Source organism: Rissa tridactyla, chromosome Z (assembly GCF_028500815.1).
Source record: "Rissa tridactyla isolate bRisTri1 chromosome Z, bRisTri1.patW.cur.20221130, whole genome shotgun sequence".
NCBI classification, from domain to species: Eukaryota; Metazoa; Chordata; class Aves; order Charadriiformes; family Laridae; genus Rissa; species Rissa tridactyla.
Genome location: NC_071497.1, coordinates 76173764 through 76410493, shown reverse-complemented (window position 1 = coordinate 76410493; position 236730 = coordinate 76173764). Strand labels below are relative to the sequence as shown.

Sequence of the window (236730 nt, the reverse complement as noted above, 5' to 3'; positions counted from 1 at the left end):
GTGGGTCAGAGTTATGGGGGGGACAAGCCCTGCTGCAGGAGGTAGCCCCACCAGCCACTGAGAGCAGCGGCAGGGCCACTGCCTTGGGTCAGTTGGCCAAAGTGTCCACGGTGGCACAAATCAGAGCCTGTCCCCTGCCAGCAGCGGGACGCCTTGCAGAGTGTGTCTGCTTGCGAGCACACACCCATCAGGTCACTGCATGACCCAGGCAAGCGCCTGCCTCGTACCAGATCTGACATGTCCCTGGAGGAGGGCTGCGAGGGGAGCCGGGCAGCAGCCTGGGGGTTGCACCCACATCGCCCACCCTCTGGAGGAAAGAGGGCCCCTGGGACTCAGCAGTCTCTGCTCAGAGCATGGCAGTGAGGCCTCCAGGGGCACAGGGTAGCCCTGCCTGTGGGCAACCATGGGTTGCATGTCAGCTGTCCTGCACCTTCCCTCTGCGAGGGGATCTGGGGACAAGGGACTTGCTGGTGAGCTCCAGTCCAGGAGCTCCTGGGCTAGAGAGGGCTCGGGGTGAGGCCACACCAGGTGCATGGTTGCTATCAGGACCTTCTTTAAGGGCCTTTCTGAGCAAGAAGCAGAAACACATGAGTGAGGCAAATGAGCCAGCACAGCAATGAGGAATAACGGGCTCTTCTTTGCCCTTGCGGGGAGCAGGGACACCCTGGGGTCTGCAATAACCAGCCCAAAATGGGGGTGTTAGGATGCATTAAAAGTGTTCACAGGCTTCTCAACCTAATGTGGCCTTGGACCTCAAGCAAAGGGATGGAGAGAGGTGTTTTTACAAAGTCATGATGCTGTGGGGACACCGGTTCTTTGGCATCAGGTCTCACTTTTTCCCGTGTCCTGCTGTTTCCCTCTGCCTGTTGCAAGTTGGAGGCTATTTTGTTCCTGACACTCCCTGTGGATACATTCAATGAGACAGCCACGAGGAGGCATGGCAGGCTACCATTTCTTCCCTCCATCCATCCATCCATCCTCTGCAGGTGTGTTTTTGTAAGAATGAGAACAGCTGTGAAGTTCCTGCCATGGGATAATTCAGTGGATCTTCCTGATGGTGCCTGGGCCAAGCTTGGGCTTTACCGATGTCCCCCGAGCAGCCAAAGCTGCTGTGTGTGCCTGCATTGCTGGGCTGTCTCTGTCTTGATGTGCACCCTTTCCCATCTCCTGTTTGCTCATCTGTAACAGGGACACGTGAGAATGCTGCTGATGTGATAGACCTTGGTAGAGGTCTGCACCAGCTAGCATTTCCTTTGGGTTTATAGTTGAATCTTGCCCGAGCAAGAAGTTGAAGCCCGAGCACAGTGCTGCACTGCCAGCATGCCTGCCGGCATCCAGACAAACCCCACCTGAGCATCCACCCGCGTACAACTGCTCTCTGTGCTGAGATGTGCAAACATACCCTGGATCACAGCACGGGCATCTCTGTGCTTGGCGGGCAGCAGGTAGTAGAGAGGAGAAACCGTCCCAAATCACAGCCTGTTACCTCTGCTTGCTCTGGGCTGGGACCTTCCCTGAGGTTTCTGTTGTGCTGCTTGCAGGCAGGATAGGAGATGCCAGGTCTGGCTGTGCCACTGGTTTGCCTGCCAGAGAAAAGCCCACTCCTGTCGTTATTTCTGTCTCAGCTTCTCCCACTCAAAGCGATGTTTACTGGGCCCTTCAGCTCCCAGTGTCCAGCTCTGCTCCCCATGCCTGCCCTTCATTTCGGTGAATGCACTCAATCCCTCACCAGGCTCTCGGGAGGATTGAGAATTAAATGATGCAGAAATCCCTGCCAGCTGCCCGTGCGGGGCTCCCCGGATGAGCCTCACCAGCTCAGTGCAGGCGAGTGTGCAAGCAAACGAGGTCACAGCCAAGGGGGAGGCAGGAGCCCTGGCCCCTAGCTCCAAGCATGATCCCAGGGGAAGCATCTGCTGGGATGCAGATTCCCGGTGCCATGGCTGGGGGCTGAGCAAAGCCCTCTCACCGGTGGGCTTCACGCTATGTTGGTTGGTGGAAGATGCTGTAGCAATGCTGGCGGTGAGAGCAATGTATGGGAAGTGGATTTGGGCTCTCTGCAGCCATTTCCAGCCCAGAGGACCTGCCTCTGTGCCTTTCATGCTTAGATCTGAAAAAAAAAAAAGCCCCAGTGGCAAAGCTGATTTTAGTTCAGAGGGGGGAAAAAATACATCCCAAATGTGACCTAGTGCTGAAAAACACCACTTGCTGATGCAGCTTATGCCATTAAGTGAGTCCTTTAGCCACCATATCCGTGCTATGGAGGCAAAAGGGCACAAACAGCATATATTTTTTCAGCAAAGCTCTCCGGTGTGAGAAAGGAAGAGATCACAGATCAGGAAGAGATCACATCTGTCTCAGTCTGGGTGTAGGTGGCTGCACTGTGGTGGGGGGCACTTGGCTACTTTTGGGGTACCTGTCCCCAGGCTGTGCTATCTGAACATGCTCCACAGGGACTAGCTATTTCCAGAAGCTGGCTTCTCGCCCCGTCAGGGCTGGGTCTGGAGTTTTATCTCCACCGGCTGCAGCTGGAATAAACACACAGGGGAGCTTGGGGGTGTGTGCCTCTCTCATAAAAGTGCTGCACTGCAGCGCACGCATCCACTTTGCTGCCAAATGGGTGAGGGAAGGAAAGAGGATAATGTTCATGAATTAAACTTGCAGCCCTTTCCTCCTCCATTACTAATCCCCATTCAGATTTAATCAGGCAAAGAGTGTATTTCAGTCCTTGCGGCCTGAGTTACTGCAGCAACAACCTGCTCTAGAGGGACTGTACCTCAGCGGATGTTGTGCAAGCTCTCAATAAAAAGACAAAGCTGGCTCGGGGAGGTTGCAACCTGAAGCACAGCAGCAGGTAGAGACAACACCAAGGGGCCCTGGGGAAAAACAAAGACAACGCTGCACAGATCTGAGCATGCTGGCTGAGTCAGCATTGCAAGAAGAGCGTGAAGGGATGCTGAAGACCTTAGAAGGCAAGCGGACAGTGGAGAACTGGGAGAGCTGGATGACAAATGCAGCAGGTTCATGTGGTTTCTTTTTAGGACCATGTCAGCCAGATGGGTTCACCCTCTGCCTGGGAAAAGGGCCTTTGCTGCACACTTCAGAATAGGTCTGATGTGATCTTTGATGAGATTCCTTCCTGTGAGGGAGTGAGGAAAGATCAGAGGTGTTCTGCTGAAAGGCTCTGGAAGACCTTGGTGTGGAGCGGGACCTGGTTTGAAGATGACATATTCGTTATGGCCCAAAAAACTGGCAGAATAATGATTTCGTACCCCACAATGGAAGGACTTGATGAATGTGTAGAGCTTTGTTCTAGCCATGTTGAACTTGAGGCCATGGGATGCGCCTGTGAGAAGAAAATCATGGCAGATAGAGGTTCATTTTGGACAAAGAAAGCTGGGTTTGGGACAGAGAAGCAGTCCTGTGAGTACCCACCATGGAGCTGTATGAGGTGGTTCCCATATTCAGAGATAAAGCATTAGATTCACCTCATCTGACATTTTTCCTTCCACTGAGCTAAGGTTCCCAAGATCCCTTTACAGTCAGGGAGAAAAATAGGTATTTTCAGGGCATCTAGTCTAGTTTGAATACGTATTTATGGGTGAAGGGAACTGTTCCCCAGAAGTGTTTCCATGGATTATAAAAAGGGATGCAGTGGGAAGAGCTCAGAGATCCATGCTGCAGACACCTGCCTTTGCCCAGCTAAATCCTGACCCAGAGGGAATCTGACAGAAAGCCCAGGGTGATGCCCACTCTAAAGGACACTCAGAGGGAACAACCAGCGAGGACACAGAATCTGAAGGAAAATGGGGTGTCCAGGAGAAAAATGTGGTCAATGACCCATTGGTGGCCATCAGGGAGGACAAATCATCTGCTCACCTCCAGCACTGCATCAGGACAGCAGCAGGACCAAAATGGGGCTAGAAAACGTCCTTGTGAGCTTTGCAGGGAAGAGCAGCAGTTGTACAGGCTTGCAGAAACTCACTGTCAAGAGAAAGAGAAAGCAACCCCTGCTGCTTTTGCTTTGTGTTGAAGTCACCGGCACATCCCACCTCCACGAGACAGCTAAAGCTGCCTGTGTGGCTGTATGAACACACAAAAATACAGAAATGACGAGGCTGAGAGCATTCAGTGCGGATGGCATTGGAGGAAGGTGCAAGGGTGAGTTCTGAAAAACTCAAAGGGAAAGTTTCTTTGTCTCGGTTTGCTTCTGCGACAGCTGACAGCTCCCAGCTGTGCTGCCTGTTTGGCTTTTGGCCGGAGACTCCAGTGTACATCGCAAACCACTTTTCCCTGCCATTGGGAAGGACTCATGGTTTGGCTGATGGTCCAACATACACCTAAAGCACTAGAAGAGCTCTGTTATTCCTTCCAGAAAGCTGAAACAGGGTACAGATGCCAGCTCCTCTGTCCCTACATGCAGATGTAATCAGTACTAAAACTTATAACCCAAGGGGCATTCACGTTGCCTTCATAGCATCCTGCAGTTAGAGCTTTTGTTCTGTAGAATTCACTGTCAGAGATAAATTGTCGAGGACATAGGGAGAAACTTTCCCTAAAAAACACCTAAACTGGGCAGTTTTCTGGTAAATCCTCAGATTACAAGCAACCCTGAAGAAACACATTATGTTTGACCTACAAGGCTCATCAGTACTTTCAGCTTCTGCACCAAAACCTCCAGATGCTGCAGGAAAACATGCAGTTTATCGCTGCTGCATGTTGTCTTAGCAGATCTTTGCACACAAAAGCAGGACTTGGGCTGCTTGGTAATTTCATGTGAGACCTCCAGAGAAACTTGACTGCCTTATGGGAAGGTGGATTCAGATAGGGATGCTTTTCTACTATATCTGTGCTGTCTCTGTAGGGGGCCCTGGTGCCATAATATCTAGCTTTTTGCAGTCAATCTTGCCATGGATGCTGCAGGCTGTAATCAGCCTGAGGAACTGGGCTTTTCCCTGTGGATGTGTCAGCCAGGGCTTGGCTTTAAGGGGCTTCTGTGCGCAGAAGACAGCACTGGTGTCACCAGATGGGAACAGGAGGTGGTAGTTGGCTGGATGAGGGCTGCAGCCAGGAGGGCAATTGCTGGGTAGGGAAAGAGGCAGATGATGGATAAAAGAACCTGTCATAGAAGCAAAAATATCTTTACCCCATACGTTTGTGAGCCGTCAGCAGTTTTGTATGTATGAACGCAAATATCCCGTGGGAGATAAATGGCTAGCAATTAAGGATCAAACAACAGCGCAATCTGTATCTGCCTAAAATTTCCTGTGTTTTGGATCCTGACTTTTTCTAGATTTTTGCGTTTGCCAGTACTCACCATTTTTCCAAGCAGAATTTTCTGTTAATGCATGTAGCTCTGAACATGAAAGTGAGCAGCATCTGGAAGCAAACAACTTGTAATGAGTGCCATTAAGAATTTAAATCTGCCAACCACAAAATGATCCCTAGCACATGGAAATGACTCTGCCAATCTGTTTCTTTCCTACCCAATAAGCATGACAATGACACTGGGTTCATTTTCCCAGTTGGGGGTCTTACTGCTCACACCTCAGCTCTATGAGCAGGCTCACATCAGCATCTCCCCAAATGGCAGGAAGACCCCTGACTACCATAAGCAATATCAGAGCCATGCAGGCAATACCCGAGCCATGCAGGCAATACCCATCCTACAGGCAGACCATGTACAGTGGAGCCATTCCCCAAGCTCTGCCAGCATCTAGTCTCCCACTGGCAAGGGAAATAGCCTTGCTAATGACTAGAAGTCCTGAACGCATCAAATAATTTAGACCCAGGCTCCCTAGGGAAGAGGAATGTCATATGCAAGCAGTTACCTAATCATGGTCTAATTACCCAACTGGAATTTGGCCAGGATGTGGGGCTAAGAGCAGCACCCTAAGGAAAGGGTTTTAGGGTCTCTGGTGAGCACATGCACTCGGGATCTTGGCTTTATACGCTTGGTGGAACATGTAAAGGGGCAGAAAGCATGCCTGGTACCACCCAAAAATGTTCTGGGCTAAGCAAGTGTTATTTCAGGTAGGTTGCTTCTTCTTGGCTTCTTATTTCTAGAAATTACACACCCACCTCTGCTTCCTGGCAGGTCTTAGACACCCCAGCTACTAAATGGCAAGGGCACATTTTGGTCTTAGATGGGTGGATCCCAATTTAAACTTCTGCTGTGCATCCCTGTCATGATCTTATCAGCTTGTACCGATGGATGTCACTACAGGCTGTGTGGTTTCAGTGGTCACATGTCAGAAACTACACAAATGGGGACAGGGAATGGCATCTCAGCAGATCAGTAAAGTTCATTTCCCATAGTTGATGGAAGGCTAGACCTGAGCAGCTCTCCACTCCCTCTGACATCATCCTGCTTTCCACTATGTGCCTGACCTGATCTCAGTGGCATTAGTCCATCGCTGCCTTTTTCGCCAGGATTGTTTTGCTTTTGTGTCCCTTTCCTCAGTGAGAAACACCACTTACCTGCTTAAGACAAGACCTGGCAAACTCGTGCCAGCATCAGACACATGGCTGCATTACCTGCAGCCATGCCCGCTCTGTAGGCTTTGAGAGATGCTTCAGCCAAGCCCTTCTCAGGCAGAAGGGAAGAAAAGAGAACGAAGAGAAGCATGGAGGGAAATGACAGCCCTGGGGTAATGCAGGCACTGTTCATAGTGGAGATGGGGGCTGAAGGTGTTGGTGGGCCCTGCTCCTCCCCTTTGGGTGGGTTTGGACGAGTCTTACAGGTGAGGTGAGGGATGGCTGCTGTATCACAATGTGTTACAAAGGGGCACAGAGTCTGGCTGGAGGTCAGTGGCAAGTGGTGTTCCCCAGGGGTCAGTACCATTCAATAGATTCAGTTCTGTTCAATGTATTCATCAATGACCTGGTTGAAGGGATAGAGTGCACCCTTGGCAAGTTTGCTGATGACACAAAGCTGGGGGGGGTGGCTGACACACCGGAAGGCTGTGCCGCCATACAGAGAGACCTGGACAGGCTGGAGAGTCGGGTGGAGAGAAACCTTATGAAATTCAATAAGGGCAAGTGTAGGGTGCTGCAGCTGGGAAGGAATAACCCCATGCACCAGTAGAGGTTGGGGGCTGACCTGCTGGAGAGCAGCTCTGTGGAAAGAGACCTGGGAGTCCTGGTGGACAACAGGATGGCCATGAGCCAGCAATGTGCCCTCGTGGCCAAGAAGGCCCATGGCATCCTGGGGTGCATCAAGGAGAGTGTGACCAGCAGGTCGAGGGAGGTCATCCTCCCCCTCTACTGTGCCCTGGTGAGGCCACAGCTGGAGTACTGTGTCCAGTTCTGGGCTCCCTGGTTCAAGAAGGACAGGGAACTGCTGGAGGGGGTGCAGCAAAGGGCTACTAAGATGATTAGGTGACTGGAACACCTCTCTTATGAAGAAAGGCTGAGGGATTTGGGTCTCTTCAGTCTGGAAAAAAGACGACTGAGGGGGGATCTTATCAACACTTATAAATACTTAAAGGGTGGGTGTCAGGAGGATGGGGCCAGGCTCTTTTCGGTGGTGCCTGGGGACAGGACAAGAGGTAACAGGCACAAACTTGAGCATAGGAAGTTCCACCTAAACATGAGGAGGAACTTCTTTACCCTGAGGGTGGCAGAGCCCTGGCACAGGCTGCCCAGAGAGGTGGTGGAGTCTCCATCTCCAGAGACATTCAAAACCTGCCTGGACACGTTCCTGTGCAACCTGCTCTGGGTGATCCTGCTCTGGCAGGGGGGTTGGACTAGATGATCTCCAGAGGTCCCTTCCAACCCCTACTGTTCTGTGATTCTGTGAAAGGGTACTGGGCTTTACGGCAAGGCTCAGGGCTGCCTCAGTGACCCACAGAAAAAATCCCCATGGGTCTGGCAGTTGTAGTCTAGTAAGTGGGGACTTCTCACTCCTCAGCTTTTGCAGCTTGCTGCCAAGGCAAACCTCGACCATGGCAGGATCCTTGCAGACCCCTTATCACAGCCTCAATGTTTAAACAACCATATCTGTGCCAGGCTGTTTCTCTCCAACCTTTGCTGATTTTCCTAAGCAATTTTATGTAACCAGCTGGGTTGGATTTCCATCTGTATAGAGCAAAGGTGTATTGCCCTTTTTCATTGTTTTGTGATAGAAAAGAAAGTTGGAAGAGCAGTATTTTCCTCCTTTTTAAAAAAAATTATTTGATTTCTTTTATCTTCAACTCCTGAGAGAGGCTCAAAGAGCTTGTGAATGATGTCTGTTCTGGTTGCAACATAAAATGATAATACCCAGCTCAAGAAACAGAGGAAATCTGGGATTGGTAGCTACAGTTCTGAATTTTGATTTTGTATTTGCTTTTATCAATTTATTTCACTTAAAGATGCAGCAAACAGTATAAAGTAATAGTCTCTATATGATACTCATCCTGTTCTCACAGATGTTATTCAAGGCATTCCTGGGGAAGATTTCATGACTTGTTATTCCTTCGAAACCTGCCCTCTGAGACCTACCACCAGCGATACAAGGTGAAGCTCAGCAAGACAGATATATTGGTAATAAAGAATTATGGTCCATAAAAACAACAGCATTCAGGCTGTAATGCTACATCATCTGCGACTTATCCTCACCTGCAGCTTGCTCTGTTAATGAGGAAAATCTGCCCTGCAGCTGCCAGGAAGGCTGTATTGTGGACACAAGTAAGTAAAATCTGGAGATTCCTTAATTTTTATTTTTGTTGTTTAAAGAAGGGGATTTGAGGGAAGAATGGGAAAAATTGCACTCTGGACTGTGAGGTGCCTTCTAATTAGTACTTATTGCCTGTCTTAAACTGCAACAATCATCAGCAGAGTGCTAGACATTGCAGGGGCATTTAATGAAATGGATAAGCTTCTCTTATCTTTGCATTTTAAATTATTTGGAAAAGGATTTTTCCAAATCCTTTCGAAAAAGGGACAAAAAGGGGAGTCAAAATCTGAACTAGAGAGACTCCTAGGTGCACCAGGGAGGACAGAGTTGTGAAATGCTTGCTTTCTGCATGCCACTTTGAGGAGGCTGGTGGCAGAAAGTGTTCACAACAGGGCTTTTATTCTGCTATCGCAGCTCTGAAAGCCCGATGTGTGTTCCCCAGGGGAGGGAGAGCCTGCCTGCCTGCTTTCCCCCTGTTCTTCACGTAGCAGGAACGGATGGTACACACGCACGTTGCTTGGACTCCAGTGCCTACGGTACAATTTAGCTGGAAGCTAAGCTGGAAGCTGGAACTTAGCCACTTCTAGAGGGCTGGTGGCTCTAGTAGACTGTGGGAGGGTGGCCTTTCCCTGCAACGTGCATTATTGCTCTAGAAAGTAATTTACAAGAACGCTATAAAAATCCTCTGACAAAACCCATGTTGCTTATAAATACAGTTATATGCCCTCCCATATTCTTCATGGGTCTTACCAAGGCATTTTTTATTCTAACGTAGAAGCCCCTCTTCTCTCCCGGCTGCTCTCAGATAGAGGATACACTATGATACGAAATCACATGGGAGGGGAGAAACTCTGGCCAGCTGCTCCACAACAAAGCGAGAGGGATCCAGTATCCTCAACGGGTAACACAGTTTCCCTTATGCCTGTGATTCTCTTTCCTAGAAGTTGACTGACTCTGTGGCTTTTGACTGTGGTCTTGGGATGGTGAAGCAGGTCAAGTGACAGAAGAGTCCTCTGTGGTCTCACGGTGCTTCTTCCTCAGAGCCCATCACTTCGGCTACATTTGCCAACAACTTTTCCTTTAACTTTGACAAATAGCTCCTCTTTTACCTCTGACAAATGTTTCTCTTCAATGAATAAAAACTACAAAAGCAAGAGAAAAGCTATCCCCCTAGGCTTCTCTATTGAAGAATAACCTTCTGCACTCCTCAAATGTGAACAGCACAAAAACTGAAGACACAGCTGTAAGGCAGGAAAATAAGCCTGGCTGACGTGAGGGGTTTTGCACCTTGCCAAGTTAAACGTGACTCCTCTTGGAAAGGCAAAATACCTGATTTCTTTAAAAAAAATAGTTATTCCCTTCCTTTGTAATAGGGAAGCCACGTCTCACTTTAAACACGGAATCCGACCAAAGTGGAGCATGGAATAGCAGAATGGGTGTCACCTGTTCCTATTAAATGAGATGGTGGTTATCTGGCAGAACCACATGGGTCTGTGTAGCTAATCTGAGGCATCAACATCAGGAAATACTGCCTTGATCCTGATGTGACCTGCTGTGCACAGTACGTGCTGTCCATACTTGAGAAGTGTTAATTCAAACAGAAAGAGATACAAACCAGAAATCAGACAGTCAGAGCCAGTGATCTCTGGACCACTCAGATGCCTTTTTTAACGCTGGCAAAGCATAATTAGAGAGGGGACAGGGTTGCTGTCTCATGGCTAAATAGTAGGAAGAAAGAAACACTATTTTAACCAAAGGCGAAGCTGGCAGAAGGATGAACAACATGAATATGTTAGAGATGGTAGCTGCTGAGGGGTTCCTCTACAGTACCAGGGCAAACCCCCAAGCTGTTTGTGAAAGAGACAGGGCTGGGGAAAAGGGGCAGTGCCACTGTAGGGTCACGGCTTCTGACCCCAGAGGTCTCTTCAGTCCCCATGTCCCTAGATCCTGACTGCCAGATGGCAGGTATGTGTCTAACGGGAGACAGCTGAGGATAAAATGTAGCCAAGAATAAATATTGCTCAAAGGACAGTGTTTCCACTAACCAGAAAGATCACTTCAGCTTAAGGCTGAGGCTTTCAAAGCACCTAAACATCCTTCAGTTCATGGATATGTTATGGCACCTGCTTTTTGGGGAGCAGCAATAGTGCCAATGCCCATGCTGGCCAAGTGAGGGACCACTAGCAGACAGCATCAGTCCCAGCACACAGGATTAAATCCCGGAGAAATATCCTCTGTCGGGGTCTACACTTCACACAGACCCTGTGCTGCTGATTTTGCTCCTCACTGCTTGGACGGACAGAGAACCCACACTTCACGTGTGTAGTGCTGGGTGTAGCCTGCAGTGCAATCCCCCTGTGCTGCTCAAGGAAAAAGTCCCCCAACATGAACAACAAATGCTGAGTTTGGGATGCTTGGGATAATTGTATGAGAAATGCACTCAGTTCTATGGACTCCAGCACGAGCAGTTGAAAGACTTTTCTGCAGAGCAGCTGTAATTGAAAGGTCAGTTCCCATGGAAGCTGCCCTCTTATGCAGAGGTTTTTTCCCTGAGATGAAAGGATGCTTCTTGCTTCTCCAGCCTTTTGAACATGGATTTGTAATCTAAAATCTGGCAGATCTCTTTGTGCTATCTGTCTTAAGTGGTTATGTGGTGGCAGTGTCCAAGCATATCATTATCACTAATATATTATAAATAAGGACACCCCTTGTCTTTAATACCTTTTTTCTTAAAGAATTATCACAACCTCCATTTTGTGGATGGAAAATTAAGGCACAAAGACTAAACCCGACCCAAGTGCTCATGCTGTGGAGGCAGGAAAGCTAAATGGCTCCTGAGCATGCTGAAAGGAAAGACTCAGCACAGGGACATCAATGGTGGCAGGTTGAACAAGGCAGTTGGAGAGTCTCTGATTCAAGACCGAATTAAAATGAAGCCACTGGCTAATGCTTTAAATTGCCAGATGACTATCACTTCCAGATGTCACAAATCTTTAGCAAAAGCCAAGGGGGACACTGAAAGAAGATGCCCAAGTTGCAGCCTGAAGTTTGGCTCGTTGTTCGGTGGGGGCTGCTGCCACTCGCTGCCCTGTTCATCTCACTGCCCTGCAGGTGTAGAAGTCCTACCCATTCCCGGACCTTTAAAATTTCACGAGTATCATCCTATTTGAGCATTTTGCAGTGTTAAAACCAACATTCTCATTTACATGTGACTGAGAGGATTGCAGGCTGCTTCCCTGCAAGTTTTAGTGCATGTATATGGTGTTCTTGAGCTCCTGCACTGATTCTTGGCTGTGATCCACTCCAAAGAAAGCTGCTTTTCAAGATGCTATTGAAATGGTTCCTGCACACAGGTAAGGCATCACGCAGTGTTGTGAAAAAGATGCTGTGATCCTCTAGCTGTTCTGCAAATGTTACATTTTATTAGTAAGCAAACAGAGCAGAAATACCAGTGAAAGCCAGTCCAGTATCCTGTTACCTTTACAGTCAAATCTGAGGGCTGCTTCCCAATACCAGCATATCAATCAACTGCTTAGTCTATATTCAGCACTCAATTCCTGACAAATGTCATAGGGTAAATTAAAAGCTTTTTTCCCTTATCTTTAGAGCTTAACCCCAAAAACCACGTCTGAGAAGATTTTTTTTTGTCAGTTGCATAACAGAAAAATGGTTTAACAGATCTAAACCCTTTGATTTAAAATAAAGCCCACGTGGGTTTGCTACACGCCAAGTTTCAGCTTGAGCCGTTCTCCAGTGGCAGAAATACAAAACTCAAAAAAAGGCAGAAGCACAAAAAGAGAAGAAGAAAACACAGCTTACTTAGACTGCAAATATAGCTACAGTAATGCTCTCTGAACAGGGAAACTATAGCAAATAGGCAGGTATAAAACAGCTGGCAAGCTCCAGTGAGTGGAGGATCACCCATTTATTACTTTCGTATCCAACAACAGGTGAGCTGAGACCAATGGCTGGGGTCTGAGTAGCCAGAGAAGATTAACTCTTGCTCTGCAGGGAGTGAAATCTCGGTATCACTTTGGCGTTGGCAGTCCAAGTTTGCAGATTACCTCAGTCTTTGTTCAGAAAGGCACAAAGTTTCAGTGTGTACGAAGGTTATTGTAGTGTGCTCGCTGCACTGTATTTTTCCTCTTGAATTCAGTAAAATTCTCCATTAAAAACATTACACTGCTGACGGAGTGTACTGCCCGTGCTACCAGAGCTTGCTGTCAGCTGCAGGACTGAGATCCAGTCTACTACAGCAGGATTTGGGGCTTTGCTTGTAGTTAAGTATTTGTGAACCTGGCATTCCCTTTTGTGGATTTATAGAAACAGACCTGGAAAGTTTGTTCTTGTTTAAAAGGCTGAGGACAGCACAGGAAGTGGTGAGGTTTTTTTTCTCTTTCTATGGCAGTGGTTTTTATCACTAAACTATTCTTGTATTTACAACGATGATGTCCAGAGGAAGAACGAGAAAAAAATAACAGAGAAAGATGCATTTGGGGCGTGTCACTTCATCTGGGAAAACACAAGGAACTAGATTTCAAGGAGCAAGCGTAATTTGCAAGAGGGGAATTCTACCTTGCAAAAGTTTTGCAGTAATGGCATGGTCTTCTTCAAGCCTATCCGACAAGGAAAAGAGAGGAGGGGTGGGCAGACACACAAGTAACCACTGTATCTGGGAATCAGGAGTTACATGAATGATCTCTTTTGATTAGATAAACACTTGCACCTAATTAGACCTCAGAACTGCAGAGAATTCATAACTTCTATGATAATCCCAGCCTCCACAGTTACTGCTGGTAGTACAATATCTCTTCCTAGCTACAAGATGCTTACTTGATTGCCATGATTGCTAATAACACATTGCTATGATTTTAAATTGCGTATGACATCATCTGCCCTGGGTGAGATAATTTCTGTATTATGGTAGCATTTACAAGCTGTGGGCAAGATAGGGACTTGCTGTACCAGGTGCTGTATGACACAGTAAGTGACAATCAAGGCCTCAAAGGTGTTAATTTTTAAATTAGGACAGGCAGAGAAATTGGGCCCAGAAAAGGGAAGAGAGCAGACACAAAAGGATTGTGCGGTTATGGCAGATATTAGCTCATGCACAGTCTAAAAGTTTTCATTTGAATGAGGCTGCAAAAGAAGACGGGAACGGGAAGGCATCAGAACAGCTCAGGGGCGCCTGAGCAGCTCTTTTGCTGATGGAAAGCTCTGAGGCTCTGATGAATGCAGAGGAGCAATGGAAACCTGAAAAGGCTGGGGATCTGGCATCCTACCCTACGGCACACGGGAGATAAATAATAAAGGACTTTTTAGAGCAAAACACTAACGGCCCCTGAAGTTAGCTGAAAAGCCGGTGTTGTGCCCAGCTCACAGGTGGAGCAGGCTTTGATCACGTACAGCTGAAATGCAGAGGACGGTGTGCCGGAACCCTTACAGTCTGCCATGGCTACGCTTGAATAACACATAAAGAAGCAAACCAGAGCTTTGAGGAGTTTAGCAGCATTTCAGCGGCACTGAAGACAGTTCAGGGGCAAGGAGAGACGATTCCTTCCCCGCCTGGCTCAGTGCTGGCACTTGCAGCTCCCTGTGCTGACAGTCTGCTTTCACACTGCTGAGTGGATGTGCTCCCAGTCCCTCGGGACTGCCTCGGGTAACACCTTTAGCATACAGTCTGCTTGTTTGTTTGCAGGAACATCATGGTTTGTCCTTTCAAGCGGTGCCTCTTAGTACCTTGGAGAAGCTTTATGTATTTTTTTGGGACATTACCTTGACTGGTACACCTCCATGCAGCAAACATAAGGGCAGTAAAACATGCTGAGCTGGACAGAGCAGAAATCAAACCTTTCCAGTCTAGGTCTGAATTTTGGGAATGTTCGCTGTGTCTTTGAAACATCCAGATAGGAGTCTTGTCCTCTGTGTAGACTTTCGAGTTATTCTAAACATTAATGCAACAGCAATCACATTATATGACACTTTGCTGTCGAGTTTCAATATCAGAAATGATTTGTTTCTCCTTGGATCCTCTGTTTGGAACTAGAAGCACATTCTGCAGTGTTATGGTTATTTATAGGTTGGGATGAAGCAGCACTAAAAGCATTAGAGACCATCAGAGAAAACTACTGGAATGAGCTCAGGAGACCAAAGAGTAGTTCCTCCTGCAACAGATAGCAGACCCGTGAAACACCTTCTTAGTATATGGGGATGCAAGGACTTTGCAGGGCTCTGAGAAAGACTGGACAAGCAGAGAGATGGATCGGGGATTTCTTCACTGCACAAACACATCAGGCTCAGGGAACCCTCAGAGCTGGTCACGCTTTGGAGCTGGAAGGGTACCGAGAGAGAATTTAAGACATACTAATCACACCTGCTTTTCCTGCTCCTGCTCTTCCCAAAGCGGTGATATGGGTGGCTGTTGCTGTGCACCAGCTGAGTTTCTTGTGGTGATAGCCCACAGCCCTCCCAGGATGGGTGGCATGTGAATGGTGGGAATGACTCCTCCAAAGACACAGGCGGGATGCTGTGTATCCAGTAAGTTCTCTTACCCCGCAGGAGTAAAAAAAAAAGGTGAGAAAGAGAAAAAAAAGAGAAGATGAAAAGTACCAAAAAATCCCCAACCAATTACAGCCAACCCTTTCCCAGGCACGAACAATTCCAGGCTGGGCTTGGCAGTGGGAGGGGACAAGGACCCTGTCCCAGCTGCCCTGTCTTGCAGCTCGTGGGTGGTCCCAGCCCTTTCCACCTGCACATGATGGCCCAGGAACCCAGCCAGCGACTGCTTCCCTTTTAAAGAGTCCTGCGTCAGTGTGCCCAGCTGCAGGTTCCCTTCCAGATGTGTTCATCAGATGTGATTCTGCCCCTCTGTTCCGCTCTGGTGAGACCCCACCTGGCGTACTGCCTCACCTCTGGAGTCTTCAGCACAAGAAGGGCATGGACCTGTTGAAGCAAGTCCAGAGGAGGCCACAAAGGTATTCAGAGGGCTGGAGCACCTCTGCTATGCGGACAGGCTGAGAGAGACAGTGTTGTTCAGCCAGAAGAAGAGAAGGCTCCAGGCAGACCTTTCAGTGGCCTTACAGTATCTGAAGGGAGCCTACAGGAAAGCTGGAGAGGGGCTTTTTACAAGGGCATGTGGTGATAGGACCAAGGGGTAATGGCTTCAAACTGGAACTACATTAGATATTATAGAATCATAGAATGGTTCGGGTTGGAAGGAACCTTAAAGATCATCTTTTTCCAACCCCCCTGCCATGGGCAGGGACATCTCCCACTAGACCAGGCTGCTCAAAGCCCCATCCAACTTGGCCTTGAACACCTCCAGGGATGGGGCATCCACAGCTTCCCTGGGCAACCTGGGCCAGTGCTTCACCACCTTCATAGTGACAAATTTATTCTTGATATCTAATCTAAATCTACCCTCTTCCAATTTGAAGCCATTACCCCTTGTCCTATCACTGCACGCCCTTGTAAAAAGTCCCTTCCCACCTCTCCTGCAGGCCCCCTTAAGGTCTCCTTGGAGCCTTCTCTTCTCCAGGCTGAACAACCCCAACTCCCTCAGCCTGTTGAAGAAAGAAATTCTTTACTGTGGGGCTGGTGAGGCACTGGAACAGGTTGCCCGGGGAAGCTGTGGATGCCCCATCCCTGGAGGTGTTCAAGGCCAGGCTGGATGGGGCTTGGAGCAGCCTGGTCCAGTGGGAGGTGTCCCTGCCCAGGGCAGGGGGTTGGAACGAGATGAGCTTTAAGGTCCCTTCCAACCTGAACCATTATTTAATTCTATGTGTTTCGGGGGGAGCCTCCTCCCGCCTCCGTCCTAGGGCCGGGCGGTTGCCATGGCGACAGGGGGCGGCGGGGCAGCGGCGCCCCCTGTCGGCCGCTGCGGGGTGTCGGGGGTGTGTGTGTGTGTGTGTGTGTGTGTGTGTGTGTGTGTGTGTCGGCCCCGCCCGGCCCCGCCCCGCCCCTCCGCGTGCCGGCCCCGCCCCCGTTGCCGGCGCCACCGCCCGCCCTGAGGCAGCGGGGCGGCATGAGGAGAGCCGGGGGCGGCCGGCGGGGCCGCAGCTGAGGTACGCCCGCCGCCGCCTCCTCCTCCTCCGCCATGTCGCTGCTGTGTGTGCGAGGTGAGTGAAGGCGAGAGGCGACGGCCCGGCCCGGGCGGAGCCGGTGGCGGCAGCGCCTCAGGCCGGGCCGAGCGCTGGGAGGCCGTGCCGTCCCGCCCCGGCGGGCGGGGGCAGGGGGGTTGTCTTGCTTTACCTGTGTGGAGAAGAAGCGTGAGGTGTCCGATGGGGGGGCCAGGGAGCAGCGTTCCCGCCCAGTGTCGGACCACGGCGGCCTCCCGAGAAGCCGTGTCCGATTTGGGGAGTTTGTTTGAAGAGGAGTTAGGGCGCTGTGGAGTGGCTCCGTGCTGGGAGGAGGGGGGGGCACCGGAGTGGCTCCGCGCTGGGAGGGGGGGGGGGGCACCGGAGTGGCTCCGTGCTGGGAGGAGAAGGGGGGCACCGGAGTGGCTCCGTGCTGGGAGGAGAAGGGGGGCACCGGAGTGGCTCCGTGCTGGGAGGAGAAGGGGGGCACCGGAGTGGCTCCGTGCTGGGAGGAGAAGGGGGGCACCGGAGTGGCTCCGTGCTGGGAGGAGAAGGGGGGCACCGGAGTGGCTCCGTGCTGGGAGGAGAAGGGGGGCACCGGAGTGGCTCCGTGCTGGGAGGAGAAGGGGGGCACCGGAGTGGCTCCGTGCTGGGAGGAGGTTGGACGACACCGGAGTGGCTCCGTGCTGGGAGGAGGTTGGACGACACCGGAGTGGCTCCGTGCGGGGAGCGGGGGGGACGACACCGGAGTGGCTCCGTGCTGGCGGGGGGTGGAGAGGGGGCAAGTGTGGGCCGGGGTGGCTCCGTGCTGGGGGGGGTGGAGGGGGGGAAGTGTGGGGCTGGGGTGCTGTCACTGGTGTTAATTAACGTTGCGGTTGTCACTCTCCGCACGCTCGCCCGTAACACGCGTTATTATTTCAGGCACACTGCTAATTGTCTTCTCGCCCTGCTGCCCAGCTCCGTTCCCTTGCCGAACAGGTTGCTGAGAGGCGGCGCTTTCTGAAGCGGGCTGGGTTATAGTGCTATCGCCTTGCCCTGTATCTCCAGTTTTCAATTTCTTACTCTCTTGTGACAAAAAAAAAAAAAAAGGTAAAATCGCTGGAAAAACACCCACCTGCCTGGACTCATGCTGCTGGGACATGTCTCCCATGAGTGCTCTGCACCAAGTGCAGTGGTCACAGGGTGTCCCCGAATGCAAGCTGTGCCCTGCAGCTTAAAAGTGTAGTTTTAATGTTCTCAGCTCCTTTGGCAGGTATGATAAAAAAGTGGCACTGGTGTGCTGCTGATGGTTTAGCTCCTACTTCACTCGCATTTGTTGATTTGATAGCTCTTTATCCAGCTGTTCATCACCTTTTTGAATAAAATTCCACATATTGATGATGGTGTTAATAAAAAAAGATGACAGCAGAGTATCTTGAGTGTGCGTTGTTTTGGGGAGAGCGCTGTTCTTGCAGCAGAGTTTTAAGTTAAATATCAGCCCGTTTATTAAACATCTGTTGTGTTTAAGGGGTTAAGAGAGCTGTACAAGTGCAAAGTTTATCTTAAAAATGTTTTTGATCCAGGTCTGTAATCTCTGAAGCACACGTAGCACCTCTGGTAAACTTGTCCATTTTGAAAGCATTGCCAAAATGTGTTCATTGAAGCTGATTCTTATTAGCTCAGGGATGCTTACCTGTTAGAGGTGTTTATTCATTCTTTTTGGTGGTTCATCCTCAAAACTTTCTCAAGCTGCCCTTTAAAGAAATCTGGTTTTGATGCCACTTGGAGCTGACCATGTTAAAGGTGTATTTATACCCTATCTATTAAGAGCAGTGAAAGAACATGAACTGAATGATTGAGTTACTGAAACTGAAACCTCTTCAGGGTGTTAAATTTTGGTCTGTAGAGTCTTTGGGACAAAAGTATTTCAGCAGCCTGGAACGATGTGCTGTTGTGTTTGTCTTATTCTTCGGTTAGGTGTAAAGAGCTAAAGAAGAAACTTGAGGTGGCTGGTGACTGTATGTGATGGAGAATTATTGTGAAAATTATATTTTTCATTTCCACCTGCTGTGCTAAGAGAGTGGAAAATACCAGTAGTGATTTAGATGATACTGAGCAACTTTATTATAAGAATGCAAAATATTATCAATTTACTAAGCTGGAAGAAACGTGTTTTCTGAAATAGCCATTACTGAAAGAATGAGCTGATAAGATCTTCCAAGTGTGAACCATTAAACATAAGATAGAAGTATGCTGAGATAGAGCAGTCTGAAAAACAAAGCGGGTACCAGGAGCAGTGACAAAAGAATAACTTTTGGGACAAGGAGGAGAAAGCTCTATTACCTGTCACTTTTTAAAAAAAAAAAAAAAAAAAAGTGGCACTTTTTTGCATTCTACCTTTCCACCCGAATGAACTAATCTTGCTAAGACAGCAGTGCAGCTGTTAATAGGGAAATTGGCAAAGCTGCTTTTTTTCCATTAAAAATGGTGCACTTGTAAGACTGCATAGTAACGTGGGGTCGGATGCTGTAGACCTGAGATGAAAAAAGAAAGACAACAAAAAACCCTGTGAAATAAATGTAGGCGACTGGGACACTGTTAATAGCCTCTGAATTGCAGTGTAACAGATAAAGGGAAATGTGGAAAAACCCCAAAGTGGCAGTGTAACAAGAAGCCTGGCAGCCAGAAAGATAGTGTTGTAATTCATTGATTTATTCCCCCTGCCTTGAATTACGCACATTAATAGTATTTTAATGAATGGCTAATCTAAAACAGTGCACACCAAACATGTCTGAGTGCTGCCTTTGTTCCTGAAAGAGCAGCTAACATACGTGGCTTCTTGATCCCATGTTTAGTAGTATGTTTCTTTTACACTTTCTTCTTAGGGGACAAATCAGGTATTTTTTTATTTTTTTCAGAATCATTGAGATGTGTCTGTCATACAAGCACCTGACAGAAAATCTAAGTGGAGAGGAATTATTGAGCCTGGGCTCACCTGCATGTATTCAGAGGATGCGTGAAGTGAGCCAGTGGTAACACACTGTTGTAGGAGCAAATTCAGGGCTTCTTTTGGAGCAGGCAAATATGCAAAGGGTGTAAGTGAAGTGAAGGAGAAAACAAATCCTGAATATTACATGATTGAGGCTTTTAGAGGAGACTTCTTTGTATTTTGATTGTACTGCTTAAGTGCAAAAGAGATTGCATATACTCCTGTTTAGAGCAGCTGTGTCTGGATTATGTCTGATAATCTTCTCTTGGCATAGTTTGCTTTATTAGTTTGTGTTTAGTGTTGTATTTGTGGAAATAGTACATATTAAATAAAACTAATCCCAGTGAAGCAGTCTAGTTTTCCCATCAGTCTTGCATTATTTACTTTCTTGGAAGTCTTGATTTTACCTCAACTTAATTAATTTTTTTCTTTTGATCTTTCCTGTCTTCTGACTTACAGACAGAAGAAACTGCTCTCTCAGCACAGCTTGCAAGGGTCATAGCAAAGGAGGACCCTGCTGAGGTTGGATCACCCCGGTCACGGGTGCTCTGTCATCGATTCCTTTGCTCTGTTTTCATCGCTGTCCTGAGACATACTTCAGACCCTTCCACTTGCTCACTTTTATTACATCCCACTTTGTCCCTAGCTCTTGCTGTCTCAGGATAGTGACGGTTCTTTTCTACTTTTCCTTCTCTCTGCATTGTACCAGCTTATGCTGTGTCTTCAGTGCTGTTGTATTCCTAACTTCTTGACCTCCCTTATCCATCACATAATTATAGTAAAAGCTGTGTCCCTTTGTCTCATACTTTGCCTAGCCTACTCACTGTATCAAACAATGTCTGAAATGCTTTGCTGTTGCAGGGATACTGGCAGTGAGCATCTTCCCTCATCCCTTTGCACAGTGCCTGGCTTGGTCCCATAAGGGCGTAATGCTTTTGTCTAATGTGCTTTTTGTCCTGGGGCCCGATCTGCAGTATCTGTGTGAGATTTGGCTGCCTGAAGTGTGTGCAAGATTGAGTTAGGTGATCTCTTCTGGTCTTGCACTGCAAAGTTTTTAAAGTTGTTGACAGCTGCGTGAAATGACACCATCTTGAAGTTAGGGATGTTATTTTTTTGCCTACAGTTAATGTTGCTGCTGCTCTGAAGAATTGGAACAGCTTTCTTATATGGTGACGTTTTTGGTTTGTCAGAGTATCTGGAGCATTGGAATACTATTTGGCGAACTTAACTGTACATCCCTATATTGCCAGCAAAATTTGGGTTCTAGTGCCTGTGCACCAAATTGAACTCTGTTGACAACCAAGTGAAAGAAGCAAACAGGGAAAATGGAAATGGATGTTAATGATAATAGAAATGAAAGCATGTTCATCTTGTGGAGCACTTAGAAATACCATCACTAGAAGTCTGGTAGTCACGTGTCAGGGCTTTTCCTTTGTGTTTAGAGGATTTCCCCCCCACCCTGATGCAATAGCCTTGGTATTCTTTGTAAGGCTGCATGCAGTGCCTCTAGCTCTTTATGTCTCAAGGGTGAAGGTCTCTCTCTGGAACTCCCTACATTGCACACTTGTAGATAGTGCTCTTAGCGATAGGGTAATTGTATTGCTGTGCTGTGAGAGTATTCTGAAATGGTTGCAGAATTGAGCAAAAAAACACCTCAACCATAGCCTGCCTGTCTTTGTGTAGATCAAAATGGAAAAGAACAGAATTGGACTTTAAAAGCAGTAGCAGAAGTACAGGTGATAAAGATAGGGTATTAATGAAAATATAATGCTTCATGAAGAATTTGCTATATAAGTATTATGAACTCCTTTTCTCTAGCTGCAATTAGTCAGGAAGCTACCAATGTATGAAGTGTTGGAACAAAATAGAATGCACTAGAAATTTGGATAATAACACTTAAGATAAAAGAGTCTTTGCTACTAAAGGAGCTCCTTTGCATTGAGACTTAATTTTGGCTTTTGTAAAGCTGTAATTGGTGGCTTAATTGGAGAGAAAACTTTTAAACTGTCAAGCTTCTTCTGTTGTTTAATAATAGGAATGTTTAAAACCTACAAACCACATTTGTCTTGTGATGCATGGGCAGTCATCCATTTTCCTGTTTCAGACCCCGGCTCCTTCAGCTTTGGACACTGTTGCTACAAAAGTTTCAACAAACAGTGTGAAGTCTTTGCTTTAAGAATTTAGGGACTAAGAGCTTCTTGAAATTCCCCTGTGATTTTCAGTGTGATTGAGGAAATGTACAGAGTTGCTTCCTGAATTCGAATAGCATTCATGCTCACTTAGTGTCCTCTCAGTTGACTCCTTCAATTTGACATCTGCCAGTTCAAACTATTAAAGTTGTTATTAACATACTGTTTTAATATGCAACAACAACCTGCTGGATTTAATTCAAATGCTGAAGGATCCTAATTTTGAACTGTAACAGCCTTAGAGCTAGTTGTAACTTACACAATGGCACATAAAGTCCAAGCAAATGAAACTGCTGCTTTAAATCTAGGACCTTATTTCAAATATTTGACTTGGAGGCATGTGAAGTGCGTATGTCCAGCAAATGATCCTCTTATAAATTTCCTTTGAAATTTCCCCCGTATATATTTTTTTTTTTATGCCTAGTGATTAAGTGTTGCTTGATGTTTTGAAAAATACTTTAATCACTTGGTGAAAGCTGTTCTCAGTGCTTTTCCAAGAGAGCTTAAACCAGTGTGATGTGCCTGATAACCCTTGTTCTCCTTTTTCATCCAGATAATTCAGTGTGTGGTCCTCTAAACAGATTGGGAGCTGATATGAGGGTGTGTAGGGTCTTCCCTTACTCTGCTTCTATGGTAGGTTAAATTACTAGTACCTGGCATTTTCTTGGTGTGAAAGTGTGTGAAAGCAACTTAGAATTCTTGTTTCTTGTTAGATAGAAAGACTTCTGGAGTCTGTAGGTTGAAAGGTTTCTCTTTAGTGTTTGAATTTGTTCTTCTTTTCAGTCTCTATTTTTCTGACCATACTTCTAAAGTTTCTGTAGAAATGAAAATGGCATTTAATGTTCTTGTGTTGATCTCGTCATCATTAAATGAAGGACTAAATTCTGCTTTGTTCCTATTGCCAGCTCATGCTTACCTGTGCATACATTAGCCATCTTTGCCAAAGACTTTGCTGAAATAATGTTTTGTTTGTCTACTGCGACCTGTAAAATTTGGCAGATGCTTTCTGTGATAGGGTATATCCTATCCTATATGCTTCCTGTTCTAGAGGTGTATCCTGGGTGTTTGGTTCAGATGTCTATGTGTTTAGCAGGATTTCAGATGGATTTTCTTCTCTCTTTGGCCCTCCTTATACCTGACTAGACTGCTGTGCATAATGCTGCTTTTATTATTTGCCTTTTCACTGGCTTCTGTGTCCTGCTTGGTTTTGTATAAATGGCAAATGCCCGGTCTGGGAGTGAAAATGTTGAAGCATGGCAGGCATTTGATATGGGAAACCCCACTAATCATGACTGGTCTCTTAAGTGGCTAACTGTTACTCTGTTTCACTGGCTTTCCACCATATTATGTAATTTTATACTTTAATGAGACTATCCTGCACCACTAAGTCATCTCAAAAAATTATGAGCATTAAATCTGTATAGTTTACATCAGTCTTTCCAAACTGGTGTTGCATAGTAGGCATCTTTTTTTCAGAACTTTAACTCTTTAGACATTTTGACATTTTCCTGGTGTGCCCAGTGATCTGTAGGTACCTGTCCTCCTACAAGTGTGCCCTGATTGTCTCCTCAAGTGTAATACTCTGCTGTCCTTTGAGCCTGTTTTCTAATATCTCAGGTTGCATTTAAAGCAAATGTCACTGGGCTACAGACTTCTTCACTGGCATCTGTACGACCGTTACCTAGACCTTCTCATTTTTATTATTTGTGTCTTGGATGTTTAATGTCATCTTCCCTTACTGATGTGCTGGAAAGTACCTGGTCTCACAGGTACTTGCCTCTTCCCGAGCATGGGGCAAATGTTTATTGGAGGCCTATTGCCTCTTCACCATTAGCAGTTAAGTCAATTAATGGGATGAGAGGACAATATCCTTGATGGTGATTTTTCTCTAATTAGTATTTTTTGTTATATTTAACTCTCTTGCTTTTCCCTGCATCTAACTTCCTACATCTAGGGCCACCCAACCTGTGTTGATACTGTTTATTTCTTGTATATTTTACCATGGCTTGTAGTTCTTTGTGGTGAAATGGACTTCAGCTGTTCTTCCTACTTGAGGAGCAGTGTCCCTAGAAAATTCTTAATACTTTATTCCTGCATCTAATACCACAATTTTGGTTCAAATTTATTCCTCTCAGTCAATTTTCTAATAATTATCCTCAGCTTTATCTAATTAGCCCCTCTGAAATGTCCCTTGTGTATTACTAGGGATTGTCTTTGGATGTACCATGTTGTATTTGATTTGATTACAGCTACTGCAGGTGACTTTTAAATCATTGTTTTATAGAAGTAAATTGTAGTGGGAATCCAAAATAGTTGTTCTCCTGTTTAACAGTTTTTGAGTTGGAATGCTATTTACAAGTTTTAAAAGAACAGAAGAAATACTGGTAGGCATATGAACTCTACCGCATTTCTCTGTTTAACAGCCTTTGTATGACTAATACTGTCTTCTGGGATGGGTTCATAGATTTCAGTTTAAATACACTATGAAATACACTATGAGCATCTATATTTCTAGTTCAGCTACGAAGAAAGCTCCAAGTTGAATCCAGATTAAAAAACCCAAACAGCAAAACCAACAAAGATTAAACCGAGAAGCCTCTGGTTGATAGTTTAATGAAAAGATGCAAGTGGGGTTTACTTGGTGTATCACAAAAAGCTGAGATCCCCATCTCCTTCATCAGGCTTTCAAAATACATTCCTTAATGTCCTTTAAGTTATTTTCTCCATTATTAACTTTGAATAATTGAATAATTACACTTCTAACTAACAAACAGCACACTGAGTACTTACAGAAATTAGTGACCTTTCCTTCCTTGTGCAGCCTGGATTGCAAGAGACTAGCTGTGGCTGTGGGATCAGGTTAGACGACAAGTCCTCAGCTGAGGAATTCTTCTGACTGATGTTGATTGAGCTTCATAGGCACCATGTTATGGCATGGATACGTGTCCTGCTGCTGTGGAAAGTGGCAAGGAATTGGAGCATGGCACTGTCAGGTACTCTGTCTCTGACAGCTAGGTGAGGGCTTCTTAATGAAAGGAAATGCTGTCAGCTAATGGTTGTGACTCGGTTTATGTTGCCTGTAGCACACTGCGCTTGAGTGTCGATATGTTCATCCTATTGTCAGATGAGTTGGGGTAGGATTTGGAAAGAACTGTACAGGAGTTGGGTACCTGCATGCAGTGTGAAAGTGTATGTTCAGAGACCTTCAGTTTATGGAAATCCTATGCTAAGAGAAAATTAAATTGAGGTATTGTCAGGTATATATAAACCTCACCTGCTTTGTTCACAGATTTACTTTTGCTGTCCAGGCTTAAATTTGTAAAGGTCTTAACATTGCTGGGCAGGGTGCATAGGTTAGAAACTGTGTTAAAGGGATTAAAGAACTACTTTTGTTCCCTTTTTGCTTACCAGTATTTCGTGAGTTGGGGCATTTAGAAACATAAAGATGGTATGATCTTTGAACAACTTTTTGCTGACCTTAGACTCCTGATGCTCTTCCTTGCAGTTGAACATCCCGTATGAATAGAAAGTGAATTGGACTGGAATGATGTGTCTGATGAGGGATAAAAAGAGGTGTCTTGCTTGTGATAATCTCTAGCCTAAAACTGTTGGTGACTTTTAAAAGAAGTTTGGCTTCCAGCCTTGACCGTGTCCCTTTAAGGAATACTGGTTTTAACCTTATTACTTAAAGATCCTGTGACTTAAGTCTCTTAATTCTTTACGGCTAAATGCTCTACTAAACGGACTCCAGTGTTTCCACCATGGAGACATAACTATAAGGTATAAAATAACTACAAAATTGCACTTTTGAGTATTGGCACACTCAATGATTGTTTTCTCAGCTTAGGCCAATGTGGCAGTACTTTAAGATGTGACATCATTAAAAAAATAAGTGCATGCTAAATGACTTTTTGGGTCACCCCTTTATCCAGATGAAGTCTGCAACATATAAAAAACTGGCTATTGTCTTTGTCCTCTCCTGAGGAAGGGAGTTTGGGTCTGGAGGTAATTTTTTTAAGCTTTTATGGCAGCACAGTGATGCAGGCCCTGTGGCAGTGATGCAGACATGCTTGAATAAGGCAAAATGAACTGATGCAGGGACTTCATCACCTGCAACCTGTTCTGGAGAATGATGTAGGGGTGTTGTCCAAGGCCTTGGCAGGGAGATGGTTGGTTGGCTTGGAAACAGATAAGGGTTGTTGCTTGAACTTCTATTATGTTGTAGCAAATCTGTCCTGTGTTGTCCTGCTGTCTGAAGTTTTTCTGACTTTGTGCCACCAGACATTCTGCTCAACTGTACCAGGGCAGCAGTTGAGCTGGGGAGCAGGGTGGGTAGTGGTGCTGTGCAGAGAGAGCAAACCCCCAGAGTCAGGCACTGATTTGGAGCCTCGTGTGTTAAGGAAGGTGCACTGTGCTTCTAAATCTTCATGGGACTTTTCCCTGTCCAGCTCTCTTGGCTTGCCATAATTTTTGGAGTTGTCATAGATTTATCTAATTTTTTTGTGCCACTGGATAGCTGATTGCAGCCTGACACCTTTATAAACTTTAAGCATGGGGAGCTGTGTGCTTTATTCTGCTCTGTATTGATTGTTGGCATCTTGATTATCACAAGAAGGTTAATGTAAGCTTTTTTTTTTCATCAAATCCTTGACCAGATTGTTCAAAAACTGGTGTGCAAACTGAGTTCTTTCAGTTTTGTGTTTTGTTTTTTTCCAGTTGTTCTAAAATATGTTCTAAGGGTATTTCAAAACAGTTCCATATAGACAGGTAGTGATGGAAAGGCTAGGCATGAAGAAACTCTGGATCAAATTTAATTTAAGCTATGTTGTAAACTGAAAATTTCTGCTTAGCAAACATAGCAATTTCCAAGGAATAAATATATATATGTGAGAATATGTAGATATTTAAATTTCTAGAGAGAAATTCTTTAGAGACATTTTCCTTTCCTGAGGGCTTGTATAAATCTTAGAATGTGTTTTCAGGAAAAGTCCAGGGACTTCAGACTCTCAGTACCTGTGATGATTCATGTTTAGTCATCACGCAGTTTTCTGTTGCAACAACCACAGTCCTTTGCAAATGAATTCCCTGTGGAGTGTTATGGCTGCAGTTATACACTGGAGATCTACAAACTGTTATTCTGGAAATATTTGATAACTGTTTTTTCCTATAGGACCAGGAGTACTAGACATTAATTGAGATGATGCCAAGGTAGGTTATCAGCTTTGGGTGAGGAAGGAATTTGACTGCTGAGTAAACTACTACACACATTTTAGAAAATTATGTGTTGTTACTATTTTGTTCACCTTCCCAATTTCATGAGTTACTCTTCATCATGACACTTCTTTAAAAGCAATCAGGTGGCATTCTTCAGAAGATCATTTGGCCTCTCTGGAAGGCACTTTTCATGTGGCTTCTCTTTGAGAGTCTGAGGCACCATAAATTACTAGAAAGCTGACGTTGCCTTTTGTTTTGGATTTGGGAGTTCTAACGCTACCAAAATCATAATGCCATTTCATAGATTAATAAAGTCTTGGTTTTTAACGAAATAAATTCTTGTTCTTTTCTGGTTCAGACATCCCCCAACCTTGAACTCCTGATCTGAATGTAAGCTTCTCGTCTGTGACTTGAATTTGGCATGCAACGTGGATATGGATTGGTGGGGAGGGAAAAATGTATGCGAAACAGTAATTTTATTTCATCCTTTTCTACCTGGTATAACTTGCTGCATGTGCAAAACTTTATTAGATTTTGACATATCAAATTAAGTAAGTGGAGTCTGTGTATGCTCCATTTTAGCAGGAGTTTTTTGAGGAGATTAACTGCTTAGAAACTCTATAGTTATAAGGCCAGAATGGATTGTTGTAATCATCTAATATGTTGCTGTATAGGACAAGGTATTTTTTAGTTTAACAACCTAGAGTATTCTAGAAAAAGATCAGATTATGAATTAAAAGTGATGAAAGATTTTCTGCAGTTCTCATCAGCTTTATGTTGATTATCATCATATGTGACAAACTCATGCTTTTTAGACTGAACTGGTTTTCTAGCTTCAGCATCACAACAGCAGAAGTCAGCCTGCCTTTCCTTAGATTGGAGAAGCTATTATGAAATTTGTATTCCTCACCCTTATGGTACTTAAGGATTTGGGAAAAAATGGAGTTTGATAATGTCCGTTACTTGAGTAGAGGTATGTGACTGTTGTATTATGACTGATCAGAAAATTTGAAGTGTTTACATATCTTTCCATGGTTAAAAAGAGATGAAGACATGCCATGACCTATTGAATTGCAGTGTTAAATCAGTATTTTGTTATGCTTTGGCGAGTTGGGAGGAACGTAGTCTTAACACAGCTCTGCCGACAGACCTTTTATTTCTGTTGTAAACTTAAGTTTGAAGGTACTGTTCTGTATATGTCTGACGCTTCGGTCAAAGATACAGAAATGTGTTCAGGCTTTATTGGAGCAGAGCAGCATGTGAGAGAAATCTGTGTATGTATGAGTTAACCCTGTGCATTCTTGATGGGGGCCTGCATTGTATGTTTTTTTCCTCATAGAGCATCAGGAAAGAGATGGTGTTGGAGATGAAACAGGGATTACATGATCCTGAAATTATAAATGATACAATTATATAAACACTGAAAATCATTTTGATTAGTAGTTTTGAGGTTGTTTCCAAGAGGATGCAAACATGTTAGTGTTATAAAGCAAAGTAGGGAGCTTGTTACTAAAGTGGTAGGAAGGGGACTGTTGGTGTAGGACTCAGAACTAGCCCTCATAGGGGCAGCAGGAGGTTTGGGGTTGTAAGGGGAACAGAGATGTTGGAGGGAATGCTCTGCTCTGGAAGGAGAGGAATAAAGGTGACTGGGAAAATTCCACTGTGTGTTAGTGATGCAGAATTGTAAAGCAGCATTAGTGTGGATAAAAGAGAACCAGCTGGGCTGAAATTGCTTTGGGAAGAGCTGATAAGAGATTTTGCTGTGATAGCGCAAGAGATCTACCGCACGTAGTCCAGGATTTAAATGTGGGTAGAAATCTCGTAATATGGTTAGAGAGAAGTATTTCTGGGTGTTGTCACTGTGAGAAATTGACTCGTCACACCAGAGAATGAATGCTGTTGGTAATGGCTGGGTGCAGAGAGCTGTGTTATTTGGCAGTTTCATCATCAGACAGTGACTGAAGCCATAAAATCGATGAAGTTAACTGTAGATGTGCCATTAAGATGCACAGAAGATGCTTCAGGGAAGCCAGACATAGAAGTGAACTTGGTTTGAGTGATTGCAACTTTACCTAGGTTAAGTTAAACAGATAATCATGTAGACCAGCAACTGTTGAGCCTCTAGAGAAACTGAAGGAGCTATTTGGTGAAATGAGATGCTTGAATATGGAGGAAGGCATGAAATTCAGTGAAGCCACAGGGGTAAATATTAGCATCTCAAATAACAAGAAAAGGCTCCACCTAGGAAATGGCCCAAGAGCTGATGATTCACCTGATCATTGCGTCAGGGTAAGGTGAGCAAACAGAGAACCTCTGAGAGGTGTGGGCAAAACGTTGGTTTGTAAAGGAAGGTGTATCTTGAGGATCGGGAAGTTCAGGGCTAAGGCAGGGGATTCCACCTCAGTAGACAAGGTGACGTCTCGCAAAGGGTATTAAAGCAGATAACAGAAGGTGCTTTGGTAACGTGAAAAGGAGAAACAGCCAGTAAGATATTGGACTGCTGTACACAGGGACAGGGAGTTCGGTAAAGATGGTTTGAGTATGATCCATGAACTGTAGGAATTGTTTCTTACAGGAATGACACTGAAAATGATACAGATATATGGGGTGGTAACAAAACCTTAACACCTTGAATTTGAGACTGGTAATCTGTAACCCAGAGTGCTAAAACATGCAACACTTGAAATCTGGACTCTGGTAACAGAATTTTAACTACTGCTGTAAGCAAGCAGTGGCATCACCGAACTGGAGAACAAGAAAGGTGGTTTTGTGGTTTGGCAGGAAGATAAGTAGATGGGTGATAAATGTGGATAAGTTTTGACTTCGAAAGTAGGCAAGGCTGTGGTAATATACAAGGTTTAAAATAAACTTTAAAGAGAGAATAATAAAAACGTTATAGACAGGTGGAAGCAGTGTGGAAGATCATTGGGTAGAAAATGTGGTGTGGGTTTGTGAGAGGAAGGTTGCTCTGGGTTAACCTCTTCTTTCTAGATGAAAGTGTGCATCTATTTGGACTTTTGTAATATCTCACAAATCACCATATCAGACACTTCTTTTTGAAGAAAATTGGAATTGGCAAAAGACATGTAAAGCGCATAAGGAATTGGCTGTAGCAGAAGCTACGGACTGGTGGGAGAAGCAGATAGATGTCTTCTGCTTGTGGTGTGGCAAGAAAAGTAGGAATGTGTGTGTCAGAGTTGGGTTTTTTTAGGACAAGTCCTAATGGTATAATCGATTTGGAAGTAGATAATTATAACATGTGAAGGATTCAATGGCCTCGAGGACAACAATAATGAAAATTACTTGATATCATGTAGAAAAGCTATGCACTTAACAGCAAATGACAAGAAGTTTTGAAAAATGCAAAGCTTGGTGAAAGGAGAGGTGTTGGGGAGGCCTCTTGACTCAGCACTGTGGTGTCAACCAGTACAGAATAATTGTGGGGAGAGGAGAAGGTGATATCAGTACATGCTGGGGAAGGACAAAGGCACGAGTAATTTGCCCTTGCATGCTGTGGCCTGCACTGGCTGACCTTGCTCAGGAAGGATGAACTTGGGTAGGACCAAATGGAGAAAACCTTGTCTGACTCTCTCTTCCTTTCAGTCTCTATGGTAAAACGATTATAAGGCTGTGGCTTCTTCTGTCTGATAAACAGAAACTGATGACATCTATGGCTTCTGTCCATTAAGAACATCAGGAAATTAAACACGGGGTGAAGAAAAACAGTAAGGTGGAGGCTAGTGTTGACATAAGATACAGAAGGTATAAGCGTGCCATTAATTAAATTGTAGGCTGGAAGTCAGGAATGATTTTAAATGACTTCAGTGGTACAGGTGACGGGAGAACCAACATTAGAGTTTGTGACCCCAAAGGGGTTCAGTCTTATGATCCTCACAGCACTAACTTCATTGTGATGTGAATTACTGCTCTGACAACTACTTGGTATAGACAAATTGTATATTAAGGTAAAATTTTTATGTAGCATCTTGCTTAGGTGTAAACTTTAATAATAAAACCCCCAAACTACTTCTGAGGGAACTTGCTTATACTCAATTGTTACCTAAAGCTATTTATTTTAGTTAATGATTTTGATTCTAATGGCATTTAGCCTGATGGAATTTCACTTTAATTTTTATGGAGGCCCAAATGCAAGCAAACAGCATGGGTTTCAGGAGAGCAGTCTTGGACATAATCCTTGTCATTAGTAAGACCTGGTTGTGGTTCAGTCCTTTGTGTACATGCTGTGTCAAACCAAAATCATTGGCAGGTGATTGCGGCTCCTTCAGATAATGTAGAACTGCCATGGGGAGCAGCCATTCATCTGCTTCTCCCAGATGGTGTTAAAATAGCATGTTTGCTCTGGTATCAGTCTCGAGGCTGAATTTTATAAAACACATTCTTTCTTTACAAACTTAACTTAAAAAAAAACCCAAACAACTAAACACCCCCAAACCATCTACGTCAGCTTCCTTCTGGGGGAAGTGACCTATGTCCCAAGACCTTAAGCAACCAAAACCTGCAGAAACATTGGTGCCAGTCTAACTATCCAATTTGTGTGTGTCCTCCAGGGACCAGTGTTGTCTGAGCAGTTTGTGAATGCTAAGAGTAAAGTCAGTCTGCCAGAGAATTAAGACTGCAAGGAGTCTTCTGTTAGATCTCCCATTCCTGCCTGGGAACGTCATTCAGTTAAACCATAACTTGTATCCCAATCAGTTGTTTTACTCTTTCTTAATGCTCACAGTCAACTCACTTCTGTCTCCTAGATATTAATCTCTTCTCTGGTTTGTGAAATCAAGCAAGTAAATATTTAAGTAACACAATATTAATAACTTCACTGAAACTATTTTTCGAATTGGACCAATCCTGCTTCATTATTTGGTGCAGGAAAACATAGATGCTGTTTTTCCTGGGAGCTTATCATTTGCTGTAGTATGGTGGGATGGTTTTGCTTTAAAAAATAAAAAAAAAGTTACTGAATCCACCATGAATGTGCTGTTGCTTTATCTTTGTTTCTCTTTTGGTGAATAAGCTAGACTTCTGAAGTTGAACAATGATATTTGTTAGTATCAGTTTTTAGCTGGATGCCTTTGAGGGCAAGCTTGTGCTCAGTCCTGCTTGACAAGTAGCTGTGTTCCAGTTGGCCGATTGCATGCAATCCTGTAACTTAAATCGAAACTACCAGAAAATATACCAAGGCTGTGATTAGGTGGTGATCACTTCTGGTGTGTTTAGTCAGCAACTTTTGTTCCAGGGTGCATCTTGTTTAAATCTGAACAGGGAGTGTAGAAACTTGAGTCATTTGGGAGGCTATACAGAGGACATCAGTGCTTTTGTTGACTGAGAGAGGCGCATGCCAGCCAAAGGAAAAGCACACAAGTTGGTTTATTGTATCTGCAATTCCCGCTTTTTCTTCTTTGTTTGGTACCAGATTACTTGTGTCTTCTAGCAGCTGTTACCTTGCTCTAACCAGGCTGTGTGATTTGACCTAATAACTCTGGCAAGATTCTAGTAATTTAAGTGACCTTTACCTGTATGTACAGTGTCTGAGCAGCAACTGTGTATGGTTTGTGTCTTGGAAGAAATTACTCTGTAAAGAGGTGTATCTTATTTTCAAAATTAAAAAAACCTCAAACAACTAACTAATTTGCCCATTCATCTAGTTTCTGAATTAGTTCTAAGGTTTCTTGGTGGTGTGGCGGTTTGTGGTTTTTATTTTTTTTAATGTTTGCTCTTTGGCTTGAGGGTTTTTTTTTTGTGGGGGGTTTTTTTGGGTGTTTTTTTGTCTGTGTGTGTGGCTTTTCTTGTGTGTGGGTGTTTCTTTTTTTTCTTTTGTATTGAAGCTTTTGTTATAAACTTGTTGAACTATTAGTTTGTCAGCAAAGTCAGTTTACCAACTCAAGACTGGCTCCTGGCAGACTGAATACATTATCAGTCTGTCTCTTTTCCTGCCTTCTGGTGCAAGGATATGGCTTTCATTATGCATATTTTGTTAGACAGCTGGGGGCATATATGAGTTGAAGTCTGTTTTGTGTAAAATTTAAGTAGCATGTTTTTTGTTTCCTTATTCAATTAAGGCATTTCCACTAACTTAAAATAATATATTTCTGAACCTTATAGAACTTGAAAGAAGGATAATTTATGCCACTGAAAATTGGAAGCCTCCTTTATTCTCTGCCCAGTAGTATTTATCTTCTATATCTAAAAGTTCTGAATGATTTGATGGATTTATCATTTTTGTAATCAGAAATGGATTCAGGAGTAAGGATGTTGTCTCTTCTGATCATAAAATGGTTAAAAGTTCAGGAGAAATCTGTAACCTGCAGGGAACTCCTTAAAGCAAAGTGACTAACGCACAATCTAACAGAGTACGTCTTCTGAGAGAGGGTCAAAACCACACTAGCTCACTCCAGTATGTTGCACCCAAGCTGCTTTTTTACTAATAAAATAAAGGCTGCAACAGAATATTGGAGAGAAGAGGCAGCTTGGATTACTGTTTAGTTCACCTCTTAGTTGGGGAACCAGGTCGCCTGACAGAGTTGTCTGTGTTGCCAGCGTCAGGAGGATTAACCTCTCATAATCTCTGTGATCTGAATAAGAGATTTTGTTCCTGTCCTCACTGCTCAGTTCAAAGCAGCTGCTGAGCAGAAACTTCAGTGACTCGTCAGCAACATATCTGTGTTGGTCATCCAAAAAAGGAAGAAATAAATGTTAGAGAATTTCTCCTAGCTGTGCTTTTTAGCAATTGGTTTTACTGTGTGGATGGTAAGTGTATATAGGTGGAGCTGTTGTATAGAAACAGGGAAGTCGGCCATATCCTCAGCTTCCTTTTTGTTTAAAAGGTGTTCTGTTACACAAATCCATTTCTCCATCACCACACTCTGCTTCCCCACCCGCCTTGGAAAGCAAACGGTGGACAAAAGCATCATCTCTTGGTTTGTAAGCAAAACATAACAAAAATTCTGTGTGTGTTTGTCTTCCCACTTCTCAAGAAAAATGTAGCTGATCCAGACTGATCAGAGGGGGTGCTCACCTGCCTGTCCTAGGTCAGGCCAAAGCTCAGAGGGATTACTCAGTCGACCAAACTATGTGTATCTACCCTTGAGGAATGGCGGTGGTAGTAATAAGGGACTTAACTCTGCTTATAGCCCCACAAAATTTGAAGACAGATTTTCTTTTGTGTATTACAGTTGTGGAGTTTTAGTTTGTGTTTTGTTGGTTTTTTTTAAAGAAAAACAGACTGTATTCGCTGTGTCAAACAGCTAGCAAAGCATCTTGCCTTTCTTTGAGTGATAGCCCCTTTCTTCTCAATAGAGAGTGATATGATTTGCTTGTGTTGTCTGCCTGCTTTAAAACAGCTGATACCACTGTCAAGTGACAGCAAAGATGTATAGCAAAGAGGCTAAATTGTGAAGGAAGGTCTCTGAAGCATGTATTCCCCCTCACTATTGAAGAAGTACCAAAGTGGAATTCACCTGAAATTGCCTGCTGCCATCCCCTGGTTAAGTTAGGGATGGAGGAGATTTGGTGGTAGAACAGAGCGTATGAAACTCTACTTTCCAAAATGTCACCTCTGGCTCCTAAGACTAGAAGCTGGGAGCATGTAAATATATAGAGTAGGTACTGCTGTATCATACTGTCATGCTCCTTCCTGGGAATCGTCTAGGTGTTTGGATGGATAAGATACCAGGGCTTGTTTTGCAGTCGTTCCTATTGTGATAGGACTTCTTGCCGTGCAAACTCCTACTGAAGATGTGTAAAGAGCCCCTTGGCCTGCAGGGCAGGAGACATCTGGTTTGGGATCCCAGTGTGAGATGTCATTGTTGTCAACGTGTCTTTTAGGGAATTCCAGCATCAAGTTTGAGCAGTGGGACTGTTGGATTTATTCAAACAACTGATGTTTTGGGCACAATAAATTACGAATCTGACTGGCTTTGTCATTGTGCTGGTGAGGGGAGAGGCAGTAATCACAAGGTAAACTTTTGAATACTCTTTTGTGACTTGGTTGCAGTTCTCGATGGAGAAATAGGGCAGGAGAACTGATGATTCAGAGTCTTTCCCTGGTGAATAAAACCATCTGAAGGTAGCTTGAGTGCTCCACTAACTGAGTCTCAGAGCCTAGGCCTTTGGTTTTGAGTAGCAAATGGATGTTGAGGTGAAAGCTGTGAGTGAAGTTAAATTTCAGGTAGATGTTAACATGTCTATGGGAAGGTTATGAAGAAGCAAAGCACAATTATCTAAATAAGCATCTGAGTATGCTGTCTCTTGACTTACTAGAATTAACTTGTCAGTTTGCATTGAGATCATGATTATTGTCAGATAAGTTGAAAAGGTGAGTAATGAGGTAAAGGGCTCTCTGGAGAGCAGCACGCAGACTTGGTGTATCTTTGAGGTGCCTTGTATTGCAGCACAGGATGGGGGGCTCTTGCGAGTGGAGCTAATGCTTTCTGTGCAGCCTCAAAGGACGATAATGAGATGAACCGCTAGAGGAGAGATTTTTGTCTGGGCACTGGGAGGCTGTCATTCCAGCAAGTCCCAAAGCGGGCAGAAGATGGCTTATGATTCTCAGCTTGTTCAGGTTACCTGAAGGGTGACTTGAGCTCAATGGGTTGATCTTCTTTGTGTTGGCTGGGAAAGTGTATTGAGACTGCCTGCCTGCCAGCAGAACTGTGGGACCATGCAGGCAGGAGAAACGGGGATAGATAGCCCCATAGCCTGGAAGAGCATCTGCAGTGATGGGAATTCCTGGAAAAGTGTCCTGGTATTGGAAATTCCAGCATGATTTTATTCCACTCCTCTCTGAAAACTACTACCTCCTTCTCTCTCCTGTGCAGCATTTAGCCACACAAGCTCCCTGGAAGTAGAAGCTTCTGCACTTCTTCTGTTTCCAAGTATATTTCATGTACAAACTGGAAAATATTTTATGGGCTGTTGGCACTCTGGATTCACTGGCAGTGCTAATCTGTTTCAGGAGGCTGTAAAGTTCAAGACTTGCATGTTCCTACTTTCTTCACTGCTTCCCAGCATCTGTTTCCAGCTTTTTTGGCTGTATGGTTCATGACTATGCTTTTTTTCCCAGATAGAAGAAACAATATTGTCAAGCTTATTTGAGCTGCTGCTTATCTGAAATCAATTGAATGCTTCCTGCTGCCTTTCAGGAAGCTTTTTCTGGGATCAGCTGTACGTAAACTTCTTGCAGCTTCATTACTGCAAAGCAGAAGTTTGACTAAGTGCTAATGCTTAATGTAATAATGATTTGAGCTGTGGTTTACAAAATAGCTTGTCAATGTTTTAAGCTTTTTATTGGTAAGATCTCCCAAGGCTTTTGGGATAAAATGATCTGCATGTTTTAAAATGCTGGAATCTTTTGCAGTGCCTGATGATCATGGTATATTGATTGTATTTTGCCATTGTAGATCCTGTTCTCTGCTAGCTTTTTAGTAAAATCACTGTATCCACTTAAAGCTCAAAGATGAGGGGAGTTCTGGGTTTTGGGATCTACTGTTTTGTGAGTTGAGTCTTCTCCCTCCCTTCCTCTCTGTGAAACTATCCTGTCCTAGTTGCTCTACTTCAAATTTTGTTTTCAAACTAAAAGATAACAGCAAGACCTTGCTGTCTGATACTATTTTCTACAGAAATGCTGGTGTAAGGATGCTGGAAGAGCAATCTAATGTCTGCTCTAATTTCAGGGCAGGAACCAGTTGCAGACCTCTAGTTTTCCTCCTGCATTTTGTTCCCTGTCACGGTGGCTTTCTACAAGTTGTGTACATAGTTTCAGTTCCATTTTTCCTGTCCTATATTCTCCTAGTAAGACACTTTGTTTTCAGTTAGTAGTTTTTTGAGATATGGGTTTGATTTTTCTGTCCAAAACTCTATTCATAGCTGGAGTACCCATGGTGTATCTTTTGCAACACCGTTTATAATTTTTTTTTTAATTTCTGTAACATTTTTTTCACCTGTTTTTTTTCACCTGTTAATTTCTGTTGCTGAAATAGTTCAAGGAATATTTCAGGTAGGTGAGTTCTTGAGCTAAGCAACAAACAAGAATGCATATGAAACTCTTCATTTCAGGAGGCTGAAAATCTGTGTGATGTTAAGTCAGTGTGTCAAATCAAATCTGGTAACAGATTAACCTGTAAACGAGACCCAGATGTCTCTAACTGTCTGAATCTATTTTGTCATTGAAAGTGTTTAGAAGCCTACTTACATTAACTGCCTACTACATTAAACCATCATAGGAAGTAAATTGAATTGTCACTCCTTCTGTTGTATGAAATACCTTTTAGAGTAGTAGGGTCTTTTAAGAGAAGGCTTCTTTTGCTGATGAGAACTGAGTTTTACTTAAAAAAAAAAAGCACAATTAAACCCCTTTACCAAAGGATCTACAAAGTTGGTCCTTCTGCTCCAATGAGAATGTGGTTTTGATTTGAGTGTTTGTAACTGCCAGAAAGGGTTTCCTACCAAGTCTTTTAATTTGTTCTGTTTAAGTTATCCAGTAACTTTGGTAAGGATGGAAGAAGTGGAGCACTATGAAGCTCTGTTGCAAACTGAGCTGTGCTGTATACACTTACCAAGTTTTATGCAAAAGCTGAGCTGAAAAGTGACAGTATCTGCAGGAGGCATGAAATTACCCACTTCACTGAAGTGATCAGACTGGATGATTCAGCAAAATAGTCAGGTGTATGTTTCATTTGATAATTGGTTCAGCACAGTGTACTAATTATGGATTTGCTCAATTTTGTGTAGATTGGCCATCATGTTGTCCTGCTAGTTCTCCCAAGTTCATGAAACAGTGGGGAATACTTGGATATCTTGCCACTGTGCAATGTCACTCTGATGCCCATGGGCTATGGCAGTAATAGAGATTTAGACAATACAGTGATATATAGCTTTTGTATATGAAAGTTAGGCCCTTCCTGGGTAGATTTCAGTACTTTATTCACCAATGTTAGGCCCATAAAAGTGGTGGGACACTGAGCCTGAGGCTGTGAAAATTCTGGCAAGAACCAGATGTTCATGTGAAGCTTGGTAAGCAGAGCCAAGCAGCAGCTGCAGCGTCTCATCGGGACTGGAAATGTCTGTCAGCCCCAAGATAGGGGTGTCTGGGTTGTGGAAGGAAACAAGGAGGGTGCTGTCTACCTGTGGGTTGTGATACTTGTGTATGTGTGTGTAAGCCCTGGATCTTTACTGACCAGAGAATTTACAGATGACCAGGGGAGCACCTGGTGAGGTTTGGCAATGTGGAGGGTTATTGCGATGAATACTTTAAGTAGCGCTTTCCTGGATTTCCTGTAGGAAATAGTCCTGAAGTTAAATGTGGTTAGTATTGAATATGTGTCCTCTTAGCACAGGAATCTGGAAAACCCTTCCAAGCAGTCACATGTGTCCCAGCTGTTATCAGTCACTGTCCAGTGGGCAGAAAGGATGGAGCGACTGGTAGAAAGCTGTTTGTTGGAAACTGTGTTGTAAATCAAATAAACTTAGTAGCTTTATGTGTCTTTGTTCAGGTTAATGAATTTGCAGATCTTCTGAGCAGGAAGATGCTAATTCATGTGAATTAGAAGGCATACTGATTTATTCTTAAGACATCTGGCAAAATGGAAATCCCTTGTGTAGGTCAATTTGTTACCACAGGCAACAGAATAGAATCTCTTTTTTTTTTATTTTTCTTTTTTTTTTTTCTGCCCTCCTTCCTGAGAAGAATCCAAGGGTGATATAGGCGCTTTTGAAATGTGGTTGGTTGCTGAAGGGAGCATACCTTGTTTGACATGGTTCCAAAGGCTTAGAGAAAGGTGAGTCAAGTTGTCCTGTGGGCATTTAGAGTGGTTAAATTGAAGAAAGCTCTTTGCTATGTGAATGGGAACTGCAATGTAAAAGTGGTGGGTTTTTTTTTACTTCATTTTGACAAACTTAAAAATTAATGAACTCTTATTGTGTCCATCCATTTATCCTGGACTACTTATTAAAGCAGATCGATCTCCCGCTTCAGTTGAGGTAAATTTCATGGTACTGATGGCTTGTTGTTGAGACTATCTGGATTCCTCCACAGTTGTCTTAGTCAAACAGATGGTATATTTCTGAAAGGCTATTTCAGGTTCTAAGTCAGGAAAATTCTGCCCTTAGATGCAACCTTAGTTCTTCGGGTACTGATGTAAATCTGTGCTATGTTTCCGCTCTCTGCCAGTTAGCGAGCAAAGTGGCATTTCGCAGTGGCTCTTCTTCCTTCTGGCAGCAGAAGAGTTCTCTGGTCAGCCCAGCCCTCCATTCACATCAAGCAATAACAAAATGTTATCCTCTGTTTGCTGTGAATGCAGTCTCAGCTTTGATGTCTGTTGGTACATGAAGGTACCCACTGTGTTTCTGTCATGTCATCCTTAAAGGGAACATGCTGGGGCGTAAAGTGCTCTCTTCCCTGCTCAAGTGGAACAGTGTTTATATGTAAACCAGTGGTTAGTTTTCCCTGTCAGAAAATGAAATATAAAGTAATAAATGTGACTTAAGTGTCTTGTTTCTCAGTGGCCCCTGGGGCTGAAGGAATGTCTCAGCTGCAAAATCCACACCAGCTCAGAAGGGCTCTGCTGCGAGGAGATGAAACCCAGGTGGACCCTGCTCTGGGCTCTCTGCAGTTACAGCTGAGGCTGTCGAAGTGCTGCTGAGTGCCGGCGTGTCCCTGGGGCCTCCTGTGTAATTATCCTTCCTCTGAGCTAGTTAAGGAAAATCTCTTCCTTCTGAACATAATTTAGCTCTGAATGCATGAGAATGCAGCGGAGCCTTTCTTTTTAGACCTGTCTCAAGCTGGGAATACCAAGGTGACTGTGACATGTTAAATCCTCATAACAGGCTTGGAAAACCATTAAACTACTGTTTTATCTGTCTCTTTCTTTCTTAGAGTTCTGAAGGGAAGAGTTTCATGACACAGTCAGCACTGCTCTTCTGCTGTGACATGTGCCATTGCTTTTAATAGCATACCTCTGATGCTGCTGGACTTTTATAGGGATCATATGAAACAAAACAGTGAATGAGTTAAAATCAGGGGTGAGGTCACATCATGGCTTCTGCTTCCTTCAGCCTGGAGCACATTTTGATTTCAGGCAGTGGGAAAGAGAAGGATTTCTCGCCCTCAGGTGGGACATGACGATATGCAGGGGTTGTGCATGTAAAACGTTTTGTTTTCCAGGGGAGGGAAAGGTACCTGTGTGTCAGGGTGGGATCCCCAGCGACAGAACAGTCCTTGTTCGATGCTCTAGTCTTGTGCCACTTTCCAGACTCTCATGGATTTTATAACAAGCTTTCAGGAAGTGAGTAGGAGGTGCTGAATTTCCAGCTCTGCAGTGAGGGCCTGTACTATAACTGTTGGTGCAGGGTTCAGACATTAAAATTGTTACCAAAGCCTCAGTTACAGAAAATATAACAGACCTTAAGGTCTAGAGCACTGCCTAGCCAGTGCTTCACTCCCAGAAGGGATTCCCTCTCTTCTGTGTACGTGCTTCAGGGTGCACAGGCTGTGAATTTGGTGTGTTGACTTAGTCTTGGGTAGTATGAGCATTTTGCTGTGGTCTCTTATTTCTGTTGCTTAAGCAACCTTTGCACCTAGTGCTGTGTATCACTGTGCAATGAAGACTGAGCACCTGGCAGAGGTGAGAAAAGCACAGAGTGAAATGGAAATATGTATTGATTCTGCTGTTCATCTGGGGGTAGTTACTGTAGAAGTTAGAGCGTTCTTGAAAACACATTAACATTGCGTTCATGTTTCACAGGGAAGAGGAAGCTATTTGTCAAATTGCTGATCATGAAAATGCATTTTGAATGTTCTGCTTTCAGTGTTGCATTTCTTTTTAAGAGCACTAATTAAACTGCATCCTTTTGTTCTAATTTCTCCCGCGGCCCTTCCATGCCACTTTATTGGCCTCTGTGTAAGGATGTAAATTTTGTTGTATTGTGGCGAGTGACCAGCTCGTCAGCCATGTGCTGGATTTAGTTAGGATGTAATCTTTTGGCCATCTGCTCAGGCACTCCCTGTGTCTGCATCCCTCTGATTTGCAAGCAAATATTAAAGTTGTGCTCGAATCTACAGATGCTTAGAACGCACAGGTTCCCTTTGACTGAGTGCACGCACATTCCTGCTTAGGTTTGAGCAATGTGTCATCTGAACCTTGCAGTAATTAGGCATGCTCGACTTCAATTCTCTGGCTGGTGTATGGGGCACCTAGTCAGGAAAAAAAAAAACTCCTTCAGACTGATTGAAAAATAAGTGGATAGCAAGAATTTCTCTGTAGAACTGAGTTTAAGAATACTCTGATATAAATTCTATGGTTGTTTTTCCAGCTTCCCAGAATGATTCTGGACCTTTTTTGCAATCTCTGACTTGTATTTTCTGTTCCTAGTCTTTAGGATTCTGTCTGACTCTCCAGCCTTTGGTAACTGACAGCTGTAGAACATCTGGAATCCTGTTGTGGCTTTTTTTTTAAGTTGCAGGCAAGACATCAACCTAGCTTTTTTTTTTTTCTTTTCTCTTTATTTAGAGTAATACCAAAATGGTGAGAGATTCCCAGAGAAAAATCTCTGGATGTATTGAATGTTTACACCAATTTTCACTGCTTTTATATCTGTCTGTCTAATTTGCACCCATTTATTTCAGTGCAGCCTGTTTGCTTTCTAATAGCTCCTGAAACTAAGGTGCAATAGCTGTGTCTCTGTTATGCCCAAGTCTCTTTTAGATTTAATGAATCTTTAGATTTAATGAATCTTTGTGTGCACAGCGAGAGCAGGTACATCTCTCTGCATCTGTATCATGCAGTGCTCGCACATGGCCATGCAAAGCTCTAGATCCTGCTTCCCTTTGTAGTTTTCTGTCATTTTAATTCCCTCCCTGCTGTCCTTTCCGTACAGTGTTGCAGCAGGATTACAGTTCAGCATACTCCAATGTTTGCCTCTGAATGGCTGGACTTTCTGTGCTGCCCACTTTGCTGAGAGAAGCCATTTGAAACTGAATAGAAGTTAAGATTTCTAGATAGTTTAAAAATGCGGCTTTCCTAGAGCCCCGAAGAGCCTGTGGGATAAATAGAAGTGAGTCAGGAAATCCCTGTTCTGGACCTTTGACTTGCTTTGTTCTCATGTTTTTACTTTGTGGCAATGCAGAAGCAACTGTATCTGCAAAACTTGGTGTTGCTGAGGGCTTTGTGATACAGACTTTTATTTTGTACTTTCATTTTGTGGTTCAGACTTTATTTTATAAAATGTACTGTTTCATACGGCTTGATTTCAGTCTGCTGTCCTCCTGTCCCTGGAATAGCAATGAGTTTTCAGCCTTCGTTGCAACAGTGTGAGTAATTAACTGTTAATGCATCAGGCTTCTTCAAGACTTGGTTACTCTTTTGTGTCTTTTCTTGAGCACTTGGTATATAGGAACTCTAACCAGACAGAAATAGCAGGTGTGGGTACAAAAGTTTCCCCAGGAAAGCTAGCCTAATTGTGCCTTTCCAAAGCTGTGGTCCTTCAGAAGTGGCATGGTGTGTGCTGTTCTGTGCCTTGCAGCCAACCTATGAATTCTTTGAGCTGATGAACTGGCTGGGTCTTGGCAATGTCTAACAGCTCTTTCCAGCTCTGAACTCAGCAACGCTCACCCAGTTGTATGCGGAACCCTGCGGTCTCACAGCCAGTCCTGATCCTGAGATGTTGTGGGAGCTGCACCTTTGCAATGATTTTTACATACCCCCTAGGAAGTGCTTTCCAGTGAGCTAAAAAAATAAAGCTGTGTCCAAGTCACTTGTCGTGGGAACTTTTTGGACATGCTGTGTAAACATTACATGTGGGTTTTCTGGGGACATGGTGTTCATTCCTGGTGGATACTAAAGATACAAGACTCCATTTTTGTTATGTGGGTCCGTAGCAGGCTTGTGATCTTCACTTAGTCTCGCTGCTGCCCCAGAATATCGCTGTTGTTGCGAGCCCTGGGACAGCTCTTGCTGAAGCCCGACATGGACACTCTTCGGTGGGCAAGGGCAGTGCAGGGTTTGCTGCCTTTCATCAAATGAACCTCTTAATATTTATAGTTTGAGGCCACTGTGTACAGACAGCATCTGTCTCTTAGTTTGCATATCGCTTGCTGCAGAGGCAGTGTCTCGTCTCCGTGTCTAGGAGCCCACTCTGGCTGCATTTTGACAAATAATACCAAATTTCCTCACTGGGATTGTCTATGCTTCCCTGCCAACAGCAGTGGAGCTTGTTACAAACAGGGAGAGAGACCAGCTGAAGCTTACTGTGCCTCCCCTGCCCTCTTTCTCCTTTTTTCCTTCCCTTGAGCATGTGCACTTGTTTCTTTGTCTCCTGCTTCTTGCAAAGGAGGGGAGAGGGGAGGATCAGAGACAAGCTGGTAGCTGCCCACTCCAGGGCAGTATTTCATTAAATGCCTGCTTTTGTGTGGTGTCCAAAAGCACCTAGAAAGTGGGTAGGCTGCCCTGCCCATTTCTCAAGTGGTTAAACAGACTAATTGGTTTGGAGATTAAAAAGGAATCTGCGTCTTCAGTCAGCAGGAACAGTGGCCCCCACCATTGTATGTTTTGCTTGCACCGTTAGGTTTAGCATCGGGAATGCTTCAGGCCCTGAGCCTGGGAGAAGATGAACCTGTTTATTTTGGACACAAAGGCTCGTGGGGCTTAGCAGTCTTGGTAAAAGCTACAGGTCTTCTAACTTCTGTTTGAGATGCCTCTGGCTCATACCATACCCAGCGCAGCATTTCCTTCATGCAAACACCTACCTAGACTGTAAATACTTGCAAAGGAGAATTTCTCGAATAGCAAGGGTGTTCTCCAGCATCACACACCGTTGCAGCTGTGTGTATGTAACTGTGTAAGGGCCATTGTTTTATTTTATTTTTATTTTCTAATGTTCCTTTCTAGAATATTTATCTTGGAAGTAAGACTCTGTGAGTCTTTAATAACCGTTGGATGCTCAGTTTTCTGGGGGAAACTTCACTACACCTGTTCTTATATCTTTTTGCTCTCTGGTATATATTGCTTCTTCGCTTGTTAAATGTATTTTCATCTTAGTGTTAGTTTTCCAGTGGGAAAACTAGCTGGAGCCTAGAGATGTCTTCTCTTAGTGCTTATACTTAGCAATACCAGTGAGGATATGAGCTTGCAAAAGAGAAATGTAAACAAAATCTCCCCTAGGTAGGCATGGACCTTCTCCATCCAGTGAGATAAGAGCCAGTGCTGTTTTATATTTTAACCATTTTTCTTGATAAATACTGTCCTGGAATTAAATTAACAGGTGAGACCTCAAAAAAATGACATCTGTGTTTAGACTGCTGGTTGTTTGGCGTAGCAGGTTAATTTGATTTACAGATGTCATACTATAGAGCTGCTATTCAGGCGTGATTATTTTCAAGTTGTGGCTGAAAGTCTCCTTTTCACTGCTGAGGAGAGATTCTTTGTTTTTGAAGAAATGTTTATTTCTTCCACGTCCAAGTGTCTAACTTTGTAAATGAGGTAGTATGAAATGACATCTTGCCAAGCAGCAGTTAACATCTGCTTGCAAAGGACTGGTTTTGAAATGGCTTTGCATTAGCCATATCACATTTTTTTCTAAACATGAATCCTATGATAATTTTTTAAATGCATCTGTTTAGAGAGGTGAGATGGGGTGCATGAGAGGTTTTGCCTCCAGATTTGTTAAACTGTTAAAATGAGTGTGAATTTCCAGCTACCAGTCCTCTACTGGGGATGCTGTACAATTAATGTGATGCCCTGTGATGCTCTGATTCAAATGAAGCTGCAGCAGGACAAAATCACTAACAGCTTTTTTTTTTCCTTTTCCTTTTTTCTCTTTACAGTAAAAAAAGCTAAACTCCAAGGACCACCAGGTAAGCCATGCTCTGCTGCTTGTTCACAGTAATGGTGACACCTGCTCTCTCACTTCTGCTCATGCTGCTCCTTCCCATTTTCATCTGCCTCCTCTCTGCTCCTCCCATCTTTTCCTTAGGAGTGACAAAAGCTACCCTGAGAATCCAGGCAGCCTGAGTTAGTAGAAAGCTTGAGGCTCTGACCTGGTGTCACAATGCTAAGAATCCTCTACCTACTCACCTGACCTGAACAGGTAACGGGTGAGGAAAGATACTCCTTTACTGTTGCCAATTCCCACCTCACTCTGCCTTTTCCTCTCATCCTTCCTCTGTCCCTGATGAAAACAGGATCTGAAAATGTTCACTAAGCAGAACTAGCACATGCCTGTGTGGATTCAGTGCCGCCTTGATCCTGATCAGAGTTGCTGGATGGTACCACAGAAGTGATTCATTCTCTTATGTGGCAGTCCATAATGGCTGTGCTTGGGATTGCAATCCCATCCACCAGATTTTGTGTCTGCATGATAAAATAAAAACAAACAGCTGGTGACACCCAGAATTTACAGTCTAGGGAAGTATTTAATTGTGGTTCAGTAGCTAGCAAGGAATCCCCTAGCAGGCAAATATATTTATTAAATGAAATTTGGTGTGCAGTTTACAAAAGAATACGCAGTTTTCTTCTGAAATAACATCTATTCAAGTGTTTAGATCCGAAGCAATTGCATAGCTGTATTCATGACTTATTTTTTCAGCTTTATTCTCTTGATATAGCCATCCTCAGGTTATAGCAGAAAGCTTCCGAGGTCTCTTTGTCCGTGCTCCGTGTCAGGTCAAGATATGTGTGTGCACCAGCCTTGAATTTCCAGAAAAGGAGAGCTGTGTGTCCAGACTGGAAGGGAGATAGTGTGTACTTTATCCTTTCTCTAGTTAAGAAGCCTGCTCATGGCTGCAAAATATTTGTCCTGTAGTCTATGTTTAGCTCAACTGAAGCGTATGGTTCTGCTGACAAGCCCGGTGTCCCAGGAGGATGCAAGTAATGTATCTAGATATAAGGGAGTCTGACTTTCAGTGACTCCAATTTCTTCCTCAGCTTCTGGATCACTTAGTTTCCCTTTCTGCTAGGATATCTGAAGCTACATGCTGGGACATGCTATAATAGCCCACAGCAATCATGCATACAAATTTTGGCAGTATTAAAATGGACTGTGATCTAGCTTATGCTGCAAATAGATGCAGCAGAACACTGAAGTATTAAAATGTGTACGCTTCTTTATAGCTACCTAGCATATGTCTTGTTCCAGCCTTGATGAAACTGAATAGATTGGTCTGAGGTGGTAACTCCCCTTAAAAGCGAGTGTGTTCATTCTTAGATGCTGATATTCAAACTTTATATGTTTCTGTGCTTGGCTGCTTTTGATTTTGTTGGCAAAGAGACAGCAGCAACTAGGAACAATGTTGTTTCAGGGCTCTTCTTCAAATTTAAAATAAAAAGCAAAATATCTAAACAAAGCCTGTTTTGTTAAAATGTGAGTGTAATGTGGTTCTTGTAGGTCAGCTGGTTTAAGCAGTACAGATCAGTTTTAGCACATTTAGCATAAATCACTGTATTTTTCTTCTGCCCTTGTTGGATCTGTAAAGTTCATTGTGGATTCATGGGTGGGAAAACCAGGTTGAAACTAGGAGAGCAGCTGGGTCAGAAAAAAAGAGATGATATGATCTGCCCAGCTGCCCCTTGCTTGTATGTTTTGCAAGTTTGTTTTTTGCTCTGCATGATAGGCCCTTCAGACTGTGTATTACTCCTCTTGTCTGCATTTCAATGACAGTGTCCTACACAAAAATTGTTTGTATTCTTCAGGATTTTACACACTTTCTTTTCCCTGACGTACTGCAAGTGCTTAGTTGCCTGTTGTTTTTTTTGTTTTGTTTGTGCATGAATTTCTAAAAAACCGTGATTGAAAATTTGGTGGCAGGTGAAAAATGTCTTGAACATTTGGCTCCTTAAGAGGTGATGTCTTCCTATATGGGCTTTTTGTTTTGGATCCCTCTGGGATCCAATGTATGGACTGAAAACCTTGAAACCTTGCGTTTATGTGATGAACTGTTATACTGAAGGAGACAACTTTTTGCCTTTCATTCCCCAGATAAATTCAATACATATGTGACCTTGAAAGTGCAAAATGTGAAGAGCACGACAGTAGCTGTGCGTGGTGACCAACCTTGCTGGGAACAGGATTTCATGTTGTAAGTACGGCGTTGCACAGTGACAAGGTGCTTGTGGATGAATCCTTCCACAGCACTGATGTTTATATGGAGCTGTGATTATGTTGTGTACATTGGAGTATTTCAATAGGTAAAATGCACAAGCCTGATGACAACCTAAATAATTTGATTTTCTGTTGTACGCACTGACCTGTGCTGAACAAGATGTGTGTTGGAAGATTGTCTTTGCCAGTGCCACAGACTGGCTGGAGTAGTCTGTGTCCTCTGATAGTACCATGTTGTCTGGATTCCTGTTCTTAGACCTGTGCGTCAGGGCACATGGCTGCTCCCACAGGGACAGGGAGCCAGACTCAGAGCGTGGTAGGATGGCTGGTAGGGCAGGGTACTCGCCAGCCAGGGCCCAGTCCCACAGTATCTGAGCAGTGGGATACGATGCAAGTGAGGCAAGCTGAAGTAACAGGTCATCAGACAAGTTCGCCGTAATGATGCGTGTCTGAGGTCAAGCTGGGAGGGCAAGTTATCAAGTCATGCTCAGGGCTGCATCTGGTAATAATAACCAGGGCCAGACATAGTCCAGCAATTGCCAGTCAGGTCTGTAGTGATGAGCCAAGTCTGGGGGTGAGCTGGGAAGTCAGTCTCTGGGGTGGGTCTGGATTGATGGGGTCCATGGCCAGGCACGGGCACAGCTGTGGCTAAGCTGGAGACAAGCACACCTACAGCATAGCTGAGGCAAGGAATGAAGGCCCATATCTGAGCTTAAATGGAGCTCCTGGTCCTTAGGAAGAGGGTGTGGGTGGAGGCCACTGGAAAGGCTGGTCAGGGCAATTAAGGATTGTTGTTAGTGCACTCAGGGCCTTGACAGGGTATCTTGGTTACCTCAGTGTGAGAGCTGCTCTTGTGTGTTGATGTTTTCTGCTATTGGCCTCGTGCCTGTGAATGTGTTTTCCAGCTCCCCTGCTGCAGCTTGAGGGGCTGCCAGTCCCTGCCACAAGCAGCAGAACCCGTTCCAGCTCTCCCAGGGTTTCTGGTACAGTTGGCACTTCTGATTTGCTCTGGTCCTCATAGTCCTGACATATAGCCGAGGATTTCCCAGTAGCTTTTAGAATAGTGCTTTTTTTGCTGGTGGATGAATGACTCATTGATGTATTGCATCTGCTTCTGTTTCTATAGCTTTGTAAAACAAAGTGAACTAAATTTACTAAATCCTGGACTCCCAGGTCCTTTTCTCTGAACTTGTCATGGACGATGCTATTGCAGGGGGAATGAAGTTGTGTTCATCTTGTGGAGTCAAAGCTAGTGCTACTGTTTTGAATGAGTCTGTGGTATTTATGTAGTATCCAAAGCAAGAAACCACCTGCATGGGACTTTGTGAGTATGGTTCCCAATCCAGCAGTAGTTGGTTCTCCTTTGATGAAAAGTGGGAAGCTTCTGCCTCTGGTTGAGCAGTTCACCTGGGTTGGTACACTGTTGCCATCATACCTGTGCTCCCATCTTCCTTGTTTGGTGTCACTCTGCTTTTGGAGCACCACGTGAGGTGTGCGCTTCTGCACGGAGAGTCTGGAGCCTATCCTTTGGCATCTGATGAAGCATGTGTGCTCCTGAACACCACCAGCTTTTTAGCTCTGCAGTTCCTGGTCAGACAGAGGCTATGGCTATCACTGACGTAAATCATGCAGGACTGGGACAACGTTGGGGCAGGGAATTGTCCCTGTATGCCCACACCCAAACTACTAACTCATTCTTCCTGTGATTTGTGCTTGTCCTGTGGACAGGAACTAGCTTTAGACATGGCCAGCCACAGAGGAGGCTGCTCACCAGTGATTTAAGAATGGCACTTAAGTTGCTCCTCCTCCTTCCCCTCAAAACAGCTCCTGGAACTGCTCACCAATATCAGCTGGGAGCTTAGCTAGCATGCTGTAAGGTCACTGTGCCGCTCCGTAATTAGTTGCTAGGGGATATGAAAGCAGAATATTAGCTGAACTACCTAGCCCTTATCGTCCCTGCTTTCGCCAGGCAACAGCACAGTTGTTCTGATGTTTCTTTATAACAAAAATATTACACGTGGCAGGGAACGTGTTTTGCATGATCCTGTGTACATTAAGTTGTCCCAGGAGAAATGACACTGATATTCCAATGCTACTATTCATTGGTTTGCTCTTTTTCTTTCTGGAGTTGGAAAAGGCTTTTAAACACAGTAGTTTTTCCCTGAGGAAGGATGCTTTTACTGTCTGTGTTTGTGTTATGTTTTTCAAGAGGCATAGTAGAAGAATAGACTCCAATCAAGAAAATCCTTTCCGTCTGTGTTAGTTGGTTTTGCTTCCAAACTCCTTGTGAGACATAACACTTCAGAATTTGGGGCTCTGGGGTTGTTTGAGATTTACTTATTTACCAGACCAGTAAAGCACTTTAATGTATTCTTTGGGGACATTGTCTAATTTTGAAGCAGCTTTAAAAGGATTGCATATTTGCAGCAAGCACCTCTTGAGTGAAGGTGCAAACTGATGTTTAGAACATGATGATTAAATCGGTGTTGAAGTTGTTAGAAATGTCTTTCATTTAAATTCTATGTGCATGTGGAAAGGGAGGGATGCCAAATTCCAATCTCAGCTCTTTTGTTCTTTGAAGCTATTCTGCATCTAACCAGAAGGTGGAGAAGGGGAGACACAAAGCCAATCAAAGCCACTGTACTGAAAATCTTTTTTTTTTTTTTTATTCTTATCTGGTGATGTGTCCTGTGGAGTTCTGTACAGAAGCCCATTGTGTGTATGATGATCAGTGTCTTCCTCTGTCAGTGTATGTTGAAGCAAAGAACATGGTTTTACAGTGTGACTGAATTCTAGTATTTCTTCCTTCCCTTTCTGGTCTCACACTAGTGTGGCCAGCAGAAAATCAGTTGTTTCTGTTGTTATTGCAAATCTGCGCAATCAGACAAATATCATCTTTCAAGAGGCAAGCAGTGGGAGGGCAGAGCAGTGATAGTGCAGGTGGCTAGTTGTTATTTGTCCATATTGAGTAGCCATACCCAAACAGAGGGAGCTGGAGACTCAATTTCAAGATGCTATCAATAAACTCATAATAAACCTGTGTAATAGCTTGATCTTGAACTATGTAGACTGAATCACCCAAGTACTGGACACTCCTGACTTTTAAACAGCAGCACTTGGTTTAAAATAGATATTAATGTGCTTTGCTGTAGCTGTAGCGTTTGTCTTGAACCTTGTAGATACAATATTCTCTTTTAAAGTTGTAAGAAGGCTCAAGTAGATGCTGGGATTTGCAGCAGGTTTTTTTTGTTTGTTTGTTTTTGTTTGTTTCATTGTTGTTGTTTTTGGCCATATAGAAATTGGAGACTAACACGCTTTTAAATTCCCTTGATAAACTTAATGTGGATACATTTGGACACAAGGACAGGAGGCAGAAGCAGTGTGTGTCCAAGATACCTACTTTCAGGGATTAGTGGTTGTACTGAAAGAAAATCCCAAGCACAAAGAAGTAGGAGCAATGGCCTTCTTCATGGTAAGTGTAAGACAGTTGTGTATCAACAGACAGTTCAGGATTCTTCTCTACTCCATTGTTTTTGCCAGCATTCAGGCTGTGCATGTGTTACGCTTTTCTTAAGTAAGCATGTTATAAACCGGCATGGAAGAGAGAGGCACAAATGCTATGAAGCATTGAGAAGAAGCAAATTTGAGATGCATTCTTTCCTTACCAAGAGGGAAGATGTTCATGAAAACCTTCGAATAAGTATTTCTAAGAACTTAGCACTCGGTGGTCCTATGGCTGTTATTGCCGCTTGCTGCCAGAGATTTGCATGGCTCAAAGCCTTGCAGTGTCATGTAGAGGAAGAAGTTACTGCTGGAGCAGAAGTGGTACAGCGCAGCCCTGAGCATTAGGTAGTGCTGCTGATGCAGCTATGCTGGGTTTGGAACTGTTATTTGTGGCATGTGGCAGCTCCACTCAGATGAGCATTGTCAAGTTTGGACCTGCTGGAGTACAATTCTGTTGCTGTGCTGCCAAGGGAAAGGAGACACCCGGTGTGTTGGAAATGGGGTGCCTGATGGCAAAGAACAGCTCACCCCTAGGTTTTGGGCCCAGATATATTTCCTCCTCCTGTGTACATAGCTGCAGAGACAAGTTCCCAACTGGCAATCCATACATGACATAATTCAGGGTTTTCGTTTGCAATCTTTGTGTAATTAGTATTAAATTGTGAGAAATCGGTCATTAGAAACTAGTGTTCCTTGTGAGTATGAGCCACCTCAACCACGCGCTTACAGAAACTCTGTAGCTTGACACAGCTGTGTGGAAAGAGTTCACTGGTATAATCATGGTGGTGATGCAGAACCTAAAGCAGAATTAGATTGTATTCTTCTTTCTCACCTGTGCTTCCTTTTTCTTTTCTTGCAGTGAGATCAGTCGGCTGGACCTGGGCCTAATTGTTGAAGTATGGAACAAAGGACTGATCTGGGACACCCTGGTTGGGACCGTGTGGATTGCTCTGAAGGCCATTCACCAATCTGATGAGGTTAAGCTGACACAGAGCTTTATTTTGACAGCTCCAATGTTGGTAGTTAACAAAATCTGGCCTGGTGTAGGCCAGGAATGTGCTCCTCAGCAAAACTTCCACTTGCAAAGTCAGGAAGGCTGAATGAGGGGAGAGGGCTGTTGGCATCACACTATTGTTCTTGGTTTTGAAGGAGGCTGCCAATCCTGAGACCAAAACTCAGCTTAAGTAGGGATTTTTGGTCTCATTTTACTCACGTGGACACAAAAAACAGGGCTTAATCTGTTAAGGAACACATATAATTGACAAGTGTCTGAAGTCTTAAGGACTGACTGCTTAGTGTGATGCTCAAATTTCTATGAGCTCTTGCTAATGATGGAGGGTGTCCTGTTAATAGACAAGCCAGCCTTTGAGGTAGACCCAGAGGATGTCTACATCATCTTCTTAAAGCTTCTGGGTGCAGTGTTAGAGGATGTCTAGTGGTGCTAATATGAATTGAAAAATGTAGGAAATGTGATGTGCCAATGTCTGTAACTGCCCTAACTACTGAATTTCACAGTTCTTGCAGCTAAGCAGGGCATGTTTGGTTTTTTCTACTGTAAATTTCAGGGCATTTATTTAAAAGATTACTGAATTTTAGCAGGAAGAAACAGATTATATTTTCCATAAAAGGAAAAGAGTGGGAATACTTAGCAGTGTGTCCATAAGGTCTAGCTAATGATCAGTTCCTCTGGCTGCCCAGTCACTCCTTGGTGTCTGCCTTTGAGGACTTACCTTTGCAGTTCCACTGAGAAAGCGGCAGTTCTGCTAGGAGGTGTTCGCTGCTTCTCTTGGTAAAGGCCTTTGAGATTTGTAAGAAAAGCATGTCCTGAATGATGTCATTTGATGTTAAAATACTGATAATACTGCAAGGCGCTTTCTGGAGTCTTTCATCTTAGCAGATGTGTAAGAGTCGCTGTGTAAGCACCTGCCAGACTTGAAACTTCACTTGTGGGTTGTGATTCACAGGAAGGTCCTGGGGAGTGGTCTACGCTGGAGGCAGAAGTTGTAATGAAACACGATGAAATCTGTGGAACCAAAAACCCGACTCCTCATAAAATTTTGCTGGACACGAGATTTGAATTACCTTTTGGTGAGTGTGTTTCAATAACTTAACCAGGCTGCTGACAGTGGAAAGTGTTAGGGAGCAAATTGAGTTTTATAATCAAGTTGTGCTCGTTCGCAGTTCAGTCAAAATAGTTCAGTGCAGATCAAATTGCTGGTGTTCATTTTTTTTTGGCTTCTTTCTAACAAGATCTGAATAAATCAGGGAAGATTTGAAGGTCTCCAAGTGCTGGAATGTTTAGAGTAACAGAAGTTTAAGAAGTGCTGGAATGTTTAGAGTAACAGAAGTTTAAGAAGCTATTAATACTATTTCAGGATTGTGCAGTCAGACATTTTGTTCCTGAGCAGGGAACGTTCACTTCTTTGTATCTAGACAAATTTGGCTCTAGAAGAGGTCAAATGTGTTGTTAGAGCTGTTCTGTGGTAGGTGCATTTAAACCCCGCTGGAAGCGTGCAGTTCAGTTAGTGAAACATTAATGCTCAGTGCTCCTGAACATTATCGTTAACAGAGTATATAAATAACTTGGTGTTATAAGAACTGCCTTTCTGGCAATTACTTGTGGTTGAAAAGTACAGAAAGTGGAAAAGTAGCTAACTGGAGTAAACCTAGCTAAAGTAAAGTGGTGTGTGATTTATTCTTTATTTTATTTTACTTAAAAAAAAAAACCAAAAAACAAACAAATAAACGAACCCCAAAAGAAAGGCCTTAGCCAGAATACATCTAAGGTTAATGTAGCTTCTCTTTCCAGCTCTTATCCGACTCTTGGGATCAGGAACAGAGATGACGTTTTTGGGGCTTGTGGTATTTTTTTTTCCCCTCATTGAAGTGTTTCAGAGTTGTCTGTCATTGCAAGGCTCATCTCTCACCCTCTGCCTGTTGCTTGTTTTTTTGCTGCCAAGCCCCTGGCAGTGTGAGCAATTTCTATGATGCTTGAAGCACTGGTGGGGCATTTGTGCACCCGCTGGCTTTTGGCCAGCAACTGTCAGAATTGGCCATCTGTTGTGGAAAAGTGTTAGGCCATCTATTGGTCTCATACCCCTCTTCTGGGTGCAAGGGAGGATGCAGGCTTTGGCCCTGCAGCGCTACAATCAATCAAAATTGCATCTTGTGCTCTAAGTGTACTATTTTGAGTGCACAGTCAGCTGGATGGTGCAATTCGGGCTGAGTACAGTGTTTTATGGATGTAATAGGCACTGCTCTTTAACTACAGTCCGGTGTGTAAAGGGGAAAAGGTATCTGACATCTCAGCTGTCTTGACAGCTAAGCTGTCTAATGTTGGGCTGGAGCCATCCCTCTTCCTTGTGAAAATGTCCTGGTGATTCACTGCTGCTGTCACCCTGTCAGTGGGAAGTTTATTACTGAAATTGCCTGTTATGTAAAAGGAACAACAACTCACTTGCCTTCGTTGTGGGGTGAAATGTTGGCTCTTTGGGGCAAGTGTTTTAAGCTTCTGGGAGGGAGAGAACACAGCACACGCAGCTGAAGGCAAGGCCTTGTAGATTCTGCCTTCACACTAAGTTTGTTCTGACATAGTTGCTTGTAAACTGTCTCTGCTTTAAAAGAAAACGAAGTTCTGATCTCTCACTATGTATTCAGAGTATCCAAAAGTGAAATTACTTTCTTCTGCAATTCAGGTTTTGAACTACATTACATTTTGTGACTTTTTTTTTGTAAACGATTGTGTGTTAGAGCACCTGGATTTAAAAAATAAAAAATATTTCAGTTAATAGTGTGTTTTCTTCCTACTACTATACTCAAAACACAAGACCTTTTTGTTTTGTTGGTTGGTTTTGAAGAAAAGATTCTAAGAAAAAAGAAGAAAAAATTTTGAAGAAAAAATTCTGAGTAGAATTTCATGCAGAAAACTGAAAACATTAAGTAAATAACAAGCTTTTTGTCACTCTTGTTTTTAACACAATTGATCATTTAAAGCACATCTATTAATAATTCCTTTGTTTACTATGCCAAATACTGAAACAACAGGAACCCTGCACTGCTGTATTGGAGGGTTTTTATTTCAGAGTGTGAAGAGTTGTGTGCCTGTCCAGTGCTTCATAATGTTCAGGAAAAAATGGGTGCATCAGTTTGCTCTTTCAAGGCTTCTGCTGCTCTTCACTTGAAGAGTGATGCAGTTTTTCTTGGATCTTCCACATTTTCCATCTGCCATGGAAAGGTCAGAAGCAAGTTGAAAAGTGGCAGGCAACAATAGTGTGGTATATTCTCTATAAGATAGCATGTACCATTATCACCTTCTCCAGTGGTACTTCCCTTCACACCGTGACTGAACGTCTCCTGCCATCACCTCTAGGATAGAGAAGGACCCTGCAAAAGGGATTAGGCTCTGTCCACCTGCTTCTGTGGTACAGTGAGAGTTGGAGGGATGCATGGGGGTAGCTCAGCTCACAGTGCTGCCTCTGCATCTCTCCTGATGGATTTGCAGGTCAGTTTCCCTTTGAGTGGAGGGTAGCAGTATGGACTCTTAGTGCCCTACACATTAAGAATGTGTTGTCATACGAGCTGGGAACTGCTGCTTTAAAGCTACACAGAGAACTAAATGGATCACTGATCTGCTGTGGAAGTTCTTCAGTCAGCAGCTCTGTTGCTGTAGAGGTAATGTTTTAATAACAGCATGTTTGCAGTGACACTTAGGAACATTGTGTATCACGTTTTGTTTCTCAGGTGAAGATCTCCTGGCTATTGTAGATACATGAGAACTGGGAACGGTACGTGTGTACTCGTACAGCTTGTGCTGCTTTCCAAGTCTGGTAAAATACAGCTGTCTGGGATAGCAGCACTAACAAAATAGTGTGTTCTGTTTTGCTGTGCTTCTGTGCTTCTTCTATCACTTCTGGCTGCTCTGTTTCCTTTAGGTTAGGTGATGCATATGGATACAGGTATCCCAGGTTATGCAGTCTGTGTATTTAAAATGTCTAATTGTGTTTAGGTGGAGCTTGAGAAGTTTTTAAAGGGTTGTAAGAGAGAATAAATGAATTTGAAAACAAGAAAAGCTAAAGTCCTTGGTGTAAAACATGATTGTACATGCAAAGACGTTTAGAAACTGGTTTGTTGTTTGCACTATATTTATCTCGCATTAGTTTGCTGCTTCTGCTTCCACCTGATATCTTCAGGATTCTTCCTCCCTAGTATGTCTTCTCCTGGTACTCTGGAGACTGGCAACAGCTAAAGCTGAAACACAAGCAGAATGTGCTGATGCTGCTAGTGGTAGTACATGATGAAAGCAATTTATAGGATGGTGTGGTTTTTTTTTTTTCCCTTCTTCATATGAAGTTGTTTTTAGTGTTTACCAGGCTTGGAGTTGGGAAGCAATTGTTTCCTAACAGAGGCTGGTGAGACTTGTCATCTCTGCTCCTGGTGATAGAAAATAACTTTTCCTGAGTTTATCCAGGAGTTAAACTTTGTTAATGCCCAGATTTCTAATGGGATAAAGAACATCTATGGTGGCCTTGAGCTGTCCTCCATGTGTCCCTCTGCATGTTCCAGATGCAGCTCTTGTGTTGCGTTCAGTAGTATTGTTAGTGTGACGTTAGTTTGTGGTGTGTAGGGAAGACAGCAGATCTGTGGGCCCTTCTGCGGTGAGCATCTGTGCGTGATGGACTGTGGTGCTGGGGACCAGACTCATCTAATGTTCTCTGCCAGCCCTATATTCTTAAATGTTCAGTCTCGCAGAAACAGAATGACTGAAAATCCTCTTCTGTAGAAGTGCAGCAAAGCGTAAGCATTTGAAATGTGAAGTGTTAGTGAGAGTTGATATTAACCCCTAGGGTGCAAAGCATTTTTATGCTTGGTAATCTTTTAAAAACGGCAATAAACTGCCTTCTTGATGGGAGGAAGCGATTGTTAGCGAAGACAGGCTGGAGCAGCTTTCTTCATTGATCATGTCTATTTCTTCTCAGGAGCAAGACAGACATATCAAGGAAGAGAGACAGCTTTTCTTCTTGGTTGGTTTAGAAAATTTGCTGGTAGGGAGAAGACAGTCTTGCTGTTGTTGTCTTGATGTAGTGAACGTGTGCTGGCACAGACTTTCCAAGATGCTGCTTTTCAAGTATAAAATTGTGCTGTTTAAAAGCAATTTTACTCTGTCCTCCTCTTTTTTTAGAAGTGCAGTGGCTATGTGCAGGTCCCTCACAGGATGGAGTACTCAAAAATGCTTTTGGCTCACAAACTATAGCAGATTTTGTGTCTGTGCCAGGCTGTTCCTAGTAGATAGGTGGAGTGAAAATGCTTTTAGTGTTCTCACTGCTCCCAGACTGAGAGCATGCTGATCTGCATCCAGCCATCAGGTGGAGTAAATGTGCTTTCTTGTTTTATTTCTGTAAAGTTTACAAGACAAAAAATGCTCAGCTCTGCAAAGTTATTTCAGTGAGAACTTGTGAGGGTTCCTGTACCTCAGGAAAGGGAAGAAATTGCGTCTGGGAAGAGAGTGAGACAGGTGAAGGCTTGTAGGAGGGGGGGAGGGGTGCGTGTATCTCTTACTTCTAGCACTTGTTCTCAGTTATGCATACCTGCGGTAATGCCCCAGCCCAGGACTTGATACCTGGGAAAAAGTCAAGTGGCACAAGGTGATGTGCAAGGAGTGGAGCAAGGACCACCAAGCCTGAAGTGAAGAAAAGCTTTAGGGCTGAAACTCCTGGTTAGTACCATGCTAGAGATCTCTAAGCTGGAATACTGTCATGTTTAGGTACCTGAGGGGTTCTAATTGTGAGTGAAGTTATCTGTATAGATGCAGCAAATTCTCCTCTAATTCCTCCCTCAGTTTGGTCAAGTCTCCATATTGCCGTGTCCCCATTTCTGTGGTGGTGCAGTGTATCCAGCTGTCAGGCCCCTAAGTGCTCTTCTAAATCTTGATGGCACTGAGCAGCCCCATCTGCGACCCCCACCCACACCCCCTGCTCATGGGTCCAGGAGTCCCATTTCAGCTCAGCTCAGGGCCTTCACTCCTGAGTGATGCTGTGGGAGTTACTGATCCCTCACATCAGCCACAACCGTGTCTGTGCCCGCTTATGGACCTCATGGATCCAGGCCCAGCTGTGGACTGACTTCCAGGCTTGACCTCAGACCTGTTTTGTCACTGTGGACCTGCCTGCCAATCTGGGCTCCTGGCCGTGATCTCTTAGCCTGCCCAGCTCACCTTGCTGAGGCAGTGTAGAACAGTGCCCTGGCTGGCAAATCCCCTGCCCTGCCAGCCATGAGGTCTCCCTTGTCTCCTCTCCCTTTAGGAGCAATCAGACCTTACTGCTCCCTGACACCAGAAGCCCAGGGAGGACGGGGTTTTCAGCTTCCAGCTGAGGATGATGGCAAGTAGGAGCAAGGACAGTAAAGCCTGCAACCTTTCCATGTTGGTATCCAATAAAGAAGCCCCAAAAGCTAGTGAAGAGATCTGCCCATCTCCTGTCTGTTCTTGTTCAGCAGTTTTTTTTTCACTGACATATGGCCTTGCTCCTCTTGTTTACCAAGCATGATGTCAGCAGAGTCCTGAGCTGGCATCAGGTGGCCTCTGTTTGGACTAGTTTAGCTTCTTATCTTGTAAGCAAAAGATAATGTAGCAGAGTAACTTGGTCTTGTAATCAAAGCTGAGCAGTGATGTAGGAGCTGGCCACTTGATGTGGCTTTGCAAGCAGTTAGTCTGTGATCTCTGCGCTAGGGATTTGCATCCCCTGTGTTCCAAGGAACCAGCTTCAACAAAACAGCTGAGGTGAGACACAAATGGATAGTGAAATAAAAAATACTTATGAAATGATTCCTCAAAAAATTGAGAAAATGCCCTCATTGGGCATTTATTCTTCTGAGCTGGTAACTTGACTTAAGTTCATAGGCCAGTTGCTTCATGTTTAAGGTTTGCTCTGCGGTAACTGTACTGCCATTAGTATTAATGACAAGCATTTCTCTAAGATCAAGAAGGTGTCCTTAAGGTAGCCATTATGTAGGACAGTAGCAGACTTTTATCTCTGACTTGCATAAGAAGCTATTTCAATAGAATAGCAGCCATCCTGCACTAAAAATCTGATAGCTCTGTTTATGAAATGAGCACCTTGGATGCATGACAGGAACAACAAATCCAAGAGACACATGGTGCTTCTTGGTGCTTGGGCATGCTACTAAACCATGGTCTATGGGAAAGCACTGAAGCCTACACTGAGACAACTGCAGTTCCCGAAGTTCCATTGCTTCATCCCTCCTAGATTCTTTGGTCTTGATTTCAGGCTCCAGAGTTGAGTTGTTTTGACACTGACCTTCAGTTCTCAGTTCATGAGTTTTCTTCATCTTTTAGAGATGTGATGGCTTTCAAAGGCAAATTTCCATAGGCTTTCTTTAATGTTTGGGTTGCTTCAGGTCTTTGCAGTTTGTCCCCCTAAATCTCATTAGATTGTGTGCTAATAGCCCTTCAGTTAATTGACATCCTCTTTCTAGATCAATTCTGTCCAGATTTCCTTTGAATGCTGTCCCTAATTTGAGTGGAGCTCATCTAATAAAGCTGTGCAGCTGAGATCCACAGCCCTCATGGTCAAAAGCATGTATGTTTTTGTTTTGTTGTTTTTTTTTCTACAATTCCTGTAATTGTGGAAGACTCTCTCATGTTTCTCTTACCTTGTTTTCTAATAGCGTATAACAACAAAGCAATGCACTGTACATCAGAAAGAACAACTAGTTCTGTGTAGTATCATTAAAATAGTTTGCTGGTCTCCCTTCAAGCAAGGAGAAATAGATTGTCTTTTTTTTTCCTACTTAATGCAGGTTTTCTGTGGCCGGGTACTAAGATTCCAGGTCCCTAAAACTTCCTCAAGTTGGGCCTGTTTTATCCCGCTTGTCTGTATGAGACTAGTTGCATAAAAATGCAGTGGTGTTTTTGTTATAAAGGTGTAGACATTCATTTGTAGCCCAAGGAAATACCTACTTCTGAAACTCCATATTCCACTAAATCTGTTGTGTTCCTTTTTCTTATTGAAAGTGGTTTGTGTTCTAGTACGCTTGCCACTACTATCTTCAGATGTTTGTGGTGGTTTGTGTGGCTGAGAGAGGATGCACGTAGGACAGAGAGCTCCTTTAAGTATAAGTATGGTCCTTTCTGAGAGCATCGTAGGTCCCAGTGGAATGCTCACCTGCCAATAAATGTTGTTCTTGTTTCTCTCAGGAGCGAGAGTGGATGTAACTTCTAGAACCACCTTTTCATGAGGAGACCATCCCAGCCTACATCTCCCATTCTTGCCAACACATAGCTAAGCATATCATTGTATCTGTGTTCCATGGGGTACAGTTCATTGCAGGGAAACAAACTTGTTAGGTTTAAATGTCTTGGCTCCTAATGAGGCACCTCAGAGTGTAAAGAGTTGCAAGAGATGGGAAAACTAGCTGAACTGGTATTATCCTTGTTTGGCAGTGTTTGGGATGGTGAGGCTTGCAGGGTTGGTGGTGCCTAGTTGGACCAGTCCTTCAGCTTCCTTCCTGTGCGAGCTCTGAAGTTTCTGCATTGGTGCAGTTTCAGGGCATGAATAGCCAAATTTCAGAAGTCATTACCCCTCCTTGGAGGGAAGACCAGCCAACCACCCTACAGTCAGGGGGTTGTTGAGTGGTTAAAAAAAACCAAACACACACCAAAAAACCCAAACAGCTTTTTTGCCTCTCTTTCCAGTGATTTTACACCCCCCGCCCTAAATCAATTAGCTAATTCACCTGGATTGGAAGCCTAATTGATGCTTTTTTCTTTTAGTGGGTTATTTCCCTTGGTGCTGTGCACCTCTTGCACTGTTTCTTAAGCATAGTTTGTACCTCACTTGCCTTTACTTAAGCTTTCCACAGCAGTTCATCTGCACCTCCAGGGGTGCACTTTGAGAGATGAAATTTTGAGTGGCAGAAGTCTGTGTTCCCTTCAAACCATTAGGACACTATATTACTTCAAAGTGTGAAATAAAAAAATAGTTACCAAAATAAAGGTGATAATGCTTGCTACTTGCTGTCAGTCATCAACTTGGTAGATCTTCCAGAAGGTAAAACAGTTGTTGTGATTCATTTCACAATGAAGTTGCAGTGTGGTGTAAAAATAGGAGTGTGCTTTCATGTGAATATGCCTGCTTATAACACTGTTCATTACCTCAAAAGACTTGGCTTATTGCCTGCAAAGGAAAACAAGAGACTATTTCTCTTTTGGTACTTAATTTGTGTCACAACAGGTACATAAGAAAGATGTGCTATTCAAAAGAAGTCCTTATTCTTTTGAGGTTATAAAAGCCTCCAGAAGAGGCTCTTGGTCTTGCTATGTGTTATCAAGCATATAGCAAGTGTATTAATATCATTGTGAAATGGCTCTTCATAAAACTAATACTTGAATTAAAACTGAACTAGTCTGTCTTACTCTTTCCTACCTTTGTGCAGTGTGCGTTTAGTTAATCAGCTTTAAACAAGAACAAAACGTAAGCCCTTGAACTGTGTTACTATTTACAAAGTTTACTTTCCATCTGAGTGCTAACATAAGACAGTCCTATTACTTCAAAACTAAGTGTGGTTTTTTTTTTTTTTAGTGGTGAGATCTTGGAGTACCCTCCTTGTTTCAATGCTACTGGTGATAAATGTGAATTTGCCTGGTTAATAAGATGGTGTGACTTTTTCTTTTGCTATAGATATCCCTGAAGAAGAGGCCAGATACTGGACCAGAAAATTAGAACAAATAAATTCACTGGGAGATGATGAGGTAAATATCTAAATTGAAAGATGAATGTGTAGCCCTGAATGCCTTATAACCTTTATTCTTTCTATTGGATCCCTGTGATTAAGGTAACTACTAAATGATCATCATTTACAAGACTTCCATGAACTGTTTCCGTAAGTGTACTGTTAGTGTTAAGGAGAGGAACATTTTTCCATGTGCTGGAAGTGCTTGAGTAGTGAGAACTGTTTTGTTGATGTGCATACACTCAAAAGAAAGGTAATATCATGCTTTACCTCACAAGAAAGTGAAACCATTTTTGACAAGCTATGGTAGGTTCTCTTCATTTTGTGAAATCAGGTCAAAAAGGATATTTTTGCAGTTACCTACTTCTGGGAAGAAGACAAAGCTAGATACTGATCTTTCTTGGAACTGAGGACTGTGGGAGTCCTAATCCAGTTGCTAATGGCTCAGTTTCTATGAATCTTGTATTATAATACCTACTAGCTATGGCTTTGGTTTCCTGTTTTTTCTAGCATGTACTTGGCTAAACATCTATAAACTAAAAGTTACAATTTTCTTTGTTTTGTTTTTTTTTAAAGAGAGACTGTCACATCATTAGAACTTTTCTTTACACTTCACAGTGTTTGGAAAATAAGATCTGACATATTGGTGCCTGTATCCGAAGTTTGGCATTAAAAAAACCCCACAACCTAGTGTGTCAATGCCAACATCATTGAGTAGGAAAATGGTGCTTGCTTAAACTCTTAATAGGTCTGTTTTCATAGCAAGATAACTTACAAAATGTTCTGCCAGTGACCCTAAGAGGTTTTTGTCCAGGGATCCTTCATCTATTATTTTCTACTCCTTATATGAATCATTTGGTTTACTGTGCAAATGGAGAAAAACAGGATGGGTTTTCTTTTTGACTCAGGACAGACCAATATTGGAGCATATAAAAACATAACTGCTTGAGGGCAACCTCTCCTGCCTTCGTAGAAGTTTGAGAACCTCTTGGAGTTGATGACAAGCTCTGTCTGTGATTTGGCCTGTCAGTGATACTGCTGTGGTGCCTCCCTGCTCCTGTGGGCTGTAGCAGCAGTCTGTGCCAGGTACTGCAGTGAAGCATAGGTGCCCTCTAGTGCATCACTGAACTGGTACTTGCTCAAAGGTTTCCTTAGCTTTGTGAGACACCCCTTTCGCTGCAGTGCCATCCATCTGCATGCTAAGTGCATGCTTTTATCAAACACTAGTAACAAAATAATGTCTCTGTATTTGTGACCTAATGATCTCAAACTTATTATGGATGTTCCCTGTCACCAGTGAGAAAATGAAAAAATGTAAGAACACCTGTGCAGGGTCTGACCTAAGGTTCATCTTGTTCTATATCTGACAGTGGCCCAGAGTGGGGATGTTATCTTCCTTGCATATTCCCCTAATTTGCAGTGACTTGTAGCTCAGGGACATCCAGAACTGGAGGCGCAGTGTCTTTGTGTTTAACAACACTCAATGGATTTTTCTTCTGCGGGTGTCAGTTGCCTTTTAAACGTACCCAGGTCAGTTATGTTGTAGCAAAGGAATTCAGCACCTTAATTGTGCATTGCCTGGAGAAATACCTTATTTAGGCTGAGCAAACAAACCCGGTGTTGTGAAACCAAATGGAGGCAGGTTTGGTTTATTTAGAGAAATTGAATGACTGATCCTAGTTCATCCACTCTGCGCCACTCAGCTTTACAGACCTCCCCTTCTCACATGGTTGTTGGGCTGGAGAGTCCTGGTCTGCACAGTGGTATTAAGCACAGGACAACTTTGTGCCTTTATCTTCTTTTCTGTGTGTTAAGTTCAGCTATCTCTGAGACACTGGATGAACAGATTAACATTGCACAGCAGTATTTAAGAAGCAGGTTAATTTGGAGTTTAAGTGGTGTCATAAAAATGCTTTCCAGTCTCTATTCCTACAGTATTTAGTTTTCTTTTTTGGGACTGATGATAGCCATTGGGGTAATGCCTTAAAAAGAACAAACTATTGCCATTTTTGGATCTCTGACTATAATAATTCAGAACCCGCTGCTGAAATTGCTTATCAACAGACTTCCTTTCACCACTTTGTCAACCAGGCAGTGTGCTGTGAGATCCAGCAGTTCTTGTTTCTACAATCCCAATTAACTCAGTGACTTGGCATTTTGGTGATGATAAGACTAACCACCCTTCAGGATCACTTGTGCATTTTAAATAGCACAGATCAGAAGATAGCCACAGCAGAAGCCTGCAGGCTGTCACCTTCCATGTAATGAACTGGTCGTTAATCCTTACCAAATCCAAGGAGAGGCTGTCTGGTCACCCTGTTTTGCACAGATTGCAACACCAGGTTGCTAAGGTTGCCACTTCCTTTGTCGTCAGACCTTTTTTTCCTAGCAAAGGCTGTTCTTATTATTTTGCTCAATTGTCCTAATTTTCTCATATCTCTATGTAATACGAGACAGAGGAGAATAACAAAATAATACCACTAGCATTCCCTTAGGCAATGTTTTGATGCTGTAACAAACAGCTTTGTAAAAAGACAAAGCTGGCTAATTGAAATATCTCTATGTTCTCTAATTTAGTATTAAATAAGATGAAAAATCCTTCACTTTGGTGGTACAGTAGATCACAGGAGAGTTTGTAAGTGTTGGCTGGGCAAACATTTTGTTGCTGTCCTGCCAGGCAAACTAATTATCTCACCACTTTTTTTCTCCTACTGCAGTGTTGCTGTAAGCCCATATAAGTTTTGAACTAGTGAAGCTTGAGTGTCTAAACATATATGGGCTTATACACAGTTCTGAACTTCCCATCACAGCGACATTGTGGTATGGAGAATCAGGTCTTTTAGCTGTCCCATTTGTGTTCTCGCAGTTGAGAATGCGGCCTGTGCTTGTAGTAAAGCAGACTTCGCCTTCACCAGATATGCACTTTTTAACACCTGGTTTTGGCATGAAAAAAGCGGAGATTGCTGGGAACGTGTTTGAATATGGATATAAAGGAGACTATTTAATGTTTTGATACTACCAGAGATGTTTTCTCTTGTGTGGCATGCTGTACTCTGAAAGCTGTTTCATGAAGTTACCATTTGCTTTCTTATTGGTCTGTGTTCCTTTTTTTTTTTTCTTCTCCTTTAGTATTCCTTTCAGGAAGAAGTCCAGAAGAAACCATTGCCCAGTGCTGCCTCCCAGTGTTGTAAGTTAGATTTTATTTCTTCTCAGTATTCCTCTTTCAGTGTGCTTTATTTCCTTCTCTGATTAGTTATCAAACAATGGTACATCTGAACAATCTTTTCTTGTTAGAAGTATTAAAATCTCTGTGAAGCCAATAGCTTGTCAGTTATGAAAAACTACAGCCCTCAAAATGTTGGTCTAAAGCTTCTGATGCTTAAAAGTGAAATCAGGCATTGAGTCTTTAACGTGTTTGTGTCCTCATGTGTGACAGGAACACAAAATGTGTTCAAAGTCACCTAGATTGTCAGACCCTTGTAATATGAATGCAAGGAAGAAAATGCTGAGTTTTTTCATAAAACTGTGTCAGGCTATGTTCTCTTTAAACATCATGTATTGAATATTATTTGACTCTTTAATGAAATTTGAAGAGGAGGAGAATAGATGGAGACAAGTACTGCCGGTAGTCTTTTAAAATGCAGCGGAGGTTTGTGTAGTTGGTACCTAATTTCTTTGATATTACTTTTCAGTGCTGGGCTGATGGATGAAAAATATTTTTACTAATTTCTGCTTATCTCGTCTTGCATTTCTCGTCTTGGACTTTTTTTCTGCTTCTGAAATTGTGGATGGAAAAATAACCTAGGACATACTGTATCTGATGGTCTGCAAAATTAGATTTCTGAAACACTGCTTTTAATATACAATAGATGAAAGCTCAATGATGTCTCTTGTGAATGTCTTATCTACTTTTGGCAACATTAATAAAATTCAAGTCTCATAATTTAAACAAATCTTTTATTCTCTACTTCAAATTGTATAAGATGTGCATATTACGCTTTGCAGGCTGTTCATCCATTAGGTTGATTACAGGATCTCTACAAAACTGTTAACATTAGGAAATGTTAATTACTGTTTACCTTTTTTTTTGAGTAGAATTAATTTCTCTGTATACTGTTATTATGTTATCTTAAAACTTATCTTCAACAAAAAGTGGACATTAACCAATTGCCTAGGAAATCTGAGTGTGTTGGGTAGCTGGAACATGTACAAAGCTACATGAAAGTATTCCAGCATGGTACTCTAGGTAACACCAAATGTCTTCTCCCTTTTTTTTTTTTTAAAGTGTATGTAAAGAGTAAAGCGCTTTTTTTGTTTGTTTGTTTTTAAATAGTCAGAAGGGTACAATTGATTTGTAAAGCCTACAAATAAGAAATGTTGTTGGAGAAAGGAATATTTGACTAAATCATACTAGCATAGTATGCAGAACCTCTAATGTCAAATGATCAAACAAGAACGGTCTGATACGAAGTATCCAAGAAATGAATGTGTTATTTGCTGAAATGACTGTCCTGGCTATGTGCCCTGGACTTTGCTTTTGTACCAGAGAGGCTGCTTTGATTGACTCTTATAAGTATTGGGATGTATTGGTAAATCAGGGGGAATGCTTCTCTGCAGGGAATGTAGCTGCACCTGTTCCTACAGTGTGGTGCTTTTGCATCCTCAAACTCTTGTAGCCGGTTTCTTCCCTGGAGGACCAACTCAGCTCTTGCAAATGGACATAGTTGTGCTGCCTGTTCACAGCCCTCATCTTGCTAGAAACTGACCTTTTACAATAATTAATTGAAGGCCCCTGGTTTAAACAGTTAATATCGCATAAGAATTAATTTATCATTCATGGGATTAAAACACTTATTAGATTTGATGTTAAATATTTCATAGCAGCATGTGATTAATGTATTTAAGAATTTTCTAGTAATTCAATAAAGCTTGTGGCACTGCATGTACTTTTGCTTATCTACTGCCTGAAGTATCCAACATCTATGAATATCTAATTATTTACACGGACAAATATAAAATAGACTTTAATTTAGAAATGCTTTTGGAAAACGAACTCTGCCTGTGTCAGTCTGTGCATAAGAATTATAAGCTTGCCTGAATGTAGTGTAGTCCTTTGGAACTGTAGAGTTCAGCCCAGAAGATGCATTTACTGTGTCTCTATTGAAAGCTGACCTGACCTTTGCATATGACGCAGGAGCTCAAGCCCCTTCTACACAGGAGCAGGGCCTGTGTCCTTCCCTAACCTAAAACACATTGAGTACAGAGTGTTCTTACTTACCATGTGGGTAAATAATTGATAGATATATTTTTAGATATAATAAAAATGTCCTCGAGAACATTTGTAAGACTTATCCAATTTTCCATCACGATGTGCTAGATAAGTTGTGATTGCTGCTGGGAGCAGGACACAATCAGCTGGGCAACAGATTAGGTCTCTAGAAGGAGCAAAAAACCTCCTGAGTGTGAGTAGTTTTTGCCCCATGAGAATATCTTCCCAAATTCTAAAAAACACAGTTATCTCAAAACTGGATGCAGCAAAACATTCATATAGCTTGCATTTCAAGAAATAATGGTATAACTGCACATTCCACTGTGCCCTTCTTTGCCCTCTTGCGGCTTTCAGAAGACTCTTCTGGCTTCTTTGTTCTAGCTGGAGAAAATCCTACTCCAGCAGGCAGGGTCCGGTTCATTAAATGGGGAAATATATGTCCTTGCATCTTAAAAATTAGATTATTTTTTCTGCCCTGTTCTGCTTTTGTGTTTTGTCTACATGTCTGTTCTCTTTCCCAAGCCACCTTTTCTCATGTTTATTTCCCCATCTCCTCCAGGATGGAGCAGGGTGTGAGAGAAGAAAGCTGGTCCGTATCTGAAAGCCAACATCTGATCTGTGAGGGTGGGTTTTCATCTCTGGTCGTGCGTGGGCTGCTGCCTTGGCATGATGCCATGGGAAGTCTCAGCCCAGGCAGGGTGCTCTAATTTTTCCAGAGTTTGTGGCCCACTGTCACAGTCTCAAATGTTGCGTTGTTCTTAAAAGAGTCTGACCCATGATTTCTGAGGAAATGTGGGATTTGGGCTTCCTACCTATTCTTAAATGAAACAGGTGCGTCTGTTCTTGTACATGCAGTTTTTTCTAAGCCCTGCTGATTTTGACACTTCTTGCCTCTTTCTTCATCATACTTAGCCATTTCATTTTTACTCCCCAACTTCTGTTTTTCCCTATATATTTCTCCTGCCCCAGGAAGATCACATGCTTCCAATTGATTTAACTTTCCGTGATCCCAAGCAATAAGCAAAGCACTATAGTGCTCATGGATCCAGTTTTGTTTGCATTTCTATTAAATGTAATCATAATTCTTAATTTCCTGATACCTCATTGTTGGATAACTGCAGCATCCTCATATTGGCTTTTACGCACAACCTGAAATTGAATGTAAATTAAAAAGAAAGCAAGCTTTTATTGTCTGGAAATTTACTTTAAATGAAGCACATTGAAAAAAAACTAACTGTTATTTGATTACTTTGGCATTTATTGGGTCAATAAGCTCTAAGTTATTTATTGTGGTAGGTATAGATTTATTTTCCTTGTATGCTCAAGATCATTTCTGGTAACATGAAAGTCCATTACAATCCATAAGTGAGTCACTCTGTCAGTATTTTAAACACAGCTCTGACTTGGAGGAGACAACACGAAAACTGGAATGAGAAAGATATTTTCAATCTTTGCAGGGAAAAAAAATTAGCAGTCTCTAGTTAATATCAGCTACTGTAAATACTGCCCTATACCTTTTGTCAGGGAGTTTACAAATCTGGAAGGGAGCAGGTTTGTTCAGTATGATTCTCAAAAAAGATATCTGAAGTGCCACTGAATCAATCAACCACTTATGTCTGTACTTTTATTTTTGATAATGTTTCTGAGAATGCTTTATCCTCCCTTCTCTGCATATATTTTTTTCTTCCACTTCCTGGAGTCTGTAGTTTTGCTCTTCTCACAGTTAGACCCTGTTAGACTACAACACACCATAGTTCTGTCTTGCATGTCTTTTGCTCTGTAAAATCCCTGTCTACCAGGGCTGTGATGTGTGTGTTGGTTTTGTTTTTTGGTTTGGGTTTTTTTTTATTGTGGGTTTTACGGTGTTTCTTTTTTTTTTTTCAGAAGAAGGCAAATTTGTTGCTTAGCTCTGGATTGTGAATTGGTGCAACAAGGAAAGAAATAATTTTTGTGATACGCTGTTATACCAGCAAGAAGAACCAAAGCTAGCCTGTGTTTGGTCTGCTAGCAGATCAGAGAGAAAGGAGCAAGACAACATCTCCTTCAGGAGAATAAGAAAGAACCCTAAATGCTATCTGGAGTGTGTGTGCACATGCATGCAGGAAAAAAATGCTATAATTTTGTTGTAGATATATAACTGGCCTTTTAAGTACTTAAAAGCTGGCAAAACATTTTATACACATTATAGGAATGGACGTCATTCAATGGCAGATCAATTTGTTGTGTTGACCCTTCTTTCCCACTAATACTTGAAAAAAATCTATTTCCGCAAAGTGGGTAAGGCAAAATTCTGTTAATATCTACAAATTCACGACTATTTCAAAAGTACCAAAAGCTGACTTTGAGAGGCTTCATTGCTGCTGCCCATTACTCCTCTTTTTTGGAGCTCAAATTCCACTGGTGCATCAGGAAGGCTTGTGCCTTCTCTGATGCTGAGATTATGGTGCTTTCCATGGCACTGATGAGGAGCTTTTTCTGCTAAAAAGACAGATAACTGCCTTCCCTTCCCCTGACTCCTCATCAAGCCCTGATAACATCCACACTGATCTTGTGTTTAGGGTGCTGCACTGTGGAGACTAGCATCTTTATGCCGCCATTAATGTGCCATTGGGTTGGAGCTATCAAACCCCGCTGATAATATTTCCACAGCACAGATGGTACGGTTCTAGCAGAAGCAGTGGCAGCGAGTGCACAGATCTGTGCAGGTTGTGGGTCCAAGGCAGCTGGGCAAAGCTCTCGCTTAAAGGGCTTGGTTGGCAGAATATGCGTTGCAGCCTGTTTTCACGGAATGACATGATAGCCATCCAAGGTTACATGTGCACTCATTTGAGCATGCTGTCTTGGCAGCCATCCACTAATGTTCAACTGGGTGAACTGACCCCGTGGCAGCAAATTTGCTGAAATGACATCTTATTAAGGGATTTAGTTTTTTTCCTCCCCTCTTTGGTAACAATATATATAAAAAAAAAAAATCTGCTATCCGAGTCTCTCAAGGCTAGGCAGCATCAAAATGTTCTAAGCAGACCACAACTTGACCATGTTATTTGTTCATAGAGATGTGTAACAGTGCAGTGGCAGGCAGCATAGTTGGCCACAATTGCTGGGTGATACTGCCCTACTTGTTGTAGAAATTATGTGATACATCTAGATTCTTGCTGTTTTTTTTCTGATTACCAGTCTGCTTCTGCACTTAGAAACAACAGAGGTCAGCAACTACAACGGCACCTCTAGACCAGGCCAGTTTGGGACGAGTAAGCAAGAGGTCAATGATTATTTTACCCTTCTCAAGGGTAGGTGACACTAAAGATCCTGCTGCAGTCATTGAAAAGCTGTGCTCTGGCAAGAGTAAAACTACAGTGCAAACAGTAAAGCCTTACAACAGTCTTCAAAAAATATTCAGTGTAAGTGTAATTCAAAACAGGACACATGAATGATTTTTTTTTTTATTAAGCTAGATAGAGGAAAAACTACTCTTGTCTGTACAAGTGAAACCATAGTACGAGCTGTTCTGTGGTAGTTTGCTGATGGGCTGGGAAAGCAAGTTCCTTGGCCTCTCTGCTTCTGGGTGACTGGCAGCTCCTGTTCCTTTTCATTTAGGATAAATGCCATCTAAGAGACTTGTTTTCTTGTGGCTTTGCGGTACTCACTGCCTGGGCTGGCTGAAGGCACAATAGGTCTACTCAAAGGAATGTGGATTCAGTGTTTTACTTTAAAATGTCTGCCTGCATTTTTAGGATAAACCTGCTGCTTCAGGACTGCCTATGCCTAAGGAAAAGTACTCAGCAAATGGAAGTTAAAAATACTGGCTATATTAGAAGATTATACAGTAACAAAGCTTGACTTAGCGCTGAACTCTAGAGGAGACAAGATCTGTTGTTTTGCTGCTGATCCTCTAAATGTACTTTGTTAGTGTTTTCCTAGAGTATGTACTGTGTTCTGAAAGGTGTTGACAAAGAAATAAAGCTTTGACTTTTAAATAAGCCCCAAACCTAAAGCTTTTCCTGAAATACTGAACGCTGGTAATAACTAACGTGTCTCTATAAGCAGTGATCAAAAAAAAGCAGATGCTTGGTTAATCACTCTAGGTTTCATAATTTGTTTAGTGCTCTTCATGAATGCCTCTTTTTTTTTTTCTGGTGGGTTTTTTTTTTTTAAGGACCCTGAGAGTTTATTAGTCATCCTTTAATGTCACAGCAATAATAGAAAATTAATTTGAATTTTGTTACCACAGTGGAATGTAGCCTTTTTAAAAATTAGATTAAGGATTTTACGCTGATAGAAAAGAAAAATTATTGCTCAACTTCATGCACAAGCCATGAATATGTGTGCTTGAGCAATGAGGCTTGTACTGAAAGCCCAAGACTGAAAATCAAAAGAAAGAAAGGCAACAAATCTTTTATCTCAGCTGCTGTAGAATGTTGTATTCCTCTTTGCTGTTACGCATGGATGTAATGTTAGGTGGTCCGCTATAGTCCAAGATTGTATCTCACGAGGAGTATATATAACGTTTGTTGGTTCTTGTGTTTACATCTCTTAGCCAAATAGTCTGTGTGCCTTGGTAGCCCAGAAATTTTAAGACAAGGCAGCTGTGTTAGGTATTAGTGCAGTGACAGAATTGTTGCAGCTTTTTCCACTGTAGAAAAAATTAAGTGGCACTCTGCCTGATTCTTTTTACTATGGTTAATAATGAGTTGCCCAAGCTTGTAACAACTTAGTGGATACTCTTGATGATTTGATGGTGATCCAAACCCTGCTTAAGTTCTCAGCTCTCAATCTGATTTTCTTTAGCCATAATAAAGGTGGCCAGAAGTGCCGTTTCATTTAGTGAAATAAAACACTACAAAATTTCAGCATGAGCTGAATGCTAGATTAGAGTAAAATGTGGTGAAAAATAGGGAGTAGTGAGTCAGGAGAGTACTCATGTTGTACTCTAGTGCCTGTCCTTGTCTCTGTCAGCTCCTTCTAGCTTGTCTCCCTCCTGTGCTTTCTCATCTCCTTTCGAGCAGACGTCTTAGCCCTCATGTGTGGTGTTCCAGAACTGAACTGGCACTTGTTATGAAACCCTCTTGGTCACCCTGCTTACTGAAAACTTCGTTTTGTTCTAAAAAGCTATTCAGTGTTTGTTTTGTTAAAATATAACATGTTTAATTTTGGGAAGATCATTGAACACTGGAAGAATGCACATTTTCATGGACTCTGACATCTGTGTGCACTGTGTTGAGGCTCTTAGGGGAAAAGAGATTTATTAAATCTAGAAGAAAGAACTGACCAGGACATTCCCAGCTCTGTTTGTATTCTATAAACAGTAATTTATGAGCACCAAATATAGTGTAATTTCCTGAGCTCAGTTTACTTTTATAAACCTGTTTAGATGCTCTCTGTCTTTGCTCAGCATGGGATATAACAGGAGGATTAAATAATTTATCAACATGACTGTAAGCAGTGGACAGCAGTAAACAATAATGTTCTGATGGGGATAGTAGGTCCCAGCCACTCTGAGACTTGTAAACAGTAATAAAACAAAATGGCACACAGGCAATCAAATTAGCCTGCACTAAAAACTTGGAATATTCTGCTTTTCTTCAGTGTCCCTGCTGATCCAGGCTTGACAGTGTGAAGTGGGGAGGAGGAGTTCCTCCTTGAATAGTTGCATAATTGAGACACAGAACAAGCATATGTTATGTTCAGCTAACTGTAGAAACTTAGATGTGCTTTATAAAATGTGTTAATGACAAGAATGTTGTAGCTTCCAAGGCACCAGGCTGCTGGCATCGCTTAGTCCTTAATTGGAGGTTTATATAAAACCTAATTTTTCGAGTACTGAAACTTATGAACACAAAATAATGTGATAACCAAGACACACACTGTTGGTATTTAAGAGCACACAGAGTAACCAGTCTGACTTGTCTGTATCATCTATTCCAGTGTTAATGTATGTTGCTGTTGTATGTTTTTAGAATTGCAACTTTCCATTTTGTATCTGTCTGGACTTAGTGTCTTCAATTCAAGTTTGTACAAGCTTAAATTTGTTCCCAAAGGTGATCTAGAAGGGATTTTTTTCTTAACAAATTGAGGTTATGCATATTATTTTTATGAAGCAGAAAAATGACTTGAAAAGGCTAAAAGAAATTCTGTTTTCATTAACCTTCAAAATATCAAGACTGTCAGCCCAGGTCTTCTGCGATTATGCTGAAGGACTGAGATATATACTGTTAGCTTCTGAATCTTAAATGAAGCAGCATATGTGTTGAATCTTTAATAAATTCATCTTTTATCCAAAATGTTAGATGCTGGAGTGAAGTGGGTGTTAGTAAAAACAAACAAAAGTGGAGTTTTGAGATTCTAGCTGAAAAATCCCTTGCTTTCTGTCCCTGCATCTTTTTCTGTTTGCTCCTGCAGCATTGCCTTCCCGGTTAGTCTCTACTTATAGCACGCCCTGGTTAGCCAAGACCCAACTTCGCAATGTGAGAAAACTTTCAGGGTAAGGAGCTGGTGTCTAAAAGCAGCTGGTCTTCTCTCCACTCTCCCCTGCTTGGCATCAACTGTGATCTGTCATGAGCATGGAAATAATAGTCTCTAACTGGCTTTTGAAAGTTTGTGGGGTTTTCATGCTGTTCATAAGGAACTTGGTAGCAGTAAGGTAGACAGGTAAGTAGCTGGCTCAGGGATATCACTGTCAGTTTGAGGACTCTTGTCTATGGGAGGTGGTAATGTTTCTCCTCCAAGGACGGACCTTGTATCTGTGAGACTTGTTTTTAGCATTGGTGGTTTTCTTGTTGCAGTTTGAAACTGTGAGTAGTGTTGTGCCAGCCATCAGACCATTTGCTATCAAGGGAACAAGGGCTAGGAACAGTCTGAGCTGGCTTCAGGGGTCAGGCTTGCTGTTTTCCCTTAAAGAGACATTAATTCCCTCTGTGCAGATTACAGTGGTTTGTGCAGAGGCTGTCAGTCTTGGAGTTTTATCTTTGGGAAAATGTAAGCTCCATTTCCTCTGTAGTTTTTCTGATCTGCATATTAGTTTTCAAAATTCATGGTATCTTCTGATATTTCTTCCCCAGTTGCTTTAGGACACTTCATGTGCATTCATTTGTGAATAATGACATGGGCTTAACTAGCAGGTAGTCCAAGTGCAATAATGTTGTGCCACTGCAGAGTTTCTCTGGATCTTTAATAGTAGTTCAGGCTGCAAATGCTGGAATGTTGGTTTCTTTTGCCTCGTGCTGTTGACCTGAGATAGGAAACTTTTGATGGAAAGAGGTGCTGAGGCTGCTATCACATGTGTTAATAGCTTGAGATTTTCAGGAATAAGATACATATAAGCTATTGTTTGACTTACACATTAATAGGAAATTGTCTTCTCTTTGATGTCAACTATTTATTACAGCAAATTAAAGCTCAGTGCCTTCTCAGTCTGTCAACTTCTCGCTCCCTTTCCTCAGCGGTCTGCCTGTGTCCCTCGAAGCTGCTGCTCTCCCTACCTCTTGTTTCCATACCCTTTCTTCTGTTTGTCTCCCTTTCTCATCTCTCTTTGATGCATGTGTTTTACTCCTGTTTTCTTTGCTAGTTTGGTTGCATGTTCCTCTTTCTCCTCTTCTTTCCCCCTGAAAAACGCTCAGGTCTCTGTCAAAGACGATCATTAGGCAATCTGTGGATTTTTGTTGTTGTAAAAAACAAGCCGGAGATGATAGCCCTGTGGTCAGGCCACGTAAACACTGGCTGGTGGATCCTGGTATGCTTCTGATGCATCTGGGTAGTTCATCTTGCCAGCATGGCTGGCCCAGATGCATTGTCCACATGATGGCTTGTCACACTTGCTGCTGTGGACCCAAGAAGCAGCATTTGTCATGTCTCAGATGGTAGTCTGCTGGTGCTTGGCTCTATGTACTTCAGTTTTTCTCACTTGTTAAAAAACAAGAAAAAAGTTTTTATTTGTTATTCCTGTAGGCAGGAGAGGAATAACCCTTCTATGCTCCATGGAAACTGCACCTATTCAGCATTATACCAGTTTAATAGGAAGTTTTTTCTAAATCAACCTGGTAAAAAATATCATTGAATTTGTTCCATGCAGGTACTTGGGCAGAGCTGCTTCGTTTAATGACCAAAGCAAGCAGAGGTGTTACTTTTTTCCCCTCTAACTACGCCTGTAGGAGTCAGAAGGGAATGACCTACCTTTGAAGCCCTACTAGATAATACGAGTGCCACTTAAACTTGAGCTATGGCTGTACCTGTGCAAAGCACCGCATGCGTGTGCGAGAGCCTGTAGTCCAGGGACCCTGAAGTACTGAGGTGTATCTGAGGAACTGCATTGCTTTGTAAACCTCTTATGTCTAAGAAGAAAGGAGCAACCTGGTTGTAGTTCTGATGCACCATTATTTCCCAGACAGGGAAAGAGGGTTAAACTCTATTTTGCATTTTTTTTTTTTGGGGGGGGAGGGAGGGGCAGGGAGAGGGGATAGTTCACATCTGTGCCTATTTTTCTTTTTCCTGCCCACCTTTTCTTCTCCCATAAAATTGAAATACATGTATTACATGTGTATATGGACTAAACCCTTGGGAAACCAAGTTACTAACCAGGACCTTGCTTGCTTACTGTCTGGTGGTGATTTTTTTAGGATAAAGATTCTTTTTTTCAGAACTGTTTTTTTGCAATTTTAGGTAAAAGCAAGAACCTAGTCCATTTCAACTTTATGAGTCTTGTTAATGAGGGCAGGAGGAGGAATTTATTGAATCCTCTGAGCTATCTTTTTCCTGGAAATGTGTGCCTGGCTGGTAGCTAGAGATGGGGCTGGTAGCCAGGACAGAAAGCTCTCGCTTGTTCTCCGCCTGCATGTGAAGGATTTGTTTATTGCCTGCTGCACTTACGCATCAACACTCCTGTAAACTTCACTTTTTAAAGTGTTTTTTACACACCATCTTCTAAAAATTCTGGTTCTGAAGCGTTTATTTGAGTTGCAAATTGTGTTAATTCTTCCAAAGAGCTTTGAGGGTTGTATGTAGTAGTTTGTTGCCTCCATCATACTGAGAATGACCTTGGCGTGACAACGTGGATACTGATAAGTAATAACATGGCTGTCTTACCAACTTGCAGTTTAGCTTTAGCATGAGTTTTGTTGTCACCTTTAATTTTAACATGGAGAGATTTGCTTACTGTTGCAGAATTAACTTGTGATTATTTGCATCCTTAATATGCTGGGAGAGAGAGGGTTTTCTACCAGTGTGTATAGCTAACAAAGTGCTCTTCACTTAACGCTAATTTAACTGCAAACAGAGTTTTTCACGCTCTTATTTCTGGTGAAGGGCTTTCACCACTGGGTTAGCGTTGTTCTGGGAAGGGAGCAGAAGTGGAAAGATGAAGCAACTTTTGCCGCTTGACTTGCACAGTTTAGAGTCCAGTCTTAACCGGACTCTACTTTCTGAGTCATTCTGTCTGTAATCCTGATAACGTGTGTACTAGGAAATACAGTGTTTAACTGCTCTTGCTAAGTAGTGTGCTGATAAATATTTTGTCTACTTGTGTTAATTAATACATGATTGCTTAATTATTCCTAGAGCTTATAGTAATCTGAATCTTCAGAATGTCTTATAAACAAGCCAGACAGAGAAGAGTAAGCCCCAAAATAAATTTAATGTTTTTATAATGAAAAAAAATCTCTTACATTTTCAAGCTTACAATATGTAAGGCATTTTAAATACATGAAAAGTATGCTTGTGGTTTGTTTTTCTAAGCTTTCTTTTTCCATTCCTATTCTTTGCTGTCATTTGCGTTACATGCAGGCAACTGGAGTTATTTCGGATGGGGAGAGCAGCTGAGTACGTAACAGTTTGATTTCTTGCAAGTTTTCTGATCCTACAGTGATGCAGCATGCTCTAGTAAAAGGAAAGTGGAAATATTCATGCATATAGAAAATCTGCTCCATTGTATTTTCTTTCACTTTCACCAAATCTTCATATTTGCGTGGATGGTTGTCGATTAATTCTTTTCACTGTTTAGTTGTGGTTTGCCCATGTTTAAGATGAGTTGCTTGCACCCTTTACTGGAACTTGAAGACAAAAAGGAAGAATTGGACCATTCTTGTTTTCCTGTAAAGATGATTCTGTTTTTCTGCTTGTACCCTTCTTTTGTGTTGTTCTTCATACCCACATAACCCCAAGTTAATGTTTGGAGTAACCGAAAAACACAAGAGAATTTGTAGTGACTGTTTTACTAAGGTGCGAAGATATGCTGGGGGTGATCACAGACATTCCAAATACTACATATAGGAGCAAATCTGAAAGCAGAAATGGCTAGTGGACACCAGTGTGACAGAAGGGTTGCAGGTATTGTAGCATATTCAAGCTCAGTGAGATAGCATGATGGTACAAGTGGTAAGGTTTTGTTTTAACTAGTGCTTAGCAGCCTTGGAAAGGTAAAACTTAGATACTGCAGCTGTCTGTGGTATGCGGAGCTGATGCCCACACCTGAAGACTGGTGTGTGAACTCTCCCAGAGGGCTGCACAGCTCAATGTTAATTTTTCCAGAAAAAGTGCATCTTCACTTTGTGGAATTCTCACAGATTCCAACAGGTGAGGCTTCTGCTTAAGCTACAGTGTGTGGCTTCTACTGCCTGTAGGACCTGCAAAGATTGATCCATTGGTCTTAAAACGAATATGTCTGTTCCCTCTGTTAAAAAAAAAAAAAAAAAAAGAGCAAGGGTGTTGCTGAGGGGGACATACAAGGAAAGGTGACTGTGACTACCGCCAGCGGGGAGGAGATTCTGCCTGATGCTTTTCCGCTTTTGACATAGTAGAATTTGGAGAGGACACTCTTACTGCAGCCAGGTAACTTAAGTCTCATGTCCAGCTAATGTTACAGTGCATTTCACAGGTAGACCTCTTCTGCATTTTAGAAGTCCTCTACCAGTGACTTCCCAGTTTCTCCTCCTGCAACATATTTGTCCTCCTTGTTCAGCTGTCTTTGATCGGACCGTAAGTTCTTTAGGCATCTACAGTGCTGGCAAACCTCCTCCTTCTGTTGGATGTCCCAATTGTTTGGGGCTATTCTCGGGTGAGTTCTCTTAGGTGAGAACTAACTAAACTTTTGTATACTAAAGCATTTGTATACTAAACTTTCATATACTAAAACAAAGATTACTGTCCTAAATAGCTTTATTTTGTGTTTGGGAGGGAAATGAGGTGCTTAGGCTTTGGTCAGTCAGAGATTTAGGAAGGTTGTGTAGATGGTGTTTCTTGTGTTTATCTGTAGTGTTGGTGTGTGGTGTTTTTGTTTTTAAAAAGTCCTTGTATTCATGGAGCTCCCTCCCTCCCTTCACTTCACTTCATCCTTCCTGTGCCGTCGTCTTTGAAATCATGTTATAGGCAGGCTTCGGCCAGTGTTGATGACGTTTCCAAGTGATGTCCTTAGCTTGACGACCTAATGAAAAATATACTTCTAATTGTAAACTTATGACAGCAACTGAGAAGGAAGGAGCGGAAACAGCATGTTTGTAGCTGGAAGACGTTTTCCTGATGAGAACTTCTTGCAAGAGAAATGCAGCTCAGAGCTTTTCTAGTGGGGCAGAAGGAGCTTTAGAAAAGGGATGTCTTGTGCTGCTGACCTGGTTTCATTTTAGGAGAGGGAAAAACTTAAAGTAGGGTAGATGTTCAAGGCAGTCTTTGCACTTCAGAGTGTCAGTCCAGTTCTTGGCTGTTGAGTGTTTCAGCAGCAGAAAGTATTTTCAAGTGGGAAAAACAAGGTTATGAAAGCTCTTAAAGTGAAGACTGAATATTGCTAACTTGCTGTCTTAAAATTATTTAAATTTCTAGTCTGTTTTTAAGTGGTGAGGGCAACAGGATGGACTAATGACTTGTGAAGCTCCACTTAAATAATTTCTCAAAACCTATGAGTTTTTAGTATGGAGAGCTCTAAAGAGCCTCAAAAATATGGCCTCCTATCCTTCTGAGATTTTTTTTTTTCCCTCCTTGTTACTTCAGTAGTCCTCTCTAAACTAGCATGCGTTTTGATTATAAGATTTCAGAAAGTGTAGATGATTATCAGAAGTGACCGGTGGTTTAGTAGGCGGTGGAGTATGGGGTCTGAGACTTAAGGAAAGATGTTGTTGGCAGATATCAAGAAAAGAAGTTTAAATGGATGAAGGGTGGGGAAGGTGAGTTGCAAAGGCCCTGGTGTGGAGCTGGCAGAGATCTCTACAGGACTTGGACTGGAAGTCATTCCTTCAGTTAGTACTCTTCCGTCTCTTCTGCTGTTATAAAAATAGACAAGAACTGTGGAAGTGCAGTGGTTTATTTTGGAGAAGTAGTGGGGATTTTGGGATACAGAACCTTAAATGAACCACCTTCTTCCCAAATGGCTGAGTGTGCTGCACTTGCTGCTTTTGTCCAGGTTTTTGCTCAAGTTTTTGGAGGATAACTGGACCCTAGCTCCCGGTGGCTGATGAAATATCACTGCTAGAAAAGCAGGAGGCAATTTCAACTGAACGCAGCCTTTTGAGAAGAGCTCATGCTGTGCATTGGGACCTTAAAACAACAAAAACACTTGTGAAAGTGCATTAATCCAGTCACCTATAATAATTTTGCTGTTAGCTTTCCTTCCTGTCCTGAAGCTTGATGTAAAGAAAGTTGCCAGGTGTTAAATGTGACTAGTAAAGCTGGCATGACAGGACTGAGCAAAGTGGTTTTGAGGTCAGTATATTAAAAACTAAATGTGTTCTGCCCTGCAGCAGTGGTGTAATAACTTCTGGAGGTGTAGGAGTGGGGAGGAACAACAGGATTTCCAGGAGGTGGTTTGTTTCAGAGAAGCTATCTCCCGTCTTGATTTTCCCCACTCTTTGTAAAATCCTGCTGTGTGATGTGACTGTCCATTGGGTTTTCTTATTATGCTGCCTATATGCATGAATATTCAATATTAAATATGAACAGCATGCTTCTGCCCTGCCCCTTCAGCCTTACCCCACACTCTTTGCACAGCGGGTCCAGCAACAAGGAAACAGTTTTCATCCCTTAAGAGCTCTTTGGTACATGTGACGTTTCTCGAACTGGGATAAAACAATTAATGACTTTTTATGTTTATTGTTAAGTATCTTGTTATTAATTAACCGATCTTCAGAGACTGAGGCTAAGCTACAACTTTCCTTATAGAAAATTTGGTGTGTCATCTGTTTGAAGGGGATTGTGTTTGAATTTATCACACCGTGTGTGTTGTGAGGGGTATTTTGCTGAAACATGGGCTGTAATGCCTGACCCCTCCTTTTGAAGGGATGCTACATCCTCAAAGCTGCTTCTGCAAGTTCTTGTCAGTCTCTTAAATAAAATCTAAGTGTCAAATATGTTAATGAAATGGATCATCACCATGTGCAGGCATTTCACAGTATACTTTCTTGCAAAGGTAATGTGTGCAATAAGCCACATATGGGCCAGGTTTTGGTGCTTTTAATCAGGCTGAGCAATGTCTTCATTTGTGAACACTTCTGTTAAATAAAGTGAGATTGCTTATAGGTAAGGTGCAATTCATGTTATAGGCAGGCTTCGGCCAGTGTTGATGACGTTTCCAAGTGATGTCCTTAGCTTGACGACCTAATGAAAAATATACTTCTAATTGTAAACTTATGACAGCAACTGAGAAGGAAGCAGCGGAAACAAGAAATAAGATTTTCTTGAGCTGGCCCTTATTTATAAGTCCGTTAAGGATTTCTGCCTGGTATTAACATCTATGGATGCTGTAGATGCATGGCACGTACATCAGAGAAACAGTGTGTTCCTGCATCATCCATGTTTGTAGTAGCCGGAGCCTTGTACCCCTCAAACATGTCATTGGGGAAGCATTTTGTGTCCTCTAAGAGAACTCCTCTAAACACCAGTAAGAACTGGGATAAATTCTGGTTCCACCTTTTATAAGCATATATGCTGTAAATGTCTGATTAACATTTAAACTAATAATCTATTTTTAGATGTTGATTAGAGATACTGTGGTTCATATGGGAAATCTTCATTTGATCGTGCAGAGGTGAGATGTGATGACTGGTTAACAAGTCCAGATAGTGCTTCTGCAACAGTCTAATTGGGGAATTCAGAGATTTCTGAGCCCATCGGTAGGGCAGAGTTGCTGACCTGGAGAAGCTGTGCCTGCTACCTGATAACCGTAATTGTGTAAGTCTTTGCGTGCCCTGATACTAAGTTTAGCCCAATATTAGTGAATTACTGGATGCACTATTGTTTTGACCCAGATAATTTTACTACTGATTTGTACTTGTTGTTATACTCTTGTGGTGAGATAAATTGTTTATCCCTAAAGCTGTTGGTGTGATGTGTTTTACCAGATCCTGAACCTGTAACTCAGTTAGGCTGACTTAAGCCTGTACAAGTGCTTATAATGATTATGCAGCCACAGCTGGAAGAACATACCAGAGTTATTTAGGCTTTACCTTACATGAGAGTTAGATCTGATGGGGAGAAGAAATTAGTTGAGCAGCAAAGTGAGGAATTAGGCAGCTCTTTGAAACAGTGTTTCTGTCCCAAGAAAAGTAATTATTGTGCATTAGATGATAATGGCTCAAGTGTTCTGCAGTGACGTTGCTCATCAGAGTAACAGCTCGTTATCCTTCTGAGGATGGTGTGTGCCTTGTGATCTACAAATAGATCAACCCTTGCTCCACTGACTGGAAGTTTGGTACTTCTCAGAGGGATTTGGTACTTTAGTGTATCGAGTAATTTTTGTGTAGCACATATTGAGTGTTTCTCCTAAGCACTGAACTGTAATAAAATTGATGGACATTGTGCTTTTAATAAAGCTGAATAAAGCAGTATATGATTGCTGTTTACTTCTATTCAATTGATTAGAGACTGACAAGAACTATGCAGCATTTAAACTACTAAAAAGCAGGAGGCCTAACTCCATTTTTGGTGTGGACAATCAAATTGAATTGATTGTACTTAAGAGAGCAGAGCTGGGTGCCTTCCAGTGGTTTGTATTTTGCAGACATGTTTTCTGCTTGGGGTTGTTTTCTACTCTTCCATCCACTTTGGGGAACTGATGTTATCTGACTCGGGAAGGAGCTGAAAACATCATTAAGAACAAACTTTGGATTAAAAAAAATGAGAATTGAATTGGTGTGTGAAGTGACAGCGGAAGAAAAAGGTGTTCCTTTATGCTGCATTCCATCTCCTTGGAATTCCAGCAATTAAATTCAGGGTTTTTTTTTAAGGATTTGGCATGAAAACAGCACTTTCACTTTATTGTTCAGCCTCATGGTGAATGGCTGTGTAGGGCAGATACCACTAATAACTTACCAGAGGGGGCTTTAATTTGATTGTCCCTTTTAGACAGGCTTTTGGTGGTGGAAAGAGTGAATAATGGCTGATCCTTATTTTCCTTTGTTTCAAGCATGTTAATGGTGCACTCCACTGCCCTATCGTGTGTGTATTTCACTTTAAGGTTGCAAAGATAACCTTGCATTCTGCACAGCCAAACACAGCCATACATCAATATTGTATTTTTGATACTTTTCCGTACTATGACTCTGCGTTCCCTTTTTCTGAAGGGTTAGGCAGCAAAAGTGCTTCTGCAGGGACAAGGACTCATTGGAAAGGAGCTTTTTCATTTGTGAAGCCTATCACTAGTGTTGAGTACTAAACTTCATCTGTGTATCTATGTGTGTTAAATGTAGCCATTTTTACCCTATAAGAAGTAGTATAATTGTTTATAAGCAGAGCTGCTCTCTGAGTTCTTCTGATTTTGCTAGAGTGCTTTTAATTAGTTTCGCTTAATTTAAACTAATACTTTTACAAAAAGAAAAATTCATAACCCTAAAGTACTGTTTAAGTATGCTGAGAAAAGGAGATAGGAGACAGTATTATAGTTTAAAGGTTGAAAAATTCCTGGAAAGAGCTCCTTTCCATAAAGGAGTGTTTATGTTCTGGTTGGGGTTTTTTGCCCCAACATCTAAATGTTCATTTTGGCAGCAGCAAAGAACATGAAATTTTGGGTGTTAGGTGGTTTTTTGTTTGTTTCAAATAAAAATGTCTTAATCTGCTTACTAGAAAAGACTAAAGAGAAATAAACTAATATAATAGGAAGTGGGAAAGGAGACTGTGAAGGCGATCATAGGAATTCCTTGGTGCATACTTGAGAGAACTGGAGGTTATAACCAGCTACCAGATGGAGATATATCCACAGCAGAAAGCCTTTTTTTGGTCATTCTTTGTAAATAAAATGGGCTTCACTGTTCCAGCAAGGCAACATGAGAGCGATGCCCTTAACTGCTTTTGTTTCTTAGCCTTTGAAGATGCTGACAGTGCTGTGGATGATCGAGACAGTGACTATCGCAGCGAGACGAGTAACAGCATTCCTCCTCCGTACCACACGACGGCGCAGCCCAACGCCTCTGTGCACCAGTTCGCTGTACCATCGCGCCTGCAGCAGCAAGGGGTCCTGCGGGAATCTTGTACTGACTCCCTACAAAATTATGATCTGGATTATCAGGAGCATGTGGCCATCAGGTGGGTGCCATCTGCTGGGTGGCATTTCTTTTCCCATTGATTTTTCCATAGCGGATCCTGAAGGTGCCATTCTAGCAGAGGAGAGCAGCTCAAAGGCTCTGAAAAGGCTTATGATAGGAAGGTGTTACGTGTTTTGTTAATGCTGAGACTCTGCTGTGAACCAGGAAAAACCCATAAGGCAATTTATTACACTAGATGTGACAGTTTAGTGAATTACCTTTTAAAGATATGCTCAACTCTGAGGTCATTTATTCTTGTTTCTACTTTCACCTTACCTTTTGCAGGCCAAAGCACCGGGTAATTGTTGTTCTGATACCATTGCGTGGGTGTGCTTCCCAAGCCAGTGAAACACGGTCTAGCAGAGTTATCCTCTTAGGAGTTTCTTTCTTGGGGCAGATTTATTTTCTGTTTCAGATTAACTCCTGTTCTTCTATTAGCTCTGTCAAAACAGCATATTCAAGAAGAAAGTCTGCAACCAATGAGTTTTGGGGTTTTTTTTTGTTTTGTTTTTTTTTTCCCCCATGTTATCACATAGCACTGTTGATAGTGCGTTTTCCCTTTTGGTTTCCTTTGAGCTGGATGAAAGAGAGTTTACTTGTTCTAAGTTAGCTTTTTGACCATAAATCAGCAGTTTCACAACTGCTTTTTTCTTTTTTAAGTATTAAGTATTACAGCATTAACTTACTGGAATCAGTGGCTGTGAACTAAAGCTGGTTGTGCTCGGAACTGTAGAAAACTTTACAAAACCGCTGTTCCAAATAAAGGATGAGTTAAGTGTAAGGGGAAAGCAGAAGAACTTGGACAGTACTGGTCAGCTTGGTAAGAGTGGGTGTGTAGAACAGGCCATGCTGCTGCTTCTGCCTTCGGTGTCGGACAAGGAGGAGGCAGTTGCTTAAACTCTGTCACAATTGGAGGTGCCAGGTTTTATATGTATTATGACTGGTTTGTTCTGCCTCATCCCCCTTGGTAAGAATGTTCTTGTTCCCTGAAGTCTGAACTGGAATTCTATTGCCCTCATAGGTGCGTGGCTGAGATAATTTTTACTCTTTTTGCCTTATGGTCTTCAATGGTAAAAGCTGAAGTTTAATGGTAACATTTAACGTTGTTATTGTTACTGAGATTTTAAGCAGCAGAGGTTAATGTACCAACAAAATGCACTTACTGTAGTGTGACATGTCATTCTTAGTGCTGTTTTCCTAGTCCATTAAGCATTTCATATAAACAAGTTATTCCCTTTCCCATGCTATTCTGTACTGCTGATTTGCAGTAGTAAAATTGCTGAAAATCTTGCTGAGAGTCTGGGAAGATAAGCTGAAGCTTTTTCTTTATGGAGGAGCCAACCTGAACAGTGGTACTGGGCCTCCACCATGGGGAAGCCAGTGGCGGCTGGGTGTTCTTTTAGTTATGTGACTTCTTGGGGTGGTGTTGACAGTGCAAGGAATCTTTCATGGCTCACCTTGTTAGGAGGAGGGGTGGTGAACTTTTAATTGTATCTGATGGATACGTGAGTTCATAAGACCTTCCAAAGAAGCATTTCTGGTTTGAATTGTTAAAGAATACCAAGAGAGAATATGTATATATTTTCTGGTTTCCTGAAGGTGTTGATAGGAAAGGATCTGGGCTGATGAAGTTTACTTAAAAACTAAGAGCTTTGTAGTCTGCTTTTTGTCTAATTACTTTCAGTCCAGGAAGGCAAGTCCTAGTGGTGATTGATTCCCTCTGAGCTTTCCTGTTTCCTGTGCATTTTCCACAAGCCCAGCAAGATTTTTTGCTACATATTTAATCTTAAAACTTAGAAAATACAAAAAAGCTTTCCAGAGAAGTTATATGGGATTCTCTTTCTTACCAGACAGGTATTTCTAATGAGAGCTGGCTGGGTAGATCTTAAATATTTTCAGAACTCGGTTGTAGCTGAGTATTGCAAAACCAAATTCTGTTTGACTTTTGCTCCTAGCAGCACTAAGTGCTGTGGGCCAGGCAGCCACCTGATGAAATCAGTGTTCATGGCAGACTGCAGTAGGTGATTGAGGAAGTGACAGCTTGTAGGAGGCTGTCCTGGGCAGACCCAGAGGAACCAAACAAGGTTCTGCTGAAACCTATCTTGAATTGGACAAAAAGTTGTCTATTCCAAAGTGCTTCAATTAAAACAGTTTGTACTAACACCTGGGATTTTTTTTCTAACAACATTTGGATTTGGCTGGAAAAGTTCTGATCCTCTTCATCAGCTGTTACACGATTGTGTTCTTTTGATAGAAGGGCATATACTTTATTCCCCTGCTCTCCTAAGGATAACAAGTATTATTCTTTGTCCTTGAAGTGTGTTTTGCTGCCAACAGACAGTTTGACTTCAGAATAGCACGTGCCTTCCCCTTGGATTTTTTTTTAAAGCACTAACTTTTCTTTGCAGTGTTCATTTTGTGTAACCATGTGTCCTCCATGTCTCCCTGCTCTTGCTGTATTTACTTCCAAGGCGATATGATAGCATAGATTCCACTGTGAGTGGCCGAACTGACCTAGAGTCCACATCTGAGTCTAGTCAAATGACAAGCCGCCAGTGCTCGCTAGAGAGCAGGCGCTCTCTATATCTGTCCGATAGGTGGGTTAACCTCTTTGCAGCCTGTGTGCCTGTCTCCTTGCTGTTGCTGCTGTGAAGTGGTCTTGTGACACATTTCGGCTGATACTTGCTGTTTGCCTTGCCTTGCCTTTCAGATCTGTGGTTGTTTAATGCTGGGCTAATGTCACCTTTTTCTCCTCTCAGGTGTTGGATTTCTTGTCACTGCTTTATTTCTACTAAAAGGAGTGCTTTGTACCATAGCAGGGGAAACACAGGGGGGAGGAGCTCAATTAGAAAAAAAAGTAATTTCCTTTACACCTGAATTAGTCAATTGTTGATTCAGCATTTAAAGCTAATGGCTCTTCAGGCATTCATGTAGCTCCCATTGCTTTCAGCTGGGATTTGGAAGGGCTTGATCCAGTAACTGTGGTGGCCCTGGGAGTCTTTTAAGTTTCATTTTCTTTTTAGGGAAAATTATTTCAATTACCAGCTTAAGATTGCAAGTGTAATAAGTGTTCTAAATTGTGTACAACAGGGCTCATTTAAAATAATGAGTATCTTTCCAATTAGCGTAAGTTAGCTAATACTGATGGAAATGAAGCACTAAACCAGCAGTAGTGAAAATGCAATGACCTATTTGTCTTTCAGGGCTATCCCACCAGTATCCTATATTGGGGTGCCCCAGGCAATTCTCAAGGGGAAGACTCTTGTATTAGCAGTATCCATACAATATCCACGTGCGCTTTGCACTTTCCCTTCTCTCACCCTGCTCTTACACGGTCAGGACATGCGTGCCCTCATGTAGTTCTCAACAATGAATGATGTGAGACAAAGCTGCAGGGCATCTTTCAGATGAGCATTTTGATTTTTTTTCACATCTACTTTCTACCTGTTTATTTTTATGTAGGCTGGCAAGAACTCTTCCTGTGAGATTTAAATAAGGAAGAAGCTTTCTTGCTGCTAGCCTTCGGGTTGTTAAACAATTGAGATAATCCTTCTGATCAAGGGCTAGGAATTAATCCCAAAATTCCAAGGGTCAATTACTTGGGTTTCTAAGGAAGCTTCAGATTGTTTGATAGCAAAACACTAGCTGCTTTAATCCATTCTCCCACAATGGACATTGCAGCTTCCATTTAGATTCATTGTAAATGGGAAGTACAGAACCTGAAAACCATCTAAGGCTTGCGATGGCCTAATATCCACCACCAATGTTTTGTTTTGCCTTCTGATCCAGTAACAGCTCCGAGGATCTTAATCTTGTGTTGGTAGGAGCCCCCTGAGGGCATTGGCTGCAGTGAGAGCCCTCCCAACAAAGAGGAGTGGTGGAGCAGCTGGGACTCCTCGTGTTGCTGGTGCACAGTTTGCGTTTTGTCCCCTGTGCCCACTTCCCTGGAGTCCAGCAACTCCTGAGTCTTTGCATGCAGTCTCTGCTCGGTAGCCACCCTTGGATGAAACAAAGTGCCTGTGTGCTTTATGAATACTGCTAAAACAAAGTCTGCAGCCTAGGGTGACCAAAATGCACGCATAGCATAGTGGAATGGTGTGCGTGGGCACTGTATCTCAAAGTAGTCCTGTTACTGTAATAAGTGACTTTTTTCAGCATGTCTAAAAACGTAACAGCAGAGTACTGGTACAGCCAAGGCTGTGTGCCCTTGCTTGATCACTAAAAGCTGTTCTACTTCAAACAGGCATTTCTAAATTTTGTGCTACTGTAACTGGTGGAATATCATAACCCATGCTGCTTTTTTTGACTATTTGATTGAAATGTAATGTGGCAGATTGGCAGGTTTTCATGTTTGTTATCTCTGGATGGTTCTGATTTTAGCTTTCCTGTATTTAATGCATGTTTTTTCATTACTATTTTTTCTGTCCTTTCTAGAGCTCTTTTTAAAACTGTTATTTTCCCCTTCCTATTTTTTTTGCTGCCTCTCTTCCTTTTCCTCCCACCCTCTTTATTTCTCATCTCAGACAAGGATCTCTAGCTAGAAATGAACGAGTCAGGATCATTCCATATAACTCTGAAGATGGAGAAGAGGAACAGGAGAGTAACTATGAAGAGCTAGGAAAACTGCTAATAGAGGAATTCCTAGAAAAGAGTCATAAAAATAGAAGTTGGCAGGAAACAAACACAAAAAAGATGCAAACTCTCTCAAAAAGAGAAAATTTCAATCACTGTGAAAGATCAAGGTGCTGCCAAAATGTGTGTGTGGAATCAGGGTCTGTAGATGTCCCTAGGTATCCTCAGGAATATGATACAATAGATAGGAGAAGGAAAAAGAAGCTGCGATACAATTTTGAAGAAAGTGAACAAATAAGCCTGAAAAGTAATGAAGGTCTGCAGTTTCCTGGGGAGAAAACAGTTTATTTCAATGGTGTAGCAGCTAGTTCTGAACCTAACGATGATTTCCCAGTATATGATAGAACTGGAAAATATATCAATAACTCTGAAAGTAAGGAACAGTTGCCTGCTTATCCCATCCTGCGCCCGTACAAAAATGGCTTAATGGTGAAAAGTGGCAAGTTGCCCAACAAGCAGGGAGTGAACCATGAGGGCTCACTTCACCTGAGTAACAGTGAAGACATGAAACTCATAGGGATGCCAGATAACACTTTTGTGCCTGTGGATATCCTTGAGGAATTTGACAGCAGTGCTTCTGATGAGTTCCAGTACTCGCCCGTTTCAGATGATGAAATGGAGGAACTGGCTGCGCTTTCACAAACATGGTGTGATTCTGACATCAGCCATTTGAGAAACTTCACTGGTAACTACCCTGCAAACTTTGGCTCCCAGTTAAAAGCTAGCCGTGATAAAAAAAACAAGACTAAAGGGAGCAAACATGGTCATCCTGTGCAAGACCTAACACTGTCTCCTGTTGAAGAACCCAGCGAGGAGTACATAGACACGATGGATGAACTTCAGTGTCTGGTAGAATCAGTTTCAGAATACTTGGCTGAAAAGGAGGAAGAAATCAGCAAATTTGGTACATTGCCAGAGACGAGAAAAAATGTTGAAAGCGTGTCACTGAAGCAGGATAATGCTGATAATTCATTAGAAGGCAGGAAGTCTGAAGAGCCCAAACATCCTGCTGGAGAGGAGAGTACCAAGGGCAAATCTGAATCTCTCACAGACTTGTCAGGTGTGAAGAATACAGTGAATTCCCTGTTCAGCTCTTTCACTGAAAAGGTGGGGTCAAGTACAAAGCAGCTCACAGCCTCTGTTGAAAAGCTTGTTTCCTCCACTCCAGAGAAGACAGAAACCAGAAACTCATCAGAAAGTGGAATATCAAATGTATTTTCTAGTAAGTCCAAAAGTGAGAGTTCGCCTTCTGGAGTGACGGCAGATAATAAAGGTGACACCAAGTTCTCCATTCACTCTTTGCTACCATCCCAGGTGAGTGTTGATAAAAGAGCCCAGAACATAAACTCCAACAAGCCAGAAACCACTGAGATGGACAGTAAGGCTTCCGCACCACATCATCTCCAGCAATCACAAGGAACTACTGCTGGCAACCAGCAGAACCAACATTCAGTTATGAATTCTGTTCTAGGCATGTTTAATCCTTTAAAGATCTTCTCAGATAAGGAAGTGCCAAAACAAGAAGTCGTAAAAGTGGAGCACACCAAGGAGGACAGCCATGCTGTGAAAGATGATGAGGCAAACAGAAGTGAGAGACCATCTGGACAGACAGCAGCCAGGACCAGCAGCATTAATCCGGAGATACGGATGAGTGAGACTAGAAGCGAGGCAGAGGTAAACGCAAATAGCACTTCCGTGTCTTCAATCTTTGGCAGGCTCACAAATTCAGTCAGTTCCTTCAGTCTGAAAGCCAATTTCGATGGTCTGTTGGCTCCCAAGCAACAGGATGTGCCACAGAAGCAGCCAGATTTGCATCATGTTACAAACCAGCCAGATGCCACTGTGAAAGAAGGTGCGCCCACTGCCAGGGAGCAGCCTCCTGCAAATCGCTTAGGGAATCAACATACTACAGGTCATGGACTGGGAAACAAGGAAAACAGAGGTAATGTGGAACTTAATTCACAGCCTCAAGATCAGGGTACAGCATCTGAAAGCTTTTTCAGTCCACTCAAAAAGTCTTTCAGTCAATTGTTGCTTCCTTCTGCCGAACAAGGGCAGAAAGAAAGTACATCTGGGCATTTTAAAGGCCATAAGTCTGAGGAGGATATAAGACAAAACAGTTCATCAAACGAAGAACGCTCATTTCCTTTCACTGGGAAACTTCCTTTTTTCAGTGGCTTGGGTTTTTCAGAAAAGCAGGAACATAAGAATGAGAAAGGGGGCTTTATTCCTTCATTATTTAAATTTTCTTCTGCAGAAAGTCTAGCACCTTCACAGGACCAAAGAAGTCATCAGAGCTCTAGTGGCATTTCTTTACGTGAAGACAGAAACAGTAAATCTGAAAATACCGTTTCATTAAAATCTAGCTCTGTTCCAAATTTATCAGACCATAAGGAGGAATTTGAACAAACAAAAAACATGAATAAAGAAAACCTATCTAGTGCCCAAGTAAATAGAAGAATGCACCAGGAGAGTGCCTCTGCTACCTCTAAGGCTGCAGGAGAGAATCAGAGAACTGAGAGTACTCAGGAAGTATCTAGAAATGTAAAAGGAGGATTGATGAGGGAAGGACTAAATGCACCAGACTTAAATAACAGCTCAGTTGAATCCACCTCTTCAGCCAGAGAGTCAGAAGCTGCAAGTGCAGATGATATACAGAAGAAGCACACACCGGGTTTTCTTTCTGGCTTTCTCCGCATTTCTTCCAATGAAAGCACAGCAAATAATCAAGACTTGACTGCTAAAAGCAAGAGTGATGGCCAGAAAAGCACTTCTCCTGGATTATTTTCTGGGTTATTTAAGTTTGCTTCAAGTGAAAACTTGTCTGAATGTAAGCAAGAAAAGGTGAAAGCAAATTCCCCAGGCTTCATGAAACTTTTTGATAGAGGTGAGGATTCTAGCTCAGAGACAAAACCCAGCAACTCAGAAATGGCTTCTGACGCTCAAAAAAGCACAGGAGAAAAGCAGGAAGCTCCTAGCTTCTTAAAAAATCTCCTGCCCAAGCCAAAGGAGAAACTGGATAATGTGAAAACGATGGAATCTTCCAAAACTACTGACCACCTGTCCAGTGCAAGAGTAAATAAAACAGCTGAGCCCCATGTTCCCCACTGCGGGCATCCTGTGTTCCCTGATGCTCTAAATCTTCAAGACAAGGTACAGGACTTATCTGGAAAGCCTGTAAATAGTAGGCATATCCCTCATCAGAATGCAGAATCTAGAGCTTTTCCAACCGTTTTTAACAAAGGATCAAATGAATTTCTCAATTTGACTAATGAAAGCTATAACCTTACGGAGAAGTACTCAGCTTATCAGGAAACAAGAAGCCATTCTAGCTTTGAATGGGAATATGAAGTGGGGGAACTAGCTGATGCTCATGAAATAGCAGTACCAGTTTACTACATGTTAAACCAGAACTCTGTTCTGCCCCCTCAGTTCTTGGACTGGCCTGAAAACGATATGGTGGTGAATCTCTGTAAAAAGGATGGAAATGCAAATGTGATGGATTGGCAGACTAATGCCAACTTTGATGGACAGAGTTTAGATTTAAGTGTGATGTCATATGACTCATTTGACCAGTTAATGTTTCAAGATGTTTGTTCAGAAGAAAATGATGCGTGGACTGCTAATTCTCTCAATGAAAGTTATAACTTTCCACCATTTGAAAGAGATGGCAGTTACTCATTAGAAGAGTTGCCCATGGATTTAAGCTATTCCTCTGGCTGTGATGGAACTATGTGGACTCTAATTGACCAAGAGACTTTAAGTATGGATGAGGGCTTTATGTACTCATCCTATAGCCAGGAGTATCAGGAGTGGCTAATGATGCTTGAGCAGGGTATATGGTGGCCATCAGAAGATGGTGATTGTGGATACTACATGTACAGTGACAGCCAGTATGTGTATTCGCTGCTCACTGATCCCACTGGACAATATGTCTACGTGTGTGCTCCTGAAACATATTCCTACCCGGACTGCTATGATTATAATTTTCAAATGGATTCCATTCCAAGAGCTGTGCTAGAGGACAACACAATTGCAGTTTGTGGTTTTAAAGTCCCTCTTGGCAGTGAAGATGAGCTGTTTTGGTTTGCTGAAGAAGAGTCTTTAGATGATTATACAACAAATAAACCCCTGGATTTGTCAGTAGCTTTGCAGAGGAGCGATCAGCTAATGAACATGAATCTGGAGACTTTTTCACAAATGTTTGAAGAGTCTATTTATTATCAGAGAGAGCAGCCATTAGACTTCTCAGGTTATAAGCTTCAAAAACTCAAAGTAGATTTTAGACCTGAGAAGGAAACACTGAATTATTCAGAGGAGTCTCCGGTAACCCTTGATCTCAGAACACATTCCAGAGCTGCTTTCAATAAATCGCTGAGTAAGGAAGTCCACACCAAAGAAGGAGATAAGGGTGTCCCCGTGACAACTACTGGGAGTGGGTCATCAGGATTCTTTGGTTTCCATCTGTTTCAATCTACCCCTAAAACTGAAGAAACTGTGTCATCTACTGAAAGAGTAACAGAAGCAAAAAAGACTGAGGAAGATAAGAAAACACCAGTGAACAAAGTTAGCTCTTTATTTTCTGCTTTGGGTGGACTAATTGGAAAGTCTTCAGGTCCTGACCCTGAGCCATCAGAAGATTCTGCCTTGAAGAGAACAGACACCCAGTTAAAATCATCTGAAAGCAGAAGCGATGTTGTATCACTTGCACCAAATAGAAAATTAGATGAGGCGCAAGCAGAGCAAAAGCTTCCTGTTACATCAGAATCGAGAAGAAATACTTCATCAGAACTTCAGTTGGAGGCTGCTAGAAATGAAAAGCCAGAATTAAATCAGAATGAAAACATCCGTGTTAAAAAACCAGGATTAACAAAATCTCCTTCTCAATTGAGCCAAACTGCTCCAGATGGCAGGCCCATGCGAGAAGAAAGACCTGTTAAAGCAACACCAGCTTCCAAGCATCTTGAAAGGCATGCAAATATTAATGAACCTAGTCAGTCACAGACAAATCAGAGCCACCCAGCCACTGAGCCTGAGGAGACATTATTTAAAAGTGCTCTGAAATTGTTCAGTCTCGGAGAAGATTCTCCTGCAAGCTCAACTGCCAACAAAACCCAAGCTTCTGGATTTTTTGATTTCTTTAAAACGCAAGTAAGCAAAGCACCACAGCCATCACCAGATTTCCAAAAAAGTCAAAGTGATAAACCAGAAAAAGTGATACAGCCAGAGCAGAAGGAAGCCTCCAGCATCTCATCATTATTTGGATCCCTTGGAGATCTCTTCAAAGTGGAGTCTGTGTCTTCTCAACCATCCTCAAGTACTACTACTCTGTCAAAAACTAATAGCAGAACGGTGTCTGAGTCGAGACAACAAACTGAGAAGTCTGGGGGTCTTCAGAGTGCCAGTATGCCATGTCTGTCCTCCACCCCTAAGGAAGGGGTGAGAACAGAAGGCATGGACAGGCAGGTCTCTCCTAGCTCTGGGCTGCAAATGGAACAACAAAGCAGAAAAGCGGAGGAGGAGTCTCCTGAGAGTAAAAAAGTGCCTCCTGGAAACGCTTCACAGAAGCCAATGGGGGTAGGTCCCAAAACAAGCCAATTTAGTCAGTCAGCTGGGCAGCAAAGCAGCGTACCCATAGTTACACCAAAGCAACAAGGAGGAAATCGTTTAGGAGGCACAGTTAATCAGGCAAAACCAAAGCCAGATCAGACGCCTAAAGAGTCAGGTTTCAGTTTGCCATTCAGCTTTTCTGATATCACTTCTTCGAAATCACAGCCAGCACAGCCAGCCAGTAGGAGTATATTCTCCTTCTTCACTGGATCAGACGAACCAAAGCCTTCAGCACCTGCTACTGCTCCTGCTAGTGGGAAGCAGCAAGAAACAGAGGGGCTGTTTCGTCTGCCCTCCTTCTTCTCTAGCAGTCCACCTGCTGAGAAGAGCATACCTCAAAGAAGTACTAGCTTTAGCTTCTTCAACTTGACATCCTTTTTGGATGAAAAGCCACAAACTGCTCCAGGACAGGAGAATAATACAAAACCAGCTAAACCAGTGAACTCTAAGCCATACGTGATGCAGAATACTTCCGCTGACTCTGGCGTTAAAATCAGCAGTTCTGCCAGGCAACAAGATGCAGACAATAAAAAAGAAGTTGATGATATTATTGCAGCAGTGACTGGCAAAAAGATGTCTAATAACCTCACGATCCCAGAAAATAAATCAGAAATGCTGGCAGTGGAACACGTAGAAAGTGTTGCTGAGGTAGCTGAAGAGAGTAATTTAGGGAAGCTTCCACAGACTGATGATGCTGCAGTAACTGATTCGGCTGCTTCTGGTCCTTGCCTTCAGACTCCCAGTGTGCAGGAGGGTTCTCAGGGCCAACAGGCTGTTTCCCTAGAGGCAGAAGAAGATGCCTTGGATAGCACAGGGAAAATGGACAGTTCTACATTTCCTATTGATAAAGAGGAGCCTTACTCTTCAAAAGAACAAGCTTCTGAAAAGAAAGATTATAGCATGGATAAAATGGATTCCCAGAGTCTAAATGACTTAAATATTATGAGTGACGTAAAAAAAGAAATGGTCTCTGAAGAAGTATGTGTCCAGCATGAGTTGCCAGAACATAAATTACCCAAACAAGCTCTTAGTGACAGGTTACAACAGTCACAAGAGCTACACCCTCCTTCTAAAATGCCAGAGACATCTAATTTGCAAAACAAACCAAAGGAATCTGAGAGTGATAAATCGGTACTGGATTCTTCAGTTGAAATGTTTTCAAGTTTCATGACAAAAATGAAACCGCCTAAAACATTATCTGGTTTCTTTTCCCAACCTCAAGCTTCCGCACCTCCTACTGCACAGAAGAAAAGCTCCTCTTTCTTTGGTTTCTCATCCCTCCCAAGTGGCCCAGCACCAGCTTTCACAAATGATCTCTTTGGCATCTTCAAAGGTCCAAAAGAATCTCCAAAAGAGATGCCTCCAAAACCCACCCCTAAACCTCAAAGCAGTGGTGTGAAAGATGTCACTGTGTCTGTTCCAGCAAAAGCTTCTAGGGAGACAGAAAATACAGCTGTGGATAGAGAGACTAGAAGGGATGTCTCGAGCTCTCTAAAGGAGGATGTATTACCTGTTTCAGCAGAAGAGAACTCCACAAAAGAGTCTCCTGTGAAAACAGAAACTGAGGAAAATAGGAACTTGGAAACCTGTAAAGAGGAACCTTTGAGGATCACTCCAGAAACAGCAGTCTCTAGTGAAAATCAGTCCCTTGAGGTTCTGCAGTTGGATCATGATGTGCAGCCCTCTGAGACAGTAGACACTAAGCCATGCCAGTCTGATTTCGGTAATGCAGCTGATGCAGTGCAGGCTGAGGCCACTGACCAGAGTGATGTAAATACATGCCAACTAGATGTGGAGTCTTCACACGTAACAGAGGAACAAACTGCTTCTACAGACAATGCAGCCATTGACATCCTTCAGACTGGCTCTTCTGATGGGCTTGAACTGGAAGTGGAAGCCCCAACTAACGCAGCAGACACAAATATTTCCCGTTTGGACGAGAGTGCTAAACTTGAATCAGAGCCTGCTGTTACAGGGGATCAGGCCAATGCTGGTATTGATCAGCATGACATGGTCAGTAGTTACAGTACAGAGCCTGCAGCTCCAGCTGATGAGCCCAGTGTTCATCTGCACCAGCTGAATGAAGAGAAGACAAGTGAGGTAGAACAGCAAACTGCTGAACAGGAGAAACCTTCAGCAATTGATGAGGTGCCTGCGGAAGGGATTGCTTCCAAATCTGACTTGAAGAAACAGGGTAAACCTAATAACGTTCCTCCAGATGCAAACAGCAGTAAACCAGTCTTTGAAATACCAAACATGCCCAGTTTGCCAAAATTCAGCTTTATGTCATCTGCTGATAGTGGAAAGCCATTTGGGTCATTATTCTCTCAGCAGCCACCTTCCGCTACTAAAGCAGGGGCAGATCAGGGCCTCATGTCCAGCTTTAAGAAACTTTCTTCCACTCTGTTTGAAGGAGGTAGTGAAGAAAAGGTGAGTAAGCCAGAGAGTGCCCAAGGAGCAGTATTTGGGAAAAAGCTAGATTTCTCTTTTCCCTGGCAAAAAGACAACAGGGAGACCTCTGCCAAAAGGGAACCACATATACCACCACAGGCTTTGTCAAAACCAGATGACAAGGTGTTAGGAACAGTCGGTTCAGATGAAAACTCAAAATCTGCAGTCTCAGATCAACTGACTGATGCAAATATAGAAGTAAACTTGTCTTCAAAGAAGCCTGACACTGTAGACAATGAACTTCCTGAAGAACCATCTAGTGCAAGCACTGTTGATGATACATCCAACAAAGAGCTGGGAGAGAAGTTTGATAAAGAGTCAGAGGATCAGCAGAATGTGATTTCAGGTGAACTGCAGAAAGAAGATGGGGCAGAAGAGCATGCACCAGATGAGCCTGAACTGAAAGAAACTCAGCTTGATTCTGCTCCTAATGGAGCAGTGCTTCATCCCAGCGCACAGGCTGCAGATCTGAATAGTGTGGAACAACTGAATGAGAAAAGGCTAGTTACAAATGAGGCATAATAAATGGTTTCAGGTTTTTTGAACATTTATAATGCCATACTGCAGCAGTAGATATTGGCCTTGGTGTCCGATGTTTGTAACTCAGTCCCACTCCCTATTTGTCGTAAACTGTTCATAGCGTTACTGATAGCTGTCACAGAGGATGTGGCGAACTGCAGTCACTAGTTACGTACAAGCCCTTAGACCATTTCCTCACCTTTTCCCATTCTTTTTTCTGTAAGTGTAATTGTATTTTCCACATTCTTATACTGTGTCCCACTGAATGAGATGCTTTAGTGCTAATTTCATTAGCCTTTCAGAAGTTATACTCTTTGTGTGTTAATTCTGCTGCATACAATTCACTTTGCTTTCTTGTTTAGTGCTAATTATGTTCTATTTGCTAAAAAAAAAGGTAACACTAGGTAGAATGCATTGGATCGAAAGAACATTTTGTTTTCAAAATGCAGGGTAAAGGCTTTTAATTTTAGAGAGAAATTTAACATACTGCTGATGTATTATAGAACTAATTAGGTTCACTTCACATTATTGAGGATTTAAAAACATTTTCAGAGATAGCAGTGAAGGTATTCTAATGCTTGCTTTTCCTACTGTGCAAAGGTTATTTCATGCAGTTAGAAAAGCCACTAAAGGAAGGTATCACTATTTAATGAGTCTGTATTCAGTCAGGTGCATATGTTAAACTACAATTGCCCTCAAAAATCAAAACAGAGACTCGCTGAACCTACATGTCTGCATGATGTAAGTGAAACTTGTGCCTCTGACCATACAGCTGCAGCGCTGCACTTTCAAAACTTCCTATCTGGCTTCAAATTCTGCAAAGTGTGCAAGTAAGAAAAACATTAGTGCTGCTTAATCCTTGGCTGTAGTTTTCCTGACTGCATGAGAAATATTCATCCACTGTATTTTGTGTAAGGATTCTAGGAATTCAGTCCTGGAAGTGGTGTCTTGAATCCCTGTGGCACTGGGTTTTTTATATAAATTAAATTCCTGAAAAAGCTCTACTGGAGTGAGACATATCTCTTCCCCATGAACAATTTCTCTATTTTTGTAAAAGGTTTTAAATTGATGGTCTTGACAACCTTAATCTTGAGTGCAATGTATTTTATCATAAATGTATAATATATATGAAAATAAAGTTAACTTTAAGTTACTGTACTTCTTAATAATAGTCTGCTTTAAATAGTCATGGTAAAGACCTTAGCTGTGGTAAAACTGCAGAAGACAGAAACACTTCCACTCTGAATTGCTATGTTTCCATTCTTATTCCTGTCTGGTTATTAGAATATCTTCACTGGCAGTTTCTAGCTGATCTAAGGTGAAGAAGTAGTCGATGCAAGAAAGACTATTGACATATATGGTCTATATACTGGTAGGCTGTGTTTGAAGTATTTCTACTGCCTACCAAAGTTTTGAGCTTCAGAAGTCTAGATCTAGTTCAGGGAACGTAATAGTTAAATGTGACTTCATAATATGTCTTTTCAGTAATATTTAGTGTCCAGTTTGTTACATGTGCAGATTGCTTTGCGTTTCTCCAAGCCACTGTTTTTTTCTGATGGACTTTCTTATTTTCTTATAGTCCTGCTGGCAGTAGTAGATATGGCTCCTCTTGTAATGTCAGCCAGGGGAGCTCTCACCTAAGTGAGCTGGACCATTCCCATGAAAGCGCCCATGGCTCTGAGCAAGAAGATGATCACCAGGAAAGAGAGTCGAATCATTCCTACCACAGTCTGGGCAGCTACCAGAAGGATGGTCAGGCGTGGCTCAGGGAGCAAGAGGAGCCTTGTGGCAAAGGAGAGGAGGAGAAGGTCTGTGAAACAGAGGAGAGACATGCAGACCATTCTGCAGTTAAGTTACCTCTGGAACTTGAGAAGCCCAACGATATTGATGCAGGAACCCAAGTGAGGTAGGTGAAACTATTACTGAGTTCTTTTCAACTAATTCAAAGAGGATTTCTCTCTTTGCTGTTTCCTGGGGCAAATTATGTACATTGTTCTCGCAGCCTTCTCTAGCAACTGACTTTGATGTTGCTGATCTGTGAAACATCTTTATGTGCAGGACCAGTTATTTATGAGACGTTGGCTAAGCTTAAACTATGTTTGCTCTGTATGTAAAGAGGAACACCTGTTAGTGCCTTGAAGCTCATTTGCTGTTTTTTCTGTTTCTGGTTGATGAATGTAGTCTGGCCCAAAGATAGCTGCTTCCATTGCCCATGTGTGATCAAGCTTATGTGCAAGCAACCAAGAACTTCATGTAGTCATGGTTAGAGCTGCACTAGTTCCTTTCTTGTGTAGTAGGCTACCACAACTAGAGCTAGTGTTTATGTAGTTGTAGGTTGTAGAATTACAATATGAATAGACATGTTGCTCTGACTCACTGCGGCAGCTTTTCTTGTCCTTGCATTTGGGCTTTCCAAGCTGTCAGCAGTATTGAAAACAGTCTTCAAAAGTATTTCAGCTAAGTTTGGGGGAATAATGCACTGGGATTTGTACAGATTTTACGGGAATTTCAAATTTCATTACTTAACTTTGGGAGTGACTTTTTTTCCTTGAGGTAATCAAGTCATTGCAGCCCCTATTGTAGGTATGGTTATTCTTTCATCAGAATGAGTGATTGTTTTCTTCTGGTTCAGTTAGGTCCGTGGAAAGATGTCTGCCTGTCTGTACCCATTGAAGGGTACAGCTGGTGTCGCTATGCTTATATGAGAGAATTAACCACAGCAGTTCATGTGTAGGCAACCCTTACTAAAGATGAAAAAAGGAAAGCAAGACTAGAAAAAGTGTTAAACTGTTTATAAACTCTGAGTCACTTTCCTCTTCTCCTTACAGAGCAGCAGGAGTCTTGTCCCAGAATGGCTGGCCTATATTTGTTCACAGGGAAGGTTATTCACATAGTCTATTTCAGGCTAATTTAGGCATCTATCTTGAATACTGCTGCATCACTGGCTCCCTTCCTCTCCACTATCTGATGGTGCCTTCCTCTCTTCAGGAAGTATGCATGGGACTGAGTTCTGAACATTGATCCTTAGAGTTGCACCTGAGCTAGATGTGTAGCATGGATTTGTGTTTTTCCCAGATATGGTTTGGTTTTTTTTTTTTATACTATCAGCAGTGTGAGGTGTTTTACGGACAGGGGAAGATGTTTGTTTCAGAGGTTTACACCTCAGCAACATATAAAAGAAGGAATGCAAACCAAAGGCCCAATGTCATGAGGTTAGGGAGTGTAAAATGTGCTGTGGGGCACTGAGGTGGAGCATTGCTGCCAGATGAACATGCCCTCTTGAAAACGTGTGGAAAGGAAAGGGGGGAGTGAGAAAGGTGCGATGAATGGTGAAAACCACCGCTGAGCCCAGTTGCCAGTGTTTCCACTGAAGAGGGGCTGTAAATTTGTAGCAGTAGTGGTGAGTAGGAGGAGGCAGTGAAGTGACCTGCAAGAGGCACGGGGATGGAAAATCTTCCATTGGCCTTTGTGTGTGCAGTTATGATGCCAACATGTTGAACAGGCTTCATCAGGTATCTTGGGCTGCTTTCCTGATGTTCTGACCAACATCATCTTGCTCCTGGGGCTGGATTGTATCCTAGCTTGTATCTTTTTCAGCTCATCAGTTTCCAAGACGGTTCCTGTGTATAAGGAAACCTCTGCTTTAGCCTTTCACTTCCCAGAGCATGTGCAGGGCTGTGTTCACCGGAGCCTGTTGGTTACTTCAGCTTCAAGAGCTGAAGCTGTGATTGCACTGTGTAGTGTTGAATCTTTAATGCTACAGATGAGTGGTTTTCATATAGTGATTTTCTCTTTCTTGCATTTAAGCTACCATGGTGACAACGAGCCACCACCCTTTCCTCCAGCAAGAGCCCATTGGATTAGAGCCATTAGCAAAGTTCGACTGCAGCTTCAAGAGGTAGGATGGAGTATTGCTTTGCTCCTTCTCTGTGCTATCTGGGTTTTAGATCTGTGTCTGAAGGTTTCATTTCTTCTTCCTTGTAAGACACCTTTTACAGTCTTGATGTTTTGCAGACAAAAATTTAATCAAATGTGTTGTATAGGACTGCAACATGTGATGGTTTTAGAGCTATCTAATTCTATCAAATATTTTGATCATCATTGTGTGGAACTAGGACAAGAGGAAACAGGTTCAAGTTATGTCGGGGGAGGTTTAGATTGGATATTAGGAAACATTTTTTCACTGAAAGGGTTATTAAATATTGGAATAGGCTGCCCAGGGAGGTGGTGGATTCACCATCCCTGGAGGTGTTTAAAAAAAGGGTAGATGTGGTACTTAGGGACATGGTTTAGAAGTGGTTTTTGTCAGGGTAGGTTAATGGTTGGACTTGATGATCTTAAAGGTCCCTTCCAACCTCAGCAATTCTGTGATTCTATGAGTATCATAGATACTCATAGATGCAGAAGCAGAGAAATTATCTCTGAATTTGTAAATAGTAATCACGGTGCCTGGGACTAAATGGTTTGTGTTAAACTGTTTGAATTTAAGACTTTTTCTCAAGGCAACTTAAGGATAGCTTGTTAGCTTAGTAGGAGTTATCTGTATTATTTGTCGTGTGAAAATGTTCCTTGGGAAACTTCACATCAAATATTTTTATATATACTAATTGAAAGTGGGTGTATAATAATTCTTGGTATTTCCATCTCATGAAAGTAAGATTTAAAAATAAATAATCTTCATTTGGGAAGTCAAAAGGAAAAGGTTGTGACATTTTCTTCAGCAGCATAAACACTCTTGTTTTAGAAAACACCGATTAAGACACAAAAAGTTGTTGTTTTTTTGTAAAAAAAAAAAAGTCTTATACTTTCATCCATCTGTATGCCCACAGAAAGATAACATATGGTGCTCATATTCTATAGATGATAAACTATTGCCTATTACCCACAGTGCAGAGTTAATATATTTCATTTAGAAATACTGTTTTTTTTTCTAGAGCTCTCTTGTTTTGTTTTTATATAAAAATTATTTTACAGTATCTATCTATAAGTAGCAGGACTTTTCTTTCTCTTCTGGTTTTGTTGCAAATTTCTAGGAAAACAATTTTTTTTTTTTTTGCCTCCTGAGAGGCATCTGAAGTGCCATAGCAGAAACAGGTTTTCCCTTGCCTTATCTGGATTGTAAATTCTCTCCCATCTAACAATTACTGTGTTGCTTCAGTTCCAAACAGGAGGGATTTGCATCAAAACTGTCAGCATGACATGGAAAGTAAAATTTAAGAACACCGTTAGTATCTAAGAAGGAAAGGAACTTCTGTTGTGGTTTTGTAGAGCATGCAAACAAAACAGTTTAGTTCTGTGCCTTGTGGAAAACAAGTGCACAAACTTACTAGAACGGACAAGAGATCAAGTGATGCCTCTCCCTGGGTCCCCGGGTATCTCTCTGTGTTTTTTTTGTTGTTTTTCTTTTTGTTTTTTTTTTCTGAAGGAATAGAAGGTCCATGAGGTGGTTCACCATCAATTTTCGTGTTTCTGCTGAATTGGAAGGCAGGCATGCTTTGAGATCGCTGTTACAGAAACACTATTTTAGTTATGATAGAAAAATGTCATTATTTGCTTTGCCTTGACCTCTCCTAACAATTAATGATTCAAAATTTCCTTAAAACAAAAAATGTAAGAGATGGAGTTTTCCAGCAGCCTGCTCCAGGTATTAGCTGTCTTTACTGTCTAACAGCTTTTCCTAACCTCTGCTCTAGATCTCTCTGGTGCTGTATAAATCCATTTCTTATGATTAGGACAAGTGGTAAAGGTGCAGAATGGATTCCCTTCCTCTCTGCAATAGTGAAGGGCTACTGCAAAGAGAGGATGAAGCCCCCCTTGCTCTTCTCACATTCACTAAATGACCCATTTTCTTTCAGCCTTTTCGTGTCAGTTTTTTTTTTTAGGCACTCTTTAATCAGCCTGTCTCTTTTTTTTTCTTTTTCTCTCCTTTTGTTGTTTTTCCTGAAGTGTGGTGTCCAAAGCTGAATGTAGAAACCCAGCAGAGAGCCTGTTCATGTGCACTACAGAGCAACGAAGACTTTGTTCTCCAGGCTGTGATCCTGATATCCCAAGATATCAGGTATCCCCCTGTGATAGTGCCTTTTTATCGCAGACTAACACTGATGCATAGTTAGCCTCTTATCCTTTCAAGGGCTGAGGTTCCTTCTGAAGAAGGGCTTTGTTATTTGTTCTAGCCTATATTTCTGTTGGATTACAGCTGGATACGGCTTTGGACTTGTTCTTATAGAGTTGGTTTTTTTTTTTTTTCATTCGTTGAGCACATTGGCTGTGTGTCTCTTCGTAATCTGTTATGCCTATAAATCCTTCAAGTTTGTGTGTGAAAAAGTTGTGTAGTACCCAAGCTGCCAGGCTGTGTGCTACCAGAGCTGCCTCAGGGACACCATTTGATACATTCTTTGAGGTTGGCTACCCCAAGTATAATTTTTTCCAGTGTGTTTGCATCAATTTAAGCAGCTCATCCAGACCTCAGGACAGAAAATTTCTACTGTTCTTCTCCTACCCCTAAGACTAATATACCTCGTCATAGAAGGAAGTTAAATGCATTTGATACAGTTCTTCTCTTGATAAAACTCGCTGTTATTTCTCTCCTTTTTATGTTCTGGAAGATTTGCAAATAATTTGATTATTTGTTCCAGTCTTCCCAGGAGCGGGGGAAAAAAGTCAAGTTAGCGCTTTCATAATTATCCAAGTCCTCCTCTTCCTATTTTTTAAGCATAAATGCTTGCTTTGCCCTGTTCAAAACTTGAAGTGCATTGCCTGTTTTTAAAGTTCTTAGTGCTTTGTGATTGTCAGCATTGCAACCTGGCACCTGAGGATGAAGATTTGTCAGGACCAGCTGTCTTAGAGATAACTACCTTATCTGTTTCTTTCAAATTTGTTTTCCTTTACTGCAACCTGGTTTTTTTATAAATTTATAAACTACTTTTCCCTTTTTTTAAAAAAAAATAATTCTGTCAGCTGCCTGACTGCAGTTGTCTCTGTCAGTGAAGACCTCAAGCAATTAAGACATCAAATGTTCCAGCTTTCGTAAGACCACGTGGTGATAGTTTTGTCTTTCTATGAGTAGGAGCTATGCTTTTTTTGTCATATTGTGTGTTGACTGCTAGGTGTTTAAATTTGTGTTTTGGCCTCTTGATTTCTTTCCTGTGCAATAATGCTTGCCCTTAAAAACTTCAATAAGATGATATTTGGAGTTTGAGGTTCAAGTTCTCTGAAGAGCTTGTGATTATTTTTTTTTTTTGATGGGTTTCTTTTTGTGTGTCCTTTCTTTCCTCTTCACTGGGATAGCTTGAGGTTTTTGTCTGTTAATGCTGTTTCATTGACTGTTAACAGCTTCCTGAACTCCTGGTCCTTTAAGCCTGTTTCTCATGAGCTCTAGCTACTTATTTTCTGAGTTTTTATTAGCTTGTGTTCTTGAATTGCATAGTGTTTTTCTAGCTTGTCTAATTCCTTTCCTTCCAAGGTATCAGGAAGACTGTCAGAGTTTTCTTGGATGTGTTTTCATCCTCATTTATCTCTGTATTTTTGCTCAAATCTAGAAGAGCATCTATGCTAGTTGCTCTCCGCACCTTGTGCGTCATCAGCTCATTCCTAGATGTTGTTTGAAAGTTGGTGATACAAATACAAATTATCTAGATAAGTATCAGGATTAAAGGTCCCTGTGATGGTAGTCTAACCAGGTGATTCTGTTGGTAGTTAGAAAAGGTCATGTCTCATTTCTCTGATCACCCTTCCCATCTTCTGTCATTACTTAGAAGCTTTCAAGAGGACTATCCTCCTCTTTTATTCCAGTGCTTAGAGTAGCTGCTTATGTCCTTAATGTTCAAAGTGATTCCTCCAGGTCTTTTCCATGTTCCCTTTCGCCCATGTGCACTATCATTTCATTAATAAGTGTGGAGCTCCAGCTCACTGATATGAACTACTGGATTCCTCTCACATAGACTACCAAGATGGTTCTTATGACTCTTAATTGCTAATGATCTGGCTGAAATGTAAAAGAAAGAAAAGAAAGAAAAAAAAAAAGACACCCGAGAAGTTTCCATATGTGATGTGATAATAAATCCCCTGAGCAATTCTGCCTCCTACCTGGGAAGGGATTAATATTCATATGAATAACATACATGCATCCTACAGCACCATGAGTCAGAGAAATGTAGTATTTTAATTAAGACTTGACAGTTACAAGATGGCAAAGAAATTTGTAACTGTGCATGTTAAAAAAAGTTTGTGGTAGTATGCATAGTTTTTTCTTCACTTCTGCTGTTTTCCTTGTTCTCTTTCTGTGTTTGTGAAGAGGAAACTTAATTATGCCAGAATCAAACTAGGATTTTCATCCCTGAGAGAAATGACTCAATAATTGTCACCTTCACACTTAGAACTTTGTCTACAAAGAAGGATTAATTGATAGCTTGTTTGCTGCAGTCCCTCCGTGGGAGCTTCTTTTCCAGAAGAAGAATGGACACATAGCTATTGCATCTTCAACTTGCAGCCCTCCTTAACTGACGTAGCCTTCAGCTAGGGACACAACTGTGCGACTTTTAAACTTAAACAAATTTGAATCTGAGTTTTGAATGACATAGAAGAATTGATGGACTGGAGAAAAGCAAAAATTCAATCAAATCATCAAATTGCCTCTCAAGTATATTTAAATATTACGAGAGGGTGTGGGGTCTGGGATTTTATCCACTTATATTGAATTTGTTTATGGGGGAAAATGTCTTATGCATAATTTTCCTCTTATGTCAGGAGATTAAATACATCAATTTACTTGTTTTCATTTCAAATGCAAAGTCATTGGAGCAGTGTTTCCTCTCTTTTTCTTCTTCTATATCCATTTTATACCAGTTATTTTGATTGTAATCTTTGTCTTTCCCTGTTAAATGTCAATAGTCTGTTCTTTTTGACTGCTATGTAACTAGATCACATACTGAGGTGCGGATATAGTTCATGACATGGTTTTTCTGGAATATAAGTACCTGCACCGGGGGGACTAAATGACTGTTCTCGTTTAGTGTTACAGGTACCAAATTATATCCACAGTCTTATTTTCCCATGCCTCATAGTTTCACAGTCAGCACTTCTGATCAAGTGCCTGCAAGTACTTAAGAACCATCAGGGTCTCACTTTTAAAAGCCCTGGTGCAGGGAGCGTGTTGTATTGGTGATTTTGGAGTGTGATGCCCTATTTTTATTTTGGGAAAGCAAGATGTTGGTGCAAACCACCACTATTGTCATCTTATGTAGCTGTGGGGTGCCCTGAAGAGTCCTTCTGGACTTCCACTGTTCCACTGTTAGTGAGGAGACCAGCAAGGCACTAACTGGTGCCAGTTTTGGTTGCTAGTTTATTGTAAGTTACCTACCTGCCTGCCCTCACAGCCCACATGTGAATCCAGGCCCTCTGATCATTAAAACCATGTACTGTGCACCAGCCTAGACGGCTATTGGAGGACATGGCTGCTTTGAGCCAGTCACCAAAAGATTAGTAACTGTCCCTTTCCACCTCTCATGAACTGTGCTGTTCATGCAATAGTTTACTTTGGGCATTTTATTTCCCTTAAGCTTTGTTGCCTAGGTGTCTTTTTATCAGTCCCGTGAAGATGAGTAAGCTCTGCATTTTCAAAGCCTCCCACGCAGTGGCAAAGAAGCAGACTGAAGCATTGTGACTCTAACAGAGTTACTAGAAACTTCTCTTCACACAGAAAAATGGCATCTCCAGTTAAATGTCTTCCTTATTCTTACCTGTTGAATTTATGAAGGTTATCTTTAACCTCCACCAAATTACCAACATTGCTGATCAAATGTCCCAAGGACCAGGGTTGATGGGGATCTGTAGAACACCCTTGTGCTCATGAATTCACTGCTCCTACACCCAGAGAGCAGATCTGGTCTGTGTAGGGAAGGCGTGATCCGAGGGTCGCTGCCAGCTGTAGTGCAGACTGTCTGTTGTCAGCTGTCTGTGCTTGCAATGTCAGTCAAGTGCTTTCTGCATACCTTATCTATAAAATGCCTATGTGGCTTTCAGGTCCCTTATGGATTGCACAACAACAATTATTTAAAAAGGATTTAAATACAAAAGTAGTGGACGTGTTCTGCTGTCTCCCCGTGCTATAATCTTCCTTCCCTGTCTTGCATCTGAGTTTGCAGACTGGCAAGTCTTGTGGCACTCCCCAAAGCCTTCACCGGTGATTCCCCGGTGCTCAAACGACCTGTGTCTGTTGTGTCTTCTGGTAGCCTCTCTGTGAGGGAAGGTTCGGCTGACATGCTGTATTCGGAGGAAGAAAATCTTCTTTCATCTCTAAGAGTCTTAAATAAGATATCTGCATAGTCATATCTGTTTGGAATAAAATGCATGTTTATTTATCCTTATTGAGATTCTCTGAGACCTACTACCTTATTTTAACCTGCTTTGCCATAAATGTTAACGGTTATGTTACAGCAAAGAGATAATTATTTGTATGTACACACAAGAAAATAGTGTTATGCCTTCATTAGCTGCTGTTATGATTTTAGAATAGCTTTTTGATAACATTATCTCCAGCGGGAAAAATCAACAAGCTTGCCCTTTTTAGAGTAGTTATGCTAAAATTAACAGAAATGCTCTCTTGTGGAGCAACATACTGGTCAGAAATGCTTTTTATAATGACCACAGCAGCTAGGAGCCTGTTCGATTGCTAACAGGATTTTCTGCAAGCTTCTCTGAACATATCAGTGAACTGACACTCAACTTCTGTTCACCTCTGCTAAAAACGGTTTTGGTGTTGATGGTCTGTATTCCCTGGCACACGGGACGTCTGTCCCCCTCAGTGACAGCAAAGTTCCTCCATACCATCCTGTTGCTGGTTAGAACAAACCCAAGTTTTCTTAGTTGTAGCAGGAGTTTGCAGAGTGGATAGGCAAAGAATCATGACGTGTTATTTCTCTTCCTGATCTATAGTAGTATTCAGGGCTATAGCTTTACTTCTATAGTTTTGTATTGTAAACTCTACACATCTATAAGTCAAAATTCTTACAAAGCATTTGAATGAGAATCCAAGTGTAATTTACTTTTCTTCTGAGGTTTATTCCATTGATTTCCTTAAAAAGAAAGGGAAGATGTTTGTGCAACATCCGGGATATAGTTTACAAACACGGGACATTCCACAATCAGGTGCACCTCTTACTTTGTACCAGCACTGCACATTAAGTTCAAATAATCCAGTTTGGCTGACCTGTATGCTTCTGTTCTCTGACTTGTAAGGTCATTATGGCAGTGTTTGGATGCATGTGAATAGTCTGCCATTATAGCTCTTTATTTTTTTTCCTCCTTTTTTTTTTCCTTTTTTTTTTTTTTTTTTACTTGAAACTCTTCATGTGTGAGTGTTTGACTTCAGGACTGAAGCTGGATAGAAAGGGGATGCTGCTTTTGTGAAGTGTGGGTTTTTTGGGGGTGGGTGAGCTGTTAGACTTTCTAGTTTTGACTTTTTGAGATTGGCTGGGATATGATAGATGAGCGACCCCTCTGTGGAACAGCCAGCAGCTTAATCTAGAATATACCTAGACTAAGGGGGAAACAGGACTCTAGTTCCTCATTTAAACTGCACAATATTGGGATTTTAACCTAGGTTTCCCATGTTTTAGAAAAGTGTGTTGACTGCTAAGCTGTAACACTCGCCCAGGAAATGACTGTTCCCTGTGCTCCCTTCCCTGTTTGGACATTTTAGACCTGAGAAATATTCCTGTTCACATTCATTATGTTCCTGGAAAACAAGTTTTGATTCTGCAAGCTGGTGTTTTCTGAAGGAAAAGGCGTCTTATACAACTTCTTCCTCTCCATGGAAGTTGTATCTCTGCTGATCAGAGAGCAAGATGTGGGTGGCAGCAGTGGGCTGGCAATGTGGATAGATGACCTTATGTCTTGTACAGCTCCTGGGTTCCCAATTAGACTACATACACAGAATTGCTGCCTTTTTGTCTCTGGTATTGTTTCTCTTAAGCAATCTGGTCACAGCAAGTTCCGTATCCGTTAACTCCAGAAGTGCCTTGCGTGTTGCATGCTGAAGGAACTATGTATGTGCACAGTGTACCTCTGAACCAGGATGAACTACAGTAAGCTCTTTTCCCCTGTCTGATGCTGCCCAGCTTCCATTTGCATTTGTACCAAAACTTTTCCAAATACTTTGTTGAGCAAGGCTTGTCTTTTCCCAGGACCTCCCGCAGCAGTTGTCTGAAGCTTTCAGGAAAACTGGAACCCAGGTCTGTTTGGAGGGTGGACCAAGTCCTTTAAATAGTACATATGAAAGGCTGTAGAATAATATTGAAGGTGTTGGAGCTGAGGCAACCGTTGCCATCTTATGCAAAACTGTCCCTTTTGCACCTTGTTTTGGGGATGTAATGGCAGAAAAAATTACAGCAGTGTGCTCTGTTGACAGAGGCTTGTATCCGATGTGGAGCGGGGCACAGAAAACAGTGGTGTCCTGACCACCTCAACATGGCACTCGCGCATGGTGCTTATCTGTAGAAACCAAGAGAGACTCATCTAGCATTGGAGTAAGTCAGTTCCTCCTGCTCGGAATAGGGGTGCAATGGGAGAGGTGGGTGGGGGACTCCTACCTGCCACATACGCAGCCCTTAAAAATAGCATTGGCTGTTGGGAGAGCCAGACTTCACGCTCTTATTTTAAGGCTCTGCGTGGGAGGAGGGGATATTTCCCAGTGTTGTGTATTACTGAAGCAATCTGTACAAGAAATGCTGCACCAGAGAGATAGCAGTGGGCTTCGGCTTACAAAGCACAAGACTTGGGGAAAAGATGAGCTAACCAGCACTGGCTGAGAGCATCACAAATGAAGCGTTAACTATTTGTGCAATGTTAGCAAATGCTTTGAATAACATCATAACTTTATAGAAGAAGGCAGTAGGTCAGAAAAAAGGGTTTGGTACATGACAATTTTGTCTTTTAGTGTCATTTTTCTTTCACTTGTTTCTTGTTTTCCAAGCTGCATGGTTACACAACTTGCTTAGATGTACGGCAGGGTTGCCTTGTATGCTTCTGAGCTAATTTTAGCATTGTGTAAGGGTTGTAACTGGAATCTTCTAGTACTGTGCATCTGGATTTAAGTAAGATGATTGCTTTTTTTTTCACTCATTGTAAAAGTGGCATTTGGAAGTCAAAATGCTGTTAATAATGCTTAATGTAATGCTCGAAGACAGCAGGACTCCAGTTCTGGCTGATGCTATGTAATATGTAAAATAAAGTAGCATTTTAATTTTCTGTACATTTTAATGTCAATGCTTTATTGAATTCATGTCACTTGAAGATCTTATGGTACAGCAAATGAATGCTGTCCATTAGGAAGTAGTTCTCGCCGGGTGATACGAGAACTTTCTTTGTATCCAAGATTCCTTTCTTGTCAACCAAACAGGATTCTTAAGCCATATCATGGCCCCAGCAAGTTGTCTACCGTCTCGTATTTAGAGTCTGAACAATGCTGTGACATTGTGGAGGGCTGATCAGTTGAGCCTGAATCAAGCTGTGTATTCATTTCCATTGCTGTGATGGTTAATCACTGGCACTTTCAAAAAGGGCTTTTTGGTGGTTCCTCTTTGGTTTCACCTGAAACCTGTTCTTGGTGAAGGTGGGACCAGTTCTTCCTCTCCTTGCCTTTTGAATCCATAAGGAAATGCCTGCAGCCTTTCCTGGCAGTCTGTGAGCTGCGTTTGTAACACGCATCCTTTGCTGAAAGGTGCTTGAGAACATCAAGGTATCAGGTATCTCTTCTACAGGGAGAATTTCTTGAATGCATTGGCAGCTTCATCCTTTGTGTGCTATAAAACTAAAGATAATTTAGGCATAAAGCTGGGGTGAAATCACAAAGATTTTAATCAGATTTGTTTCATCTGTTCAGCTTGAGATTTTCATCTGTTGCTCAAGCACGCAGGTACCAGATGCTGGAAGGGCTGTGGTAAGCCTGAGTGCTAATTTACTGGCGTGCCGTAGGCAGCGAGTCTCTTCCTGTACGGAGTAGCTTGTGCCTTCAGGCTTGTAGGATGATGGGGTTCCAGGTGAGCAACTGTGCCACTCTCTGGCCCATGGTAGCATCCTCTTAAAAACAGGAGGATCTTGTTTAAGTCACTCATGCATTGGATCTTTATACTCTGCTGTGCTGTGACAGACCAGGTGGGCAGTAGGTTTCATCTGCCTGTATTTCTGTAATATTTCTAACATGCCATGTAGACAACCAGCAAATGGTTTGGAGAAGGCGGGGGCTATTGCAAAAATCAGAGAATAGGTTATAGAAGTGGGAAAGGGCACACTGGGGCAGTCTGGGGAGGGGAGGTGCTGAGGGTGTGTGAGATGAGACCAAACAAGTATGGCTCAGCTTAGCAGACTGGAAGTTGAGAGCGGATGTTGCTGCCATGTACTAATAGAGCAGGGGAGTAAATATTGGCAAGTTTACAGCTATTTAAGTTAAAGGTTAATGTTAGCACAAGAACAGAAGGGTATAAGCTGGTTATGAACAAACCCAGGCTAGAATCAGAAAGTGATTTTCCTAATTGTTAGTGAACAGCTTCCAAATGGGTTTCTTTGCCCTTTCTGTTTCTAATTAATCTAAAAATGTGTCTGTTTATGAAAGCTATTATATGACAGTCGCCTGTGGGAGCAAAGAATGGGACTTCATCATCCAGGAAGCCTCTCAGTGGGCTGTGAGAAGTGTCCGTGGAACCACAGCCTCCGTAACTATTTTTCGTAGCGTGGCGTCCCTGTGTTCACACTGCCCACCTGCCTGCCTTTGCTGCCGAGCTGCGCCACATTGCAGGACCCTGTGGGCTTCGGAGCACAACCAGCGGTGCGTGGGAGAGGTGTTTGCTACGTAGATGCTGTCACTGAAGCGAAATTATGAAAATCATACTGCAGCCCCTCTTGGATGGTGGCTTTTCCATGCAGTTGCACAGTAGATATTAAGGATGCTAGGCTGTGTGAGGGGTTTCTTGAAGAACAGTAGTTATTAGTGACTCATGCCTGGTAATGAACCTGTCATAGATATAATTTTGTTTTCTGACAAATGTTCAAGTGGAAACGGTTTCAGAAAATATGATGTAGTTTGTAAACAGGTTTATTCTTAAATGAGATTTTTTAAAGATTCCTCATGGGATTTCAGTTGCTTATTTGGACAGTAAATTGCAATTGAACCTATACTCATTAAAAGTTTTTACAAGCTAACACTGGAAAATTATTTTCTAGGAGAGCTTGAAAAGCAACAGAGAATATCAAGACAAAACCAGTGGTGTGTACAAAAAAGGAGATAATAGAGCTATCCATCTAGAAGGGGATTTTGATTTAGCCTTGAACTGCTTTATCTATTTAGCCTCACTTTCATCATTACTTTAGGTTGTTACATACAAGAATATATGAAATACAAATAGAGATTGCGTAATGTAAAAGATAAGTTTATTTTAACCATGTTTCCATCTGTTTTTTATTTTTGTTAATGAGTCAATATTCACCTTGTATTTTAAGATAACACACACATTTTTGATAAACTGTTATTGAGAAACTGAGAATGCTAAATTTATTGCAATTTATTTAAATCTGGTTTTATTCAATGTATCACGGTAGTGCAGCAGATTGAAATGCATGTGTTTTTGTGATACTACATATAATGGGTACTTGAAGGATCCAGTTTTGTCTACACAAATATCTGTAGATTGGCTGTTGTATTCACTCTGAATTTTGTCATGCCTAATTTAAGGAACTTCATTTGCAGCAAGTACAACTTTCCTTCATACTTGTGTGACATAGTTACATGTTACTCATCCTAATTAAGTCACTCTATTTTTAGCTTGCAGTAGTAATAGCTAGTTAATATACAACTGTGTACAGCTGCTAGAATCATCCCTTTTTCATCCTGTCTTTACATCCACTTCTCTCCAGTTTCAGGGAAGGTGGAGAGGCTTCTGTGACCTGAGAGCACAGAGCAGAGGTGGCAGGTACTGGAATGATCCCCCCCACCATCCCTGCGTGGTGTTTGCATGTGTTTTGGTCAAACTGTGCTTGTCCCTCCTGTCACAGACTTACCAAAGGGGCTAATTGGCCTCTCAGTTGATTTAGGTCAGGTATCTAATCGAAGCCCGGTTTGTACCCCAATCTTCATTCCCTTGCAGAGGCTTTCGAAATCCAGTCATTTTCATTTTTTGCATTAAATTTCCTCCCTGTCCCTCCGAATCAGGGGAGCAGACTGACTGGGTTTCTAGACCCAGTTAATTCAGGACCATTTGTCAAGCTTGTCCAATGCCTTTACTGGAAGTGTGAAAGCTATGTCTGGGCTTATTAATATGTGTGTGATTGCTGGAGTCAGCTTTGTCAGAGCTACGATGTGGCAGTGCCCCTTTTTTCTTGTTCAGTGCCTACGCTAACAGTGTCCTCAGAGGCTGACAGAGGCTTATATGCGGTTCATAACAAGTATTTATGGGGTATTTTTGTCCATTAATCAACTGCAGCCTTCTGCAGGGAATATAAATATACGAAATTATTCCTGCCTACAGAGAAAAGCATATTATTGAAGCCAGTAGGCATAAAGACAAAGGTAGGGTAGTAAAAAACATTATTTTCCTGCTTTTTGAAAGTTGGTGCACCTGTAGCAGATGAGGAAGTAAGTGCTGGCAGAGGAAGTAGTCTGTTGGCAGAGGTAGCTGGGCATTATTCCATGTGGTTATTAGTTGTTATTCCTCTGCCGCTCTGTTTCCTGATGCTGGACAAGCCATTGTGGCTTTTGAAAAGGGTTTTTCCCATTGCTCTCCTGGTGATCCATGAATTGATTTCTGGTTATTTGATTTAAGATTCTGGAAATGAGGTATCAGAGCAGTAAGCGAAGTAGCTGGAAGCCAGACTTCATAGTGTTTGATATGCACCAAACGTAAGTACTCTGAAAAATTCAGGGTTTTGTTACCTTGAGATGGCTGTCCAAAGAGAGAAGGTCTTCACCTGCCCTCATTCTTCAATTGTAATGGGTACTTTTTCACTTCACAGGTATGCTATGAAAACAGCAATTAATACTTGAATTACTTGAGTAATATGGTGATGAGTGCAAAGAGCACTCCTTAGCTCACTGCATGTAGTGGTGATGTAACTGCATGTAATGGTATGGCCTGGCTGTGACGGAATAAATAATGCATATAGTCATGTTTTAATAACGTGAAGGAAACAATATTAAATAGTTTGTTGTTCAGTGAGCAGTAGAACAGCCTCTTTTGTTCCTGAGAACTAGAGAAAGAATCATCTTTGAGTTCATACTGGGTGCTACCCTGTGGGATCAAGGCGCTAAATTCCTGTAGCCAAATCCTTATGTGTTGGATCTACATTTTTCAGAATGCACGAACGGTTTTGTCAGAGACAATTTCCCTCTTTTCACTGTCAAGCTGAGGTAGGAAAACATGCTCTACAGTGTTTGAACTGAGCCCTCGTGTTATGGACAGTTGGGTTGTCATGCAGACCATCCGTGGGGAGCAGTGCACCTTCATGCCTGTCAGTAGGTATATGCGTTACCATGTAGTTTCCTATCTGAGACAGGTTCTGGAGTGATATAGGTAAGGAGCAATAAAACCAAGACCCAGGCAGTATGTGAAGAGATTAACTAGAGCATCTATTTTCCTCAGAAGCATCCCTGAAAAATCGATGTCCACCCTTTGCTAAAACCTTCTGGGACAGAGATTTTGTAGGTTCCCTAGACAATCTATGCTTACTTATACTAATGATTAACAGCTTTTGCAGACACCTAACCTGGCTGCAAGTTAAGCCTGTTATTTCTTTATCTGTATTTACAATAGAAATGCTGAATAGTTTACTTACCTTGTGCTTGCCTCAACTAGTTTATGTTGGAAGGCTGTTATGTCTACCTGAGGTCTACATTTCACAGCATCTGCAACTTGTCCTTCTCAGGTTTCTTGATCAAAAAAGGCAATTAAAGCTTTAACTGTGAGAGTATAATTTAAGGTTTTTCCACCTCCAGCACATGTCTGTGCTCAGATGCCTTTGCATCTGATTACTTAATTAGATGTGCAATTAAGACATTGATTGTAATTTTCCAATTTCATTAAATATCAAGTCCTTATGTTTTGGATGCCATTACGAGAGAGAGATGTAATTTGAAGGAGGAAGCAGCAGAGGGAGAGTTTTCTCTGCTATAAATGCTTCCTCACTGCCTGTTAACTAAGGTATTCAAGCTCACTCTAGTTTAAATGCTGGTATAATAGTTGTTTCTGGAATGGCGGCATCAAGTTGGTAAAATGGTTTGATCACCTGAGTTGTAGAGGGCAACACAGATTTGCTAAGAGTCCATCTTCTACTTGTACTTTTTGGATTAAAAATGGAGAATGACAGTTCAGCTAGACAAAGCTTCCACACTTTCAGGTGGGCAGACAAAACCCAGGACAAGGGCTCTGTGGGGGCATTCAGGTGTTTTCAGGAGCACATTTAAGGAAGGTTTTCTGTCTGTAATTGCTGGGGCTCAAGGAGACAACATGCTACCCTAGGGCCTGTCACCTGCTGCAGGTTTGCTTTTAAAGTCAGAGTCCGACTTTGAAGGCTGGTGTGGGCTGTGATGAGTGGGGTTGCCACTGTTTCGTCCTTGGTTTCTGGGGAGGTAAGGCTTGTTTGTGCTCTGGAGTGGCTGGAACTTAGTGGCTGAGGAATAAATCAGCATCTTCCGTGAAGTGTTGGCTTGCAGAGCTGATAGTATTTGGTTTTGTATCCCAGAAGTCAAGAGTGCAAACAACCATGTGGAAACAAGAATGGGACAGGCAGGTTTAGCCTGTGCTTTAAAGGGCTTTGTCTGCTGTTGTGAGTGACAGTGATGACTATAAACAAATTAAATGGAAGATGATGTTAATCTGAGCTTTTCTAACTTCATGACCAACACCCCTTTACGGATTTTGAACCTTAAAAATTCCCATGTCAGATTAGATCTGTTCTATTCCCTGGAGGAGTTTTTGAGTGGTGTGTCAGCAGCAGTCTCAGAGGGAAGGAGATGGCAGGACTTACTGCAGGCAGCTGTAGGGTTTCTTCTCAATACCTGTCTGATGAAAATCAGCCTAAGCTCTGAAGTGTAAAGATTTGTAGCCCTGTGAAAGCATTAGTGCTATGTTAATTCATTTTTTTCTTTAACCTTGTAGAAATCCCACTCCTTGAATCTTGCTGCATTCTTGGCCGTGCGAATATCCATTGTGTTCCTAGGCTATGTGAAAGTCTTTCCTTCTATTAGTTCAGAAGTGTTCGTCTCTCAGGGTTCAGCAGACATCCTTGCAGTCAAATAAGTTTAACATACAGAGCGTAAACATCTTTCATATGAAGACAAGTCAGCCAGTGGTTTGTTCTCACCTATTCAAAACTTTATATTGCCTATCTTTGACTTATATTGCCTGTCTTTGGAAGGTAAACAGTCCCAATACCTCCATCTTTAGCAGGTTTTTCAATGTGCCAGTGATATTCTTGTTGTATTTCTGTAAGGCAAATAATTAACTTTTTTCTTTTATGCAAGGAGAAAAACCTTTTTCAGGAGGGAGAACTCCTGGGGAAAATTGTCTCCTTCCTTTTCTTCAAGTGTTTCAAGGCCAGTGTCTGGCAATGGCCAATTTCCAAGGTGCTCCGGGTGCTGTAGGAAGGACCTATGTCTTTTTTCCCTTCCGAGCTTGCAGGTTGCCCTTGCGCCTCCCCTTACCTTTTCTGAAGGGGAGAAGAAAGAATTGGTGCTTTGAGTGACACCTTGCTTAAAGAAACTCGTTCTTTCATCTGAAACCAACATCTTAAGCCCATGTTTCATAAGTGTGTTCTGGAACTATTGTAATGACAGAAATGGCATTGACAGGGTAGTTTTAAATGCCTTGGAATTCACAGTCTCATCTCTTCCAAGCCTGTGTGTGTTTCAGCAGCACTGCTTATGTTGTGATGCACAGCTCCTCAAAGCATGGTATTCATTGAGGACAGCTGTCAAACAGCAGGAGGTTGCTGCTTTTTCATTAACACTTCATCTTGATTTATTTTCTTGTGGCTTTGAATAAGGTAGTAAATAGCATGTTTTCACTGCTGAATCAACTGATAAACTTTACACTGTGCATTTGAACTTCTAAGGTTTAATGCAGCTCTGAACCTGAGCTACCTTACTGAGAACTCTTGTCTTCTGGGAGATGCAGCAGGCAGTTTCATTTTGGACAGATAGTTATTTTTCTTCCAGTGAAACAACTAAAAAAAATTGTTTTAGAGAGCTCTTGGGTCAGAGATGTCTGAGGCCATTGGTGACATGAGTTAAACCTGAGTGTGAGTTGGACAGAATTTATCCCTACTTTTCTAAACAAGCTCTCTCTATTGACTTTTCCCTCTTCTCTCTTGACTTTTTCCCCCCCTTTTCTGTATTTGTTTAATCTGTCTATGTAACATTCTTATCCTCTAATTTACTCAACCACCCAAAAGCCAGGACACTGTAAGCGTTCTTGCTTGTCTTCTGCAGGGAGAAAGGGGTGCGAATGTGAGAGAGGGAGGAGCAGGACCTGTGCTTGAAGCGTGCTCATTTTCCTTTGGTTAATCCACTTGTGCTCATGAAGGAATTGCTTACTTTTATAATTTTATCAGTAATTCAGTACTTTACAGGAAGTTGGAATGAAATAGATAATGAGGATTAAAAAAGAAGAAAGGGTAATGTATACCTCGCAGACATCAAAGCATTTGGCCTATATAGCTGAGCCTGGCTTTATCAGTTTTAATAATTCCCTGCTGGCTCAACCTAAAATTAAAATCTGTTGGTGAATTAAAAAATAGCAGTAAGAAGTATTTAAATTTTTAAGTGGAAGTTTATTTCTCTAGTAGAAGGCAAATAACTCGGTACTCTGAGCCTTAAGGTAAAGCACACTCTTTCTCACAGGCTTTTTTTGGATGCAAGTCCTGCCTATTTTTGCCAATTCTGAATTATCGTCGTTATTTCAGTAAACAAAATATCACTGAAAAACAGAGCCTGTCTCAATCTCCTGTGCATTAAGCAAGGGTTTTTAAATGTCTGAAAGGTGCACTCTTCCTTGCTTCTGAGGGCACCTGTGTTTTTGTCTTTTTGTAGCCACATTTTTCTCTCCATCTCCTTGTGAGCTGTGGTAAGGGCTGTGACATTTTCCAGCACTTCATTGCTCGTGACCTCTATTAGCGATGTCTCCTGTTACTTTGTCTAATGAGATTTGCTTTCTTTTTCCTTGTTTTTTTTTTCTGCTCCTATTCTTACAAGGCAGCCATGGGAGTACTGTAATTTTATGTGATAGTGCTTGGAAATCTGCACAGGCTCATTGGGTCTCAAGAGCTGCAACTGGAGGATTGTGTTTGGCCTCAGTGTGTTTTTCACTTGGATGTGCTAATGTCTGGTGTTGATGGGTGCAGGGATGGGCAAAGACCAAGGAAGGAAGAGATGTGAAGGACAGTGGCAGAAATGGCAAGATTACATTGGCTCAACTTGTAGTAGGATCTTTGGAAAAAGTAAGGCATGCAAAAGCCTGGGAGGCTGTCTAATGGATGCTTCAGGTGCTATAGTGAGTTAATGCGAATAAGAGTGTCTAACGGATGCTTATTACTTTTTTAAACTATTGCTGCAAAAGAGAACCCTGGCAAGATCTTTTTTGTCTTATTCTTATGCAGAGCTTTGAAGATACTAAGTGCTGCACAAATCCTGGATTGCATTTTTGTTTTCTCAGTTGGGCAGTCTTCATCCTTATGTGGATGAATTTGATACGGAGCTTTGGCTCCCAGCTCAAGTGCTATAATTGGTGTGTTTAGCAGCAGTCATTTCTATTGCAGTGGAACTTTGTGCCCTTTGTTGTGTAGGAGCCCTGTGCTCCTGGCGGGATGCAAACATATGATGAGAAACTGAGGGTTAGACTCTTAAAAATCACTTAAAGCTAAAGCACTTCTGAAAATCTGACCTATAGTCTCTATGCCTGCAGCAAGGGAAGGAGCAAAAAGAGGGAGGGTTTTCTGGGGGATGGAGGATATGAGTGACCACAGAGGAACGCCGCCTTACAGGGGGTCTGGAAGGAGGTCGGTGGCCTGATCGCTGTGCCTGGCTGCAAGGGACAGTGCTGTGGCTGCACATGGGAAGAGCAGGAGGTGCTGCTGAGACAAAGTATTGTGAGTCATGGCATTAGTCTACCTGTAAGCAAAACTTCTGTTTATGTCCATTAAACAAATGAGCTGATGGGAACACTAGCCTGGCTGTTGTCAAGCTGATGCTTTGGCAAGATGCTGGGATGGAGCTGTGGGACCAAAGGGTAGGAGATGGCAGGAGAATATCCCATGCAATGAGGGCAGGGCTGGGAGTACAGTGATGCTTGTGGAGGAACTGGTGAATAAAAGTTGATATTGGTGTAGGTAAGAGATGGGGGGGCGTGGGGGGGAAGTATCATTCACAGCAAGGCTGGCTCACAAGGAGGTAGGAGGTAGTTGAGCAGATGGGAGGATAGTGGCATTTCCACGGCTAAGTCATATAGGCCTCTTCAAAATCCCACCCCACACTGTGAAAAGACTTTGTTTTGAAAGATGTAATGAGCTGTCCTTGAGCAAAACCAGGAAATGCGCACAGCTCCCATACAGTGCCTTTGGTGCTAAAGGCAGAGAAACAGCTTTTGGGAAGGAGGTGGGTGCTTGTTTTGGGTGCATGAGGAAGAGAGACAGGATGAAGGGAGCATTTGTGAAAAGGAGTATGTGAACGTGGACTAACAGGCCAGGAAGATTTTCTTAGTAGCAGTGTGTTGGATGTCCTTGGGGCAGCTTGTGTGGCCAAAAAATGGTGCCTTTATTTCAGGCACTTCTTGCAGGATGAGTGCCTGCTGCTGCTCACTCCCAGGAGAGAAGCGTCGGTACAACGTGAGTGGATCTGATTCCATGCAGAACACTTCTGCAGTCATTCTTTTATGTAACAATGTGACTTTATTTTTGGGAAACGCGAGATCAACGGGTGTTCAGTCCCCCACACTCATAGCAGAACTGGTACAAGTCTTGCTTAGAAACTGGATACGGTTCATTTTAGCGAGGGCATCACTGAATCTTGTGGGTTAGTCTGGGGGTGAACAGGAGATATAAAAATAAACATCTATAGCTGACGTTTATATAGTTGGGCAACGAATCTTCTTGGAGCTGGTTAATTATGTTGAGTCTCCTGCTTTTTTCCCAGCCCCCGTGCTCCACAGTCCTATAGGATGCCAGGAGTCAGGCAGAGCACTTTTCCAGCACAGATCGGCTCTCTGCATTGTACTGCCTGCTCTCATAATGCCGAAGGAGTGCGTTTTGTCTTTAGTCAGATTGGCTCCATCGGTTCGTATTTCCTTCTGAATGGATAATAAAGTGGAGAATCATTTTGAGGCGAGGAGTGTTGGTGCGCGAGCGAAGTGGGGAGGCTGCGTGTGTGAGGAGCCAGGCAGTAAGCAGCTGACGAGGAGGAGTAAAGTAGCAATAGCTGCACAGCTTTCTCTCTGCCTCTGAAGTACAATATTTTCTGTTGAGTCACAACTGAAGAGAAGGATGAAGTTTTAACTGTACTTGGTACTGTCTGAGAAAGGGAAAAGATGCACTGTGGCGGTGAAGTAAAGAATTTCTCTTGAGGGATACTCCTGGAAGCTGACAGGATTTCTGCATTTTTGGCTTTGTATTCATTGGCTTCTGCTGATTTTTGCTTTTTGGATTTTTAGTAGCTGTTTGCGCTTTTTTCCCCCTTGAAAACATGCCTTCAACTTTACGTGATTTCTCATCCTAGTGCTGCCGTGGAAGGGGATACTCTCGGTGCCTTTAACATTGCTTTCCCCGATACCTGAGATGGGACACCAACAATATGTTCATAATCTCCGTAGTGAAAGTTCATTATCTGGTGAACCTTTAACAAGATTAGGAATCCTTCGGGACTTGTCTTTTCTATGAGAACAAGCTATTGTGTTCGTGTAGTTTTCTATTAATTCTATAAATTTCCTTTACACTTTAACCTTTTGTTTTATTTTGAAGCAGCAAGGTAAGTGCATGATTGGAACAAAAGAAGTGGCTGGGTATAAACTGCAAGTAGGCAGCAACCAAGGAGAACTGCTCTTTATTTTTAGAGTGGGCTCTGTGTGTTTGTGTGTGTTTCCTTTAGCAATACAATAGCTCCATTGGAAGCTGACTGGTTTTAAACACATGCTTTGTAAAAACTATTTACTGTTAGTATGTTCAGTTGTATGCTCTATTTCTTAGTTCTTGTGTTCACCTGTTAGATGCTAATTGTAGATGTCTTTCTGTTAGTATAATTGAGGTTGTGTCTGTTTACTTCTCGTACTTTTCTGTTAGGAGTGTTTGTATCTCAGCTGGAATTTGACATCAAAATCACTATGTGAAGAAGAGTTAAAGGGAAAGAGATTTGGGGATAATTTAAATTTGATCACTTGAAAAGCAAATAGCTTGAGAGTAATTAAATTACTGGGTTGATTCTTCCTTAAATGCCACTTAAAACAGGCTTGCTTTTAACCCAGAGTATTTGTCATTGGCCTGATTTTCTGTGCTGAGAAGCTTGTGAGCTGATGAGATGAGATGAAATGACTGGCATGCAGGACCGATGAGGATGCTGTACAAGCTCGTGAATCAGAGCAGATGGTGTGACTGTTTCTGATATCTTTTCAGTTTTCATTCCTTTTATACGGGCAGCTTTCTTTTGCTAATGGAGTGAGCCTTTGGGGGATAAACATCAAGACTTAATACAGAATGCTAAGGTCTTCTGTCCTCAAGATGAAAAGGAGAAAGCTTATAGAATTAAAGCTGCAGTTTTATCCCAGGAGGATTTTAGTTGCCGAGTGCTGCAGTTTAGCAGCATGAGCTGGAAAACCCTAATTATTCCGTTAGCTGCCTACGTTACCTTCACCCAGCCTGTCTGAACGCTGCCGAGTGTCTGCTCTAAAGGAGTGCAGGACGGGTCAGAAGCGGTGAGCAAGATCACAGACTGGTAAGGGTTGGAAGGGACCTCTAGAGATCATCTAGTCCCAACCCGCCTGCCAAAGCAGGGTCACCCAGAGCAGGCTGCACAGGAACGCGTCCAGGCGGGTTTGGAATGTCTCCAGAGACGGAGGCTCCACCACCTCTCTGGGCAGCCTGTGCCAGGGCTCTGCCACCCTCAGGGTAAAGAAGTTCCTCCTCATGTTTAGGTTTAGAAGGAACTTCTTTACTTTGAGGGTGGCAGATCATGTAGCACTAGGCTGTACCCCAGCTGTGCTAGCACTGCCCTGACAACAGAAGTTGGATCTCCTAATTCGTCACCATGGGTTGGTGAGTGCTGCCTGTCTCTCCCCTACCTGAGTGTCCCTGTGAGCTGAGGCTCTGTTACCTGGAAAACCAGCTCCAGACCTCCTCAGTGAGTAATTGGAGTTCTGAGAAAATTCTTAGGGATGAGTGTTTCCTGGTGGTTCTTGTGAGAAATGCAGCATTTGGAGAGTTCACACTATCGCTTCAGCACTGGGTTGTAAATTGGATTACAAGTAGAGGAAAGGTACAGCATGTTCTGTTTCTGTTAGTCAAGGCAGAGATTTTAGCATTCTTCATTACTTTCATAACGGTGCACGTGAACCTTATTTAAAGCAGAAGTACTGGGTTTGTGCCGGCAGTGCTGTCTGTCTGCTCTCTGATTAGAGGTAGCTGAATGATCACAATTATCTGAAACCTTTCCCCAAAGCCTAGCAGACGTTTCTACAGCCCTGATCGCAAGGCCAGCTAACTTGTCAGCTAGTGCTGTTTCCTTTAAACAAAAAGTTGGTTCTTGCTCCTGGGTCATCTGTTCAATATAATACTTGGTCTTTAGGACCCTGTTTTGGGAAAGAGCTGTTTTAAGGAACAGGTACTGCCTTAGGTCATCAAGCGTAAACCGTTTACTGATTGATTCATCTGTGTGCAAAATTCCCATGCTCTGGGAACAAGGGGGCTGCTGAACCTAATTTCTTCTCGGTTTGCTCTTAAACTGATGATAGCTGCTGTTTAGGTTTTTTATTTGCTGCTAAGGAGTGAAGTAACTTTACATAAGAATGACAGAAGCAGCTGTGATTTCTGCGCTTTTTTTTAGCAGTCAATTATCCTTTTTGCCTTTTTCTCAGCACAGGATGGTCTCAGAACTAGGTATGTGCCCTGAGTTAGCTTGCTGTCAGCTAGGCATGAGCCTTGCATTTCTGTGGTCGGCAGCTTCCAGCCTAAGCATCCTTCTGCACTCAAGGACAGCCCCTGTTTCTTTGACTGTGTCTCTGGATGCCACATTCTCTTGGCCGACAGGTAATGACAGACCTCATTTGTTACTGCAGCCAGTGTATCGCTGTGCCAGCCACTGCTGCTTTTAGCTTGCAGAAAAAGCTGTGATAAGAGGATGTGGCAGCAGAGGGAATGAGCACGTCTCGAAGAATGGCAGGGCTGCCTCGTGCTGAGGTGCTCTCTGGGGCCTCCCAAGACAGCTGGACTTAACTGGCCTGAACATCTCAATCTGTCTGCATCGGTGCTCACAGAAGTGATGCCGGGTGGATCACTGACATTAATCCCATTTTACAGAAAGCTGAGAGACACTTAGCAACTTCTGTGGCATCCCCTATGTTTGTAGGGGGTATTAAGGAGTTAAGACAGGGTGTGCTATCCTTGCTGTACTGCATGGCGATACTCTTCAATGACATGAATTTAATTTCATGCTGTTTCGCAATGGAATTTTTTACACTGGTGAATGCACTTGCAACACTTTAATATGTGTTTTATTCTCATACTTACTGATTTTTACTGTTGCTTCACTTTGTAGCTACATTGATAACTTGCTGGTACAGCAAAATATTATTCACAGGTTTGTTTTGCCTCAGTTGAATGGCCTTGTGTAAAAGGTAAGAAATAACCATGATGTGCGAGGTGCAGAACTGTGTAGTTCATTCACACAATATGCAGTGTTCCCTGGGATCAGTTTTGCACCATGAGGGTGGCTGACTGGCCAAACCTGACCTTTTGTCACATCTACCAAACTGCTTTGGAAAGGTTTTAAGTGTGATTGTTTTTTGACAGGCAGGAAGGCTGGCCCTCATTGATGTCTGCATTGAAGTGTTCTGACACAGTTTTTGCTTAGCTTTATTGAAACAAACCTGTAGGTACAGATGAAACCTGGAAAACATCATTGGAAGTGCTTAAAAATTTCAGAAAGTTTTACAAGCGTGGCTGGGATGTGGTTTTGCAGCTCATGCAGTAATTCCTGAACAAGAACCTAGGTTGAGGCTTGGCTTCAAAGGGACTGTGAAAGGCTTACCAACGGACTGGGCCATAGTTTCTTTGCTCCATTGTTTTGTTTTTAAAATAATTTTCATCCATTTGTAGCTACCTTCTTTTCAATAGCATGGATGTATTTCCTCTATAATGCACTTTGAAGTGCCATGTGTCTCTTCTGCATTTTACTTTTAGCAGAAATGTCCTGAGGTGAACAAATTTTTCAAGAGTACAGTTTGTGTTCCAGTCCTGCTGTCCTTTCCCCATGAGCGCTCAGCTCAGTACCTTGTTCTTCCAATCACTCATGCCAGGACTCAAAAGTTAGAGTCTTTGTTAATTATCAGGAGACGGTTTGAACAGACACACATTCTCAGAAACAAGTAATAATGCCATGTTTAGGTATGATTGAACCCAAAATTAAATCTAATCATGTTAATTAGAAAATTGCATGCTCACCTCCGGAAGTCATACATCAGCAAAGCTGGCGGTAACCCTTCATATTTCTGTCAAGCCTGGTTGTTAGGATCCTTTCAGCAATTAATGTGTTTAAAAATGCTATAATATTCCCAGGAAGAGACGATGTTTCAGTATGCAGTGCTGGGGCGATGTTGCTATGGCAGCCTTTGCCATGATGTCTTTCTCTTTTTAATGCCAAAATCTTTTTTTCTCAGAATGTCCTGCATTTTAGTTATTGGTAGTCTTAATGTTTAAATGGTTCTTTATAAAGTAGCCAGGCCATCTATCAGTCATTTTATTCCTTTTCCTATTGTAATTGTTGGTAGTTGTAATGCAATACCACTTTGTGTGGAAGATAGTGTAAATATAATCTAATCCAAAAAACTCTACTCAGTGCCATGGTGGCATGAGTCAATTGCCAGAGAGGCTGCTGTGAAATGTTTTTTGATCATAGTTAATTGTTTTTATACCTCTTTGCTGGTAACTCTGAACACCACGTCTACCCTGGGGTACCCGCATCTTCTAACATGATGGTGTGGGCTAAAGGTGTCTTAGGATTTCCCTTAGTGTGATGAAAACCAGGTAGCCAGTGAGAAGATAAATCAACCTCAATTATCAGAGGTTTAATGGACACAGGGGTTGGGCTCTCTCCCCCTTTCTTCCACTTGGCTGTCGGCAGCTCACTGCTGCGTGGGGCAGTGATGAAGGCTCCGCAAAGCTGCCTTTGTTTTGAACCACCTTTGTCCAGTGGCTCACAGAAGCGAAGATACTGCTCACAGGGGGTTGCAGCCAGCTCTCCTCAATCTGGTGAAAGCCTGACCTTCCCTAGAGTGCTCTAAGTGTAAAGTATGACTGATCCCCAGCTGATGAGCAGAGAACTCATAATTGCGTTTTATTCCTTCATGGGATTTCCTATGTTCTTTTTTGTCACTCACTGATGCTGTCATGCAATGCTTTTGCTCCTATTGTCATCGCGAATCCATGTGTCAGGTGGAAAAGTAACTGTTATTCCGGTATTACAAAGGTATCTCAGAAGTGTGCCCAGTGACAAGGTGACAAGCTGTGCAGTGTTTGAGGTAGTTCACCTGTTTCCCCTGTTTAAAATCTTAATATGTCAGTTTTGTCCTCAGGGGAATAGCAAAACAACCTGAACATCCCCACATAAAACCAGCGATGTCTTCCTCCTGCTTAGCTTGAGCCTGGCTTCCTTTTGGGAAGTGGGGGGATGTAGAAATAGTGGTACTTGTGGATGCTTCTCTTCAGTCTGCACACCCAGAGACAGCTCCATGCTGAACTGAGCGTGGAGTTCTCCTGGAGAGAAACGCCTGCTAAAAAGGCAGTCAGAACAAAGCTTGTGTAGTCAGTGAGGGCTTGCAGCGTCTGGCAGGATACCAGGATGCAAACACTCTTTCTTTAAAGACTTGATTTCTTGTTATGTGTTAATGTGACTCCTGGAGTGATTCTGGAAGAGAAGATTTCAGCAAGGATTTGCATCCAGATTAGATGTTTTATTATTTTTTTTCCCTGTCTGAACCTGCATTAACTTTGCTTGTCACTTTGCCTGTCTGTGCTATAAAGAAGCATGATCCTAACACAGGCAATGTTAGAGGAATAAGGGGTCTTTATAGGGGACAAGTGACTGCACTGTTCCTAGTCTGTAAGAGTGGCAGGGAACAGGAGCACACACAGCCCTGGGTGGAGAGGAGGAGTGGCAGACCTTGGCAGGAGGTGCAGAGGCACACAGGATGAAGGGAGTGAATACTCAGAGCTGCGGGTCTGAGCCTGGGTCTGGGGTGGCAAAAGGTGGGGAATGGAGGGAGGGAGACTGTGGCAGAGGTGTAAAGAGGTTGATGCTCATACCTGCTTCTTGGCATTCCTTTAAGTGTTTTGCTCTTTGGTGGAAACAGAGATTTCTGTTCCTTTCTACCTACTGTAAGGAGAGGTAGAGAGGCTTCCCTCTGAGCCAGAGCTGCCTTCCTCATCTTCTGCTCCAGCCCTCTTTCCAGCCTGGGAGGAAACAGTTTCTGTCCCTCTTGGGGCAAGCTGGAAAGCTATTGCTGGTATTTGAAATCAAAGATGCACTTTGAAAATCTCTATTGAAATAAGTATTTCTGTATATCTATCTATACATACATATATATGTATACCATAAACACTATACATATAAATAAAAGTGACAGCATTGTAGTGTTTGCACTGAGCTGCCCGCTTTGGAGCGGCTGCAGTCCTGCAAGTAAATGTTCAGCAGGAAAAAAGCATTCTCTGTAAGAAACCACCGCTGTTGAATGTTGCAGCGGATAAAGGAAATGAGAGCGAACTCCAGCTTGAATTGATTTATTTTTTTAAACTAAAATGATCGTTAAGCCCTTCTGGTGCCTTGAAAGCTGTGTGCAGGAGAAAGCGTAATGAACATTGAGCTTTCTGAGGGAACCGTTGCACATGCATGTGCAGGCTTTTCTCCTAGTGCTTGAGGTTTGATATGATGGGAAATATTTGAAATGAGCATCTCTGTGTGCTACCCTCAAGCAACGCATGTAGGGAGCCACAACTCTAGAGCTCTTCTTGGCTACCATTGAATTCAAGTGCTTGCTCTCTGAGGGTTCACTTTTTAATATTGATACAAAAGTGTTTTTCTGGTGTTAAACACCAGTTAACCACTCAAGTGAAAGGTAAAGGGTGTAAGTGGTGCAAAAAGAGAGCCAGAGCAAATATTTCCTAGGTAAACCCCGTTCCACGAGGGAGTAGTTAGATAAGAAAGACTTAAAAAAGAAAACCTGATTTTCATGGACCAATGGTCTGCAAATTAAAATTATATTTAAAATTAATAATTATAAAATTAAAACTTCTTTTCTTTAAGAAGCTTACAACCAGTCTAACAGGTAATTTGTTTAGCCTACACAAGGTATTGCCTTTGGTATGGAAGTTCTGCTGAGATGCTGGACGATGGGGCTTAAACCTGAAGCACAGATGCGGACTCTGTTATAGAATATTAATTAGCTCTGATTATAGAAATTGGCATTTGCGAATGCTGCTTCCTCCAGATCAAAAACTACACTTTCCTCCCCTGCCCCCAGAGTGAAACAACAAAAGTGAAAACACAATACTCACCAAGATGAAAATGTTCACTAACAGAAAAATGTTGGCAGTAACGTAAATGGCTGTCTGGTGGAGCTGGAGGATGTCCTCGGGAGGGTTTCTGCACTGCAGCAGCTTGGGATCAGTGTAGGTGTAGAAACTGTGAGTTAAAGTTTTGAAAACGGAAATTGTTGCTTGACATCTGAAAGAGGCACTGAGTGAAAGCTTCTGTGAGCTCTGGAGCTGGCCCTTGGCAGTGAAAATGCTCAGTGTGAGTTTGTTAGGCCTTAGATCAACACCTCAATCCAGTGCAAACAGACCTGTTGTAGTGTTTGGTCCTCTGCTTAGCATGAGAGCATGAAATATTTGTGCTCAACACTCGGTCCAGCATTCTCTAGTGTGTGCTGCTGGGATAATACGTGACCCTCCCTGTAGAAGACTTCAGGGTTGCAAAGACCATATTAGGAGAGCCAAGGTTACCAGACCTCAAAGCAGGTGCAAATAGAGGCGCAAAAACCATCTTGGTTTGAACTGTAACACATTAGCCTCAAAACAACTAAACCAAAAACGACATTAGAAGCCCTGTTTCTGTTCCTTTCAGCATGACAGTGAACCTTCCTCCACAAAGCTGGACGCACTTGGCAAAATTTAAGTTAGGCTGAGAGTTGCGTGTGGTGATTATGTTTGTGCATTGTGGAGCTTAAATTTTTTTATTTTTTTTACAACTAGGTAGTCATAAAAATGAAAGGCAGTTACTATAGGTCTTAAATCAAACAAGAACATGAGAAATAATATGTGCTTCTGCAACAAGTCCAAACTGAATCATGAAAGACATTGGTGTTCTCCAGTCACCTTGGCTCCAGGAGGAGCTCTGTATGGGTCTCTGCCTGTCTTACTCTCTGGAGGAAAAAGATGATTGTATGTTGCTTAGTAAGTTTAGCAGTGAAGACACTTGAAAGTTTTCGGTAGTTAACATAGTATTTTTTTTTATTTATTTTGCTTTTTAAAGAGGGGATTTAAATCGGGAAAATGATCCACTGCAAAATCTTGAGTGTTGAAGTGACGTGCAGAATCTTCATGCTGTCAGCTCAGCCTGTTCGTACATATGCTGAGTGTGGCACATTTAACTGCAGGTTAGCTTGAGAGTTTGTAAGCTTTGAGGGGTTTTTTTTGTGTTTTTTTTTTTTTTAGTGTTTGGTAGCAAAATATTAAGATAAAAATATTAAAATAGCAAAAAGGTTTTACACTTAAAATCTGTCATCCAATGTTCCTGCCACTTTACATCACTTTGTGCAGATCTTGTGGGATGGCTGGTAGTGCGCCAAGTTAAACTCAATTTCTGCTTTGGTTTGAAGTAAGAAAGGATGAAGATTGTGGATTTGAAAGGAAACGAAATATGCAGGGATAGAATCCCTACTAATTGTCAGAATTCTGTATTCAGAGGGGTAACTAAATCACACAGTGCACTATTGCCAGGAGCTCAGCTTAGAGTGATTTGCAAACCAGGTAGAAGAAGGGAATGGCCACAGAATTGCTCTTTTACTCTTTTTTTTTTTTTTTTTTTTTTTTTAATTTCTTGGCTAGAAGAGGGAATGAGGAACACTTATTTTGACAAAGAAGGACCTGATCTGGGGAGGTGGCCAAAACCAAGATGATGTCTGTACACTTTAAATAGCACATCCGCTTTCTGTCTGCTTTTATGTGGATGCTGTTTTCTTTATTCTGCTGCTTAAGTTACTTTGGCTATTTCTATCTGAACCAAACTGTAATGTTTTTTCCCCTCTTTTGGTAGCTGCTTCGTCACAGAATAAAAACTGGATGTGAGTTGTGCATTGGGAAGTGATTGATGTGTGCTTGTGCAGCTTGTAGCACTATGAGAAACACAGGTGCAGCTGCTGATGATGTTTGCTAGAAGTAGATTGAAAAAGCAAGAAAATGAAATAGCGCTTCAGCACAGACAACCTCTTGTAAAACTTTGGGGCAGGAAGCAATTCCGGAAGCAAAAACTCCATTTGTTTCTGCGGGACAAAATGAAGAGGCTTCTTCAAGGCCAGGTAGATGAGAATCCTAGCCACGCTCATCACTGCCAGCTCTCCCCAGTGGAGATTGAAACGGACATGTTTGTTTGTGGCATAAAAAGGAACTCTGCTAGCACTGAATTTTCCACTGCTGGAGGGGACTTTCATCAGGATGGAGGACGTGATTCCAAGGGAGTGAGTGAAGTGTGTGTTGGTGAGGTGGAACTGAACTGGGATGGCTATGTAAAAATACCATGCTCGGTTCAACAGAACAAGAAGGATTTGCAGGGAAGTTCTTCTGATGGTACAATGCAGACCTCTTCTGAAAGAAAGGGCAGAGTGTCTGAAGGGCAGGACTTGTCTTCTCTGAGCATTACCATGAGCTGGAGGGAAGTGGCTGAAAGGCAAGGGTGCTTTCCCCAGGAAAAACCCACTGCATACAAGAGCCATAGACGGCAATCAAGAGATCGCTCAGCTGATGTGGTTGATTACATTGTTAAAGAACTCCAGGGAATAAGTCGCATCCAGACAGAGATTGCAGAGCTCCGGCAGCACCTCACCTTGATAAAGGGCTCCGTGGATGAAGTCTCCAGCTGTGTGGATACGGTCTTGAGCGAGATAGAAGGCCTGCAAGGTGGTTCCACTGGCAAAACCCAGGGTACACATGCTCGAGAGCCAAGTAGGGAGGTACACAAGGACGAACCAGTATTATACTTTTATGGCATCCCAGAAAAAGATGGTGAAAACACAGTAGAGCTTATATGCAGCTTCTTGTCTGAATATCACTGTTTCAATGGTATCCAGTGCAGTAAGTATATAAAAGATGCTTATAGATCAGATATTGGTACAGGCAAGCCATCAATGCCAAGACCAGCAGTTGTGAAACTTGTCAATTGTGAACAGAGAGACTTTATTTTACAGAAGTCTATCCTTCTGCAAAGCTCAGGGGTCCGGATTGCTACCAGTGAAGAGCAAAAGCGGCAGAATGGCCAGAGGGGCCGCAAAACAGATTCAGTCTCTTCACAGTCTGCCTACAAGAAAAATCATCGCAACTCAGTGAATCCTGATGCAGCTCAGAGAACTGATGCACTTGGGCACCTTCGAACGGACTCATGCCAGGTTAAGTATAAAAGCACGAGTAGGAAAACACAGTGCGTAGGGGAGAGACTTGATTCTGTGGAGAAGTCAACCTTGACTAAGAAAAGCAACTCAATACCTGAAACTGGTAAGGAAGCACAAACAATAAGCTGCAGTGAGCAGCCTTCAGATGACAGTGACATTCACCAGGCCCTTCAAGAACCTCTACAAAATCTGCAGGTGACCAATTTAGCCGAATCAGGTGATGGAAATTACTGCTGCTCACCTGAGTCTTTGGGGCATGCAAGCCAGATGCGTGCTTCAAGCAATGGTAGTGAGTACAGGCTTGACACTGAAAATGTCACTGAGAATTGTTCTTCCCTTCTAGATAAAGATGAGGGGATAACCGCAGAAGAAATTGAAATAGACTGTGATACCCCATGCAAACTTACCAGTGTGGAGAAAGTTGATACTCAAAGAGAAGATGTTTCCAGTGGGGTGACAACCATTAGCTATGATCATACAACAGATGAAATGGCTGATAGTAGTGACAGCTTGAAAGATATGATCCAAATGGACCTGAATGATCAAGATCCAACTGATCAGGTCTTTAGGGATGTCCTGGAAAATTCCCAGTATTTCCTTGACCATTCCCGGGATAATATTGATCTTGTAGACATGAAGTTTTACACTAATAAGCTTGGGAAAGCTATTAATCACTTCAGGTCTGCTCTGCAGGTGGTGTTCCACAAACTGGAGACAAGCGATTCTGAAATCCTTTTGGAAAATGATAGTGGTTTACAGATGGATGATGACAATACGCTTATGCTGACCAGTTCAGGTATGTGTGGCAGCTCTGACAACTTTGCAGAAACCCCTCCTAGTCAGTCCTCCGAAAGCCAGGCAAACACAACCATCAACAGTGATGCATCTGCTCAGATGCAGTTTGTTCCTTCCAGTCTTTCCTCTGTTCCACGTGAGCCTCCTGCTTCCAGTTTGATGCCATCATCTGACACTGAAATCCCTGCTGGGCAGCGTTCATCTCCTGAGGAGCCTGGAGGAGATGTGAACTCTCAACCTGAGCCAGTGAAGGAGTGCAGACCCATGAGCCTTGACAAGGTGTGCGCAGAGACCATCTACCTGAACAAATGCATCAACAATTTCAAAAATGTGCTGAGGGAAAAGAGACAAATGCGTAGGAGACTCTTAAAAGAATTAGCACAGGAAGGAAACTGGATTTCCGCTGAGGAGACAAATTCAGGTAAACTGAAAAAAATGTTTTTAAGGAGATGTCAAAATCTGAAATTTTTGCAGCCAGTAACCAACACCTCACCCTGTGAGTGAACAGTTTATTAGAAGTCGTGAGTAAATAGTTAGAAAGGCAAGTACATATGCTGTACAAGACTACTGACCAAAAACCCCTAAAATTTATTGTGTAAGAGCATAAGACACTGAAATGCAAGTTAGTAAGATTCACCTCTTCTCTTTTTCCTTTTTTTCTTTTTTTTGAGAGAGGAGTATTTGCAGTGCATCTTCAAAATAGCAGGTGTTAGAGTTTTTCATCATAATTCGTGACTTGGTTTCTTCTTAAATTTAATAGTTAAGACATGTGATAACAAAGTGTGCATTTGAGCTATAAGTAGCCAGATTTGCAGTTTTGGGAGTTGAGTGGATCCAGACTTCAAGTGGCTCCATCACAAGGTGGCAGTTCTCAGTGTTCAATCACTGCTAGATGTTATCCTAGTGGAGACTTTTAAAAATTAAAAAAATAAATTAAAAAAAATAGCTGAGACCTGTGTTTTGGTATTGTTTGTGTAACTTGTCCATGAGATGAGAATTCTTCCGTTTCTGTGGAGCTACATCCCTTATTGCCAGCACAGATAATTAAGTGTTTAACCACAGCAGATGCGAGCTGATACAGATGTGAGTGGTGGAGCAGTGCTAGTTAACCCATTCCTGAGGATGCAGGAGATAGATATGACCAACATGCTTTGATGGGCCATGTTATGAATGGCCTTGATTTGGTAAAAGCAAACATAACCTTGACACGTATGTCCATCTGCCCCTTCCCACTCCAAGCAGTGAGAAAACTGTGTCGGTGTCATCTCTGTCTAAATCACTACACAGTTAAGGGAAAAGGCTTTGTTTGAAGAGTGATAGATATTGGAACTACAGCTTGAAATCTTCACATCCTTATTGTGAATGTCCTTATATCAAACATTTTGGCCGCTTTTCCCCTTGCAATCATGAAAGCTAGTCAGAATAATCACAGTGCTCTCTCTTCCCATTAAAAGAGTTGTCTTGCTCCAAGTGTCTTCTCCAGTGACTTTGCGGTGAAGAATCAATCTGTCAATCTGTATTTGACTTCTGTACCAGTGACCTTCTCAGTTATGCAGATCATAAAGCTTGTAATCAGCTCTTAGCTTTCTTATTTTGTATGAGGTTCTTAGTATAGAGTTGACTCAAAGAACAAGTTTTTAATGAGGGCAACACTAGAATTTGTTAGCAGGCTTGGCACAGATATATATTTTTGTGTTTCAAGGGAATGTTTAGATTACTAACGTACAGATAGTACAGATGAAACTGGTTGTTTTTTTAATTCAGAAAGCTATTTTTAATTTTTATTAATGCTTTTTTCTTTTTTTCTTAGTAGTGTTTGCATAGTGTTCAAGTCCTGGACAGTGGTCCTAATTTTTAGGACCTGAGGGAACAGGCATTGGTTTGGATTAATACTTGCCACAGTGCAACAAGACTATTGAAATAACCTATTTCTGAATGTGAGAGGAGGCTGCTCATCTCAGCAGAGCTTGAGCCATGCAGGCATGTTCACAAGGTGAGAAGTAGCCAGAACAGTTAAGGAGGAGGAGGATCACAGATGGACTTTGGTACCTTAGATCTGGCTCCAGGGCATATTCGCATTCCTGAGCCTCCCTAGCTTGGTTCTCCTGAACATCATCTAGTGATGTGACAAAGAGTTGATGCTTGTGTGACACTTGCATAAAGGCATATCTATATGGTAGATATGATAATTGAAGTTATAACAACAAGCATGGTATGAAATCACAATGTAGGAAGTCTGCTCTCAGAGACAGGAGGAGTCTAAAGGAGTCAAGGGTAGTGGAATACACTGGATAAGGGATGAGAAAAGGGAGAGAACTTGGAAAAATGCCCTGTAGATGTCAAAAGCAAAGCAGCCCAGACCACCAGAGCAAGTCAGGGGATCTGGGAAGGGAAGAGCAGATCTGTCTGGAGCAGAGGTGGAGGGATGTAAAGCAGCAAGTGCTTGTGCAGAATGGAGTAAGCGGGCAAGGGAGCAGTGGGTGGATAACAACTTGGTAATAGCTAGAGTGAGAGAAGGGGATGACAGTATTGCCAAGGGCTGTAGAGCAGGGGAAAATTAATCACTGTACTCAGTTTGAAATAGGGTTGTTTTGGCATGCATTTTTCAAGAAAGCGAAGCAACAGTTCTATGCATTTCTTCACTGCGCTCAAAATAAGTTTGAGCCAAGCTCTTGGTTTCTTCCTTTGGAAAAAGTATCACACTCAGAATGCAATGAAAGGTTGTTGGTTTGCCTTTTTTCCCAACTGCAGATGAGTGTTTATGTCTCACTTTAAAAATACAATTTGTTCTTAATAGGCCTTTACGTTCCTGGGTCAGGTCCACTGAAAATGCAGTTCTGCCTGCTGGCTTTTTGGTTCTGAGCCTGAACCACTGTATTACTCATGCCTGCTTGAAAGTTCAGTTCAAGGTATTTTATTAAATGTGTTTGGCAGCAATCTGCAGCAAAGGAATGAATGATAACTTTGAAGGTGTTGGTAAATCTGTGTGTTTCGGTGAATCAGAGATGATGCACTGGCATAAAGGTTTAAATTATTTATAGTTGTACGCAGATGCAAATTACAGGAACAATATAGAACTTGGCAAATGCATGTAAATAATTGTTGTGTTTAATTTGAAGTCAAAAGAGAAAAAATAAAATATCCCCTGAAAATCTGTGCAAATTTTAAAAAGTTGTGATTTGAGAAAAAAGGGGGGAGGGGGACGCATAAGTGAAGATTAAAACCGTTTCACCTTGTATATGTTTAAAAACAGCCCTGAAATGGTAGAGATTTTTGTAGATGTAAATCAACTGCTTAAATTGGAATGCTGAAAGAATTGTGATTGTGGTTTAACCAAGTTAGTCACCATTGAAGATGCTGTGAGGACACCTGAAGTAATGAGACATAATAAGACGATTTTAAATCTTTGTCTGCAGTTACCCAGAGCTTTGCCAAATTTTATATTTGGCCTGAAACTGTCCCTAACAGCTTTAAACTGACAGGGCTCAGAAATCAGTTATGTATAGAATTTAAGCCAAAATAATCCTTTTTTTTTTTCCCCCCAAAAATTGAATCTAATGCAAGATTTATTGCTTTGTGTTTGTATAAAAATAAGTTTGACCTATATTTGAGAAGCTCTGGTGCCCTCAGGCCCTAAAATTTGGCAGTGCTAGCCTGTGTCAAGCATTTTTCTGGGGAAAATCAACCCCAAATGAGCGAAGTGAATAAGCTTTTGAAAAATGTGTGGTTTGCATATGCTCACTGGTAGCTTGCTACAGTTGAGCTGTTGAGCTGCCAGAGACTCCATCTGTCCTCAGTGTTTTCCAGCCGGGGGCTAAAGTGGGGCTTTCCCTGCTCAGCATGACTGATGCATGGCAGACCCGAGAGGGGACACGAGTCCAGGTCTTCTGCACTCAGGGACTTCTCAGGAGACATCAGGAAGGAATCTGGTTCAAATACAGAGGAGATAAAAACCCAGGAATGAGGGAAGTTGGGGTCTGCCTGGGATACACTGAAACAACCCCAGGGATCGAGTCGGGAGAGATTGCACTTGGGCTTGAAGGTTTTGGGGTGAATGTGCAAAAAGGAGATAACCAGAGGACTTTAAGTGGAATTCGGGCTGCCTAGGTGAGAAGGTTTTGCTTAATAGGAAGGGACAGGCAGGAGGATGCTACAGAAAACCACTTTAGAAGGGAACAGTCAGAAGTGTGCCCAAAAAAGCACATTCCCTTCTGAGTTCTGGGATGGACCCCAAGTTTCCTGAGCTTCTCTAGGTCGGCAGGTCTGTGCAGAGCTGACTGTCAAAACATGTCACGCCTGCTGCGCCAGCTGTGAGGCAGAAGACAGCAGCATACTGACGCTTGCATTTCCTCTTCTATTAGCTCAGGAAGGGGGGGCTTGCAGGGCAGTCCGCAGGCTTTCCTCCCTGCTCCAGATCCATGTAGGCACGTCTTAAGGTGGAAAGTAGGATTTTTATTTTAGCTACAATCCAGCACTTCATTTGCTAAAGTAATTTGACTTCTCCTTAGTGACTGAGTTAAAATAGCTTCTCTATTTTCCTGTCTCAGTGATTGCATATGTGTAATTACACCCATATAGACAGTAACTTTGAAAACTATTTTAGCTTTTAAACCAATTTGAGTGGCCCTTGTTGCCATGAAGATATTCCTTCCCCTCCATCTTTCATATGCAAATGAATAATATGATTCTTCCATGCAGATACAGAATTATCTGATTGGAAGACTTAAAAAAATACCATGTCTGTACCGGAAGTTTTGAGTATGACTCTCATATAACTTTACTAGCCTTGAAATTGCCTATCCATAAACATGAGATTTAGTGTAGGAGGCTTCTGGATTTTTTTTCTCAGAGGAGAATTGCCTAGATTTATAAAACCAGAAAATATCTCTCTGCATTATGGTATTTGCAAAAGCAAAATGTGTTCCGTGGGAGCTACCAGTTTCCTCGTAACTGGCAAAATGTACAGGGGGCGAGGAGGGATGCTTCAGATGCAGGCAGTGGATGCAGTCTGGGGGAAAGGGGGAGCAAATCTGTTCCTCCCTGTAATAAATACAGGTTCTCTTTCCAGTATGGTAAATAGCAGCTCCAGTTCTGTATTAAGGTTACTTACAATTCTTGAGTTAATAAAACAGGAACTGTAACTCTAAAAATCAGCTCTCAAAAGCATATGTTCTAATGCATGTGCAGTTATGGATTAAATTTGATTAGTTTAACTCGAGATTAATTGGTAGAGATTAATTAACTGGTGTATGTCCCAGGAAGCTCTCCACAGCACAAATGTTTTATCAACTCGCGGCAAATGTTTACCCCACTTTCTAAAACCCTTTTACAGAGCTCATGGCAGAAATCTGGTCTATTAACTTTTGTTCCTCTCCTTCTCTTTTTTTCTTCACAGAAGGAGGTAGAGGAGAGCTCCAGGTTGTACATGTAGTCCCTTGTAACCAGCATCTTTTTCCAAAACTCCTGTGTGTGCATGCCAGTTGCTCCCACTGAGGCGCAGAGATTCAGTTTAGCATGATATGGTTGTCAGAGGAATTGTTAACACTGTGTGTGAGTTAAGAGTCTGTTCAGTGCGTATTACCTTGTACAAAGAGGAAAACATGAATGCTTGGAGTAATCTCCTCCCTTCGGTGCTCTGTGAGGTGTAATGTGCACAGGCACCACATTAGCAGAGTACAAATTGTTTATCTTGTCTTTTCCAGTCTTCCTCTTTATGAATCTTGTTTAAACCAAGTATTTCGTCATTTTTCCTCAGTTGTATTATTTCATTCCATCTCTGTCTGGTTCATACACTTACAGCGATTAAAGTCAAAAGTACCACTACGGGCCATAATACTGAGATTAAGCAAGACTATGGATGTTGGGGGGTGTCTGCTGCAGATCCTGTGCCTTTTTCTGTGTGCCCCATGGGAAGAGCAAGACTTTTCCCTTAATACCTGCAGCTATTGCTTCTCCACTCATGGACCAGTTGCCTTTCTGCTTATCACCCTGTGGGTAACAGGTAATTCTTTCCTCCTAAGAGGATCCACAGAATTTTTTTGTCAACTGCTGTGGTAGCAACTTAGTTTGTGGTTGCAACTGTACCTCATATTGAGAAGTTTCCAGCCTTTGGATTCTCAACTTTTGTATTTTCTTGAATCTGTGCTGTGTGGATTCAGTGCCTGCTGTGCTTCTGCCTCTCCCCTAGTTGTGTGAATCAGGCTAAATCAGCTTCCTGGACTAGGCTGAGTATTGCATGGCTTTTGGGCCTTGTCCTTTGAGTTTGATGAATTTGCATTTCAAAGCTTTACTGGCTCATATATCAACAGTTTTGTTTCATTCTTACTGGCAAATGTCTGTCCATTAAAGCTTTTTCAGGAATGAAGAGCTCTCTGGTGTCAAATTCTGTCCTCTTCTGGCTTCAGTGCAAAAACACTGCAGCCTCCTTTAAACTGCTCATCTGGCAGCAGGGAAACTGATACTGGAAGATGCATCAGGTGGAAGGAGCTTCTCTGGGGCTCTTCAGTCATTATTTAAATTGACACTGTTGCAGAATACAGTGAGTTTAAAACAATCCCCTGACTTGTTGCAGCTTTGGATTCCATGTAAAATGTAGCATACTTGAGTCAATGAAGACATTGAACCACAAGACCGACTGGATTAATTGGGATGATTTAGTTGAGTCTGATTCTGCTAATACCCCTGAAGAAATGGTCTAATTAGGCATGACCAGAAGTTTAATTTAGACAGTGAAACAGTTGTGCCTTGTTTTATCCTGATTCAGATTAATCTATAGCTAAATTGAGGTCTTTGAGGTTTAATAATAAAGCATGGTATTTGGAAACAAGTTAGGATGATTTTCAAAACAAATAAAAAGTCGTCATTGATTTTTTTCTTATCTGTTTAAATAAAGCTGCTTTCCATGTTTTACATCTGTTTTTTATCTAAAAGGATAATGTGCTAGACACAGTACTTAAATGGGATGGAAAGTTACATTGTTAGAAAGCCTTTTATGTGGAGAGATGGATTTATGTGGAGAGGACTAACAGAGCTGGGGATGTTCTTCCTTTTTGTTGTGCTGATCCAGACTTGGTGACTTTTATTACTATTTTTTTTTAATTTGATGTCTCACTGTCCATTTTATGGACTTTCTCTTCTACAGAAGTACATCATTATTTTTTCTGTTCATTGAAACATCTTCTTGTGTATGAAATTTAGAAATTGCAGATTGTTGAAATAACTTCTCAAATTATTTGTAAGCCTAGTTGCTGCTTTTCCTGAATGAGCAAAATCCTATTAGTTTCCTTTTTAGGCTTGACTAAATATTGCCTTCCCTATGACTGAATACTGTGCCTTAAATGATCATGTCTGTTGACTTGTTTAATCCAGGGAATTAATTTATGCTACTCTGTCACTGGCATATTTTGCCAACTGGTTCTTGCTTGATAAGAAACTTTAATTACTTGGAGAAGACCTTTCGGCAACTGCTTTACTGTGAGTGCATGTACTGCGTTACTAGGGGTGACAAGCACTTCTGCGGCTGAAGGTATTTGTTGGAAAGTAGGTGTAAAACTATCATCCATCAGCATCAGAAATAAAATTAAAAAAATTGAATAGAGATGCGATGGGCTGCTTTGTTCACATGTGTGCTTGTCCATCTTTTCACTGCTGCTTTATGTGCTTAAAGGAAATTATTTTTTTTTAAATAATAAAAATTTCAGATTTGGACCAGTCTGGCTGCTTTCAAGGAGAGATCAAGTGACAGAGCTGTGCGGAGAAGTGAAGCATAAGCCAGCAAAACACTTTCTGTGATGTGCAGCATGCAGATGCCTAGGTGTGAAACGTGTCTACTTTCCCTTTGCCCTCCCATTTGTTTTGGGAAGGACAGTGATAAAAACTTTCACAGTTGTTCCCGTGTTCTTGCCATCTGCCTGCCGTTTCCTCTGCTTGCCCAGGCTGTAAACGAGCCAGGCTGTCGTCATGGACTGAACTTGAGCAGATCCATGGCTGGTGACAGGACCCAGAGAAGCCACTGGAGCCCTCCTGTGCCCTGGTGCGAGTGTTGCCCTCAGGGGGTGCAGAATCCCAGCAAATCCATCTAAACAGCATTGTCATTTGCCACCTTTAAATGAAGAAGAATGTAGGAAGTGTTCCTACCCACAAGAGTGGTGTAAACTGTGGATTACTTTAACTGGCACTCCCAGAGGTGTCTGGACCCTGTTAACCCTCATGCCAACGCTTGTAGGTGATACAGCCTCTGGTTCTTTGACTGCATATGTCATTGCAACAAGGGACTGCAGAGGACTTCTTGGTGACTGCCAGCCCTCTGCTACTGTGTGATACTGTGCCATTACCTCATATGTAAACTGCTGAACTTTCTTCTTTAAAACTGGTTAGGTTTGGTCTCTGCTTCTCCTTTTGAAAGGCTACTACAGAACCATCACGGTTAGACACCTTCTAATTTTCATCCTCCATTTATATTTAGCCACAGTTCTTCCATGCAGTATGTTCTCCTGTCTCTTGATTCGCACAGAAGATGATTGTTTTTGTCAGAGTAAGCAAGCTGTCCTGTTCTCCCTCTATAGTATTGTGTTTACATCCTTGTGCTGCTTTTGCCATTTTCCTGTGTGAATTCTTTTTACTTTGATATATAATAAAGAGATTGTATATACCACTTTGAAGGAGTCTTGCCAGCACAGTACAGTGGTATTTATGCTTTTATTTCTATGGAGACATTTCACTGGACATACTGTATGGATGATGTTCTCTCCTTACATGGCTGTATCATAGTGGCTTGTGGCCAGTGTGATGACTAGAACTCGTCTGTTGTCACATGCCGTTCTCCACCTTGTATGCCGTCAAATTCACGGCAGGCTTTGTGGCTCTGACCTTGCCATTTATACTGTGTTTAATCCTCTGTCTTTTGTCCTGCAGTCTTTCAGTTCTTTCCGTTGGACATCTGAACTCTGTATCAGTAGTTCTCCTGTGTTTGTCATCGGCAGATTTTATCATCAGATCCTACTTACTCCCACTAGCTTCCTCATTGCGTTGTCCGTGGCTGGCGCAGTTACTTGTTTACCCACCTTAAAGCTCCCTACTCCCTCTCAGCTTATCCAGCCTTATTAACGTCACATGGCATTGCATCAAAAGGTTTTTGTTGAAATGAAATTCAGTCGATAATTCATTTTATGGTCTAAAGAAAAATGGTTGCTTTGTCAAACAAACAAAAAAAACGTTTTCCAAACTGGTGTGCCCTGGTTTATATTTTTTCCTGTTTTTCCATGTTAATTATTTCCTTCATGTTTGCTCTGAAGCCTTTCAAGCTGTTGAAGCCAATAATGAGTTTATGCTAGTCTAGAATACAATCCCTCCTTCCCCCACACACCTTAACTGTGGGTGCTGCATTGGCTCTTACACAGTCTTAAGGCACCAGCCCTCATTTGATGGATGTCAGATGCTGGTTCTCTTGACATTTTCTCAGGGAGAATGCTGCCTGGAGCAAATTACCTCTTTACTTTGCTTTCAGCAGGTGATAACTCCTGTTTCCACACAGCCACCACCTGTCTTGCCCCTGCCACAATATTGTCATTTACTGAAAGCTCTTCCTTTTGCTTTGTGTTGTTGAACCAAGATGATTTTTAATCTTGACTCTACAGAAGCTCTTTCTCTTTTCTTGTTTTCTTTTTATTTGCATGTGTAAAAGGGTTGGCAAAAGTAATTAAACTGTACTTCTGTGTATTTATCTTATCTGAACTCTCAGCAGTTCTTACTTGTCCTGTCTCAAAATCTGGGAGATGGTGAAGGTTTGTTTCCTGATCATGCTTCCACATAGCATCCTTCCCTGCAGCCACACTGCTGGCCATTCTCTGTTGACTCATGGTTGCCTGTAGGAAACGGTTATTGCTAGTTAAATAACAGCTTTCCCTGGATCTTCTTCCCCCGAAGAGAGTTCTTGATGCTGTTGTGGTCTCCAGGCTGCAGTATTTCCCATGCTATCTATGGTCTGTTAAAGTCTCAAATATTGGTCACTTATATTTAGAGGTTCTCAGATAAACTGATGGAAAGCCCTGTTGCACTAATTCCTTTTGCCAGTAAATGTTGCCACATTTGTGTTTGTCACTCTCTGTCATTCAGTACAGCTGAACCAACCGGTGTCAGTCTCAGTCCAGTGTAAAATATTGTTCCATTTTAGGATTGCTTTCTAGCTGCAGCTCTTCCTAGTGGTCAAAGGCAAAGGAAGGGATGTTTTGCCTTGTCTGTTCTGGTGGATCTGGTTGCATTTTCTTCATGAAATCCTATCTCTTGACCAGCAGTTGATTCAGATCCCTCCAAAGGAAATGCAGGTTTCAGGCTGAGGATTTCTGGAAGTATGGCTTGGAGTGGAAATTTGTAGGGCACGATCCTTCCTGCAGAAGCCTGAATCCTGATGTGCTGCTCTAGCTATGGGGAAAACATGCATCTGTGCTGGACCGTGGGTCTGCTCCTGCGTGCTCTGCAGGCCTGCGTGATCACGTAGAAAAGCTGGAGTGTCCATTCAATTATGGATAATGTCATGTTGTTCATGCCTGTTTAAAAACAAAATAATAAAAATACGTGTAGTCTTCAGATCTGCCTAGCCCTGGAGTTGTAGGGCCAACAAATAAAACGTTTGGACTTCTGCTGCTATAAAAGCTGAGACCTCAAATAGAAACTTGTCTTCCCTGGTTATGTCTGTTCTTCCTGGGAGACCTTGTCTTTCACCTGTGAACAACCACCTGAGGTTGCACAGCTCACCCAAAGCACAGGACAAAAAAAAAAAAAAAAGTCTTTTTAGGACTATGTTCTTTTATCTTGCGTGAAACTGGAGCTTATTTCTTGACAGATAGTCCTTCACTTTGTTATGACCCCCAGGTTGGGAGTCCCATGGCTGGAAATACTTGGTTTTCCACTGTGTGCAACTTGCAGCCTCCTTATACTCTGCACAGAGGCGATTATCTGAGGTTGGAGTGTTAGCTATTAGCGGTGTGTCTTGCTTAGTCCTGTTTGAAACCAGCTTTTCTTTCAGGGAGTGCAGGAGAACGTATGAACTGTAAGCTGGAACAGAGTTCCCCAGTTATAGGTGAACGATTTTCCCCTTATCCAAAAACTTTTGTTTTCTCCAGGTACATTGCAAGTGTTTAAGCACTTCTCAGGTCTAATCAGTCCGCTGAAGATTTTTCAAAGAAACAAAACATCACTCTGTAAATACACTCCTAATATGAATATAAGAATGTGGTTTGAATTCATGAGTATGAATCCTCATATTTGCAGTCTCTGGTGTTTTCCGTCATACTGTGAGGTCTCAGTTCACCTGCAGTCATCTTGCAAGTGATGGCCCTTGTTTGACACCCATTGGAAATTAATACTTGCATATGAATGGGTGGAGCTGCAAGGGGACCTCGCTGCTTAGGGGGCTGAAATTTTTGCATTTGAGCATGAACAAAGCTCACAAGTGTTTGTACAAAGTTTCACGTTCATCAGTCATTTGTGCATTCATACAGGTGCTTTTTATTTATAACATCCTCATTATGACCATATTTATGTAAGTGATGACCTCTAGTAGTAACAGGAGCTCTCTGATAACTCATGCTTTTGTTGGGCTGGCAAAAAGAAAAAGAATAAAGGATAAAAGAAAAAAAAGTTGTTCTTCAAGACTGCCTTTTGAAAGAGGAGGTGCACTGAACAGGCTCTTCTGGTCCTGGTTCTAGGTGTTCAATGAAATCACATAGCCTGCCTGTGTCTGTATGACTTGTCCTGACATGTTGGTCATTGGAGGTGCTTGAATAAGTTTCTGTATGCATTTGCCTGCATGCAGTGTGGTCTGTAATCCTGTCCTCACAACATAGTCTGAATACTTTTTCTGATGTTTTTGGAAACTAATTTCATACTATTCTTTTCCCTTCCCCCATTTAAGGGTCAAGATGAGGCTGATCCATCAAAACCACCCTGGCTCAAAGGAGGGTAAGTGGTATTTGGAGACACTGTTTCCCTGTATTTATAATTAAAGTGTACTTAAAGGTCTGCAGTTCAACCTAAGTAAAAGTAGCACTTCTGATGGTTTTTAATGGCTCTTTTTCAGAGCCATGCCTCATTTAGGGGCAGACTGCTGCTCTATTTCAGAGTCTCCTCCTCTTAAAGAGCTGTGCAGCTCTTCAAGAGATCTGTGGTTAAGAACACGTTTATAGTTGCAATGTATAATCTGTAATATGATGGCAGCAAGTGCTTATGGCAGCAGTAAACCTTACTGAGCACCACAGAGTGGTCTGGATGAGATCCTTTTTCCTGAATCAGTCACTGATGACTGAAGGGAAGGATTAGCTGAGAAAGATTGCTATGTCTTTTGCTCTTAGAAGAAAGAAATAGCTTTAAGGAAGTCTTTGCAATGATTTCTATGGATATTGCAGTAGTCAAAACTGCAGTAGCTCTGGAAGTCATTACTGTTTGTAATTTTTAAAGCAGTGATCATCATGCCTCTTTCGCACAGGTGAGACTGAGAGGCCATGCGTTCTCTCTGCAACACCCTATTCGCAGCAAATGAAGCAGACAGATTCTGATTGTGTGTAATTTCAGCATGATACTCTGCATAATGGGTGCCAGCATGGTAGCTTCCTTAGAATCCTCTCTGGGAAAAAAAAGACAATGACACATTTTACGAGCTGCTAGGTTATGTGCCTTGTACGCCATTAGGGCGATATGGTTTAGTGGTGGTGCACTCATTAGAAACTGACATAGCAGCAGATTTGCCCCGAAATCTCAGCAAGTGGTTGGCTTGCTATGCATGGAAGTTAATTCTAATACTACTGAACTTCCCTAATAAAAAGCAAAGTTAAATTGGAGGCTTCATTATACGGCTTTCTGCTTTTGGAGTCATTGTTCTGTGATGTTGGTACTCCCGTAAAGCGTCCTCCACACCTGCAGATGCCTGGAGCTGCCTAGCAACCCCATGATTTGCTAAGGAGCCTGAGACTTTGGTGAGCAGGCTGCTGGAGAACTGGCAATTAGCAGGAGCAGAAGACAGTGATTTATTCTAACTATAAACAGCACCTTCTCCTGCTTTAACAAGGAGACAATGTACTGAGTTTATTGGTTCACGCACACAAAATGGTTTCCCAGCCTGAAAGATGAATACACCTACAGTCCTGAAATGCTTAAAAATGTGTTTTGTCAATTCAAGGCAATGTTTACTCTGGTCTGTAATATTTTCCCTATCTGTGTGAGCTATAACAAAACAGACTGGCTCACGCAGTTTTGAGAAAAGTTTAGCTTATTCACTGTATCCCCACATGCAACGGATTTCCACAAAAGGTGGTTGTGGGTGGTGAACCTTTAATTCCACCATTAGCCTTGTTGTGGCTTATTAGCCACAAAGTATATTAAAGCACTTATGTTTGGAATTCCTCTTTCATATGAAGATTAGGGAAGTCGTGTCCTTTGAAGGAACTAATCATCTTCTGTCATTGCAAACCATCTCTGCTTGCTTAAATTTTCAAGATTTAATGGAAGCATCTATCTGATAAAACTTGTATTAAAAGATGAATACATGCTTCAAGCTATTTGCACTTCTGGCATAATGCGAAAAGTAGCTCCCTCTCTGTTATCACTGGCTTTGGAGAGAGAGCTTCCAAAAAAAGTACAATTGGTATTATGTATCAGTCTCTGGGCATAATATCTCATATCTATATATTTTATTTATTAGTGCAAGTCATCTTTTCCTACAGAAATGCTATTCACTCCTCAATACAGCAGTCCATAATAATGCTATAAATATTACATGCATTGCAGAGGAGACTTACCCTATTACATATAAAGCTACAGTGTGCATATTTGAGGCACTGTCAGTACTTCTGACCGGGCAAACACTGTAATTTTGCTAAGTGAAGTAGAGCTTGTGCTTGAATAAAGACACTGAGATAGCTGAATCATAGAATTGCCTAGGTTGGAAGGGACCTTTCAGATCATCTAGTCCAACCATCAATGTGACTGACAAAAACTATCACTAAATCATACCTCTGAGCACAACAAGCTGAATAATTTTAAAAATTAAGAATTGTTGCTGAAAATCCTTTTTTTTTCAGTATTAACAAGCTAAAAGCAGGTCATCTGAGTGTATAATTATCTAGATACTAGGATACCTCTCTTCAGTGGTGAATACAAGCACCTTTCAAATAGCCGTCTTCTTCGTCTGGCTTACAACTGGTTTTATCATAAACCTCAGTCTATCATAAATATTTTGCAGCAAACCATGTTGTAACGAAACACATTTCTCAAGCACAATAACTTATTTAGGCTCATCTTGAATAGATAAAACATACAATTTTAATGTTTTTCTTTCCTGGGAAATGTCATATTATCACAATTCCCTTTCAATTGAATTAAAAAAAAATACTGGAAATTGTGTAGAAAAGAAGTATAAATTCCCAGCTGTGCCATTAACTTGTAGGAGGAGCATTGACTCTAGATTCTTACTTGTGACCATTTTGTTGGATCTTTTCAGCTTACAGACTTTCCCTTTCTATTTCTCATATGCTTTCGTAATTCCAGTGATTTGACACTAATTTTTGACACAAAATTTACCAATAAGCTGTATCGTGATTTCAATAATACTGGAATACTTGGCGTCATCTGGGTAGGCTTCTATGACACCCATTTTACCCCCAAACAGTATTGCTAGTATTGGAAAGGTTTTGTAACATTAGGGCAGCAGATGAAACTCCATGTTTGAACCCAGCAAGATTGTACTGAGTTCTGACAATATAAGTGACAGTATAAATATGCAGGTATTTCTTATTTCTTGATATGGGCCAGATTTTTCTATAATAAGGCAGAAGGGATTATTGCAGTGTAACTTGGGCAAAAAGCTTTTCTGGAATTCTCTGCTAGAAATGAGAGTGACCTCTAATAAAACCACTGTGTATCCTCGCTGTAAGGATTTCCAGCGTCGGAAAACTCTTCTAATTCTTGTCCAAAGATTCCAGTAGTTTTAATTTAACTGCTGCAAATCTCCCCTTTCTCGAGTCCAAGTTTGTCTTCCATTCCCAGTGGTGAGTCTGGCCGTGGCAGCTGGCAGCGGGCGGTTTGTGCTTGGGGCTGCAGTGCGAATGGGACTCACGCCACAGGCAGAGCCCAGGCAGTTCGGGCGGTCACACAGGACTGCTCGCCTTCACAACAGGCTTCTTCCACCAGCAGCAGCTGTCAGCTCCACCGTGGCTTGCACATGTCACCTCCTACGCCCTGTCAAAAAAGTCAATTTTACCATTACAGTGCTATGGCATGTTTCTGTATATAATAGACTGTTTCCCTCTTTGACACAGCCTTGTGCTAGGCTGTGCCCTGACATCCTTGTCCATCCTAGAGCAAGGTCTGCTATAATATAGGCTTGGTCACCTTGAATTTTTTTTTTATATATGTATATATATTTTTATTCAAAGGGGGTTTGAGTAGGCCCTGCTTGCTGAGGAGTGCAGCTTGCTTTTTATCACTTACCAGCCTCCCAATTTTCATGGCATGTGCAAATTTGTAGTGGCAATTTGCTTACCTAGATTGTTTTAAAGGGTAGCTCCATGTGTGTCTTTTATTGCAGTAGGAATGGTTTCACCTGTACTCCTCTTTCCTGTAGTCGTGGTATCCTAATGCATTTCAGCTGGGTGTAGTGTACCAAAAAAAGTGACAGCCAATTTATCATTCAGCTGCATATAAGCCAGCATTGTACAGAGTGAAAATGAATGGCTAAGGATAGAGAGCCAGAATGTTGCTATATAGTCTCTGTAGCCAAGAAAAAGGCCTTGGGAACCACATTCTTAGTGTTAGCAAGGCATGAGAAGAGTGTGGAGGTGGGGAGGTTGAGCGAGACACTGAGAAGGGCTGTGGGTTTTGGCTGGCGGCTGGGTGTTTGTCGCAGGGAAGGAGTCGCATCACAGGTCTGTTCTTCAGTTCACGACGAATGTGATAGGTGCATCAGCAGAGAAATCGGTGCTCAGTTCCTAACCTGAGGAAAAAGCAATGCAGATGATTTACTTGGGACCTTTAAGCTGAATTAACAGACCTTCCTCAAGTACAGGCTTAAATCTGTGTGGTGTTACCAGTGCATGGCAGGATCTAGATACAACTATTCAGGCTGATCTTGTCAGGAAGGACGCAGGTTACAGTGTTTATTTTTGCAAGGCTTTCCCCTTGCCACTTCCAACAGCGAATGGCAGCGCTTGTGCGTAGAGGTCTGCATGGCTTGAAACACTGAGCACCACAGATGGTCCCTTTTACAGAAATAAAAATAATCTTTCTTAGATGTGAGGTTTTCCTAATAATTATATGGACCTCAAGGGCCAGGATTAAGTATGTTGTAGCCTAGACTCAGATGATGGGTAGCAGCATACCCCCCCCCCCCGCCCCCGGTTTGATCCACTTTGACATGCTCCTTCCTAACTGACACCAGGCAGGAATGTCTGGATTGTTTTGTATGAAGAAGATAAACACTTAATCGTTTTTAGCATTAACTTTACACTTTCTTAAGTATAATCTTCTGGCTGATTTTGCTTGTAAAGCATCCCCCTTCCACCCCCCCAACCCCAACACCCCTCCCCCCCCCCCCGCAACCCTAAATTAATTAAATGGAAAGAAAGAGGATGGAGAAAGATCAGAGACAGGATGTTTTCAAGTTTCCAAGGTACTTCCTTTTGGGGATAGACTCTCTTCAGTGGTGCCCAGCGACAGGACAAGAGGCAATGGGCACAAACCGGAACACAGGAAATTCCATCTGAACATGAGGAAAAACTCTTTACTCTGAGGGTGGCAGAGCCCTGGCACAGGCTGCCCAGAGAGGTGGTGGAGTCTCCTTCTCTGGAGACATTCAAAATCTGCCTGGATGCGTTTCTGTGCAACCTGCTCTGTCAGGGGCTTGGACTAGATGATCTCCAGAGGTCCCTTCCAACCCCCACCATTCTGTGATTCCTGCTATGATGCTCAATGACAATAGTAAACTATAAACTGAGCTCTTCCTAAGGAGCAAAAAGGTACTTCTGAAAGCAGAGGCATGTGGCTCAGTTACTACAGACTAAACTACATGTGAATTACTGCCACGGAGCTCTTGTTCTGACATTGGGTAAGTATTTTTACCAAATCTGCCCCCCACGGAGGCAGTGGTGATGTGGCTCCCTTAAACCCACCATGCTGGCAGCAGCGACTCTGAAGCACTGGGTGCTCTGCAAGCAGTGCCCAGCCTATTCTCAGCTAGCTCAGACCTCAGAACTGAGAATGGGAAAATGACCTTTTTTCAGTGTGTTAACAACTTTGGTTATTACTAAGTTGCATTTACAGTGAGATGATTCTTCCCGTTCTCATTGATTTATGGTATTAGCAAGGAGACTGAAGTTTTAAGGAAGCTTTTTGGCCATATCTTTTCTGTCTCTCGCTGCTGGTGAAATTTTTATCTTCTTTTTTTTTTCTCTCCTGAATTCTCAGGCCTGCAGGTGGTCTCTATGGCATTGATAGCATGCCCGATCTACGCAAAAAAAAGCCAATTCCACTTGTCAGTGATCTGGTAAGAGATTTTTCTTCTGTCACACAGCCATTAGTGCATGTGGCTTCACTTTTTGACATAAGGTAACACTCATTGTCACTTCAAGAAGTTGAAGGTTTCCTGTTTAATTAAATTGATTCTTACACTAAGGGGTTAGGAGTTGTGCTTGGAAAAATCTCAGTAGAATGAGCTACAGTTGTCATAGACAGTTTTCTTCATTTGGCAGAATTAAGATATTTTTCATGTTCTTTTTCCTTTTTATTCTACACAGAATATTTGATTATTTTTAGGCCTGTGTTATTTTTAAATGTTTTCCTAAAAATCACATACTTTGGGGAAAGTTATAATGTCCATGTGAGGTTTGGCAACTAACCAGAAGGTTGGAATTTCAGAGGATAGATAAACGAGCATATGGGCTTGGAGTTTTAAAGTAATTTGCAATATTGCCAATAGGCTTCTGCACTGAGGAAGCACGAGAACCAAGCAAGTAATGAGGACAAGTTTCATATGCTTGTGTGATATGGTGAAATAAGGCTTTTGCGGGACAAATGGTTTTTCTGTTGGCTGTGTTCAGTACACGTAGCAATTTCATGCTTGAGAGAAATGCTGTAACAGCTGAAAGACCAAAGTTTCTATAGTCTGTAGTTCTTGTGAAAAGATGCATGCAATTCTCTCTGCCAGCTTATGCATGGGAAGCTTAATATGTGTCTTACTAACTGCTTGTACCTTATATCTTTGCAAAATGGCATTAACTTCTGTTACTTCCTTTGTATGCTTTCATTCTCTCTCTCCACAGGCCATGGTAAGTGGAGCTAAAGACTATCCACCAAGTCTTCACCAGAAACAAAAAATATTTTACCTTATTTTCCCTCCACTCTTTTGCTTTTTACTTTGAACCTGCAGTATTGCAGTGCATGTGTATCTAGCAGTCTGTCCTGCACCATCACTGATGGAATGAACTTTTTCAGTCTGTCTTCAAACAGGATGAATTGGAGCATAAATGGAAGTTTCTAATAGGGTTTGGTGATTTCAAAGCAGACGTTGCTATCATTAGTTTCCATCTCTGCCTTCATCTAACTGGAGTGGCTTGCTGAAGAAATCCTTTCTATACCAGTGTGAGGTGCTGCAAAGGCACTGCCTTGTTCTGCCCAAGGCTGCAGAACATAGTGTTGGCATGGTGGGAAGTAAGCAGTTTTGAGGGGAAAATGCTGTTCATTGTATTCAGTGATGGCCAATGATTGTGATATATCAGCATTGAAACCTGTGCTCCCAACCCAGTCTGTTCTTTTTTTAACTTGTTTATTTTTAACCCTTTCACTGTCATGTTTGGTCTGTTGTGTCTGTTGTAAAACTGATGAAATCATTCATAGCCAGAAGGAGATTAAGTTAGATATGGAAGAGTGAGTCCCATTGTTGTGACCTTAGGCAATAGCAGGATCACCATTGCTACCAGAACATAGAAATGGAGATGCAAACCCAGGTTTCATTGACAGCTCTTACCAGAGAAACAAATAAAAATTTACCAGAGGGAAACAGGTTGTGGGTAGATGGAAATGAGTTGGAGACCTTTCAAGGTATGCATTTGACTCTTCTGAGATGTGAGCTATCATTTGAGAAAACGATTTGAATATAATAGACTGCTGGTTTGGTATCTGAGATGGCAGAGTCCCCTTGGTCACATCCCTGGGCGTGTAGTGCCAGTGCATTTCTGAATATTGGTGGTGAATAACAAACTTTCTTCCTTCTTAGTCACTGGTTCAGTCCCGGAAAGCCGGAATTACCTCAGCAATGGCCACTAGAACATCTCTCAAAGATGAAGAGCTGGTAAGTGGGAGGGTTGCTTGGCTCCTGTTAACTTTTAGTAAGCAAATTAAGGGAATATGGCTCTCTGGGATGCAGAGCCAGCTTCACAGATGTCTAAAAATATAGATGCAAAGCTTCTTGTATCATTTGTTTAAAGAAACCAAACATGTAAAAACTCACATTTAATGTGTCAAAGTGATCCTGAAAAATGTAATCTTACCATTTTCTTCTGTGCTATTTACCATGGGAGACAGTGTGTGAAACTTGCTTTATGCAAGATATCCCTTATCCACAAACCTTAATTCTTTTCTTCCATCTCCTCCACTTTTTTAAATGCTTGGAGAAACATTTTTGGAAGGGTGTCCTCTGCTGCTGCTTGTGAAAGTTTGATAAATTTGGCTGCCTCAGCTGTATAGATTTATTGTACTGCTCATGCCTTTTCCCTTAAAACTCATCTGTTAATCACCAAAAATAGGTTTGCTCACCTTCCTGGATGTTGGTTTATGTGTGCTCTTGCCTTTCAGAAATCTCATGTCTATAAGAAGACCTTGCAAGCCTTAATTTACCCCATCTCTTGTACAACCCCGCACAACTTTGAAGTGTGGACAGCCACAACTCCTACCTACTGCTACGAATGTGAGGGGCTGCTGTGGGGCATTGCGCGGCAGGGAATGCGCTGCGGAGAATGTGGAGTCAAGTGCCATGAGAAGTGCCAAGACTTGCTCAACGCCGACTGCTTACAGAGTGAGTAGTGGCCGGTGGAACACGGCTGTTCCAAAGGTGTTATCAGAGCTTACCTAAACGTACAGGGGATACCTCCATGATGAGTGAAGATGCATTTATTAAAATGACTGCGTATTTTCTGGAAAGGTGCCATTGGGTTAAACTTAACCCCGTCACCCAGTGGACACAGTTCCACTGATGCAGAAGAATTTCTTTGCAACATTGTGCTGATGTGCTTTAAAAGAAGGTTTAATTCCTGACGGTTTCACACCTATGTGGTTTTAAGCCACGTAATGTTTAATCTCTGTCACTGTCAACTCAGGTGGTGTATTTGCTAACATATGCTGCATGGAAGAGAGGCAGTAGGCTGGGTGAACAGGGTATTAGGCTGGATATTCTGACTTTTGTTCTGTCCGTCCTGCCCTGCTGTCCTGGTTGGGTAGCTTGTTTTAACCATCAGCCTGTTCTACTGTTTTAAGCTCTTCAGAGCAGCATGAGGTTCCTGCTTAGGGGACAGAGTCCATGGACTTTGCTTGGATTCTCTGTACCACGTGTAGATTGGCAAGGCCTTTTGTCTTTTTAACAGTAGAGTCTCATGGCTTAATCACTTCAGAGACTGAGCTGAGCCACACAGATGATGGATCAGATAGGAAGGTGTTGTTTGAGTGCAAGGGCAGTATTTCATCTTCCAACTAGCATTTCTGTTTATTTTGTTGTTTTTTTTTTTTTTACTGTTCAAAAACTAAGCCCTCTCTTCAAAGAAGAGCTCTTCAAAGAGCTGTGACATTGCAGAATAAATGAGAACTTACACACACAATGGAGTAGTTTAAAAGGAATTTGATTAAAGGAAAAAGAGAGAAAAGGTATTAATTTGGGGATCTGGCTTGGTCAGGTTATTTTTATTTGCTTTTAAAACAGTTTCTTGATTTGGTCTCAAGTTTATGTTCCTGCTTGAGAGCAAAACATCTTGATCTAAATGGAATAGAAATTTCTGCCATATGTGTTAAATCTTGAGTAGGAAGGTGGGGCTGTTTCTGTTCACTCTTGATTTGCTTGATGTTCCAGCTTGATGGACTAAGTCTAAGGAATAAGAAAAGTTTGTGAAGTACAAACAGACTTACTGCAAATCCATGTCAGCAATTATAGGAATATAGAGAGTCAAGGCTCTAGTTGTTTGGTAAAGCCATACTGGATTATCCAGCAAGGGATACCAGTGAATACCGGTGATACCATAGGTCATTTGTTTTTCTTATGGCTTACCTTGAGACCCCAAATGGACATTGCTTATGCTTGTATTTTTGATGTGTGCAGAATTTTAAATAATTCATAGTTAGGATTGGGGCTGTTTGGAATGGCTGATTTATCAGACACAGCTGATATCGGTGAAACATTTCTGTTCCTCCTCAGTAGCTTAGTGTTTCTAGATTGGTCTTTGAGGGTCACAAGGTGATCTTTACAGTTCATAGCATTCAAGGAATTGCGTCATTCACACTTTGGCTTTGTTGCAACTATTTTGTGACTAAGCAAAGAGCAGGTGGTTCCAGAGTATGTAGTTAAACCATAACTCAGTTTTGTGTCAAAACCTGATGTAGAGGGTCAGTTAGACTCAGGATAACTTTCTTTGTTTCTGGAGTTCAGCGGAACCCCGTACTGTCTGGTGATTTTCAGTATTTGAGATGAAAAGCTGCTGATATGCACATCCAGACTTGATTCAGATGCATGTCCAAGATCTTCCAATGGAGTTGTGATATCTCAGTATGGGGAAAATGCTATGGAGAGCAGAGAAAAATTAGTTTCTCACCAGCAGCAGTGAGGAAAGAGGCACAAAGCTGTTGTACAGAACAGAGGTCGTGAAGTCGAAAACAATAGAAAGAACACTAAATTGGAGAAATAGTGAATGACGAAGAGGAAGTATATTCCTGCAGAGGAAAGCTGTGGCTAGCCATGTTCAAGAAGTGAGACTTCAGACTGGGATGGGTACTGGAAAGAGTTTAACGGTAATGGGGAAAATATGAGAATGTCTTGAGAGATGCTGGTATGAGTTTGTTATCTTTCAAAAGAGAGGCTTGGCAGTGTGGGACAGGAGAAGGACGGGAGCGATGCTGTTTCAAAAAAGAAAAATAGCCATACCAGGTCTGTCCCAATAGAATGTTTCTAATGGGATGTTGTAGAGCCCAAGTTGGAGGAGTGTATGTGTGTAGAGCTCCTGTGACTCTGGTTGGCTCTTGCAGCTATCCATGGCTTAAAGCTTTTCTGAGCAGTAGATGCTATGTTTAATAGCTGGCAGTGATGGCTCTGTGAATTGATTTAATCCTTGTTTGAACCTGTTCATGCCTGAATTATGTTGGGGAAGAGGGAGATAAGCAGCAGGGAGGAAGACGTCCTGTTTCAGCTTACTGTTTACAAAAGGAAAAATCGAGTAAATTTGCTGTAAGAAAATTAAAGGTGGAAATAGAAGACAACTTCAGTCAGGAGAACAGGGAGTCTCTGGAACAGCCTCTGAAGAATAACCACAGGGGCAGGTTTTCTAATCTCTGGTTGGAATTAAATAAGTTTATGCAATGGGCTGTGGGATGTGATGATGGCAGTAGTCTGCACTTTTCTATGGAATAGAAGCAACAACTGGAAACAACTCTAATTTTCATATATGGCAAAGCATTGGATAAGAACTTGTTATTTTGTTCAGGGGATTGTAGATGTTTGCTTTGCACATTTCCTTTCAAAATGTAAACACAAGATACTTCAGCATGCAGAGTTAAAGAAACAGAGAGGAAACAACTGAGAGTACACTGTGCTCAAAACTTGTGAAGCCTGTAGAAAGGTAAAAACCAACCAGACAGAAACTTTACTTACTGAGTTATTTGAAAGCTACCCAGCATTAGAACAGGGAAAATACAGACACTGTGAGCCAGGGGTCTGTGAAGGTACCCAGTGTGAGTGTGGTGGGTATCATTATCTGGGGTAGAGATGTAAAGGAAACTGAAGACGGCGATTGTGCAATTAAAAGACAGAGGAGGCAGAGCAAAGGCAGAGCTGAGAGATTAAGATGATGGTGAGGCCAATACGTGGATGTGCTGCTGGCTTGGGAAAACAAATGTCATCAATACTAGAAATCTAATAAAAGGCTTTTTCATGCAACTGCGTTCTTTGCTTTGCAATGTTCATGCTAAAATCCTTTTAACTGGAGCTCACCAGGCCAAAAGAATATGGAAGAATTAAATTAATTTTTATATATGTTTGAAGAACATAGGCTGTGCTTGAGGAATGAGAAATGGGGCTTCTGGAGGACAAGCAATGGTTTAGAGATCCAATAAATTCCAGACAGAAGTTTCTTGTATACTGAACTCAGGAGGGGTTTCTTCCTAACAGAAGCTTTACTGTTGCTGTCAGTAAAAAAACCAACATTCTCCGGACATATCTTCACTTAGATCTATTTAGGTCTTCCGCAAGATGTTATATTGCAGTAAAATGAATTTTCAGGCCGGTAACAAATACAGTTCTATTGATTATACCTTGATGCTCCAGGATGCATCTTCACTTCAACCTGTGTGAGTCTTCTGGAAAATGTTGCATTGGAGTAAAATGAATTTTCAGGCTGGTCACAAATACTGTTCCGTTGTCTATGCCTTGAAATTTTGGCTAGACACGTGGGGTTTTATTCCTTAGAATCAGAATGTGCTGTTTATCCATATTCTATCCTTCAGCGCCTTTCTGTGGGAAATAAAAGATCTCTTTCCTCAAGTTTGTTAGAATTAAGTTTGGTTATTTCTGTTGAGGGTGTTTTTCTTACCCTCTATATTTTTAAGAAACTGAGTATCTGATACAGTCAACAAATGTGTGGAACTGCAGTGACGAAGTACTCAAATTTAGCAATGCTTTGTTGCGATTTGAAACAAAATCCATTTGCAGACCAGTTCAGCAGGGCTGTTGCATGAATTGGCACTGTCTGGGGTGCAGTAAACTGGAATCAGTTGTGGCATGTGTACTGTAGCCATCTGGTTTATGGCTCTGTTGGCACCAGGTTGTTTGTCTGAGAGGATGTTTCTCTATTTTCGGTACTTAGAAGATACTACTCTGATGATGAGGTGCTTACCTTTTTATCATAAGCTCATAAATACTTGCTGAAGGGAAGATGCTCTCTTTTTAGCCTTCTGCTATTCTTGAAAGTACTTGAAATCTCTGCTGCATGGGTATGTTTCCTTTCTTACTTGGCTGAAAATGGTTGGAGGGATGTTCTTTAAAATCCCTGTAGTATGCAAAGCTTTTGGAAAAAGAGAGCTTTTATCTATTGCCCTGAGCACTGGTGTAGTACTAACGAAAATACAATGGGTTGGGCAATGTTGGTGTCGAAGGAAGAGTACAGCTGAGGATGGATGTGTAGGATGCCAAGGAACAGATGTAGATAAGGAAGCAGAATTATGAAGAGGGTGGAATGGAAGGACATTATACTAGCAAAATCCTAGTGAAAGGGGCCTGTACAGTTCTGGGCTAGTATTACAGAAGCATAGTAATCTGCTTCTGTAAGTTTGTCTTGGGTGTTTTGTTTATTTTTGTAGTGATGCTAATGTAGCCCTTGGTAAATCACAGTTAAACCTGAGGAAGGAAATTGCTCTGGGATGTTAGAATCTGGTCCTTTGGAGATCTTGAAAGGAAATGAGATCTCAAGCTTCAAACTACGGTTGAACATGAAATCTGTGTTGTGAATGTGATTAGCCATATGTCTTTATTGGTGCTTCTTTATGGTGTGCTGGAGCAGCAAACCTTGGAGAAGTTCACATGGGCTATCAGGGCTGCGTCACTGAATGCTCTGCTTTTGGTACTGTTTTGTCTCCTGGGGTTATGGTTCACCTCTGGAGTTGTTCAGTTCTGCTTGACTTGGGACTGGAAGTCAGGTATGTTTGTTGCTTTTTGGATGAGGAACTTGTGTGTGTTGCAAGCTGAATTCAGAGATGGCAGTCCAGAGACTGGCTCAGTGAGTGGACTGTTAGTGAGACTGATTAAGTCACTCTTGTCATAATCATCTTGGCTTCTGGGTTGAATGATGATTAGGCACCATGGTGATAAGCACTTGTTTGCTTCCAGAATCCTATGTAGGAAAATATTTGCCCAGAAGGAAGAAGGATACCTTTATTTGAATCTTCAATATCTATTTTAAGTTTCAGGAATATATAATTTCTAAGCATTATCCGCCTACTGAACAGCTGTCTTCTATCCTGCCAGTGTTGCTTTCTTGACTTTTTCCTGTTAAAGCATAGGATAACAGCACTGGTGGTTTACTAATAGCTGTATCAATACAATTCCCAATATAGACATATTTGCTTTCTGTTTCCAGTCATAAATTGACTCATAATTCAGTCCTAGAGAGGAAGAGAGAAGAAAAGCCCAGTACCATTTGTATGATACTGTGCACAGTACTTGTATGTTCCTGTGTCTATTGCCATTTATAGGACTACTTGAAAAGCTGATCCACTGGACAAAACCTTCTTTTTGCAACTAAATAAATACTATCCAGGTCCAATAGCAGGAAAAGTACCCTCTGACATCCAGTATAGTGAAATGCTTTGGGTTTATATCACATACATTACAGGCAATTAGTCCCATGATGATTATGTTGGAAATTCTGGTGGTTTTGTACCAAAAAGTGGGTGTTAAAATTAAGAAAGAGTGTGTTGTGAAGTCAGAGTCCATATTGTTAAATAAGGTGTCTGTCTGATTCTGGCTTTTGCACTGCAGTTCAGGTGCAGCTTCTTCAGGAAGAGAGAGACCTTTCCCAGGGAAGGAATGATGGAGCCTTCTTACCTGGGAAAATTACCCGGGCAGAGCGGGGGAGTAGCATGGATGGAGGTGTGGGGGGGGTTTGTCTGAAAGTCAGGAAGCAGAGCCAAGCCTTAGAGGTGACAAAAGAGAGGGCTCTCTTGGTGTCTATGTGACATAGCTTGCACATCCTGCAACCCAGGATACCCTGTACTGCTGCTAGCCTTGCAGAGGCCCCACTATGCAAGGTCTTTGGAGGTGGTAGGGATGTTACACATGTTTTTAACTAGAATTCTTCCATTTGTGCAAGTTTGCATTGTAAAGCATCATTTGATGCTCCTGGAATGCTTGCATTAAGGCAATGATGCAGACCATGCCACTCCAGAACTGCGATAACTCTTGCCCTGTCTCGGTGTTGAACAGTGAAATGTTTATATTTGCAAGCTGCCTGGCTAGTAATTTTTGTAGAAAATGGTCTAAAATAGAGCACACTGCTTAGGCATAACATGAACTCCTAATGTATGAATTTCCTTCTTAATATCCTTAAAGTTAGAAAGGTCAGGGCAGGGCTGGGTTTCATTGGATCATGACAGATTTCAGAATTCCATCTAGGAAAGGCAAATTATTCATCTTGGCCTTTCCCAGTTTCCCAATAATTTTCTGTAGCTCTGCATATACTGCATAGAGTCCACCTCCATCCTCAGAAGACCTAGTTCTGTTCTCTTCTTATCTGAAGTTCAAAGCATAGCCCCTGGTATCGTTTTGGTTTCATATTCCTTTAATAAATGTTGGGTCTACAGCTGGATGATTGCCTGATACAAGACATCACTTTGGGTGGTGCTAGTTCTTCATCACCTGTGAGTAGAGACAGCGGGGACTGCATAATTAATTCCAGTATTTTGATTTCATTTAATCTTAAGCCAACAATAGGGAACTCTGAGGCAGATACATTTTATTGTACTAAACGAAATACTGAACATCAAGCCTCTAGCAAATAAAATGAAAAAAATAATTATCAGGTAATGCAGAGTTATGGCTTGTTTTATACCCAGGTCTTTGATAGCATGCCTTGGTATGTAGTGTCCTTAATGAACTTCTGAAACTTCAGCAGTCACAGTCTGTTCCCAGCTGTGGTTTTTTTCTTTATGGTTTGGATAGTGGAAGTTATAATTGAGTTTTGTTTCTTTATTGAAGTGAATTTAGTAACGGTGAAAGGTGTAAGATCGAAGGCTCTGGAAGCGTATGTCTTCAGGCAGCGTTAGTCACTGGGCACCCTGTTGAGCCTGCTAACAAGGTTGCCTGTTGCGTTGTACTGCTGGGGGTCCTTTATGCATGTGTATTCATAGAACTTTATTCGTATTTGGTCACTACCTGCTGAAACTGTTTCATATGCAAAAGTGTAATGGTATCTAGAGCACCTTTAATATAAGGCATATTTGCCCACTTGTTCCACAAGAAAACAGTTTTATATATCTTTGTGATTGATGGCTCCCCTTGCACACACTTGCATCTGCTTTAATGCATATTTTTAGGGTAATTTAATATTTGGTGAATACCGGGATGAAGATTATTTTTCTAGGAAAAAGCTTACTTTAATTAAACTATCCCAGGAAAAAAAACAAAAAAACAAGCAAAAGCATATTAAACTAACAAAACTTACTTTAATTAAACTATCCCAGAAAGGGAAAACAAGCAAAAGCATATTAAACTAAACAAATACTATGATTGAATGTGTTCACAGGACTTTTGTACTGGTTTAACTTAATCTGATATAAGATCATAACTTGAAATCACTGCAGACTGCATGTAGAGAGACTGTGTGCAATCTTGGGTTCCTGCTTTGCATTTCACAGCCTGGTTTCTCTGCCCTTGTTAGCTCATGTCAGCGCTTTCATTAATGCATGCCTCACATCCGACATAATAGACAGTGACGGAATTTTGACAGCAAACATGACTGTCAAAATTGAATAGGGAGTAGATGGTTGTGGGAGCATTCTTATCGTGTAATTATATGAACTTTTAAATTTTGGAAGAGGTATGCAAGTGACCAGAGGTCTCCTTTTTCCAGTTACAGTTGAATACCTGTGTAGTACAAACCCTTCTGCCTAGCTCTTGTGATTCCAAATACTAGATAGTGTACTACTGCCCCATATTTATGATGGCCCAAGTTTTTAACTATCGGATTTGCTGCCTTGTAGGTATTTGTTATAGATACTATGCCTATGCAATTCTAAGAATGGATTATTTCAGTTGTTTCCTTACAAACAGCTAAAATACAGTGGGATCCAGAGAGGCACTTTGGATGCCTTCAGCTTGATGCCACATGCAAACAGGGTGGTTCCCAGCAGAAGAACAGGACATAGATTGTGCAGTGAATGGGGAGTCCTGTGGTGCACATCACTAGGAAATGCTGACTTTTGTCGGCCATCTGCTTTTCTGTGTCTCCTGGTTTCAGCTGGGATAGAGTTAATTTTCTTTCTAGTGGTTGCTGTGTTTCAGATTTGGTATGAAAGCAATGTCAATAATGTATATTGCTTTAGCTGTTGGTAGGTAATGTTTATACTAGACAAGGACTTTTTCAGGCTTGCCATAGAAGCTGAGAGGGAGCATAGACAGAATGATGGAACAGCCAATGGAACATACCATAGCTGTCATGCTTGGTACATAAATGGGGGTTGGCTGGGGGCTGGGTCACTTCTAGGGATCACTTCTAGGGGCAGGCTGGGCAACCAGTTCACCGGGTAGTGAGAGTGGCTTGTGTTGTATTACTTTATCTTGTATGTTCTTTTACCATTATTATTATTGTTGTTATTGTTTTCCTGTTTCTGTTATTGTTCTATTAAACTGCCCTTATCTCAACCCATCAGGGTTTTTTTTCCCCCTTTCCTTTCCCCTCTTTTTCTCCTTCTTCTCCAGGCCCTTTTAGGGGGGAAGAGGGAGGAACTCTCTAAGTGTCTGCATGGTCCTAGTTGCCAGCTGGGGCTGAACCACAACACTGTGGTGCAGAGGTGCAGCACTGAGACAAGCTCATAGATACTGTTTGTAATACAGGTCCTATGTCCTCTTCTTAGCACTCGCCCAAACAGGGATTTATTTATTCAAAGCAAGGTGATGAGAGGAGAGGGCATGATGATATATGCTGTTACAAGTAAGAACCTCATTTCCGGGTCTTCCTCAGCTGCAGGGGTATTGAACTCAAGCCTGTTGTCAGGAGAACAACCTGGTCCCAGCTTGTAGAGGGGTCTCAGCACTCCCTTCCATTATCCTCTCCCAGCCCTGAGTGGTCCAGATTCTCTTGTGTGTATGTTGAAATGAGGGGGGAGTTCTGACTATAAAACTCAATAGCAAGAGCCATCATGAGGAGGGTAACTTGTGGTTTCGGTCCTGCTGTCCAGATTCAGTGAAACATGACTTTGTGTTTGTCTGTTTCTGATGAGCATCATGTACTTTCTGGTGCACAGGAGCAGCGGAGAAGAGCTCAAAGCATGGAGCTGAAGATCGAACCCAGAATTTCATCATGGCTATGAAGGATCGCATGAAAATCCGGGAGCGGAACAAGCCAGAGATCTTTGACTTGATCAGAGATGTGTTCTGTGAGAGCAAAATGACACATGCTCAGCAGATGAAGACAGTGAAGCAGAGTGTGCTTGATGGCACCTCAAAATGGTCAGCAAAGATCACGATCACGGGTGAGTGAGGGAGGCATGAGTTCTCTTGGACTTGTTTGGGAGCCTAAGGTAATAGAGAATTGGTGTGAAGCTACAAAGAATGGAAAGGAAGGGCTCTCTGTCCTGTGTCTCTTTCTGCTTAATGTAGAGATAGCAGGTAGAGATACTTCTACCCCAGACACTGTGGTACACCACAAGCTCATCAGAAAAGCTCTCATGAGTGATATTCCTATTTCTCTGGCCATTCTGAGCTGCTGGTTCACATGGTGTGCAGACACATTGTCTTATTGCATGGTGGTGGTAACCCTTCTCTTTTCCTTCCAGTGGTGTGTGCTCAGGGCCTGCAGGCCAAAGACAAGACGGGGTCCAGCGATCCATATGTAACTGTTCAAGTGGGTAAAACAAAGAAGAGGACAAAAACGATTTTTGGAAATCTGAACCCTGTTTGGGAAGAGAAGTTTTACTTGTAAGTGCTTTGACAAGGACTCTCAGACCCATTTTGCCCATTTGTCCAATCTGCGCTTTGACAGCTATGTCTTCTCTGTCAGTGTGCGTTCCCACACCAGCTGTAATGTATGACCGTTTCATTTCCACTCAGTGTTGTGTGTGTGTGTCTGGAGGCTTGATATCTTTAACAATGTACATAGTGCTCACCTGTCCATTTCATCTGTCTGTCTTGTGTATATATAAATTGTCTGCTCTGTGAACACTTTCATATTGATGTTTGTAGGGAAAGCTAAAGAAGTCGGAAAATCTTGAACTCAGTGACTTTTGTTCCTGGCTAATAGACATACTTTCAAAATTCTTTGTAATATGAAAGAGTAAAGTTTATATTAAGAGTAAGCAAACTTCCTGTGACCTGCTACTGGTGTTTGACCAACAAAGGTTAAAGGTAGTTAGTTGTCTGTCACTTGTCTGTGACACTAGCAGTCTCCCTTTTTAGTTCTGGAAAATCAATGTAACAATAACGCAAGGGATTATCTGCTTTCAAGATGAGCAATGTATCCATGTCTGAACTGAAAGCAAAGGCTGGAGGCACAATTCTTTAGAAATCAACTACTCTCAGAAGGCTGAAGAATGTATTATTCTATCATGCTTTTAATGAATAAGTAAACAGTGCCCTCAATTTATCATTGAACATGTTATAAAACAAAATGGAGACATGAAATCCAGCAAGCGTTTTCTGAAGATTCTGGGTGGTCTCTTTCAACCTCAGACATCTGTTTCCTTTAATGTATAATCTCTTCCCTTGTACCTTCTCTCCTGTTCCTTTTTTCTCTTCCCTGTTTTTTACTTAACTGCTTAGAGGGACCTCTCTCTGCAAACTGAAATTTGTGTTTTAAAATCAGGCTTATATCAGCCCAGCTTTGTCTTTACAACGCACAGTACAAACAAAATTATTTTTAAAGTAGTTTTGAGCTACTCATTAACGTCAGAAAAATCTCGGCGCTATTTTGAGCGAGTAAACCCTTGGCTTTATTCTTAGTTTAATCCAAGGTAACATTACTGCTTGGTAAGTAGTAAGTATGCTTAGGTGCCATTTGGATAACTCTAGTCACAATAGCAGTAAGTCTGTGTGGGAGCCTTAGGGACCTTGATTTACCATGCCAAGTAGTTACCATGGTATTTGCAGTGTGTTCCCTTCTAATTTTAGGAGCTTCAACAACTGTGTTTAAAGATAGATAGCACAACGTGATAGATGTCACAGTTTTAACAGTGAACTGTTTAGATTTTATCACCATGTCTGTGATTCAGCAGATAATATGCTCTTGGGCATTAGTGTTGATGATACTTTCTATCTTACCTATGTCTAGGTCGTTGTTCTAATTGCCTTGGAATAGCAAGGGGAGATGGAGGAAATGAGCATGGTGTCCAGATCGATGGCAGGAGAGCATTCAGTACTGGAATCAATGTGTCATTTCATTAGTAGAAGTCAAAGCTCACTTTATGCTGGAAGAGGAGAGGATCATTTAGAAGTGTATGCAGCACTGTATTTTTACATACCCATCTTCCTTTTTTGCATTTATAGATCTTTTTTTCGGCTTACAAATCTTAAAATTTCTGAAATTTTCTACCCCATAATCAAATGGAAATTTAAATCAACATATGCAGGCCAAAAATACCCATTACGTACCAAGCTTTTTTAGAAGATTTTGTCAGGACAATCAAGAGAGAGTCAAATTTAAAGGATTGGGTTGTGTGTGTTTGTTTCTTAGAATGAAGTTGATTTCTTACAGTGGGAGAAAGGTGGTGTGCTGGTAGTTATTGCACACCTACCTTGCAGCAGGCACATGAACAGCTTGGTGTTCAAAATGTTGCTCACTAGATTTGTGAGTAGAGAGAGGTCATGTCACTAACTAATGGGTGGGTTAGCAATTGCTGCTCCTTTTCTGCTTGGCTTGTTGGACAGACTTGTTTGTAGCTGGTATTCATTAGGTGCCCAGTGTTTTTTAAACGATCACAATTCCAGTGTCTTTTCAAAGGTTGGATATAGAGCCAGAAATCTGTGTGCATCAGTCATTATAATTGCAGCATTGTTATTGTAATCCATGGCATGAATTGAGGCAGACTATGTACAGCTGAGTGATACAATTCCTTCTACAGATGCAGTAAAGTGTATTAAAAACAGCTTAAATAAGGTTTAAAATTTTTAAGGCTGCAGTAACCTATTTCAAATAGTCTTTCTGTGCTTATTTACAGTGATGGATAGAAAAGTATATTAACTTAAATACCTCTCCTTGAATAGACTTTGTTCCTTTTCTATATATTTTCAGAAAAAAAATGTTGTGGTAGGCTTGACCCAATTTGGAAGTCCAGATTTAGGACCATATCTTAGAGAAGACAATGTTGAAAACACTTTAAGTTTCCATTAAAAGTGCTATTTAGGTCACTACTAGCCTGTGTCACTGTAGGCATCTGCTTAGATTAATGACCAGTTCTTAAAGCATATTCATGTTGTCTGAGCAAGTGACTGCCGGTCCTGTTTCTTCCTGAAAATTATCTCTTTGCTTTATGAAATGTGTTGTTATAGAGAGATTTTTGTATCTTTCATTGGAGTTTGAAGACTATGAAAATATAAGGGGTTGATCTTTCTGCTTAGTTCAAAGTTTTGCAGGCTTGATGCAAAGGCTCCACATATGTATGGTGCTTGGCAGGAAGAAGCCTGATGGGGGACACCAGCCATTGCTGCAATACAGAACTGTTGTTCAGTGAGCAAGGAAGCCTTCTTCCCTTGCTTTACATCCCTTCCCCCTTCTACAGTAATCCCAGGTCCATTTCCTATAGCTCTGATGAGGATTCTTAATAGGTAGCTCCCTTGCTTTGCCCTGTAGAGTTCTCCTCTGTGCCCTCAGCTCTCTTCCCTTGCCCTTAACTCTGGCTGAACAGAAGGCAGCGCGTGTCCTACCTCCCGTTGGTTCTGAGTGGTCTGTATTGGATGGTACATGAGAGCCGGGTGGCTGCAGACTTTCCAGGGATGGCAGCTGGTCTGGGTTTCTCTTCTCCATCTAGCTATAATTTTTTCACAAAATTTGTTGGAACATAGAAGCTTTCCTTCTAACAAGTCTGTGTAACTCTCATTTCCTTAGGAAACAGCCCAGTAATATTAGAGGGAAGATATTTTTGCAATATTCAGTGCAATTAGAACAAGACATTAATTCCCCACTTAGACGTGTTTTAGACTGTCAGTAGAAAATACTGGCTTCCTAGAATCTTTTTTTGTAAAGGCTGAAGCTGAGCATCCATTTGAACTGGTAACAATAGCAGATGGTGTTTAGGAGAATAAACTTGACCACAGGACAAAGTTTCCATTATAAAGTGAGAGCCCTGGGCTCAGTTGGAGGGCTGCTAGTCTGTACCTTTTATTCAGGAAGCTCCCCAGTCTTTAATGACCGTGAGCACTAGAAGTTACTGGATTCAGACAGGACATTGCTGTTTTTCTTGGCCTAGGCACAAAATGACTCATTCATTTTACAGTAATATCCCCTTAGTTGTATTGTCTGAATACAGCTGTGTCTGAAGCTTTGAATGGTGGGTGTGAAATCATTGCCTGGAACAGATTACATTGTCACTGAAGAGTTTGCAAGAGGCCTGTTTATTCTCTCTCACCGCAGAAGAGTAACTGAGTTAAAATAAATGCAGTGCCTCCTGCTAGCAGATAATCAATATTCTACTAGGACATGCAGAGCCCCACACGATATACATTCCTGTTAATCCTGTGGGAATGGTGCTATTGCGTAGCTAACCACTGGGTTGTCACCCAAAAGCTCTACTCGATTCCTCAATTTTCCTTCCAGCTGCTGAGACTGTTATCAAGCTCAGCATCTTTCAGTTATCTCTGTGGTTATATGTGACTGTTCCAAAGCTGATTTTTAGACTTCCCCTTCTGAGACCACAGTGTTTATAAACGTCACCCTCAGCCTCCCTTCACTGCATGTCAGGGGCCATTCAGTTTGTCGTGCTTTCCTTATTCTCCAGGTATTGCAGATACCGAAACTGGCACTCTGATAAAATCCCGCTTGTTTCCCTGCTCGGTTACCAGTGTGAAATTTAAATTTGAATGTGGAGTTGATGCCTTGTGGCAAGCGCCTGTTGGGAAGCTGAGTTAATGTAGCTAAGGATGTAACGCTCAGAATCACTTTATCTGCTCTTTGTAGTTAGGAGAGCCACACCATTAATTTGTCAGTTGGTGTCGTAGCATTGGGTAACAGCAAAATGATTGTACTTGTTCCCCTAAGAGAAGAGCTTCATGCTAGCAAGAACAGAAAATTCATTTCTTTGTTCTTAGACAGCAACAGCTGGATCTCAGGGCATATTATTGTGCTGTCGTGCTTAACTTCTGAGCTGCTAAGCATTTTAGCTGCGTTTTCTTACCACTCTGATTTTGCCCTCGGTGTCTTCTCCACTGTCCTTCTTTTCTCCCTAATAGAGGAGACTTGGTATTGTTTAAAAATTAGTGTGTCCTGAGAAGTTTTCTGCCTTCTCTTCCCATTGAGGTTGGCCACAACAGAGCCACCAGCTGGACCCTGCCATGTCAAGACACTTCATTTGAACCACATGCAAATCTTCCTGCTTTTTCAGCCAGACCGTTTCTCATAGACAACTTTTTTTCTGCTCCATCTCTGTATGTTGTTATAACTCTTTACTGGCTTTCTCTTACTGGTTTGCTACAACTGCTCCTTCCTTTCTGATTTTCCAGAAAATAGCTCTGCTCTTTTTTGAAGCTTTGCTCCTCAAAAGCAAAACTTTCCTCCTAAAATGATCACAGGTCCTAAACTCTTGCTGATCTGTTCTCTCCTGTGCATTTTCCCACCTCCTGCATTCTCACCCATTGTTTCTGTGAGCAGCTCTGCACTTTTTTTTTGTCCACCATTGCATGAAACGTGCCCTACACTGGACTGTGAAACTTCACAGGCCCTTCTTAAGAGCTGCATCTGCCATGATGCAGAAAGGAAACTGCTCACAAAATATGTCCATATAGATACTCGCTAGACTCTTTGAACCACAAACTTTTTTTAAAAATATCAAAACGCAATGAAACTACTTAATTCTGGGCTTGACTGACCTACTTTTAAATCTGCAAAATATTGTAGCTGCCTTTGCTCCCTCACTTCCATTGTTTATACTTACTACATCTACTTGTTGCTTTTTGTCTTTATTAGCTTGTCAGCTCCACAAGCCGGAGACTGTCTCCCTTTCTGGGAGCTGCCAAGCGCAGTGGAGTTCTAGCTGCATTTGCAGCCTCTGGACTCTCCTGTTCTTCAGGCAGAAAATAGGAGAAAACAACATAATTTAAGGAAACATGTTTATGTGAAATGGGCATGTGAAGTGATAAGGTCATGTTGGCATCCCACCTCTCACCAGCTATGAATCATTGTCTCAAAAGTGGTGTTCTTGTCATTTTTAGACACTTCTTTTTCTTTCTCTCCACTTTTGGAGGATAAAAGGCACATGCAATGCTCTGTCCCAGCCCCCTAGCATCATCTGAGCCAATTTGGACCAACCTTTACAGATGGTCTGACACCTCGGAACTAAGAGTCACTTTCTGCATTTCTTTTTTTTTTGGTGGAAGTTGAAGCTAGATTAGAAGGATACAATTTACTAACTTCATTGTGGGAAGCACTGTAGTGTAAATTCAGCAGTTGCCTGTTCTGTTTAGCCACCAATATACCAATTAGCATGTGTGTGGGCATGCCACTGTGCGCGTGGATCAGAATTAACTACAGCTTTGTGTGCTGGAGTGCTTCCCCTCAGCCCGGTTGCTCACTGGGCATGGGAAGAGGCCAGAGTATTGACAGTGCAGAGTATTGACAGTGCAGGGGATGTGTGTGGGGAACCGGTGGTTCCAAGTTGGGTTAAGGCGAAAGGGAGACGTGGCAGAAGAGATGGAGGCAGAGAGTGGGATAGAGAGCAAGCCAGCAGAACCAAGCTCAGCTGCTTTCACTGCTCCTGCAACCACTGGCTTCAGGAAGAAAAGCTTCATGGAAAAAAAAATTACAATTTACTTTATTTTAATTTTTCTTAAAAATTCGGTGTGATGTTTCTTGGAAGTTTCACTTTATTTCATAGCTTGAAGTGTAAAAGTTAGTTCTTTATAAAAATGGCACCACTGCAAACATCAGGACAATATGGATATAAAAGGAAGAAACAATTCCTGAGCCATCTACAAAGGGAACCTGGTTTTCAGTCACTTGCACTCTGAAATGGGCCTGAAAGCATTCGGTAGTTTCTTCCTTGCAATGAGGTCATGGAGTGTTTCTTCTCTCTGCATCCTCTTGGAAAAGCTGTGGGAGATCAGCTGTGGGAAACTGGACCAATGTATGTGTGCACACAGTGAGACCAAGCTTCACAAAAATGTAGCAAGAAGTGGGGCAGGCATCTTTAGAAATGTGCCGGCTCCTGTATCAACAAAGAGGAAAGTTTCTAGCTGCAGAGCTTGTTGGACACAGTCTTGTGAAATCATGATGCTGTAGCAAATTGGAAGCTATTTCTCATTAGTTAGAAAGCCTATTATCAGCCAACAAGCCCAAGTGCCCCAGTATTCATGGTTCTGTTTTGAGGTGCTCTCTGGCAGGTGAACTGGTGTTGACAGAACTGTCTTGCTTGACCAAAAGCAAGGACTGTGGTTCCTCCAGACTTAGATGGTGATGTTTTACGGGTGAGCCTTATCACCACCTGTGAGGAGGTGATAAGGCTCACTCTCTGGCGTGGGAGCAATGTAAGGAATATGAATTGAGCAGTCTCTTAAAAACAACAGAGAAAGGTATGGTAAAAAAGAAGCTTCAGTAGCTCAGTAAATGCTAATGGAAAGTTTCCTGCAGCATTAGCAGTGTGTTATGCTGCTGCAGCCAAGTGAAGGATGATAGCTTGTGGGACTGCCTGAGGTGATTTAGGTCTAAATGGTGAATGTTTTCCTAAAGAGCAGGTTTCTGACCACAGGTAGCAAAGAAACAGGATCAAAGTGATACCAGCAAAGAACTGATGTGCCAGAAGGTGAGATCTGAAGAAGTCGGGAGCTAACCTACTGGTGCTTTGTAAATGGTGCTGTGTGCCAATCTGTGTTTTTAGGCACCCGTGCACTTCTGAACACTCAGTCTCCACTGAACTGCCAGGATGTACATTAGTACACCGTGTCAGGAACCAAGGATTTACTTTACATGCTTATGCTGTGTTGCTGGTAGATATGGCAATGCACTTGGATGAATGAGAGAGCTACAAAGAGCAGCAGTCCAAGCGTTCCCTGCTCCTGAATGCCTGCAGCATGGTTTTGTTAAAGGAAGACATCCGTGAAGTAGAGGAGGAGAAAGGGTGAATAAAGGCAGGAGAGAAACGTTTAACTTTCTTTCTTCTAAACTCTAAATACAGCTTTGATTGCATAGTGAAGGTAGGGAACAGCGATGCTCTCTGCCCGTGATCAGGACTGCGTGGAATTGCCTCTAACTTTCTCCGTATAATTACTAGCTGTTCCTCTGTACGGGAAAAATCAGCAGGAGCTGCATGGACATCTGTTAAACAGTCCTGAATCACAAAGGTGGCAAAAAGAGCCCAAAAGATTTCTTGATAGAGAGCATGCAAATACCAGTCACTGCCACATCTTATTGACCAGGCTTAGCAGATCTCTTCTGACCCATTTCTTCCTTCTCCCTGTTGCTTAGCAACAGATGCAGCATGTTAATGTTAAAAAGGCTGGAAAACAGGCCTTCAGCAGAAGTTGCCTGTTTTCATAGGTTTTATTTCCTTGAGGGCAGACGTTTGTAGTGGTTATGGTGAGTAATCACCCTTGTCATGGTCTCATATGAGCATTCAAATTGCTTTATTGTATTGCATGCCCTGTAAATGAGCAGAGCTCTTATAATAAGGTTCTTCTACCCACTTCTGATATCCAGGACCCTGTTTGTCTCTACGAAAGGCATCTCAACACCTAAAAAAAGAGGGAGGCCGCAAACTCTGCGCATGTATTATTAGGCTGCTGGGTGCCAATTCAGCAAACAGTAAACTGCTTTTTTTAAATGCAAATGTATTTCGTGATCTGCCCTGGGCACAAAGTATCAGTCTGAGCTGTGAATAATAGGCATAATCAATTCTAGTAATTAAATACCAACTTTGTAACTGCTGTATCCCACCCTTTCCTCCCACACACAGGCAGTGTTTGTATCATCTGATTGTAATGTATTGTACGTTAAGGCACTACTGCTTTGTGACTATCTTGAAGTAAGATAGCTACCTCCACCTGAGCTATTTATCTTTCATTAGAAAACAGCATGAAGGTTGTTTGTCACAGGCCTTGACTGTCCTAGTCTAGATACTGCACGTGCATAAACACAAGTAGCCTTTAACGCCTACAGCTGAACGGCAGGTGATTGGTGGGGAAGAGCTATCAGAAACCGGTGAGATGCTGTTGGGCATTTTTAGGGTGTGTATGAGGAGTTTACCAGCCTAGCTATCACCAGAATTTTGTGGGCTTCACAGTAAAACCAACAAAGAGTGAAGAGAATTCCCAAGTTCAGGGAGCTGCTGCCGAGAGTGAGGACAAGCAGGAGAGTCACAGCCACTCAGCAAGTCTGAAGTTGGTGGTGGCACTCAGCGCAGGACACTCCTTCAGCATGCATCTGAAGTGCAGTATCTACCATGTCATAGGAGCATTTATAGTGCACCAAAAAGTTGTTGTGTAGCTCCTATCAGACACTACAAAATAGGCCTTTGTTTACATTTTATTAATGCCTCCCTCTTCCATTGTACAAGTGGGTGAAGAGGAACGTGAAGCATGTAGCACATAAATGTTGGCTGCATTGTGTACTCTTTAGCATTACATTTGTCTCGTTTGCAGTGAGTGCCATAATTCCTCTGACCGGATCAAGGTGCGAGTGTGGGATGAAGATGACGACATCAAGTCTCGCGTCAAGCAGAGACTGAAACGCGAGTCGGATGACTTCCTGGGGCAGACAATCATTGAAGTCCGTACTCTAAGTGGAGAAATGGATGTGTGGTACAACCTTGGTGAGCACGGCGTTGGGATTGAAAACATGTCACATGTTAGTTTGAGAATGTTCAAGAACACTTGGGTGCATCTGGGCAGTTTGCAAGAAAGAAAGAAAACACAAAAAATGAAACAAAAAACCCCTACATGATTTCAAGGGGCATATGATAGTGCTGTGGAGCAGCAGTTAAAATGAAGCGTATAACATGTCAGAAGGGTGATGGGTTTTCCCTGTTGGGCATTGGAAAGTACAATGGGTAAATGCTTGGAGCAGGGTTGTAGTCCACCTGTGCTGGAGACATTTCCTGTCCTGTGCCCTTTTTTGTGCTGACACAAGCATTTTAACAGTCTGTAAGAACTGCAAGAGGACTGCATTGGGCTGCGAATTTGTTGAGACCTTTCCCAGTGACCAAAATAGTGTTGTAGAAAGTATTGGCAAGTAACCAGATGGCGCTGAATTGACAGGCATAGTAATAATCACAGGAGGTCCAAAGTCTTCTTGGTAGGGAGCACCAGCAATTCCCAGGAGCTCAGGACTGTAGTGAAGTCAGGAACAAATTCCACATATGTCAGTTCTGTTCTCAGAAAAGGGATGTGTCCATGATGGTTCTAGTTCAGCAGACTGAATCCAAGACCCTATAGCACATTTGCTGTCAGAAAGGTTAGCTTACATCTAGAAATGTACATATTTCTAGCTAGATACACCCTCATATTGAGGGTGTATCATGGCAGTTGTTTTGCTGATACCTACTTAGTATTCAATGTTTTGAAAGAAAAAAGTAAGGAAGTTTTCTCAATGGTGACTCTGATCACAAGCTCAGCCTGAGCTTCCAGCAGTTTCTTTTCCAGTGTTCTTAACTTGAGATGGCTCTGCTCTGAACATGAAAAATGCATGTAATTGCTGATGATTTTTCCTTCTAGAGAAGCGAACAGATAAGTCTGCAGTGTCTGGGGCTATTCGCCTGCAAATCAGTGTGGAGATCAAAGGCGAGGAGAAGGTGGCTCCATATCACATTCAGTACACTTGCCTTCATGAGGTAAGAAGCGTGTTCAGCTCAGACGTTGCCATGTCCCTTCTCTTTCTTGAAGAAGCAATTTTCTGACCTTTATTTCCTCGAAATGCTCCTCCTTGCCCTAGATGAGTTTTCCTTCCCCTGCTCTGGAGGCCTGGGAACACGCTGAATCATCAGACTCGCATTTGTCAGGAAGGCAAAGAATGCTTTAGGCTGCCTCCCCTGCCCTGAGGGCTGGCTGGCTCAGTCTGTCTCACTGTCACAGCTGTGCCGCTGTCAGGCAGAGATCACGCATTGGTCCAGCTCACAGTCCCCCCTAGGTTTAACGTGGAGAAGCCTCTGAATTTCCTTGAACGATGTTTTCAGCATGTACTGTATCTGTGTCTGCTTTAGAGAAGGCATACCAAAATGCTTGATAAGTAAATTCTGATCTGGGGACGGCTTTGACTCTGGTTGTTGAGTGATGCAAATATTGGTGTTATAAATTCTTCTGTGACGCTGCACCAGTGTGTAGCTATGAACAACTGTTGGGGAACAGAAGATAAGCTGCGGTTACTGGGTACTGACCTGTCTCAGGGTGGACTAAGCTGGGCAGGCAGTGCTGCAGAAGTTGTGAGAAATCCAAAGATGACTTGTGAGAATGACAAAAGGGAAAACCCTGTCTCAGAGAGATGCCTGATGCCTAGCCTACCTATCAAAGAGAAGGCAGGTTGCAGGTCAGTCTTTGAGTGACTCAATAAGGAAGAGTAGTCAGAGTCCTTTTTACCTGACATACAAGAATATCATGAGGTCCAGTGAGGTTTAAACAAATTCAGATTAGAAAGTAAGGACAGACATATCACACAGAGGAATGTTCAGCTATGGGAATAACATTCATCCGATGCTGAGTTAGATGAGCCCTGTGGTGTCTTCTGGCCTTACCAGGGAACAAGGAGATACAAAGCTTAGAAAAACATCAGTAGAATTCTTTTAGTATGCTGTGTCCTTCAATACATATTTTGTGTTTTTTATTTCAATGATGGCTTCTGTCTGGTAAGCTGTTTCATTATTTTTCCTTCTGAACATGTGTGATCACTTGCTGCCCTTCTTTTTTGCAAATATGTCTCTCTTTAAGTATCATCTTCTTTCATTTGTGTATCATAAAATGAAGATGATTTACAGCAAGAATAATTTAATCAGGACAAATAGTAGTGTAAGGCAGAGTCCTCTAGCTCCTAATGAGATCATTAGACTTTTGCATCCCTTACTACAGGGAGCCAGCTGTCTGAAAGGCTGATGAATCTGTAAGTGATGTGAATTTGAGGATTACTGAGAATCCCACTGAACTGAGCATGCAATTTCTGCACAGCAATGATAGCTGAAAGCCTTTGCAGCATTAGATAAAGTGAAAGGTTATCTTGAATAATAATGCAAGGGGTGATCTTAAGGATGTCCTTTTCAGAAAAAAATAAATCTGTTTGAACCTTTCTGCTGTATAATAATAATTACAAAGCTGATACAGAGCTGTTACGTCTAGCTTGTCCATGTTAAGGCATTTCATTCTGAGGACAGAAATGTGTAGGTTTCAGGAAACTAATTAGTCTGTGATTTCACTGCATTGAAGCACTCCTCTGCATCGTTCACAATATCACTGGGAAAAGTTGTAGATATGCATGCAAAAAATTCAGCTAGGAGCAATCAAGAAGAAAAGGTAAAAGCAGAAAAATACACAGTGGGTAGGGGGGAAGAAAGAGGGAGGTGAGCACAGAAACTTGTGTTGGTGCCACCTTCTCAGCAATTCCAAGCTCTTCATGAAGCTCACTTGGAGGCTTCAGCAGCCTCACGTATAATTTCGTTCCTGTTCTGTATTTCAGAACCTCTTTCACCATCTCACAGATGTGCAAGGGAGTGGGGTGGTGAAGATCCCTGATGCCAAAGGAGATGATGCCTGGAAGGTGTATTTTGATGAGACAGCTCAAGAGATCGTGGACGAATTTGCAATGCGTTACGGCATTGAATCAATATACCAGGCCATGACGTAAGATGCATTTCTTGTGTTCTTTAGCGCAGATAATTGGTGTAACTAATTAATATGACTGTTAATATTTAGAAAATCAAGTATGTTGGTAATGGAACGCTTGGTAGTGACAGCTGCTACTTATGGGGCTTACGGTGAGTGGGAAGAGACTGCCTGTCTCTGAATCACTGGTTTCCTCAAAGTCTAGAAAATAATGTCTGTCAAAGTACTGGAATTAAGCAGCTATCCAAGCAGTTCATGTGAGCACTGTTAGAACTAATTCTCAGGAATTATACCAGCTTTGTTAGTGTGAATGACCATATTTTGTTATTGATAGCTGAGCCGTTCCTGTTTTAAAACTCTAAAATCTCTGAGCACTTTTCTGTTAAAAAAATATTGTCCAAGGATCCCACTGAAGTTTTCTGATGATGTGAGAAGGGAAGAGGTTTTGTGAAAGTGTTTGTCCTAGGTGTCTGTTGTGGCAATTGATACAGTCCTTTGAAGTCACTAATTTCCCAGGTGCTGCTGAAGGCATTTATAGGAAGTCTGAGTAATGGAGCTACTGATTTGTCCTCTTTGGAGCCAGGCTCACGCAGTTCTTGATCTTCAAAGCGCGTTTTCCTTGTCACTATACTTATATTTGGATTTGGGATTAGCCATTTTTCCTCTTAAGGAAAAGCACTAGTAGTGCTATGCTTAGCTCATTTCTTATTTCAAATATAATATTAAATATAGCAGACAAAAGTGAACTTTTTCAAGTTAGAAGCTGAAAGGTTTGGGGTCTGGGTGCTTGGATAAGCTATGATCTGTACTCTACGTTAAGTTGCAAGCACCTTTCCTGCCTATTGATTCAAGCCAAAGTGGAAAAGAATTGGAAGGTACCTCCAGAGATCTAGTCCCTGCTTATAGCAGGGCTAACTTGGGAGTTGGACCAGATTGGTCAGGGCCTCTTCCAGTTTGTTGAAAATTTCACGGATGGAGACCCACCACCTCTCTGGGCTCGTGTCCTCAGGCTGCATTACTCTTGGGAAGAAATTCCAAGTTGAAATCCAAATTTGAAAATTCTACGTTGAATTTTCTATGTTGTAACTGCTGCATACTGCTGCTTATCTTTTAATCTTTCTTCTAAAAGTATTTTGTCCTGGCTCAATCTTCTCACTAAGCCTCCCACCTCTGATAAGTAGTCAAGACATTGATTAGATCCCTGCTCCTCATGCCTTCTCTTCTTCAAGCTAAACAAAGCCATTTTATGTGTCTGTCTTTACGAACTGCCTAAATGGCCAATTGGTACATAAGTATCAGGTAGCAAGCAAGTTAACATTCAGGCATCACTATCATGTTTGTCTGAAATAATGACTTGTGAATTCCTGTGAAAATCTCTCACTGGAGCTTTTTAGGTTATAATCATTTGTGGGTTAACTAGCACAGAAGCTAGTGTCTGTGATGAGTCCCTTAGGCAGAAAGCTACATTCAGAAAATAGTTCCCAAATTTAGTTTGGGACCTCAGTGAGCATTCCTGCTGTAAAACGACTGCTTAGAAATGGCCCAGCTCTGCTGCAATGAACTTTACTTGCCATGTCCTGTAATACCAGACCTCTTAAGCTCTAGGGGTTTTTTTTCCGTTATGTCTAACAGATTTTCTTTGATTGTTTAATCATTTCACAAGCCTGGATGCTTCTGGCATAATTTTGAGATTTCCTGCAGGAAGGTTCCTTGTGCTTTAATGAGAGCAGTTAAATGGGAAAATGCAAATGAGCGTGCAGGCTTCCTGCAGGCTGGAAGGGTTAGCCCTAAGGAATCACGTATCAGTGCAGCACAGAAATACTAGCATGTGATATCACTGTGCTTGAATGCTTTCCAGTTGCTGCTGCTTCATGTCACCTCAGGACCTGCGGTTGCCTCAAGTGTCAGCAAATTATATAGATTTCCTTGTGTCAGGCTTGGTTCTAGGAATTGGCATCAGGACCCAGGGTATCACCTAAGTCGCAAGCTGTTGGCAGCAAATAGTTGAGAAGCCATTTTATGATCTGGAAAGGGCTGTGGTGCAGATTTTTCTTGTTTTGAGCATATCTGTTGTGTAGATGGCATCTTTCTGAAAAAAACCCTTTAGATGCTGGAGATTTACAGAAAGGGAGAAAAACATAACTTCCATGGTGCCAGCTAGAGTAGGAGATAGAGTCAAGTTGTGCTACACAAAAGAGACCAGAATGACTTACAGAACTGTCCTTTTTGCAGGCATTTTGCATGTCTCTCCTCTAAATACATGTGCCCAGGCGTGCCAGCTGTGATGAGCACCTTACTTGCCAATATCAATGCTTATTATGCGCACACAACTGCCTCCACAAATGTGTCTGCTTCGGACCGCTTTGCAGCCTCCAATTTTGGGGTATGTTTGCGTGTTTGGTGATGGAACAATTGGATTTATCTAATTTGCCTACAGTCCTTCTGCCTTTCAATAAATAACTTGCTTTGTTTAAGGAATATTAAATCTGAGGAGTTGGAAGCTGTGGAGCTCTTCTAGACTAGACAAAGAGCACAGTTTAATTGTAGTCATCATCACACATTTTAGATATTAATCAGTGTAATGCATTGAGATGTTTACTTTTCATGTTCAAATTGCACTGGAGCACAGATGGTATGGAAATGAGCAAATAATATTAAACTCTGCGTGGTGATGCTGTTTATAAAATATACTGTGCGATCTGATTGTTTCAGAACTTTGTTTTTAAAAACAGCAACTGCTTTAAGAAAAAAAAACAACTCTTTTTCCCTAATGGTTCAAATGTTTTTTGTATAACATGTGGTGGAGCTGAACGTGCTGGAAAAGTATTTGTAAAAGCTCGTACTTCCCATCAGACTGAGAATATATAGATTGAATGAGGTGGTGTTCACAATGACAAAGCAGAATCCAGTGGAAAGACCTGACCTCAAGAAGACAGTCACGAGAAGGCTGTGATACTGAAGACTGAACTACTAGATAAGATTTTGGAGCTGTTCTGCATTAGACCCTTTTCTGCCTTTTCCTTTAGTCCTCTCTGAATAAATATTTTCTCTTAAATATAAGTTTGGTGCAAGTTGCAGACTAGAAATAAGAGGGGTTTTTGTTCTGCTTCTGCTTCAGAGTGAAAATGGCCTATTTTTCTGACACTTCTAATGTGACACAGACTTCAGAAATAATTACAGTATAAGAGTAAATCCAAGAATCGAAAGAAAATACTGTTTGCACAATACAATGCATCCACATTGCTTCCTCCCACTCTCCTGAGATCTGAGACAAATTCCCTGATATCCTGCTGCTTACTGTGAACATTGACTGGACAGTAGTGATATGTGATGTTTATTGGTGTTTTCTGCTCCACAGAAAGAACGATTTGTGAAGCTTCTGGACCAGCTTCATAATTCACTTCGTATTGATCTCTCAATGTACAGGGTGAGTGGGAATAAACAGAATCCTTTCAGGCATTCTGGTGGGCAGAGGGGAAACGCACCATTTGGTTTTCTCTTACCTTTCTAACGGTTTGGCTAGTTTATGTCTTAAGGAATTGTCATCACAAGCTTGTTGCTCAAATACACAATTTTGTATTCCTCATGGATAGAACTTAAACCATGTTTTTTTCTTCTAACTTCAAGACATCTGAAATAACTTAAGAATTGTGGGCTATGCTCATCTCTTGATACTCTCCCCGAAATGTAAGTTGAATTGGATTAATTAATTTTAATTATTCTTATCAGCTACTTCAGGTATCCTCTACAAAGAGAAAACAGACTCGTTCTCCCATAGTAAGACAGAAATCTTTTAGAGGACTTGCAGCCATGTTGTCACTTAATTTAGGTCTGGCAAGCTCAAATCACTGTCACTGACTCTGCAAGATGTGCTCTCAGGTTCAGATCCCCCTCATTTCAGCATATGGGGAAGTTGAGTTTCAAATGTCGGCATCAGTTCATCAGGGTTCGTAACCCTCTAGTTTCTTTCTTTGCTACTCCAGAGTCAACATAGTCTTACCATGTGACTTTTGTGTTTAATTCCTTGATATATTATTTTAATTAGTGACTAATTCATTGAAAAAATTAAAAATGATGGCAAAATTTGAGCTTTGACTTGATTTATTTATTTGAGCTTGGTTTAGTGCATTTATTTGAAACACCATAAAGCATACAGAGGAGGGAAATAGAAGCGGACTAAGAGGAGAAGTGCATTAGGAAGATGAATAAAAAGGAAAAGGGGAAAGGTGCAAAAGAAGATAAAAGGAATGTTGCATAAAGAGCTATTCTAAAACTACATTACTAGTAAGAGAAGGTCTAAAGAGAGCACTGTTACGCTGGGTAGTAGAGGGAAAGTTATCAACACATGGCAATAGGAAGCTGTAGTGATGATGCTGGTTTTGATTGCGTCATCTTCAATAAAAGCTGCTTTCCGGTGGCTAATGCAACTAAACCTTGTCAAGATCTTACATAAAGGACCAGAAGAGATTTGTGTAGTTTAAATAATTTAGATGTTAATCTAATTGACTGTATGTTTAGAGAAATGGCTGAAACAATTTGGGAGCTCTTAATTATTTTAAGACCCCTGAAGGGCAGGTTAAGTTCTGGAAGAAAAAGGTGTTAGTTTCCACCTTTCAAGAGAGGAGATGGCAATTTACAACTTAAATTACCCAGATTAAGCCTCCTCCCTCCACTGTTTTAACCAAGCGATTTGTAAGCACTTAAAGAATAACAAGCAGTGTGTGGATTTGTCAAAAAGAAAGTGTCAAACCAATATGTGTTCCTTCCAGGGCAGGGTAGCAGACTCTGGGAGTGAGAGAGGAGAGATGGAGATCTTTAAAGAATAACTCCAAGTCACCCTCAAAATAGTTATTTTGAAAAGACTTTGTGAGCAAGTGCACTTATTTTGTGTGTTCTTTTTGTTGCTTGGTTGCTAGCTGACATAAGCATAGAGGAGGTTGAATTTCAGTATATTTAAAGTTATCTTTTCCTGATTATTATTCCTAATCAAGAATATGTATTCAGTCCCCAAGACTCATCTAATGGTTTGTTTATAAATCTTGACCCACAGAACTGGGTCTTTGATTTTGGTAAATACCCTGAGTGCTAGAGAGTCCATGTGTGGACAACTTAACTTTAAAAGGAGAGTTTTCTAGGAACAAGCATCTACAAATGACTGTAAAGAGCATTAAATTGCTTGCAGTGGTTAACTGAACTGCAGCAATACTCAGTTGCTGCCAAGAGACAGCATATTTTTCTCCCAAGTCCTCAGTAATAAATGAAAACTGGTTCCCCTCTGCCCTTTTTACCTTTGTCTCTAAAAATTTTTGAACGTGCAAATATGAAGAGACTGTCCAAGCGAAGGTTGCCTTTGCTATTTTACTTGTAGCAAAACCAATCACATCAGAAAGACCATGCTGGGGAACATGAACATGTTAAAGGACACAGGAAGGAAAGAGTGGGAATGTAGGAAAGGGCACAGTGCCTGAGGTCAGAAAGGGAACAATCTCTTACAAGAAGCAAAGCTTGCTGCATTCAACATATGTATTTACATGCGTGTATACATGCACACTTACGTATCATATCTAGAAGGGACAATGAGACCGCTTATTTCAGCGGAATACAGAGAGTGGAAGAGGAAACCACGGCTAAGGACAGCAGGGTGGAGGGCAGACTATGTAAAGTAAATGCATTCGAGGGAAAGAGGCACTGCTTATCTTGCAGATTGGATCTGACAGGCGACTGAGTGGTTACAATGACTCGTTACAGGGAACAGTGGTCATTTTCCCTTCTTAGTCCAGTTTATTTCTCTGGAGAGGTTGCTAATATACCACACCTCTTGGCGTCTCCGAAGAGAAGCCAAAAACCAAGCGGTGAGTGCACAAGGCAAAAGGCACATGCAAGCAACCTCAGGGGGGAGGCCAGGGCTGCCGGTGGTGAGGCTGTTGCTCCCTGCCTGCTCCTTCTACAGGCGTGGAGAGATCTCCTGCCGACAAGGGTTGTCAGTCTCCTGGCATCCACAAACTTTACATTCATAGGAGAAGCTGTTTAATTAAGCAAACGGATAAGCTCCTGCAGCAAAAAGGCCTTATTTATTGAGCATTGTTTTGACTGGTACAAGCTTCTCGAGCAGGAAATGTTTCCAAGACGCTTTCCTTATTTAGCACATGCTTGAAGCATTGCATGGATCTGACTGCGCTTTCCAACACGATTTCCCTTTTTTTGTCAACAGAATAACTTCCCAGCCAGCAGCCGCGAACGGCTGCAGGACCTGAAGTCTACGGTGGACTTGCTGACCAGCATCACTTTTTTCAGAATGAAGGTAGTGTTACGGGTGGGGATGGTAATGGAGCCACTGCAGTTTTTGCCACAAGAGTTGTTTTCCCATTTTCAAACTGTTGTTTCATGTCGTTGTGCTTTATATACTTAAGGAAAATGGAGATCATCTGCTGACCATGTAATAAACATCCAAATTTTATCTCTGCTTCACTGTATTTTGCAGCATGGAGATGAAAGCTGGTTTTTTTTCCCTGGGGTTCTTCAGTCATAAATACGGCACAAAATAATTTAAAAAAAAAAAAAAAAAAGAAGGAAAAAAGAAAATGGTCTGGTTTTAGGAAGATAATTTACTTTTGTTAATAACATGAAGAAGCTTTTCCTATAAAACTGTCTACAACATTTATCAGCCACTACCATCTCTTCACCATCTTTTATCTAGTAAATATTTTAATATTTATTTCTTGGAGGGTAAGATACTAAAATGGGGTAGCATCTCTCAGTAGACATCCAAGAGAGTTGTTATGAATGCTAACGTGCTGGTTCTGTAGTTAAGTTTATTGGTCTAGCAATGTGTAATGAGATTATTTTTAATTCCTGATTTTTGTTTCTAAACTTTTTTTAAAAAAATACTGTTCTATGCTAGCAAATGTCACTTAGTAATTTTTATTTTATCAAAAACAAAGCAAATTTTCAATTTGACCTATTTGAGCAAGAGCTTAAAATCGTACTCTTAAGCCCTAGGGTAAATGGTATTTTAGAAATTTATTTTGAAAGTGTTAATTCAGACAATATGTCTGTATTGAAAGTTTGCTTCATAGAAATACTCCGAAAAATTCAGAGGTAGTGACAATATCAGAATTGTCTTAGGTTATAGTTTTATTTGCAGGGTGATGTTCGCTTATCTGTTTAGTTTAAAGTAACCCTGCAGTGTTTTTCTAAAGCAACGTAACAATGAAATAACGAAAAGAACTGTTGTTGCAAGAGGAGGAGAAGGCCTATTGCTTGGCATGTCCCTACGGATTCTGGTATGCTTTAAAATTCAATAAAACTTGTGAAGAAATACGTCCTTAAAGAAAGTTATTGCATTTAAAGGCATGCGAGTGTTTGGTCTTCAGCAGGACTACCAGATCAGGTTTAATGTGCTCCACTACGCTGTTGCACGTTCTTCCAGTATCTGGAAAGATTGCTCGCTGGCTTCACAGCAAAATCCTATAAATATAGCAGAAAATGTGTGTGCTTCGCTCAGATTATACACACATCAAGCCCCATGATTTATTTATTCTGAAGACTCTTAATTGACACTTCAAAATCTCTTTTATGCTCCAGATGATCCTGTGGGAATGCAAGTGTTGTCACTGCTGTTTTATGTCTGGGGAGAGCGACCTCTTCATGGTTTTGGGTCACTGATAGCACAAGTCACTGAAAGCAGAACAACCAAGTCCTGGGTAGTTCCCAAACCCTGGTGACTTGTTCTTTCCCTGTTTGATTTATGAACAGTGCTTTGCTTGACGGACTCTGTTGTCTCCTTGCCAGGTCCAAGAGCTGCAGAGTCCACCCCGAGCCAGCCAGGTAGTGAAGGACTGTGTAAAAGCTTGCCTCAACTCCACCTATGAGTACATTTTCAACAATTGTCACGAGCTGTACAGTCGCGAGTACCAGACAGATCCTGTGAGTAGCAGATAAATGGGCAGAAATCCAAGTTTCTGATTTTCTTAAGATAATAACAAGAATACTAATTGATATAAAAAGCCAACACAAACAAAATTATGTGACTTGTTATCTTCTGAATGCAGAAAACTTGTAATCAATTAATGAGCACTAATTAGTAAGTGGAGGGTGATAATTGTTTTACACTAACTAATTACGATTTGTTTTGCCAGCCTCAGCTATTTTATTTCATGAGCAGTTATTTGTGAAGGGAAGGTTTGATGCAGCTTTGCGTGAGCAAAAGCCGTTTAAAGCAAATGTAGCCTGATCAAGAAAACTATCTTTAGCACAGATAAACCTCAAGCAGTGAAATTTTATCATCTTTTCTGGCATCCAGTGTCCTGCACTGGGCTTAGAAGGTATCTCTAGACACAAATTGTTTTCAAATCCATGAGAGCTCTACTGGCCGCTCTGCAGTGATGTACATACAGTGTGTCAATGTGGATATAGTCATCAACCCAGGTGCTTAGAATGCAAATATTTGGAACAAGTTTAGAGCAAATGATATCTCAGCAGGTCTGCTGGAGCCTGACCTGCCCTTGGCACGGCAAACGACAGAGTTGGGATTGTTTGGGTTTGAGGCCACTGGTAAGCAACATGGTTTGGCACGTTACTGCGTTTTGCATTAGATCCTGCAACTTGCCAGCATACGGTAATAATTTTAAGCTCTTCAGATTAAAGGGTATACAAGTAATTAGTATTTGGAGTTTGTATGGTGTAAGCTGACATTGGTCAGCTTTTTATTTCTCCTTTAAATTTACACTGGTTTTCCCATGGCTTCCTTCCCAGAACAAAAATCAGGACCTTCCTCCTGAGGAACAGGGCCCCAGCATCAGGAACCTGGATTTCTGGCCCAAGCTCATCACTTTGATAGTTTCCATCATAGAAGAGGACAGGAATTCTTATACCCCAGTCCTGAATCAGTAAGAATCTTCCATGTCCTGTGCAGCTAATGCTAGTCTCTGTGTGCTCTGCTTTATTTGTTAAACTGCTTTCTATCTCTTCTGTCACTTGTGTATTTATAGAAGTACTTATCTTGTCTGTCTGTCTTTCTGTCTTATCTATCTATATAAATAACTCTTTTTGATTGGGATGGAAGAGTTTCAAAAGGTTCAGTTACGATGGCGTTCGAGCACAAACACCCTGATTATTACAATCCTGAACTCAGGGAGGCACCTGAAAATGGGGTGAGAGTTCTTTTGGTTTTTTCTGATGTTGAGCAGTTCTGGGATGCACATTAATACACACAGTGGTGCCATGGTGACAGTACCTTACGCTGTGATTTAGAAATGTGGTGTTCAGTGCAGCACTAGGAGATTGGATTGGGTGGGGTTGGCACAGCATTGGAAAGGAACAAAAACCCATCTGTTTAACTGGTGGATACTCCTCCAGCAGCCCCTCAGGGCAGAAGAGAGGGAGATATCTGACAAGGTATCATACATAAAGAGATGGATTATGCCCTAGTGATCATTGATTTAATATGGCAGGGACACATGACTAGTGTTCACCTGTCAGCCTAGTAACCCTAGGAAAAAACTGGGGGAAAAAAATATGGACAAGAAAGGGGAAAAAGGTGCATTGAGATCACATTTCCAGAATTATTCTATGCATCTCTTCTAGGAGAGACATCCAGGGCCTGTCTTCTTGAGTTAAAACCAGTCTCAACAGCAGTGTTGTTTTCAGGTTATTTAATCTATGCCACAGAGTCCAGTCCATGATCTCCAATTTCCACCTGGTCATTTATCTAGGGTGAAGGAAGCGTCTGTAATGTTGAGCTTTTCAATTTGTAGTTTAGCTCAGAGCTGAACAACGAAGAGCCCTTTGCTCTGATACATGCCAAAACCTTTCCTAAATGTCCCCTCAGGTTTCCTCAGGAGCTTGCTGTTGGGAAGATCAGCGCAGAGGTGATGTGGAGTCTTTTTGCCCAGGATATGAAATATGCCATGGAAGGTAAGAGAATTCCTCACTGCTGCCAGCTGATTTGTCACTGACCTTTTGTTCTCTATCCATTCGGTGTAAATGAGGCTTAAGCCATTAGTAGCACCACTACTTGGAGCAGGGATTTCTAGCAGTGGACAGATGCTTTATGGGTGAGAATTGAGGCTGAGATCTGCATGAGCTCTAGACCTGTGCGTTAGGCTGTGTTGCAAGCTGTTTATTGTCAACCCAGCTGGTTTGAAATCAGAATTTCACTCGGACCCGAAGTTTATGATAGCATAGATCAACAGCCACTTCTTTCTGCAACGTACAGTCGTAGAACGGGCTGGAGAAGTAGGTGAGCTCTGGGTTGTGCCATGGCTATAGTTCCCTGTATGATACAGTGTAGACTGTCTGAGCTGTCGGCAGAAATGTGCTGCTAGAACAAATCCTGCTGCAGACATCTTTGTTTTGAATGAGTCTTTGCATAATTCTGCCAGACTCCTAGCAAAGGAGAAATTTTACTGTTTGTGAAAATGAGATAGGCATGCAGATCGCAACAAACTCTCAGAAAGGAGTTCTGCTACTTGCAATACTCTTCTGATGGTTTATTACAGTTTCCGAACTTGGTTTTAGTGCTCTCATGTATTCTTACTCCTCTCTTTGACTGCTGTTGTGCAGCCTTTTTTTTCCTGTTCTTAAATATGTTATTACAGAGGTACTACCACTGTCACTGATGGGCTCGGCCGTGGCCAGTGGTGGGTCCATCTTGGAGCCGGCTCGCATTGGCTTTATCGGACACGGGGGAAGCATCTAGCAGCTTCTCCCAGAAGCCACCCCTGTAGCCCCTCCTGCTACTAAGACCTTGACACGCAAACCCAATACCTCTACAAAGTATTTCTTGGTGAGAAAAGCTGACAGAAAGGCAGCTGATGGGACCGGGAAGGGTTTGCATTTTGAACGAAAGCTGAAAAACTGCACAGTACATGTATTTGTACTCTGCAAGTACAAATTGTACTTGTGCAAGTCCTGCAGGAGGATTGAACAATGATAAAGTCTGTGTTGGTGAGGGTCTCTTCCAAATATATATTGAAGAAGTCCTCAGGGTGTAAAATTCTATTTGAGGCAAGTGTGATTCCTCACTTCTTTGCTCTTCAGAAACTTACGAAGACAACCTTTATGACAAGCTTCACAACAATTCAGTTACATGTATTCTAAATACAGATGATTGGACTAGGTCACTGCATTTTTGTTTAAATGAGGGGGGAAAAAACAGGTTAAAGGAAGCAGATTAAGTGATGTGAAGGATGATGATTAGATTTGCTGTCCTCAGCTCTTGGCTCTGTCATTTCTGAGTTTGAGTTGCTAATTTCTCTACCAGTTTAACTACACCAAGAGTTTCATACTCCCGCCTTTCCTAGTTTGTGGAGTAATCCTTGGGTGCATTTCTGCTGTGCTCCAAGATCTGTATGCAACAGGAGCAGCAAAATCTAATCAGTTTTGTGGAGATAGGTGCACATGAAGCCAGAGTATAATACTTGCTCCTAACTTTCTTCGTGGTGTTTTCCCTTATGTTCTGTTCCTAAGTTCTGGATAACATGAGCTCATTCACCTCACCAAGTGGTAAGTTCATGCTCCTTAGTATAGTTTATAGTTGTGACTTGGCAGACTTTAATCTGCTACCTGTAGTTTTAGCACTTTGGATGTAGTTGCTAATATTAGCTTTAGTATCCTGTAGTTTTATGCCAGTGATAAGCAGATCTGCAAAGAAGATGTGGAAGACCATACTGCTGCTGCAGTAATGGAGGGTATGTGCTGCTTAGAAGACTCCTGTTCTGACTAGTTACTCCAGCTGTTGTTTTTTGATGGTACCTGATGAGCTGAGGAGTTCTGGGTGAGAGCCCCTTTGCTGGGTCCCAGGCATTAAGCTGTAGATAACATCTGATGGAGAATAACTGATGAGGTGAGAGCTCTAGTTCATATGTGGCTCTATTCCTTCCCTTCTGGCTGAGATGACGATTGAGGGTCTCTGGCCCTTTTACTCGGCAATAGGAGTAAATTTTCTTCTAGCTTAAAGAACATGCAATGGCTTTGGTGTAGAAAGAGTGCCAGCCTGGCTGAATGAAGCTGCCTCCTGCCTCCTTCCAGCCTAACGCTTCCACATTGCCCTCTGGTGTACGGCATGGAAGAGAATTGGGAGGCTCAGATGGGAGATGGCTTCTCCGAGTTGGGGTGCTACATGAGTTGTTTACCCACAGGTGGCAGCTAACTGTGCCTCTCCCAGCTGGACCTTACCCGCATGTGCAGTGTGTAGCCTGTGCAGGGCAACCTATAAATACTAATTTATATTTAGAATACAGTGTTCAGGTGCTTCAGAACCAGAAGTCTTTGCTAGCCTGTGGATGCTGCAGCATCTGACCCTTGGGCACCTTCAAGAAGAGTTAGATTGCTAATGTGTGAAATGTTAGTCATTTGTTAGTTAATGTTAGTCAATGTTAGTGAATTAGTAAAATTAGTAAATGTTAGTCAAAAGTCACAAAAATGAAACGCCTATTTTTTATTTAAAATATGTTCAGCAACAGGTAGCAATAGTCACAGCAGCATTGTGTTTGACTGCTGTAAAGCAAGTGCATGGCAGACCTATCTTTTGCCGCCTTCTCCCCTAAGGAGACTCAGCTGCTGAGACACAGCAGAAGCTCCAGGATCTACCCAATTTGTTTTGTTTTTTCTCTTCCCCAAAGAGGTGACAGCTCAGGGCACCGTGAATAGCAGACCTGGCCCTTCCCTCCTCACTGCCGAAGGCAGTACAGGATGGGGCTGAGAAGTGTCCCTTGTTTCCCCATCAACCCAAAAGTAAATCAGATCAGATAGTCATGTTGTGTGGCCCAGATTTGCCTGGCAAGATCATGCTACCCTGGAGTCACTGTAACATAGAGGATGGTTTTTCCAAGTTATACAATTAGCTCCACCTCTGGGATGCTGACCAGTGCTCAGCTGCTAGGTTACGTCCTCGCAAGTCCACTGGTAACTGGAGTTACTGGTTTTCTTGCTGTCCTTGGTAAAACCTATGTGACCCAGAAAGCACAAACTCTCCGAGCAAAGAGGGCTTTTTCTCTTCCTTTACTAGGAAGACATTAAAAGACAGTAATAGAAAATCAATGTCATCCTTGACAAGAATGGTTCATCTTATTTTGGACGCATCAGCATTAGGACAGTTGTAAATTGGAAACATCGCTAATAGGAAGAGAGACTGAGTAGACTTGGCGGGCAGGATTGAAATAAATCATTCTGCCACATTCTCACTTCTAATAAGGGGAGGGGGATCAGATGCACACACAGATGCCAGCTGTCTAAAGTGTTAACAGCCTCAGTACCTATTAGTGTTTCTTTGGAGAAATTCAGCATTATTTGCTAGAAATTAACCCATTTCTAGATTTCTCTAGATTTTCTCTAGAAACCCATTTCTCTAGATCAGAAAGTAGGCTGATGATCAAGAAAAAAAATCCATGGATTAAAGATATGGTGGAAGTCCTGAAAAACAGAACTTGACATGCCACTAGACAGTATGATTCTGGGAAGCAGTTCCCTATTAATGCCTCAATAATATGGCCTCGGTGACCCTAAAAGCTTGTCTCTAGAGGAGACTGTTTGCAGATGAAATCTGCTGAGGGAATGTGAGAGACTTACAGAACTCTGCGGTCTTTTCAGGATGAAACACAGCAGTTGCTGCAAAATATCTGTGCACCGTTCCACTGTTGCTGCTAAGCCCTTTAAAAGCCAGCAGGTTACAAAGCAGAACAGAAATGTGCTAAGACTGATGGCTTCTATGCTCTTCACTTTACTTTTTCTAAAATGGTGTTTCAAAGCATACCTCTGTCCAATGTGTTTCTGTGTCATGTTCAAGTGTTCTTAAACATTTCCCTTTACAAAGAAAGCAGCTGATCAAAACTGTGCAGGGTCCATTGAAGGGGGGAAGGCAGATGGTACAAGCTGTTGGGGGGTGAGGGGGTTTTGGGGCTTTGTTGGCTTTCTTTGTCCTCCGTCATGTTTGAGCTGTTATGGTTCACTTTTGTCTTTTCTCTGTCACAAGCCCCACCTCTCTTTCGCATACGTAAAGTTCTCTTTTATGGTGGTAAGACCTCTCCTTCTTTCTTTTACTTTCCTGTAGTTTTATGCTCTTGGTGTTAAGCCTCTCCTTTACTGCTTAGATGGCTAGGTAGTCCTAGTAGCAGTTCTTGGTTTTATGCTTCTGTGACCGCTTTGCATCGTCCTCTTCTGCAACTTAGTGGTGTTTTAAATTGTCCTAAGAAACAGGAAAAGGCTTGAATTACTTGCTTTTAGTGGACTGCTTACTTTTGAGGAAATAAATCTGATTTGAGTCCTTTTTACCTCCAAGTCAGGCCTTCCCTCTGCAGTAACACTGCGTTCTCCATGCGGAACAACACCTGGGTGGCAGCGCATATCAGTTAATGACGTTATAATTGTCCATTGATTTCCTCACTCTCACAGGGAGCTAAGCGGGCACGGTTATTGCTGTGTTTGTTTCCAGTTTTAGATCTGCGGAGCGTGCTTTGCATTTTCTTCTACAGTTGATCTTGAGGGAGGTCAGCAGTTCAGACACCAAGTATACATATACTTCCTTAGTGCTCAAGAAAGATACGAGGTTTATTAATGTAAAACAGGTACGGACTTTCCTTGGCTCCAATACACACAAATTCACCGTGGAGAGTAGTGGATCACAATACACGCGAAACAGTAGCACATTTGTCCATCAAACTGTCACCACTGGGGACGTCTCTCAGTTATTGGACATCTTAATTTCTTCAAAACAAAAGTTAGGTTTTGGGGTTTTTTTGAGATTGGATCTGCTACATGTGAATTAGTAGGAAATCCGTATTACACTGTTAACAGAGAATTTGCAAACAACTCACTGGAGTGTTCCCCAGCTTGGGAGTTGACAAGGCTTATGGAACAATTATGCATGAAAAGTTCTTTGTTTTTTGTGTTTTCAATTGGATGATTCGTAATTTATTTGGCCTTTCTTCTTGTGCATGTTGTTGAAGCTTCAAGAGAGATGTGGAAATTTCTTAATGTTTTGAAACAGTTGCAAGAATTTCGTATTTACTTGAAAATAGATGATGATATTGTAAGACAAGCTTGTCTGTCAGGTAACTGATTAGAAAGCTGGAGCCATTTTACATCATTAAGATGTATCTTCTGCTGAGGAATATCTGTAGCATATATCTACCCAGTTACTGGATACTTGTACTAAAGTCCTAGATTAAAGCCATTTAAAGTTAAGAGAAACACTTCCACTTTTTATCATAGTCGGATCCTGTCTACGCATCAGTGGTAGTGCCCTTTGAAAGTTACATCAATAATGAGGTAAACACATAAAAGGTAGGAAAACAAGTCTGAAGTCAAATTTTGGGGAAAAAACCCATGAGTCTAAGCCAAAATCATGTATGTTTTAGTCTCATATCTCACACTGTAGTCATGGACTAGCACCTTGCCGTGGTGCAAGAATAAACGCAGAAGCCTGGCACAAAGTGTATTCGTGGTGTTGAAGCTTGGCAGAGGAAAAAGATGGATACAGACAGGCAGCAGCAGCACGAGGGAGCGGCAGTGCAGAACAGGGCAGCTGATAATAGAGGATCACAGTGCAGGCAGGAGCTGTCTGCTGAGTCCTCTTAGCATCATGAAAAAGGAGTTAATTTTGTTCTTTTCAAGGAGGACTTCGAAGAAAAGCAGTGCAGTAGCCACCTGTGTAAGCACGTGAGGGGTGGCTTGGGAGAAAGCATTGAGATGCTTTTGGGGAAATCAACAAGTAGTTTAAAACCAGGGATCGTGGGCTGATCAGAGGTGGGAGTCAGCTGCTGAAAGATGGTAGTGTGGACGTAGGCTGTGAAGGGCCTTGAGAGCGAAGACATGGAGTGTACGTTTCTTGTGAGGGAGAAAGGGGAGGGTGGTCTAGGGAGATGATCTGCAGAAACGTAGGTCTGAGTGTGGCAAGTGCTTTAGCAGCGTAGGTGTGTGGGAAGAGTCATGTTGTGGAGGTACATGCGTTATACAGGGAGGAACTGCATTGTCCTGACATTACCTGGGTATGAAAACATAACAAAACCTGGCAGGAGGAAGAGGCTCAGCAGCAGGTAGATATCTATGGGTCGCTTCAGTGGACTGTGCTCAGGAAGGCAATGCAAATAGGAAAACAGTTGCCTTCTGAAGAAGTGTCATGAATTTCTCCAAACTGGGGATCCGGGAAGGCTCCAGCTCCTGTGTAGCTCATTTGAACTTGCTTGTGACTCACAATGTCAAATTTCTTTCTACTCTTGTCTCTTAGGGGTTGGCATTGCCTTTGTTTATATCCAAGAATGAACAGATTTGCTGTCTTTGATTTGTTTCCTGCAAAGATGAAATCTGGACTGTCATATGTTAAATGGAAAGGCCATAAGAGATTGCTCTGTTTTTATTGCTTAGACAACCAAAAAGTCTTTAACAAATGGTACTATTAATTTGAGCTATAGAAATAAATTCCAGAGCTCCAACAGTCAACCACCAACCCCTGCCTGCTGCCAAAATCCTGCGTCATGAAATTTCATGTTTTTATAGGTGCTTCAGCCTCAAAACCATTGCATACTATGGTCATGTTTTATAAGACCCTCCTGTGCCTGATACAGTGATAGTGGTAAATTCACAACAAACCGCTTTTTTTCCTTCCTTACAGAGCATGAGAAACACAGACTGTGTAAAAGTGCAGACTATATGAACTTACACTTCAAAGTGAAGTGGCTGTACAATGAATATGTTCGTGATCTGCCTGCCTTCAAGGGAAAAGTGCCTGAATATCCAGCGTAAGTGTGTTATGTCTCCTGTGGCAAATCCCTGCTGTGCATCTCCTTGTGTTACCTTGAGGGTAGTCAATTTTGTTCTCCTGTAGCTTACTTTCATGATATGCTATTTCTTCACCCTGATTTTCTGTGTTTATGTGCAAGTTTGTCCCCTCTGGTGCTCTGTGCCACTGTCCCCTCATAATTCAATCCCTTGTCGTACAGTATCTCCCAAGATTTCAAAAGCTTTAGCAATGGCATGGACAGTCTTTAAGCCACTTTGTGCCTGCAGTGTGGGCTTTGGTCAATTCTTGAACAGCAGACTTGTGGATGTGTGGCTACATTCTTGTGTTAATAGATATAGCTTTGTCTTTATGTACTGTAGGTACGTCTGTATGGGTCTGTATGAATGTCATATGTATACACACACAACAGGATTTGTGAGTAAAGATAATGTTTTCTTTTTTTGTTAAGACCAGGTGGTTTAGTTGGAAACATCAGATAAGCAGTCGTTCTTAAGCTCTAAGTGATTGTTCGCAATTTTAGTTAGATTTCAGACCTGAGGAAGGTTTATGAGCCCAAGAAGTTGTCTGAGCAACCTGGAGAGAATATTGTAGCTAGAATCCCACACATCGCCAAAGGCAAGAGCAGGTGTGTTGTTTCTGACCAGTGTTTAACTGGTTTTTAGAGGCTTTCAGTGATGATTGGTCCACATCTCCTTCAAGCAGCTTTTTTTCCGCTGTGCTTCACTGTTACCCCTCCACTGGGTTTTGGGGATTTATAACACGCCCCTTTTTCCCCCTCCAAATCTTTCTTGCATTGATTTGAGCTTGTTATATCCTGTCCTGCCAGCCTGGGCATGGAGAACAAATTGTTCCGGTTTTACAAGAGGAAAATGCTTTTGTGATGTCCCTTCCCAGTCTCCTGCTGGTTCCCATTTGTTCCCAGCTTTCCTTGTAAGTGAGGTTTACTCGTCTCTCTCCAGCTGGTCTGTGTCTGGACATACAACACCCAGACTTAAATACTGATGTTTCATCTAGACCTTGCCTTGCATTGCCTTGCAGGCAGTGCTGCTGCTTTTGCACAGTGGGATGATAGGAGCCTTTTCTTTTTTTTTTTTTCCCTTCTTTTTTTTACTTCTTTCTCTTTAATGGTATTGTTGCTTCCAGTGGGCCACAAGCCAACCCCAGGCACCCTCAACAGAATGTCTTAGCTGTTATTCCCAGCCTATATATCACTGTTGTCTAAATGCAGCACTTTGCACTTGCCCCTCTTGAAAAAAAATCTTGCTTGGACTGTGTTTCCAGTTTGGCATTTCGAATTCTCTTCCCATCCTGCGGTGCACACAGTCCCTCAAGCCTGGCGCTAGCTGCATGCTAATAAGACTTGAGGCAGTTGGCATAATTGCGCAGCCTGGGCTATGGGCCTCGCCTAACAAATCAGGTCAGCGAGAGGCATTAACTCAGTGAACAGGGTGCTGGAGTGACAGTCTCAGAAGCCCTGTTCTCTTTGCTGTGCCTCTGAGTCAGTATAGTCTCAGGCAAGCCATCACATATTCTTAATCTCTCTTTTTCTCCTGTGTAATCAGGATAATGATGCTCAGTTTCGTTCTGTGGTCTTTTGCAGACTGATCTGCTCTGCTGGCCTTTGTGGTAGAGCCTCAGTGCTCACGTACGTTTGCAGCCACTGGCTGCGGTACTTCACTCTTGTATTTTAGCACAATAGTCATGTTGTCAGACACAGGTGATGTTTATTTCAATCATAACCTTCACCTGTCATGAAATATCCCCTTGGTATCAATTGCAGCAATGTGCTCTTGTCCTTTGATTTGCTTCATCACAAGTATTTTTAGTCTTGAAGCTTCCTTAAACAAAGGAGTCCACGCATCAGATTTGCACATCAGTAAACTCTTTAGTGAAACTAAATTGCTGCTCTCCAGAGAACAACTGAGTTGTCTGTCTACTCGACAGACAAGAGTCTATCCACAACTCGCTTTTTGTGTTGAAACTATGAGAAACCATGTGCTGATAGCCTTGAGATATGATTGAATAAAGTGAAGGCTCCGAAATAATTGAAGTTTTTATGCTCCCCTTATTTTCTGAAATTCAGCAGCAGTTTCTGGAACTGAAGTAGCAACATAGCTGAGAGTGGATCTTCAAAACTGCTTCTCTTTGCTTTTTAGCTGCCACCTGAAAGCTGTGAAGTGTCAGTTTCTGAAAAAAAACTAGCTTTCTAGATATGTGAAGAAGCATTCTATGTTTTGTTTTAATACTGATGTTAGCACGCAGCTAGTACCGTAGCTGTACTGGAGAGTACCTCCTCTCTGGTGGGGGAAGGCATTCCTTCCATTGAAATCCTGTCTTATTCTTCTGGCTTACTTCGCCAAGCATAGTATTTATTCTTTTACTCCTTGGAACCCTGCCTGCCTGCCGCCTTGTCGCCCAAGGCCTGCAGGATGTTCATTGGGTATCCACATGCATCACACAGCAAATGAACAAGATTAATTCACCCGTGAAGTCTGAGACCACAGGAGTCAGGCTCATGGCCATGCTGGAATTGCAGCCTTTTGTGTTACGTCACTGTTGAGCAGCCAACAGAGGTAAACTTCCATTTAGTCACAAAGCTCCGCTCCCTTTCCTGGCAGGCAGGACTGAGGCATATTCTCTGCAAACCTCATTTGGAGGGGTTGGCTGTGCCGTCTCAAATCAGGCTGTGCTGACCCCTGCAAGCACAGAATGTCTCTGAAGTGGCACCGTGAGCCTCTGCCTTGTGTGCTGGTGCATGAGTCATTACGACGTTTGCTTCTGGGTTAATAATTGAAGCAGACGAGGAAGAAGATATTTGCCATATAACAACATTTTGAAGCTATTTCTGCATGAAATCAGATTATTTCTATTAGTTTCTGTGCTAGATAATTTTGGATATCATTTTGGATATGTTGCCTTTGTAGACTTCAGAGTCCCCCCTCACTTGCTCAGCAGCCTGAGACCTGACAATAAAACCCTGTAAGGGGTATTTGGCTTAAGATTACTCTAGGTTTGTGTTAACAGCTCAAAGCACGTTTTGCTCCGGAAGGTGCCCAGGAACTGGAAGTATTCCTAGATGATTTCTATCTCTTGTGTTTTTCTGCCATCCAATAAGGGACAAAGTTGAGGCTGGCTTTGCAAATGTAGTTACAGAATTTCCTGACCTGATCCAAGTGATTCATTTTGCACTTAAACATTTGTTAAACCTCTTTCTGGAGGTAGTGTGTTTTGTTTTTTTTTTTTTTATTTGGGGTGCAAAGGTGGTGGTAATTCCCCTACCGACCCCCCTAATATTACTTTTTCCTTACTACCTTTGTTTAGGCACTTTTGTAAGACAGTAAAGTACCTATACACTTGATTTTGGATATCAACACATAGTAGCCATGAAAATGGGCAATGGGTGTTTTCAACAGTGAATGTCCCTTTCTTATGGATATGGTGCAATAACTAAGGATGAATGATAATCAGGAAGTAGTTCTACTTCTCAGAGCGAAAATTGTGGTTTCTGGCACAAACAAGTGGTCCCCCCGTCCATGGACCTATGACATGTGAAGCAGTCAGCAACTTGCAGCCTGGGAACTGTGAAAGAGGTGGAAGATGTGTAGTTGCTTCCTTGCAAACTGCCTGAGTTATCTTCTAAGGATTGAGCTGTCGATTTAAAATATGCTATTGTAATTAATAACAAAATGTTGAAAGCTCGAGAAACTTGCAGCAACTTGCAGCAGACTCTGAAATATGATGACTTTTAGGAGCCCAAAGTGCTATTCAAAAGGAATTTTTGCAGAACGCAGGAAGTCCATATGTCTGTGACAGTGTTCCACTGCTGCACTCTATATTAAATAGAGCTGCATAGACAGGTTGCTGTTGGCATTTAACACTGTGTCAGTTACAATTTCCAGCATTAGCATTGATGTGCTTTATATTTCAAAGTGTAGAGAGTATTTAAGGCTATCTAGTATGCTCTGTCTGTGAATTTGCTCTTGATCTCCCTCTCATGTCTGGCACATGCTTTCATGTTCTTTGCAAACTCAGCCCATAATTAGCACAATCTCTATGAACACAGCTGCCTATTTAGAGGAGGTTGTATTCTGTGAAGCTCATATAATAATCTTTTTTATGGACTGAAATCACACATGGACGCTTTCTTCCCTTATTTGTGAATGCTATTTAGTAATATTTGAAATTAAGATTCGCTTCAGCTGCAGTAAGTTGGCACTTGCACACAACAAATCCTAGGCAGACATTTAAATAAAGCTGTAAGTGCTATGGTCTTGCTTAAACATGGCCACCCCCCCCCCCCCACTCACAAACTTTTGTGCTATGTGGACATGTCCCACAAAGAAGAGAACAGAGGGATGACCAGCTGTAAGATTCCATCACTGAAACTGTTTCTTACCTTGCCTACTTGGCCAAGGTGGGGTTGCGTAGAAGCCTTTCGTTCAGTGCAGGAGACAGCTCCAGACACCACCTCATGTAAGGCATCTCCCTGAGATACAGCAGTGGCTGTTGCAGCAGCTTCATGGATTCCACTCTACCATTTGCCTTATCCTCCTAAGTGAGGAGAAGGAACAGAGACAAACCTTGATATCCTGCTTCTAGGACTTGTCTGGTTTGGGGGCTTGACCATGCTCCAAGGCTGGTGGTCCAACACTTAACATGGACTAAGTTTGTACTTCTTTAAAAGAAAACAATGGAGAGCTTCTTACAGGGCTGGCCAGCCTCCTGCAAGCCCTAGCAGATGTGCTGTGCTATCACCAGAAGTTAATCTTACTCGCATCTTCACAGTGAGATCAGCAGCCCGTGCAAATGGGAAGGTGTTCGAGAGAAGGCTTGGGAAAAGGGAGAGTGGGATTAAAGTGGAGAAACTTTTAGCCTTGATTCTCCCTCCTGGCACTCCATAAATATGTCTATACCTGCAGATGAAGTGGCTAAAGAGCCCTGGAAAACAGGCACTTCTTTTCCTCCCTTTATACTCATTTGCAGCTCTCACATGAAAGATGGTAAACCCAAATGGGCAGCAGGACAGTGTGCCATCTCTCTTAGCCTCTCAGTAGTGGTATTGGAGGTTTCCTTTCTCCTCTCTGGCACATGAGGGACAGGGGAAGAAAAGACAAAGTGCTCTGAGATGATGCAAAGTTACAGGTGGTGCTCAAGAGGGTAAAAAAGGGGAGGGTATGAAGAAAGAGGAAAGGCAGGGGAGGAGGACAAAACCAGCACAGGACCAACAATCTGCAGAGGCTGGGCTGTGTTCTGCTTGTCCGGACCAAGTGATGGTAGAGCCCCTGCTCACTGGTAGTTTGTGTACAGGTAGGAATATGTTTTGGGAACTTTGGCAGCATACATTCAGACATCTAACAGTGGGAAACTTTCACAAGTCTTGCTGAAACAGCAGCACTGTCTGAGTCTTGTTGGGGTGCTCTGTTCTTGCTGTAACTTGCTGTCTCCCTATCCCTTCTGCAGGTGGTTTGAGCAGTTTGTGATGCAGTGGCTGGATGAAAATGAAGATGTTTCCTTAGAATTCCTGCATGGTGCTCTGGAGAGAGATAAAAAAGATGGGGTATGTAGGTCACTGAGTGAAGGACTTGGTGCTGCATCTTTCCATGCCCAGAACCACACAACACTGTAAATTCAGCTGTCATACAAATGGAGGGTGCAGCCCTTTTGGCTTGCTAAACAACGGGGAAACTTCTGTATTTATGTCTGTTCTACTGCTGTTAATCTGTCAGCCAGTGGCTTCGTGCTCTCTGGTCTCTCTACATTTGTGAGTGGTAACTGAAATATAAGGAACTTTTCATGCACTTAGTCGTGCAGTGAGAATGTGACCTTAATGCAGTGATGGAGTAAACTTTTTTTCTTAATTTGCTGAGTATTCCCGATGGAGAGCAAGAGCCTTCCCGTTTGTTCAGTGGCTCCTGGTGCTGTAGTCTGATGCTAATGTAAGCATTCTCTTTGATATAGAAACTCTAAGAAAATATTAAAAAAACTCTTCACTCTCCTTCTTTCCTTGTTAACCAACATGCAAGCAATGCATTTCATTAAGGGTCTCAGTATCATGCTACATTTCCTTGGTCCTTGTTATGTCATAATTGGTGAAGGACAGTAAACTTAAAACCCACATAATTGGCTATTTAGCTCCTCTGGGCCTTTTGGAGACCTTCTCACTAATTCTGAGGAAGATGTAGGTTTTGGTAAAGTTGTCCTGCCTCCAATATGTCAAGTGATGGAGACACACATTAAATGGGTGTATTTCAGATCTTTCCATTGGAGAATAACTCTTTGTACTTCTGTTTTAGTTCCAGCAAACATCTGAGCATGCCCTGTTCTCTTGCTCAGTGGTGGATGTCTTCACCCAGCTCAATCAGAGCTTTGAGATCATTAAGAAGCTGGAGTGCCCAGACCCTGTCATTGTTGCTCATTATAATAGGAGGTTTGCTAAGGTACTAGCCTCAACATCCAGCTGTTTATCTTCCCTTAGTGGGATGCAAAACAGTGTGATTTTTTTTTTTTTTCATTTTATTTCCTGGAGTTCTCCTGCAGTGATACAGGACAACTAACAGCCACATTTTGTCTTCGCAGACTATTGGGAAAGTGCTGATGCAGTATGCTGACATCCTCTCCAAGAGCTTCCAGTCCTACTGTTCCAAGGAGAAACTGGTGAGTTGTGCTGAGCTTCTCTTTTGCTGAGGAATCACATAATTGTCCTGATGAAACCAAGTTTCTCACATTGCACCTGACTGTGTTAATGGTGTAAATATTTTCAGTATTGGTTTTATCGTCATTTGTATGGTTTTGTAGATTGAATTCTGTCTTGGCCATGTAATAAAACTAGGTCCTGAAGACCTGCAGGGCTTTGGAGGCTGCCAGATCCCCTTGAAATGAACTTCCACTCTGCCTGTCTGGGTTGTGTGTCACAGAAGTGATAAAAAAAAAAAAAATTTAAAAAAAGGGCATAGATTGCTCTGTAGATCTGGTACTTAGCAGCACTCTCGGTTTACTGTTGTCTCCATCTAATTATCTTCCCGTTTAATCCTAAATTCAGTAAAATTCTGTGCATTAAATAAAACAAGGCCCTACATTTTTGAACGCTGGGTCTGTCCGATGCTGGTTTTGCTATCCCCACAGCTGTACTGGGGATGTAACTGCAGAGGGAAGAGTCTATTGCTCAGACTGCCCTTGACTGTTGCTCTTAGGGTTGGCCTGGCAGCACCCAGATGTGTCTCTGAATGCAGCTTTGACTGGCGGTTCCCCTTCTGATCTGGGAGGTACACCATTTGCAATGGTACATTGCAGCATTTAGAGGCTGAAGGTGACACCACTTGGATTCATACAGGGCATGGCAGGAACCACAGAGAGTTAGACCTTGTCTCAGCTGATTTCTTGTGAGCTCATTCTCTGTTTGCGATAAAACTGAGGAGGCAAATACAACAGTAGCGATCTCCCTCATCTGGGGTATCTGGAACTGGCCATCTCTTTTCAAGCTGGAGAAAAAAATTACTTGTCTTTTTTAGGTTTGAGTGCTGAAATCTGTGTATGCCCTACCTCCTGTTGGACTCTTAGATCTGGTGGTACTTGGGGAAGGGTGTTGAGGCACAGCCTGTGCCACTGGTGAAAATGTGTTGGCATCCTTAGCAGTAACGGGCACCTGCTTTTTTTCTCTTCAGCCCTGCATCCTGATGAATAACATCCAACAGCTGAGGGTCCAGCTAGAGAAGATGTTTGAAGCCATGGGTGGTAAAGAGGTAAGAACGCCAAGAGACTGAATATTACTCATTCCTACTGCACTGTTACTAGGTTATTTGCATCATATTGGTACTTGCAGACCGCAGTCATAAGGAAAGCCTTGTGACACCTGGCACTGTAAGAAGTGTGAGGGGACAGCCATCCCTGAAGACTTTTCAACAGAATTTATCATAAGATGCAGGAGCTCATCTTTCGAGGCACAGAGAATAGTGTGGAGGAGGAAAGAGAAGGATACGTACTGTGCTCATGTGGGCTGGGTGTGGGCATGGCTGGTGGTTTCACAGCTCTGAAGACAGAAAGATAGGTCTGAGAACTGTTGACATAAGTCATTTTTATGTGGCATATAAACGTGGGACAGTAACTTTGGTATTAAATGTCCAATACCTAATATATTGCAGACATGCAAATAAGAGTTCTGTACTCATGCTTGGTTGGATACTCAGATGTGTCCATGAATATAAACATCTTAGGTTTTGTTCTTTGTCCTGAGATGGGTATTTCTACAGAAGTAAGTTTTTCCTCCCCCAGATCACTGTGTCTGTTCTGTTATAATCTGTGTATCTGTTTTTTTTCTCTCCTTTTTTTTTTTTTGTACATTGCTTTTCAAGGTTCAGGAAAATGAAGAAAAGGCTGCTGATGCTGATGTTAGGAAAAAAATCCTTTTTAAAGCCTAAGTGCATTCTCTTTGGTTGTGTTAGAACCTCTGTTTGGTTGTGGTAGAACCTGTGCTACGACCTGTGTGCCAAGAGGAGAGTCAGCTTTGCTGATGGGCAGCTCAGTTTTTGCCTGTATTGGTGTTTCAAATCTTTCTTGTGTTCAGTGGCAGAATTCTATGAAGTGGAAAAATCTCAATAAATAGATTTACCCCGCAGGGCTAGGAAAACTGCTGTCATTCTTTCACGTGTGATTTTAACAATCCTAATTTCTGAGCCCTACATCAAGAACTGGAATTATATGCTCCCAGCTATAATAGCAGTGGTAGCTAAATGGTCATTTGTCAGGAAAAAATAAACTTGTGATGACATGTTTGTGAAGTGGTTTATAAAGTTTTAATCCCTGTGCACCTAATTTCCCTTAAGGAATCAATTTGCTACTTTTTTCCATAGCGGTGACCGTAAGTAGGATTTCTCTGTATTTCAAATTGAAAATACCACCTACAAATTGAAAATACCACCTGATAGTGTGTTAAATATGGGGAGAAAAAAAGTGTTTATTAAGACTGCCAGCTACTTTTCCTAGCCTAGACCTCTTCTCTGCATTCTGCCTTTTAAAACCTTCCTCAGGTAAGGCAGAACAGAGGTGATGAATCCACTGTTTCCCCTGCACTGTGGAATCAAAAGAAAAAAAAAAGGGAGAGGAACCCAGACTGTGAGCAATAAAACACACAGGAAGAAACCAGGCAAACATGCTTTTGGAAGTGATTTTTTTTCTTTTCTTTTCAATTGCTGCTTTTCCACTTCATTAGGCTGCCACTGGTCACCAGAAATAAATAGTGTTGTTGTGTTAGGTGCCTGCATTACTTGCTATCCCGAGGGGTTTCCCTCTTGGTGACTATGTAGTACTTTGCTTCTTGACTTGAAACCTGCCAGGTCCTCTGTTTTGCTAGAGTAAACAAGGTCTTGTCCTAGTTTGAGCAGTCCTTTCTCTGATGTAGATTGAACCTGGCTAGTGAGTAACAATTGGTGAGACAACAGCCTTGAAAACACAACATGTAGACAAACATGCTCCTGGAAGTTCATCTCTGGGTTTTATTCTCTCATTCAGGAAGGGCAGTTGTTATTTTCTGTGACAGATACGATTTATATTCCTCTACACATCACACAGTTGCTTGCTTAAATATAAGCGTTGTCCTGGCTTCTCTACCCAAAACCTTGTGTCAATAAGTGGTATGTCGTGGTGATTTTAAACTGTTCACCTTTTTGTGTTCTCAAAAATGTTGTTGAGAACTAGGTATCAAATATTCCATGGTTCTTGTGGCAGGTTGGTTAGATGTACCATGTGTGAAGCCAGAACTTCGGGACTGATTTCAGTTACTTTGTACTTGTGGCTTCATCTGCTTCTGTTTCACAGATCCATCTCCATCTGCAGCTGTAGTAGTGCACAACTCTGGAAAGCTTTGAAATTCTACTGCTGCTACCTAGCACTCTTTGCTGGTGCATCCAGAACACACTTATATGGAAATCCATATCACTTATTCCGTTTTGCAGCAAGGGAAATGAAGTGACAGGGCTCACCCACAGTACCCTGCAGTGTAACGGCATAACGTGAAACAGAAATGCTTGCCCAGTACTATTTCTTGAGATTGGGCTTCTTGATATGGTGTCTTTCTTTTACTTTTTTTTTTTTCCCCCAAATGAAGAGTGGTACCTTTTCCCCCCGCTTCTCTTATTCTTTTTCCAACTGTAATACTCTGAAGCACAAAACAGGGCAAAAATTGCCCAGCATCTCTGGGTTTAGTAAGTTGACATCATATAGTCTGTGAACATTGAAGCTCTGTTGGTGTCCTTATTGTTTCTGACTAGTAGAGAGCTCCGTGTGAAGGAATTCTCTTAGGTCTGTGCTTGAAATCTCAAGACACATGTGTATATATATATATACACACACACACACACATGCACACACAGAAAGAAGTATCTTAAATGACTTTTAGGATTTATAATCAATACTTTTATTTCCCTTTTGAGCTGTGTTGATCTCAAGGGATCAAAACAACTTCACTGTGGCTCAGTAGCATTCTCAGACATTCCTAAAGCATGTTTTGGAAAGGCAGCGTTTGTGGAGTGGCAGGTAGCATTAAAAGCATAATGAGCAGTGGAATCGGGGGGTGAGTCCTGGACATGAATACCTTTTGAAACCTATGATTCCTTTGAATGTCTCCAGTACACCCACAGAACGGAGACTGTAATTTAGGTCTGTGCTAAAGTGAGCTATATAGATTCATTGCTAGTGTTTGCCTGAACTTGGCCCCATTTACTTAATCATTCATACATTATCTAATAAAACCAAATGCGACTTGCATTTTCTACCCACCTCTGCAGTTTTCCTCCAGACTTCAGCCTGCTCTGTGCACTGTCCCTGAAACCAGAATAAGCCTTTCTCATTTTGCTTGAGAGATGGCTTTCTTCAGGTCATTATCTTGCTTAGCTTTTCATGAGTTAGGAACTCCTGGCACTGAAATTAAAAGGTGCTGTACTGCATTGTCCACTGCTGAAGCCCAGATGTGCTGTGGAAGCCTAGTTTAAAACATTTCTGCACTTTTTTTTCCCCAAACTCAAGCATGTGGGGTGAGTATCAGAGACAAGTATTGCCTAGAGAACCCAAAGAATTAGCTGCTGCGTAGCAGCAGATTGTCATCATACAATTTTCATGCCTTCGGTTTCAAGCTAATCTGTACAATTACTGCTTCAGGAAACTCTCCTCTTAATGCTCAGCCAGGGTTAGCCCACATTTTAAATCCTAAGTTAGCTACCTGAATAACAAATTGCAGTACAACTTAGAAACGTCCAAGACTTGATAGCGATGTTCTCAAAGGATTTGTGGTACGTACTGATTGCTCCTCTTTAGCAGTCCATATGCCATAGCTAAGGCCACCCTAGTATTTGAGAAGCTGTTTGGATTCAGCACACTTGAATCCTATAGAAAAGGGGGAGATGCATGAAAATTCAGTGCAAGCAAGACTCTAAAGGGAGGGTAGATCTGTTGAGCTCCCTGCTTCATGGTCACCTCTGCAGAGGGGAGCTCCTGGGTGCTGGTGGAGGGAGGCAGAACAAAAATCAGCAGCTTCAAGCTGGAGCCAGACGATCTCTATAACTTGCATAAAGCTAAAATAGGAGAGCAGGACAAAATTCTCTAGCTGCTGCTATGCCATATCATACCTGATGATTTCACAGGTTCTCTGGCTTTACCACCTGAATTATTTAACATCTTCAACCTTCTAGAAGGTAAGAGCTGTGTCCTTCCAGCTACAGAAGAGCTTCCAGTTCTGGTTGCTTGTGCTTCGCCAGTGCATGTAGAAGCCAAAGAAGAACTAATGACATCTCTTGGAAAACTTGGAAGCCCATCACAGATTCATAGGCTCATGGGTTCCATTTCACCCATGAGAGAAGCAGATCAATCTAAACTGCAGTTCATAACATTGTACTGTAAATGCCACCATCCAGATTAGTAGAGAACTTGAGATTTCAGCCCTGAATGTGCTTGGATGAGACTTCGAACCCTGTATTTTCTGATGTGCCAAATCCCAGATCTTTGCAGGAAATTAACAGGGACATGCTTTCTTCCCTGAAGTAGGGTTACCTCTTCCCTCTTTGTTGGCACCTCAGTTTTCTGTATTGCACATTTGGTCTCAAACGCAGAACTATGGCCATGCCAGACAATATTTCCACTGGAGCTGGAGCATTTGCTCAGAGATCAGAAGCTACCTCACTGTGGATACTGTCCCGTGTTCTGCACAGAGAACTTTTCATTAGCCTTCTTCCTCTGAATCATCTCCGATACACCCACAGAATGGAGATCATAAGCCTGCTGAGCTCCAGCTTCCGATAGAAATGGTCTGGACGTGACACATGGCAGTGACCCAGCTGCCTAATAGTGCTTTCTGCATTACTCTAGCAGCCAGATTTGTCATGCAGTCCAAGTAGCATTTGCTGCTATCAGTGATAGCTGATATGCTTAGAATTCATTGGCTGAGCAGCAACAGCAAAACGTACACTGTTCCGTTAGAGCACTGTTATCAGTGCTTCACCATATCAGCAAAGAACAGTTTGCAGTAACTCCACATGCTACAGGGACTCTGTAACTGGTGTGTAATTTCTGTATGTGAAACAGTGCTACACACCTACCGGCAGCTTCCTAATGGACTTAAGTCACACTCAAGTAATTCCCTGAAATTTGCTTTCAAGCCAAAGTGCACCAATGCCTAATCATTAATGATTAGTATTGTTTTACGTGGACTCCTCCTTACATAGTAGCAGTTGCTCAGAAGACAATAGCCTTTCTAGGATGACAGAGGACTTGCTGGATACTGAACCAGAATGCTTACGACCAGGGCTTTGCTTTCTGAGGGTGATGCTGGGCACCTCGAAGTTATACCTGGGCAGCTGTCTTGCCAGTTGCACCCAGAGAGCTGTGAACTGATGTTCTGGAGGGAAGCTCGTTCCTCACCATAGATAATGGAGCTCTTCCCCTTGGCAAAGCATTGCTCCAGCTGTCCCTTCTTACAGTACAAGGCTGGCAATCAGCCTTTCTTCTGCTCCTGAGAAGATCAGTTTGCAGTCAACAGATACAATAGCAAGGAGAAGCTCAGAGGTTGTTGGTGAGCTCTCCATGTCACCTCACAGTAAAACAAGTCATCAATTGCATGGTTCATGAACCAGGGCAGTAAGTTGTTGATCCTTACCTCAGACATCCTCTAGACCATGTATCTGGTAGCTTATAAAGTAGAAGTAAATAGTGAAGAATAGGTATCTTGTGCCAAATCCTTCTGGCTTTTTTTTTTTTTTTTTTTAATCTGGAAAAGCAGTTACTTGAACTGTTTTGATGAATCATGAACTGGTCCTGCCTCAAATCTTCCAGAAATGGCCAAAATCGGAGGACTGTTCAGGGCTATTAACTGTAGATGGCAAACCAGTCAGCTTGTGACTTGTTGCCGCTTTATGCGGTAGGAGAAGGAAAGGGTTAATATAGGGGCAAGACAAACCCCCACCAACAGATGCTGGTTTTGTTTTGTTACCTACAAGCTTGGCTAGAATGACCGCTGATTGGCATATTAGCTTCCTTCTGCTTTCACAGACCAAGGGAATTATAAATGTAACAGAATACAAATTCACTTTAATAAAGGAAAAATAATCAGAGCTAGCAATGGCTAAAGTTATAAGGCTTAAGTAATCATAATTTTCTTCGATTTTTTAAAAATTATTTTTAAAATTCTGATCCAGCAGTTTCATTAGCACAGGTTCAAATGTCTAATAGAGCCAGTTTTCCATGCCAGCTTACAACAGGAAAATTAACAGATCAGATTCCAAATCCCCTGAGGCTTGGCTTTCTCTGACAGATGCTGAGGAATATGAAGATGGCTTCAGCACTGCATATAGAAGTGGGAACTCCTGTGATGTTCAAATCCTGTATAGCTGCATGTGTGGATATACCATAAAAAATCTGAACTGATTTTTAACCTCTGTACTGGCATCTGGCTCATTACATTTGTAAATAGATAACTCTGCCTTAGAGGTAAGGGCAGAAGCTCTGAATGCCAAATTTTCCTTTCAGGAAGGTTTTTGTTTTACAAGCAGCTTGCCTGCCTGCATACAAAAGCAAATCTATTCTACAAGTTACTTTTTCATAGCAACTGATGCCAATACATTCAACATCTTTTGTTATGTGTACACACAGGTAGGTTTCTCAGAAGTGTCTCTTTCGAGGCTGGAGGGATGACTGCAGCTGGAATACAGGGCACTGTTGAATGTAAAAACAGGTGGCTTTGGGCTGATAATAATGGAGCAAGCACTTTCTTACAGAATGTGCCAAGGTGTCAGCAGCATCCACGTAGTGCTTGGGGCACTTTTCCCGTTTGGTTTGTGAAGTCTCCTCTGAACAGTTGTATAAAAAAAGCTGTTTAGCACCATGGGAGGGTAGAGCTACTTCTGTTCAATATGCACAGCTGAGATTATGCTTTCCAAAAGTGATCAGTGCACAACAGTTCCTGTCATGGTATTGTGGCCAGACTTTCAAAATAGCTGGGGTCCAGTCTTCAGTTTGAATACTGACAGCAGGGCAGAAGGTGAAATAGCATCTTTCAAGACCATGCAGGGAGAAATGCACAAGTAAATAACATCCAGTCTGAAAAGCTGTGTCTCCTTCTATACTTAGAGGGGTGAAATGACCCGTGAGCCCAAGGTAGTACACAGTGCCTGGTGATTTCTCAGCCTGCTTACTCTGTTGGCCACAGGGAGTTCACATTCACTTTCTTTCTCAACTTTGCAAATATCAGGAAGGGTGTCAGAGGGTATTGGAGCCTGGGGAAACCACTGGCTGCTGTTTAGGCAAGTATCTGTTGATGATTTCACAGCTTCTATAACAGCAGCAGGCAGTGGAGGAGAGCATCGTAGCTGGCAGAGTCCAGTGGTGATAGTTCACCTGCTTATTGAGAGTAACCTCAACAGTGAGGAGCAGCACTGTGAAGGACAGCAGACTGCCCTCTGGGTTCAAGCTAAGTGCTATTCTTTCGTCCACAGTTGGATGCAGAAGCAAGTGACCATCTCAAAGAGCTCCAGGTGAAGCTGAACAATGTTTTGGATGAGCTGAGTGCAGTGTTTGGTAACAGGTGAGTATAACGAGGTCTCTGTCCTTGAAGCATTCCTTTATTTTATCTAATCTCATTCAGTCAGGTTAAGAAGAGAAACTCATGTTAACTGCATTATATTTTTCTTTTTGTCATAAATTCATGGTCTTTCAAATACTGAGACCATGTGAAGAAGTGAGAAATTTTTTAAAAGTCTCTCTTTTCTGTATTGCGCTGCTTAGAAAGGTAACATGGAGATCTCTCAACTGTGAAATGTCTTTGAATTACATAGAGTGATTTTTTTTCTCTAAGTAGTGCCTGTCAGTAACAGAATTGCCTGCTCCTTTATTGCTCAGAAAGCAGCTTCCAGCTTAGCGTTTATGAAGCAATGTTCTTGTTTAAACCTTCTGCTCTAAACGTATGAAACAGCTGAATGATTTCTGATTGTTAAATGCATATTGGAATAAGAAGGAAACAGGTTTAGAATTTGAGATTGACTTGTTCTAATGTTGCAGTGAATGGTGTTTTCTAATGTTTCAAGGGGAGGAGCTCTTTAAAGTATTGCCAGAGTAATTGATGGCAATTAAGTTTTATTGCAAATCACGTTACCATTTACCTGAGGATAAAAATGTGCTCAACTTCATAATAATTTTGTAGTGAACCATAAAAGATGTCAATTAAGCAAAATCTAGAAATGCAGGGTTTCCAGCTGATCTTCAAAAACAACCACTTGTCATGGTTAATCCCATTCATTTCATGTTGTGCTTTATAACAGGACTAATGCAGGCGTGAACTGGAGTATAGATGAAACATGGGCATGGGGAATAAAACAAATTTTACCAACTTATCCTCCTACAGTCTACAGGTTTGCAGTACTTATGACCAAAAAAGTATGTTGGGATTTGTCAGTGACTATTTGGATTTCAGCACGCAGAGCTAAGTGGGGAGATAAGTGAGGAATTCCCATTGCCAGTAATGGATGCCATAGCAAGAAATGGAGTGATTCAAACTGTAACTGAATTGAATCGATAATGTTCATAATTAGATGGAGGATGACTGAGAAATCATAATTAGGGGGTGAATTTTCTTGTATGAAACCTGTCTCCGTGGTGTCACTGCTACAAGACAATTAAGGTACAATCTTGACATTTGCAAATACAGTTTAAAGAGATTATTCAGTTTCAGCATACCTACCAGGAAGTGCTTGAGAGAGATGTGCCAGCAAGAGATTTAGCCAGTCAGGCAGCTCAGATGCTTCACTCATTCCTTAACAGTAACAGAGAATGAAAAGCAGAGCTGCAGTTTACTGTATAAGCAGGATCTTCTAAAGGGTGTAAATGTGGGAGGTAAAGCAGATATCCACAATATTCTGTGCAGAGTCTGTAAACCATTGCTCCCACACCACTATGCACACCTCACACTGCAGATCTTAACTTCTCTTCATCTGTGTGAGATAATTGCGCCTGCTGGGAAAGCAGCACACATCCAGAGAGCCTCGCCACCTTTGTGCTGAGAGGGGATTATGTCTGGACACAGAAGCGTTTTCTGCTTTAAAGGATATCATAGAGAAAAGAAGCCTGGATAAGGCTAGCTTCTCTTTTGTTCTCGAAGGATGTTGGATTGACGGAGGGAATTCCTGCGGGATTTGCTCCAGTGAGAGGCAGGTTAGAAGAGAGCAAGAGGGACCATGAGACTGGAGGTGGAAGTGTGGGAGAGGAAAGAGGTGACGAAGGGGTGGAGAAGGAAGGTGAGAGCCGCAGGGCAAAGGTGTTGTATGCTAGCACCCAACTCAGAAATGTCCTAGGCGGCTCACACAGCAGTTCAGGCCACTTAAGCAGCTATAATACTGATTTCCAAACCCGTGTTCCTGCTCTTAAACCTTTACCCCAGCTCCTAGCACTGACTCCTCTTCCTGGTCTCAAACCATTACTGGATAGCTAAATGACACTTGTAACGCCTGTTGTTAGCAACTGTTCTTTTAAATGTCAAAGCATTTTCATTTATTCACTGAATTGATACATTGACAGCTCTGCTGATCTGTTCATCATTTTTAACCATTGTATTATTTCATTTTGAACTTTCTCTTAGCAGTAAGAGATGGAACAGTAACTGTGCTGTAATGGCTTGCGTGTCACTTCATTACAGTGACGCTGATGGTTTCACAGCTGAGCCCCACATCCCATTCTGACACCTTGATACAGCATGGGCTGTATGGCAGTGGACTGGTTTCAACCTGCCTTCAGGCTGTCTCTAATGTGTTAAAAACTTACCCCATGTTGGGTCATAACCTCATTACTGCCCATGGACTCCTGGGTGCTCAGAATTGTGCATGCATTGTGGCGTTGCTCTATACGATATCCCAGTCTCTGCGGTGTAACGCTCTCTGTGTAGAGAGCAAAGATACAGCAGGGTGCTTCAAGCTAAGAATAACAGTGTTTCTTGAAATCAGGAAAGGATCGTTTCTTTTTGCAAGCTGAATGAACAAACTCCGGTTGTGTTCAGAGGTAGTAGGCTGTCTGTGGACGATGGGCATAAGGAAGTGGGTAGGACGGCCCTTGGTGACAAATGCAGAAAGGAAATGCACAGCAAATCTCAGGAAGGAAGAGTGTGTAATTGAGGGCATAGTTAATAGCCTTGCAATATTTAACTTATGTACTAAAGCCGAGATCTCTGCCACTGATAAGTCTTCGTTTTGCCTCTCTCCTATCTGTTCAGCTTCCAGACTCGCATTGATGAGTGTGTCAAGCAGATGTCCGATATCCTCTGTCAGGTGAAAGGGACAGGAAACGTTGCTGCTAATGCCAGAAACACGGTTGCGCAAGACGCAGATAATGTCCTGAGGCCATTGATGGATTTCCTGGACGGAAAGTAAGCAAGTGTTCAAGTGTACGTTATGCATACAGTGCATCAGATTGGGAACAGGATTGGGAAAGAATTAATGGCTTTTCTTCCCATATCTGCCTCTCAAGCCATAGATCATCTCTTCAGCCTTCATTCAACGCCAAAGCACACCCTCTGTTCTTCTTTCTCCCTCTGGGAAATATAGCAATCAGCAAAACACGCTGCTGATCAGGTAGTGGGAAAGGCTGAAATTCTAAATTTACTAGCTACATTTTTTTTCCTATACAAATTGTACTGTAGCCAATTAGCACACATTGCAAACCATAGTTATATACCGGACACATATACTACTCACTATCCCAGTCATGTTAAACATGCACGTTCTAGTCACGTGTGGCGCTGTTCTGAATAGAAAATAAGCTTCTGAACTATGTGATGTACATGAGCTTCGTCTGTTGCTTTAATTAACTGCTGCCATTAACACCATGCAGCATGATTCAGCTGTACAGGGACTTTTTGTGGGTAACTGCTCATAATTCTCATCAGCTAAGCCTTGATCTACAAAGAAAACCAGTTTTTAATCATTGTAGAAGTTAAACTTCTTGCTGATGCACAGCAGTTCTTTGTTTTGTAAGAGGTGGAGAGCAATTTTCCTAATAAATGCTGTGAGAGATGTGAAGTTTTATGAGTTTAAAACGTAATTTATTTTGTTACTCTTTGTATTGATTGTCCCATCTTTCCTTTGGGTCACCGTGTACTAAGTGACTCTCTGCAGCAATCATTACATCTAGGAGCCCTCTCATTTGAGCATTTTCCATGCATGCTTTCACGATTCCTGAGAAACCACCTTCCTTTGTATCACTGGGGACTTGGTATGCTATGCGCTTTTTGTCCAGCTGCGGAGCAAGTAATTTTGATTATGATAATCTGAGTCTGGATTATTTTCGTATCTCCTTTACGGAAGGAGAGTCTTTTTTGATGCTTCCTGCACCCTGCCCACATCGTTCTTGTCCCTGTTTGGTTTTGTTCATTTACTGTCTAACCAGCCATGGGGAAAAAAGGGAGAGTCTGCGAGAAAATGTAACACAACGTAGAAGAGTCACCTGTGCACTGCCGCTGGCTGCATAGTTCCTGCTTTGTAGCTCTCCCAGTGTGATCAGTAAATGCCAAAGTCCAACGATCATTTTGAAGAAGAATCTAACATCTCTTGGCTTTCTTTTGGTAGCCTCTACAATAATAAAGGAGGAATGACTAGGGAGATAAAGCAGAACTTCTTTCTGTAAAAGGGAATAAACATATGGTAGGTGATTGGCAGTGAATGCAATTGCAACAAAATAACAGAGGAGTCCAAGAATTGCTTCAAGGTGATTATAGAGATAGATTTAGGGACTTCAGCACCTATCAGAAGCTGTGCAGGAATTTCTGTGTAGCAGTCTGGGAAGTATTAATTTAGGTATTCAACAAAAGTCATTATAATAACCCCTTGAAGTTTAAAACCTATTATTCTACATTTGTTTGTAATTTTTTCTTATCTACCCTGTAAATTTGATACATCAGGAAGTATCTTCGTAAAGGAAACCAGATCAATGGTACCTGCTCTTATTTGGATAATTCCCGACCACCATAACTTAGTGATATCTTCTGGTAATCCCTAGGTCAATAAATACAAATGGTTGAGGTCAGAAATGTCAATAATCCATTTTGGCCAAACGTATTTAGTGCTGAATCTCCAAGGCTGCACTTTATGAAAAGGGAAGATTTTTACCCTTAAAGCAATCATTATGACAGACTGCTTTGGGTAGGGCACTGGTTCTCCTGTTACACATCTCCTTTTTCCCTTGCAAATTGCATTCTTTGAACTTACTCAGTTCTTGCTCTCTCCCTGCAGCCTGACACTGTTTGCGACTGTGTGTGAAAAGACGGTGTTGAAACGCGTGTTGAAAGAGCTCTGGAGGGTGGTAATGAATACCATGGAGAAGCTCATTGTACTGCCTCCTCTTACAGACCATACGGTAAGGCATTTTCTTCTTCCTGACTCATAGCAGAAGGTGTTGCCATTGCCTGTGTAACTCATCTCTTTGACCTAGTGAGTCATCTGTCCAGGTAAATTTGTCTGCACATAGCCTGCTCGAGGATGGAAAAATATGTCTGTAACCTAATAAAGTAAGAGAGCAACTCTCTTTATAATAGGGTTGCAAGATATGGAGCACACTCTAGAAAAAAAACAATTCAAAGTCCATGATCCAAAAGGAGTTGCCATCAAGTATATCAAATCATGTTAATCAGGGGTTTGCAATCCTTTAAAGAGAGCTGCGTATGTGGGATTATTGGGCAGTCAGTGTTGTCTTCATGGCCTGTAAACACCTGTAAATACTTTTGCCTAATTACTGTGATCTGTTAGTCAGGTGTCTCTCTGTATAGATGTAGTTAATTTGGGCTTGCTTTTTAATGGCACCACCTCCTGTTTTACCCCCCAGAAGGCTTTAACATCAGTATGGGCTGGCATGATTTCTGTGTCTCTGATGTTGGGAAGTTGGAAGCAAGTCCAGATAGTTTGCGTTCAAAGGCAGTCTTTTATATAATTGTTCAGCTGTGTGGACATACTGGATGAATGTGTGTCATGAATGTAGTGGTGTTTTTAACAATGGACAATTAACAACTTCTCCAATTTTGAGAAACCACAGAAACTGATTAAATGTCAGTCACGCATGCCCAGCTGCTCTGGGGGATGACACTCAGTTGGAGGCAGAGTGAAGTTTGGGCTATAACCTTGTTATTTGGAGACAATCCAGAACTTCTTTTCATCTCTGTGTTGGGAGTAAACTTGTGGTCTGTGGCTAGTTTATGCTGATTTGTTTTCTTCCCAGTAGTGGGTAGAATGATAGTGGTTTTCACTATTCAGCTGTTGCCTACGTATTTTGAGTGGACTTCTTGGGTTGCAGTGTCTAGAGAAGTGATGCAAACCTGCATTTTGCAATAAGTGTTTCTTGCTGTGAGAGGGATGGCCTTTGTCTCTAGCTTTGACGAAGACAACTTTAAACAAAACTGCTGAGACACAGTGTGCAGTCATACCTACTAAGCATAAAATTAGTGTGAGGTGTAATTTGCTTGCTCTGAGCTTGGATTTGGAGTAATCATTTCTGACTTCCTTTTTAATTTATAAAGGACAAAAAGAATTACCAACATTTAAGCGGATGAAATTTCCTTCAGTTGAATTGCTTTAAAAAGGAGTCTTTGGGGATAGGTGCTAAAGTCATCATGTAAGAGCAGCATTAATGTGACCCCTTCAGAATGGAAGCAGTGAGATCAAGAGCCTTGGAGACAACCAGGGAGGAGCTGCATGAGCTTTACACTTGCTAGTTTCGAATTTAAAGGCGGAGTAGGAGAGTGATTTGGTACTTGTATCACGAAGGCAATAAGTGTGATCAGCCAATTCTTCCAACCTGCAGGATGTTGCTATAAGCCACTTTTGAGTAGTTTCTTGTTGCCATCGCTTCAGCTTCAAATTGAGAAGCTCTCTTTGTGTAATGAAGCACATCCTCAGTTTTCTGAGATAATGCAAAATACTCATAGCTGTATTTTTAGCTGTCTAATCAATTGTATCATAGTGAGGAGGCTGAACTAGTCCAAACTGTAAAAGAGTTGAACAGGCGGTTGTGAACAGCGAAGTGATTAAAATGGCCTTGTCTGAAGTCCATGAGCAGGGAACCCGTGGCAAAGCTAGTTGGGCTACAGGGGCAAAGAGCTGCTTCCACTGTCCCCTGGGACATAACGATTTATTCCGTCACCACCAGATTTTCATAATCCCTAGTAATGAAGACTGGCAGGGAAAGGCGAGGCAAAACTCAGGGTTGACAGTGTGGGCAGAAGCAGTACTTCCTCTTTGCTATTCTACTTCTCTGCCATGCACCTCTTATCTAATTTTGCTTTCACTTTTTTTTTTTTCTTTCAAAAGCACATCAGACTCAGAAATAGCCCCAGGCACTGTAACTCACTTTCCTCACAACCCTCAGCAATAGAAAGCTCTAGTGCTGCCTCTCCGTGTTTGAAGGACCACTGGATGGGGATCACCGTCCTAAAACTCTGCAGCCCTTAAGAAGCAGGGGATATTCATTGTAGAAGAGAGTCCCTTTTATGGAATATTTTCTCTCCTTTCTGTAAAATTGCTAGAGGTGCAAAAGTGTTTTTGATGGTGGTCATGGAAAGCATACTCGGGTAGAAGGTTCCTGACACGCTGCAGTGTGTCGCACTTGTTGCTTGTGTGACCCTGTCACTGTACAGTGCTTTAATGCTGGTTGCTCGCTGGACCGATCTACTCCATTTAAATTAGCTCAGCCTGTATGGAAGGAAAATCTGAGCTCTGCTCTTCCATTCTCTGCTGCTCAGGTGAGAAAGCTCAGGTGGGGCTCAGGTGAGAAAGCAGTCAGACGCTGCCCATGAAGGATGCAATGGGGATGGGGTTGTTTTACAGCTTCCCACTGTGATGGACCTGAGCTGCGGGTGCCTTAACGGCTTTCAGATGAGCGGCTTCTACCTCTCTGAGCATTGACTGCCTGTGGGTTGTGAAATTAGTAGCAACATGATCTCCAGTAACTCACCGAGCAGTTCACACCTCACTAGTTTTAACTAAAGATCAACATTTAATTAAACGCTCTCCGTCTTGGATGAGTGGATATGCAAACATAGCTCTCTGGAAATCCTTATTTTTTTGGGGTTCAGTGCACAACGCTTGGGGATATTAAAGGATTAGTTATACATTTCTTTCTCCCTCGCTGCTTAGGACGAAAGTATAGCATGCCAACAGTGACTAGTCAGGTCAATGAAGACTTGCTTAATTTACACACAGATGATTCCTCTGGAGCCTCTCCCTTATTTATTTAACACGGTACACTGCAGCCATTCACGTGAGGCTCCATTTGTTCTTGCTCCTGCTGTGCTTTTTTCTACTCATCAGACTTCTCTTCACTAAATGAGAATGTGGTCCAGGGTAAGAACAAAATTTTCTTTAGGCTGCGGACAGATTTTACACGTGACTTCCAAACTGGCTGTTCTTCAGGCCCATCTGCAAGCAGCACCACTCCAGAGCTATTCTGTGGTGGAGAAGATTGCAGCTTTAAGAGGTTTTCTGAAACCTTTCACCTTTCTTAACTTGTGTTAGTTTAAATGAGTCCTCTCCCTTGTGCCAGCTAGGAGTGAAAAAGTCCAAGGCTTCCTCTGTAATGAGGAGAAAAAGCTTTCTTAGCCTTGGATGAAATGATGGTCTGTGAACTGCACATGTGCCCAGATCTCTGTACAGACAGGTAATTATTTTCCCTTTTCCTCACTTTTAAGACTATTTTCTCACTATTTAAGACACCACAACGCTAAAAAATAGTGCTATTTTTTAATGGGTGGTAGCAAACATTGGCTGATGATACAGTTTTTATAAATGAACATAAGTGCTGCTAACAAATGATCACATCTTGTTGTTGTTGAATGAAAGAATTAAAAAAAATGTGGGAAAGGAAAGTACAATACCAGATGAAACTTCTTTGCACTGGTATGTCTCAGAAAAAGAAGCCAGAGTAATAATATGTTTTCCAAAAAAGGAGTGGAATTCAGAAGACTTGCAGTAGGCTTTTGTTTCCTAACTTCATCAGCTGAGCAGTAGGACAGTTAAGCTGTGAGAGTTTGAGATGCTTCTAACATAAATCAGTGCAGTTTGGTTGGCTTCTAGCAATTAGACTTGAGTCAGCTGAGGATCTTTCTCTGAATGCTTTCACTGAGTCGGGGAAAAAAGACAGTCGGACCATTAACGAGGAATTCAAAATCTTTGTGGGGTGGACTATAGATGTCTTTCATGTTTCCAAAAATTTAGGAAGTTAAAATTATTTCATAGGAAGAACCAGGAAAACCAGCAGTAAGATCTGTCCCTTTTCTAGCTACATTTGCCACAGAGCTAGTCAGAAACAATTCATAATAAGGACTTAATTTTTCCTCATCTTCCATCCTTGATGTTTTAATCAGTTCCGTTGTAGGCAGCTTTTCTCAAAACTACCTGATATTTAAGCTTAGTTGTTTTCATTCCCTAGAGGCACACATAGAATAAGTGCTGTCTATAGAGCTTTGTGCTATGTTTTCCATTAATAAATAACTTTTTTGAGGAGGTATAGCGTCTTGTTTACAAGAATGCCATTTGGCAGAGGAAGGAGCTGTCCCGATTTTCATGAGATGTTGCCAGCATTGATGACAAACTCATTGTAACAGTAAAATAACCTCCTTGCAGACACATTGACAGAGATTGTCACTGATTGACGAGAATTTCCTTAGCGGGCAAGAGTTGAGGAACTGAGGAGTAGTTATCTGGGCAGCTTTGTTCCTTGAAGCGTATCAAGTCACTAGGTATTGCTTAGTGTTACCAACCTGCCCTCCTTAGAAGCCTGCGGCAGGGAGACTACGTGCCTAGGTGGGTTAATGTTGTTGTCCAAATTTATATTAAATAAAACAAGTGTCCAATGAAGGCTGAAAATACTGTCTCAAGAAATGTTAACATCAGTGTGTTTTGAGACTGCCCCCTTAACTTTTTCAAAATTCAGGTTATAAAAATGTTAATTTTTTTTCTGCTTGGTCAACAGGCATGAAAACCTTAAGTTTTAAGACCCATGAGTCAAGCAAACTTCGTGACTAATTGTACAGAACAGCAGGCACATCTGTTGGATACCAGAGCACTGGCTGAAGCTGTGTCTCCTGGTGGATTATTTGGTGTGGCCCACAGTGAAATCTCTTTGTTGCTCCTGGTGTGCAGTCATGTTCAACCTCGCTCACTGGAAACACAGAGAATTTCGTACTCTTTCAGTGTAGAGAGTTGTACTCTGACATTAACCATTGGATACTGGCAGCAAGGAAAGCTCCCACTCTCAGTTCAGAAGCCTTCCTTTATGGATGCATTGTCCTTATCTGCACTTTTCCCCCCCTCCAAGACTTGTGAATTTAATCAATTATTTCTTGTTCTTCTGTTTAGCTATGAAGTCAGTGATGTTCATGCTTTATTGACTTGTATTCAACAAACATAAAAGGCTGAGGAACAGTGAGGGTTAGGTGATAGTTATGGATAGAGCAAATCAAGAAGTTGTCTGTGATTTCAGGTCACAGAGTCTTTCAGCTTGAAGAAATTTCTGAAGCTGGCAAAACTAAAGAAAAGGTATCTCATCTAAAAATACACTTTTTGACTGCTGTTGTAATGGGCAGAGGGTGTCCGGTGTCTCGGTCTTTCAGCACTTCTTTGCTGAGGGGCACCCATCAGTGGGCCTGATATTAACTCTAATCCTAGAAAAAAGAGAATTATTTCAGCAATGATCTTTGCAGTAGAACCCAGTTCCCAGAGTCTCCTCTGCAAATGCATGTATGGAATAGTTCCTGCTCCACACAGTACTGACTTAAAAGGCCACAAATAAACAAATACCAAAGAAGACAGCAAAGAAAACAGACTGAGTGGCATAGGCAGGGGCAAAGGGCAATATAATAATTCTGGTTTTAGATCTTGCTTTGTTACAGTTTGAGGGTAGCATTTTGACAGGGATGGGAAGTGGTCATGGCAGGTGTGGTTAAGTGAGAGGGTGAAGGGCTGTTGAGATGAGAAAAAGTAGTAAAGGAGACAGAAGGAGAGCTGTAGAAAGGAGAATCGTTCTATGATTCACTGGAGCCCTTTGGGGAAATGTGGTCCTCATGGAAGCAGCAGTTTCCAAATAAGATGAGCTTCATCCTGTCCCAGGTCTGTCCCTACTGGAAAGTGCCACCCACCAGTGCCTGTCCCTGGAAGCTTATTTCAGACATTCATCTGGGACATCCCCCCAGGAACTTCTCAGCTGATACCTGTGGTGACATTTACACATACTTTTAACACTAGCCCCTAATAATCAGTTACAACAGAGGAGAGACAAAGATCATCTTTGAGAGAGCAGATCTCCTGACATACCTAAGGCATTACTGAGAGAGATAATAGAAGGGAGGTTTAATTAGAGAAGAGGCTGGGTTCTGAAGCCCAAATCTGACCGGCCTAAGAGGGCTGAAGTGGAGGGCAAAGTTTCATTATATGATAGATGCACAATTCATACACAGAATTAGAGTAGGCTGGGTTTTTTTTTCCCCAACTGGAGTAACTGGCAATTGTGACTCTCTTTAAAGAAAAAGACAAGACCAGATGAATGAAAAGGAGCAAAGTGGAAGAAAATAAATTCCAGTACACCCCATAAAGCATCTCTGGGAGAAGAGACTGAAGGATTGTCTTGGTTGCTTTTGGCTTTCTCATTAAATTTTGGACTTAACTCCCCAGGCAGAAAGGAATATTGCACAACAGAGAAATGCTGTGGTGAGGAAAAGGAAAAAAATGTCTTTGTTTTAACCATTGGAGAGGACGTAGAATGTTAACACTAGAGTGTTAAGTGGCTTGAAGCAAGGTATCCCGTCATTGGGATTTATCTTCCCTTTTTTGTTTCTTCATTGGTCATACAGCCATCAGTATGTGTGGCTTACATCAGTAAGCCACCATGGGGAAAGAATAGAATCATAGAATCATATAAGTTGGAAAAGACCCTTGGGATCATCGAGTCCAACCATCAACCCCACTCTATAAAGTTCTCCCCTACACCATATCCCCCAACACCACATCTAAACGAGTCTTAAACACATTCAGGGTTGGTGACTCCACCACCTCCCTGGGCAGCCTATTCCAGTGTCTGACCACTCTTTCTGTGAAGAATTTTTTCCTAATGTCCGGTCTAAACCTACCCTGCTGCAGCTTGAAGCCATTCCCACTTGTTTTATCGCTAATTACCTGTGAGAAGAGACCAGCACCAACCTCTCTACAATGGCCTTTCAAGTAGTTGTAGAGAGTGATGAGGTCTCCCCTCAGCCTCCTCTTCCTCAAGCTAAACAGTCCCAGCTCCTTCAGTCGCTCCTCATAAGATTTATTCTGTAGGCCCTTCACCAGCTTCGTTGCCCTCCTCTGCACTCACTCCAGCACCTCGAGATCTCTCTCGTATTGAGGTGCCCAAAACTGGACACAGTACTCAAGGTGTGGCCTCACCAGTGTTGAGTACAGGGGGATAATCACTTCCCTCCTTCTGCTGGTCACTATTTCTAATACAAGCCAGGATGCCATTGGCCCTTTTGGCCACCTGGGCACACTGCTGGCTCATGCTCAGCTGCTTGTCAATTAGAACCCCCAGGTCCTTTTCTGCCAGGCAGGTCTCCAGCCACGCTTCCCCAAGCCTGTAGCGATGCATGGGGTCGTTGTGGCCCAAGTGCAGGACCCGGCACTTGACCTTGTTGAAGCTTATACCATTAGTGTTGGCCCATTGGTCCAATCTTTCCCAGTCTCTCTGTAGAGCCTCCCTATCCTTATGCAGATCAACACTCCCGCTTAACTTGGTGTCACCTGCAAACTTGCTGATGATACACTCTATATCCTTATCAAGATCATCAATAAAGATGTTAAACAGAAATGGTCCCAACACTGAGCCCTGAGGAACACCGCTTGTGACCGGCCGCCAGCTGGATTTAACTCCATTGACCACCACTCTTTGGGGCCACCCATCCAGCCAGTGCTTGATCCAGCAGATTGTATGCTCATCCAGGCCATGAGCAGACAGTTTTTCCATAAGAATTCTATGGGGAACAGTGTCAAATGCCTTTCGAAAGTCTAGGTAGACAATGTCCACAGCCTTTCCCTCATCCAATAATGAGGTCATCTTGTCATAGAAGGAGATCAGGTTCATCAGGCAGGACCTGAAGAAGAGCCATTGGCCAAGCTTTTGACATGTAAAGGCTGTGGTGTAGTATTCACTGGACTTTGTTTGCTGATCTCTCACCCGAGAACTGCTCAGATCCAGTTTTGTTTCTGATCTGGTGTATGCTTACCCCCACCCTACTGACTGGGCTCTGCTTCTATAGAGAGATTGTCATCAGTTGTGTGATCTTTTGCTTTGGCTAGTCTTTCACTGTCTTCATGTGTATTTAGACATTTGAAGGCATATCCTGTTTAAATGGGTGGCTGCTGTAAGCAAGAGTGAACCAGTTAGCAAAATATTGTGCTCCGAAATACCTCTTGATGTGGTATCCACGGAAATGCCAGGTTTTATACTAGGTAATAAACTGCCAAGGAGTCAAGTTGCTGTGACTGGCCTTGAGGTGGTTGTGTGAAGTTCTAGCTGTGAACTGACTTAACTTGCTCAAAGGAAAAACATGCAAAGCTTGTTTATAATCTTTTTTTCCCCTTCCTTTCTTTTCTAACTTCTTGCAATCATAGGGCACCCAGTTGATTTTCAGTGCTGCTAAGGAACTGGGACACTTGTCAAAATTGAAGGTATTGTTCTGCATGACTTGTGTTAATGGCCATGTGTGTAAGCGTGGAAATGTGTTAGTGCATAGCATGTCTTGTGCTTCCAGTGGCTTGTCGCTAAATGCAATTGTAGAGAAATGCTTTTAAATGCATTAAATGTGCTTTTAAATGCATTCTGCTGACATTAGTATTGTGTTTAAATTACCTGTTAAATTTTGTTGTGGGTTTAATCATCAAAGTAGTTTCTCTCTTCTGTAGATACAGTGGTCGGTTTGGTATATCAATTTAAAATGAAAGAAACAGAGATCTCAATATCTGGCCAGTTCCTCTGTATCCCTCTATACATCCTCTGTATGTATAAAAGGGAGTCCCTTATGTGATGCTGGTAATGAGGTATCAGTAGGAAAAATGATTGTGCTAGCTATTGATGAATTATATGAACTGTTACAAAAATAACTGTTGCTTATGGAAGAGAGCCTGTGTCTGTAAATTCCTTCTGCGTGGGCTCTCTTTACAGGCAAGCTGGCATTTAGCATGAAGGCTATGTTGATGTGTTTTGACAGTGCATGACGTGACAGTGCATGACATGAGCATTACTAAGTGCACGCCACCTCATCGTGAGCCAATCAAGCATTAATTCACTGGTCACGACAGGAATGGTATGAAAATAGTGACGCCTTACAACATGCAAACTGCACTGTGCTGTGGTTTGACTTGTGCTACAAAACACATATTGTGCAAGAGGAGGTCTAAATCTGAAGCGTCACAGTGCACAAATTGTGCTCCAAGGAAGACAGAGCTGAATGTGAACTCTGTCTCAGAGTGTGATCAGGGAAATTTCCCACAGCAAAGAGCATTCTCCTAAGTGATTAATGCAATTTCAAAATGCATTCATCATTTCCCAGAAATTTTATCTTTTGTCTTGAGCACTTATTACAACTGTCTTAATACAATTATCTGTTTCCCATGACCAGAAGACACATTTTACATATGCATGTTTATAAGCCAAGCCACAATTCATTTAAGGTCGTGCTTATTAGCAGTCCTAGTAAGTGATCTGGACATGCAGGTGTGTCGTTAGATGCACACACTTTTCCCCAGCTGCATTTTGAGGCTGTTACATAGCAGTTAACAGTGACTTAACATAGTTCCTTAAGTGTGGTTCCCCAGGGGAATAGCTGCCACCAGTGCTGGGGGACGGCCCCGTGCACTCCCACAGCCAGGCTGTCCTCCGTGGTGACATGGTGGCTCACGAGGATTGCACTACCTCTGCTGTCTCCAGCACTTACAATGCTCCATGTTGCTTCCATGGGAGAAATGGGGAGAGAGGAGCTTTGTATCCAGCATGGGAGAGTGGGAGCTGGACCACAGCCTCCAAATATGACTCCATTTTCCTCGGAGTATTCCCTTCGTGTTTCAAAAGCAACAGCATTTGGAGGAAGAGAAGCCATCGCATGCACTCCTGGTGTCCAAGGCGGAGTGCTCTGGCTCTGAATTTGCTCTGTTTCTCCTCCCAGGCCACAAGGACAAGTTTGTCCACAGGCGACTGCGAGTTCCTGTGGCTTGCTTGCATTCCCTGGCATAGTCAGTGACATTCACTGTTATCTTTTACTTCTTCCATATTCTCTCATTACTGGAATTTCTTAATATATGCAAGGTGCCTTTTGCCAGAAGAGAGTTTGAAGCTTTGTCTGTTTCCATTCGCACGGGTCAGATGAAGTCCATCCCTCCGCAGCAGCCTGTCTTCAGTTCAGTTGCTGTAAAGCTTCACTTTGGTAACTCTGGACTGCATTTTTAGAAAGGCATGTAATCATGTAAATCAGGTGTGTGATCAAGCCTTTATCTGCATATCCACATATAGGACTACAGCAGCACAGGAACACAGGATTTTATATGTGGCAAGTGAGCTGTACACAAGTGTGAAAGCACTCTGCCACCTGAATTCTGGAGACCTTTAGTTCAGACAGATGGTGTGAACCAACACTGCATCCAAAAATTTCCAGAAGAGTAAAGGAAGTTTACAAGAGTGTAAACTGCTTGGGTCTGTGTAAGCATTGTGGATATTATCTTTTTTTTCTATCCTTTTGGTTTTGTGGACACATACAAGCTAACAGGGAAGCCATGAGTAAATGACTCTTCAGAGCCCCTCTCCTGTGCATTTTGCAGTTCCACTAAAAGCCTGCGAAAATTATGGGATGGATTTTAAGCTTTATTTGTCTTAAATAGAACAGGGGTAACAGAGGTCTAGTGAATCGGATAACTCAGCTGAAAACTGAGACTGACAGACCTGACAAGCACAGGCTCTTGTCCTGATGACAAATCAATTTCACAGTGTATTTTAAAATGCTCAGAAAACCAAGCATGAAACTGGCACCTTGGTGCCACGTATCTGCCTCCCGTTTATTATCAGACTCTTTCTGCTCCGTTTGCTTAATCGCCGGCATCTGGGGCAGGGAGCAGCAGCCTCCCCTCCTGTGCGCTGCCCCCAGGGTAACCAGCCGAGCTCTGACCGCAGAGCTTCTGAGAGTACCTGTGGAGAATACAAGGATGAATATGAGAGACCACGAAAAGATTTTATTTTTTTTTTCTTTTCACTTCTTGAAGTTGCATAATTATTTGACGTAAATATTTGTGGCTAGCAATCTGGGAAGTGCAAGGTAGCACTCTGTGCAGTCCTTTATAGGAACAGTGTGGGATTTGCAGAGGGCAGGGTGTGCAGGGGAATGATGGTCGTGGGCTCATTGGTGTGTAGGTGCAAGCACTACCCGTCCAGTCACGGGGTTATTTTTACATAATGTGTTAAAGTAAACAGCACTAGGAAACTCTCTTAGAAGGCAGTGCTGTGTTGCTGTGCAATGACAGCATGGGCACCAGTGGGGTGACCACTCAGACAAGGGTAAATGAGCTCTTTAGGTGTTGAAGAGAAAAGTGCTGACCACCTGGTTTCTGTCGCAGTGTGGGGAATCTAGCAGGGAGACCTAGAAAGTCACTTTAACAGACATGAAAGTCACCCTGCCTTTGGGACACAGCTACCCTGGCTAAATTGGCCTCTCCCACAAACCTGGCCTTGGGCTCTGACTGACTGTGCACTCAATCTGACTGTCACACAGAGAATGTTTTACCCTCTGTGTACTGAAGTGTGAAGCCACATCATCTTCAATTGAACTGCTCACGAAGAGGGAGGAGAGCTATCGCTCCCCTAAGGATGGCTTGTCGAAACAGAAGACACTTTGCAGCTTACAGAGGGCTGTGCCACTGCACATGGCTTTGCAGACCAGCAGCAGCCTGCATGGGGGAAGGAGGCAGGTTGAGGCATGTCTCTACTCAATAAAGTGCAGTGCAAGCTTGTCTGGCATACTGCTGACTTGAGGCATCTTCCGTGTAGTTGGATGCAGCGCTGTGCAAAGGTGCTAGCTAGATGCCTGTGAGAAGCAAGGCAAATGCTTAGCACTGCTCCTAGACTGCAGTGAGACCCATCTGCGTCAGGCAGGAGGTGGATGGTGGTGGGTAATGAATGGTAACAGCACCCGGCAATAAGAAGAATCAACAGGCTGTGAGATAGCCAGCAGGCTTATCAGTGTGAAATGCACACAGGATGCCACACACTAGGCATGCTTTACTTAAAGACAATTTAGTGGACAAGTCTCCCGGAAGGTGTCTCTTATCAGAGGCTATGTTGTGTTCAAAGGAGAGATAAGTAGCCTTTGCCCAATTTGCCTGCATTTTTTTGATGAATGCTTCAGCACCCAGGCTGCAGCCCTCAGGCCTGACCCTTCAGCAGCTCAAAGAGTTAGAATTTGGGTTTTGTTTTCCCTGGACCTAAACTAAGCATCAGAGAGAAGCTTAGTGAAATACCAAAGGATGACACATCCTTGTAGTCAGGCAGGAGTTTAACGGGGATACGCTCCCACTGCAGGAAAGGGAATCCCTTCCCAAGGCTCTTTGCTATTAGAGATGGTGGGTCTTAATGGGAGCAACTTTTTCTTTTAGCAAAGGTTTTTTCTAGAGCATGTTGCTTGTTTGTTTTTCTTCCTCTATACCAACGATACAATGTATTAGTGACATTTATAGATGGAAGAAGTAAATCCACAAACAACATCAAACAACTTTGCCCAATACCTGGTTCTCAGAATTCCTTGATTTAGATGGTGTTTTGAGACACTTTTTGTGGTTGCTTTAAAATGACAGGGGTAGCACGCAGACTTCTGTTGGCGTTTTCTGAGAGGTAGACTGGTTTTTAAATTGACACTTATCTCTGTCCAGTTCCTCTCCTTATTTCTCTCTTCTGTGCCTGCAAGAAGCAGAGAAAGTGGGTTCATTTTAAAGTTAAGCTGTAATAAATGACTCTGAGAGGCTCCATTACACATTTCTTAAGCAGCTGAATCAATGCTGTGGCCATGTAGCCACAGCATGAATCCAGAGAAAGAGCTGACACTAGCAACTCCTTTTCCTTTAGTCTCTGACAGCATACTCATGTCAAATATAATGGTTGTTTGCAGGATCATATGGTGAGAGAAGAAACCAGGAGTCTCACTCCAAAGCAGTGTGCTGTTTTGGATCTGGCACTGGATACGATCAAAGTAAGTGATGCCATTTTTGTCTGTCATTCCCTTGCTCCATCCCCAAATACGATTTGGGAGGATAGTGCCTGGGAGCATATTTCAGGAGATTCCAGGAGTCTGTCACTGCTGTTACAGCGATAAAGGCACTAAGCAAGTGATACTGCCATGTTTGTGTAAACCTGAATAGTCTCAGGTGACTGGCATGTGCTAGGAGCCAGCATGTTTATATTTAAGTGCTTTGGAAGAGGAGAGCTATGAGCAGCTGGTATCAGTTGGTCTGAGAGCTGGATTTCCAGTACAGAAGCTATTTTGCGAATTTTTCCTTCTCTTTCCCATTCACACACACAATAACATGTAAATGTTGATCGCTGGTTGCAATTCTTACTCGATATTTTTCCTGTTTGTTTTTACTCCTAGCAATATTTCCATGCTGGTGGGAATGGTCTGAAGAAAACTTTCTTGGAGAAGAGTCCAGACCTGCAGTCACTCCGATATGCTCTCTCCCTCTACACTCAGACCACAGACACTCTCATCAAAACCTTTGTCCAGACTCAAACAGCTCAGGGTAAGACTCTTTTGTGTTGTTGGCGAAGTTGAATGGAGCTATCTGCTCTGTTCGTAATTGCTCTGTCTTGTACTGCCAGTTTGTAGAGTGCTTTTGGCAGTAACGTTTCTGGAAACGTGACAGTTCAGAGCTTTTGAAACTGGGAAGGAGGAAAAGGGCTTTTTTTTCCCACTTAACAACTACATTTTGAGAGAACAGAAATATGTGAAACATAAGGCCTGGGGTGTTTGTGGTCTTTTTTTATGCAGTCCTCACTTAGCAGTCACGTTTCATGAATTAATGTGGGTGGGTGACTTAAAAGAAGTGAAATTTGAAGTTATTGTACTGAGATTTACGTGGTGGTGTGAGGGACCATTTCAGCAAGACACCACCACAGAAATTTGAAGTTATTGTACTGAGACTTACGCAGTGGTGTGAGAGAACATTTCAGCAAGACACCGCCACAGAAACTAGTTGGTACCTGTGTCACAGGCCAGCTGCCACCAGCCCATGTAGTCCTGACTAAGGCTGATGGACAGCAATGTGATGAGTCGCAGAGCTACACGCTGCCTGTAAAGGGAAAAGTCTCTTAGGAGAGTAACTTAGGAGAGTGTTTTGTCTGCAGCCAGTCCAGGGTATGCGTGAGCTAGATGATTACAAATCACCACAACATATTAGTAAGCTACTGGGATACATCACTGGAGTTCTTTGGTAGCTCTCTGGGAAGGCACAATAGTGGTGCTATTTCATTGATTTGGCGCTATTTCATTGCTTTCATGTTGTACAGAATAATTTGGTCTCTTGTCAGCGACCTTCACTGGCTGACTATGGATCTCACTAATGTCAGGAAGAGGGGACAGATAATGTTAGAGATTAGGTCAAAACTGAAACTGATGTTTAAAATTTTCAGGCTGTTTAAATACAAGCCCTGGCATTGGGCTACTACATTTCATCAGCAAAAGTCATGCAGTTCCATGGAGTTGTCTTTCTGACATCTTTTTGCTTGGGGTCCTTTTTCCTTTAATCCTTCCAAGCCTATGGGAAATGGCGACCCCACAGACTGTGCTAACTCTGTCAGCATATTGTCACATGGAGCCCTGAAATCAAGGGGAAAGCAGTCTCTAGCCAACACACTTTTCCTTCATGTGCAAGTGAGACTGCTCAATACTGGCATTCCCCAACCACTGGAGTTGGTTGGGGAGTACCTAGTACTCCCCTAGTACCTAGGAGTACTGATACCTAGAATTCCTGAGCAAAACAAGGTTTGTTTTCAAAGTGAGAAGCTGAGTGTCGTTTCAGGGACTGAATTATACTAGCCTTTAGCAGCACGATCTATTCTTGCTTAGGTTGAAGCTGCATTAAAACACTGAAGTGAACTAAAGTTCAGTACCTGCATTTGAGAGAATGGTCCTGTGTAGCTGTGTCCTGGCAGAGCAACGATGACATCCAGTGGCCAGACAGGTCAAAGACTGCTACATCCACAAGGGACACCAGAACTCGGCTGTTGCCATTAGAGTTACACAAAACACTTTTTAACCGCAAACTTGCATGCAGAGTGTATTTTCAGTCTTTGCTGTTCTATGGCAAATATTTCCATTATATATCCAGACCATGAACTGAAGCTAGCTTTTTTAATGTGGATCCCATTATCTTGTTGTGATCAGCCGGGATATAAGGTTGTGTGCAGCACTGCTCTCTACACTCCATGCTACAGTTAGGAGTGTTTAAAACTAGAGGAAGAAGATACTCTGTTGAAGTTGCAAAGAGGCAAATTCAAAGCTGATAAAAGGAAGCAGCTTCATGCAATGCATGACGTGACTATAAAAACTCCAGTGAGGGTGAGCATTTAGCAGATACACAAAGAGAATTTAAAATAATCTGAAAGCAGCAGAAGTATACAGAGTTGCCACAGAAGTGTGTGTGTTGGGTATTTTCATTTTTCTTTAAGAAGCTTGGAAGGAATTAAGCTCTAGTTTTAGGACATAAGAAGTGCTCATTATGAGGTCCTCAATTATATCTCATAGCTGACTGATGACATTTCTCTGTGGCTTGTCTGAGCCTCTTTAGGAGACAGGTACTGAGTGTGGTGGTCCACTGAGCTGGTCCAAATCAGCATCTTCTACATTAGTAGGCTTCAGAGTTTTGGACCCTGTTTGGGGAACAAAAGACTGGAGTTATGCCACCTAATATCTGTAGGATTGATGATGGAATAACTCTGAGAAAGGCATGACTGAGTTTGGGGCTAGAAAAGAATATTGCTTGCATACACTTCTCAGTAACCCCAGGTGGCAGGTTGGTTTGGAGATCTGCACGTGTGCTGGGGGGACAGAAGGGGCAGCACTAGTATTTACAGCTGGCATCCACTTACCAGAGCTCTCTGACTGATGTTTCCCTTTGCATAAGTCAGGCTTCTCACAAGCCTATGGGAGGAAATGGCTATATGCAGACCTATTTAAATGCTGACTGTTTGCCTTCTCTTACTTCACTGCTCAATGGTTGCTTCTTCCAGTTTGTGAGGTGTCTGTTGCCCTCGTTTTCTCACTGAGCAGGCTTCTACAGCAGTATGCCATTAAATGTTTGATCTGCAAAGTTGGATCATGGCTTGCAGTTTAGTTATGCCAGCACAAATTCTGTTCTTGTTTTAACCCAGACAATCCCGTGCTCTCAGACAGCCTTGCTCTCCAAAGCCTGTGTTGGTGCAGAAGATCTAAGAGGATATTTTGTCTGTTAAGAGCTAGAATATTTGCCTTGTATTTGTTTAAGTGACACCACTAATTGGATTGTAATTCACACTCTTCTCTCTTTATCCTGCTTGCTTCTTGCCTTTTGAATTCATGTCTCAGTGCATGATGGGAAAGGTATTAGGTTTACCGCTAATGAGGACGTTCTTCCTGATAAGGGTATGTTCAAGACTAATGTTGTTACCATAACAACATTAGCCAGCTGCCTTGCTTTTGAAGTCATCTTTCCCATGCTCGGAAACCTTTTCCAGAGACCTGTTCCCTTTAGCTCCCCGTAGAAGTGAACTTTCACCAAATGCTTGCATCCCACAAATGGAGCCACAGGTTGCACGGTGTAGAAGTCTGTACCCTGCTTGAGAGCCTGTCCCCAAGCTTGAGATTCATTCACGGGATGTGAAAGCTGTCTGGAAAATTGACTGGTTTTTGAGAGATGCTACGGACTTGTTCCCCTACCTTTTACCATGGGCTGTGTATTGCTGTTTCAAGTCCTAGACTTGCATGCGTATGGTCTGCCGAGACAGGCTACTGTAATACATGGTTATGTCTGATACGCACTCAAAGTTATGGCCAAGCTTGAAACATCTGGCTAGAAGGGGGGTTAGCTAAATGTCTGGGTGCTCAGGAGAGCCTTAAAAAAAATTAAGTTTTGCGTTTCATCTCTCAATTTATGTTCTGCTGTCCGAAGTCTTTTTGTTTTCTTAGGTGAAATATGTCCATAACCCATTGCACGAGCTCAGTTCTGCAGTTTCACCTTCCAATATCACAATACCAATGAGATTTTCTTGTCAATATTTAAATCTGCTTGTCACTAAACGTGCAAGTACGTGTATATACACAGTTGTACGTGATCAGAATATTTTTCACTGGCCATCTACAAAGTGATTTTTTCATCTATGAACAGTTCAGTTAATAGAACGAGATTTTTGTATGAAAAGACAAGAACGAAGGTAAAAAAGAAAAGATCTAAAGTTTGTCTCCCTCAAAGATAATGAGATGGTTCTGCTGTCATTCCTCTGAAGCATCAGTGTCTCGTTTAGAACCTATTAATTACACTAAAGATCAGTAAAATGAAGACCTCAGTGTTTGGCGGCTGATGTTTCTGCAGATGTGGCCCTATAAAGTTGCTACATACTGTTGGTAATCTTGTCTTTTCCCACGGAAAATGGCAACAGTGTTAAGTGACAGATCTCACCATCAGATGGGTCAGGTCAATAATTAAGCCTGTCAGTTTTAAAGCTCTTGTGCTTCTGTACAGAAAAGAAGGAACACTGCCCATCTAAGCTGGGAGAAAACAGTACATTCAAGATCCTGTACAAATGTTACAGCCTAGAGGCTGTTTATTGTACTCAGGTCAAGAATGAGAATCTTTCCTGAGATATTGTCTCACCCTGAGATAATAATTTGAAGTTCTGCTATGTTTGCTCAGATACTTTTACTTGTATATTAATGTGACTTTCACTGCCTACAGTTCTGTGCCATGTAATTCTCTTCAGAGAATTGCACAGATTAGCTCTCAACCTCTTGGTTTTTAAATGAGTGTTTTTGCTGCCTGCAGACTGTTCTTGTGAAAGTTGATGTGTTAGATCTATCTAATCAAAAAGTTTGTTTAATGATATCCTTCAAGCTCCTTATCTTGAATTTTAAATACACCAATTCTTTCACTTACTAACGTATCTTAGCCTCAAAATTGACAAAATAACACTGCTGTTCGTAGGTACCCAATTACCCTGTAGGTATTCCAATTACAACAGCATTGCTAATTGTCAACCTAAGATCAGACCGTTATCAAAGAGAAAGTAAAATCAATCTCGCTATCTTATCAAAGACTTCATTTTTATTTTGCAAAGCAGTCTTTTTCTGTAATTTACATGACATCTTGACTTTCCTATCCAGAAAAATGTCATTTCCACGCATTGCGTGATAATTATGATTAAAAGTTATAAAGTTGAAAATATCGTAATACATGAATTGTAAGGTTCATGAGATCTTCTGCCTCTGTTACAACATGTTACCTTTTCCTCTGTGAAGCTACGTCTTGTTTTCTCCCTGGCTAATTGCTGAAGGGAAATAAGTATGCGAGTTGTGAGTGCTTCTCTCATCATTTTTGGGGCACAACAGTGAAGTGATTCTTATTATCCTCTGAAGGGAAGCAGATAGGCCGTCAGGATGACAACTTTTATCTGATGTACAACATGGAAAAAGCTCCTTAGAGGGTGAGACTACACTATGGCTCAGTGCAAATCACTAACATCTTGGTCTTTTTTTTCCTAGACTTCCTCTCTGGTATGTGTTTTGTTTGTGGGGTTTTTTTGTTGTTTTTTTTTGTCCTCCCTTCTTCCCTGAGCGGGTGGGAATGCCGATGCCCACCACTGGAATGCCTGCATGTGCACACAATAGCTTGGCAGGAATCTCTGAAAAATCCGTGCTCTCTGTAAGGGTCCGTTGTCAAGTTTTAGGTCTCTTAAATCCTTTCAGAATTCTTACTAGTATTCTCAACAGGATGCGATCTTTATGGTGGAGTGCAAAAAATGCTAGTGTTTATGCATCTTGGGCATGCAAGCCTGATGTCATTTCGCATTAATGTTACATTATGGATGTTGACTGAAGAGCTGGCCATGGAAGGTTACTGTGAAAATGCCATATAGTCTTGCTGAGGCCATAAACCAAAGATGGGTTCCAACAAACAATAATCTCTGTGTGCATGGGGGGTGTAATTTTTCTTCCAACAGGCTCTGGTGTGGATGATCCTGTGGGTGAAGTGTCCATACAGATCGACCTGTATACCCACCCAGGAACTGGTGAACACAAGGTCACAGTGAAAGGTATGGCAAAGCATGTGTTACTGCTCAGGCTCCGTGACTGTGTCCCGGCAAATCTCCAGTTGGCAGTCATTATACTTCTGTGTTAGCTCATGTGATGTGAATCCAGAATTGTTTTCTCTGTTTCACATCAGGAACATGTAGAGAAACAGCAAATGAGCTTGTCCAGCCAGTGACATGGCAATGTACAGTCCTGTTGTTTATTGGCAACGATATATGAAGTAAACAAAAATCAGATGATGGCTCTCACCAGGCGCCGCAGTTTAGGCTGTGCTGCAGAGAACAGGGCAGGATGACAGGGCGATGTTGCGAAATTGCTTAGTGTAAACCGAGAGATCGCAGAGACAGTAAGAGTTCAGAGGCTCCTCTCCCCCATCCTGAAGGCCACTCTGGTCCCTAAAGAGCTGCTCTGAAAATAACCAAAGCAGTGATTCATCTCAGGCTTCCTCTTCCTCCTTCGTCTCCTTTGCTTGAATACAGCATATTTAACTACTTTAATTTCCTCTAAAGATTTATATAAACAGCTCTTCAGGCCTCTCTTCTTCCTGGCTAAATCTACACTGCAATTCGAAAACTGATTTTCAGAGCTGCTTCCTGTACTCCAGTCTGTTCCCTGCAGTGACCTGAGAGGGAAGGAAAATTAAAGAGCTAATAACTTTGGGCTCTGGAACCAGCCACAGCTCATGGGGTTTGTTTGTCTTACCTGCACTCTCATTTTCCTTAATATTGTCTCCCAGAATATCCTGGTTTTTTCTCATCCCACAGATAATGTAGAGTTTAAGCACTGAACTGGCAGGGCAGCCTCCCCAGAGCTGCATGAGAGCCTGTTTTTTTAGATTAATTTCTTGACTATGCATATGGCAAAAGCTAAGTGCTGTCCCAAGCATTAAATTCCCTTTACAGAATTACTCTTGAGCAAAGAAGCATATTTTTGTATTACAAGAAAGCCTTGCCCATGTGTGCTGGGACTCTTGCACATTTTGAGTTAACTTTGTCCTCTGAATCAAGAAATTGAAAGCAGACCAGAGCGGAAAGGTGTCCAGAGCAATGGGAACAAGTGAGTATTTACTATAAAACAGGTTGTGACTTTCTTTTCCAGTTGTGGCAGCCAACGACCTGAAGTGGCAAACGTCCGGCATGTTCCGTCCATTCGTTGAAATCACCATGATAGGGCCCCATCAGAGTGACAAGAAGAGGAAGTTCACAACCAAGTCAAAGAGCAACAACTGGGCTCCCAAATACAATGAAACCTTTCACTTGTAAGTGTGAAAAATAGCCTGGGGATCTGAGGTGGCAAGTGCAGATGCAGAGGACAGATAGGGTTTTCCAGTGTCCACGAACAGCCTGCTCGAAGGAGTACTTGAATGAGTAGCTTGGCCCAGAGTTTGGTGTCTTGGCAGGAAAAGCTAGATTACGGGAGTTTTTGCTGTGGGTGAGATGCTAAGGTCTGTTCTATATCAGCAGTGTCCTTTGGCTACCTTCTGAAACATGTTGTGTGTCCTATCAGCATATTTTACTGCACTCCATCATTTTAATAGACTTTGTATCTTTCACTGGTAGAGCTGAGGCTAAAAGTTCACAATGTATTTTTAGTTCTTTTAATTTTAATGTGTGATTTGCCCCAACTTGACCTGTGGGACGTGCTTTCTGAACTTGTTTCCAAGCATACAGTCCTCAGAACCAGGAGTAAGTTGAGCTGCCAGAATTGCTGTCTTTTTAATACCGAGTATTGATCTCTTCTTATTTGGCTTTTGTTATTACAAAGGCATCTTCCTTCTTGGGAGGCTCAACAAAAGGAGCTACAGACTAGTGCTCACACAGCTGTACAGTAAGAATGAGAGGAGAAGAGACGACCAGCAAAAGACTGTAAACATCCTGGGGGAGAGGGACTGTCCATATAACTTTTTTTGTGATGTGGTGAAAGGCAGGCTTCCTCTAAGTGAAGAGATTTTGTCCCTTGTTTTTCTTATTCTTTTAATTTTAGAAACATCAGAATGACTGTGGATGTATTTTTATTAGCTATTGCTTTAATGGAAGGTTCTGAATCTTTAACAAAGACTTCATCTAATTAAAATATTAATTATTGAAATGAAGCAACCCTGAGCAGAAGCAGAAATGTTTAAAGTCATCTGAGTTGAAAATCTATTAGCATGGCTTTAACGTTCTCCACTCTTCTCATTTCACAGTTTAACACACACAGAGGTAAAGGCAACTTGATAAAGGCAGTTCGTTTTTTGTCTTTAAGTAGCCAGGTTGTCTTTGTCAGCCATGAAACAGCAAAAATGCCCATATTCTATTGGTTTTCCTTCTCCCTCTGTGACCAGGGTTTTCTTTAGATACGAGCATTTCTGTGGCTCATCTAAGCACTCTAGCCAGCTGCTGACACCTTTATTTTGCAGAGGAATTTATACATTCTGAGAAACTGTAAGTAAACCTCTGTGTGTTTTTCAGCATACTGGGCAATGAAGACGGCCCTGATGCCTACGAGCTCCAAGTCTGCGTGAAGGATTACTGCTTTGCTCGGGAGGACCGAGTACTGGGGATAGCAGTGATGCAGCTCAGAGACATAGCAGACAAAGGAAGCTGTGCTTGCTGGTGCCCCCTTGGGCGCAGGATTCACATGGATGAGACTGGACTTACAGTCCTGAGGATTCTCTCTCAAAGAACCAATGATGAAGTTGCCAGAGAATTTGTAAAGTTGAAATCTGAGTCCCGTTCCACAGAGGAAGGCACCTGAGCTGTGCTGTGTAGTGTTCCCCTTTTCTCTTCTGCCTTGTGCCAATATGTGCAAGTGTTCAACAATTCTCTTTTACTAATTACGAAAGGTTTTTTTCATGTTGTCTTTGTCAGCTCTGGTAGCGCACGTGTGCTGTACAGGAAACAAATCCATCAATCTGATGTGAATTATTTATTTTTTAGTAGCTGGGTAAGACACCATAGAGAATGAGACAATCTCTTCTTATTTAAGCTGCAAATTCTGCTTTGTGTACATAAATTATTTTATATTGGCGGCTGGGTATGCTGGGTTTTGTTGATATGCAGCACTGTGATTTTTATCCTCTGAAGTTGGCAGACATTAAAAAGGTTCTACATAATCACACCATGATACAAACACACAACGGTGTGGACACTGGGAGAAGAAGAATGATTTGGGGTTGTGGCAAAGCACAGTTCTGTCTCCTTGAATTCATGTACTGTGGAGCTACCAGGGGATGTTCTGGCACAGATTATACCAGTGTCCCAACGTGATACACAGGCACTTTAACATCTGCCTAAAAAAGAAGTTGCAAATTGCTCTGAAAATGCACACCGAATGAATGTATGACCATGGATGTGCTGCTGTGAGCATGGGTGAGACCAGTGGGACATGTGCAGAGGGGCCTAAGATCTCGTAGCCAAAAGCTGCAAAGGCAGCACACTAGGAGCAGACTGCAGCTGCCCTGCCATTGTAATTAGATGGTGTGTCTCGGAGAATATAAATCCCCGCATGTTGCTGGGAATCCCGCATCACCACGGGGTGCTGTAAGCTGCTGAACTCTGCAAGTCACACTTTGGCTACCGTGACTGACACGGTAACGAAGGGAACAACATTAGAGCCATGGCAAATAACATGGCTGCTATATACTTTTTCCTCTTCAATAGTCTTTTGTTAGTTTTTTTTTGACATAGGATTGGATAATTTAATACTTGCAGGCTTTCTGTAGCATTTTGTTAGTCTGGAGTAGCTGAGACCATTCCTCACTATGAACCTAGAAATGATGGCTGGCTTGGGAGAGAGCAACACCTCTCTCCTCTGCAAGCACTCAGTCTGGAGTGCCGGTCGAGGGGCAGCAGGTCCATTCAGTTCTGATCTTGAAGTCGCTGTTGGCTGTGCTGCAGTTGATCCACACTGATTGTCATTAATCTGTGATTTAACGATACCGTTGAAAACATTTTTGCACTGTCTTAAAGAAGCATGCTGGTTTTGTTTTCTTGCAAAACGAAACACTGTCCTGAGCAAAGCGATTGCAGGGAGGTCAGAATTTCTGACTGTAAATTCATAAGCAGGAAGGTCTGGAGTATTGATTGCACCTGAAGTAGGTTTGTTGGAGGATTTTTACTCTAATGGGGATTTTTTGGCTATTTCTAGCTGCCCTTGTACTCCGGAAAGTGCAGCTGGAACAAGCCCATAAAGTACTGTAATACTGTCAATAAATTCAAGGACTGCATATTGAATGACTTTCTTTTTTTTTCTATTTTCTCTGAACCTTGTACAACTGTATTATATGATTCCTGTATTTCATGGGCCTGCTCATAGTGTTCTGAGATGGCACATCTGCTTTGTTCTTGTCCATGGTGTATTATAATAACGCTCTTCAAAACTCCATGCTATTTGTCATGATTTTGAATCATTGTACGTGCCATTGTTATGAGAACTGTTAGTACAGTCTTTAATAAACTCTTTTAGCAGCATTTGGAGTTGTCTGTTGAAGTGCAACTGTAATTGGATTTGCTAAATCACGTAGGGCAAAATCGCTACTGCATCTTTGCAAATTACTCTCGTTTTAGTGTGTAGATATTTCTTTGGAGCTTTAGATGCCCAGCAAGGGGTATGAGTCAGACAATTTCCCCCCTCCTCCATGGTGCCTCTGTCTTTGACTTCTTTCCCTGAAGTTCTCGGCTTCTGGTAACACACTGCGACGTCACAGAAAAGCATAGAGGAAAATTTACTTCCTTTTCTTCTCCTATTTGGCCATTAAGTCAAGTCTCCTTTGTACTCTGGTAGCCTCCTGAAGGTGCTGAACAGAGAGACTCAGGCAGGCAGTAGGAATCCAGCTGGCAGTCGATCACAAGTGGTGTTTCCCAGGGCTCAGTACTGGGGCCAGTTCTCTTTAATACCTTTATCAATGATATGGACAAGGAGATCGAGTGCACCCTCAGTCAGTTTGCAGATGACACCAAGTTAGGCAGGAGTCTTGATCTGCTTGAAGATAGGATGGCTCTGGACAGGCTGGATCGATGGGCTGAGGCCAATGGTATGAGGTTCAACAAGGCCAAGTGCCGGCTCCTGCACTTGGGTCACAACAACCCCATGCAGCGCTACAGGCCTGGGGAAGAGTGGCTGGAGACCTGCCTGGCAGAAAAGGACCTGGGGGTGTTGGGCGTCAGCCAGCTGAATATGATCCAGCAGTGTGCCCAGGGGGCCAAGAAGGCCAACGGCATCCTGGCCTGTATCAGAAATAGTGTGGCCAGCAGGACTAGGGCAGTGATCGTCCCCCTGCAGTCGGCACTGGTGAGGCCGCGCCTTGAGTTCTGTGTCCAGTTTTGGGCCCCTCATGACAAGAAAGACATTGAGGGGCTGGAGCGGGTCCAGAGAAGGGCAATGGAGCTGGTGAGGGGTCTGGAGCACAAGTCTAATGAGAAGCAGCTGAGGGAGCTGGGGGTGTTCAGCCTGGAGAAAAGGAGGCTGAGGGGAGACCTTATCGCTCTCTACAACTGCCTGAAAGGAGGGTGTAGCGAGGTGGGGGTCAGTCTCTTCTCCCAAGGAACAAGTGATAGGACAATTCTATACTCTGCAGATAACAGGTGAAGAAAAACAATTATTCATCGCTTTCAGTCTGATACGAGCATTAACTCTGTAGATGGTATTGACAAGAAATGAGAGATAAACCTTCTTGATGTCAAGTAAATTACTCCCCCTCCTCATTTTTTGGGGATGGTGCCAATTACCAGCAGATAAGCTCAAATAACTCAGAGGCTCATATTTCATGATAATGTGGGTCTCTGAATTTTTGTGACCCGAGGTGCCATTTTTTCCTTAGGTAACATTTGCTCAGCAATGCCAGTGACTTGTCTAACTCACAGTCCAGCTTGTCGTGGTTTAACCCCAGACAGCAACTAGGACCTGGGCTCTGTTGCTCACAGCTTGCAGCCTCTTGCTTACCCCCGCTTTCCCCCAGGAAGAGGAGGGAGAAAAGGAGGGGAAAGGGAAAAAAACCCTCGTGGCCTGAGATAAAGGCAGTTTAATAGAACAATAACAGAAAATGAAAAGAACAAAAGAATATACAAGACACAAGTGTCTCAACACCTGGTGAATTCATTGCCCAGGACGACCCAAGCAGAGATTGCGGATCTCCCCTCTGCTGGGCCAACCCCCATTTATGTACTAATTATGACGTCTATGGTACAGAATATCCACTGGCCACTCCATCCTTCTGTCTGTGGTCCCTCTCAGCTTCTATGGGAAGCTGAAAAAAGTCTAGCATAAACATCACCTAGCAGCAACTACCGCACTATACATTATTGACATTGCTTTCATACCAAATCTGAAACACAGCAACCACTAGAAAGAAAATTAACTCTATCCCAGCTGAAACCAGGACATAACTGTGTTTCTGGCTTCATCATAGGGCAGTTACTGAGTTTGGTGGCATATCCCGTGTGTAATGTTGATTAAAGCACGACTTTAAAGCCCCACTCCAGTGCTGAGTCAGATGGTACACAGGTTTCTAACTCATCAGTATGCTTGTTGATTGTCGCTTCAGCGAGCGCTGCAGTGGAGAGAAACCAATAAAGAGCTTTTCAAAGGAAAAGCGCTGTCTGTAACCATGGGGAAGAGGCCTGGGTAGGGCAAGAGGTCTGGCTGTTATTAACAGAGCCAGGAACTTGAGGCTCCTGAATATATTGCTTATCCACCAGACTAGTGCTTTTCCTGCAAACCAAGTTTGTTAACTTTTTAATCATAGAATCAATTTCCACAAAATTTCCAATTTCAATTTGTAACAGGTTTGTCTAAAACCGTCTCCCCATCTTGCCTCGTTTCTTGGGTTCACGCTCATTCTGATGCTTTCAAATTTTCTTTCCTGCCTGAAAAATCTTGCAGACTCCAGCTACAAACACTCAGACTTCTTCTTGCACCTGTGGCACCAATACCGTGTTGTGCAGGTGGCTCCCTTCGCTGTGAACACTCCTCAAAATGACAGCTGGATATAGGATATACACTGTGTGTACCAAATATATATACATACATAATAATAAATATATAGAAATAGAATGTATATATATGCTGGTGTACCTGAGGTGGAAGCAGCTATCCTGAGTTGCAAAATGTTGTTCCGAGAACATGGTGGCGAAGGTGGCAAGCAGCAGGGAGTGGTAAGTTGCCTGCTGTCCCATCCAGGAGTGGATGCGGAGAGCAGCGGCACGAACTCCAGGTGGGACAGGAGAGAGGTGGGACATGAGCTGGATGCCCGAGGCAGATGGGTGAATGCAGCCAATGGTCTGACTGTTCTTGCCCGGGGATTTCTGCGGGCTCTGTGGGAAGAGCAGAGTGGTCTCAGACCGAGAGTCCATCTCATGCAAATCTGCCTCCAAGAGTAAGAAAAAGGTAAACTAATGATGCTTCCCTCTGATGCCGGTAATTTTTAACTCCTGACTCCATGACTTCTCTTTAGTAAATCGTAAGGTGTCCTTCTCTCCCGCCTTGAGCCCCTGGGAAGGAGTTCTGTGGATTTACAAGTTGTTTCATGAAGACCTATTGTCTTTTGTTTTGAAGCTGGTTCCCACCAATTTAATTTGATGCCCTCCGTTCCTTTGTTCAGAAAGATGCTAAAGTGCTGGTGCTATCCACCCCTTCCTGGGCAATGGAGATATTGTGGACCTCTACCACATTCAAACCTAGTCATTGCTCCTCGAGCCTGCAGTGTCCCAGTGCCCCCTCAAACCTTTGGTAGTCTTTGCCCTTCTTGGAACCTTTTCCGTTTATATGGATCATTTCTGAGCTGTGAGGACCAGGAATACGAGGACCAGAACAGGATCCAGCATTCAAAGTGTGGGCCAGCCTCCAGAGGGAAGCCTTTTGAAAGTAGCAGTTTGCTCCTAATCTTAACAGCAACAGTCAGTAGCTCAAAAAAGGCTTCCAGGCTGCCAGCTGCTGGGAGGAGCAGGGAGCAGACGAACTGCTGACCTCCCAGGTGACAGGGAGACCTTTTGTAGGAACCCAAAAGGGGAAATTCAAGAGATTGATGCGACTTGGGAAATCAGTGTTACTCAGAGCAAACCTGAGAGAGAAAGAAGCCACCCTACTGAGATTTGGTGGGTGGTAGAGA

The 236730-nt window shown here is 42.3% G+C and overlaps 1 protein-coding gene across 3 annotated transcripts; it reads left to right on the top strand.

Annotated features, from left to right (window-relative positions):
- Window positions 1–16637: 16637 nt before the first annotated feature.
- Window positions 16638–233095, top strand: UNC13B (unc-13 homolog B). Of its 3 annotated transcripts, XM_054185792.1 has the most exons (40): window positions 42440–42530; window positions 44933–44962; window positions 47083–47182; window positions 51569–51686; window positions 52674–52797; window positions 61404–61474; window positions 64585–64642; window positions 82993–83215; window positions 85686–85811; window positions 98006–98332; window positions 100234–100324; window positions 143029–143075; window positions 148569–148647; window positions 150376–150450; window positions 150954–151173; window positions 160368–160595; window positions 160899–161040; window positions 169900–170069; window positions 170971–171086; window positions 172916–173079; window positions 175294–175444; window positions 176420–176488; window positions 179273–179362; window positions 180853–180987; window positions 181816–181949; window positions 182891–182976; window positions 189671–189797; window positions 195260–195356; window positions 196093–196236; window positions 196376–196453; window positions 197461–197538; window positions 204772–204860; window positions 207534–207686; window positions 209548–209671; window positions 217945–218001; window positions 222477–222557; window positions 222957–223104; window positions 228554–228646; window positions 229743–229902; window positions 231095–233095. In XM_054185792.1, exons 1-40 carry the CDS (start codon window positions 42440–42442, stop codon window positions 231378–231380), a joined length of 4980 nt encoding a protein of 1659 aa, XP_054041767.1. In that variant the 3' UTR covers window positions 231381–233095. The 3 variants fall into 3 exon arrangements, with proteins under 3 accessions (XP_054041764.1, XP_054041766.1, XP_054041767.1); XM_054185789.1 differs by lacking the exons at window positions 42440–42530; window positions 85686–85811 and adding an exon at window positions 16638–16773; XM_054185791.1 differs by lacking the exons at window positions 42440–42530; window positions 85686–85811; window positions 217945–218001 and adding an exon at window positions 16638–16773.
- Window positions 233096–236730: the final 3635 nt, after the last annotated feature.

Excerpts from the sequence above, each read along its gene's own strand:
- UNC13B (XM_054185792.1), top strand. The coding sequence starts at position 42,440 with ATGCATCAGGCTTCTTCAAGACTTGGTTACTCTTTTGTGTCTTTTCTT. Across the intron at positions 85,812-98,005 it reads TCTCTATATCTGTCCGATAG|TCCTGCTGGCAGTAGTAGAT; the intron begins GTGGGTTAACCT and ends ATTTTCTTATAG. Across the intron at positions 228,647-229,742 it reads ACACAAGGTCACAGTGAAAG|TTGTGGCAGCCAACGACCTG; the intron begins GTATGGCAAAGC and ends TTTCTTTTCCAG.